Source organism: Archocentrus centrarchus, chromosome 18 (assembly GCF_007364275.1).
Source record: "Archocentrus centrarchus isolate MPI-CPG fArcCen1 chromosome 18, fArcCen1, whole genome shotgun sequence".
Lineage (NCBI taxonomy): Eukaryota > Metazoa > Chordata > Actinopteri > Cichliformes > Cichlidae > Archocentrus > Archocentrus centrarchus.
Genome location: NC_044363.1, coordinates 22584217 through 22847922, shown reverse-complemented (window position 1 = coordinate 22847922; position 263706 = coordinate 22584217). Strand labels below are relative to the sequence as shown.

The 263706-nt window shown below is 41.6% G+C and overlaps 10 protein-coding genes, 3 long non-coding RNA genes and 1 pseudogene across 14 annotated transcripts; 10 read left to right on the top strand and 4 right to left on the bottom strand.

The window, feature by feature from the left end:
• The first annotated feature begins 6965 nt into the window (after window positions 1–6965).
• LOC115797083 (PLAC8-like protein 1) lies at window positions 6966–8477 on the top strand. The gene is made up of 3 exons (XM_030753559.1): window positions 6966–7062; window positions 7365–7508; window positions 8335–8477. The coding sequence occupies exons 1-3, from the start codon at window positions 6966–6968 to the stop codon at window positions 8475–8477; spliced, it is 384 nt and encodes a 127-aa protein (XP_030609419.1).
• A 6784-nt stretch (window positions 8478–15261) lies between these two features.
• On the top strand, window positions 15262–20477 carry LOC115797279 (placenta-specific gene 8 protein-like). Its single transcript, XM_030753816.1, has 4 exons — window positions 15262–15353; window positions 16650–16760; window positions 16909–17054; window positions 19964–20477. The coding sequence occupies exons 2-4, from the start codon at window positions 16652–16654 to the stop codon at window positions 20102–20104; spliced, it is 396 nt and encodes a 131-aa protein (XP_030609676.1). The 5' UTR covers window positions 15262–15353; window positions 16650–16651; the 3' UTR covers window positions 20105–20477.
• Window positions 20478–106405: 85928 nt separating this feature from the next.
• On the top strand, window positions 106406–111786 carry LOC115797471 (cornifelin homolog B-like). The gene is made up of 4 exons (XM_030754052.1): window positions 106406–106500; window positions 109545–109655; window positions 109954–110099; window positions 111622–111786. The coding sequence occupies exons 2-4, from the start codon at window positions 109547–109549 to the stop codon at window positions 111754–111756; spliced, it is 390 nt and encodes a 129-aa protein (XP_030609912.1). The 5' UTR covers window positions 106406–106500; window positions 109545–109546; the 3' UTR covers window positions 111757–111786.
• A 2729-nt stretch (window positions 111787–114515) lies between these two features.
• Window positions 114516–123255, top strand: LOC115797284 (placenta-specific gene 8 protein-like). The gene is made up of 4 exons (XM_030753822.1): window positions 114516–114681; window positions 120164–120274; window positions 120477–120622; window positions 122241–123255. The coding sequence occupies exons 2-4, from the start codon at window positions 120166–120168 to the stop codon at window positions 122379–122381; spliced, it is 396 nt and encodes a 131-aa protein (XP_030609682.1). The 5' UTR covers window positions 114516–114681; window positions 120164–120165; the 3' UTR covers window positions 122382–123255.
• Window positions 120156–126690, bottom strand: LOC115797285 (uncharacterized). The gene is made up of 3 exons (XR_004021399.1): window positions 125974–126690; window positions 122283–122397; window positions 120156–120628 (listed from the first exon to the last, which is right to left on the bottom strand). It is a non-coding gene; the product is annotated as an uncharacterized LOC115797285 (long non-coding RNA).
• Window positions 126691–135149: 8459 nt separating this feature from the next.
• LOC115797421 (active breakpoint cluster region-related protein) lies at window positions 135150–156085 on the top strand. Its single transcript, XM_030754000.1, has 22 exons — window positions 135150–135281; window positions 135487–135593; window positions 136202–136306; window positions 138712–138945; window positions 140692–140799; window positions 140885–140939; window positions 141030–141082; window positions 141293–141430; window positions 141640–141761; window positions 141955–142123; window positions 142676–142789; window positions 144698–144773; window positions 145268–145363; window positions 145575–145649; window positions 145776–145873; window positions 146263–146364; window positions 148444–148607; window positions 148904–149043; window positions 150789–150923; window positions 153702–153807; window positions 154068–154209; window positions 155929–156085. The coding sequence occupies exons 1-22, from the start codon at window positions 135173–135175 to the stop codon at window positions 156028–156030; spliced, it is 2550 nt and encodes an 849-aa protein (XP_030609860.1). The 5' UTR covers window positions 135150–135172; the 3' UTR covers window positions 156031–156085.
• Window positions 156086–163259: 7174 nt separating this feature from the next.
• Window positions 163260–180029, bottom strand: LOC115797286 (netrin-1). Its single transcript, XM_075074446.1, is given in 8 exon segments — window positions 163260–164051; window positions 164642–164722; window positions 165559–165609; window positions 169503–169634; window positions 169637–169651; window positions 171185–171373; window positions 172632–174115; window positions 179885–180029. Coding segments are annotated over 7 exon segments (2505 nt in total). The 5' UTR covers window positions 174106–174115; window positions 179885–180029; the 3' UTR covers window positions 163260–163488.
• Window positions 180030–183751: 3722 nt separating this feature from the next.
• Window positions 183752–193091, bottom strand: LOC115797082 (zona pellucida sperm-binding protein 3-like; annotated as a pseudogene).
• A 97-nt stretch (window positions 193092–193188) lies between these two features.
• Window positions 193189–197294, bottom strand: cnpy4 (canopy FGF signaling regulator 4). The gene is made up of 6 exons (XM_030753995.1): window positions 197114–197294; window positions 196895–197021; window positions 195756–195852; window positions 195496–195618; window positions 194769–194886; window positions 193189–194060 (listed from the first exon to the last, which is right to left on the bottom strand). Exons 1-6 carry the CDS (start codon window positions 197196–197198, stop codon window positions 193927–193929), a joined length of 684 nt encoding a protein of 227 aa, XP_030609855.1. The 5' UTR covers window positions 197199–197294; the 3' UTR covers window positions 193189–193926.
• Window positions 197295–199547: 2253 nt separating this feature from the next.
• Window positions 199548–208959, top strand: LOC115797379 (calpain-5). The gene is given in 14 exon segments (XM_075074447.1): window positions 199548–199666; window positions 201525–201709; window positions 205096–205199; window positions 205201–205219; window positions 205383–205594; window positions 205789–205981; window positions 206052–206245; window positions 206578–206655; window positions 206761–207178; window positions 207244–207366; window positions 207449–207645; window positions 208259–208377; window positions 208503–208639; window positions 208714–208959. Coding segments are annotated over 13 exon segments (2136 nt in total). The 5' UTR covers window positions 199548–199666; window positions 201525–201544; the 3' UTR covers window positions 208891–208959.
• A 2692-nt stretch (window positions 208960–211651) lies between these two features.
• On the top strand, window positions 211652–217814 carry LOC115797438 (transmembrane protein 272-like). The gene is made up of 5 exons (XM_030754018.1): window positions 211652–211733; window positions 213262–213347; window positions 213466–213516; window positions 213614–213820; window positions 216885–217814. Exons 2-5 carry the CDS (start codon window positions 213284–213286, stop codon window positions 217091–217093), a joined length of 531 nt encoding a protein of 176 aa, XP_030609878.1. The 5' UTR covers window positions 211652–211733; window positions 213262–213283; the 3' UTR covers window positions 217094–217814.
• Window positions 217815–229663: 11849 nt separating this feature from the next.
• Window positions 229664–237894, top strand: LOC115797402 (transmembrane protein 272-like). 2 transcript variants are annotated; one of them, XM_030753972.1, is made up of 5 exons: window positions 229664–229739; window positions 233849–233934; window positions 234035–234085; window positions 234183–234389; window positions 236984–237893. In XM_030753972.1, exons 2-5 carry the CDS (start codon window positions 233871–233873, stop codon window positions 237190–237192), a joined length of 531 nt encoding a protein of 176 aa, XP_030609832.1. In that variant the 5' UTR covers window positions 229664–229739; window positions 233849–233870; the 3' UTR covers window positions 237193–237893. The 2 variants fall into 2 exon arrangements, with proteins under 2 accessions (XP_030609832.1, XP_030609833.1); XM_030753973.1 differs by lacking the exon at window positions 229664–229739 and adding an exon at window positions 233616–233634 and having other exon boundaries at window positions 236984–237894.
• A 672-nt stretch (window positions 237895–238566) lies between these two features.
• LOC115797536 (uncharacterized) lies at window positions 238567–243224 on the top strand. The gene is made up of 3 exons (XR_004021428.1): window positions 238567–238794; window positions 242563–242658; window positions 242770–243224. It is a non-coding gene; the product is annotated as an uncharacterized LOC115797536 (long non-coding RNA).
• A 4002-nt stretch (window positions 243225–247226) lies between these two features.
• Window positions 247227–248859, top strand: LOC115796795 (uncharacterized). Its single transcript, XR_004021342.1, has 3 exons — window positions 247227–247295; window positions 247880–247957; window positions 248752–248859. It is a non-coding gene; the product is annotated as an uncharacterized LOC115796795 (long non-coding RNA).
• The last annotated feature ends 14847 nt before the right edge of the window (window positions 248860–263706 follow it).

Sequence of the window (263706 nt, the reverse complement as noted above, 5' to 3'; positions counted from 1 at the left end):
AAGGGAAGCATGTATAGTGTAAATAGAATTGGTCCTAGCACAGAACCTTGTGGAACGCCATAATTAAGTTTAGTGCAACTGTACTGTAAGGGTACAGCTGAACAGTAGAACCTCCACCAGCAATTAATCTGATAGGTAGGTTAATGCATGTTACTACTGAATGAGTTAATTTTTCATGTGCAGTCTGGTGTTGCTTCCAGTGACAGCAGGAGAGGCTTCTTCAGTAATAAGAAAATAATGATATCCCACAGCCTGCTTTCCCCTTCAACACATCCCTTTTTTTCCTTCTCATCCCTGTGATGTGTTCATGATGCAGACATCAAGTTGCTGTCGCAGTACTTCAGCATCTGGCTAGCTACACAAGAGGAGCAAGCATAAACCTCCTTTAAGTGGCAGGCAATTTCAAATACAACTTTTCAAAGAGCTCAACAAACATCAACACACACAACAACTGTCTCTGTGCAGTTTGTCACAAAATGCATGTGTGAGCTCAATGTGCACTTGCTGTGTTTCCCAGGGAGAGAGAAAAAAACACTGATGTGCCACACTGATGTAAGAAAGAGGGGAAAGGAGAGGAAGATGAAGGATTCTTTTCAAAGCTAAGCACTGCTAAGAAACTGAAATTTTATTGACTAGAAATTTCAATCGTGCAAGTAATGTCCTCAATAATTTTAGAGTTTCTAAATCTGATATTTGCTCTATAGAGGAGACTGAGAATGGTTATAACAAAGAGATGGATGTAACAGCATCACTTTCACTAAGAAGGGATAACCTAAGAATAAGTCACCAGTTCCCTGAGTTTGCATGTGAAATAGCAAAGCTGATATATTACAGCAAACTCATTGATTTTCACCCGATCTTAGGGTTCCTCCACCTGTGAAACCCCACTTTAGCCCCTAAGTCTAGGCCCCCAAAATTACCGTGTACTTGAAAAGATGGCGAAATGTCATTTCCTCTAAAGTATCTTCAGGTTACTGACTGCTTAAAAACACTTACAGTATAATTATTTTCCTCTCCTCCTTTCTACTGTACCTACTTTTAGGTATTTTTAAGTACAGAAAATTAAAATCACATGGTAAATTTGTTAAACTTCCACACTTATGTGCACAAATCTCATTCTGTTTGAGAGTTTAATTAACTTCAAGTTATTGTGATCATCAGTGCAAACACTGATGGCTGCTGTTTCTTACAAGCCCTAAATCTAACATGAAATACATTTTATAAAAAAAGAAAAAAAGAAAAAAAAACTGGGGCAGTTAATTAATTAATTACATAGCAATCTAAAAATTTGTTTGCTAATGGAACTATTAAAAAGACATCGTGTAGGAGCTTTTAGTTTCAGAGCTCTGAAGTGAATTTAGAAGGTGGTTGAATATGAAATATTTGTTGTGTGTCTTTCATTACAGACTGTCACCAGTCTTTAAATATCTTAAGACAAAATTCATGGATTTTTATAATAAAAATCTGTTACCTAATGTTCATCCTCTTTAGGCTCCCTCCTAACCTAACTGAGAAATCAGTAATTATAATTATTAGACTCCAGTTTTTTCTTCTTAATTTTATGACAGTATGAAAACCCTTTAGTTGTGCATGCAGGTCTGTAAATCTCTAAATTTGCTTTATTCACAGCATCTTGTGAATGAACAGTTTCATTGCACAAACTGAAAATGTCACTGGCTGAGAAAAACTATACCAAACAGTACGATAAGTTCACAAAGGTTACTGACTATTACTCACCAGTATAGAAAGTTTTTCTTACCTATTCTCTGGTTTGGTGAGCTTTAAAAGAAAAATGAAATGGAGTGCAGAAATCCCAGCATTTAAATACAAACTGAGAAGGGAAAAGGACTGCGTACGCGCACACACACACACACCCCTCTGCAAATATTTTTTACAGGACCACTTGTTCACACAGGCAAACACAGAATCAATAATGTGCATGCAAAATAACTAGTTTGCATGCAACATGCAAACACTGAGAAACACTGTGGAAAAAGGTCTGCGAAATATGGATGAAATACCCACATAATCTCACCAGTCAAAACTGGGGACAGCAAAAACTGATGATGTTTCCACAACAGCAGCCTAGACGGCACACACCAGACAAAATAATTTGCATGTGGTAACGCAGAAACACAAAAACCTTGAAAATATGGATGACGTGTTTGCAGTTATTTACATTATGTACATTTGGACTTATCTACATGTAATTCTTTCAGATTTGATTCATTAAACCAGGGGTCTCAAACTCAAATGACCTGTGGGCCACTGCTGGCACTGTCACCTCATTGGAGAGCCACTTTATTGTTTGAGTTGTGTGCGTGTATCTGTGTGTGTGTGTGTGCATGTGCAAAACATATGATTCGTGCACATAAGTGTGGAAGTTTAACAAATTTACCATGTGATTTTATTTTTAAAAATTTTCTGAAACTATGATGTAATTTTCAGTACCTACCTAAAAATACCTAAAAGTAAGTACAGTAGAAAGGGGAAGAACTATTATTATTAATTAAATTAGAGTATTATTATGCTGAATGTACATGCGTGTATATATATGTACATGCGTGTATATATATATATATATAAAAATCCTGAGCTGGGATTTTTTTTTTTTAATGCATGTGGATAATGCATACAGTTCTTCTTCACTTGACCATGTGACCTTCTTCAGCTGCAGCACCACTGTCCTCACTGGCTTTGTGGAAAGTTCTTGCTGGGTCCTCTTTGTCGCTGCTCTCCTATTTTTTCCCTGTCATCGCCCTTGTTCTTCTCACGATGCTCTCCGTGTTTAGTCCTTTATGTCGTTTGAGATTAAACTCCTTCAGAACGGCAAGTTTCTTCTTACATAAAAGGCAAATTGATTTCCACCAAACTAAAAAAAAAAAAAAAAATGTTGAATTTGTCTGTGTTCGTCGTTTTTATTTTTGATGTGGAAAGCAAAATTTTCTGCTGCTGCTAATACGCCCTTTTCTTTTTCTTCTCCTGCTTCTACGGGTTATCTGACCTCATCTTGACAAAAACTGCACTTACTTTGAAATTATTTTGCATTTAAAAAAGAAATGTTTTTAATACAATTATTTTTTTAATCATGTAATTTAAATTACACATCAAACAGTTGCCTTAATTGTGAAAAAAACAAAATAAAAAAATAGGGCCAAATTGTATTATACTTTTGACATCAATCTGCAGGGAGCAGGGAGGGCGCAGGCTGGGAGTTTTAGACCAGTGGATTAAACCTCAAAGTGGGAATGAGGGAAAACTGCAGTGTTTTTGTTGTCAGGTTGGTTGGTAGCAGTAGTGATAAAATTATGTGGTGCATTTTTCAATTCTGTGTACAAAATGAAATAAATGCATTGGTGAATTTACATCTACGTCTGTTAAGTTTGATCATATCAATCAGTTTCTGAATGTGGAAAGCAAAGGATGCATCTTTAATACAGAGACTCGGTGAGGGTATGAGATCAGAGTTTGAGATCATTGTTTGGATGGAGCATGAAAACTACATTTTATACAACCACCTGAGCAAAAACTGAATCTATCAGGTTTTGTGAAAACACCTGTGTACCTGTGCCTACACTGTGGACATTCAATCCAATTCAATTCAACAAGCACTTGATGACAGTGGGAAAGAAAAACTCCCTTTAAACAGGAAGAAACCTCAGAACCAGACTGCGGGAGGGGCAGCCGTCTGCTGTGACCGGTTGGGGGTGACGGGAGGGAGACAGGACAAAAGACACACTGTGGAAGAGAGACAGAGATTAATAAATAATGATTAAGTGCAGAGAGAAAAGTGGTTCCCAGAGTGGAAAAGAGGGCATCATGGACTGATGCTTCTTCAATGGCATCATCAGATGGAGCTTTACTTTCAGTCTGGCTAAGCTCAGAGGATTTTGCCCAACAGCAGGTGGCAGCAGGCTGCTGACAGAACCTTGTTGGCTGCTCTGTGGGTTTCTTTACAGAGTAAACTTCACAATTTTAAACACTCAAACATTACAGTTTTTTTTACTATTGCCTAAACACTAAAATCTAAAGTATTCCACAGTTAGCAGCATTTTGCAGATTTGCACCACTATAAGCCCACTGTCATCCTCACAAGATGAAGAAAAGCTCTGTCTGATGATGCTATTGATGAGGCACCAGTCCAAGATGACTTGCATCAAGATGCTAGATAGTGATATAGTGTGCTGTGCTTGTGTAAACCACACTGTAAAGACATCAGCAAACTAATAAGTAACTAAAGCTTTAAAAGAAGTAGTATGGTGTACAAAGTAGAGTAAATGCATCCAGAATATAGTGGAGTAAAAGCAGAAAGCAGCATAGCATGGAAATACTTAAAGTACATTAAACCTGAGTAAAGTAATTCAGTATTCAGTTACATTCCCAGTGCTCTTGTGTATGCTCTCACCTGCTTGTTTTAGAGACTCTAAGATTAACAGTACTCATGCATGGTGGTACGGTGGTTAGCAATATCTCCTCACAGCAAGAAGGTCCTGGGTTCAAGTCCATTGGCCTTGGCTTTAGGTAGGGGTCACCTGGGGGGCAAATCATATTTCAAGAGGGGCCTAGTGCACCCCATGCCCCTCTCCTGGTGCAGAGAGGAGTATGTATGTGTGTCCACTTCCCCCTCCCCTCCCTCATTTGTAGTTAAATGCTGAGTTTTCCGCTCTTCGTTTCATTGTTCTTTTTCAAAGCTCGGAGAACCAGAGAAACGGTAAGAACAAGAACTTTTTATACTGATGAACAACTTAAAAAAGACTTGAAGCAAACAGTGGATTTAAAAATGAATTACTCAAACAGAAATGGGATGAGGTTTGTGAGGGGAAAGATTAATAAGGCATATGATAACTTTTTAAAAATTATTTTTTGATAAGAATTGTCCTATGAGGCGATGCAGCAGTGGTCACAAACAGCAACAGTCCATGGATCACTAAAGGTATTAAAAATGCCAGCAGAAAGAAAAATGCTGTTTACAGCAAGTATAAAAGCTAGAAAGACAGGAAATATAAAATATATAAAAATAAAGTACTAATGTTATGAGGATTTTGAAAATGAATATTATAATAAAATAGAGAAGTAGAGAATAGATATAAACAATATTAAAGGAATTTGGAACGTGTTAAACAGGATTATTAGATTATCTGTTGAAAATGACACAGAATCACAGAGTTGGTATAAGAAGGAGTATTTTTCTGAGAGTGGGGGGGTTCTCGGGGAAGTCACAGTCGTTCTATTTTTCATGGAAACCGTTAAAAGTATGTAAGAATAGAAAATCTACAGAGTGGAAGGAACAACACACTTCTGTAACTTGTCTTTTCAAACCGGTACATTTCCAAACAAGAAAAAATGAAAATAGCAAAAGTCATATTTTTATATAAATCAGGTGACAGGCACCATTTTACCAATCACAGGCCTGTTTCTTCACACTCTCCAAGACACTGGAAGAACTCTTTGCGGGCAGGTTAGACGACTTCACCGAGACACACAAACTGCCTGCATACTCTCATCATGTGAGGCACCAGGAGGAATCACAGCAGTGTGGAATACACTCCTGTGACCTTTAATTCTTTGATTTGTTTTGCTCGACACTAATTTTCAAGTTTTTATTTATTCTTTTTGTGTGTTCCAGACCAGGCCGGGTCACTCCTGGTGCTGGTTACACGGCTGTGTAAATGCAAAGAGCGACTGATGCAAAAGCTTTGCTATATCAAAGAAACCAACCCCTCAGGAAAGAAGGGAGCGGTTCAGCAGGGCCTATCTGATCTTAATCAAAAAGCAAATATTCAGCAAGGAGAAGCTGAAAGTCCAAAACTGAGGCTGCAGGCCAAAAACCCCCAGAGCATGACATCCTGTGATGTCAACAAATACTAAAGTTATACGCAGTCCGGGCCGTGCTCCAGGAAACAGGTTCAACAATCTCAGAGTTTAAAAACACACTCTGAGTTTCCCGTTCCAGAACAGCTGATCAGATTTAGTTCAACCCAGTATGTTCACCCTGAGTTAGCGTGTTCGTGAGTGAGGAAAGAAAGCCGTCATCAATGGGGCTCTGATACCAGGATTCACCATGGCAACAGGTAAATGAAGGTAAATAAAGAGCAGAGCCTCCATTTTATTCCAGCAGATCGAGGATCGTACGTGTCAGTGTGGAGCATGACGGGCTGGCCCGCTCTGTCGTCATCAACAGAATCAAAATTTGTTATAAAATATATAATTTCTTTTATAATATCGGCTGTCATCATTCACTTAGCTTGAATTTTCATCAGATGAAGCTGAATCCTAATTTTACATTTGATTTATAAAATCTAATTTTTCAGCTGCAGCCTGACAGACAAAATGCAGGAAACAGAAAGTGAAACTCAGACTGAGTTTACTGTAATGAGACTTAGAGAAAAACTGCTTTAATGTTTCCCAGTTTAACTGTTTCTATCTGATCTGATGTCAGCTTCACTGATAGATTATGGCTCAAATAAATCAGTAAATCAAGGCTCTGCTGCCAGGTGAGCCCACAGCTTGGGAGAGAACACAAAGAAGGACCACCGAAAACAGGTTAAAAAAACCAAAACCACAGCAACAACATGGTGGGGCATAGGTATGTTGAGCTCACTTCATAGTGCAGGGCCCAGGACAGGTTCCCAGGAGTTGTTGATGATGTCAGCGATGATGGGACCCAGGGTGAGAGGGCATGGGATCCAGAGGACAGGTGGAGGCTTTAGCTTAGCCATTTGCTGCATGGTGAACTTTTGCATCTGTAATGCACACAAATCATTTGTACATCCCACCAGGTCTTTGTAGAGATTTGCACAAACCAGTGAACATCCTGTACATGCAACAATGACGACACTGTGGAGAGTAATCATTTAAACCAGTCTGTTACCTTTCTTGTGTTCTTGGATTTCTCTATACGCAGGAGCGATAACCACTATAACCCTTCACCCTGTGTCTCCATTTCTGCCTACTTTCCTCCAAGCATGGCTGTCCAGCAGCAGCCCACCCAGGTGGGGACAGTCCCCATTTCTGGGCAGTGGAGCACCGACCTCTGTGATTGCTGCGTCAATATGGAGACCTGTAAGTTAACCCAGCAAACTGTATAAACAGCAGAGATCTCCTCAGACTTTGTGTGCAATAAGGCTCTGAATCTGTCTGAATTACAATAGTACTAACTCATGTAAACAATGCAAACAAATGGCATCTGGAAATTTCAGAATAAATAATGACCCTTGCAATGACAAACATGTGCACAGGAAACACAGCCCAACTGACAACAAGGAGGAGGAGAAGTGTCTGAATACCCAGAAAACTAACTCAAGCCTGGTAAAATGTGAGGGCCAGACACATTCTGATATTTTATTTCTGTTTGATGTTCCAAGGCTGCTGCGGCTTTTGGTGCCTCCCCTGCATGCAGTGTGATACAGCCAGTAAACATGGCTGGTGCTTTGGCTGGCCACTCCTGGACTGCTGTGGTGTGGTGTCCTACCTACTCCGCAAATCCATCAGAGAGCGCTACGGCATCCTGTAAGGCTGGGTTGGTGATTTTTTTTGGGGGGGGGGGGGGGGGGGGGGTCATGCTGTGCATTAGCTTCCACTTTAGTTTATGTTCATCACCATGTTGGGGGTTTTTAGCCAGAAAGGACCATATTGGATGAGGGGGTGGCATGTTAACAGCTCATGTAAACTGTATTACAATGGCTCCATAGTGTTGTATGTTACACACTCAGCTACAGTAACAAGATCGCTGGTTCAGTACTGGGAGGAGACACAAATCCCTTTAGGGTTGCATCAGGAAGGGCATCTGATGTAAACTCAGGCATGTAAACTACCTGCTGTGGTAACCCAACATGAATAAGGGAGCAGCTGAAAGTATCTGTAAACTGCATTTAATATATAATATACACACACACCTCCTAGTTAGTGCAATTAAAGTAAAATATAAATAAAACACTAGAAGTTTACTTAAAATATCTGGACCCCAATTTTCTTTGGTGGTCTGATAATTTCATGAAAAAATGCTCCAGCTGGCACAAACACTACAAACACGCTCGAGTATTCACAGCTGGTTTCCGCTGCCTCGCACTGATGAATGAGGAACGTCTCTAAACATCCCGCTGCAGCGGATTGTGTGTGTGATGATTTGCCACCCCACCCCTGGCATGGTCACGTACAACCATCCTGATCCTTAACATCATGGAAACAGGCTACAGACAGATAACAGTCTGAGATTCAGCGCTGTTGCTGATGCTGTAGTACTCCTCACATTTAAACAATTACAACCATGACAGCTACAAATGAAACCACAGTAACTCCCGCTGCCTGAGCCTCTCTCTCTTCTTCTCTGTCCTGCAGGCTCGAGCTGTGATGACTGCTGCAAAATATGTTGGTGTTACCCCTTGGTCTGGTGCCAGATGCATCGTGAGCTGAAGATCAGGAAAACCCAGCGGCCCGCCACCTCGACTGCAGTCACCACACCGCCTGTCCGTGGATAAGAGCAACCATTTATGCTGTGTGCCTATGCCACTCTTAAAGCCACATGTTTCAGTTCAGCTGTTTTATCTGCGTAGTTATCGCAAAGCACTTTGACCTCAGCGGAACCTCCAGATAATGTAAACCCACCAACAACACTAGATGAGGCAGGTAGATTGCACTACTTTGATACTATTATTTTGCTTATTTAAAAAAAGAAAAGCTTTTAATATATTCTTGTTACAAATAAAATCATTGTGTATTGTATTGTGTATTTGCATGCTAAAATATTTGCCCCATTACTGAAGTAAGATTAATGAGTTTTCCTTAAGTAAAGAGTGTAAATACTTGTTCCATCACCCTGCTAGACAGTCATTTAGCACAATCCCTAAATGGCAGTTTGTCCTCTGCTTATGAAACTCTTCAGACTCTCAAGTTAAGTAACAACCAGCCACTGTTAATAAATTTCACTGCATATCCTCCCAGTCCAGGTTATGTAACTAATAATAATGGTTTTCAGAACAATATTTTTAATCCAGCCTGCAGAGATCCACGTAGTCGTGTTAACTCCAGTGTCTGCCTCCGTAATTACTGTGAGAAGCATTTTAATGACCTCAGTAGACGTCTCCACTCTTATCACTTTACATCACATCCTGTGACTCTGAGGGGCACACCCACGGGCCTGTATAACCCCACCTTATTGACCTGAGAAGTCCCGAAAAGCCCCACCGTGACCAGAGACTCCTGCTTTCATTCATATTTAAATACAGATCCAGCTTTCTGGATCCATGTTTAAATATGCACACTGCATCGGATGTGGTAGGAGCCACAAGACACAACAAACGAACAACAAAAGAACCAAATGTGTAACTTATTAAACACAAAGTGTGCCTCTTTTAAAATAATGATTGAAGGGCTCCTTTGTACAGCTCAACACTGCCCTCTACAGTCGAACAGAGGGTAGCTTGTGTCTGATCTTTGGTAGCTGCTGATTCAGTTTTACAGTTAATGTTTTGTACTCTGGGCTGAGGGGATGAACCCCACAGAGACTCTCAGATATTTCCCATTTTGTGCTTTAAAGGGTTTTTTCAGTCATATCTACAGACCTGACTGTTTTAAGAGCTCCTGTTGAGAGTGTGACATTGATTTAAAAATCAGTGCATGCATTGTCCATTTAAGAGCTGAGATTTGTTCCTATTTGAGACAATGAACAATTGTACTATTGTGCTTCTCCAACAAATCAAATGTTTTATAAAGCTTTGTTTTGTTAATGCAAGAAACCTTTATTCATTTTATTTATTCCATTTTTGGTTGTGGGACAGTAGAAATAATACATAAATCTTAATATTATGAAAACATTTAGGTTGATGTGTTGAACCTATATGGGAAAAGCATCTTATTTATAAACCCAGCAAATATTAACATTTGTCTAATAGCTCTATTGCAGCATATGTTATTCAGCCTTCTACCAAACGCTGCTGCAGGCTAAGACGTGAGTGTATACTGAAGACAGACTTTATTGCTCAATCTCACAGTCTAAGAAAGCAAACACTTTTGTTGACTGCATTTCATATCACCGTGCAATGGCATTTCCAACAAAGGTGTTAAACAGTCAACAGAAAAGTTAATCACCCACACTCAACCCCGCACAAGATCCAACTCTGCTGTGCACCTGCAAGCACTCAAATTAGTACCACCACCACACCCAAGGTGCCACCCACAAATCAAATGTAACCACGCCCACACCTGGCAGCACAACAGAGTAAACGATCAGGAAAGAAAAATAACATGGCTCCCACAAGCTCTCTAAAAGTGTTAAACCAAGACAACGTGCAGGTTTGTTGACAGTGTTAATAGTGTAAATAAAGTCTTTTGATGAATTTACATTTTCTGTTTCATGTTGCAGATTGTGATGGTGGAACCTGGTGGGGTAGAGGGCAGTGCTGGTATGCGTGAAGCAACTATTCAGTCATTTATGTTTATGTGATGGGCTCTGTTACTTTAAAAGTTATGTGTTAATTGATTTTATATATATATAATATATATATATATATATATATATATATATATATATAATTTTAGTAGGTTCATTTATCAGAAATGTAAAAAATGTGGTGATGCATTTAAACACAGGATGCAGAAAGCTCTTTCTGCTGATACCACATCACATTTTTTGACTGAAAAATGTGAAAAATTTCATCAGCTTGAAATTATTCTCATTTTTCATGTTAGTTTGAAGAAAAATATAATTTTATATTTTATTTAGTGTGTTGAGGAAAAGTTGCTGTATTCTGGCCATTCAAATTCATATTACTGATTGAAATATTTTCAGTTTTAGACTGTTCACTAAATGTTAATCCTGTTTGGCCTGTGTTTTCAATTTGGGCCCGTTCTGTGAACCCCTGTTCTATGTGAGCATGTGTGCGCAGTGACTGTCCTGTGAGACCACTTAAAAAACAGCTGTTAATGAAATTGGAAAAACAAGCCTACATCTTAATTTCTTTTTAAAAGCATATCAAAATATATTAATAACAAAACAAGTGAGCTGAAAAAAGCTTGAGCAGTGTGTGACATGGTTAACTGTCAGTGTTTACAGGAGGATTAAAAATATTAATGAAAAATGAAGGTGGAGTGTTGGAAAAACTGCTGGTTAACCTTGTTTTCTCATCAGTGGTAATCTGAAAGTGCTGGTTGAACCTGCACCTGTTCCACTTGCCTGTTTTATTGTTAGAAAAACGGGTTCTGTGCTGGTTATAATAATCAGTGTTTTTAATAATCAGTTGTTTTTCTAGTAACTGAGTGTCTGTTTGAAACTCCATCCTTATCTGCGCTCCCTTCTGTGAAAAAGGTCACGCCTTGGACATAATCACATATAAAAGGCTCTGAAAGCCTCTCTCAAGTGTTCAGTCTCATGAAGCTGTCTAGCTGACCGTTACTGTTACTTTCTGCAAGAATAAAAGCTTTTACACCAGAAGCTGATCATGTGCACCTGGTCTTTGATAAATGAGGAATTTTCCCAACATTTATTAAACTGGATTTTCTGTCTCCCCTCCATCATGAAGGCTTTCTTTGCTAATGTGCTAAATGAGTTCGCTACAGGTGCATCAAAGCCAGAACAAACAGACTCAAGAACAGCTTCTTCGCCAGAGCAATCACCACCCTGAACTCACACACTCACCCACCGTAACTGTGCAACACCCACATCTCTGTGCAATATTATATTATTCATACTGAACAATATCTAACATTCCTATATTGTGTAATATCCAGTATTCATTCACTAGTGCAATATTCATCATCTTCATTATTATATGTATACACATATTTACTTTCTTACAATATACAGATGCACCAATGTATGTATATATTTTTATACATTCTAATTTTGTATATTTTACACATTGTTTATTTCCTGTATATCTCTTGATTATATTGATTATACTAGATTATAATATTTTTATAATATTTTTATTTTTATTTTAGAGAGTTTGATTTTCTGTTACATGGCACTGAACAGGAGTGGCCCTCCAATCTCATTGTACATCCTGTATAATGACAATAAAGGCATTCTACTCTATTCTATAAAAACTTCTTCGCACTGCACGCTGACTCTTCTACATCACACAAGTTGGTCAAAAAGGTCAGTAAGAGGAAACTTATCTGTTAGAATGATCAATCATACATACACAAAAGTATTCACTCATCAATCCAGAACATTGAATTCAGGTGTTCCAGTCACTTCCATGGCCACAGGTGTATAAACCAAGCACTTAGGCACACAGACTGCTTCTACAAACATTTGTGAAAGAATGGGTCGCTCTCAGGAGCTCAGTGAATTCCAGCAGGGTACCATGAAACCTGTGCAACAAGTCCAGTCATGAAATTTCCTTGGCAACTGGAATTATAACAAAGTGGAAGCGTTTGGGAACGACAGCAACTCAGCCATGAAGTGGTAGACCACGAAAAATCACAGAGCGAGGTCAGTGAATGCTGAGGTGCATAGTGCACAGAGGTCACTAACTTTCTGCACAGTCAGTCACTACTGACCTCCTAATATCAAATGGGCTTATGATTAGATAGATAGATAGATAGATAGATAGTGTTTATTTGTCACATGCACAGTTATACACAGTACAATGCACAGTGAAATGTATTTTGTACCTGCAACCTTATATACACACACATATAAATAAGAAGAATAAAAATAAAAAAAGTAATTCACACTATACACTATACTCTATATACTATACACTATACACACTTTTATAAATTATAATATTTACATTGTGCAATAATGGTCCAGTTAGGGCTCAGAGTTGAGCAGACGGATGGCTTGTGGGTAAAAACTCTTCTTCAACCTTTCAGTCTTAGCCCTCAGGCAGCGGTAACGCCGGCCTGATGGGAGGCAGGGAGAAGAGAGAGTGTCCGGGGTGGCTGGGCTGTTTTAGGATCTTCATGGCCCTCAGCCTGCACTGCTTGGTGTAAATGTCCTGCAGGTTGGGGAGGGTGGTTCTGATGGTCCGTTCAGCTGAACGAACCACCCTTTTTAGGGCCATGAAGTCCTGCTTGGTGCAGTTTCCCATCCAGGTGGTGATGCTCCCAACATTAGCTCAAGAACAGTGCGTCGAGAGCTTCATGGAATGGCTGAGCAGCTGCATCCAAGCCTTACATCACCAAGCGCAATGCTTCTGGAAGGTCAAAAATTCCCATAAACACACTCCTAAACCTCGTGGAAAGCCTTCCCGGAAGAGCCGAAGCTGTTATAGCTGCAAAGGGTAGGCCGACATCATTTTAAATCCCGTGGATCAAGAATGAGATGTCACTCAAGTCCATATTTGTGTGAAGGCAGAGGAGTGAATACTTTTGGCAGTGCAGCTCTTTTTCTACACAAAGCGCGGCTCCCAACTGATCTCAAAGCAGTGAAAGCAGAGCCAGTAGCAGCTTGTCTTGCATGTTAATCTGCCATCATTTACCGTTCCTGGTTGTCTGCATGTACAAAGAAGCAGGAAAAGCTGCTGGCCTCTCAGCTGGACAACCTTCACCAATAGTTTTAATTGGTTTTAATTTATATCTATTTTAGATTTGTTGCCTGTTTGTCCTGACAGAACACCACTGCAACATAAGTGTTAAAAATGTTTATATATGAAATATTTTTTACAAGCCAGTCCAGAAGTATTCTTAAAAATAATAACCATTAGTCTGTACACATGCTTACAGCCGTACAGGAGCAGTTTAGAGACAAAGGAAATGAGTCAGACCCACTCTCATTGCTCCAGTAACTCTTCACATCAGATTCCCCCACACTTGGGGAGTTCTTTCAAGGCTATGAAACTACTCAGGTTTCATGACTATTGAAACAACACTGGCCTTTCACATTTTTGTGATGTAACAACGGTATCGGGTGAGCAGCTTGGGTGAGACGAAGACTGGAAATGAGAGCAGTACAAGTTTGCTCCTGTAAGTCACACAGACAATTATTTTTATCTCGAAAGCAATCAAACAATCAAACAGTGCACAGCTTATAATAGGACTTTTTCCAAGAGCAAAACAGTCACAAATTTATTTGACATTTTTGGTATGAAGATATTCTTACATTAATCTAGAAATCTAGTTTTCCTTTGCAGATTTTGCAAGTTTTACCAAGACCTTTGGACAGTGCATCTCTAAAAAAAAATGCTGCAAAAAAGGATTTATTTTATATTGGTTTGGCTCCACACAAGATTGGAGCCAGCTAGCTCCACAAAACCTTGATTGAGGCGTTAGAAAAATGAACTAATTTCAAAGTTATGTGGAGAGAAATAATGTGTGTGCGTGGGTGCATTATCTCTTAAAGCAATGTTAGACTCTCAGCCTCAGCTGTAGGAACTGTATCAGTCTGTAGATATGAGTTAATGAGTCTTCAAGGTCTGTGGGAAGTGTTTGTGAGGCCTGCTTATTCAAACAAGAGCAGACATTAACAGTGAATTGTATCAAAAACTCTGTTGTTGTATAAAAAGGTACTTTTCATCATATGCAGTTGTGTGGAAAACAAAGCTTGTTGTAGCTTGTAGAGCCACCTGCAGCAGCAATCGTCTCCTGTATGACTTTAATCTTCGGTCTTTGACATCATTGTTTGTGCTTCAGTTCACTGAGGTTTTGTTTATACAGAGCTCTCTTAAGATCCTGCCCCAGCAGTCAGGTTGACATCTGGACTTTGGGCTATTGCACCACCTTTATTCTGCTTTAGATAAAGGTGCTCACACTCGCTGATAATCAGTTAATCAAGTGCATTTGATTAACAGTAGCTGGCTGCTACTTACACTCTTAATTCCTATGGATGCAGGAAAGGGCTGCATATCCTGTGAAAACTCACATAACTGTAATTAAAAACATGCTGCAGAGCTTTTCTTAAGCTCTGTGTTTTAGAAACAATTTCACATAGTACCCAATAATAATAATAATAATAATAATAATAATGATAGAAGACTGCATAACTGTATGACGTCTATTAGACAGTCCAAAGTGCATTAGCTGATCTTTTATTTATACTGTGACATAAAGTCCGAAATACAGACACATGGGCTTCTTCTCTTTACACAACTCAGCGAACAAGTCAAATAGTTACCAATAAGAGCATTTTCATGACGTAATAATAAGCATACAACATTATGAGCTGCAATAAACCTAAAGAGCCATAACTGACTGAACTCTCGTTTCGTTGGAAGTGAACCTCTTTTGCCTTGATTGTTTCCATACTGAAGGAGTGGGGGCAGTAAATGTGTGTCACGCTGTGCAGGAGGGGCTACTCTCATTTCCTGAATAGTGAAAGTCAGCTCACACTTCAACTCTCCCCTCACAGTTTGCAGTCACATGTCGCTCTTGCTCTCATTTCTCTCAAAGCTCAGAGAACCAGCGAACAGGTAAGAAACACTTTACACTGATGAACAGCTTAAAACGGTTGGAAAACTTTCCGAACTCATTGTACTGTTTACTTTCATTTTCCCACTGAGACACTGTGAGAAAGTTAAAGGAATATTTGTGGTCCACAGAGCCTCAAGTAAAACAGCAAGAAAAAAAAAATGGGCATCTAATATTTATAATCATTGTCAGCACAGGGAGGTTACAAGCAGAGTATTGTAGTTTATGCTTTGTAACTAATTAATTTTAATGACTGATGGACAAGATTTCCATTAGACTACAAGTGGTTTAATATTAGCTTGGGAATTTTATGTTTAATTTGTTATGTGAGATATTACTGCTATTTTAAAGATATTATTATAGATATTTAATGCAGGAGGCTGGGTAACACTTTATAATATGAGTAAGGGTGTAATTTCCTCGTAATTTAATAGTATTTCCATGTATTTTACCTTACATTACAATAAGATTATATTTACCTGCAAATATTTAGCTGTAGATATTCAAGTTTTTACAGGAAAGAAGAAATAATTCTACCATAACTAGTTATAAGTAGTACTTAAGTATTTTTAAGTAATGCACACTGTAAGTAATGTACTCTATGTAATGTGTTTTTTATGTTATTGTGAGAGCACCTGTAATTTCTCTGTTTCACTGTAGCTGGAATAAAAATGCCTTATCTTATCGTACCAAGGCCATCTACTATGAAGCAGGCACAGACTATCTCTGTTACAGCTTCAACTGCTGTAAAATCTGCAATCAGGCTGGGGGGGGGTCACATAAAGTCTAGCTAACAAGCATGTTCACATGGAAAAAGATGGTGCTGGAAGCCTCTGACCAATCCAGGACACGGACAGGTCCACTGACCTCCACTGGGGTTTTACAAACACAATGAAAACTGTGACATTACCACAACAAAACATGAAGAAGTTACATACAAAATATGGGCTGAAAGCTCCACACCTGCTGTAGATGAAGAGGTGGTCTGAACACCTCTAGCAAAAAGCTGTTGCACAATAGTTCCAGAAAGTTGATCCTGTTCCTCTGGACACATTTGTATTAAAAGCACTTTGTGTTCAGTTGAAGCAGTCAGTCAGTGGTGTTGGAGTTCCTGTCAGAACTGAAGGAATAATGAACACAGAAAAGTACCATCAGAGTTTGATCCACCATGTAATACCAGCAACAGATTCTGTTTTTGTATTCTTTTGTATTCTTGTTTTTATTGATTGCTCCATTCCCAGGAGCTAAAAACAATAAGTGTTCACTCCAGGTCTCCATTTCTGCCTTGTTTCCTCCAGCCATGAGCTACTACCAGCAGCCCACCCAGGTGGTGACAGTCACCCAGACCGCTCAGAGTCCTGGGCAGTGGAGCACCGGGCTGTGCGATTGCTGCTCTGATATAGGCACCTGTAAGTCTATCCAGAATCATGTATCAGTCTGGGATTCAAACTTTTCAGTAAGGTAGTAGAGTGTCTGAAGTCAGCATATAAAACACAGGACCTGCACAGGCAGGATGCTATTGGAGTATCCATGCATTTTTTTTCTTCCTCCCTCAAGGTTGCTTTGGATATTGGTGTTTCCCCTGCATGCAGTGTGATACAGCCAACAAGCACGGATGGTGCTGCTGCATGCCGCTCCTGGACATTTTCTGTGTGGTGTCCTGTTTACTCCGCAAGTCCATCAGAGAGCGCCACAACATCCCTGTAAGGCTGGGAGCCTTAGGTTATTGTAGACAGCTTAAACTAAGATAAAACTGAAACAATGAGTGAAAAATAAATTTATTTACATGAAGCGGAATGCAGCTCGGGTAGTGGCCAAAGCAAAAACTCGGGTGTGGGAGGAGTTCGGTGAGGCTATGGAAAAAGACTTTCGGATGGCATCGAAGCGATTCTGGCAAACCGTCAGGCGACTCAGGAGGGGAAAGCAGTGCTTCACTCACACTGTTTATAGTGCGGGGGGGGTGCTGCTGACTTCAACTGAGGCTATAGTCGGACGGTGGAAGGAATACTTCGAGGACCTTCTGAATCCCACTGACACGCCTTCTGTAGTGGAAGCAGAGTCTGGGGATGAGGGGGATGACTTGACCATCACTGGGGGTGAGGTCACTGAGGTAGTTAAACAACTCCTTGGTGGCAGAGCCCCTGGGGGGGACGAGATTCGCCCTGAGTTCCTGAAGGCTCTGGATGTTGTAGGGCTGTCTTGGTTGACACGCCTCTGCAACATCGCGTGGAGATCTGGGGCAGTGCCATTGGATTGGCAGACCGGGGTGGTGGTCCCCATCTTTAAGAAGGGAGACCGGAGGGTGTGCTCCAACTTTCGGGGGATCACACTCCTCAGCCTCCCCGGTAAGGTCTATGCCAGGGTGCTGGAAAGGAGGGTGCGTCCGTTAGTCGAACCTCGGATTCAGGAGGAACAATGCGGTTTTCGTCCTGGTCGTGGAACGCTGGACCAGCTCTTTATCCTCTCAAGGATATTCGAGTGTGCGTGGGAGTTTGCCCAACCAGTCTACATGTGCTTTGTGGACTTGGAGAAGGCATTCGACCGTGTTCCTCGGGGTGTTCTTTGGGAGGTTCTGCGGGAGTATGGGGTGTCTGGCCCATTGTTGCGGGCCATTCAGTCCTTGTACAACCGCAGTGAGAGCGTGGTCCGTATAGCCGGTAATAAGTCGGATTTGTTTCCTGTGGGTGTTGGACTCCGTCAGGGCTGCGATTTGTCACCGATTCTGTTCATAATTTTTATGGACAGAATTTCTAGGCGTAGCCAGGTGGCGGAAGGCTTCTTCCTTGGTGGCCTCAGAGTCTCATCTCTGCTTTTTGCAGATGATGCGGTTCTGTTGGCTTCATCACGGGGGGGCCTCCAGCTCACAGTGGAACGGTTCGCAGCCGAGTGTGAAGCGGCTGGCATGAGAATCAGCACCTCTAAGTCTGAGGCCATGGTCCTCAGCCGGAAAAGGGTGGAGTGCCATCTCCGGCTCAGGAACGAGTTCTTGCCTCAAGTGGAGGAGTTTAAGTATCTCGGGGTCTTGTTCACGAGTGAGAGAAGGGAGTGGGAGATCGACAGGCGGATCGGGGCTGCTTCTGCAGTGATGCGGACGCTGCACCGGTCCGTCGTGGTGAAGAGGGAGCTTAGCGTAAAAGCGAGGCTCTCGATTTACCGGTCGATCTACGTTCCTACCCTCACCTATGGTCACGAGCTTTGGGTAGTGACCGAAAGAATAAGATCGCGAATACAAGCGGCAGAAATGAGTTTCCTTCGAAGGGTGGCTGGCCTCTCCCTTAGAGATAAGGTGAGGAGTGCGGCCATCCGGGAGGGGCTCGGAGTAGAGCCGCTGCTCCTCCACATCGAAAGGAGCCAGTTGAGGTGGCTCGGGCATCTGATTAGGATGCCTCCTGGCCGCCTCCTGGGTGAGGTGTTCCGGGCATGTCCCACCGGGAGGAGGCCCCGTGGTAGACCCAGGACACGCTGGAGAGATTGTGTATCTCGGCTGGCCTGGGAACGCCTTGGGGTCCCTCCGGATGGGCTGGAGGAGGTGGCTGGGGAGAGGGAAGCTTGGGCTTCTCTGCTTAGGCTTCTGCCCCCGCGACCCGGCCCCGGATAAGCGGAAGAAAATGGATGGATGGATGGATGGAAATAAAAAGTGGAACTTTTGAGAAAAAAGTTAATTGAAGCAATATTATGTACTTACAAAGCTAAGGAAAATAAAATAAAAATATAGAGGAAACTCCTTCACTTTAGGCTTTGATCCTGATGAGGTTTTTTAATCAATATTTTGTATTTAAAATCTTGTTGGACAGACACAAATATTGTTATAATTAGAAAGACACAAACTAACCTTCAAAGCAGGAAAAACTGAACTCAAAAGAAACACTTTAAGCAGTAAAATTTTAAAATTAAAAACAAGCAAAAAAAAAATCATAAAACCATGTAAAACTAAAAATAACTGAAAAAAATAGGTTAGGTGTCAGGGTTATACAATACACTGTATAACATATGTACACACTCAATGTGATGCCAACTATTTGTCCATGAACTTCACATTTTTAAGCTTCCACTTTAGCGTTGTCTTCGGCTATGTCTTTTTATTTATTTTTTTTATTTTTCCAAGCCCTGAGTGACATTATGATGCTTCATTATTACTGTGCATCTATTAATAGGTACAATACACATGGGCTCTATATGTGCATTAGTGCAAGTAACCACAGAAATGCTCCAAAAGGCACAAATGGTGCAAACACAATGCAGAGATTTGGTCATTTGGTTGTGTTGGCACACCTGTCAGTCAAAGCAGAAACACCCCTCACTTTAACATGTCATGAAATAAGCAAACAAACAAACAAACAGAAACACACTCCAGATAATCCCAAAGATGCAAGATGTAACAGATGTTACCAAAGCAGTTGGAACCCTAAATACAGTTGGTTCAATTAATAGAGCTCAAAATCTTGATCAAGTTGTGCTGATCTGAGTCCACAATAAGCAGTCTTAAATCAACACTGCATTTTTAAGCCAGTGCTGTTGCTCATACTGTAGTTGCAACATGACAGCTGTAAATTAAGCAGTAACTTTTCGATCCCCTCCCTTTCTTCTCCTCTTCCTCTTCTCCGTCCTGCAGGGCTCGTGCTGCGACGACTGCTGTAAAGTATATTGGTGTTACCCGTGCACCTGGTGCCAGATGCATCGCGAGGTGAAGATCAGGGGAAACCAGCAGCTCAACACCTCGACGGTGGTCACCACGCAGATCGTCCGTGGATAGAATGTGACCATGTTGGCTGTGGGCCGAGTGAATGCGACAAAGTTAGTTGTAATAATTTTTCAGTGATGAAGCAAATAAGATTACTTGTTGTTTACCATTTCTGTTTCTACAGCAAGAAGTGAAAATGTAGCCTGGCACCCAGAATGCTTTCTCACAGCTCAGCATTGATGATCGTGTGGTTTACTGCACAGCGATGTGTAATTGTTTCATAGAATTAAGCCTGGTTTTTATAGCCTTGAATTTCATATTGAAGCCAGATGTTTTGAATTTTAAAGTTTTTTTTTTACTCCAGCTGATAAAATCTGTATCATTTATGCACTCTGTTATTACAATACTATCCAAGTTGAAATAAACCTGTGTTAAAATAACAATTATTATTATTATTATTATTATTATTCACCCATAATATGATGATATTGTCACGGTCCTGGGCCGTGTGCTTAGTTCATTTAGGTTTTGTTATGTTCCAGTTTGTTTGGTTTTGATTGTTCATCTTAGTTTCCTGTCCTGTTATTTGTTATTTAAATATTGATTTCGAAGTTCCCTTTGTTCCTGTGCGTCTGTGTTTCTGTCTCCGTCTAGTTGTTTCCTGTTGTACTTTGTCCCTTGTCCCGTGTGCTTTGTGTTTAGTTTTGCTTCCCCGTCTCGTCGGTGTAATTACGTTCAGCTGTGCCCTTCACCTGCTGCCTGTTCTCTGGTTACCTAGTGTGTATCTAAGTCTGTTTCTGTTCTTCATTGTGTTGTCATCGATTATCCCTCTGCTGTGTCACCTTGCCTGTTGTTTTTTTTGTATTTAGTTCTTTCACCCGTCCAGCTCAGTACAGCACTGTTAATCGTTTCCCTTCTCTTCTTTAATGAATCACCTTTTAGGTTTAGTTCTGTCTCTGAGTCCTACAGTTTGGTGTCCACCCTCGTCTGCCACACAGCACCATAACAGATACGGCTTTTTACACAACTATGGAGGCATGATTCTTGAAATCATCTGCCCTTTAACTTTTTTGGTAAACCGTTTTGTTTGTGATCAAAACCATACAATAGTCTCAGGTCACGCACTCAAGCAGCACCCGTGACCTTGACAATGTTTAAAGCCTTTCAGATTAGGCCGGCCCCACTCCCTCCAAAGGGCCAATGAGTAACAGGAAACCAGTTAATAACTGACCACTCATTGCCCCACTTCTTTCTTTTATGGTTTTTATGGAGGGCGGGGCAGCCAGGAAATACTGTTTTAGTCACCAGAAAATGACTGATGGACTGATATTATTACTAGCAATACACTGGATTTTATGCTTCCTGCTGAATGCTGCTATCACAGAGCTGACTGAAATAATTTCAGGTTTGAAGTTTGAACTATGAACAATCAGGAACAATATTTAAGTTTAGTAATTCATTCTAATTCATTAATTCATTAATCCTTACTATGACTTCTTGGAAGAAATGACAACAAATTGTAACTATATTATTGATTATTAATTATTTATTAATTACTGTAGGTGATTTTAATATCAACACCAACAACATCAACAACTCCAAAATAAACAGTACATCAGTTTATTAGTGTTGAGTTTAAACAGTATGTGACTGGAAAGAAATATATATAAAAAAAACCTGCTACAAATTCATTTTGAAAATAGACTTCATCACAACAACAATGACAATTATTCATCTTCCAGCTGATTAACAATAATTGATATAATCGGAATATTAACAATATTCTCATCCATCAATAAACTACTTAAGCCATCCAAAACTGCACCAAGTGAACACATAAATGTCATGATTTTGCTTCTTTCTTCCAGAATGACACTTCTTGTATTAGAGGTACTATCTTATAATAAGTTATGTCCTCATATTCTTATCAAATGGCTGCCATTCAGTATCCACATTATTGCCTGTAAATTTCTAAAGATCTGAGAGAAATTATTAATTGGTTAAAATTTTGCACCTCTTTACTCAACTCCATCCCCATCAACCTGTTCAAATCTGTATCTCACTGCTTTACAGACCATTTAGTGAATATTATCAACAGCTACTCAAGAAATATAACTTAGATCCACTGGTAATGAATTATGATAGACCTATTTCTAATCTTTCATTCCTCTGCAAAATATTTGAAAAAATAAACATCTGAATGAATATCTTTCATTTCACAATCTTAATGGTAAATGCCAATCAGATTTCAGGACCTATCAAAGCACAGAAACACCTCTTACTAAAGTCATCAATGACCCAAAGATCAGTGACTCACAGAGCGTCTCACTTTTAGTCCTGCTTGAGCTCAATGGTGCATTCAACTGTGCTGATCATGGCAAAAGCTACATTGTTTAATCGGTTTAACAGGTTCTCAGTTGGTTCTCGTCATACTGCATATGAAGTGTAAACGTTTTTATGTATCAATTGGTGGCTTTAGATCTGCACAAATAAAAATTCAAATAGGGGTTCCTCAGGGACCTGTCCTTGGTCCATTATTCTTTATCCTTTACATGCTTCAACTTAAATAAAGAATCATAATACAGCCCACCACTCATATGCAGATGATACACAGTTGTTCTACTGAGCAGCACTGGTGACATTAATTGTTGGATGCATAAAAGTTTTTTATAACTTAACAGAAACAAAACTGAGATATTTGATGTTGGTCCAAAATGTCAGAGACAGAAAACTTGTTCATATTTATTATCCCTGTCTTTCAACAAAGTGAGTAAGTATCAAAAGTGGGAAAAATTGGTCCATTCATTCATATCAAGCAGGTTAACATTCATTACACATACATGGAAATGTGAACATATCCCAGTACTAAAGTCACTTCACTGGTTCTCTGTTCAACACAGAATTACCTTTAAAAGCCTTCTGTTAGTTCATAAAGGTCTTGATGGTTTGGACCCCCCAGTGCATCTCTGACTGCTCAAACAGCTATGATGCAGGTTTGAGCTTGAATGAGTTCATTAAAGTCAGGTTCAGTGACTGAATGTGAAGGACAGATGATCATCACTGAGGGAGGATCTGTGGTCAGCTGGATTTCCTAAATGTCATCACTGAGACGTTTACATATGAAAGGAGATCCAAAGAGAACCGACATCTTCACAGCATGCCTGCTCACAGATATTTGCTCACCCAACTCTACACTGAATGTTTAAGGGCCACAACTTTACTGCTAACGTCACTCTCCCTGCTTTCACCAACCCTGTTCCCAGCTGTAGCAGTAAGCGTTCGTGCCCAGCATCAAATGGCTGATGGTGACTGTAGTGGAGCTTTTAGCAGCTAAAGAGGGAGAGACCAAATCAGAGCTCAAAGAAGGAGAAATGTTTGGCTCACATTCACCAAGTGGACACTGAGATTACTCTAAATCAGACTCCATCGGGCTGTTGTATTTGCAGCTTGTATCCACTGTGTCACAGTGATGGAAAGGATCTCTAAACATCCGTCTCCACTGCAGTCATTCATTTACATCTTTAGAGTTAGTAAAATAAACTTGAATGTGGTGATATGAAATTTTAATGCAGTACTTTCAGGAAATCAGAGGAAAGCCTCAACATGAGAGTCCAGAGTTTTAAACTAACACTCACAGGTCCTCTGCATTTTGATGCCACTGCTGTTGCTGATACTGTAATACTCCCCACATTTTAAACTGTTACAAGCTTCAGCTTCTTGGTGAACACCACATGTTCTTCTAACATGCTCAGTGAAATAAAGTCAAACTTATAGTGTGTAAAATGACAGCTTGTAATCTAACTGAGTACAGGTTGAGCGGAACTTGAAGCCTGATTGTAATGATAGCAGCTTAGACACAGAGTGCAACTGAAGATTTGTTGCAGCTAAAAAGTCTCTGTGGGGTGTCACCTGAGCAAAAAATAAGAAACTGAAGTAGTTTGAATGGAAACATCATTGATGTCAGAGGAGAACGTCTAGACTGCTTCAAGCTGATAGGAAGGCAACAGTAAGTCAAATAACTACTTGTTATAACTAGGCTATGCAGAAGAGCATCGCTGAACACATTAAACCTTGAAGTAGATGAGCTACAGCAGCAGAAGACCACACTGGGTGCCACTGCTGCCGATCATGTCCGTCCCTTCTTGCAGCAGGATAACACGCTGTCACAAAAGTCAGATCATCTCAGACTGGTTTCTTGAACTGCACTCAAATGTCCTCCACAGTCATCAGATCTCAATCCAACCGAGCACCTTTGGGATGTGCTGCAATGGGAGATTTACATCATGGCTGTGCGGCTGACAATTCTGCAGAAACTGCGTGATGCTGTCCTGACAACATGGACCAAAATGTGTCAGCAGTGTTTGCAGCACCACGTTGAATCTGTGCCATGAAGAATGAAGGCAGCCCTGAAAGAAAAAAGTGTGTTCGGCATGTTTTTATCAAAGTAAACAGCGTGAATGATGTTCTGGTTAAACAGAAAGCGTGTCTATCACACATCAGTGATTGAAGGACTATATTTTACGGACCAACACTGCCCTCTACAGGAAAATCTCTGCGCTCCTTTTTCAGGGGGTCTGGAGCCTATCCAGCCTACCCAGGTGTCATCGGGCGAGAGGCGGGGTACACCGTGGACAGGTCACCGGCCTGTGGCAGGGCTAACACAGAGAGACGGACAAGCATTCACACTGACATTCAGACCTGTGGACTATTTAGAATGCCCGATGAACGTAACCCGACTAAGTGCATGTTTTTGGACTGTGTGAGGAAACCGGAGGAAGCGGAGAAAAGCCAGACAAACATGGGGAGAACATGCAGATGCAGCAGTTGTGTTATAAACTCATGAATTTCACCTCTTTACTTTTAAATGTTTGTTTTGAATTGTAAGCTCCTGCCTGTGTTTTGAGTCTCTGTGTGTGGATTACAGGTATGGAGATATTTGTGTTTAAGTGATGTCCTGGAAATGTAGATTCCTGTATTTGTTTTTGTATAATAGGATAAGGTTCTATAGCAAAGGCTGTTAGATGCCTGTTAATACGATGTCAGTGCAGCAGGGTTAAAATATTGAACTGTAGATTATTTTTTATATTGAATTTCAAAACACCAAAAGGATCCTGGTTACAAATGAGAATTTGTTTTCCTGTTGTTTTTGCTTGATTTTATGTATCATTTTTCTAAGTTGTAGTTTCAGTGATATATTTTTTATGCTTTTTGTTAACCTCGAACTGACATGTTTAAAGGACCGGTGTGTTCATGTTTATTTATTACATTACTATGTTATTGAGAGTTGCTGAATAGACCCAAGGCTTTGTGACACGGTCAGAGGAGAGCCAGGCCTAACAGGGACACGACACACAGCTCATGGATTTGTGTTCTCCTGTATTACAGCTGGCTGCTACCAAAAGAACCAGAGGTCCAGTTACAGGTTTCAACAGGTGTAACACACACACACACACACACACACACACACACACGAGGAGCAATATATTGTAAAGCAGTTCAGAGTTGAGGAGTTTGCCCCTCCCCTTTCCTTTACGTAGTGTGTCGCTTGTAAGGCACGTAGGATGCTGATTGGCCAAGGGTGATCTAGGGACGTGAAAATAGAGAAACGAGCTTCTTTTTTCTGTTATTGAGGCTAAACGACAGCGCTCACGGCTCATCGCATGGACAGCGCAAACTTGCTGTTCCGTGGCCGAGCTGGAGCCGTGAGTGCGACAAAGTGCTCTGAGTGATGTAAACGGCTGAATGTTGTGTAGTGACCTGCTGACATTCGAGTAAAATGTGTCAAGTGAGGATTCCTTGTTGCTTTATCCCCCACGTGATCCACGCAAGTATCTGAAGTCACTTGCAGGGGAGCACAGCACGACAATATAGATGTGTGACTTGTACTGATGGTTATTTGAGCGCTTGTGTTCGTGTCAGGCTCGAGGAAGCCCTGCTTTGTATGGATGTAGGTGTAGAACTGCAGGTGATTTGATCGTGTTTGCTACTGAGGTGTACTCTTATAGTCCACGAAAGGTGTTTTGTCAGTGTGTGTAATTAGACATGAAGATGAGGAGAAGAAGCAGAGTCCACAGAGAAAGGTACGAACTGCTGAATGTAATCAGCCACAGATGTGGGCTATTAATTGATATTGAAAAAGGCGGAAGTGCGCTCCGGCGCTTTAGCTCGGTTGTTTTGTCCGCGGTCTGTAGCGGTGAAGTTCCCGTGTTCGAGACTCGGTCAGCACATTGATGATGTTACGGCCAGTGTTGGCACTCGCAGCTCGGGACAAACCCTGCTCCCCTCTGGACTCTACGCGATGACACCCACTCCCGGCCCTCCGACATCGCGGAGACACCAAGCAAGACAGCACTGGTTGGTGTCGTCGCACCTCCCGGCCCCGCAGCTTCACGACGACGACCTGCAGGCGTGGGTCGTAGTATGATGTGGAGCTCGGACACATCTTTGTTGCCCTGTGGATCAGAGCAGAAAAAGAACTATTAACGTCCACACCTCAACAACAAGATGACAAACCACAAGCTGAAAGAAGGAGCACAGCGGCGGACAGCAACTCTCGCAGCGGATTCCTTCACCGTGGTGAAAATACAGCGGATAAACTGCAGGCGGCAGCACGCGCTCCCCGGTGTGACACCACAATGTTGGACCTGAAAGTGTGGCTGAACCGACTCAGCGGCAGGCGCGCGCTCTTTCACACCACGAGCTCACTCGTCTGGCTGAGCCGCAGAGTTTTCGGCACCTGTTGGTCAATTCTCCGTTCAGTCCTGAGCAGTCTTCCTCCTCTGACTCTGACGATTCAGCTGTTAGGGATCACTGTCAGAATCCAGAGACGCCCAGATGGAGGCAGCTCCTTCAACTTAGAGCTGCCCCCCGTGTGATGGCTGAACTCAAAGACGCACAACGTGGGACCTCCAAGCGCCATTCATGGAGTGGCGCACAGAAACGTTATTAACTGTTAAAGTTCATCATTCGAATAAAGGAACTGATGGATTAAATAAAATCTGAATATAGTCGGATTATTTGCAAAATGTTGCAAGTTTTACCAAAACATCAGCAGAACAGCTGTCCAATGAAAAGTGCTACAATAAAGATTTGGTTTGCTGCACAAAGTGATTTGGTTGATTGTGTTTCTTTTCTTATTTTGGTCCAAAACAGCTGTGATCAGAAAGCTGGGATTGAACACGGGGCACAGAGATGGATGTACTCTGACCTTGAACCCTGTTATAGGAAAAGCATCTCTGCTCAAACAGCTGTGATGCAGGTTTGAGCTTGAATGAGTTCATTAAAGTCAGGTTCAGTGACTGAATGTGAAGGACAGATGATCATCACTGAGGGAGGAGCGGTGGTCAGCTGGATTTCCTAAATGTCATCACTGAGACGTTTACATATGAAAGGAGATCCAAAGAGAACCGACATCTTCACAGCATGCCTGCTCACAGATATTTGCTCACCCAACTCTACACTGAATGTTTAAGGGCCACAACTTTACTGCTAACGTCACTCTCGCTGCTTTCACCAACCCTGTTCCCAGCTGTAGCAGTAAGCGTTCGTGCCCAGCATCAAATGGCTGATGGTGACTGTAGTGGAGCTTTTAGCAGCTAAAGAGGGAGAGACCAAATCAGAGCTCAAAGAAGGAGAAATGTCTGGCTCACATTCACCAAGTGGACACTGAGATTACTCTAAATCAGACTCCATCGGGCTGTTGTATTTGCAGCTTGTATCCACTGTGTCACAGTGATGGAAAGGATCTCTAAACATCCGTCTCCACTGCAGTCATTCATTTACATCTTTAGAGTTAGTAAAATAAACTTGAATGTGGTGATATGAAATTTTAATGCAGTACTTTCAGGAAATCAGAGGAAAGCCTCAACATGAGAGTCCAGAGTTTTAAACTAACACTCACAGGTCCTCTGCATTTTGATGCCACTGCTGTTGCTGATACTGTAATACTCTCCACATTTTAAACTGTTACAAGCTTCAGCTTCTTGGTGAACACCACATGTTCTTCTAACATGCTCAGTGAAATAAAGTCAAACTTATAGTGTGTAAAATGACAGCTTGTAATCTAACTGAGTACAGGTTGAGCAGAAATTGAAGCCAAATTGTAATGATAGCAGCTTAGACACAGAGTGCAACTGAAGATTTGTTGTAGCTAAAAAGTCTCTGTGGGGTGTCACCTGAGCAAAAAATAAGAAACTGAAGTAGTTTGAATGGAAACATCATTGATGTCAGAGGAGAACGGCTAGACTGCTTCAAGCTGATAGGAAGGCAACAGTAAGTCAAATAACTACTTGTTATAACTAGGCTATGCAGAAGAGCATCGCTGAACACATTAAACCTTGAAGTAGATGAGCTACAGCAGCAGAAGACCACACTGGGTGCCACTGCTGCCGATCATGTCCGTCCCTTCTTGCAGCAGGATAACACGCTGTCACAAAAGTCAGATCATCTCAGACTGGTTTCTTGAACTGCACTCAAATGTCCTCCACAGTCATCAGATCTCAATCCAACAGAGCACCTTTGGGATGTGCTGCAATGGGAGATTTACATCATGGCTGTGCGGCTGACAATTCTGCAGAAACTGCGTGATGCTGTCCTGACAACATGGACCAAAATGTGTCAGCAGTGTTTGCAGCACCACGTTGAATCTGTGCCATGAAGAATGAAGGCAGCCACGAAAGAAAAAAGTGTGTTCGGCATGTTTTTAGCAAAGTAAACAGCGTGAATGATGTTCTGGTTAAACAGAAAGCGTGTCTATCACACATCAGTGATTGAAGGACTATATTTTACGGACCAACACTGCCCTCTACAGGAAAATCTCTGCGCTCCTTTTTCAGGGGGTCTGGAGCCTATCCAGCCTACCCAGGTGTCATCGGGCGAGAGGCGGTGTACACCGTGGACAGGTCACCGGCCTGTGGCAGGGCTAACACAGAGAGACGGACAAGCATTCACACTGACATTCAGACCTGTGGACTATTTAGAATGCCCGATGAACGTAACCCGACTAAGTGCATGTTTTTGGACTGTGTGAGGAAACCGGAGGAAGCGGAGAAAAGCCAGACAAACATGGGGAGAACATGCAGATGCAGCAGTTGTGTTATAAACTCATGAATTTCACCTCTTTACTTTTAAATGTTTGTTTTGAATTGTAAGCTCCTGCCTGTGTTTTGAGTCTCTGTGTGTGGATTACAGGTATGGAGATATTTGTGTTTAAGTGATGTCCTGGAAATGTAGATTCCTGTATTTGTTTTTGTATAATAGGATAAGGTTCTATAGCAAAGGCTGTTAGATGCCTGTTAATACGATGTCAGTGCAGCAGGGTTAAAATATTGAACTGTAGATTATTTTTTATATTGAATTTCAAAACACCAAAAGGATCCTGGTTACAAATGAGAATTTGTTTTCCTGTTGTTTTTGCTTGATTTTATGTATCATTTTTCTAAGTTGTAGTTTCAGTGATATATTTTTTATGCTTTTTGGTAACCTCGAACTGACATGTTTAAAGGACCGGTGTGTTCATGTTTATTTATTACATTACTATGTTATTGAGAGTTGCTGAATAGACCCAAGGCTTTGTGACACGGTCAGAGGAGAGCCAGGCCTAACAGGGACACGACACACAGCTCATGGATTTGTGTTCTCCTGTATTACAGCTGGCTGCTACCAAAAGAACCAGAGGTCCAGTTACAGGTTTCAACAGGTGTAACACACACACACACACACACACACGAGGAGCAATATATTGTAAAGCAGTTCAGAGTTGAGGAGTTTGCCCCTCCCCTTTCCTTTACGTAGTGTGTCGCTTGTAAGGCACGTAGGATGCTGATTGGCCAAGGGTGATCTAGGGACGTGAAAATAGAGAAACGAGCTTCTTTTTTTCTGTTATTGAGGCTAAACGACAGCGCTCACGGCTCATCGCATGGACAGCGCAAACTTGCTGTTCCGTGGCCGAGCTGGAGCCGTGAGTGCGACAAAGTGCTCTGAGTGATGTAAACGGCTGAATGTTGTGTAGTGACCTGCTGACATTCGAGTAAAATGTGTCAAGTGAGGATTCCTTGTTGCTTTATCCCCCACGTGATCCACGCAAGTATCTGAAGTCACTTGCAGGGGAGCACAGCACGACAATATAGATGTGTGACTTGTACTGATGGTTATTTGAGCGCTTGTGTTCGTGTCAGGCTCGAGGAAGCCCTGCTTTGTATGGATGTAGGTGTAGAACTGCAGGTGATTTGATCGTGTTTGCTACTGAGGTGTACTCTTATAGTCCACGAAAGGTGTTTTGTCAGTGTGTGTAATTAGACATGAAGATGAGGAGAAGAAGCAGAGTCCACAAGAGAAAGGTACGAACTGCTGAATGTAATCAGCCACAGATGTGGGCTATTAATTGATATTGAAAAAGGCGAAAGTGCGCTCCGGCGCTTTAGCTCGGTTGTTTTGTCCGCGGTCTGTAGCGGTGAAGTTCCCGTGTTCGAGACTCGGTCAGCACATTGATGATGTTACGGCCAGTGTTGGCACTCGCAGCTCGGGACAAACCCTGCTCCCCTCTGGACTCTACGCGATGACACCCACTCCCGGCCCTCCGACATCGCGGAGACACCAAGCAAGACAGCACTGGTTGGTGTCGTCGCACCTCCCGGCCCCGCAGCTTCACGACGACGACCTGCAGGCGTGGGTCGTAGTATGATGTGGAGCTCGGACACATCTTTGTTGCCCTGTGGATCAGAGCAGAAAAAGAACTATTAACGTCCACACCTCAACAACAAGATGACAAACCACAAGCTGAAAGAAGGAGCACAGCGGCGGACAGCAACTCTCGCAGCGGATTCCTTCACCGTGGTGAAAATACAGCGGATAAACTGCAGGCGGCAGCACGCGCTCCCCGGTGTGACACCACAATGTTGGACCTGAAAGTGTGGCTGAACCGACTCAGCGGCAGGCGCGCGCTCTTTCACACCACGAGCTCACTCGTCTGGCTGAGCCGCAGAGTTTTCGGCACCTGTTGGTCAATTCTCCGTTCAGTCCTGAGCAGTCTTCCTCCTCTGACTCTGACGATTCAGCTGTTAGGGATCACTGTCAGAATCCAGAGACGCCCAGATGGAGGCAGCTCCTTCACCTTAGAGCTGCCCCCCGTGTGATGGCTGAACTCAAAGACGCACAACGTGGGACCTCCAAGCGCCATTCATGGACTGGCGCACAGAAACGTTATTAACTGTTAAAGTTCATCATTCGAATAAAGGAACTGATGGATTAAAAACAAATCTGAATATAGTCGGATTATTTGCAAAATGTTGCAAGTTTTACCAAAACATCAGCAGAACAGCTGTCCAATGAAAAGTGCTACAATAAAGATTTGGTTTGCTGCACAAAGTGATTTGGTTGATTGTGTTTCTTTTCTTATTTTGGTCTAAAACAGCTGTGATCAGAAAGCTGGGATTGAACACGGGGCACAGAGATGGATGTACTCTGACCTTGAACCCTGTTATAGGAAAAGCATCTCTGCTCAAACAGCTATGATGCAGGTTTGAGCTTGAATGAGTTCATTAAAGTCAGGTTCAGTGACTGAATGTGAAGGACAGATGATCATCACTGAGGGAGGATCTGTGGTCAGCTGGATTTCCTAAATGTCATCACTGAGACGTTTACATATGAAAGGAGATCCAAAGAGAACCGACATCTTCACAGCATGCCTGCTCACAGATATTTGCTCACCCAACTCTACACTGAATGTTTAAGGGCCACAACTTTACTGCTAACGTCACTCTCCCTGCTTTCACCAACCCTGTTCCCAGCTGTAGCAGTAAGCGTTCGTGCCCAGCATCAAATGGCTGATGGTGACTGTAGTGGAGCTTTTAGCAGCTAAAGAGGGAGAGACCAAATCAGAGCTCAAAGAAGGAGAAATGTTTGGCTCACATTCACCAAGTGGACACTGAGATTACTCTAAATCAGACTCCATCGGGCTGTTGTATTTGCAGCTTGTATCCACTGTGTCACAGTGATGGAAAGGATCTCTAAACATCCGTCTCCACTGCAGTCATTCATTTACATCTTTAGAGTTAGTAAAATAAACTTGAATGTGGTGATATGAAATTTTAATGCAGTACTTTCAGGAAATCAGAGGAAAGCCTCAACATGAGAGTCCAGAGTTTTAAACTAACACTCACAGGTCCTCTGCATTTTGATGCCACTGCTGTTGCTGATACTGTAATACTCCCCACATTTTAAACTGTTACAAGCTTCAGCTTCTTGGTGAACACCACATGTTCTTCTAACATGCTCAGTGAAATAAAGTCAAACTTATAGTGTGTAAAATGACAGCTTGTAATCTAACTGAGTACAGGTTGAGCGGAACTTGAAGCCTGATTGTAATGATAGCAGCTTAGACACAGAGTGCAACTGAAGATTTGTTGCAGCTAAAAAGTCTCTGTGGGGTGTCACCTGAGCAAAAAATAAGAAACTGAAGTAGTTTGAATGGAAACATCATTGATGTCAGAGGAGAACGTCTAGACTGCTTCAAGCTGATAGGAAGGCAACAGTAAGTCAAATAACTACTTGTTATAACTAGGCTATGCAGAAGAGCATCGCTGAACACATTAAACCTTGAAGTAGATGAGCTACAGCAGCAGAAGACCACACTGGGTGCCACTGCTGCCGATCATGTCCGTCCCTTCTTGCAGCAGGATAACACGCTGTCACAAAAGTCAGATCATCTCAGACTGGTTTCTTGAACTGCACTCAAATGTCCTCCACAGTCATCAGATCTCAATCCAACCGAGCACCTTTGGGATGTGCTGCAATGGGAGATTTACATCATGGCTGTGCGGCTGACAATTCTGCAGAAACTGCGTGATGCTGTCCTGACAACATGGACCAAAATGTGTCAGCAATGTTTGCAGCACCACGTTGAATCTGTGCCATGAAGAATGAAGGCAGCCCTGAAAGAAAAAAGTGTGTTCGGCATGTTTTTATCAAAGTAAACAGCGTGAATGGTGTTCTGGTTAAACAGAAAGCGTGTCTATCACACATCAGTGATTGAAGGACTATATTTTACGGACCAACACTGCCCTCTACAGGAAAATCTCTGCGCTCCTTTTTCAGGGGGTCTGGAGCCTATCCAGCCTACCCAGGTGTCATCGGGCGAGAGGCGGGGTACACCGTGGACAGGTCACCGGCCTGTGGCACCGCGGTCAAGTGAGCCGTCAATTCTGAGCCGCGGTCAAGCCAGCCGCAGATCAGCCGCCGCTTAAATTTTCTTGCGCTTCTACCCTAAGCTTTATGGTAATGCTCGTCTTTCGTTGCCAATTTCTGTACAGCGGAACAAAAATAACCTGTAGTTGCTTTTGATTAATATATGTGTTCGCGTTCTGTAAAACACTATGACATATAACAATCACATTTATTAAATTATGGATTTTAAGACAAAGTTGTGGTGTGTGTGTGTGTGTTTTGGCGAAATTAAGAGAAGTACAGCCCCAGAAGTCCTTTTTTTTTTTTTTTTCCCTCGGCAAAGATGTGTTCCTTTAGTCGTGTGAAACTTGATTTCATTACAGATTTATTCAAGTCTTCATCATGGCCTGCACAGCTGATTTTGCAGAAATCTGCGACAGGCTCCAGCCTGACAACCCTCCACCCGCGACGCTTAACCCAATAAGCGCAATAGGATGGAAGGATGGATGGATGGATGGATGTGGCTAATATTCATGCAGAAAATCACGAGAAACAATCCCAGGCTCAAGTTAAAGGACTGTACAATTGTAATTATAAATTGACAATTCTGAGCGTATTTAATGAACTCAGTCCAGTGTGGTTGTATTTTTTCTAAGTCCATTAAAGCTTATCATTGATAGCTGACATTTTTTGTATATTCAGCTTCTGCCTTATCCACTCTACCTGGGTGTGAAATTTCATCTAAGGCTAGTTAAGGACTCCACTTAAATTACATAACAAATCTGCACAAAATTCACCAAGGTTTGTTAAATATGGAAAATATCAAAATAAATAAATTCATAAAAAATCAGTATAGGAAGCTGACGCAGAAATCTCAACAGATTATCACTCTGCCTGACCCCCTCTTCATGTGGACCCGGTTTCATCACAAATAACTGCAGGAATCCACAGTAATCAGGCGACAAATACACTCATTTTCACCCAGGTCCATTTAATATCGAAAATATCAAAATAAAAAAATTCATAAAAAATCAGCATAGGAAGCTGACGTGAAAATCTCAACAGATTATCACTCTGCCTGACCCCCTCTGCATGTGGACCCGGTTTCATCACAAATAACTGCAGGAATCCACAGTAATCAGGCGACAAATACACTCATATTCACCCAGGTCCATGTAATATGGAAAATATATTAAAAAATTCATAAAAATCAGCATAGGAAGCTGACGTGGAAATCTCAACAGATTATCACTCTGCCTAACCCCCTCTGCATGTGGACCCGGTTTCATCACAAATAACTGCAGGAATCCACCGTAATCAGGCGATAAATACACTCATATTCACCCAGGTCCATGTAATATGGAAAATATTTTAAAAAATTCATAAAAAATCAGCATAGGAAGCTGACGTGGAAATCTCAACAGATTATCACTCTGCCTGACCCCCTCTGCATGTGGACCCAGTTTCATCACAAATAACTGCAGGAATCCACAGTAATCAGGCGACAAATACACTAATTTTCACCCAGGTCCATTTAATATGGAAAATATCAAAATAAAAAAATTCATAAAAAATCAGCATAGGAAGCTGACGTGGAAATCTCAACAGATTATCACTCTGCCTGACCCCCTCTGCATGTGGACCCAGTTTCATCACAAATAACTGCAGGAATCCACAGTAATCAGGCGACAAATACACTCATATTCACCCAGGTCCATGTAATATGGAAAATATATTAAAAAATTCATAAAAAATCAGCATAGGAAGCTGACGTGGAAATCTCAACAGATTCCCACTCTGGCTCTTAGTTTCATTTCAAACCACTTCCAGTACATATTACCTGATAACAGATGTTGCAATCGTGCTCACATCACAGTATGCTAAACTGTAGCTACATGACATTTTGTTTTTAATTTTCTTAATTCAAGTGAAAGGTTGAACGCCTTTTTTCCCATAATTACCTTTGGTTTTTGCTTTTTATATTCTCAATGTTTAAAATTATTTTTTAAAAACTGTAAAGTATATGAAGCTCTCCATTGGTGTGACCTGCGTAGACAAGTGAGTAACTCAGAGGACCTTTATTTAATAGCACAACTCAATTTATTATCTCACTAATTAAAATAAAATACTGATATCTGTCTGTGTTATCCCTGTGACAGGCTGGCAACCTGTAAAGGGTGTACCCTGTCTCTTGCCGTATGTAGCTGGGATAAGCTCCAGCCCCCCTTCGAATCTGAACAGGATAAGCAAAAGAGAATGGATGGATGGAATGATGGATAGCGGTATTGCAAAGATTAGATAATTTGTGACAGTGGCGCAGTGGCTAGGTGCTCGCCTTGCATGCTGAGGATTGCCGGTTCGAGCAACTTGTGTTCATGGGCAAGACACTTAAACCACATAGCATAACGCTAGCGCCGGTCTCTGGCTGCATGACTGCAGAAGCTCGTCTCTGCATGAGTGATCTGGAATTATTATTTCCTTGTGTGCCTTGCGTGCACAATGAGTTGAATCTAACATCTAACTCTCTGTTCATGCAACACTTAATTGAGAAAATACAGCCATTGCCTATTCAAAAGCATAACTTCATTATTTTAAAGTACATTGGAATAATATCAAAAGATAAACACATTTTTTTCACTTAACTTTAATAAAAAATTTCCTCTAAAAATGTCCAATATAAAAGTGAAACCTAACAAACACAATTTAAGGCTCAATGTAGAACACTTAATGAAAATATTTTGAACAGTAAGTGTTCAATTATTCCAACATTTTAATTCCTCATAATTGAAATAAATAATATTTCTTCCAATGTGTGATAAACATTTTTTGTAGTTATATAAAGATATTAACAGTAATAGAAACCAGTATTCAAAATACTCAAAAATCCTGACAGTAATAATAATTGTAAACATTTTCACAGAAACTTTTATGTCTTACCTTTTCTACATTTTCTAAATACAGAAAAACAAATCCTCTAACTCTCTAAGAAGTTGTTACTATTCACACAGAGAGCAGTCCCATTCGCCAGCCTCTGCTTTCTGAAACTGCTCTGTATTCATCTGGAGGCACTCTATGTGAAACCACCTGGAACAGCTGTCACACTGGATCTGTATATGTGATGAAACAAACAAGAAATGCAATGTCAAATTTCAGTTTATTTAGATAAACTTTTCTTTCAAATTCATTTATCTGAATATATGGCATTACTGGGTGTGTCTCTATAATGACTTCCTTATTGTAACACATTCAGAAGCTAAGTGAAGGTGACTTTCCCTGTGCACATGCATCCATCCATTCACTTCTGTTTATCCTGTTCACGGTCACGGGGGGGGGGGGGGGGGCTGGAGCCTATCACAGCTGACATAGGGCGAGAGGCAGGGTACAACCTGTACAGGTCTACAGCCTTACACAGGGCCAGCACAGAGAGACAGACAACCAGAGGTGGCAAAAGTACTGACATTCTGTACTTAAGTAGAAGTACAAGTACTTGTGTAAAAAAATACTTTGGTAAAAGTCGAAGTACTGGTTCAACTTCTCTACTTAAGTAAAAGTAAAAAAGTACAGGCTCTGAAATTTACTCAAAGTAAGAAAGTAAAAGTATCTCTTTGGAGGACGTTTCTACCTGCTATTTTTGTGTAAAGCTAACTGAACCTTATTACATATTATTGTAATAATATAAAATAATACATGAGAACACAAATGTTATTCCAATCTAAATTTGAATTCTAATGAATGCACTCAGCTTGAATCACAAACTGTGAAAGGGAATTTAAACACAGCTCTATTCTCTGTGTCCTCCATAGCAGAGGGTGACTGTGTCTCCACCTAAACACCAACATGAGGATACTCAGGGGTTACAGTGGGATTCAGAAGGTGGAGGAATCCTAAGATCAGCTGTAGTGGCTCTGCATGGGGAGAAGAATCACAGCTTTCTATTGTGAGCTGCAGTAAATGATGTTGGTGTGCAGGCTGTGATCAGCTGACCTGCTGCTGCTGCTGCTCTGAGGTTTACTGCTCTGTGTGGATGAAGTGAACTCACAAAGATGTAACCCAGTATTTCACAGCTATCTGAGCTGATCTCCATCCCCTACACTGGCAGCATACAGGCTGTAGAAATGTTGGACTCAGTGAATGAATCTCAGCATCAGCAGCTTTGATTCAAACTCATCTCTGCTGCACTGATGTAACCTGTAACTCTGACCATGAACACAAAGTGCACCAACACAGAGCTTTACTGTAAATACAGTACAACAAGATAACCTGTTTATTACGTACTAAACTGCAGTATTTTCATACAATCTTTGAATAACACAAAGTCAGCATACTTCAGTTTGTTTTCCAGTCCTTACCTTTAAATCTAACCTCTCTTCTTCCTCTCCTGTCCTCTTTCTCCATCTCTGAGTGAACTTCTCTATCTTTGCTCTCCCTGAAATGCAGCAGCTCTTCTTTTAGCTAGCAGACACACTGTGTGACAAACTGCACACACTTTGTGTGTTTGCTGATATTTGTTGAGCATTTAAAAACGTTGCATTTACCTGCCACACGTTACTCCCTTCATGCTCGCTCCTCTTCAGTAGCGCTAGCTAAGCTGTTTATGTCCCGCGAGCACAACTTACGGATTCGGTCCGGCCCGCTGTGACCCCTGATTATAGCGCTATAAATGAGACATTAATTATATGGGTTTGTGTATTTAATCCCTTTGTACCCAATAAGCCCCGGTGATGGAGGATACGCCAGTACGATTCTCTCTTATATGTTAATATTCCTCCGTTTAGGCTCAGATCGCTTGATGACTGACGGCGCACTGACCGGAAACGCAAACTTCTCTCTGACGTGTTAAAAAGTAACGAGTCTGTTTTGAAAATGTAAGAAGTAGAAAGTACCGATACTTGTGTAAAAATGTAGGGAGTAAAAGTAAAAAGTACTCAGAAAAAAAAATACTCAAGTAAAGTACAGATACCTAAAAAATCTACTTAAGTACAGTAACGAAGTATTTGTACTTCGTTACTTCCCACCTCTGCAGACAACCATCCACACTCACATTCACACCATTGGGCAATTTAGAGTGACCAATTAACCTAGCCCCAATCCTAATCATGGACTAATAATTATTTCATAATTACCTTATAGTCCTCTGCAATGATGTTTGAGTCATCCACATCAACAGTCCCCCTCTGACGCATGAGAATTTTTAGGTTTCTGAGGTGTTTTGCCACTCCCGGTCCACTGCATGGGCTTTGAAATACAACTGATGCACTTTGAATGACATTGTCCATGTCTGTCAGTGTAGATGAACATGCCAAGAGTCCGATGATGTGCATCCCAAATTTGTAATATTTTGGAATGCTACAAACATTTAAAAACAAAACAAAACATATAGATATTGTTAATTAAATTCATACATAAATTTTACTTACTTTTATCTATTTCGAAAATCACTAGCAAGATAAACAAAAAAAACTAAAATTCATAATGCAGAATGGCCACCAAAAAAACAGAATCGACAGATGCGGCAAACTGTGCTAAATAAATGTTTCACAGGCACTGGAAAACCAAGTAAATTTAAACAGAGATGCAGCATGACACATTGAAGAACTGTGCCAAAAATTGCCTTTAAGAAAAATCTATTTTGGGGAAGTGCTCAAACAATAATAAATTTAAGATCGCTGTAATAAACCTATAAAATGTAAACGTGAAGGATCTTACATCGGAATAACAAAAGAAATAAGGAAAACATGGTTTCCACTTGCCCCGCCTTCAGAGGGTGGGTAGCTATGGATGAATGTGTGTCTTTGTGTATTTGTCACCGTCTCCGTGAGTATGGGTGGGTGAGTGAATGTGTATGTATGGCATATCTGTGTGTGGGTAAGTATGTATGGGCATGTATGAGTATCTGTGTATAAATGTGTACACGGGTGTCTGGGTGTGTTTGTATGTATGGCTGGACCTGGGTCTGGGCCTTGTGCCTTGCCTCCTGGCCACTCCTTGCTGGTTGCCTCCTCCCCCCTACCCCCCTGGGATGGGGGTGCCTCGGGGTTCCTGGGTGGGCTGGGTGTTCTGGCGTGGGTACTGGCCTGCCCCCCTTGGGGGTGCGGTGCGGGGCTGCGTTGGCTTCTTCGGCGTGGGGGGGGGGCTCTGTGGAGGGTCGGGCGGTCCTTGGGTGCCGTGGGCCCGGGAGCCCTGCCGCCGGCCAGTGCAGGGGGCTGGCCGCTGGGGGGGGGCTGGCTTCTCATCGCCTTGGGTTCCCTGGAGCCCTCGCTCCTCGACTGGGGGGGCTCCGTCTGAGACCACCCTCTCCCGTCTGCTGGGGTAGGTGTGCGGTTGTCTTTGGACTGAGTGGCCGGGGGTCTTCCTGGCTCTTGGTGGGCTGCTGGTGGCCTGGGTTTCCGGGGGCTTTCCGTACCTGCCTCTAGCTTCTGATGGGTGGAGCTGCAGCGTTTTGCCCTCATTGGTAAGTACGTTCCATGACACAGACACAAACATGACACAGACACAAACGCCCACTCAATCACAACTCAACAAAATTGTTGGTGTGCGTAACATGCTTTGTTAGTTTTGTTTTTCACACACAAATTTATTTTTGCAAGTATTGATAGTATTTTTTTATATGTTAAAGTGATGAAGTATCTGATTAATAGACTTGTGCTCTTTCCCCCTTTTTTTTGCTCCCTTTCTCTCTCCCTTTTTCTTCTCTTTATTTTCCTCTTCTTCAGCCTGTCAGCTCTGGCTGTTACATAGTATGTGGAAAAATAACTCAGATAAATAAAATAAAGGGTTAAAACATCAACAAGAAGAGCCTATTGAGAACCTATAGAGCTCATCTTGAAATAGCAAATATGTTTGGCACAACAACGCATTCAGATCTCAGTTCTGCTTGCAAGATCTACCAGACATGACAGGCTTAAAAAAAAAAAAAAAAAAAAAGAAATAAGGAAAACAACATCACCTAGCAGACATGAAGAACTGTCAACAAGATACAAAATAACACTATTTCACTGTAGTAATAGTCTTAGGCATTAAAAAGTATGCTTGAAAATGAACAGAAATCCAGTTTATGAAGTGAGACATATAACACATTAAAACAGTTGGATAATTTTTTTTTTTTTTTTTTTTTTTTAGCCTGTCATGTCTGGCATCTTTCACAATCGGAATGATGATCCGAATGCACTGATGTACCAAACATATTTGCTTTGACAAGAACAGCTCTATATGTTTCCTATAGGCTCTTCTTGTTAATGTTTGCAATTTTATTTTTATTTATTTATCTTTTTATTTAGTTATTCATGCCAAGTCTGACAGGCAACAAGGAAGGGGCAAGAACAAGAGGTGGGGGGGAGAAAAGGGGGGGGGGGGAGAAAAGGAAGAAAGGAGATAGAAAAAAAATAAAAAAATAAAAAAATAAAAGGGGTTGATATACTCACACACACACACACACACACACACACATCCATACACACACCCATATGCACCTACATATACACACACACACACACACACACATACACACAAGTTTATTGTTTGTAGTGATGTGTGTGTATGCGCCTTTGTCATGCAATGTATTCGATAATGAGGGCGAGAAACTGCAACCATGCCCCCCGCGATCCAGCGGCAGATAGGGAAGGACCCAGGGGACCCAGGCCATCCACAGCACAGGAGCTCAGAAGACTTGGGGCCACACATCCCGATGGCAACCGCGTACACTCCCCAGAAGAGGAAGGAGGGAGGCTACAGACGGAACCCCCACAATCCAGGGGCTAGAGTCCAGAGAGCCAGAGACGACGGGCAGCCCACCCCCCCCGGCAGGCCGGCACCCCCAGCACGAGCCAGGCATGCGGCCCCCGAGGCCCCAAGCGCCCGAGAGCAGCCCGACACCCGGCAGAGCCCCCCCACGCGCCAAAGAGGCCCAAGCCACCCCCAGGTCACGGCCGCCAAGGGAGCAGGCCAAAAACCATGCCGAGACATCCGGCCACACATCCCGGGACCCACGGGCACCCACACCCCAGGGGCGGCAGTGACGACCAGTGGGGAGCAGCGTGGAGCGGTAGGGAGGGGTAACTCCCACCCTCCGTGTCCCACAGGTGCCAAGGCTCGGCAAGCCACCAACCCAGGCCCAGCTGTCCACACACACACACTCTCACAAGCACGCACGTACACACACACACACACGTACCAGTCATTCCCTCATGTACACACACGCACATACACACGCACGCACATTCGCATGCACCAGTCACACACTCATGCATACGCACATGTAACATACATGGACACCTAATGTGGGAGAGCGGGTACCAGCACCAAGCCAGCGGCAACCCAGGGAAGCAGCCAACCCAGCCCCGAACAATGAGCCAGTCCCCATCCCAGGCGGGGTGCATGGAACTGGGGTGTGAGAAGGCCCGCCCGCCCCCTCCTCCCACTCAGCGTGTTGGGGGGTGATGTGAATGTATGTACTGAGAAGAATGTGTATGGCTGTGTGAAAACTACAGTGCTTTTAAAATTGGAGGGACAGATGTATTATGAGCACTGAATAACAGCGCCCATCCACACTGTCCTCCCAAGGCCCTCAATGTCTAAAATGTAAATAAAATTGAGGTGCAGGCAGCAGTGAACAGACAAGTGGGGCCACCTCAGCAGTGCCACCCACTAACCACTGTGTGACACACCTGCCCCCCAAGGCCCTATATGTACTATGATGTGTTGTGAGCTGTATAATGCAATTAAAAAAGGAGGAGTGGGACATCACGCAGCACAGCGAGCAGAGCCGAGGTGATGGCCCTACTCACTGCAGCACGAGCCCCCCACCCCCGAGAACCTATGTGTGCATAATGTGATGTTAAACTGAGTGGGAGGAGGGGAGGGGCCAGGATAAATATGACCGGGAGGCAGAGGACTACCCCCCGGAGGAAGAGAGCCAGCTAGCTACTGGCTCACTAGGCACCCCAGTTCCCTACACCCCCCCGCAGCCCAGGGAAGGCAGGTCCAGGGCCTGAAGTGACCGCACCCCCAGGACGCCACCGTACTCCAGGCCGGCACCCACTGCCCCCACTGCAAACAGGACACAACACACACCCCACATGCATACAAAGGACAACAAATATCGCACACACACACACACGCACGTACGCACACATACACACGCACGCACACACACGCACACACACACAGACACACACCCCCACATACATACTCACACATACACACACACGCACACAGTGGTCCTGAGTCAGAACCAACTGGCCCCGTGTGGGGCAACTGCTGCTCCCTCACCTGAGCGCCCCACCACCCCATGGGGGAGGGCACCCAGAATCCCGGAATGCCAGCCAGACACCCCGACACAGCCAACCCACCCCACACGGCGGCGCGCCCAAGGGGGCACAGACCCCTCCAGCGCAGGGAGGGGCCCAGCCAGGAAACGGGCAACCCCGGGCACCAGGGCCCCGACCCCCGCACCCCGGCCCCCACAGAGGAAGCCGGCCACCCGGACGGGGCCAGCACCGCCACCACGGGACCCCGAGCCCCACACCCCACGACCATAAGAGCACCATCCAAGTCCCCACCACCAACAACCAGGGCCCGGACACAGAAACCACAAAACGGTAGCCACCGCCTCCAGGCCAGAGCCATCAGACACCCAGGCCCCCCCGGCCCACCCCCAGCCACCTACCGGGTGCGCCATGAAACCAGACCACAGCTCGTCACCCCCATCATGCGATGGAGCTGATCAGTGGGGACCAGAGAGATTCAAATTTTGCCAGTTGATTTTTAGAGGTGGCAGACATTCTTTCCAGACTAATGTGGTCTAAAAGTAGATTCTTATAGTGAGTAACGCATAAATCATTTTTTGATTTCCAATTCATGAGGATAGTTTTCTTAGCGATGCATAAGGTAGTAAGAACTATGTGTGATATATTTGTTTCCATGTTTAATTCACTTAAATCACCTAGAATGCACAGTTTTGGTGATGTTGGGATATCGCAATTAAAACATGTGGATAATTCCTCACATATCCTCTGCCAGAACCTCTGAACAGGTGTACAAGCCCAAACTGCATGCATATAGTTTTCAGTATGGTTGCCTGAACAGTGGGTGCATATATTTGTGTCTCTGAGGCCCATTTGGAACATCCTGTGTCCTGTATAATGTATTCTATGGAGAGTTTTGTATTGTATAAGTTGTAAATTCGGACTTTAGTCATTTTGAAAGTGTTTAAACATATCTGTGTCCAGAAGTTTTCCTCTGGGTTAATGGAAAGATCTCGCTCCCATTTTGTAGTTGGGAGGGATATTGAATCATTAATTTTTAATAACTTATATATTTTTGATAATAATTTAGGGGTATAAAGATTTAGAAATTCTGTTACCAGTACAGGCCAGTTGGATAATTAAAACAGAAACTGACACTCATGAACAGTTGCAGAATCACAAAAAAAAGATATTGTACATATTGTTTTACAAACAATATGTACAAATCATAAAAATTTAAATAAAACCTACAAACACAAAGAAGGCTGAAACAGACATACCTCTTTTTGCAAAGATCCTTTGCATTTTTCATGATGTGGCTTAAGCATCGGTGCAGAATGGGTAGATCAAACTTGTCTGTACCAATCTGTCCAGTGATTACTTTGAAGTACTTTTCCAGAAGTTCCTCCAAAGTGGCTCTGCAGAATGTCACTGACAGTGACTGCAAAAGTACAAGTGATCCATCGCATATTATCATCACTGGCCTTCGGTCTGCACGTTTGCCATACATCCGTTTCAGTTCTGTTTGCAGAGCTTGTAGAAAGTATGTTACTGAGGCTGTGGTGTGGTCACAAGTTACATAGGTTGCTACTGGTAGTGGCGATGATCCTATGCATGGATTCCGGACTATTACTTCATAGACATAGTATGGCGCACTGGAAGCACTGTCTTTACGGATAATGCTTCCAGTGGCATCAAAATAAACAATGTCCTCCTTGCATCTGTGGTAGAATACTGCAAGTGTTTTTTTGGACCACAACATTATCCCTTTAGGATGCATTAGGACTCTTTGCAGGACTTCATTTTCCAGGCCTTGCTGTCTGTCAATCAAAAGTTGCAGACTGGCCATCTCATTTGAATGATGTCTCTTTTGTTGTCTTTGTGACCATGAAATGGTTTTAAGCACATCTTTCGATGGTGCCTCATCCCTGCAACCTGACTCGAATACTTTTTCTTGGATGTCCTGAAGAGACTCTAAGTACATACTTCTTGGTAATTTATTTTCAAGTTTGTCCGCTATCAGCTTTCTGGACTTAGCACGCACTGGTCTTGTCTTGAGTTCTTTAGTGCTATGGCACACTTCGCCTCCGTCAAAAACAAGTTTGGCCTGCAATGTTTTCTCATCTTGGACCTCCACATTCACAGTCACAGGACAATTGTCAAAACGGCAATATGCCATACAGGAGAACACAGGGGCCATACTCCTGGAATGAATGGTTTTCACACTGTGCCTCTTAAATCCAAAGCTGCAGAACGGATGAACTGTCTTTATACCTTTGGATATAACATTAGTCCATTCCAGACTTTGGAAAAGCCTCCCTTTCTGTGTTTTTTTAAGGTCCTCCCAGTCTTTTTGTTCAATAAAAAAAAAGCATGGTTGCTGTGGTACAGAGCATCTGAAAAAATCCTCTTCACCATTGCTACTGTCAGTTTTTATGGTTGAAGAATTGCTATTCCTGTCCTGTAACACAATATATGTACAATTACTTCAGGATACCATGTCTTGAAATTAAATTAAACTTTGATTTTCATTTTTTATTTGTTTGCCTTTTCAATAGATGATGCAGATTGTGATGGAGAAACTGCAGTTTGTGGGTTTTCCGCTGGAACTGAAACACTTTGGACAGTCCCATTGCTTGCACTGTCTTCCAAAACGTCCTTCAAAGATGAGATCCATCATGTTATTAAAAAAGCATAATTTCTGAATACATCAGTGCGTACACCAAAAATAATAGAATACAGAAAATCCAACCTGTTGGGAGGAATACAGGGCGTCCTCTTTGGAAGGTGCAGACACCTTAAAATCAGCGTCATCAACTTCCTCCTGAGTGTTTACAATTTAAAAATTTAAAAGAGTAGAAAAAGCTCTATTCTGACACACCAGAGAAGGGCTCTTTTCTGCATAGGTGTGGCCCTCAACTTCTGTTTGGATCACCTGAATCCTCTGTTAGTTAAGGAGTAATTACTTGATTGTAAATCATACAGTGAAGTGAATAATATATATATATATATATATATATATATATATATATATATATATATAGTTCATGTATGTGAAAACCTTCTAATTTTTTTTTAAATACATTCTTGCATATATTAAAATGAAAAGAGCACTTACCTTATGATACTGCAGAGCCACAAAAGAAATTTTTTTTCCGATTTTGACAATTATTTGGCACTCCCAAGTCTTTACAGACATTGGCCCAGAATACACTTTCTCTATGAACACTATATTTCTTTATGTTCACACCTGGGGCTATGAAAGTCTCTATTGTTTGCAGTATGTCTTCGTGTTTAAGGCTAATTTTACGAGCCTGTAAAAACAAGACCAAAATAAAACATACACAATTAAGTCACACATCATTGTGTATTATTGTATTCATTTTCTGCACTATATAATTGTATAAGTACACTTAATGTATAGTACTTCTTTTAATGTTAATACTGGGATATAACTTGCCTTTCCAAATATGGAAAACATGGAGGTCCTGCAATAATAAGAAATATTATGAAAAAACAATCATTTGTATGTGTAAATCCCCTAAATATATTTACAACACCATACAACCTATTGTGCTATTTCCATACCATTTTTTTTTTATTATACATTTCTCCTAATACAATTTCAGATTTTTTTTCATGATCTATGGAGTGTGCGTGGGGGACACATACGGAACATACACTAGCCATTGCTCTATTCCAACAATACCCATGCACGCTAATTATTAGGAACTTTGCCTACATAGTAAGAGTAGTCTATTCATGTAATTAGATATCTTTAAACTAAAAAAACTATGTGTATATACATGGCTGTTTCAGTGACGTGCAGTCAGGGCAGGCAGGTGAGGCAGTGCCATCATGACTAGTAAAATACTAACAGTGATAATACAAAATACATTTGAATGCTTGACTGTTTTATAAAACTGTGTTCTGATTTATTTCAACACTGTAATGGTCAAAATAGTGGAATTTACGCATCACCTGTTGAAATACATGAAAGAAATGCAGGGTGAGCCAGTGCAGTACTGTGGCTCACCTCTGGTGGCGCTGTGTCACATACAGTAAATGAAGCAGGCGGCTGGCGAATGCCCATTGCTGTCTATCTTTATTACGCCAATATCCACGTTTGATGACACTTGTGCTGCACATGCTGATGTTCCACAGTCTGGCTAATATACTGAATGAATGTGTGTGACATGTTTATTCTTTGTGATGGGTCATAAATGCACGGTGAAAATACACAGGGGGAGGCATAAAGTACCCTGCCGCACCGATAGGGACCAGTATTTTGCAGTGCATGCATCACAGTGAGAAAGATAGGCGCATTCACTTAATCTTCAAATAAAGTTGAGATAATACTCGTTTTTTAAATGTCTTTACAAAGAGAGCCCACCCCCCAACAAAGAAAAAAGTCTAACCTTATTAAATATTTTTTCTTGCCATCATTGTTGAACAGTATGTAGTACATTAAAGCACAATTAATTAGTAACTTAATTTAAATAGAAATATAAGATTCTATTTTGGGTTCATATATGTGAACATCTGATTCCAGACAGTGCCTCACCCGTCAGAAACCTCAACGTACGTCACTGGGCTGTTTGTTCCTAAAACGATACAAACGCTAATACATAATCATATAACATTCATTGCTTACCTTATCTGTCTTTTTGTGCTGGCCATGACTGTTGCTGAAGGACAATTTTTTTGAACAGTCTTGTGGTTTACAAACTTACCTAGTTACATTAAAATTCTGTACGTTGTAAATTTCGTGCATGCATCTCACTGCCACCGCAATTAATTGCCAATCAGTCAATGCCCCAGAGGCGGGAACTAGCTACAAAGTAAGTGGTCACATGATGTCACTGGACACTTTACGTAAAAACAAACCTGGTCATGACATATTCATTATACTTCACATAGATTAATTTAAAACAATACTTAGCTTTAAAATTGAAATATTTAAGGAAAGTTCTGTTATCACTGACTATTGTTACAGTTGAAATTATTATTTACCATACTAGCTTTATACATTAACAAAGTACTTTATACATTGCTATGCAAAACTGTGTGTCTAATGGTAATATTTTGATTATTGATAGTTATGGAAATCGGTGAAGCAACCAATATAAAAAAAAAATCACAGTAATTTTCAAAAAACAAGTATACAACAGAAAGTGGTGCACGCACACAGTAAAAATACATATGCATCCCTTGACTATACCCTCCCATCGTACCTCTGTCCGTACACCTGGACATCTGAGCAGGCAACAAGGACCACTCATATAGTTTTGACTTTAGGAGTAAAAAGAGGAAAATGTAATCCAAAAAAAAATATTTGAAACCCTTGAGATAAAACAGTGAAATAAATATATCATAATAATATATATGCAAATAAGTAAAAGCAAATTTTAAAAACAAATACGGTGAAATAACCAAAACACATTGGTATACTGTAATAGGAGTATGGAAATTTACCAGTAAATTAATGCCTAGTGACTTGTATACAAAGCATGAACACATTACCATAGGCCTGTCATCCATTCACAGACTCCATGTCCATGTAAAAATATATGTTATTGCATACTTTCAAAGGTATACACAGCCTGGCACCTTTGTATGTGTTTAAGGTGCTTCACAGTGACACCCCTGTAAGAGCTTTGAGGTCATCTAACCAGCTGCTCATACAGAGGCCTAAAACTAGATTAAAACAGAGAGGAGATCTAGCTTTTGTAGCAGCAGCACAAATACTATGGAACAATATACATATCCATATCTGCACAGCTCAGACGATACACACATTTTAATCTTTACTGGAAACACATCTGTTTTTCTTGGCATTTGGCTGCAGTGGACCATCCATGTAGACCAATCCATTTTTTGGTATTTAAAAATATATATATATATATATATTTTTGATTATTTGTTGTCCATGGATGTTGTGTTTATTAGAGTGTAGTTCCTGGGGCTGTACATTGAAATGTGCAGCACTTTGATTAATGTTGTTGTTTTAAATTTGTTATATGAACAAACTTGACTTGACTTGACATAAAAAAAAATTAAAAGAAAAAAAACACCTCAAGGAAAGATATACCATGATTTGGATTTAAAAACTACCAACATTCTCAGCAGTCTTAGCGCAAAAAGTGGGTATGCATTACAATGCAATCATAGGGACGTCACACACAAGGGAGTGCGCCAAAGCGATGAGGGGAAATTGTGTCTCCAGTCGGCATTTTCGGTATTTAACAGCTGTGCATATGGTATGATCAATAAAAGAGGCATGAAGCTGATTAGGCGCTCCTTTGGTCCTTCACCTCCCCTCCTCCTGTCCCCCCACCCCCCCAACACACACACACACACACACACACACACACACACACACACACACACACACACACACACACACACACACACACACACACACACACACACACACACACACACAAAAGCAGTCACTTGACATTGAAGGCCAGGACAGCAATTGAAATGGAGCATCTATGTCAATTTCTATTTAAGAAAAGTCTATACAAATCCTCACACATGAACACAGTAAGCCTTAAGAGGCTGTATGTGTGTGTGTGTCTGTGTGTGTGTGTGTGAGCGCGAGTGCAGATGAGTTTTAGGGGGGTGGCGCAGGGGCAGGGATGCACCACAGACCCCTCAGAAAGTATATAGCTGCAATCCTCTCAGCAGTCATCAGGTCATAGACTTTTAATAAAGATAAGATAAGATAAGATAAGATAAGATAAAACTTTAATAATCCCACGACGGAAAAATTTGTGCATTACAGCAGCTCAATACAGAGAAAAAATGAAAAGGATGAGTAAGAACAAATAACTAAACTAAAAACTAAAATTCAATAGAATAAAATAAAATAGCAAAAAACTATACACATATACATAAGCACTATATACATAAATATATATATCAGTGTCAATACCCACGTTTACATATACACACATATACACACACACATCAAGACACTATATAAAGATATCAAAATATTATATACATTTGTAGCCGGTAAGGTACACAGCATACACGGTATGCATTATATGGGTGAGTGTAATAAATAAAATGTATCTGACTGTAAGGATAAAGTGATGGCAGAGGAGGTAAAGTGTCCAAGTGACTCAAGACATTATGAAGTGTTGTACAGTCTAACTGCTGTTGGGATGAATGACCTGCGAAAGCGCTCCTTCCTGCAGCGAGGATGTTTCAGTCTCTGACTGAAGGAGCTGCTCAGCTCACCCACGGTCTCATGCAGAGGGTGATGGGGGTTGTCCATGATGGATGTCAGCTTTGCTAACATCCTCCTCTCACCCACCACCATCACAGACAGAGGAAACAAGGAACAAACAAGGAACTAAAGACATAAAAGATTCAACTCCATTATTTTTGGTTAGTGTTAGAATCAGAATCAGAATGTGTTGGGGTCAGGCAGAGTGACAATCTGTTGAGATTTCTGCGTCAGCTTCCTATACTGATTTTTTATGAATTTATTTATTTTGATATTTTCCATATTTAACAAACCTTGGTGAATTTTGTGCAGATTTGTTATGTAATTTAAGTGGAGTCCTTAACTAGCCTTAGATGAAATTTCACACCCAGGTAGAGTGGATAAGGCAGAAGCTGAATATACAAAAAATGTCAGCTATCAATGATAAGCTTTAATGGACTTAGAAAAAATACAACCACACTGGACTGAGTTCATTAAATACGCTCAGAATTGTCAATTTATAATTACAATTGTACAGTCCTTTAACTTGAGCCTGGGATTGTTTCTCGTGATTTTCTGCATGAATATTAGCCACATCCATCCATCCATCCATCCTTCCATCCTATTGCGCTTATTGGGTTAAGCGTCGCGGGTGGAGGGTTGTCAGGCTGGAGCCTGTCGCAGATTTCTGCAAAATCAGCTGTGCAGGCCATGATGAAGACTTGAATAAACCTGTAATGAAATCAAGTTTCACACGACTAAAGGAACACATCTTTGCCGAGGGAAAAAAAAAAAAAAAAAAGGACTTCTGGGGCTGTACTTCTCTTAATTTCGCCAAAACACACACACACACACACCACAACTTTGTCTTAAAATCCATAATTTAATAAATGTGATTGTTATATGTCATAGTGTTTTACAGAACGCGAACACATATATTAATCAAAAGCAACTACAGGTTATTTTTGTTCCGCTGTACAGAAATTGGCAACGAAAGACGAGCATTACCATAAAGCTTAGGGTAGAAGCGCAAGAAAATTTAAGCGGCGGCTGATCTGCGGCTGGCTTGACCGCGGCTCAGAATTGACGGCTCACTTGACCGCGGTGGAAAACCCGGAAATCCCCGGTAGTAATGTATGCCAGTCCGCCCCTGGCAGGCGCTATCTTGGCTGGTTGATTGAATCAAACGGTTAGTCGCATATTTGCAACAACAGGCGTTAAGGGGTTTTAAAAATAACAAAATCAATAGTGAGGTTAGTACATAATTCAAGTCAGTTTTCTGCTGAAAACACCTTGGAAGTTTATGGGGCTCCTTGAAACAGTCTCTGTCGATGAGGCGGAGCCTGATTTCCTGCTCCTCCTTTCTGATCATCAGCAGACTGTGTCAAGGAGCCCTCAACAGCAGTTCCTCCTGTCTGATCATCAATAGGTTGTCCCAGCTTCTGCTCTGTCTGCTCAGAGAGAGCTCAGTCTCAGCACTCACCTGAGGTAAGGATAATAATTTTTTATATATATATATATATATATATATATAAAATCTTTCTGATAGTTTGTTTGATGTAATATGACTAGTTTTTAGATGTTAGATGCGCTGCAGTTGGGACATCATAGAAAGTTGACTTGACTAAAGTAGTTTTTGGAGATGACCTACCCCCAGAATAGCAACCAAAAGCAGCCTGTGTTCTGGTTGCTGCTAAAAGCCCCAGGCTTAAAACTAGACCAGGAGAGGAGTCATTCCACCTCCTGTTGGACTTTGTTTTGTTAGATGATCATTTGTTTGATTTGAGTCAGGAATTTGATTTAAAATAATTAAAAAGGTATTTATTTAATGCCAGGATGATATTTTTAAAATGAGCATTAATGCAGTTGCTGTATTTTCTCTAAATGTTTGCAGAGTGAATCTCTAATTAAAGCTGTTATGAAGATTTGATTTTATAGACACAGAGCTCATAAGTCTCAGCAGACAAACAACTCACAGAAAAACAGTGTTGAGATGAAAAAGTACTTTTCCTTTAGAAGTCATACAGGGAACAAAGACATCATGTTATTGGGACTGTATTAAACATGTGCAACGTATTATTCACAGAATAACTGAATGTCTCCACCTGCTGCTGATGACGGTATGACAACGATGCCTCGTTTAAACATATGGAGGTTTAGAGGCAGGGACGCTCTCCTTCACACCACGAGCTCATTGGTCTGGCTGAGCCGAAGAGTTTTCAGCATTTTCCGCTCAGTCCTGAGCAGTCTTCCTCCTCTGACTCTGAGGATTCAGCTGAACTGGATCACTGTCAGAATCCAGAGAGACCCAGATGGACGCACTTCCATGACCTTTGACCTGCCCCCACGTGATGCCTGCAGTGGTTCAGCTAATGAGTAGGCACCCATTTATGCTGTGTGGGGGTCCAACCCTTTGCCTGTCTCTCTGCACTTTACATTATCAGATAAAGCTGCAAAAACCATCGAGCATTCACACAAAGTTGTCTGTTAAACTTCAACATATGAAGTTATATATATGTCATATATATATATAGTACGTTTTACCAGCACATCAGTACAACACCTGTCTAATGCAAACTGCTGCAATAAACATGTCGTTTGATTTGGTTGATTGTGTTTCTTTTCTTATTTTGGTCTCAAACAGCTGTGGTCAGAAAGCTGGAGCAGCATTAACAGTGAGGTGTAAAATGTAATAGAGTTATAAATCCATCCATTTTAAATTGAAATGAATGTGTGAACATGTGTTAAATCTATTCTCAGAATCAGGATTTTAAATAAGCTAACATCTAAGTGTACAAAAAGGTAAATATGTGTCAGGCAGGAATTAAACAGCAGTTAAAGTCAGAACAGTCAGATTTCCTGCTGGTGACACTCTGAATAAACAAAGTACAATCAGAGCTGGACTGGAGTCAGCAGAACCAACTAAGAATCTCACTGAAGAAGGAAAACACAGCGAGGGGAGAGCGCACAGCAGAAGAGGAGCAACTGACAAGAAGACAGCAAAGATCAGACGAGGACTCAGACAATGAATACACACATGAGGAAATCAGGGAGATAAAGCACAGCAGGGGGCACAGGTGTAACTAATCACTGAGACGACACAAGGGAAGTAAACATGAATACAAAACACAAGAGTTTCCAAATCAAAGCTGTGAAAGCGTCATGATCATCGTGAGGTATGAATGGGTATCTATGAAGGTCAGCTTTCTCTCCTCAACAATGTCCACAGTCCTGTCTGTAACTTCCTTTGCTCGTGTAATGCTCCTCTGAGCATCACTGACAGGTGGATTAGGTGAGGAGCACATTTGGGAGTTGGTGAAACAGCCGTCACATCTTCATTTCCAAGAGCTGCTGTAACTTCTACTCCTACAGCTTTGTTACCAGTATCATCTGACATATTACAAAGCTCCAGTCAGTTTGCTCATTTATCAGCATTTTTGAAGGCACTTTCTTGAGATGTTTTGTATAGGAGTTTAGATTGTGATGTGTTCTTGCAGCTGATCTGGCAACAAATAATTTGAAAGTCATTTGAACCTGATAAGGCACAAAAGGCTCTGAGATACTGAATAAGGTTCCTGACTTCTCCTCCAATTGTACGCTCACACTTCAGACTCACATACATGCTTTACTTATGACACAGCCTGGAGTTTGGAGCTGAGCTCAATAACTTTGGATCTTTTCTTACCAGAAATGCAGATCTCATAAATGTGCTCCAGAAAAGAGAAGAGAGACTGCAGCTGGATCGGGTGAAAAAGGCTGCAAACCCCCCACATCAGCCCTTCATCTCCAAGTGGAAGAGCAATCTTCTCACTTCCTGCAATGATCACATACTGTTGGGTAGTTCCAGGGAGTTTGAGGCAAATGATGAAAGGTTGGTGGGTCTTTGAATCAGGATTTTCAAGCAGAGAAGAGATGCTAGTTCCACTCTGTGACACAAAATGGTTGAAATGCTGCATTTCCAAAAGAGCAGATGGAGATTATCAAAACCCCAAACCAGAATGAATAAAATGATGCAATCAAAAAGCCAAAAACAGACTAAAACAAAACCAACATACTGGTACAGACTCCAGGAGGCAGGAGATGGCTGATTTCACACGACTGCGACTCCGTCCTGAAGCAGCTGGCAGAAGATGTCATGTTTCCCAGTCCTCCTGTGTCGACTGGCCCTTTCTCTCTCTGTGCTCTCCCTCTTCTGTCAGTATGTGTGTGTTTGTGTATCTGCTCTCTCTGCAGAGGTGGAGTCCTGGTGGTAGCTCCGCCTCACTGTGACTCACCATTCCTAATTACCCACCTTGGTGTAAAGAAGATCTGCTCCATAAAAAGTTGGTGTTTCAGCTCAGTTGAAGCCAGATTGTTGAACAGCTCGTGGTAACAAGCTCAGCTCTACAAATGCTCTTTGACTGCTCAGCGTTAGTGATGGTGTGACGAGGCCCCGTCATTGTGTCGTATCTTTACAGCCAACTGCTTCACCAAAAGCAGAGTTTTGACACCTGCTGGACATTTAATGTGCAGCATTCCTGCTGTGGCCGATTATTATTATTATTATTATATGTGTAACATCCAATAACACCACCAGTAAGGGTTAAACACAGTATCCCTAAATACAGAAAATCCACACATAGAGAAAGTCTCTCAAAATCCATTAAAAAATTGACATTAATACATTAATACTTCTCCCATATGTTCCTGTAGTGCATTGCAGTTACATTGAAAATGTATTAAGGCTCAAAGTTATGCATAGTAAGGCATGGCAAGGCTGCTATATGTAACCCACCTAAGTTGATGCATTATAGGTCTAAAGTTATTTTCTTTGTTTTACGGTTTAGTATCTGTGTTTCACCAGTAGATGGGATGTATGTGCTACTGACACACTTACCGCCATCTTGAAAAAAAACGTCAGTCCAACGCATTACTGACGAGAGAGAGCACTGAGTACAGAGAGACGAGATCGTGTAAAGAAAAATGTTATTAGAGTGGTAGTTTTTTTCGCATTTGATGACATACCTGATCCCAAGAGGTACTGAAGAACGAGGATTTGTCCAGTTCTTTTGATTTCTGTTCTCCGGTTAGTGTTGTATATGACTTGTGTATCAGAGTACTGCGATTAGTTAAACCAAGCTAGCGATGCTATGGTGACTTGCGTCTCCATACCACAAGTTTTGATGTAATTGTATTTGTTTGCATTATACTGTGAAATGATTACTTAAAACCAATTGGAGAAAGTGTGAAACTATGTGTAGAACAGAACTTGATGACAAGAAATGATCATAAGCAGGCAGTTGCACTACCGCGTGACACGCTAGTGCTATGTGTGATACGTGATGCAGTAGTATGACACTGTGTAATGACCTGTAAACTGCTGCATAGATTGTTGCAGTTGTGAATGAGTTTTACCAGATCTGGTGTTGTTATTTTCTGTCTGAAAAGAGTGATATTGATGTTAATGTTCACCTGCTTGTGCAGGTTGGTTTTTTGTTTACCTGATTCAAGTTGGGACTGGTTAGACGTGGAGCTACGACTGTGTCCGCGAGCCGCTGACGTACTGGATGCCCTAAAACATCTCCACAGTGGACCCATTCGTATTCCAGCCCTCATCCCAGACAGATAAGCTTGAAACATTGTGCACAAAATCACACTACCCGGGTAGTTTTATATTTTGGAGCTCTGAGCTATTTTTTTTATTATTTTGTGGACATTTTATAATCCATTTTTGGATCCTCTTTTTTTGGGGGGTAAAAGACTGAAACAAATGTAAAGAAGGATTTAAAGGACAATACATGGTGAATATATAAAGTGTAAGGACTGAACTACAAGAACTGAACTAAACAAAGGGTTACAGGAAAAGAAAGAAATTATTAATTTTTTGTATTCATTTGGTTGTTGAATAAATGCCGGCTTTGTTTACTTACAAGCAATTGTCTGATTTCATCTCACCTGTACTCCTCCTTTAGGATCTAGAGTAGTGAGTGCGTGTATTACTGCTTTATACACGTTACATATAGCTGACAGGTGGGTTCTGACATATACCTGGTTGCAGCTGATAGCTGCCTTGTGTCTGTGTCACTGAACTGGACCTCTCAACAGCGCTTTGGTATCAAACTCACCCATGATATTTGTTTAGCATACTTGGGTTATTTGTTTGAACATTAATATGTTATGCTATCTCTATGGGGACTGTGCCACTGTAGAATCTCACTGTACAATGTTATGGTTTGATTTTTTTCTTACTATAATTCTGGTAGAATGGTTTTCATAGTGGCAATTCAGCATATCCTACAAAATAAAGGCCCTTCCTTACAGTAGGTCTGTGGGCGTGGTATTTTGAAAGGAATAAAGAATCACATCAAAAAAGATTCATTCCAGTCCACATCACAAAGAGAGGATTTCACCGCCTTTGATCTGAAAGGTATAAAGAGGCTCTTCAGACAGATTTAGTGATCGTGAATCTCAGACGGCAGAAACAGAGAGCAAGATAGACGGTTAAAAACATGGAAGCAAACAGCAGAAGGCAAAACTCTTTTACTACTTTCTCATTTAATATGTCAGACACAGAAAAGGAAACGTGCAGAAACATGCAGATGTGTGAAAATGCTGATGGACGGGAAAGTCCCAGCCCTGAAGAGCGGACAGATGATTATGGACCCAATCCTAATTGTAGACACAATCAGGACAGGGTCACATATAAAAATGCAAGTGAGGCTGACCTTGAGGTCAAGTGGAAAAATGTAAAAATGATTTCACTGGAAGAGGCCTCTGAGAAAAGAGCAGCTGAAAACGAAGCTGCAAAGAAGGAGTTGGTGGAGCTCCAGAGACAACACGAGGAGGAGAGAAGAAGAATAGAGGAGGCAAAGAGGGAAATTGTGTTTGTCCTGACGGTACTGAAAGAAGAGAAGAGCAAATTACAGAAGGCCAAGAACTCAGCTGAAATAGCAGAGCTTCAAGAAGAAGTTGCAGAGATGAAATTGCAAAGGGCAAACATAGAATTGATGGAAGGCAAGAAAAAACTGGGAGAGAAGAGAGAAGAAATAGAAAAGGCCAACAAGGAACTGAAGCACACAAGTAAGGAAGTTGAGAATGTAATGAAGAGACTGTGGGAGGCTCAGAAGGCTCTGGATAAGGAGAAGAAAAAGCTGCAAGAGACAACAAAGAAATCTGAAAACACTAAGAAAGAGTTGCGGGAGGTCCAAGCAGCGTTAGAGGAGGAGAAAAGGGCAATAAAAGAAATGAGGATCGAATCTGAAAAATCAACAAAGGAATTGTTGGAGGTTCAGACGTCCCTGAAAGAGGAGAAAAGAGCTCTGGAAGAGGTAAAGATGGAAACTGAAAGTGTAAAAAAGGAAGCTGATAGTTCAAAGAGGGAACTGTTGGAGCTCCAAAGAGAAATGGAGGAGGAGAAGAAGGCAATGCTGGAGGCCAAGAAAGCAACGGAGGTTGCTAAAATGCAATGCGAAAATGTTACAGTGGAAGCCGAGATGGCAACACTGAAACTTGAAAATGCAAAGATTGAATTGTTGGAGGTCCAGAGAGCGCTGGAGGAGGCAAAAAGCCAAGAAGCAGAAGGGCCTGATGCTGTGGTGACAGAAGAGTGTGAAGATGCGCACAAACAGGAAGAAGCAAAAAAGGTGCTGAAAAAGAGGAAAAAGTCAAAGCTGAGCCGCATTTGCAGCTGGTTCAGCTGTATCAAAGGGGCTCAGGAGGATGACTGACTTCACTCCTGGCATTAGTTTCCTCTTTCTCCCTCCCCTCTCTACTTTTTCTTCATCTTCTTCAGCCAACAACATCCAGTCCATTTCCTCTGTCTCCCTCATCCTTATCCACCCTCCACCTCTCTTCGTTCCCCATCTCTTCACACTTTCATCTTTTATCCTCCCTCTTTCCTCAATTCTCTACTCGTTCCTCCTCTTTCACCCTTACTCCACTCCCCGTTCTCTTCATCTCTACATGTTGCTTCAGCTCCTACTCAGTTGGGAGAAGACCCCAAAGACACTCAGCTACATGTCACCTGGTCTGAGAACACCTGAGGCTCCTCTGGGAGAAACTATAAAAGATTGCTGCATTAATCTGACCCACTTGCAGTAAATATGTATTGCTTGTATTGGAATTTTGCTATTTTATCAATAACCCCCCCCCAAAAAAATGCATGTGAATGTGTCAGTGTGATAGAAAATTCAGATCAGCAAACTTAGACTGACAATCAGTCTCTCTTTCAGATTTTATGCTCACAGAGAAAAAAGGTATCAAACAATTTCATCAGAATTTCATCATTTATTAAGAGCAAAGGTGCAATTTTAATTTTAAAATGAACTTGATGTAGTTATTCAGTTATTTCACAATGCAAATTTCATCACATAAAGCACACCTGTGCATTCATTGAATATTGTCAGTATAGCAACACAATTCACACACTAGTCAAGAGGAAGTAAGAGTCACAGTATCGTCCTAGTTTATGTCAGTTTGTGATTTCAAAGGCAGTTCTAGTGCAAATGAAAAGAGAAGCAGCACACCAAAACACTTAACAATAAAATACAACATGTGGCAATGCAGGGAAGTTATAATTCAGCATGCAGCTTGTAACGTCTGGGTTGTGTTCGGTGGTGAAGAGGAGGCGGCGGGCAGCCAAAAAAAACGCACAAGCACACTGGCACTGAGAATTTCAGTATTGCCCTTTTAATAAATCTTCACAACCTTATGAAGCCCGGTTGAACGGCTGCTACATAAACACACATGAAAACGAGCAGTGTTCATACAACCTATGACGGTACAAAAAATAAGGAAAAGGAAAAGGTCCGCCTCAATCCAAAATGTCCGTCTGCAAAACACATCTCCCGCGCTCTCTACTGAGGAGCGGTGGGCGCACACTGGTGACATCATCTACACAAAAAGACCAGACTGTCGTAAAGAGACATCACAATTACGACTGTTACATATTCCCCCCCGGTTAACAAAAGGCTGTCCTCAGCCGAACACAGCAAAGGTACAGTACATACTTAACGAGCCTCCATACATGGATAAGCCAGGATAAGATGTTGAAACCAAACAGGAAATCTACAGTGCAATATTGAAAAGCTGGCAAACATGACAGTTTCCAACAAGGTGAATGTCAACTTGGACAGATATTGCATAATAAAAATACACTTAGGATGTTCAGGACAATTACAAAATGGAGTTCCCTTTTTTCTTTTTTTTTTTTTTTTTTTTTTTTTTTTTTTCCACAAAATTTTTCAAATACTGGAACAGTCAACACAATATGTAAAAACGTATAAACATGAGCTGTATATTAACTCACATAACAGTCATGAAACACCAGTGAACAACAAGAAACACATAACAAATGCAAATAAGGTCACTTCAGGTCAAACCTGTCAGTATGAAAAGGGTTGGTCCACCTATTGACAGACCAATCAGTGGTGACTCTAGGAACACGCCTCGGTCTGAAGTTATAGGAAACCCCAGCAGCGCGCCCATTGTCAGCAGGAGGTGGACTGCTCACATCTGTTCTCAGGGCAGCGTCCGCGGTCTCATGAACAGAGTTTTGGTTCAACAAAGGAGGAACAGTATCGGCATAGTCGAAATCAGTCTCAGTTGGGATATCACCAGAGACCATAGCAGTGTTTGTATCAGCAACATCACAGTCACTAGGTTCTGGTCCCAAAAGAGCAGAGGGCAAGCTGCTGCCTGGCAAACTGCGAGTCAAACCTGCAGAAGTCTTTTGTTTTGAGTGTTTGTCAGATAAAGCTGTGGCCCAGGTGTAAAATGGTTGCAGGTTTGCAACATGAAAAACTCCAGCTTTCTCTCCAGTGTCCACTTTTGTTAGACAGTAATTCACATCAGACATCCTCTTGGAGACACGGTAGGGACCTGTGTAAAGGGGTGCCAGCTTTGCTGAAAAGTTGGATGCTGCATCTGATTTTGGGTGCGATTTCACTCTAACCAGGTCCCCAACTTCGTAAGAGACTGGGCGACGTCTTAGATCATAGTAATGCTTTCGCCGTTTATGACTCTCTGTGAGAACCATACGAGCATGCTCATGAGCCTCTTGAAGTGAAGCTCTCAGATTCTCTGAGTAGGATGTTTCAGGTTCGCCCACTCCTTCCCAGGAGGGTTGAGTGATGAGGTCCAATGGAGTGTCCAACTCTCGTCCATAGAGCATCATAGACGGGCTCAGGCCTGTGCTCTCGTGAGGCGCAGTACGCAGGGCAAAACAAATTTGGGGAAGATATTTGTCCCAGGAAGTGTGTTTGTCGTCGACATATGCTCGGATGGCTGTTTTCAAGGTGCGGTTTACACGTTCAGTTGCATTTGTTTGAGGATGGTAGGCAGTTGTCAGTCTGTGTTCAGTTCCAAGTGTCGACAGAACATGCTCAAACAGGTCGCTGATGAAAGGTGTTCCCCTATCAGAAATAAGGTAGGAGGGAGAACCATGTCGGGCAAATATTTCAGTGATGAACTTATCAGCAGCGACTTGAGCTGTGGCTTCTCTCACAGCACTCACCTCAATCCATTTGGAGAAATAGTCCACAAAAACAAGAATATATGCATTTCCCCTTTGTGTGCGGGGTAGTGGGCCAACATAGTCCACACCTGTGTACTCCCATGGTCTTTGTGGTTGGATGGGAACCATAAGACCTGCTGTTTTCCTTTGGGTTGGCTTAGTGGCTTGACACAGACAGCATGAGACGACATACTTTTTCACATCGGAGGTCATGTTTGGCCAGAAGAACCTGAGACGCAGGCGTGCCAGAGTTTTTGCAATGCCCAGATGTCCTGCTGTAGGGTGATCATGGTAATACTTGAGCAGATAACCATGGAGCGCAGTGGGAGCGAAAAGTTTAATCTGCTTGAGTGGGTGAAGACCACATTTTGTTTTTGGGTCGAGGAAATATAGGAGTCCATCTTGTATAATGAACTTCTCAAGATCTCTATTATCTGTCTCACTTCGTTGGTCGCTCTCCAGCTGACGAAGCAGTGCGCCTGTGACTGGGTCCTCTAGCTGTAGTTGGCGAACATGTAGACGGTCCGACACAATTACAGAAGGCAGAGCGCGAAGGTCCATACTTCCCATCACGGCATAGGGAGGGAGGATATCGATAGGTGCATCCACATCTGGGAGGGGATTACGTGAAAGGGCATCAGGCACCTTATTACGTTCTCCAGGTTTGTGGATGATGCTGAAATCAAAATCTTGAAGGCGAAGAGACCACCTGGCAAGCCTGCCAGAGGGATTGGGGCGAGACATCAGCCACTTGAGGCTGCTGTGGTCAGTGTAAATAGTCACATGCAGACCTTCGACATAAGGCCGGAAATGCTCCAAGGCCCAGATGACAGCGAGGCACTCTTTTTCTGGAGTCGAGTAAGGTTTTTCTGATTTATGCAGAGCACGGCTAGCAAAAGCCACAGCAACATCTCTGTCATCCTCATCTTTCTGCATTAACGCTGCTCCGAGTCCAGCATCGCACGCATCCGTGTGGATGAAGAATGGACGTGTGAAATCTGGAAACTTGAGGATTGGTGCAGAGGTTATGGAACGTTTTAGAAAGTCCACAGCTGTTTGGCACCTATCATTCCAGTTAAACTGCACATCCTTTTTAGTGAGGGCGAAGAGTGGCTCTGCGTGACGGGCATAATCTGGTACAAAGCGGCGGTAGTAACCCGTTAAACCAAGGAACTGTCGCACCTGCTTTGTTGTGGTTGGTACTTTAAACTCAGTCACAGCTCTCACCTTGTCAGGGTCAGGATGAATGCCAGATGGTGTGACACGATAGCCAAGGAAGGTAAGTTCTGTGAGACAAAATTGACATTTGCTCAGTTTCAATGAGAGGCCAGCAGATTTGAGCCTACTAAGGACCTCCTCAAGGTCGATCAGATGTTGCTCAAAGGTTGGTGATGCGACAACAATGTCATCCAGATACACTGCACACGACTTATAAATCAGGCCGGCTAAAACATTGTTCATAAGCCGTTGAAAAGTCGCAGGGGCATTACACAGGCCAAAAGGAAGGACTCTGAACTGAAACAGGCCGCAATGCGTGATAAAGGCAGTCTTTGGTCTAGCCTCTTCAGCAATGGGGACCTGCCAGTAACCTCGAGCGAGGTCTAGTGTTGTGAGAAACTTCCCTTTGGCTAAAAAGTCCAATGATTCATCCACTCGTGGGAGTGGGTAAGAGTCTTTCACAGTTAACTGGTTTAGACCTCGGAAGTCAACACAGAACCGTGGTTCACGGGGGGGTCTGATCACAATGACCACAGGTGCTGCCCATGGTCCTGACGCAGGTTCGATGATGTTATCCTGTAACATTTTTTGTACTTGGTCTTCAATGATTTGCTTTTTAGCTGGGGAGGTGCGGTATGGCGGCAAGTTAATTGGCTTTGCATCCCCAGTGACAATGACATGTTCTGCCAAACCAGTGCAGCCAAGGTGACCATCAAACAGATCACTGTAATTTACTAGCAGTCTTAACAGTCCTTCCTTTTCCACAGAACTTAAGTTAGCGTCATCAACTTTTTCATGGAGTGAGAGCTGTGGAGTGTTCTGCAGAGTCATTGTTCCCCACTCAAGATCAGCTTCCACAAAGCCCTGTCACAGAGTTCATCAAGACATGGGGCATTATCGTCCATAATTACAGTTCTGGTTGGGACATGAATTGTTAGAGAAGTGCAAGTCATAAAGTCCATCCCAAGAATGAAGGGGGATGGCAAGTTCTGCACTATCACAAACCTTTGATAGACCCACTTGCCCATAAACCCAATGGTCAACCAGGTTGTTCCTAATGGATTGCAGTTTGTGCCGTTAGCCAGTCTTATGGGTGGAGAATTCCACTGATTCTTTAATAAGGTATTTTGGGTCTTTTCAGCTACTAGGTCTGCATTCGCTGCTGAAAGCGATGCACCTGTGTCTAGTGTGGCTTCCAGAGCTACTCCTTTGAAGTTCACCTTAACTCTGAAAGGGGTGTTCCATGAAGATTGTCAAGATCCATCTTGGATGTGATTGAGCATAGGTGGTGAGATTGGGTTTGACATAGGTAGTGAGGGCGGAGTTATTGACTGGGGGGAGCAACATAAAGTCTATATCATCACATATATCATTCAAGTCAGGGTGAGTAGCCATAATGCACACTTATCAGAACCCAAATCTGTATAATGTAAGTTGTACTGGAATGAACTTCACGTCTGGTCACACAGAAAAACCTGAGGCACATAAGTTCTTAACCATAGCAATTATTTGTCTGGCCCCCCCCTTTTTTTTTTTTTTTTTTTTTTTTTTTTTTTTTGTTGAGGCACCAATTTAAGTGATGATTAACTGTAAAATAGACAGAAACTTATAACTTTGTATGGGTAGAAAATTTTCGAGTCAAACGATCTTAAAACAGCTTTCAACTAGGAACCGTCAAACCAGTGAAAACCAAGAAACCGTATTTAGAAACACTTTAACTGTCCTTATATTATTCCTCCAAAAAGAAAAAAAACATCCCACTGCTGAGTCCAATGAATAGCTCACTTTTTTTTTTTTTTTTTTTTTTTTTCAATCCATTCACAGTCAAAAGTCAAGACTTCTTTGTTCTCTCTTTATTTATTTTTTATACTCACGGCGTCGGTTCGGTATCTCTCAGAAGAACTGAAAGCCTCGCAGTCCTGATTCTGCACAGAGCTCAGTCCCGTGATAAAGTTCCGACGTGGAGAGACTAATCAGATGAAGCAGCTTGCAGCGTGTGCTCCGCCGATGAGGGGGTTTCCGGTGAGTTCGCTGTGCATGCGTGCATATTCAGGAACTATGGAAAGTTGGGTCCGTCTCACATCCAGGTAATGCAGGTCTGCGGTCATCCGACGATTTCACGGCGCAGGGCTTCAGCAGGGAACCAGATTATATCCCGAAAACGGCGCTGCAGCGGCTCCGCTCGTTGCCATGGAAACTCGTCGCGACTCTTTGATCCACCCGACGTCTGTGTCTGGGCCGGCCTGGCCTGTTCCCACGAAGTATGGCGGACGATCGCTGCACTTCGACTACCGTTCTGATGTATCAGGCATCTGCTGCTCGAAGATACTGCATTCAGAGGTCCAAGATAAGATGTTCGGGCGCCAATTTGTAACGTCTGGGTTGTGTTCGGTGGTGAAGAGGAGGCGGCGGGCAGCCAAAAAAAACGCACAAGCACACTGGCACTGAGAATTTCAGTATTGCCCTTTTAATAAATCTTCACAACCTTATGAAGCCCGGTTGAACGGCTGCTACATAAACACACATGAAAACGAGCAGTGTTCATACAACCTATGACGGTACAAAAAATAAGGAAAAGGAAAAGGTCCGCCTCAATCCAAAATGTCCGTCTGCAAAACACATCTCCCGCGCTCTCTACTGAGGAGCGGTGGGCGCACACTGGTGACATCATCTACACAAAAAGACCAGACTGTCGTAAAGAGACATCACAATTACGACTGTTACAAGCTCCTCATCCTCCCTGTCTTTGTCAGTCGTGGTTTTCATCATCAAATTCACCACAACTGTGTCCACTGGAACCAGGGCACAAGGGGCTGCTTTAACAGCCATTGATTGGCTATTGGGTTCATTTAAAACCTCTGAAAGGATGCTTTTGAAACCAGACACAGTACTGAGAACATGCAGAGCAGGTCTGTCTGTATAGATCAGGGATCCTCAAATCCAGGCCTCGAGGGCCGGTGTCCTGCAGTTTTTAGATGTGTCTCTGCTTCAGCACACCTGAGTCAAATATAGAAGTCATTAGCAGGACTCTGGAGACCTTGACTGCATACTGAGGAGGTAATTCAGCCATTTGATTCAGGTGTGTTGGATCAGGGACACATCTAAAAGCTGCAGGACACCGGACCTCGAGGCCTGGGTTTGAGGATCCCTGGTATAGATATTATTATTATTTTATATACAAATATTGTGGCACCACAAACACTTAAATACATTTCCATTACCACACTCCCAATGTCCAGCTCTCTTGTACTAGCACGCGTGTGTGTGGTTGTGTTTTTGGTGTGTTTCCATTCAGTATGGCTTGTATGTTGGTGCCAAGTTAAAATGAACATATCACAATAAGTTATTGTCATTACATAGTGTGAGAGATGTAAAGCAAAGCCACATGAGATCATTTGTTTTTCTTTAATAAACATGCCCAACAAAACCAGTAGAACACAATGGAATGTGTTTCTATCTGAGGAAATCTGTGGCATAGTGACATATAGTAAAATATGTATCTTACCAGCGGCTGACAGCTGGAAATCTTGCAAAAATGAAATGAAAGTTGTTGATTGCCATGCTAGTGTCTATGAATATTCTGGGAATATTCAGAAATTCCTATTGTGCTCTTAAAAAAACAAACTCTACTTCAATAACCTTTATTTAATTCCAGATCATTTTTCAAAACCTGCGTTTCAAAGAGTTTTACAGCACAAAATAAAGCCTCCAAGTCATAAAATGCAGTGATGGAAAAGAGCACTTTAGCACTTTATTTATAAAGCACTTTTAAAAGCAATAACAGGGCTGACCAAAGTGTTGTACAGCAACACCAAACATAAAGCACAAACACAGAAACACAAACTCAAAGTGTGTCTTCACTCCCCCAGCTTATCACACCTCATCAAACTGTGATTTGCAGTGAAGGTTCCACAAAGTGGTGTCAGTGGAGAGTGGGCAGGCAGGTGACTTCTCCAGGTGAGTTATGGTGAAAGGGAGCCAGCTTTGGTCGGCAGATAAGTCCTTCCTTTAGGGGAACAATGAGGGAATCTTTCCACTTGCAAGTTACAATTATTGCATCAACTGACATTAACACTGTGACACAGACACATTGCTGAGAATGCCAATCACACACAGATTCAATGAATTCTGCTTTCAGAGACATTTGCCAACTGTGGCCACAAGATGGCAGTGAAGTAAAGGATGGAAAGAAACAGGCCTGAGAGAAGCTTTATGACAGAAGTCTGAGATCAAAGGAAAGAGTTTCCTTTATTTTGCTATGTTTTAATTAATGTTTGTTTTTTAGATTTCACTAGAAAAGCACTGCTTGCCTTGCTTCCTATGAAGCACTGGGTGACTTTGTACATGCAGCTTTCATGTCTGTGTGAACAGGAATGTTCAGGCTTTTTACCCATTATTTTACATAGTGGTTCAAAATGTTATGGTTCCTGGATTTAGTCATGTTTCTCAGTTTGGGGATTTTGTGATGACATTTTTGGCTCCTGTTACTGTATTGTCATGGTGAGCTTCAGTCTTGTGATCTTTGGTCATTACTGGTTTCACTGAGCATCAAAATGAGGCTGAGGGCAAAAGTGAGTCTATCTGCTCAGACCCCCATGTTAAACTGCTAAAGAAAACAGCATAAACAAGCATTGTGAAAGCCTTCATATAACCATTTGGATAATGCTAATGTTTATAGTTATGAGAGTGCATACCTTTTTCAAAACAACCACGTGTTTCTAACCAAACATAGATTTTAACTTCTTGTGTCTGCACCATTGAAAACAGAGAACAAATACACTGAAGCCACAGTAATATTAAACATACTACACTGCTAGTAATGAAAGACAACATTGTGGGTCAACTCTAGTCAATTACAACAACTGTGATCCTAATTTTAGGACCAAGGTACCACCTAGAACAACCATGAAAGGTCTCAGTCCTCATTAAGATCAGAGTAACTGGTGGTGACATAAATTCAATATGCTTCTCTTTGTTTAAGATATTCAGTTGATTTGAGTAATAGTTTCAATACTGTGTTGGGTATTGAATATTAGGGTTGAATCACTCTCATGATGTGCTTCCATGTGGTCTTTGGTTACAGGATAATTCCTATTTCCAATAAAAATGGTCTATGTGCAGCCAGCCTGTCCCTAATCTGCTTTCTGTGAGACCCACCAGAGGTGGCAAAAGTACAGACATTCTTCACTTGAGGACAAGTACAGATACTTGTGTTGAAAACACTGAGGTAAAAGTTGTGATGTGAATTTTTGTGCTTCACATGCGGAAAAACGCTGCATAAACTGCGCTGTGTGTCCAGTTTATCAGCAAAAAGTGCAGCTGCAAACACAGCGGTGGAGACCTGCTCTGATTTCATCCCTGAAGCTGCAGGATAAAGGTGCCGCCGTTTGTGAACTTTTACTGTATTTGTTACACCCTGAGAAGGGGAAAGGAAATCAATAAATACACTCGAACGCGATGCTTCTCCTTCAGCAGCTTCATTGAGAATATATAATTATTTTGAAGTATACACATAGATACAAAACATTAATATGAAACACTATAACAAAAGTACACATCAGTCAGTTCTAGGACAATATCACAAAATGATCTTCCTTCATCTGTCTTCACAGGTAAATAATGATTTCAACCAAGGTACAGTATAATTTCCCCGTCCTCCCTTGCAGGTAAACCCAAATATGACATAAATGCCCAAGCAAATTATTAAACACAAATTTAAATCATCAAACTCCAAAGTATTGAAAATAACATTTATATACACACATCAACAGACATTTTTCCTTATTCCTATTCTCTCTACAATAGTTGTTCAGTACAAACAGAACTAACACGCACATGCATCGCCATCACCGTATGCACACATTCTGGCGGTGCAGTGCACTATGCTAGCGGCAGCGTAGAGCACTTAGCTCAGCTAGCTAGCCAACAGTATGCTACAAGAAATGCAAAAGAAATAACACTTCAAAACGTCTTGAACAGGTAGTGAGTCAGTCTACAGAGAGTCAAACAAAACTCGGCACATATCTCCACAGCTTAGGAGCACAACACTCATCACATACCTGAGAAGGGGAAAGGAAATCAATAAATACACTCGAACGCGATGTTTCTCCTTCAGCAGCTTCATTGAGAATGAAGCACCGCGGCCGGAGTGCCCCCCTCCTGCAGTGCAAGGTATGACTAAACGATCACATATCCCACACATTAACAAAAAGGCTCAACAAGTAGATCACCGATGGAAGAATGATAGGTTATATTCTTAACAATTCCCATGGAGATATTTACCTCAATTATGAACTTTGATTAATAATCAATAGAATAATAAAATCAACCTATCACACTCTCCCCTACAAAGTTAGATGTCGTCCCGACATCACAGCACTCATAAACCAAGGGTTCTTAAGTCATTATATCCTAGTTGGCTCAACCACGTGATCGGTGGGAGGGTACCGCCAATTAATCACCCAAATTTAGTGATCTGTTCTCTTCATTCATCATTTTCGGCACTGAATCTGTGTCTAGTATCCTTGCATACTTATAGGTTGGTAGGTCTGGAATGGATTGGTCCACAGTGTCACTGGTCGAATGTGTTGATATTGTATGGGCTGATGTTGGTAGAGCCTTTCATTTCCATATGCTGTACTATAGCATGTTGGAGTCCCAAGTTGATCATAGGTGAAGACTTTAGGGGCTCGTCTTTCCCTCCTTGGTGCACCATCTGTCTGTTCTTTTTCTCCTCCAGGTGGCTCTGGATGTTGGAATGCTGGAATTTCATCCACTGCTTTTTCAACTAAGCTCTCATCCCTGTCCTGATAGTTCTCTTCCTGTGGCACATTTTCCTGCTGTGTTTCAGGCTCATCTGTGTTTGCTATGAGCCTTCCTTCAATCAATTCATCATCACTCAAATTTTGTTTCTCCTGACCACTGTCCTGTTGTGTGTCTGCACGCTCAATCACTCCGTCTGCATGGGGCATTTGAGAGTGTATTACTGGTTTGTAACAGTACACCCATTCCTCTTCTTCATCTTCCTCTTTCTGATCTGCATTTTCTGTCTCTGTCTCCTTCACCCTTCTTTTCTCTTGCTTTGGTGGTGCTTTTGGCTCAGTTTCCAGAGGTAAGTAATCACACGGCAGCAACAAGTTGCGATGCATGGTTCTTGACCTTCCTCTTCCTTGCTCAGGCTTGACTTCATACACCGGGAGGCCTTCTGCAACCTGACGGATCACAACATGAATATCCTGTTCCCAGTGATTACGAAGCTTTCCAGTTCCTCCCCTAGGTGTCAGGTTTCGAACAAGGACTCGATCGCCAGGACATAGCACAGAGCTTCTTACTTTCCCATAATGTTTTTTACTTCTCTCTGCTGCCTTCTTTGCGTTCTCTCGTACTATTTCATGTGCCTCCTGCATTTCTTGTTTCCATTTCTCCATGTATGCTCGGTGGTCTGTTTTCCCTGTCCCAGTGGTGAGACCAAACAGGAGATCAATAGGTAACCTTGGGGACCTTCTGAACAGAAGGTAGAAAGGGGAAAAACCAGTTACCTCACATCGCGTGCAGTTATATGCATAGATCAACTTGTTCAGGGATTCTTTCCAGCTTGTTTTCTGCTGATCAGTAAGTGTCTTTAACATTTGTAATAGTGTTCGGTTGAAGCGTTCAACCTGCCCATTTCCTTGTGGGTGATAAGGTGTCGTTCGGGATCCTACTATGCCACAGTTCTTTTTCAACTGGGAAAAGAGTTGGTTCTCAAATTCGCCACACTGATCATGTTGTATCCGTGCTGGCAGTCCAAACTTCAAGGCATAATCGTTAAATATACGATCAGCCACTGTTTTGGCAGACTTAGAGGTGGTGGCATAAGCCTGTGCAAAACGAGTAAAGTGATCAACGATTACCAAGATATACTCGTATCCACCTTTACATTTGTCCAAGTGAAGAAAATCTATTGACACCAGTTCAAATGGCTGTGTGGTAACAATACTTGTGAGAGGGGCCCTCGTTTCTCTACATGGTGGTTTTTGTTTCAGGCAAGTACAGGTCTTTGTCACATAATGTTCAATGTCTTTTTGCATGTAAGGCCAAAAGAATCTATCCCTGACCAACGATGTTGTTCGATCAGTGCCTTGATGACCCATTTCATCATGCAATTCTCTCAGTACAGTGGTTTTATACTTCTCAGGTAGTACAAGCTGTGTCTTGTTTGTTGTCTTCCTACAAAGAATGCCATTGTTATCAATATGAAGTTTTTCCCATTCACGCAGTAGGCACTTACTGTGGGTGCTTAATGCATTGAATTGTTGTCTTGATGGCCTTTCATTCCTTATTTTGCACTGCATTATTGGGCTAATGTTTTCATCATCCTGCTGTGCTTGCCTAATCTCTGCCACTGGGAATGGTTTGTGTGTCTCTTCACTGACTGCTGTACACTGGAGAGGGGAAAGCATTGCACAGACATTTGCTAAGTTAGATTCTTGTGTCTCAACAGCTTGGGTTATTGTTGCCACAATCTGATCCCACTTCCTCTGTGCAGTGTTTGATCATTTCCTCTATTTTAACATTTATTCTTGTCAGGCTATCAGCATCCACATTCTCTCTCCCTGGACGATATCGGATGGTGAAATGGAAATCTGCGAGCTCTGCCACCCATCTACATCCTGTTGCATTGAGCTTGGCACTTGACAGAATGTAGGTGAGAGGATTGTTGTCAGTGAACACTGTGAACGTAGGCGCATAATAGAGATAGTCTCTGAATTTCTCTGTGACTGCCCACTTTAGTGCAAGGAATTCCAATTTTCCTGAATGTAGGTGATAATTCCATTCAGCTGCAGTCAATGTTCGGGAACCATAAGCTATTACACGGAGCTTATCATCCTGTTGCTGATAAAGAACTGCCCCGAGGCCCTGGTTTGAGGCATCGGTGTGGAGGATGAATGGTTTAGAGAAGTCTGGGAACCTGAGGATTGGTGGTTCAACCAAACAATCTATTAGACGTTCCAATATGCACTGGTGTTTTTCAGTCCACACAATTGGCTTATGGGATGGCACAGCTTTGCTCCTTCTTGTAGACTGTCTTGTGTTTGTCCTGTTTTGCGGCACATTATTGTCTTCTGCTGTGCCTTTCAGTAAGTCATAAAGGGGCCCTGCAATACGGGAGAAGTCCTGTATATACTGTCTATAGTAGCTTAACAAACCCATGACAGTCCGCAGCTCTCCCACATTGCTTGGCGCCTTATCTTTCAAAGCTCTTACTACTATGGTGTCACTTGGGTCGATTTTGCTACCTTCTGCTGAAACAATCCTTCCCAGGTAGCGAACCTCAGGTTTAAATAATTCGCACTTACTGGGTTTTAGCTTGACTCCATAATTCCTCAGCAGTTGGAGCACTTTCCTAACATGACTGACATGATCCTCAAATGAGTGACTGTACACTAGAGTGTCATCCAGGTATGGTACACAGATGTTGTCTCGCACCTCTTCCAGACACTCTTCCATGCAGCGTTGGAAAGCTGCAGGTGCATTCATTAGTCCGAATGGGATTCTTATCCATTCGTAAAGGCCCCATGGTGTCACAAATGCAGTCAAAGGCCTGCTCTCTTCATCCATAAAGCCCTGATGGTAGGCCTTTCCCTGGTCTAACAAGGAGAACCACGAGTTGCCACCAAGACTGTCGAGGATGTCCTGCACTCGAGGAATTGGCTGTCTGTCAGGGTGAGTCTTTTTGTTGAGTTCTCGGTAGTCTATACAAAGACGTAAGCTACCATCTTTTTTTCTCACACAGACAACTGGTGAGGCATAAGATGAGTTGGACTTCTCTACCCATCCTTGTGCAATAAGGTTGTGCAGGTATTCTTTCATCTCCTTATACAGTGGCTTCGGTACTGACAGGTAAGTGCGTGCCACAGGATCCAAATCCTTGAGTGATATTTTCAGTTTCAGCTTTTCGATACGCCCAATGTCATCATCTGATTTAGAAAAGGAAGCGCATTCATCACGAAGCATCCCTTGTACCACCACTCTTTCAGGTTCACTCAGATGGCTCAGATCAATTGGTGGATCCCATGGAGTGTCAGGAACCCGCCCACTCTCTGCAGCCACGTGATTGACTAACACTGGGGGACACTGATTTGGTTTCTCTAAAATTGTAGCTGGATACACAGCTTGGACTTGCTGTAAGGTGCCCACAACAGTTTTTCCTGATAACTCAATGTCATGATCAGTGGGATTTTGCACATCGAGAGCAATGTAAGGAGGAACACCCTTTCTGAGTGTTATCAAAGTCTCACAAAACTCAAGCCCTTCAGCCCACTGAGGATTTATGTCAGGCTCAAAGAGAAGGGTAGTGTCTTTATTCGGTGGCTTGGTCTGCACCCTACAGTCAATCTGCACAGAGGTGTGTTTGGGTACAAGGATTTTCTCTTTTGACGTTCTCACCACATAGTCATGTGATCGGTCAGCAGTCACCAGATCAACGAAGGTAGTGACATTTTTCTCTCCAAGGCATGGGAAAGCCACTCTCAATGACTCATGCAGCTGCTCTGTTCTTGCGGTATCCATTTGCTCTACAGTACTGGTCTTCACTATTTGTTCAATGACATTAAAGCCTATAATGGGCTGTGGAAGGTTTCCACCTTTCATCACTAACATGGGAATAACAAGTTCTTTAGAGTTGGCTCCCTCAGCAGCCAAACTAAAATTGACTTCAATGAAACCCTTATAAGGCATGTTCTGTCCATTGGCAGCTGTGATTTTCAAGTCATCAGGTGCATCAAGTAACTCAGAGATGTCTTTTAATTTTTCATGTGGTAAATGTCTCTGTTTCCACTTTTCATCAACAATACACACTTGGGAGCCTGTATCCCATAACGCTTGAGTTCTGCAGTTTTGTATATAACATTCAACCATACACTGCTTCCCTACAAGAGCAACAAGACGGGATTGGCTATCCACCTTTATGGGGCGTACAGAACTTGTTTTTGGGTGAATGTGCTGGTTTACCTGAGGTTTTGGTTGTTTATTACAGTTTTTTCTGTGTTTTGGCCAATGTTCAGCTTGACAGATCTTAGAACAATAAATGCTTTTTTTACAGGCTGCACACCTTCTGAGTCTTTTGAGTTTCCCATGAACACCACAGTGGGAGCAAAGCTGTTGGGACATTACACTATTACTAGTTACTCCCTGTCCCGCGGGGGTAACCCTCTTCCGTTTAAAGGACCATCCCTGTCTTGTCTAGGGATTCTCACCCTGCAACCTGCGAGGAAGTGCTCGCTACTACCACATCTATAGCAGTGGGTGCAATATTCAGTTCCACTTTGCTGGCAGCCAACACACTTTCTGAGGCATGCACGATTTAGAGTGGGATACTGGCGTTGTGGTGCAACTCTCGGCTGATTCTGAGCTGTATCACCTCTTTGTCCTGACCCTGCAGGAGACCAGTTTTGTGGCCAGTGCTGGAGCGGAGGAGGAGGAGGAGCACATTCTGGCACCATGGGTAAGGCAAAGTACTGTGTTTGTGCTGAATTGGGCTGTTGGATTGCCTCTCTGATTTGTGTAACTTCAGCGCCCAAGTTTTTTAACAATGCCATATCAGAACGTATTTCTTTGAGTTCATTCAGCAGGTCGGACTGGGGTTTGATGTTGGTTTCAGGATTTTGGGTTTTTCCTTTTTTATCTGCAGGAGTGTCAGACTGGAGTGAGTGCACAGTGGTTGGCCGCCCCTGGGAAAGTGTTTTCTTTTTCTTTTGTCTCTCTGCTTCATTTGCACAGGCAACATTGATTTTCTCAAGAAGCAGCTCATCACCAGTTGTTGCTTGTTGGAGGTATGGCTGCAGGTCACTTCTGATGTTGTCATTCTGCAAGCCTGTCAGAATTGTGTGGAGAAACATGCTTTGCACAAGGACAGGATCATATCTTAAACCAGATTCCTCTTCCTGTGAAGCAAATAGGATTTTTTGTCTCAAATCCAGAGCTCGAATTAAAAAGGTTTGTGGGGTTTCCTTACTACTCTGGACCTCTGATGTGAGCTGTTTGTACAGTTCTGTTGCACCTTTTTCTTGATAGTGGGACCTCAGAATCCTCCTCAAGGTAGGCAAGTTAAGGTTGGTTCTGCCCTCCAGATAACTGCGTAATTGTAAGCCTGGTGCTATTGACCTGATTACTGCATCAACTATTTCTATTTCAGGAACTCCTTTGCTGATGGCTTGTTCAATTTGGTGTGCTAGACTGGAGAAGGTAAGTTTGTCCTTTTGGCCTGGCTCACCAATCTGGCCAGCTATTCTGAATTCTCGGCCCCATGGTAATGATAGGCAGGGCTGGGGGACCTGTTTGGCATGGTTATCCTTCCCACTCACAGACTGTTTGGCTCCACTAATTGGATTTGTTTTTTCCAGTCGTGATAATGCTAAAGCCAACTGGAGTGTCTCTATCTCTCTTTTCAGTCGCTCTTCTTCTGAAGGCTGGGTGACCTGCTCTTGTGTCTCATTTGTCAGGTTAGCATCTGAGGTTATGTGTTCTAGTGCACTATTCTGAGTAGCCTGTTGCAACTCAGCGATTTTATCTTTCAAAACCAGGAACTCAGCCATACCTTGATCCTCAAGCTCGCCCAGCTCCTCTCTTTCTAAGTGCCTTATGACATATGAAATTAGGGAGGAGCGGCTTCTACCTGATACATTTTCAAGTTTTGAACCACCAATACACAGAAAATCACAAACTTCAATCAAAGTGTCCTTGTTCAATGTGTACAAAGCACCAAAAACTTCTAATTTCAAGTCCTCCAACTCTGAAGAATCCATTTCAGTCTCTAGTTTTTACAATGTATTAGTGTGATGCAGGACCTTCTCTTTGCAGAATAGACAGTGTAGCTCTCCTGGTACCAGTAGATGACCTCAGATTGCATGCGGATCCCTCTGCTCGGTCGCGGAACCACCACACCGTATCTCTCAGCCCGTTTGTAGATGGAAGGGGTTGAATGATGACCAGGGCATCTATCTGGGACAGCGGACCCTCATCACATTCATCCCAGCGGTGCCTCCAAAATGTTACACCCTGAGAAGGGGAAAGGAAATCAATAAATACACTCGAACGCGATGCTTCTCCTTCAGCAGCTTCATTGAGAATATATAATTATTTTGAAGTATACACATAGATACAAAACATTAATATGAAACACTATAACAAAAGTACACATCAGTCAGTTCTAGGACAATATCACAAAATGATCTTCCTTCATCTGTCTTCACAGGTAAATAATGATTTCAACCAAGGTACAGTATAATTTCCCCGTCCTCCCTTGCAGGTAAACCCAAATATGACATAAATGCCCAAGCAAATTATTAAACACAAATTTAAATCATCAAACTCCAAAGTATTGAAAATAACATTTATATACACACATCAACAGACATTTTTCCTTATTCCTATTCTCTCTACAATAGTTGTTCAGTACAAACAGAACTAACACGCACATGCATCGCCATCACCGTATGCACACATTCTGGCGGTGCAGTGCACTATGCTAGCGGCAGCGTAGAGCACTTAGCTCAGCTAGCTAGCCAACAGTATGCTACAAGAAATGCAAAAGAAATAACACTTCAAAACGTCTTGAACAGGTAGTGAGTCAGTCTACAGAGAGTCAAACAAAACTCGGCACATATCTCCACAGCTTAGGAGCACAACACTCATCACATACCTGAGAAGGGGAAAGGAAATCAATAAATACACTCGAACGCGATGTTTCTCCTTCAGCAGCTTCATTGAGAATGAAGCACCGCGGCCGGAGTGCCCCCCTCCTGCAGTGCAAGGTATGACTAAACGATCACATATCCCACACATTAACAAAAAGGCTCAACAAGTAGATCACCGATGGAAGAATGATAGGTTATATTCTTAACAATTCCCATGGAGATATTTACCTCAATTATGAACTTTGATTAATAATCAATAGAATAATAAAATCAACCTATCACATAATAAACTCTATATTGGATGTGAAGCGCAATTTCTCAGCTTTCAGAAACTGTTTGAATTTTTCCGATAGGACAAACGGCTGCAGAATTACGGTCATTCAAAATTCCTTTGATCAGCGGCTCAGCGGTAAAAACACTCAGTATTAAACAGCTGTTCACGCCAGGTAAGGGCACATAACGGGTGCCTCAGCGACGATCGCCGCACTGTTTGCGTCACGGTGCTAATGACGTGTTGCGACCTTGAAATATCCATTTGAATCTTATTTGTATTTTCAGTTATTTAGTTGGCAGTAATAGATTTAAACAATAAGACAGTAAATATTTTATGTTTCTATTTTATTTTGCTGTTATGCCAAATATTACTATGATTAATGTTGTTACTACGGGGTCAGAGTTCAGGATGTGATGTCATCAACTATCGCGAGGTTGGTGAGTAGAGGGACCCCTGGTGGATGACTTGTTAGTTTTTCTCCTGCATCTGAGCTCATGTCTGTACCTGCTTCGTGGAATAATTCAGAGAATCGAGAGCAATAAAGTTGCTGAACTGAAGACGGAATCCTGTTTTTTTAAGAGGGCAACAGACGCGTTGTGTCTTCGGGACTTTGCTTCACAGCGCTTCCTGCTGTGTGACGCAGTGATGCACTGCCAGCTCACCTGTGCAGGTCTCCCTTCTCCCTTAACTGTCCTTTTCCCCGCACGTTTTCCATTTTTCATTTGGCCATTTTTGGGGGTTGGGCAGCTTATATGTCACTGTAAAAAGTGCTGATCACTGATCAATGAGTCATTGGCAACACAAATGGGTTAGCTCACAGGTCTTGGCCTGCAGCAACTGTTGCAGTGCATTGTGGGATTTGTAGTATAAGTCGTGGGAGCGCCGTTTACCGTTGCCCATTAATAACAGCTGTGTGGTTTACGGTTTATGTTGGATTCAATTTTTTGCGCTGCACAGATTTTCTTGTGCGCTGAGTACGTGCGAGCAGTGCGCGATTGCGCAGGCGCGCAGATTAGAGGGAACATTGACTCGGACAAATCTTTGTTGCCCTGTTGGTCAATTCTCCATTCAGTCCTGAGCAGTCTTCCTCCTCTGACGATTCAGCTGGAAGAATCCAGAGACGCCCAGATGGAGGCAGCTCCGTCACCTTAGAGCTGCCCCCCCCCCCCCCCGTGTGATGGCTGAACTCAAAGACGCACAACGTTGGACCTCCAAGCGCCATTCATGGAGTGTCGCACAGAAACGTTATTAACTGTTAAAGTTCATCTTTCGAATAAAGGAACTGATGGATTAAAAAAATCTGAATATAGTCGGATGGTTTGCAAAATGTTGCAAGTTTGACCAAAACATCAGCAGAACACCTGTTAATGAAAAGTGCTACAATAAAGATTTGGTTTGCTTTGGTTGATTGTGTTCTTATTTTGGTTTCGTATGTTTTCAACAGACTTCCACACAGTACTCCAAGTATGACAATATGAGTGACCAATAAAGTATGCTGAGTGATCTTGTTGGGAATTTTAACCACTCTGATGTTGGTATTTTACTGTCTCTATTTTATATCATTTATCACCAGTTATGTTAGTCACACACTGGTATTCTCTATCATTTATTAGTACCTATATTAATCACCCACACTGGATTAATGAACACTGTGTGCTTTAGATCAGTAAAATAAGACTGAGGCCTGTTATGCTCACTCCTTTGGATGTTCAGGGCCTCACTTTTGGCTCCTGCTAAATCCACTTTATATTTATAAGCTTCACCTTTGACCAAACACTTTATCACCTTTTAACAAAGTTCAAGTTGCTTAGAACAGTGTGCCCTTGAAATTTGGGATTGTAGACCCACCTGAGTTTGTGTAATGTGAGTAAAGTGTGGGAATAAATTCTGTATACTTAGATAAAACTGCCCTGAGGAGTTTCTAATAGTGGAAGTTGTAGAAAGCTGTCCATGGGAGTATTTTTGGGGAGGTCATTTCCACAGGGAAAAGCTCATCGTAATGACAGATGTTAGATCTACTGTAGATATGAAAAGACCTGTGAACTGTGTTTCTGAGCCTGCACAGAGGAGTGGAACTAGTGGAGGTCAAAGGTGATTGATCTGTTTCAGGTTTTAGGGGACAACACTTCATGTAAATTAGGAGGAGTCAAAGGCAAGTGGGCAGTTACCATCTTTAAGTGTATAAAATAATATTCTTTGTCCAACACTTCTTCTTCTCTGTTTCATTTACTTTTACTTTTTTCTTTACTCATATTTGCCCTTCCCTCTCCTGTCCTCTCCTTCTTCTCTTGCCCAAAATGTTGCCATTTTGAAGGTATATTCAGATTAAATCTGATTTATTAAAACAAACAAACACTGGCTACATGAGCAGTCTAGTGGTGCGGCACAAGACCAGAAAGCTGTTTGGTGTAACTGTTTTACAAAGTGACAAAATAAACATTCACGTCCCTCTAAGTAAAAACTGTAATCCTGCTTAAGTAGTTGTACAAAAGTTTGAGCATTGAAATGTAATTTAGTATCTAATACTTATTGTTTACAAAATATACTGTGCATCCAAAACTTTCATAACCAATCAAGAACTAGTGAGTCCAAATGCAGACAGATACAGACACAAAGACAAAGGGTAAAATGTGCTGAGCAGCTGGATAGTGTAGTGGTAACATCACTGTCTTTGGAGCAAGAGGTTGAGGATTCAAATCCCGGTCAGGGGTGCGCCCCCAAGCCTATAAGCAAGAGCTACATGACCAAGGCAAACTGATGACACAAGATGAGAGCTTGTATGCTACCCCTCCATTACATAAAGAGGATGACAGGAAACCCAAACTCTGCACAAAAAACTTCCTTCAGTGTGTGATTCAGCCTGACATTATTTAGTACATAATGCTTGTCTAAAGACAGTAAAATACTTCCAATGCCCTGCAGGGTGGCAATGCCCTGCAGGGTGGGATTTTTGTGCCTTCTGTACAGGTTTTTGTGCACAAAAGTTTTTGTGGGACAAATGTGCCACAAAACGCAAAAACCTGTGCAGAAAACACAGGTTTTTGTGCACAAAAGTTTTTGTGGGACAAATGTGCCACAAAACGCAAAAACCTGTGCAGAAAACACAGGTTTTGTGCACAAAAGTGTTTGTGCCACAAAACACAAAAACCTGTGCAGAAAACACAGGTTTTTGTGCACAAAAGTTTTTGTGGGACAAATGTGCCAGAAAACGCAAAAACCTGTGCAGAAAACACAGGTTTTTGTGCACAAAAGTTTTTGTGCCACATTTGTGCCACAAAAGACAAAACCTGTGCAGAAACACAGGTTTTTGTGGGATAAATGTGCCACAAAACACAAAAACCTGTGCAGAAAACACAGGTTTTTGTGCACAAAAGTGTTTGTGGGACAAATGTGCCACAAAACGCAAAAAACTGTGCAGAAAACACAGGTTTTTGTGCACAAAAGTGTTTGTGCCACAAAACACAAAAACCTGTGCAGAAAACACAGGTTTTTGTGCACAAAAGTTTTTGTGGGACAAATGTGCCAGAAAACGCAAAAAACTGTGCAGAAAACACAGGTTTTTGTGCACAAAAGTTTTTGTGCCACATTTGTGCCACAAAAGACAAAAACCTGTGCAGAAAACACAGGTTTTTGTGCACAAAAACCTGTGCAGAAGGCACAGGTTTTTGTCTTTGGAACAAGAGGTCAAGGATTCAAATCCCGGTGCATGCAGTGCACCCCCAAACCCACCTTGGAAAATAAGCAAGATGTAAACAACATCTGCATTAGGTGTTGAGAAACTGATGATACAAGATGAGAACTTGTATGCTACCCCTCCATTACATGAAGAGAAACCTCATCAACTAGAGATTGATGAAGCACAAAATGTTATGGCAGGGGGAGCTGCAGAACGACACCCACTTAGCTTCCTTTCTACTTTCACTTCCCTTTCTCACCTGCGATAGAGCCATCTTCCCCATACAATTGTTATGGTGCAATAGCAGGGAAGAAAGGGAAGTGAGTGACCATATTTGGTCACACACACTCCTCTTTGAGATGTGAAAGATGAACGATGATTAAAAAAACCTACACATTAGCAATAACTGAGGCATAGTTGTCGCTTCACACACTTCACTTCATGCTGCTCAAAGGTAAGAAATCTATATACTTCATATATGATAAATTTAAAAAGACTGTTTAGTTTCAATGACTGAGTTAATTAGTAAGATGTTTAAGCACAATTCTCATATTGTAATTTCCTATCACAATTTAAAAAACATTGATGTGATGCTGGCAAATTTATCTTTCAGTCTGGTTGTTGCTGCTAAAAGCCCCAGGCTTAAAACTAGACCAGGAGAGGAGTCATTCCACCTCCTGTTGGACTTTGTTTTGTTAGATGATCATTTGTTTGATTTGAGTCAGGAATTTGATTTCTACTGTGTGGAGTTAAGTTATAGTTTTATAAAAAGGCTCATCAAGGCTGAACTGTAGTCCTCTCTGGTGGTATCCTATGTGTCCTACTCACTCTAGTACACTCAGTCTGACACACGTGTGTCAAACAGGAGGATATGCAAAGGAGACCTGCACAGGTGAGCTGACAGTGAATCACTGTCAAACAGTAGGAAATGCTCCACAGCAAAGTCCTGAAGACAGAACGTGTCATAAGCAGCGAAACACAGACAGTGAACTTTATAAGAGGCAAAGGTTTAAATCACAGTTTCAGTCTTTCTGGAGGAAATAGCTTCTGAATTTGATGATGTGACTTATCACACAGGTGAGATGAGCTACCTGAGGAAATCTGTCAGTTCATGGAAAGTAATAAAGAAACAGAATAAGAGAGAAACTAAAAAACTTCTTGTTGTTTCTTGTTTCTGGTCTTTGTACTGACATCACATCAAAAAGAAATTTGCACATTTTCATCAGCTTGAAATATTCTCATTTTTTCTGATATTATTTTAGAAGAAAAATGTAACTTTATATATCACAATGGAGTGCTGCCGTTCACGTCCAGATTGTGGACAATTTTTATTGAACATCTTATTGAACCTATAGCCACACTTAATATAATACTGACAAAACAGTGCATCAAAAATTTCAATACTGTGCACTAGTTTCAGTTTTTTTTTCTAACAAAGGGAAACAAAAATACTCAAGAAGTAAAAAAACAAAAACAAAATAAATAAATATAACTAGAAAACAGAACAACAACCCCCCCCCCCCCCCCCCCCCCCCACACACACACACACACACACACATCTCAGCTCACTAAGGTCAACAGTAAAAAAAAAAAAAAAAACCCTCATCAGGCATATACACCCATATTTGAAACCAAAGCAAAAGATTACAGTGTTAGGCAAAGTCAGTTGGGCAGAGCCTCTAAGTTTGAAAAATAGTTAAGAAAACATTTTTTTGTAAAACCTTTGTGTACAACCTCATAAAGTGTAGCATAGTGGTAACATCACTGTCTTTGGAACAAGAGGTTGAGGATTCAAATCCCGGTCAGGGTGTGCATGCAGTGCACCCCCAAACCCACCTTGGAAAATAAGCAAGCGCTACATGGATGTAAGCAATGGTCTGCGTTAGGGCAAACTGATGATACAAAATGAGAACTTTTATGCTAACCTTCCATTACATGAAGAGAAACCTCATCAACTAGAGATTGAAGCACAAAATGCTATGGCAGGGAGAGCCAGGACAGGTAAGGGGGTAGTTTTCATCACCCCCAAATACTCCAAACTGTGATGCGTAGTCTAACTCCAAGCTGCTTTCATGACAAATAGCACACGGTGTAACCACTGAATAGATGACTACAGACTTAAACATTCAGACTTTGATGACTTCAGGACTTCAGTTCTGCTTTCATGAAAATTTGATGTCATCTATTCAGAGACATGAAAATGTCTCTGAATAGATGACTACAGACCTTTCATGAAAAGTCAGCAGTCCTCTCCTTGAAACCACCGCTTTGGCCAATAACTTCACCCCGTCAATAATGAGTGAATACTGTATTGTGAATGCACACAGGAGCAACTGATAGAAGAAGAGAGGTAGGAGTTTACATTATTTATATTTGTAAATAATATTTAAATAATAATAATATTTATGTAGTGGTAACATCACAGTCTTTGGAACAAGAGGTCGAGGATTCAAATACCGGTCAAGGCGTGCATGCAGTGCACCCCCAAACCCACCTTGGAAAATAAGCAAGCGCTACATGGATGTAAACAATGGTCTGCGTTAGGGCAAACTGATGATACAAAATGAGAACTTGTATGCTACCCCTCCATTACATGAAGAGAAACCTCATCAACTAGAGATTGAAGCACAAAATGCTATGGCAGGGGGAGCCAGGACGACTGGTAAGGGGGTAGATTTCACCCCCCACTCCAAACCCAATTAATAGAATGAACAACATTGATAGATGTTAGGATTTGAATCTGTTAACAGAACAGAGTGTGGGTGAATAGAGTTGAGAAATTCAGACGCAGTCATCTGAATTGCTCAATCATGAGCAACCTTACATTCCGTAGGAGTTTACATTATTTATTTATTTATTGTTAGTGCATATAAGTGTTGAGTGGTTTTAAGTTTAAACCACTCAACACTTTCAGGCTGTCACACCACAGGAATACTGTATTGTGAATGCAACTGATAGAGACACAGGAGCAACTGATAGAAGAAGAAGGTAGGAGTTTGCATTATTTATATTTATAATATGTTTATATAGCTATTATATTATTTATGTGTGCCAGGTATTTCTGGAGGAAATAGGTGATGAACTGTTTTTGGACTTTTTACTGACATCACATCAAAAAATAAATTTGCACATTTTCATGAGCTTGAAATATTCTCAGTTTTCCTGATTTTATTTTAGAAGAAAAAAATCGTCTCCGGTGGTTTCCTGTGTGTCCTACTTAGGGGCGCAGCTAAATAAAAGAAGATAAAAGTAGATAGCGGACAAATCTTTTTTGTCTCTATATCTAGCTACCTGCCGTCAGATGATAGCATGAGTCAAATGAAAACAGTCGCGATCGAGCGCGTTCTTGAAAGCGCGCGCTGGAGCGTCTTTTGTGTGTGTGTGTGTGTGTGTGTGTGTGTGTGTGGGGGGGGGGGGGGGGGGGGGGCGTATTTTTCGGACTATACGTCGCTCCGGAGTATAGGTCGCACCAGCCAAAAAATGAATAATAAAGAAGAAAAAACATATATAGGTCGCACTGGACTATAAGTCGCACTTTTTTTGGGGGGGGGGGCGGGTTGATAGAATCCGAGACTCAGAGCACAAATTCCATCTTGAACGGCAATTTAAAATAATAATGGATTAAAGAACAGGACGAACACGGTTACACCTACGTTATGCTAACGTAGCACATTCAGCTACATGACGCACAACGAACACGTGTTCGGTATTGTAACGTTGTAAACACACTTCCAAAGTCGGCGATATTCACAACAAAGGTCGTCTTTATTAACAGAAAAACGGCTGCTGTAGGCCACAGCCACGCCAACCACAACTACAACAGCGGAACAGCAACACACACACACAGGCAAGCTCTCGGTCTTTTTCTCTCTCTCCATGCTGCCTTCACGAACCTCCCGAACAGTCCGAAATCCCACAACATCAACACGCTCTCTAACTAAGAGAATCGCTACAGTATGTTAACGTAACATTAAGTTATTCAGATAACCATAGCATAAAGAACATACTAACAAGTTAACCAAACCATCAATCCATTGAATTCTTCATCCTCGGTGTCACTTCTAAACAATTCCGTACACTCCGTAGACGAAGCGCCGCTTCCTCTTCTGTGTCGCGTTAGTCAGACTCGTCGTCAGCTGCAGTTCCAATTATTCCAGCCTTTCTGAATCCCAACAGGATGGTTTGTCACTGAAGCCCATGTTTTCTTGATCCATCCAATGACTTCCAGGAAAGTTGGGTGGCACATTCTCCCAGTTGCCGTTAAGCTGTGCTCTCCATCCATCATCCACTGCGCCCACAGGTTACGCAAGACTGCCTTAAAGCTGCAGTTCACGGAGATGTCAAGTGGCTGGAGTATTTTGGTTCATGTGCTATAAATGTCACATATACCTCGCTCCGGAGTATAGGTCGCACCCCCAGCCAAACTATGAAAAAAAGTGCGACTTATACTCTGGAAAATACGGTATTTGTGGAGGAAACAGCTTCTGAATTTGGTGACGTGACTTATCACACAGTTGAGATGATCTACCTGAGGAAATCTGTCGGTTCATGGAAAGTAAGACAGAAACAGAATAAGAGAAACTAAAAAACTCTTTGTCACTAGGTTAGTTCTCCATACTTCAATAACTAGAAGACACGCCTCAAATCTGTGATGATACAAGGCCAATACAGCGGCTCACAGCAACTCTCGCATCCCTTCGCCACTGTGAAACTGCAGCAGATAAATTGTTGGCAGCACGCGCTGACTGAGCCAAACGTGTGTACATAATACACAAAACAGAATAAGCACCACCTAGTGGCCACAGAATGAACCAAACCTCCCTTTTCTCAGGACAGAGCATGTATAATTAAAATACCCTTAAAGCCAGTTCATTAGGTACACCTTGGTAATACCAGGTAGGACTCTGTTCGTGGCACAGATTCAAAAAGCTGCTGGAAACATTCCTCAGAGATTTTGGTCCACATTGACATGATTGCATCACACAGTTGCTGCACATTTGTCAGCTGCACATCCATCTGTGACGTTGGAGGACATTTGTGTACAGTGGACATATTGCCATGTTCAAGAAACCAGTCTGAGATGATCTGAGCCGTTTCCTTCTGAGTACTTTTCCTCTGGAAATCATATGATGAAGACACAAACTGCTACAGAGGCTGCATAAATATATGTTATTTATTCCTCAGGCACCAGGAGAGGACACAGATCAAACTGCTGAAAACACTCACTGTGGTGGAGGTTCAACAACCTGGCAAAGGTGATGCTGCTTTCAAGGCAACTTAATGGATTTCTTCGATCATTTCAAGTTGGCAAGACTGGGAGTTATCACTTTGTTTTTTGTAGCAACCAAATACACGAGACATGTGTTGGAGTTATGGTATAAAATTCCATTCTGTTTATTATAAATTATCATATCTTCTGTTTGTATATTTTCTATAAGTTGTTTTATGTACATATGATACTGTTGTTTTTATGTTTGAAATGGGAACACGTGGTGACATTTCTTACAAAGGAAGTTGTAGTTACCTGCAGGCTGTTTCAAGCCTGCAGAGAACACATATAGGATACGTGTCTCGTATACGCCATGTTACATGCGCACATGTCACAGTATGCTTACGACCATATATGGTAAGGAAAAAGCCAAGAATGTTGTTTATTACATGCTGTAAACTGTGTTTGATGTAACCCACGTGATCTTATTGTGAAAATCAGAATAAAAGCGCTGCGCAGGAAGCAGTTCGCCAGGACAGATAACTTCCGCTCAGCTGAGAGCTGAGTTCAAGGAACGGATCTGTCCTCCTTGCGCAAGTTGAAATGAGTTGTGTGTTTGTCCTCTGAGTTTTTAAAATGATCTGAACCTATCACATGCAGCTCAGAATTAGAGATTTTTGAATAAAATCATTAAAAAGGTATTTATTTAATGCCAGGATGATATTTTTAAAATGAGCATTAATGCAGTTGCTGTATTTTCTCTAAATGTTTGCAGAGTGAATCTCTAATTAAAGCTGTTATGAAGATTTGATTTTATAGACACAGAGCTCATAAGTCTCAGCAGACAAACAACTCACACAAAAACAGTGTTGAGATGAAAAAGTACTTTTCCTTTAGAAGTCATACAGGGAACAAAGACATCATGTTATTGGGACTGTATTAAACATGTGCAACGTATTATTCACAGAATAACTGAATGTCTCCACCTGCTGCTGACGACTGTATGACAACGATGCCTCGTCTAAACATATGGATGAATCAAATCGCTGGCAGAGGCAGGGACGCTCTCCTTCACACCACGAGCTCATTGGTCTGGCTGAGCCGAAGAGTTTTCAGCATTTTCCGCTCAGTCCTGAACAGTCTTCCTCCTCTGACTCTGAGGATTCAGCTGAACTGGATCTCTGTCAGAATCCAGAGAGACCCAGATGGACGCACTTCCATGACCTTTGACCTGCCCCCACGTGATGCCAGCAGTGCTTCAGCTAATGAGTAAGCGCCCAATTATGCTGTGTGGCAGTCCAACCCTTTGCCATTTACTGCGTGCCTTTCCCTGCTTTCCTGTCTCTCTGCACTTTACATTATCAGATAAAGCTGCAAAAACCATCGAGCATTCACACAAAGTTGTCTGTTAAACTTCAACATATGAAGTCATATATATATATATATATATATATATATATATGGTTCAGGGTCACCTGATCCAGCCCTAACTATAAGCTTTATCATAAAGGAAAGTTTTAAGCCTAATCTTAAAAATAGAGAGGGTGTCTGTCTCCTGAATCCAAGCTGGAAGCTGGTTCCACAGAAGAGGCGCCTGAAAGCTGAAGGCTCTGCCTCCCATTCTACTCTTAAGTATCCTAGGAACCACAAGTAAGCCAGCAGTCTGAGAGCAAAGTGCTCTGTTGGGGTGATATGAGACTATGAGTATATGATGTGCAGCTTGGACAAATCTTTGTTTCCCTGTTGGTCAATTCTCCGTTCAGTCCTGAGCAGTCTTCCTCCTCTGACTCTGACGATTCAGCTGGAATGGATCACTGCCAGAATCCAGAGACGCCCAGATGGAGGCAGCTCCGTCACCTTAGAGCTGCCCCCCCCCCCCCCCCCCCCCCCGTGTGATGGCTGAACTCAAAGACGCACAACGTTGGACCTCCAAGCGCCATTCATGGAGTGGTGCACAGAAACTTTATTAACTGTTAAAGTTCATCATCCGAATAAATTAACTGATGGATAAATAAAATCTGAATATAGTCGGATTATTTGCAAAATGTTGCAAGTTTGACCAAAACATCAGCAGAACAGCTGTTAATGAAAAGTGCTACAATAAAGATTTGGTTTGCTTTGGTTGATTGTGTTCTTATTTTGGTTTTGTATGTTTTGAAACAGACTTCCACACAGTACTCCAAGTATGACAATATGAGTGACCAATAAAGAATGCTGAGTGATCTTGTTGGGAATTTTAACCACTCTGATGTTGGTATTTTACTGTCTCTATTTTATATCATTTATCACCAGTTATGTTAGTCACACACTGGTATTCTCTATCATTTATTAGTACCTATATTAATCACCCACACTGGATTAATGAACACTGTGTGCTTTAGATCAGTAAAATAAGACTGAGGCCTGTTACGCTCACTCCTTTGGATGTTCAGGGCCTCACTTTTGGCTCCTGCTAAATCCACTTTATATTTATAAGCTTCACCTTTGACCTAACACTTTATCACCTTTTAACAAAGTTCAAGTTGCTTAGAACAGTGTGCCCTTGAAATTTGGGATTGTAGACCCACCTGAGTTTGTGTAATGTGAGTAAAGTGTGGGAATAAATTCTGTATACTTAGATAAAACTGCCCTGAGGAGTTTCTAATAGTGGAAGTTGTAGAAAGCTGTCCATGGGAGTATTTTTGGGGAGGTCATTTCCACAGGGAAAAGCTCATCGTAATGACAGATGTTAGATCTATTGTAGATATGAAAAGACCTGTGAACTGTGTTTCTGAGCCTGCACAGAGGAGTGGAACTAGTGGAGGTCAAAGGTGATTGATCTGTTTCAGGTTTTAGGGGACAACACTTCATGTAAATTAGGAGGAGTCAAAGGCAAGTGGGCAGTTACCATCTTTAAGTGTATAAAATAATATTCTTTGTCCAACACTTCTTCTTCTCTGTTTCATTTACTTTTACTTTTTTCTTTACTCATATTTGCCCTTCCCTCTCCTGTCCTCTCCTTCTTCTCTTGCCCAAAATGTTGCCATTTTGAAGGTATATTCAGATTAAATCTGATTTATTAAAACAAACAAACACTGGCTACATGAGCAGTCTAGTGGTGCGGCACAAGACCAGAAAGCTGTTTGGTGTAACTGTTTTACAAAGTGACAAAATAAACATTCACGTCCCTCTAAGTAAAAACTGTAATCCTGCTTAAGTAGTTGTACAAAAGTTTGAGCATTGAAATGTAATTTAGTATCTAATACTTATTGTTTACAAAATATAATGTGCATCCAAAACTTTAATAACCAATCAAGAACTAGTGAGTCCAAATGCAGACAGATACAGACACAATGTGGTAGAATGCGCAGAGCAGCTGGATAGTGTAGTGGTAACATCACTGTCTTTGGAACAAGAGGTCGAGAATTCAAATCCCGGTCAGGGGTGCGCCCCCAAGCCTATAAGCAAGAGCTACATGACCAAGGCAAACTGATGACACAAGATGAGAGCTTGTATGCTACCCCTCCATTACATAAAGAGGATGACAGGAAACCCAAACTCTGCACAAAAAACTTCCTTCAGTGTGTGATTCAGCCTGACATTATTTAGTACATAATGCTTGTCTAAAGACAGTAAAATACTTCCAATGCCCTGCAGGGTGGCAATGCCCTGCAGGGTGGGATTTTTGTGCCTTCTGTACAGGTTTTTGTGCACAAAAGTTTTTGTGGGACAAATGTGCCACAAAACGCAAAAACCTGTGCAGAAAACACAGGTTTTGTGCACAAAAGTGTTTGTGCCACAAAACACAAAAACCTGTGCAGAAAACACAGGTTTTTGTGCACAAAAGTTTTTGTGGGACAAATGTGCCAGAAAACGCAAAAACCTGTGCAGAAAACACAGGTTTTTGTGCACAAAAGTTTTTGTGCCACATTTGTGCCACAAAAGACAAAAACCTGTGCAGAAACACAGGTTTTTGTGGGATAAATGTGCCACAAAACACAAAAACCTGTGCAGAAAACACAGGTTTTTGTGCACAAAAGTGTTTGTGGGACAAATGTGCCACAAAACGCAAAAAACTGTGCAGAAAACACAGGTTTTTGTGCACAAAAGTTTTTGTGGCCCACAAACACTTTTGTGCACAAAAGTGTTTGTGGGACAAATGTGCCACAAAACGCAAAAAACTGTGCAGAAAACACAGGTTTTTGTGCACAAAAGTGTTTGTGCCACAAAACGCAAAAACCTGTGCAGAAAACACAGGTTTTTGTGCACAAAAGTTTTTGTGGCACAAATGTGCCACAAAACGCAAAAACCTGTGAAGAAAACATAGGTTTTTGTGCACAAAAGTTTTTGTGGGACAAATGTGCCACAAAACGCAAAAAACTGTGCAGAAAACACAGGTTTTTGTGCACAAAAGTTTTTGTGGCACAAATGTGCCAGAAAAGACAAAAACCTGTGCAGAAAACATAGGTTTTTGTGGGATAAATGTGCCACAAAACACAAAAACCTGTGCAGAAAACACAGGTTTTTGTGCACAAAAGTGTTTGTGCCACAAAACGCAACAACCTGTGCAGAAAACACAGGTTTTTGTGCACAAAAGTGTTTGTGCCACAAAACGCAAAAACCTGTGCAGAAAACACAGGTTTTTGTGCACCAGGGTTATAATAGTTTTGGATTTTACATTATAGTTTAGTTTTAGTTAGTTTTTACTTTTTTTTCTCTAATTCAGTTAGTTTTAATTAGTTTTCAGAGTGGTTTTGCTCGTTTTTATTAGTTTTTATTTTTGGTTTCATGCTTAGTTTTAGTTAGTTTCAGTTAGTTTCAGTATTAGTTTTAGTATTTTCATACCTAATCAGGTGCAAGATTCAAGGCGCAAAAGTGACTATTGTGTAATGAAAACTTGACAAAAGATACAGTTTAAAGAAATATAGTCAACAACCAACTGTTCACAAGACATGCTAAATTTGTGTAATATTAAGGACACACATGAGCATAACCAGGGAGAAACAAAGAAAAACATGAACTCCCAAACTCAATAAATTCTACAATAAACTCCACAATAAACTTCAGCATCAGTGCAGCAGATTAATAACGCCTACATGTGGTGTTAAACAAAAACAAACTCTTTGAAGGAGTCAAAGCTCAAATCCAGCTGCATCCTGATGTTCTCACCACCTGAAGCTGCTTCTGTTTTGGAGCTAGCTTGGTTAGATGCTCGCTAATTAAACCTGCAGGGTCTTTGCGGCCTCTGTACACAACCTACAGAAGTTGCCGACCTCATGTCCGCATTTATGCTTGTGTAGCTGGATTGTGTGTGTTAATTACCTTGTGGTCGTGTGCAGGTGTTTGTACTCAAAGAACCTCCATACGGGACTCGGCAGACCGCAGCCATTACTTTGCGGACCAGCGCGGTGAGCGCACACACATGCGCACTCACACAGTTGTCCTGTGGCGCTCCCAGCTTAAACTCGGAGAGCGGAAACAATGATTTCATATCAATCCACAAGGCTTAAAAAAACCCCCCAAAAAACAAGTAAATGAAAGTAAGTTTATCGATTATTTCAGTTAGTTTTAGTTAGTTTTGTAAACTCACAATTCAGTTTTAATTAGTTATCGTTTTTTCCTTTTAATTATAGTTTTTATTTATTTCAGTTAACGACAATGTTTTTTCAATTTCAGTTTTCGTTATTTCGTTCGTTTTCGTTAACTATAATAACCCTGTTGTGCACAAAAGTTTTTGTGGGACAAATGTGCCACAAAACGCAAAAACCTGTGCAGAAAACACAGATTTTTGTGCACAAAAGTTTTTGTGGGACAAATGTGCCACAAAACGCAAAAAACTGTGCAGAAAACACAGGTTTTTGTGCACAAAAGTTTTTGTGGGACAAATGTGCCACAAAACGCGAAAAACTGTGCAGAAAACACAGGTTTTTGTGCACAAAAGTGTTTGTGCCAGAAAACACAAAAACCTGTGCAGAAAACACAGGTTTTTGTGCACAAAAGTTTTTGTGGGACAAATGTGCCACAAAACGCAAAAAACTGTGCAGAAAACACAGGTTTTTGTGGGATAAATGTGCCAGAAAATGCAAAAACCTGTGCAGAAAACACAGGTTTTTGTGCACAAAAGTTTTTGTGGGACAAATGTGCCACAAAACGCAAAAAACTGTGCAGAAAACACATGTTTTTGTGCACAAAAGTGTTTGTGCCACAAAACGCAAAAACCTGTGCAGAAAACACAGGTTATTGTGCACAAAAGTGTTTGTGCCACAAAACGCAAAAACCTGTGCAGAAAACACAGGTTTTTGTGCACAAAAGTTTTTGTGGGACAAATGTGCCACAAAACGCAAAAAACTGTGCAGAAAACACAGGTTTTTGTGCACAAAAGCTCAGAAAGACGAAGATCAGGAAGGCAGCGGGTCCAGATGGAATCAGCCCCAGACTGCTCAGGGATTGTGCAGACCAGCTCTGTCAGGTGGTCCTGCATATCTTCAACCTGAGCCTGAATCTGGAGAGGGTTCCTGAACTGTGGAAGACTTCCTGCATAGTTCCAGTGCCAAAGATCGCACAGCCCAGGGAGTCCAACCACTACAGACCTGTGGCCCTGAATTCTCACCTGATGAAGACCATGGAGAGGCTCATCCTTCATCACCTCCGCCCACTGGTGAGCTCAGCGCTGGACCCCCTGCAGTTCGCCTACCAGCCCGGCATTGGGGTGGACGATGCCATCATCTACCTGCTGCACAGATGCCTCTCTCACCTAGAGCAGGCAGGAAACACTGTGAGGGTCATGTTCTTTGACTTCTCCAGTGCTTTCAACACCATCCAGCCTGCACTACTGAGAGGGAAGATGGAGGGAGCCGGAGTAGACAGTCAGCTGACGGCATGGACCATCGACTACCTCACCAACAGACCACAGTATGTGAGGTGCCATGACTGTATGTCTGATGTGGTAGTCTGCATCACGGGGGCGCCACAGGGCACGGTCCTCTCACCCTTTCTGTTCAGTCTGTACACCTCAGACTTCAGGTACAACTCGGACCACTGCCACCTACAGAAGTTCTCAGATGATACGGCCATCATTGGATGTGTATCAGATGGGAACGACCAGGAATACAGGGGTGTCATCAGTGACTTTGTCGGCTGGTGTGAGAACAACGCACTCCAAATCAATGCCAGCAAGACGAAGGAGATGATCATAGACTTCAGGAGGAAGCCACCCCCTACAGCACCGGTGAACATCCAGGGAAAGCATATTGAGACAGTGGTCTCCTACAAATACCTGGGTGTTCATCTCAATAACAAGTTGGACTGGACTACAAACACAGATGTCCTGTATAAGAAGGGCCAGAGTCGACTCCACCTGCTGAGGAGACTGAGGTCCTTTGGTGTCTGCAGGACTCTGTTAAAGACCTTTTATGACTCAGTGGTAGCATCTGCCCTTTTCTATGCAGTGGCCTGCTGGGGGGGTGGATGCACCGAAAGGGACAGGAGCAGGATCGACAAACTGGTGCGGAGGTCTAGCTCTGTGTTGGGATGTCCTCTGGAGTCTGTGATGGTGATGGGTGAGAGGAGGATGTTAGCAAAGCTGACATCCATCATGGACAACCCCCATCACCCTCTGCATGAGACCGTGGGTGAGCTGAGCAGCTCCTTCAGTCAGAGACTGAAACATCCTCGCTGCAGGAAGGAGCGCTTTCGCAGGTCATTCATCCCAACAGCAGTTAGACTGTACAACACTTCATAATGTCTTGAGTCACTTGGACACTTTACCTCCTCTGCCATCACTTTATCCTTACAGTCCAGATACATTTTATTTATTACACTCACCCATATAATGCATACCGTGTATGCTGTGTACCTTACCGGCTACAAATGTATATAATATTTTGATATCTGTATATAGTGTTTTGATGTGTGTGTATATGTGTGTATATGTACATGTGTGTACTGACTATATATTTTCTGTATATAGTGCTTATGTATATGTGTATAGTGTTTTTCTATTTTATTTTATTCTATTCTATTTTTAGTTTTCTGTACTGAGCTGCTGTAATGCGCAAATTTCCCCATCGTGGGATCATTAAAGTTTTATCTTATCTTATCTTATCTTAAAACGCAAAAACCTGTGCAGAAAACACAGGTTTTTGTGCACAAAAGTTTTTGTGGGACAAATGTGGCACAAACACTTTTGTGCACAAAAACCTGTGCACAAAAACCTGTGCAGAAGGTACAGGTTTTTGTGCACAAAAGTGTTTGTGGGACAAATGTGCCACAAAACGCAAAAACCTGTGCAGAAAACACAGGTTTTTGTGCACAAACGTTTTTGTGGCACAAATGTGGCACAAACACTTTTGTGCACAAAAACCTGTGCACAAAAACCTGTGCAGAAGGTACAGGTTTTTGTGCACAAAAGTGTTTGTGGGACAAATGTGCCACAAAACGCAAAAACCTGTGCAGAAAACACAGGTTTTTGTTCACAAAAGTTTTTGTGGGACAAATGTGCCACAAAACGCAAAAAACTGTGCAGAAAACACAGGTTTTTGTGCACAAAAGTTTTTGTGGGACAAATGTGCCACAAAACGCAAAAACCTGTGCAGAAAACAGGTTTTTGTGGGATAAATGTGCCACAAAACACAAAAACCTGTGCAGAAAACACAGGTTTATGTGCACAAAAGTGTTTGTGCCACATTTGTGCCACAAAACACAAAAACCTGTGTTTTCTGCACAGGTTTTTGTGTTTGTGCCACATTTGTGCCACAAAAACACAAAAACCTGTGCAGAAAACACAGGTTTATGTGCACAAAAGTGTTTGTGCCACATTTGTGCCACAAAACACAAAAACCCCACCCTGCCTCCCTGCAGGGCATTGCCTTCTGCCTGCCTGCCCTGAAGGTTTATATACAAGCCAGTCAATTCACAGTGTGTGACAGTCATCCATGCTGCTCAAAGGTAAGTCGATACTATATTCACATATGATAAATTTTAAAAATACTGATGTGATGCTACCAGCTCCAGGCTTAAAACTAGACAAGGAGAGGAATCGTTCCACCTCCTGTTGGACTTTGTTTTCTTAGATGACCATTTGTTTGATTTGAGTCAGGAATTTGATTTCTACTGTGTGGAGTTAAGTTATAGTTTTATAAAAAGGCTCATCAAGGCCAAATTGTAGTCCTCTCTGGTGGTCTCCTATGTGTCCATCTCTGGTGATTTTACTAAAACACTTCTTGTTGTTTCTTGTTTCTGGTCTTTGTACTGACATCACATCAAAAAGAAATTTGCACATTTTCATCAGCTTGAAATATTCTCATTTTTTCTGATATTATTTTAGAAGAAAAATGTAACTTTATATTTTATTTACTGTACTGAGGAAAAAGTTGCTGTATTCTGGTCAGGTTTTGGGGTATATAACATTACATATTAAGTTAACCGTCTTGGCAGTAAAATATTTTTGTCCAAGAATTCATTTCATATATGAGAGATCTTGGAGATGAGGACAAACTTGGTTGGGTTTGGTTCGAGTATCTCGAAAACTTTGTCACTAGGCTGGTGTTACGGGCCCCAGATTGTGACTGGGGTAAACAGGAAGTCCACCCAAAAAAGAGCAACCTGACTGGAAACGACTCCCACAACAAAGTTTCCACTTTGTTCTTAACAGCTCTGTACTGATAGGTTCAGATCATTTTAATAACTCAGAGAACAAACACACAACTCTTTTGAACTTGCGCAAGGAGGAGAGATCCGTTCCTTGAACTCAGCTCGCGGCTGAGCGGAAGTTATCTGTCCTGAAGGACCGCTTCCTGCGCAGCGCTTTTATTCGGACTTTCACAATAAGATCACGTGGGTTACACCAAACGCAGTTTACAGCATGTAATAAACAACATTCTTGGCTTTTTCCTTACCATATATGGTCGTAAGCATACTGTGACATGTGCGCATGTAACATGGCGTATACGAGACACGTATCCTATATGTGTTCTCTGCAGGCTTGAAACAGCCTGCAGGTAACTACAACTTCCTTTGTAAGAAATGTCACCACGTGTTCCCATTTCAAACATAAAAACAACAGTATCATATGTACATAAAACAACTTATAGAAAATATACAAACAGAAGATATGATAATTTATAATAAACAGAATGGAATTTATACCATAACTCCAACAGTACCCTTAAAACTCAGGAAAGCACTTGACAACAACACATTAAAATGTCTAGTGCAAAACAGTCTATCTAAACAGTCAGTGAATAACAAAGTAACCAAAAAATATTGGTGACACATTTTTAGGTACACCACACTAGTTCTCCATACTTCAATAACTAGAAGACACACCACAATTCTTTGCTGATACAAGGATCACAGTACAATACATACAGCAGCACACAGCAACTCTCGCAGTGCATCCATCCATTCACCATTGTGAAATTACATAATAAAAATACCCTTAAAGCCAGTTCATTAGGTACACCTTGGTAATACCAGGTAGGACTCTGTTCGTGGCACAGACTCAAAAAGCTGCTGGAAACATTCCTCAGAGATTTTGGTCCACATTGACATGATTGCATCACACAGTTGCTGCACATTTGTCAGCTGCACATCCATCTGTGACTTTGGAGGACATTTGTGTACAGTGGACATATTGCCATGTTCAAGAAACCAGTCTGAGATGATCTGAGCCGTTTCGAGTACCTTTCCTCTGGAAATCATATGATGAAGACACAACCTGCTACAGAGGCTGCATAAATATATGTTATTTATTCCTCAGGCACCAGGAGAGGACACAGATCAAACTGCTGAAAACACTCACTGTGGTGGAGGTTCAACAACCTGGCAAAGGTGATGCTGCCTTCAAGGCAACTTAATGGATTTCTTAGATCATTTCAAGTTGGCAGGACTGGGAGTTATCACTTTGTTTTTTGTAGCAACCAAATGCACGAGACATGCAACTCAGAGTTAGAGATTTTTGTACAAAATCATTAAAAAGGTATTTATTTAATGCCAGGATGATATTTTTAAAATGAGCATTAATGCAGTTGCTGTATTTTCTCTAAATGTTTGTAGAGTGAATCTCTAATTAAAGCTGCTATGAAGATTTGATTTTATAGACACAGAGCTCATAAGTCTCAGCAGACAAACAACTCACAGAAAAACAGTGTTGAGATGCAAAAGTACTTTTCCTTTAGAAGTCATACAGGGAACAAAGACATCATGTTATTGGGACTGTATTAAACATGTGCAACGTATTATTCACAGAATAACCGAATGTCTCCACCTGCTGCTGACAACGGTATGACAACGATGCGTCGTCTAAACATATGGATGAATCAAATCGCAATCCATCCATTTTAAATTGAAATGAATGTGTGAACATGTGTTAAATCTATTCTCAGAATCAGGATTTTAAATAAGCTAACATCTAAGTGTACAAAAAGGTAAATATGTGTCAGGCAGGAATTAATCAGCAGTTAAAGTCAGAACAGTCAGATTTCCTGCTGGTGACACTCTGAATAAACAAAGTACAATCAGAGCTGGACTGGAGTCAGCAGAACCAACTAAGAATCTCACTGAAGAAGGAAAACACAGCGAGGGGAGAGCGCACAGCACAGAGGAGTGTGGTGTCTGATCTACTGTGACTTAAACTGCTGTGTTAAACTGCATCTATGTATGGGTTTCTACTTTAGGATGAAGGCCTCAAGTTCAGGCCTGCTTTGACCTTGTCCAAAAAAGGACTGCTCAGAATGATCATATAGTTTCCATCAGTAAATGGTATGAGAGAGTGTAACCCCTTGTTGCTCTTTCTCTAGAAAGGGAATGACCTTACAGACATGTAGGAAACAAGCTATACCTGGTTCTCCATAAAATACTATATGTGGTACAATGTCAAAGGTCAAGAATGTGGGTGCTGGCTATATAACTCTTGCCAGTCCCTTTGTCTCATGAGTTAGGGCGATTGGAATTCCCTCTCCCAGACAGCTAGATGAGAAGAAGCGTCTGTTTTGACAATGTCTGTTTTTGCAATAAACTCTGTATATGCATTAAGACTTTGTCAGAGAGGATTTTTTCTCCAAGAACACATCCACTCAAGACACAGCAGGAGCAACTGACAAGACAGCAAAGAACAGACGAGGACTCAGACAATAAATACACACATGAGGAAATCAGGGAGCTAAAGCACAGCAGGGGGCACAGGTGTAACTAATCACTGAGATGACACAAGGGAAGTAAACATGAATATTAGAAATTAGAATTAGAAACACGGTGTCTAACCAGATACTCTGGATGGCATCACTTTGGCCTCCAGTTACACTGTGAGAAATCTTGGAGTCATTTTTGACCAGGATATGTCCTTCAATGCACATATTAAACAAATATGTAGGACCGCTTTTTTGCATTTGCGCAATATTTCTAAAATTAGAAACATCCTTACTCAGAGTGATGCTGAAAAGCTAATTCATGCATTTATTACTTCTAGGCTGGATTATTGTAATTCATTATAATCAGGCTGTCCTAAAAGCGCCCTGAAAAGCCTCCAGCTGATCCAAAATGCTGCAGCTAGAGTACTGACAGGGACTAGAAAGAGAGAGCAGATTTCTCCCATATTGGCTTCTCTTCATTGGCTCCCTGTTAAATCTAGAATAGAATTTTAAAAACTTCTCCTCACATACAAGGTCTTGAATAATCAGGCACCATCTTATCTTAAAGACCTCATAGTCTCATATCACCCCAACAGAGCACTTCGCTCTCAGACTGCTGGCTTACTTGTGGTTCCTCGGATACTTAAGAGTAGAATGGGAGGCAGAGCCTTCAGCTTTCAGGCCCCTCTTCTGTGGAACCAGCTCCCAGCTTGGATTCGGGAGACAGACACCCTCTCTATTTTTAAGATTAGGCTTAAAACTTTCCTTTATGATAAAGCTTATAGTTAGGGCTGGATCAGGTGACCCTGAACCATCCCTTAGTTATGCTGCTATAGGCCTAGTCTGCTGGGGGGTTCATATAATGCACTGTTTCTTCTCATTCACCTTATTTACTTTGTTTATACTCCACTCTGCATTTAATCATTAATTGATATTAATCTCTTGCACAGCATGTCTTTTCTCTCCTCTCAGCCCAACCTTTCGTGGCAGATGACTGCCCCTCCCTGAGCCTGGTTCTGCTGGAGGTTTCTTCCTGTTAAAAGGGAGTTTTTCCTTCCTACTGTCACCAAGTGCTGCTCATAGGGGGTCGTTTTGACTGTTGTGGTTTTCTGTGTATTATTGTAGGGTCTTTACCCACAATACAAAGCGCCTTGAGGCGACTGTTTGTTGTGATTTGGCGCTATATAAATAAAATTGAATTGAATTGAATTGAATTGAATACAAAACACAAGAGTTTCCAAATCAAAGCTGTGAAAGCGTCATGATCATCATGAGGTATGAATGGGTATCTATGAAGGTCAGCTTTCTCTCCTCAACAATGTCCACAGTCCTGTCTGTAACTTCCTTTGCTCGTGTAATGCTCCTCTGAGCATCACTGACAGTTGGATTAGGTGAGGAGCACATTTGGGAGTTGGTGAAACAGCCGTCACATCTTCATTTCCAAGAGCTGCTGTAACTTCTACTCCTACAGCTTTGTTACCAGTATCATCTGACATATTACAAAGCTCCAGTCAGTTTGCTCATTTATCAGCATTTTTGAAGGCACTTTGTTGAGATGTTTTGTATAGGAGTTTAGATTGTGATGTGTTCTTGCAGCTGATCTGGCAACAAATAATTTGAAAGTCATTTGAACATGATAAGGCACAAAAGGTTCTGAGATACTGAATAAGGTTCCTGACTTCTCCTCCAATTGTACGCTCACACTTCAGACTCACATACATGGTTTACTTATGACACAGCCTGGAGTTTGGAGCTGAGCTCAATAACTTTGGATCTTTTCTTACCAGAAATTGAGATCTCATAAATGTGCTCCAGAAAAGAGAAGAGAGACTGCAGCTGGATCGGGTGAAAAAGGCTGCAAACCCCCCACATCAGCCCTTCATCTCCAAGTGGAAGAGCAATCTTCTCACTTCCTGCGATGATCACATACTGTTGGGTAGTTCCAGGGAGTTTGAGGCAAATGATGAAAGGTTGGTGGGTCTTTGAATCAGGATTTTCAAGCAGAGAAGAGATGCTAGTTCCACTCTAACACAAAATGTTTGAAATGCTGCATTCCCAAAAGAGCAAATGTAGACTACTAAAACCCCAAACCAGGATGAATAAAATGATGCAATCAAAAAGCCAAAAACAGACTAAAACAAAAACAACATACTGGTACAGACTCCAGGAGGCAGGAGATGGCTGATTTCACATTGCAGCGACTCCGTCCTGAAGCAGCTGGCAGAAAATGTCATGTTTCCCAGTCCTCCTGTGCCGACTCGCCCTTTCTCTCTCTCTATGTGTGTGTTTGTGTATCTGCTCTCTCTGCAGAGGTGGAGTCCTGGTGGTAGCTCTGCCTCACTGTGACTCACCATTCCTAATTTCCCACCTTGGTGTAAAGAAGATCTGCTCCATAAAAAGTTGGTGTTTCAGCTCAGTTGAAGCCAGATTGTCGAACTGCTCGTGGTAACAAGCTCGGCTCAACAAATGCTCTTTAACTGCTCAGCGTTAGTGATGGTGTGACGAGGCCCCGTCATTGTGTCGTATCTTTACAGCCAACTGCTTCACTAAAAGCAGAGTTTTGACACCTGCTGGATATTTAATGAGCAGCATTCCTGCCGTGGTGGATTATTTATTTATTTATTTTTGCATAATTATGCAATCATTATGTCAGAATCTCCATTTGAGGTATTGCAAAGTCAAATGCAATAAGTCTGTCCTGATCATGATATAATAAATACGAATAGATCAGTTGTGTTATACCAAAGTATTGTGTATAGACAGTATGTGGTGTGTGTTAAACAGTTACAGGAAGTGCTTGGGTGGGGTCCTTTATTGATTGTTATTCATTAATAAAACCTTTTTGACAGTGTTGGGGATCAGGTGATTCCTTCTTTTTAGTATAACTTCCACAGCCTTAGAAAACACTCTCTTACAGAGGACTGAAGGTGAGGACACCTCCCTTCACTATCTGCCCATTTGCTCCCTGCTTCTTCCTGCTCTGGTACCATCTCTCTGTCCTCTCCCTCCATCCTCCTCTCTCCTTTGCACTGACAATCACAGACATTGTATTCAACTTGCAATTGTTATTGCTTAGTCATGTCTGTCATATGGCAGCAGAGTAGTGGCTCTGAAAGCTAAAATGAGCTAATAATCTGTTGATCTAGCCTACATATAGCTCATGTTTTTGATGCTATTTAGAGAACAAATACACATAATGTCCCGCATTAATGAAACACTTTGCTATATTTCAAGTAAAGTGTTTTAAATCTGCACCACTGACTCGTGTCATGAAATGACCTGTAATATAAATGAACAAAACACATGAATGACCAAACACGCTATTCTAAACCTTTATTGCTGACATGAAACTGAAACTGTGTCAGTGCTTTAGTCGAGAGGCTGCTATGGCTTTAGGTGTCCACCAGATGTCACCGTTGAAGCTTTGAATCAGGCAGATTCAGGAATGCCCTGGACAGGTCTTCAGGCTCTTACAGGCAGGGGCGCAGCTACATACTTTCTGAGGTGTATGCGGACACATTTTTAGCCCCCCCCCCCCCCCCCCCCCCCCCCCCCCCCCTTGGGGGAGGGGGTGGTAATGCTAATTAGCAAGCTAATACTAACCGCTAAAAGCTGCTCCCGCTTGTTAATTGAGTGAAGGGGCCTACACATGTAACCAGAAAGCACACCTAAAGCCTAATCACAGTCTTTGTGAACCTGTAGTTACATTTCTCGAGGTGCATGTCATTTTTCTTGAAGGCCTTTCACAGCTCCACTGGTGCTGAAAACTAATGTTTGACTATGGCTTTCTGAATACAGCTATCGATTACTTTCAGAATCGAGTATTGTATCGATCATTCCATCAATTAATCAAGTAATCGGATAAGAAATAATTTTTCGTACTATCAATTCATCTGCACATTTTAACTTCCATACTGCAGTTTTTCTCTATGTCACATGTGTTAGACTCAAGGTCTGCGGGCCACTTCCGGCCCACGATCTAATTTTATACGGCCAGCAAGATGATTTCATATAGCTATTATTAATAGCCCGCGGGTAAATGTGCTCCCACCACTTATACTACAAATTCCACGCACTGCAACAGCTGCCGGCAGGCCAAGAACTGTGCGCTAACCCGTTTTCCCTATTGCCGATTGATCAGGGATCAGCGGATAAAACATCGGTCAGCACTTTTTACAGTGACATTTAAGCTGCCTGACTCCCCAAAAAAATGACCCAACGAAAAGTGGAAAACAGGGATTTTCCAAACAGGTGGGAGGAAAAAGACCTGAAAGCTGACATCTGAGGTAAACCATCTGTCTCTTTTCCTCACTTGCGCCACGGGGAATAGAGCGGATTGGTGGGACAGATACAGAAAAGATGAAGAGGGAGACCTGCACAGGTGAGCTGACAGTGCATCACTGCGTCACACAGCAGGAAACGCTGCGCAGCAAAGTCCTGAAGACAGAACGCGTCATAAACACCGTAACACAGACAGGGAACTTTATAAGAGGCAACGGTTTAAATCACAGCAGTTTCAGTCTTTTCTGGAGTAAATAGTTTCTGAATTTGGTGACGCGCCTTATTACACAGGTGCGATGAGCTGCCTGAGGAAATCTGTCAGTTCATAAAAAGTGAAGGAAAAGCCTCAGCAGGGCTCCGGGATGAAAGGTGGCTGAGAGTCGGCTTTTCTCATGAAGCATCATAATGCGTCCCTGCAGCTTTGGGGACTGGACCGCTGATTACGAGTCTCCACCGCTGTGTTTGCAGCTACGCTATTTGCTGATAAACTGGACACACTGCGCAGTTTATGCAGCGTTTTTCCGACTGTGAAGTGCAGAAATTCACATTAAGTTTTTACCTGAAAAATGTGCAATTTTTCATCAGTTTGAAATATATTCATTTTTCCTGATGTGATTTTTGAAGAATAATATAATTTTATATTTTATTTAATTTGTTGAGGAAAAAGCTGCTGTATTCTGGCCATTCAAATTTATTTTACTGATTTAAATAATTATTTTTAATCCTGTTCGGCCCGCGACTCAGAGTGTGTCTTCAATTTTGGCCCGTCCTGTGATTGACAGCCCTGCTCTGTGTGAAACAAACAGCGGTGGATGGAGCAGCTACAAAGTTCTCTGTTCTTCATGTTGCTGATCAGGTGGTTGAAGAAGAACCTCCAGCTGTTTCCCAAAAAAGGTTTTAAGGTGGTTACAGGAGTAAGTGCTGCTGCTTTGGTCCGAGCGCACTGTCTCAGTAACGGCTCCGACAGACTATGTGACAGACTATCTCACAGGAACTATGTGAGAGTGCTGTTTGTAGATTACAGCTCAGCATTCAACACCATAGTTCCCTCCAGGCTGGTCTCTAAGCTGCTGGACCTGGGCCTGGGCCCATCCCTGTGCAGGTGGGTTCACAGCTTCCTGACCAGCAGACCACAGGTGGTACGAGTGGGTCACCTCACCTCATCCTCCCTCACCCTCAACACTGGATCCCCCCAAGGCTGTGTGCTCAGCCCTCTGCTGTACTCACTGTACACCCATGACTGCGAGGCCACGTCAGAGTCCAACGTCATCATCAAGTTTGCTGACGACACTGCTGTTGTGGGACTAATCTCCCACAATGAGGAGACAGCCTACAGGAGAGAGGTCTCCCGCCTGGAGAACTGGTGCCAGGAGAACCACCTCCTGCTCAACGTCAGCAAAACAAAGGAACTGATCGTGGACTTCAGCAGGAAGCAGCAGAGGGACTACCATCCACTTGTCATCAGTGGTGCTGAGGTGGAAAGAGTGGACACTTTCAAATACCTGGGAGTGACCATCTCACAGGACCTGTCCTGGACTCATCACATAAACATCACTGTGAAGAAGGCCAGACAGCGTCTCTACCTCCTCAGGCGGCTGAGAGACTTCAAGCTCCCACTCAAGGTGCTCAGGAACTTTTACACCTGCACCATCGAGAGCATCATGCGTGGGAGCATCACCACCTAGATGGGAAACTGCACCAAGCAGGACTTCATGGCCCTAAAAAGGGTGGTTCATTCAGCTGAACGGACCATCAGAACCACCCTCCCCAACCTGCAGGACATTTACACCAAGCAGTGCAGGCTGAGGGCCATGAAGATCCTAAAACAGCCCAGCCACCCCGGACACTCTCTCTTCTCCCTGCTCCCATCAGGCCGGCGTTACCGCTGCCTGAGGGCTAAGACTGAAAGGTTGAAGAAGAGTTTTTACCCACAAGCCATCCGTCTGCTCAACTCTGAGCCCTAACTGGACCATTATTGCACAATGTAAATATTATAATTTATAAAAGTGTGTATAGTGTATAGTATATAGAGTATAGTGTATAGTGTGAATTACTTTTTTTATTTTTATTCTTCCTATTTATATGTGTGTGTATGTATGGTCGCAGGTACAAAATACATTTCACTGTGCATTGTACTGTGTATAACTGGGCATGTGACAAATAAACACTATCTTAATCTTAATCTTAAGACTGCACTAAAACAGCTGCTGCAGTGTTTTTGTTGAAAAACTGGGGGCTACATGAGAGTAGAAAATTACGTTTCTGCTGTGGGCCCATTTTTAATCGCTAATCAAGGATTAAAGCATAAAAATATTCTGACGGAGACACTTGATACTGTGGGGGAGGCGGCGGGGGGGGGGGGGGGGGGGGGGGGGGGGGGGGGGGGGGCACCAAACAATCGCACAAACCAAACCACAATAGTGTGATTAAAACCAGATTGTGATTATAGTGATCGCTCTGGTGGCTCCAGCTGATGTAGGGAAAAAATAACAGCTGACATTCTCTGCACAGCCAGTAAAACCACACAGACTATGGAGGCATGGAAAAAACTTGTCAGTGATGATCATGCCTGAAATTTTCATTTGATCTTCGTTTTTCTTCTTACTTCTCCTCATTCGTGCTGGTTGTCATTTCGATTTCTCCAGCCCTGAAATCAAGTGCGCATGACCTTAGGGACATCAAATGTGCACACTGTGAACTTTCCCTGCACTGTGGTAGATTGTAAATTGCAGTGAAATAATACAGGCGCAAGTAGCGATAAAAGCAGCGATCTATCCGGTGCGGAGTCCGCGGGGCGGGCTCCTGTTTGCTAAATGCAGTGACAGCAGAGCTCCAAAAGTGAAGCGTCTCAGCCCGGCGCGGCGCCTTGCGATCAACCGCTAGCTAGAACACTACACACACACACACACACACACACACACACACACACACACACACACACACACACACACACAAAACGCACCATCCGCATCCTCTCAACATTTACTGTGTTCATGTGTGCAGATCACTTATTCATGGACTTATAAAATACAAGACTTCTATGACATAACTTACGACTGTCTTTAAATGGGACAGGAGGAGGGGAGGTGAAGGAGCGCAGCGCAGCGCCTCTGTTACTGATCATGTCATATGCACAGCTGTTAAATACAGAAAATGCAACTACAGAAATATTTTCCCACATCGTTTTGGCGCCCCCCTCGTGTGCGGCGCCCCTATGCATTGCATATAGTGCATACCCCCTTTTTGCGCCACTGCTTACAGGAACAGAGAGACAGACAACCATTCACACTGACATTCACACCTATGGATGACTTAGAATCAGCAGTTAACCTGAGCCCACTAACTGCATCAGCTTCATGATGAAGCTTTGGGAGTTAGTTCCTGAAGCTGGATTTGGAAGTTTGGGTCTTCAGACTCAGTAAGAAGTGGAGCTGAGAAAATGGAGGTGGAGACAAAAGGTCTGCTGTCTTCATTGTAGTAATTTCAAAGTTTGTAGAGTCATGACATCAAAATCAGACTCGTTAGAGTCCGGCATTGTGTACCTATAATAACTAAGAAATTGAACTATTTCAGAGTTTTTCCTTTAGTTATGAACTTGACTGCATTAGCCGAGGTATAGATCATGTATGAACACACAGAATGACATGAAGAATGGTTTTATTGCAGTGACAGTACAGTACACATGTTTGCATTATCATTAAGGTCACAGCTGATCTCCACAGTCTCAGCTGCACAGGTTTAATGTTAGACAGTGTGTAGCTGCCCTTGGATCAAGGAAATGGAGAGTCTCGACGGGTGCTTAATTCTTTATATCTGTTCCAACAACTTTGTTGTGCACCATGAAAAATTTAGATAAAATACAAAGATAAAAGGGGATCACATAACCTCAATACATTACAAAGAATTAAACTCACAAAGTACACTGCAAGAAAAGAAAATACTCAAACAAAACTCAACAATTCCAACAAAGCAAAAATATTACAAAACAGACAACATCAATAACATTGAACCCAACAGCCTAAACAAACCAAAAAAAAACAAAAAACAAAAAAAAAAAAAAAACACACTTTGTCGTAAAGTGAGCACCTCGTTCCACTATCCAAAGGGCGCCATTTAAAGTGAATCATGTCAGCTGCGGAAACTGCGCATCTCCTTGAAAGCAAACGTTGAGAACAAGAATCCTTCAAACTAGTACACAGAATAAAAAACAAATCCCAGCAGGCAAACTTACCCAAAATGTCTAATAAATAAGCAGAAGTCGGAGACAAACCCGACGCCACACCAGGGAAACAAATGCTACTCACTGAAGGCAGGTGAGGACTATAAACTTAATTTCTTCTTCAAATAGCTCTCACCTCACCCCAGCACACACACACTGCCCCTGCCCCCAACAATTCGGTGTCAGTTACAGAGTGAGTTTACTGTATGTCAGCTGTTCACATTGTAGGAACATTATGTAAAACATACAGTATATGAAAACATCTCCAGGATTCAAGATTTATTTCAATCATCGTGTCAGGATATCTGCATGCAAATGTCTAGAAATGCCACCAACAGCATTTTTATCTGCTCTCACATACTGTTGGGTAGTTCCAGGGAGTCTGAGGCAAATGATGAAAGGCTGGTGGGTCTAACACACTAACTTGTATCTTTAGCTGATATCATAGGCAGTGCCATGCTGTCATAGCTTTTTCTTTACAGCATATAAAGTACATAAATATTGCATATCGTGGATGGGCAGCAGGAAGACAGAGACTCATCTGCACTCACATCACAATGAATTTGAAGGTGACACCAAATTTAAATGCCAACAAAATCTCAAACTGTTGCAGATGGTTTGACTTAAAAAAATAAACTCTGCCAATTCTTGTGAAAGTTTATTAATCTTTGAGATTCAAGCTCCACAACCAGCAAAAAGTGCACTCCTGTCTTCAGTGCACCTGAAACAACGTGCTCAGAATGAGTCACCATGTTCGTTTCTTACTGGCAGCTCCAAAATTAACCTTAGTGAGTGAATACGACTCCAAATTTGCATGAGCACCTAATCCCTGTAATAACATGCTATGGTCAAAAGTATTGAACATTGCGCTGAGGTCTAGCAGGACAAGCACAGAGATGAGTCCACTGTCAGAGGCCATAATGCTGTTTCTGTACTGTGATTCTGAATCCTGACTGAAACTCTTAAAGAATCAATCCTCTCTCTGTTCCTGCCTTCCTCCACAGCATTCAGCAGACTCAGCTCCCTGTACTCGTTGCCTCATTTCTTTCAGGAGGACCACATCCTCTATTAAAGTGTTCCCGAATACTTTGCATTTAAAAGCAACTTTTCACATTGGCTTCATGTTCGCTGTGCACAGCAGTCAGAGTTTAACTTTGTGCAATTGAACGTCATAACTTTTATTAAACTTGTCCCAGGCGGCTATCCTCACCCTCGGGTGTGTACACACCCTTGAATGGTAATGTTAGTAATTAAATGAACTGCTGTAACATCAAAATGAATTAATAATTATGATTCCTTAATAAAATGCATCTGATTCTCAAAAGTACTATTCTACATAATGAGAATATTTAATTCAGGCACTTTAAATATTTTTCACTATATAACTTAAAACCTATTTTAAAAAGCAGATGCATGCTGTAACTTCTTCTTTGATGCGTCTGATTTCTTGACCATTGTATGTTGGAACAATATTAATATTGGCCCAGCTGTTTACAGTGCAGCTTTTACAGGGAAATGACAATGCATTTTACATTTATACGGCTGTTAGCTACAATGTTTCTCAATGTTTCACAATATTTTCAATGTTTCAGCGGTACAGTGCTACAGGGTGCTCAGCCAATTCTGATTTGTAGGTGAACGCTGAGTTTTCACACTTTTGACCTTTTTTCAAAGCTCAGAGAAGCAGAGAAAAGGTAAGACAAAAACTCTTCATAGTGATATATGATATAGAGTCAGAAATATGTGTGTGTGTGTGTGCGCGCTCACAGCCTCAACTGTTTTCAACCTGGTAGGTGCTGAGGCACATCAGAGGCTAAACCAGATCATCCAGGCACACCCTAATAACTGTAAATAATGTAAATATCAGGGTAACTGTGAAGGTTTTAATAAGTGCCCAAACTTATTTGTAGTTGTGAAACTCTAAAATTGCAATATCTCGGTTGGGTAGGTTTAAAAGCAGTATGTTGAAATGCAGTAGACTGAGTTAGGTTGTTGATGCGTGCAATGACATGAGATAAAAGACATTTTCAGTTAATGTTCCTGCGATGTTATCGAACACTAAAGTTAGAGCAGGGAGTCTAATGATCCTGCAGACGTAAACTGGGTGATTTAGTAATACATGAAAATGTTTGTGAGAGTGTTCACAGGTACATTGGTGTGCTGTCTGTGTTTCATTACATATAGACAAAGGTTTGGTTTTTTTTAAGCCTGTCATGTCTGTCAGTTTTCAGAAATGGAATCATGACCTGAATGCATTATTGTACCAAACACATTTGCTTTTACAAGAAGAGCTCTTTAAGTTCTCTCTAGGCTACTCCTGTTAAAGTTTGTCTTTTATTTATTCATTTATTTTGATCATTGGTCGCACAATATGACTGCCAGGTCTGACAGGCAGGAAGGAAAGAGTAAGAAGAAGAAAAATAAAAAGAGAGAAAAAAGAGGGAAGAAAACAAAAGAGAGGGGACAGAGCTAGATACACAGTTATGAACATATTCACATATGGTGTATAATAATCACCATATAAGTAACTACCTCCAGATATTTTTTCTTATCTTTCAGGTTTTAAGGATTATGAAGTATTGTCTTATTCTTTTAAGGCATTTTTACACATTGGAGCAATGATCATAGGAAAGGGGGAGTGAGCACTTCAGCCATGTGCTGCATGGTCACCTGCTCATCGCCTGAGCTAATCTGGTATTTGTGGTATTTTAACCTCCTGAGACCTGAGCTCCTGTTTGCGATGCATTTTTAATTTCTCCTAGATATTTGTGATTAGATGGACCTGATATGTATATAAACTAAGCTTCCTCTTTGAAAAGGAAGTTACATTTTTTATTTTTTTTTGCATGGTTGTTATATACTTTTGTGAAAAAGATGTGGACAATGGGATTATTTGTAGCATAACACAACAAAAACAACGTGACTTAACAAAGTATAGAATACTATTGAGCACAATGAAGTATAAGGTGCAGCAAAGCCAAAATGTAATGTCCCCATATGTGGACGCAGGAGGTTAAAAAGCTATTTCATCAACCTCAACCATTGGCTTCCTCAAAGCGCTGTGCTTACCTCACGGTACATGGGAACCACCGTTCATACAGTAAAGTTTAATCTTGCTTCATGTTAGTGTTCCTAAGCTTTCAGTTCAAACTGCTGGCCATGTTTTAAACCATGTCATGGTCCATGGGTTTTGTTGGGTCAGTTTTCTTTTTCTTTTCTTTTCTTTTAAGTTTCTACAAAGCATTTACTTAATTTAAGCATAACCCTCCTTCTGAGCCTGATAGCAGATCCTTCCTCCTCTTGAGAGTAGAGGAGGAAGGATCCTCCTCCTCCTACCGGCAGGAGGCCCTGGGGCAGACCGAGGACACGCTGGAGAGATTGTATCTCTCGGCTGGCCTGAGATTTCCTTGGTGTCCCCCCAAATGAACTAGAGGAAGTGTCAGGGGAGAAAGAGGTCTGGGCTTCTTTGCTTAGTCTGCTGCCCCCCGCAAACCAGCCCCGGATAAGTGGAGGAGGATGGATGGATGGATGGATGGATGGATGGATCGATGGATGGAATTTTATTTGTTACATCTCACACAAACACTTTTAATTTTACCTTAAATTAAAATGTTTAAAACAGAAAACTACGCAACACAATAAACATTTAAAAATTCAAAGTTTTAATTTGCTTCAGAGCTTTGAAATTAAATCAGCTGTTACATGCTAGGATCTGAATTACACTGCTAGCTAAGAAAATGTTTGCAGTATGGAAAAAACAGAGGATTTTGATACAGAAATCTGCAGATAGTACTATCTGCACAATTACTTCACAGAACATGGTTTGAAATGTACCTGACCAAGCACTGCTATCACCAGACTGGGCATATTTGAACAGGTCAATAACTATTCTCCCCTCTCAACCACTTATTCTCACCAAGATTCTTTGCTCTTTAGCTTTTGTGGTGATAACAGTGCAAATGTGTGGCTGTGCAGTATATGGAAATATTCTTAAATACAATGGGGTGACTATAAAACTCAGTAACAATAAAGTGTGAGTAACATGTCTTCTACATATAGATGTAAGGCTTAAAACAGCATATGCACCTCAGTGTTTGGCCTAAAGCTTTACAAGACAAAGCAACCATCAGAGAACCATCACAGATCAGTTAGCTCTCTCCTCAGGGATATAAAGAGTTAATTTATGGTATGTAAACCTAGCTTACACATGCAATTATAATCAAAGTAATGCACATGAGTAAAATTCAAAAAGATAAATGCATGAATATACAAGAAGGAGGAATATTTCCAGCAAAATTTTGGTGAATTTATGCCATGAAAAATTAAGAGAGATCTGGATTCAAAAGGGGGTCCAACCTGGTACTAGCAAGAAACCTAATAAAGTGGGGGGTGACCGTACTTGTCATAAGGATTTGTATCCTTGATACATTAAGTTATTAGGTTTACATTCATATATCTATGTGTAAATGTGATATCATTTGTTACAAGGTGAACATTTTTGTGTGTACGCTGCACACAAATCATTTGTACTCCTCACTCCAGGTCATTGTAGTGATTTACATGAACCAGGAAACATCCTGTTACACATGCAACAATGGCCACACTGTAGGCAGTAACGCTCTAGACCAGTCTGTTACCTTTCTCATATCCTAGTATTGGATCTCTCCACACACCGGAGCTACGACCACTATAACCCTCCACTCTGTGTCTGCAAGTCTGCTATTTCTGTTTCCTCCAGGCATGGCCTCCATCTACCAGCAGCCCACCCAGGTGGTGACAGTCACCAGCACTCAAAGCCCCGGGCACTGGAGCACCGGCCTCTGTGAATGCTGCTCTGATATGGGCACCTGTAAGTTAACACAGTGAACTCTATAAACAGCACGGATTTCTACATCAGCATCTCCTCAGAGTTTGTTTGCAATAAAGTAGCAGAGTCTGAACGCCAGTAAAATTCAAGAAGCTCTTTTAGTGGACTGACACCTAGTTCTGACTATCTTATGAATTCATCTGTAGAGTTCATCAGCATGTGAGTCCAGCATTAAAAACAAATGACTCCTTTCAAAATGTATGTTGCACTTTGATATATAATTATTATTAATGAAACATAGCACAATATATAACAACTCTGTATATTTTTCTCTCTTAAGGCTGCTGCGCCTATTGGTGTTTCCCCTGCATGCAGTGTGATACAGCCAGTAAACATGGATGGTGCTGCTGCATGCCGCTCCTGGACATTTGCTGTGTGGTGTCCTGCTTACTCCGCAAGTCCATCAGAGAGCGCTACAACATCCCAGTAAGCCTGGGTTAAGGATGGGGTGTGTGTGTGTGTGTGTGTGTGTGTGTGTGTGTGTGTGTGTGTGTGTGTGTGTGTGTGCTATAGATATATATAAAAGACTGCTGTGGCCTCTGTGATGTTTGAGTCTGCATTTTAAAGCTTCCGTTTTGTTTTTGGTCATCACCGTGGTTTGTTTATTGGTTTGTCAATAAATGATGTTTTACATAGAGACACACACATCTCCTGCACACACATCTTAGTGCAATTAAAGGAACACATAAAACACTAGAATTTTACAAAAAACAAAACAAAAATGTGGATCCCAGTTTGGGGGCACTGGTTTAGCTCATGAGTGAGCAGTCAAACGTATCCTCAGGACTGAAATACAGCAGCCAGGATTTGAGTCTGATGCAGGACTCTGTGCGGCATGTTTTCTTGTAGATTTGCTCCATTTCAATGAAAAAAGCTCTTTGAGAAAACTCTTCTCCCCACAGATGTATCCATCAGTACTTGACAAAAACAAAACAAAACAAACAAACAAACCAAAAATCCTGATTAAATTGCAACAAAAAAAAAAAAGTTTGGGTAAAGATCAGAGATACCAGACTTTGTTCTAGAATAAAATCTAATAAATAATTTAATAAAAGGCCAAAAAAAAAAAAAATTCTGCTGCAGCTGAAACATAAAGTACAGATATGGTTGAGAGGTTCAGCTCAGTGACCACTAGAGGAAGTGCAGTTTTGAAACTTCTGTGTTGGCTTCATTTTTTAGCCCTGCAGGTTGCTGCTCGGGTTGGGGCATTTTCAGATAACTGATGCGGATAGACGCCCAAAGGCCCCAAGACTGCCTTATTAGTGAATGCATATTTTTGTATTTGCGTTCAATACATAATTTCTAATATACAATTCCTGCGATCCATATAAAAGGCTCTACAATTTTTTGAAGGTCTTTCTGTGAGCAGATCCCAGCCTCAGTTTTCAGTTGCCTTGTTATTAGCTCATTAGTTGCACTGATATCAAGTTATCATATCAGGCACTGCTATTAAAAAAGTGGCAGTGCCTGATATCAGCCTTGAATCCAGCTGTAGCAGGTAGCTGTTTCTCACAGAAGAAGAAATGTTTGGCTCACATTCACCAAGTGGACTCTGAGATTACTGTGAATCAGGCTCCATCCAGCTGTTGCATTTACAGCTTGTATCCACTGTCTCACAGTGATGAAAAGGAAACATCTCTAAACATCCTGCTGCAGTCATTCGTTTACTTCTGTAGTGCATTTAGTAATGTGGTGATATGAAATTTTAATTCAGCACATTCAGTAAATCACAGGAAAAACCTCCTGTGGGTATAATTGTGTTGATTCCAGAGTAATTAAGAATCTGTGTGAGCAGTCTTAAACCAACACTTACAGGCTCTCTGCATTTTGATGCCAGTGATGTTGCTGATACTGTAGTATTCCCCACATTTTAAACTGTTACAGCTACAAACTGAACAACAGTAACTCCCGCTGCCTGATCCTCTTTCTCTTCTTCTCCATCCTGCAGGGCTCGTGCTGTGATGACTGCTGTAAACTATGTTGGTGTTACCCGTGTGTCTGGTGCCAGATGCATCGTGAGCTGAAGATCAGAGAAACCCAGCAGCCTGTCACCTCGTCGGTGGTCACTGCACAGGCTCCGTGAACAGGATGTAATTGTTCTGGCTGTGGGAATATGTCACTCTTACAACTGGGTTGCTGTTGTTGTTGAGGGTATTAGAGCATTGTTGGCAGGTCATTTAATAAATTCCTCTATTTCGTATAGTCATCACTTTTATTGCAATTTTCTTCTTCTACAGAGTTAAGTTTAACCCGTGTTCAAATAAAAGCTATTCAAATGCACTTACTGTGATGCATTATTTTGATTGATTACTGAAATGGAATATATATATATATATATTCAAAATGGATGCAAATGAAGTATTTATATAATTGTGAAAGTGATTGTGTGGTTGGTGTTTGGTGGTGGTTGGAGGGGCCGTAGGCGCGAAATTGCAGCTACGCTTAAGTCAGACTGCCCCAGAGCAGCTGTGGCTACATTAGTAGCTCATCACCACCAAGGTTAAGGAGCTGTTAAATTAGCTTCTTGGTGGTGTGACATGACATCGATTTGCTGTTGTAACAACAGTCCTTACACACAGAGTGAGTCTGTAGATGTGACACAGTTTCACTTTAAACCTCAAACTGTTGCAGGAAATATCTGAGAGCATGTGTGGTAAATGCTCCTTATCACACCAAACTCAGAGAACATAAGGAGAAATATATATTGCATATCGACAATCAACTATTAAAAGTTAAACACAAGCTACACATGATCAGGAAGCAAAGAATGAGAGGCTGTGCTTACACGCGTGTTGGGCTGCACAAAAGAGCTCGTCAGTCATTTATGGTTAGGAGGCAGGATACTGCAACTCTGCCCTCTAATGATTGTTTCATGGTACTAGTATTTTTGTTTTTGTGTTATGTTTCTAAAAGTTAAAACTTGTGCCTCACAGAACATCTGATGTGATCAAACACATGGACCAGAAACCTACTTTGCTTTCTTAGTAAACCCGTTCTATTAAGCACACTCATGACTGTATGCCACTTCTCATCACTGGGCGCTGCGCTGCATCACTGTGGTGATGGTGAAGGAAGTCTGATAGAGGAAAATCTTGCAAGCTTTACTGAGACATGATGTAATATCAGTGTTTCTATATTGTTTCCATTGCCCCCTAAGCCAAAAAAGCAGCCACCATAAAATGATAACTGAAAGCATCCTGATTGGTTGAGTGAGCAGAGGGCTGAATAATAACAGCATCAGTCTGCAGATTAGACTTGATGAAACTTCCAAACGTAAAATGTTCAAATAAAGTCCAACTGAGACCGTCTTTGGTGAATATTCATCACCTCAGTCTGCTCAGTGAACGAAAGGAGGTTTGATCTTAATTTAATCAAGAATGACTAAAGGCTGAACACAAGCTACACACAATCAAGGAGAGGCTGTGCTAACATCTGTTTTACTGCAGAGGACGGTGTTGGTCTGTATGAAGCAGCACTTCAGCCATTTACATTCACATGACAGGCTTTCTGTTCAAGTTAGAAGTCATGCATTTAAATGTAAAGCAGGTGGCTCCACATGTAAACACAGGATCCAGAAAGCTGTCCCAGTGATTCCTGGTTGTAAATGACGGTGTTTAGGTGAGTGGACACGTTTTCTAAACCTAATTCTCGTGGAATGACAAGCATGTGAAAAGAAATGGAAGAAACTCAAATGTCTCATTAATGTGTCCTGTTGTAGAGATGTATGAAAATAAACCAGGTATTAATAATATAAATAAACACCATGTACATGTACACTGCATATTTGTATAAACACTTGGATCAGCCCTGTGGTGTACCAAGCTTCATGCATCATCTGACGTTCACCAAATGAGGCAAAGTACATAAATTTGTCTGTGAAGGGACAGGAAGAGCCCAGCAAGCCTGTGTGCAATTAGTGACCCGCAGGCACAACAGTGTGCTTTAAACACGTTTTTATATAAAATACTTATTTACAACCCAGAAAGTGTCCTTAAATAAATAGACATTAGTCCACACATGACTGAGTACAGAGGCTATTAAAACAGTTGCGCAGACAAAGGAAATCAATCAGACTCAATTTTTTTATTTTGCATAATGTTTTATCATTGCTCCAGTAACGCCTCACACGAGATTCTCCCACACTTTGGGAATTTGTTTCAAGGCTACAAAACTTCCACGTTTCAACACAACAGTCCCCTTTCACGTTTTCATCATGTAACATCAGGGCTGCATGTTTGCTTCAAATAAAACTTATTCTTAAAATCAGCTGAAATGCAGCTACAAGATTTTCCAAGGTGTATGAAGACATTTGCATATAGTGCAGCAATAATTAAAGCTGCTTAAATAAGGAACTTGTGACTTGACAGTTATTTGATTTGGTGGAGGAACACAAAAATAAAATTGTCAATTTATAACACAAGGTATTAAAATCTAACACAATTTCAGCCTTATGTGGAGAAAAATAATGTTTTGACAATGTGTGTGTGTGTGTGTGTGTGTGTGTCTTAGACTCTTCACATCAGCTCTTAGTATAGAGTTAGTGAATATTCAAACAGCTTCAAACCACAAGGAGGAAACATCTGGAATCCTCTGTGATATCACCTCTGGCTGCTGAGTCCAAAACAAGAACATTAACCATAAATCACATGTCCTGATGCAAAAGAAGAAATCATCAGACTAGTAGGGGGATCATTCTGCAGATGCTGTGTTAAGTCTGTCCTCCAAACAGTTTTACTTCCTGCACAACAATAATAGACAACATTCAGACATACGCACCTCCTCTAAGTCTGAAGTCAAATAGCTCACAACATCAACTTTTCATGACAGTAGAAATAATCTGCTGAGTATGAAGCTTGTCAGCCATAACTCTGTTGGTATATACGCTGGGGCATAAGGGTGTGGGCGGATGTTTCATTTACCGAAAAAAACCTAACTATTGTTCACAGACGAACACCACACCATCGGTCCACACGCTATCACTCTGTTAGTGAAAGCTCAGAGAGGAAAGGTAAGAAAAACTTTTTATACTGAAGAACATTTTAGACAGTCAGCAGCCTTTGTGAACTACACTGTTCAGTGTAGAGTTATCTTTTCCATCAGTAAGATGCTGTGAGTTAAAGGAAGATTCACAGGCAACATGAACTTCATTCACTTCATATTTCCTCTAAAAAGCAGCAACTGGATGTCTAATGATTATCATCACGGTCAGCACAGAGAGGCTAGAAGAAGTTTAGATTTTAAACTAATAACACTGACTGTTAGACTCATTTGCATTAGCTCACATGTGGATGAATGTTAGCTAACGGATTTCATGTGTAATATGTTAAGTAAGATATAATTAATAAGATGTTTAAAGCAGAAGACTGAAGGCAGACAACCCAACAAGCATTTACAATTTAAACGGCTTCTTTACTCAAGAGCACTAAATAGCTCTCACATGGTAGCATCTTAATTATTACAGTAGCTGATGAATTTGGGTACAAATATATTTTGAAATCATTACATCTACAAATACGCTTGGATGTGAGCCAGTTTCTGTCTGTGTAATTTTCGATCAACAGCTAATTCAAGAAATAATGGATGTAAATCTGGCAAGTTTATCTTCTCCAGGAGTGCCAAATTTTAACAATATGTTGTAGGGAGATGTGGGAGGTGTAGAAATATTTGATCAGTTGTATTAAGTTATACAACTGAAGAGTTCATCTCAGCTTCATCTCAGACTCTACAGGCCTCAGTTAGCATGTTGAATGTTAAAGTTCGTGACAGTCTTTTCCGGTTTGTCATGCGAACAGGGTAGACGTAGTAACGAACTGCTCGGGTGTCAAGTTCAACCTATTAACCAATTTCACCCCACAGATTGCTATTTTTACACCGCTCACAGGTATACTATTATTCATGTTAGGGTTCTAAAACTTTCCTTACTTACTGAAGATGGCTGGCAAGAATATGAGAGGAAATAAGAAGGAGGATGCCAGCTTGACGCTGGAGGCTATCACGGAATTGTTTCAGCAACACCGAGAGGATCTGGTATCTGAACTCCAATCTTCAGCCAACATGCTTAGTTCCAAGTAGGGCTGCAACGATTCAGCGATTAACTCGATTACATCGATTCTAAAAAATTATCGAAACAAATTTACTGTGCCAATGCTTCGTTTAAACTCCGCAGTGCTCAGCTGTCTTGGTGTAAGCGGTGCTCTTCACTAGCATTAGCAGCATTAGTGCGCCATCGTCTTTTTTTGTGGGTTTATTGGTGGCTGTCAAACCAACATAGAACTACATTACCGCCACCTACTGGACTGGAGTGTGACTCACGCACTAAAAAGCTCTCCGTCGCTGCGATGGATTTCCTTTAACAAAGAGTGGATCATCGCTAGAGTTGCCACCTGTCTCGTGAAATACAGAACCCGGTATGTTACGGGACTCCGTGGAATACGGCTCCGTAACATGCGGGGTTCCGTACTTTGCCGGGCGGGTGGCAACTATTGCTGATATTCATTTCCACGCCTCCACTGCTCTCTGTGTGTCTGTGTGTGTTGTGCTCGCTGAGAATTTCAGCTGTTATTTTTGTCTTTACTTCAGCTGTAGCTACCAGAACTGGTTTGCTAGCGAGCACGGGCCATTAGCACTAGCGATGGTTCGGTACCAGAAGGCCCGCCCCCCAGGACCGAAGGGCTCCGTCAAAATATTTTTTATACTTTAATCCCTTATTAGTGACTAAATATAGACCTGCAGTAGAAACGTATTTTCGAGAATGCTTGTGAATACAAAGCATTACACCATTACTCACACATGTGCCATGGCTCCCGCAGCCACTAGTTTTTCAGAACACTCATAGCAGGCAGCGGTTTTAACTGCGCAAGCGCAGAGAGACGGTGAGCTCTAGTAGTGCAAAAGGAAACGTTTTTCCAGCGTCCAAAACAGCAGCTTTTTCTTTTAGTAACCACAATTAAATCTGTGAAACAGCTGGAGGTCCTTCATCAAGCACCTGATCAGCAAGTGTTAAGGTGAAGAAAAGAGAACTTTGTAGCTGCTCCATCCACCGCTGCTTGTTCACGGGCAAAAAACTGCAGTACGGAAGTTAAAATATGCAGATAAACTGTTAATAAAGAAAAGTATTTCTTATCCAATTACTCGATTAATCGATGGAATAATCGATAGAATACTCGATTACTAAAATAATCGTTTTATGCAGCCCTAGTTCCAAGTTAGACCAGGTGCGACAGGCTATGGAGGAACAGGCAGAGCGAGTTTCCTCTTTAGAGCTCGTAACAGAAGATCTGAGCCAGCGGGTAGCTAGCCTCGAAAACTCATGTGCCGCTCTACGCGAGGACACCAAGCTAAAGGATAAACTTACCGACTTGGAAAGCCGCAGGAGGCAGCAGAACATTCACATCCTCGGCTTGCCTGAAGACGCTGAAAGTGGACGAGCTACTCAATTTTTCTCCAACCTCCTCTGCGAGCTAGTTTGGAAAGAGATTCTCCCAACTCCACCAGAGCTTGACAGAGCACACCGCACTCTCGCAGCTAAACGGCCTGCAGGCCGTCCACCTCGTCCGGGGATCATTTGCCTACATCGGTTCCTGACCAAAGACCTCATCATCCAGGAAGCCAGGAGAAGAGGGAAGTTTGAATATCGAGGCTCGTCTCTTCATATTGTGGAGGACTACAGCCCAGATGTCTTGAGCCAGCGCGCGGAATATAAGGACACCATGGTGGAGCTCTACAAGCGGGGGCCTGAAACCGGCTCTTCTCTTCCCAGCCCGACTTCGCATAATGCAGCCCAGCGGTGCCAAGAGCATAATTATTTCAGACCACGCCCCACTCACTATGTCCCTGTCTTTTTCTCACCTTCCCCTAAGAGCAGGACAGTGGCGTTTCAACTCAACTCTATTGTCAGATGATAACTTCTTAAAATTTATTCAGGATGAGATAAGTTTCTTTTTTGCTACTAACTCTTCCCAAGAGACTTCCAGCCTTATAGTATGGGATGCCTTCAAGGCCTACATCAGAGGCCAGATTATTTCTTACTCAGCAAAACTTAAAAAACAATCCATCTGTGAACAGAATAACCTAATGCAGCAAATCAAAGAGGTTGATGTAAAATATGCTCAAACCCAGTGCCCAGAACTTTTTAAAAAACGCGTCGAACTTAAAACAAGGCTTGACTTATTGACAGCACACACAGCCGAACGTTTGCTTTTGCATGACAAATCTAAATTCTATGTACATGGTGACAAAACCGATAAACTGTTAGCAACCCTACTTAAGAGTTCTAGGGCAAGGCAAACTATTCCTAAAATTCGAAAACAGGATGGTAATATAGTCACAGATCACGGAAAAATTAATGATGCATTCAGGGACTTCTATTCGAAGCTTTACAGCTCACAATCACAAACTACCTCTACCATGATTGATGATTTCTTAACTAAACTTCGCATTCCTGCAATTTCATCAGCACTTAAAAATAGATTAGATGAACCCATCTCTCAGTTAGAAGTCTCTTTAGCAATAGCCTCAATGCAATCTGGCAAATGCCCAGGTCCGGATGGTTTTCCCTTAGAATTCTATAGACAATTTTCAACCTTACTTTCTGCTCAGCTTAGTTCCATCCTCACAGATTGCTTTAAACTAGGATCCCTCCCTCAGTCTTTTTTACAAAGCCTGTATCACACTGATTATAAAAAAGGGGAAAGATCCAATGGAATGTGCCTCATACAGACCTATCTCTCTCCTGAATACTGATGTTAAAATCTTAGCCAAGATTTTGGCCCGTAGGCTTGAAACCGCTTTACCATCAATTATCTCAAAAAACCAAACAGGTTTCATTAAAGGTCGCCATTCATATTTTAATATACGAAGGCTGCTCAACATTGTTTATTCCAGCCCCACAGACTCGCTGAGAATTTCAGCTGTTATTTTTGCCTTTACTTCAGCTGTAGCTACCAGAACTGGTTTGCTAGCAAGCGCAGGCCATTGGCACTAGCAATGGCTCGGTACCGGAAGGCCCGCCCACCAGGACCGAGGGGCTCCGTCAGAATATTTTTTATACTTTAATCCCTTATTAGTGACTAAATATAGACCTGCAGTAGAAACGTATTTTCGAGAATGCTTGTGAATACAAAGCATTACAACATTACTCACACATGCGCCATGGCTCCCACAGCCACTAGTTTTTCCAAACACTCATAGCAGGCAGCGGTTTTAACTGCGCAAGGGCAAAGAGGCGAAGCTGTTATAGAGACGGTGAGCTCTAGTAGTGCAAAAGGAAATGTTTTTCCAGCGTCCAAAACAGCAGCTTTTTCTTTTAGTAACCACAATTAAAATCTTTACTGGGAAACAGCTGGAGGTCCTTCATCAACCACCTGATCAGCAAGTGTCAAGGTGAAGAAAAGAGAACTTCGTAGCTGCTCCATCCATCGCTGTTTGTTCACACGGTGAAAAACTGCAGTACGGAAGTTAAAATATGCAGATAAACTGTTAAAAAAAAGTATTTCTTATCCGATTACTCGATTAATTGATGGAATAATCGATAGAATACTCGTTTTATGCAGCCCTAGTGTAAACCTATGGCAGTGACCTGGGAGGGATTCAATGGGGTTACTTTGTAGGGATTAATTTTCAGAAATGTATTTATTTACTATTATTTATTTGTTTGTTTGTTTGTTTGTTTACTATTTTGTTTTTTTGTTTTTATTTCTTTCTTTTATGGGGTATGATTGAAGGGTAGTATTATTTTACATTTGCTTCTTTCGTACCTGGTGTTTTTTTCTGTGTGTATAAAGGAAAACAAACTAATAAAAAGACGGTGTTTAAAAAAAAAAAAAAATTTTGTGACAGTACAGTAAGAAAAAGACTGAAGAAGTGTGACTTGTTTGGAAAGTTTTCCAGGAGAAAGCCTCTTCTCTCTACAGAGAACATGGCAGCACAGCTTAGATTTACAAAGTTTCACAAACCACAGCAATGTCCTTTGGACAGATGAGACCAGAGGATGTTTGACCGTAATACACAGCACCATATGTGGCAAATACTAAACACAGCATATGAGCACAAACACCTCACACCAACTGTCAAGCACGGAGGGTGGAGGTGTGTGTGAGATTTGGTTTGTTTTGCCATAACAGGAAACAGACGTCTTGCAGAAAGTGTGATCAAATGTGAGGCCATCTTTCTGACAACTAAAATTTGAGTCTTGCAACAGCACAATGAGCCCAAGCACAGCAGCAAACCTACAAAAGAATGACTGAAAAAGAAAATAAAGTGTTACAACGACCCAGTCAAAGTCCAGATCTCAACCTAATTGAAATGCTGTGATGGGGTCTTAAGAAAGCTGGACATGAACAATGGCCACACTGTGGTCAACAACGTTTCAAACCAGCTAACCTTTTTCATATTCTAGCATTGGATTTCTCCATACACAGGAGCATCTTGTCATCCTGTCATCCACTATAACCTTAAACTCTGTGTCTCCATTTCTGCCTTGTTTCCTCCAGTCATGGCTGTCTACCAACAACCCACCCAGGTGGTGACAGTCACCCACACCGCACAGAATCCTGGGCAGTGGAGCACCGGCCTGTGTGATTGCTTCTCTGATATGGGCACCTGTAAGTCAGTCCAAAAACCCTACAAACACCAACGATTTCTACATCAATCATCTCTTCAGACTTTCATTGAGACTTTTATTCAGATAAAGTCAGCATATAAACCACAGGATTCATCAGCAGGTTGTTGAAGGAAAACTTACTGAATGCTGGAATAACCTCATACAGACACTGTGTCTCTGCATGTTTTTCTTCTTCCCTCGAGGCTGCTGTGCCCTTTGGTGTTTCCCCTGCATGCAGTGTGATACAGCCAGGAAACATGGCTATTGCTGCTGCATGCCACTCCTGGACTCCTGTGGTGTGGTGTCCTGCTTACTCCGCAAGTCCATCAGAGATCGCTACAACATCTCTGTAAGGCTGGAAGGGAGGGAGGGAGGGACAAGGTTATTGTAGTTGAAAATCAAGTTCAGAAACTAAACTAAGCAGTAAGTTTTCGGGAAAAAAAAATCCCCAAGTGTCTGCACAGTATCTACAGTAGTAGCAACAAAGTAACAAAAGTAAAATAGAAATATAAAGGAAATGTCTTCAGCTTTAGGCTTTGTCAATTTGGTCAACGTATCCTAGTGAGGTTTGTTGAATATTATATTAATTTTAAAAAGCTGTTCTTTATTATTCCTTCAGTGCAGCCAAATGACCCATGGACCGGTACAGGTCCACGGCCGGGGGGGTTGGGGAACTCTGTGCTAATAGCATCTTCTAAAACTACAAGAAAAAAAGACAAACATGTGCCAAGATATTAATTACATATGTGTGTGATTTTTGTGTAGGGTTTTTAGTTCATTTTGCATTATTGTGAGCATTTTAATTCAAATTAGAAAAAGACAGTTATCAGTAATAGTTTATATCTGAGTACCAAATTTCATCACGATAGAGAATGGATGGATGGAGATAGGAAAAAATGATTTGAATTTTAACAGTCTGCCAGTGATGAGAGATATTGCTGCTGCATGCTGCTCCTGGACTCCTGTGGTGTGAAGACCAGGAGCAGACTCTACTCCACAGAGCCTTGCAAAAAAAGACAGGGAGTTTATACAGTTTGGTAAAATTTTGGTGACCCTGACCTTTGACCTTAAAAATGAAATGACAAGTTCTTTCACTGGAACTAAGGGGCCGAGCCCAACCCCTGAAAAACAACCCCACGCCATAAACCCCCCTCCATCGAACTTCATACTTGGCACAATGCAGTCAGACAAGTACCGTTCTCCTGGCAACCACCAAACCCAGACTCATCCATCTGTTCGCCAGATGGAGAAACGTGATTCATTCACTTTAAAGAACACGTCTCCACTGAATGGAGCTTTTAACAGCTAAAGAGACCAAAGCAGAGCTCAAAGAAAAAGAAACTTTTGGCTCACATTTACGTGGACGCTGAGATTACTCTACTGTAAATCAGACTCCATCCAAATGGAGAACCACACGTTTCCCTTTCTAGTCAAGTTCAGTGCAATTAAGAATCTGAGTGAGCAGTTTTAAACCAACACTTACATCCACCTCTTTTTTAAGCTAGTGCTGTTGCTGATATGGTAGTTACAACTATGACAGCTATAAATTAAACAACAATAATTCCTGCTGCTTGATCCCCTCTGTCTCCTATGTTAGGTTCGGACCACCGTTAAATAAAGAAAGACACAGAAACCCGTAGTTGATCTTTTTACCTGCAGGGAGAGTCTCAGTCAGCTAACACTTGTGTGTGTGTCTCAAAGAGAGTCTGACCTCCTTCTTCCTGCCGGCTCTTTTATTTTAGTGTCACGTGAGTGTGTGGGGGTGTGTGTATGTGTGTGTGACGTCAGGAAGCAGGCATTACCTGCTTTCCTCACCTGGAGGGTCCGGGTGTGTGTGAGTATGTTTTGTGCTTACAATCTGATGGTCATGTGCATGTTTATGATGAACACATTGTGATACATAGAAAAACAGTTAAACGTTTATCTATTCTAACATCCTCTCTTCTCTTCTCTTCTCCATCCTGCAGGGCTCGTGCTGTGACGACTGCTGTAAAATATGTTGGTGTTACCTGTGTGTCTGGTGCCAGATGCGTCGTGAGGTGAAGATCAGGGCCGGCCTGCAGACCGCCAGCTCAACGGTGGTCACCACGCAGGTCGTCAGTGGATAGGATGTAGCCGTTCTGGCTGTGGGTTGAGTGAATATGACAAAGTTAACTTCATGCTTTATAGCCTGGCACCCAAAATATTTTTTACAGCATTGCACAGCTCAGTTCTGATGCTCGTGTCTTTTAGTGCTCTGCAATATGTAATGGTTTTATAGAATTAAGCCTGTTTTTGTTAAAGCTTTAGACTCCATGTTAAAGCCAGATGTTTTTAATTTTGTTAACATATTGTGTTTAAATCATCATCATTTTTTTTTTTACACTGGCCGTTAAAATCTGCATCATTTAACATGCTCTGTGTTATTGCAAAACTTCCAAAATTTGAATTTAAACTGTCTCAAAATAAAAACTGTTCATATTCACCCATTTCTCACCCTCATCTCAAAACTCTGAACACCAAACTGAACTGAACAACAGTCACACATCCTGGAAAAACCACACAAATGCATCAGAACAGTTTTGTTCGTGCCCTCAGCTCATGCATGCAAACAATATGGTGACTTCAGTGAGGTTTAAACCGTTTCACATCTGTGTTGATAAACATTTTACAGTTTCTGACATCCAGCATGTGAGAGCCAAAAGCAAATGGTTTTTTTTTTTGACATGAAGAAATGAAGGCACATTGTTAGTGAGTATAAGTTGTGTCCTAGTTTGATAACTGTGGTCACACCACAGACAGTGTTGACCTTCTCGTTGTTGTCGGCACAGTTTTAGCTGCATTGAAGCTGATGAACCTCTTCAGTGTTTAAGAGAGTGACAGACTCTGATTTACAACTGTTTCAATGATTAACTTCATCAGCTGCAACGGGACAGTGCACACATATACTGCATATTCAAGAAAAAGCTGACAGTGAAGAGTGAAATATGCAGTGAAAGAATAGCAGGCAGGCAGGTCACTGATGTGTGAACGTGTGAGTCAGTAGTCTGTAAAATGTAGCTACAATTAAAGGGCAAAATATTTGTCAACTAGTGAGCAACTTTTAAATGATCAATAATGTTGACTTACAAGCATGCTCAGGTAGATCTGTGATGGCAGTGTAAGAGGAATAATCTGGCAACAGTAACGACACACTTAACAGCTAAACAGATCCTTCTGTGAGGAGTTTTAGGATAAAGAGGGTACAGACTCAAAGACGACTTTAAATGAATGTTTGTGTGGATGTTTAAATAAGCAAAGCTTCACAAAAGAATCTCAAGTCAGCCAAAAAACCCCAGAATGAATAAAAATGATTATTGAAAGTTTAAAGCTTCAGGATTAAAGCTAGGTCTGTAAAATATTTGATTTGATGGAGAAACACAGAATTAAACTTGTCAATTTGCTATAAAAAATTATTAAAATATAAACTTCTCTGAATGTTTTTTTATTTCTAGAAATAATCCAGCCAATGTGTTTTAGAACAATGTCACACTGCGATCAACAGCTCTGAAAAACTGTCTAACCACAGAGGCTTTGGTAACCGTTCTCAGCACAAAACAACAGAAATAGTAAAAATGGAATCAGCTGCTAAAAACGATGATGACTTTTTACTTCAGACACACAAAACAACAAACCAATATATACACTTACAAACACAGTACCAGTCAAAGATTTGGACCCACTTATTGTTTGACTGGTACTGTATGCGCACGCACACACACACACACACACACACACACACACACACACACACACACACACACACACACACACACACACACACACACACACACACACACGTGTGCAAACAAAATCAAACAAATTACTTATGATATGAAATAACTCAATTATCAAGTTCAGAAATGGAGTAGGAAGAAATACGCACACATTAATCCCGACCCCACGCTCAACACTCTACCAGTGTAACATGTTTGTCATCCTCCACTTCCCCTCAGAACGTTTCCACACCCTCACCACAAAAAAAAAAAAAAAGTGAGAAAGAAAAAAGAAAAATCTACACCATGTTGCCAAAAGTATTCACTCATCTCCCTTCATACACATATGGACTCACATATGGACTTGAACGACATCCCATTCTTAATCCAGAAGGTTTAATATGATGTTGGTCCACCCTTTACAGCTATAACAGCTTCAACTCTTCTAGGAAGGCTTTTCACAAGGTTTAGAAGTGTTTATGGGAATTTCTGACCATTCTTCCAGAAGCACATCTGTGAAGTCAGACACTGATGTTGGTCAACAAGGCCTGGCTCACAGTCTCCACTCTAATTCATCCCAAAGGTGCTCTATCGGCCTCTGTGCAGGCCAGTTAAGTTCTTCCACACCAAACTCGCTCATCCATGTCTGCTTTGTGCACTGGTGTGCAGTCATGTTAGAACAGAAAGGGGCCATCCCCAAACTGTTCCCACAAAGTCAGAAGCATCAAATTGTCCAAAATGTCTTGGTCTGCTGAAGCATTAAGAGTTCATTGGAACTAAGAGGCTGATCCCAACTCCTGAAAAAACAAAACACATTCATCACTCCAGAGAACACGTCTCAAATGTTCTAGAGTCCAGTGGCAGAGTGCTTCTCCCCACTGCATCTGACACTTTTGCATTGTGCATTGGTGATGTAAGACTTGGATGCAGCTGCTCAGTCATGGAAACCCATTCCATGAAGCTCTCTACACACTGTTCTTGAGCTAATCTGAAGGCCACATGAAGTTTGGAGGTCTGCAGCGATTGACTCTGCAGAAAGTTGGTGACCTCTGTGCAGTACACGCCACAGCATCTGCTGACCCCGCTCCGTGATTTTAGATTGGTCCTGTCCATGTGGCTGAGTTGCTGTCATTCCCAGTCAATTTCACTGTGTTATAATCCCACTAAGAGCTGACTGTGGAATATTTAGTAAAGAGGAAATTTCACAACTGGACATCACAGTACCAGGCTGGAATTCACTGAGCTCCTGAGAGCGACTCACTCTTTCACAAATGTTGTAGAAGCAGTCTGCATGCCTAGGTGCTTGGTTTTTACACCTGTGGCCATGGAAGTGATTGAAACACCTGAATTCAATGATGTGGATGGGTGAGTGAATACTTTTGGGAACATAGTGCATGTATAAATCTAGATATTTTAATTTGTATAACTATACATACTAATTTGTCTTACTAGAAACATATTCATCACTTATCAATTTCACATCCTTCCAGAAGCATGTTTTGAAAATCTCTTTTCAACTGAATAATGTTGAACTTTGCTGTAGACTCACTGGAAATCTGTTCCAATATTTGACTCCAAACAGAAATACAAAAACTTTAAATTGTTGCTCGTAGAAGCTTCAGGTTTAACTCCCCCCCTCAGGTTATTTTCCCCTTCTCTGTTAAAAAAACATCCTCTGTACTAGGGCTGCACGATATTGGAAATTAGTGCGATATGCGATATGGAGGTCTAGTATTGCAATAACGATATTGTCGCGATATTTTTTCTTTTTACCTAAAAATGCAATATACATGACCAATAAGAAAAAAAAAATCTATAAAATGTATACCAACAACAAATATGCATTTCAAATGTTGCATTTATTTAACATATAAACAAACATGTTCACATGTTTGTTTTTCATTTAAATGTTATAGTACATTAGGGCTATATGTCTTGAGAGTAATTTTTTATCTTTAACACTTACCAATTGCCAGATGCAGGCGATGGCCAAAGCACTGCACTCTGAACCAGTTGTTGACCTCAGCAGCCTTCACCACGTTCGCTCCGTTATCTGTTGTGATGGCCACTTGTTGTGTTTGGGCAAGTTCCAGTTGTTCAAAACATCCCGCAGGGCAGCAGCAATGTTTTCACCAGTGTGTGTCTCGGGGAAGTATGCTACTTATAGGCAGCGTGTAATGAGCTCAAATTTGCATGTCAAAAAGTGCACGGTAAAACTCATGTATGGCTCAGTGGTTCGACTGGACCACAAGTCAGTAGTGCTAGCATAAAAATCCACTTCACTGAGCTCTGCCTTCTCATAAGGAGCGGCAGAAGCGAAACTATCATTTATGTTAGTTTGTGAACTTGCCTTTCGTTTGCTTGACTTTACCGGAGTAGGCTGTGGGTTTTTAGATGTTAAATATACGTTGTAAAGTTCCTTGTGGTTGTATTGAAGGAGGTTTGTCGTGTTTCCTCTTGACATAGCCACGATTTTTCGGCATGACTTGCAAAGAACTTGTGTCTGTGACTCGTCCTGTGTGGAAAAACCGTAGTCGTCCCAAATGCTCTCTGTTTTCGTCTCGACTCGTCTCTTCAATTCCCGCCATGCTTGTTTTCCTTCTGTGTGTGTACGTGCTCCCTGCGCCGCTGAGAGCATGTGCTCGCTCTGGCCAATAGCGACGCGGCACCTTCACATTTAAGGTCGCGCGGGATTGGTCAAAGTGCGGACATAAAGAAAGACGTGATTTATACATTAAATAATTAGAAATTATCGCGCATTTTTTAGATATGTCTATCGCACGTGCCAATATCGCGATGACGATATTTTTTCGATATATCGTGCAGCCCTACTCTGTACTTTTCCTGGCAACATATTATATCTGACTTTGATTAATGGTCCTGATGGCTCTTTTTGGAAGTTAACATAATGGTTGAAGTGAAGTTTTGCATGTGTTGTAACTGACTTCCACACAGTATTCCAAGTATGACAATATGAGTGACCAATAAAGTACACGGTGTGATCTGAAATGCTAAAGATGTTTTGCATTTGCCTGGTATTGAACAGAATCTTTAGCGCAATCATTTGCTTTTAGATTTAAAAACTTCTTGTTATATGTAAATTGAGTGGACTATGCAGTAAATTTTATTAACAGGGTCCAGTTTACTTTAAGTGTCTTAAGCAGAGGACAAACAGGTAGCAGAAATATTCTCCAAGCAATGAATGACAGTGATTTAATTTAAGAGTGAGTTATTAAAACAAACACACACACACTGGGTACATGAGCAGTCTAGTGGTGCTGCACAAGACCTGGAAAGCTGTTTGTGTAACAGTGTTACAAAGTGACAAAATTAACATTCAGCCCAGTCTAAGTAAAAGCTGTAATCCTGCTTAAGTAGTTGTACAAAAGGTTTTGCATCAAAATATAATTTACTATCTAATACTTATAAATGACAAAATACAATATTTACATCCAAACCCGTCATATCCAATCAAGAACAAGTGATCCCAAATGCAGACTGACACAGATACAAAGACGGAGAGTGAGCACAGTTTATCTGCCAGCGAGCCGTGGGACACACTAGGAGAGGGCACAAGAGAAACTGAGGTAAGCACATGAAGAGATTTTCACCTAAAAGGTTGCACAAGTGTGTTGGTCACAACACTGGCAAGGTCTGATTGGAGGAAAAGCCTTCAGACAGCTTTCACACTTAAAGTGTTTGTAGTTACATTCCACCACTGGTCCTGTTCATGTGCTCGTCCAATCCTGTAAAATTTAAAGTAGCTTCTCCAAATCTGATCAACACACAGGAGCCTGCAGTCCTGACAGTGTTTGTGACTTGTGAATGTCATGTGAATGTGACTACAGTGTCTAAAGAAGATGAACACAGTAACATTAGAGCCAAATATGACCGGGAAACCACCCTAAATCACAACAGGAGCTGCATCTGGGTCTGTGCCTTCTAGTAATATGAAGAAAACGTTCTCTGGTTAAGAACTTCCTTCACATCAGCCCGCTGATAATCCTAAACTTGTCAAACACGTGTTTCAGCCTGATTGGATGTTTTCTTCTGTCAGTTATGATACTGCTATTCAAAGAAACGAAACTCAACACACACACACACACACACATAAAAAAACAAGAGTATAGTTGTGACTGGACTTGCGGTCTTTTGTTTTCTTAACAGTTGTAAAGTGAACTGGAAGAAGGGGGAGGTGTTACAGTTTCCTGTAATGTGTGCTGGGATATTACAATAAAAGTGTATCAAATAAGTATAAATGTTGCTGTGTTGTTAAACTGTGTTGATTTTCAGTAGATTATTTAAAAAAAAAAAAAAGACTGAAATACTTTATGACCCCCAAAATAACCGTGATTGTGACGGTCATGTCCGCCACACTAAGACGACCGCTGAAGGGGCTGGTTGGTCAGTGGAAGCACTGATTCTAAGAGCAAGCCGCGTTTCCTACTCTGGCCGCGCTGACCTTTCGGGTCGAGAGTTTCTTGCCACATTTTTGACAGCGATCTTCAGAGGAGCAACACTGTTTAATTCTTGGGTGCAGGACTGAGCGCGCAAGGAAAAACGCTACTTTTCGCGCGGTCGCCGCTCCGAAGAGGAACGTTTTATAACGGGGCCACCACACCGACTGTACGAGGAGAAACACTGCTTTTACGGCGACAGCCGCACCAAGCAGCCCCCGAACCGAGTCCGGGGAGAAACCTTGCTTTTAATTCGGTCGCTGCACCGAGCATCCGACGAGAAACACGGGTTTTAACGCAGCCGCTGCGCCGAACAGCCTCCACTCCGAGGAGAAACGCTGTTTTTTAACCCGGTCACCACACCGAGTGTACGTGGAGAAACGCTGCTTTTAGCGCGGTATGGAAGCTTGTTTCCTCCACTGAAAAAAAAAAAAAAAATCGCCATCCGTAACTTGAAATTTCCATACACTGCACCGAGCATCCAACGAGAAACGCGGGTTTTCGCGCGGGTCCGAGTTGAAACGCTGCTTTTAGCGCGACTGCCGCACCAAGCAGCCCCGGAACCGGGTCCAAGAAGTAACGCTGCACCGAGCAGCCATTGCACTGAGCGTTAGAGGAGAAACGCTGTTTTTAGCGCGGCTGCTGCCCAAAGCTAATACAAGTATCAGGCACGATTAGGTTAGTGGTGGAACGGTGCACACGCGTATGGCGACCGATAACGTTCAAAGAACCGATAACGCAGTTCAGATTGCTCCGTGGGGTGCGGAGGCCATGTTGAACCCAAATTTAAGGTGGTGGAGTCGTGTCGGTTACAGCGGGGGGCATGTTCTCTCTCCGCTGGTGAGTATTGTAACTTCACTCCTGTGGCTGAGCCGGAGAGTTTTCCATACCTGTGGACAAACTCTCGGCTCAGTCATGCGCAGTATCACACGTCTTTCTCTGACTCTGAGGATTCAGTGGGGCTCGAAAGCTGTCAGCCTTCAGAGACACGGAGAAACAGGAAATGTCACCATTGAGATGAATCTCTGATGGTTGAACGTAAAGATGAGCAGCGCTCTAACTCGACGGCTCATTCGTGCGGCGAGAGGAGAAAGTCTTCAAAAATAAATGACTCTGTAGCACCCATTTTTACAAATCTAATAAAGAACTGTGTTCATTTTCACTGTTTCTGTCTTTATTTGGAGTTTGCCTCAACCAGTGTCTTCACTTCACACCTGCTGAAAACTTGTAGGGACATCTCGTAAGTGTTTCCACACAAAACAGCTGAAGGAGGGATCTTTAAAGCGAGGCTGTTATGGGGTAAACTGTGCCACCCCGTGGTGGCTTGGGGGTATTTTGGAAAAGACGTACCTAAGAAAGTACAGCCCCGTTGTTGTATGGGTTTTAGCCGTGTTGCAGCGTTCATTAAAACAGCTATGCCAATGCTCACTTTCTGGTTCTCTGTGCTTAGTATTACACACGCAACAGAGGCCTCGAGGCCCGGTGTCCTGCAGCTTTTAGATGCGTCTGCTTCAACACACCTCAGTCAAATGTAGAAGTCATTAGCAGGACTTTGGAGAACTTGACTGCATACTGAGGAGGTCAGGGATGGCAAAAGTACTGAGATTCTGTACATTAAGTAGAAGTACAAGTACTTCTACTTAAGTGTTAAAAAATACTTTTGTAAAAGTAAAGTACTGGTTCAACTTCTTAAGTAAAAGTAAAAAAGTACAGGCTCTGAAATGTACTCAAAGTAAGAGTAAAAGTAGTTCTTTGGAGGACGTTTCTACCTGCTATCTTTCTGTAAAGCTAACTGAACCTCATTATATATTATTGTAATAATATAAATAATATTAATGAGAAAACATGTTATTCCAATCTAAATGTTAATTTTAATGAATGCACTCAGCTTGAATCTGTTATGTAGGACACAAACTGTGAAAGTTAATTTAAACACAGCTCTGTTCTCCATGTCCTCCATAGTAGAGGGTGACTGTGCCTCCACCTAAACACAAACATGAGGATACTCAGGGGTTACAGTGGGATTCAGAAGGTGGAGGAACCCTAAGATCAGCTGTAGCGGATCTGCATGGGGAGAAGAATCACAACTTTCTATTGTGAGCTGCAGTAAATGATGTTGGTGTGCAGGCTGTGATCAGCTGACCTGCTGCTGCTGCTCTGAGGTTTACTGCTCTGTGTGGATGAAGTGAACTCACAAAGATGTAACCCAGTATTTCACAGCTATCTGAGCTGATCTCCATCCCCTACACTGACAGCATACAGGCTGTAGAAATGTTGGATTCAGTGAATGAATCTCAGCATCAGCAGCTTTGATTCGAACTCATCTCTGCTGCACTGATGTAACCTGTAACTCTGACCATGAACACAGCCTCTGTGCACCAACACAGAGCTTTACTGTAAATACAGTACAGCAAACTGACCTGTTTATTACACACTAAACTGCAGTATTTTCATACAATCTTTGAAGTCAGCATAGTTCAGTTTGTTTTCCAGTCATTTTTAATTCTTCTTCCTCTTTCTCCATCTCTGAGTGAACTTCTCTCTTTTCTCTCCCTGAAATACAGCAGCTCTTCTTTTAGCTAGTAGACACACTGTGTCACAAACTGCACACACTTTGTGTGTTTGCTGATATTTGTTGAGCATTTAGAAATGTTGCATTTACCTGCCACACGTTACTCCCTTTATGTTCGCTCCTCTTCAGTAGCGCTAGCTAAGCTGTTTATGTCCCGCGAGCACAACTTACAGACTCGGTCCGGCCCGCTGTGACCCCTGATTATAGCTCTATAAATGAGACATAAATTATATGGGTTTGCGTATTTAATCCCTTTTTACCCGATAAGCCCCGGGGATGGAGGATACGCAGTACGATTCTCTCTTATCTGTTATTATTCCTCCGTTTAGGCTCAGATCGTTTGATGTTTGACGGCACAATGACCGGAAGTGCAAACTTCTCTCTGACGTGTTAAAAAGTAACGAGTGTGTTTGAAAAAGAAGTAGAAAGTACAGATACTTGTGTAAAAATGTAGGGAGTAAAAGTAAAAAGTACTCAGAAAAATAAATACTCAATTAAAGTACAGATACCTAAAAAATCTACTTAAGTACAGTAACAAAGTATTTGTACTTCGTTACTTCCCACCTCTGGGGGAGATAATTCAGCTATTTGATTCAGGTGTGTTGGATCAGGGACGCATCCAAAAGCTTGCAGGACACCGGCCCTCGAGGCCTGGATTTGAGGATTCCTGAGCTAAAGTCACAGGGGTTAAGGGCTGCATGAAAAGGCAGGACATAATTTCTCTAATCAATAATGAGTAGTTCATATTCCATAACAAATCTCTGGTTAAGCAGCGTCAGGGTGAGAATCCTGCTGAAGTTTGAGAGTTGGTTCCTGTTTGTGCCGAAGCAGAATTTGAAGACTTTAGCCTTCAGAGTGCATGCTGTCAGTGGGTTAGGTTAATTGGTCATTCTAAATTGTCCATAAGTGTGAGTGTGAATGGTTGTCTGTCTCTCTGTGTCAGCCCTGCGACAGGCTGGTGACCTGTACAGGGTGCACCCTGCCTCTCACCCTATGACAGCTGGGATAGGCTTCAGACCTCACAAATGTGCTTCTGGAAGAAGGGTCAAAAATTCCCATAAACACACTCCTAAACCTAAAGTTTCCCCAGAAGAGTTGAAGCTGTTATATCTGCAAAGGGTGGGCTGACATCATATTAAACCCTATGGATTTAGAATGGGATGTCACTCAAGTTCATATATGTATGAAGGCAGACGAGTGAATACTTTTGTCAACGTAGATTTTTCTTTTTTCCTCTCATTTTGTATTTTTTGTGGCGAGGTTGTAGAAACACGCTGAGGGTGATGAACATGTTACATCGACTGCTGAGTGTGGGGTAGGGATTGATATGTATGTCGTGCAGATGTATGTCGTGTGTATTGTGTGTGAAGTTTCCTAATAAAATTAAATAGCAGCAGTAATAGTAGTTACAGTTCACACCAAAGTCAAACTGAATTTTTTCTCTGTAGGCTGTGCTGATATTTATTCATCTGTATTGTTTTGGAGATATGACTTGTAGAAAATATCTGCCTTGAATGTAACTAATAAAACTATGCACCACTCATTTTGGTGGTCCAAATGTACAGTTATGACTTTATTGGGGTGGCAGAAAATGTTTAAATTAGAAATCATTCATACCATTGCTGCAGCCGTGAAATAGAATCACAGATGTTATTTATTTATTTATTTATTTTAAAGTTGCAGTAAATTTGTCAAGCCACTAGATGTAACTGTCGAGCTGAGTCTGAAGCGCAAACCATACATACATTTGCTACACAGTGCAGTCTATACTCAACATTCAAATCCTGTTTCTGCTCAGACAGAAACAAACTCTCAGACTTTATCAGGATTCCTCTACTTCACTACAGTAGTGCTGATTAAACAGAGAGTAAAAAAAATGAAACTATTATATATTTAAATATATGTGGTTCCTAGGATACTTAAGAGTAGAATGGGAGGCAGAGCCTTCAGCTTTCAGGCCCCTCTTCTGTGGAACCAGCTCCCAGTTTGGATTCAGGAGACAGACACCCTCTCTATGTTTAAGATTAGGCTTAAAACTTTCCTTTTTGATAAAGTTTATAGTTGGGGCTGGATCATGTGACCCTGAACCACTCCTTAGTTATGCTGCAATAGGCCTAGGCAGCTGGGGGGGGGGGGGGTTCCCATGATGCACTGAGTGTTTCTCTTTCGCTCATCTCTTTTCATTCTGTTTATAGTCCACTCTGCATTTAATCATTAGTTATTATTCATCTCTGGCTCTCTTCCACAGAGTGTCTTTTGTCCCATAAATAAAATTTGAATTGAATTGAACTGAATTTTTAATTTGTCAAGAAACTGATCAGAGCATTTATTGTGTACTTTTCTATTCAGCACTTTATCTCTTGGAAACTAGACTTCATTTGTTTCATGTAGGAACATATTTAACACGCTCATCTTACTTCACACCCGACATGCCACCTTCTTCCTTTTGCACTTTTGCAGCTTTCAGATCAATGACTAAAGTGAGAATGACCACGATAGCAGTGTAGACACTGGGTGAGACAAGCTTCAAAGTAAAGACTGAAACAGAAGAATCAACAGCTCTGTTTAAACTAAAATAAAAATGTTCCCCTCACACCCAGTGAATGATACTTGCAGTTACAGCGCTGTGCGTCTTTGCATTCGACCATCAGGCAGCAATCGCTCCTGCTTCTCGGTTTGTTTGGAGGCTGACAGTCAGCAAGCACAGCCGAACCCTCCGAGTCAGAGAATTATATGATATATCACACATGACTAAATGGAGAATCTGTCCACAACTAGGGACAACTGAGGGCTGAAGTCAAAATACCCATCAGTGAAGCGAGAAGAGGCCTCACGCTGTCACCGACCTGACTCAGCCACCTTAAAACCACACCAAAAACAATCTACATCTGGGCTTGGGTGTCAAACATGTGGTTCACTAAAGTTTTTTAAATAAAACTGACATCCTGAGGTGAGGATGCCAGTATAAGCACACAATACAGGAAATGACATATGAGCAGAACTGGCAGAGAAGTTGTCCTATGCAGGGATTTTGTAGAGCTTTAATGTCTGCCTGAAAGGATGCTCTCTGACTTACTTACCTGCAGTAAATCAGCAGCTCACTATTAGATTTTTAAATTTTTTTTTAATCAAAAAGACTTCTGCTCAATCAGCCTTGCTGTCATGATGTGGCTGAAGCTTGATAAAATTTGGGACTTTAATAGTCACTAGCATTGGATGTTATAATAAAGTATTATTATTATTATTATTAATATTATTATTATGGTTAGTTCAACTCTCATCATCAGATACAGTGTTCCTCACAAATACAGTTAAATACGAGGTAAAATGAACCTAACCTTTACTGTGGGAGGAAACCAGGGAGAGCATGCAAACTCCACACAGAAAGCATTTGAACCCAGGGCTTTCTTGTCACGAGGTAACACTGCTACCCATTGTTGCATTATGCTGCCCTTTTATGTTTCATCTGAAATATTAAACATAATGTCCTTTATAGATTGTTATAATACATCAAACCTCATTTTATTCTAAGGTTTCAGAATAAGATGAACCACCAGCTGAACTTGCACCTGGCCTTTTGGTTTAGACTTCTTCTGAAATGGTGTCTGCAGAGCTAGACTTTTGCTAACACTTTTAACGCTTTTGCTGCTGCAGTCACGTGTTTTTACACGCTGACACTTGATCAGCACATGCGGTGCAAGTTTGTAATAGTTCTGAATGTGCAACTGACAACTGCCTCTGATGTCGAGAAACGCCTTGACAGGCAAAAAATATCTTTAAATCACCCCTGCGGTCTTTCCTTCCACAGCTGAAAAAAAAAAAAAAGAAAAGGGTCAAAATGACAAAAATAGATGTTTGGTTGCACTGATGCGGGTGGTCAACCTACCTGCTGGCTCATCTTACCTCCCTCTCCTCTACATCAGCATCGTTTTTTTTTAAAAAGTAAAAGCATTATGTTGAAATCGACCCACTGACGGGAAGTAACGTGCAACTGTAGGAATGTATTAAAAGGTCAGGTGCCTCTTCTCATTAGTGTTTTCACAGAGACAGGAAGTCATGCTCAGCTCTTTACATTCCCCTTTTGTGCGCCGTTAACTGAAAGAGGAAGTTTTCTATTGCCAGCTGAGTGCGTTCACATGCTGCGCACTCCGACTTTCAACCTGCGCAGAGAGGAGAGGACTTGTTTTTCAGCTATGGATGTCTACCAGGAGTCTGTGCAATATCTGGAGTCACAACACATTGCAGGTGAGAGTACATTTAACCTGAATCTTGCAATCATTTATTTGTTTTGTTTGCTGAGAGAGAGAGAAAAAAAAAAAAAAAAAAAAGCACAATGACCTCTGCTACCAAGTCTTTTTTAAAGACCGAAACAGAAGCAGATGTGAGAACTTTTTCAGCTTTGCTCCCTCATACTGAACATGCGAGCTTAGCGCCTGTGTGTCTGTTGCAGTGGTCGAAGAACCTGACATGTTGGAGGAGGATGTTTTCCCGGAGGAGGCAGTGTCCTGTTTTCTCTCCCCGCTGAACACTGAGAGTGTAGACTTCCCTGACACCCCTGTGAGTTTGTGTCACTCTGCAGCCCCCCTGTGCTTTCTTGCTGTCCCAAGGGCATTTACTTTTGCTGTACTTTTATTTTACTGATGCCAGGAGGAAAATGGAGGAGGATCGATGGCCGAAGTGTCATGCCAGGTTTAAAACCAGATATCAGACAAATGGAGTTCAGTACAGTAATTACAGTTCACTCAGGGTTATCATCCCAAATTTTCTGCATATTTCAGAAAATGCTGCTTCTTTTTATCATGTTGGTATTGGGACTTTTCACATGCTTCCCATATTTATGTAACTTATTCTTGGGGGACAGTCACATCCCTGGGAGGTCTAATGTTTAAAAAACAAACAAATATATAAACTCACAAAATTCCAACAACCTATTTGGGGTTTGTGCAAAAAGAACAAGTATTGAATCAGGCTGCAACTTCATCACTTATCTTATACCTTTTAACTGTGATTTCTAACTTGATTCAATGGGAAAGTCTTACAGTGATGATAACTGTGGCCTTGTCCAGATGTCAGCATCACAAATTGAGTAAACTCTTTGACATTAACCTTGACTCTGAGGGGGGGGGCTGTGATGTATTTTCATATTCTGAACTCCTGTGATCCAGACAATGTGCAGCAAAGAGGAAATGTTGGAGAGGAGGCTCACGGTGCTGAAAGGCATCCTGGAGAGTGAGGAGGTTTACCTCAGAGAGCTCGACACCCTGCTGATGGTAACCTTTACACACACACACACACACACACACACACACACACACACACACACACACACACACACACACACACACACACACACACACACACACACACACTATAAATTTGCATTTCTCTGTTCTTATATATAGGTCTCTGTTCTTGGTATTTAGAGGCAGGCGGTCCATCGCTTGTTCACTGGACTAAATAATATGACAAAATAACAAAAAAAGTGTTATTATTTCACTTCTGCTTTTTTCTTCAGCTGTAGCCACGCTTACTATAGTGGTTTAATGTGAGTCAGTTCTTCCTTAGTTTATATGAACATATTGAAGCTATGTGTTTTTTTTCTTTTTATCATGCTACACAGCATTAAGTCCTGTACTCACATGCAACAATCTTGATTTTTCAGCTTCCTTCGTCGCTGTGGTTGTTAGATTGTTCTCCTTTATGGAAGAGGGTTCCCCTTTTTTTCTATAACCATAGAAACCACTCTCATGCATACAGTCAATATGAAGCTCAAGGTGTGAACAGGTTAGCTTGGCTTTATGTGGCTGTTAAGAGAAAATGACCTAAATCCACATTCAGTCTCTAATTAACAAGTTACAACTGTACGAGTTTGTTCTGTTTGCCTTTGAGATATTATTTGTGAGGAGAGGGAGCAAGAAATTTAATGCAAACATCTAACCCTGGTAAACTTTGCAAATCCTCCTGTCCATAAAGGTGTGGGCATTGCACTTTATTGTAACACCCTGCCACACTGAAAATTTTATAGATGCTGAAAGAATTTGGACGTTTTTAAACTGTCGTTGGTGTCTCAGTACTTGTTTTCTTTTGGAAACTGAAGTACAGTTGTGGTCAGAAGTTGCCACGCACACATCATGGGCATGAATGTCATATTAATTTGGGGCTTGTAATGATTTCTTGGAACTGTTTTTCATGGTGGAAATGTTGTACGGCATACATCTTTGGTTAAATGTCCCTAAGTTAGTTGCACCTGCTTTTTGTATCCATCAACAAGTTTCTGGCATATTTCTGGCTGGATATTTGATCACTCCTCTTGGCAGAATTGGTAGAGTTCATTAAATTGGTCAGTTTTCTAGCACAGACATGGCTTTTAAGCATAGTCCACAGATTTTCAGTAGGGTTGAGGTCGAGTCTTTGAGAAGGCCATTCCAGAGGCTTAATGTTAGTCTGCTTTGTCCATTCCAAAACCAGTTTTGATGTGTGTTTGGCTGTTGGAACACCCAATTGTGTCTAAGTTTCAATCATCTAACTGTTAATTTAAGGTGAAGATGAAGAATTTGGAGGTAGTCCTTCTTCTTTATTATTCAATCCACTTGTGCAACGTACCAGTACCACTGGCAGCAAAACACAGCATGATGCTACCACCACCATGATTGAAAGCTGGTACAGTGTTCTTAGGTTTGAAAGTTTCACCTTTGCTCCTCCAAACATATCTCTTGTCATTGCGGCCAAATAGCTCAGTCTCTGTCTCATCTGTTTCATTTGGTTTGTCCATGTGGGCAGCTGCATATTTCAGTTGAGCTTGAAGGTGTTGATTTTGGAGCAGGGGCTTCTTTCTGGGTCAGCACCCTCTCCGTCCACAGCAATAGAAAACTAGCTTCACTGTGGACAGTGGCACTGGTGTTCCAGCAGTTTCCAGTTCATGGCAAAATTGAGCCTTGGTGGTTCCTGGGTTGTTCCTGAACATCCTAACCACTATCCTCTCATCTGAGGGTGACATTCATTTATTCGTTTTGACACATCCCAATAACTTGTACTTGCAAACAGTTGTTTGAACTGATGGTCCTGGAATCTGCAGTTGTTTAGAAATGGCCCCAAGAGACCTTCTCAACTTGTGTAAATCTGCGTTTCCCCTTCTTAGATCTTCACTGCGTTCCTTGGACTTTCCCATAGTTCTGAGTATTGGTCAGTCCAGTGAGTGCGGTTAAACTAAATCAAGTCAGGATATGATGGTGCAATACCAAGTGCCTGGATCCATTTCTTCTTTCTCTTTTCAGTGCTATTAATAACAACAGACACACTCATTTCCCCATTCCTGCAGTTTTTGACTCATTTAACAAAAGACAAAGATGTGAGTTTATTATGACTGCAGCATTTTGTGCAATTTATGGGCACCATGCTCTTACCACTAAGTGAGTGATTAAATGTAACATAATGTATGCTCTTGCTGTTATAGTGACAGTTTACATGCATTTGCCAAAGGTAATGAGGTGATGATGCTTTGCGGATTTAGCACATGTGAACTGCACATTTCACACATTCATGTCCCTCTCACTTCACCACAGCCTGTTTCTCTTTTCTGCTCACACATTGTTCCCCTTTCTCACCAGACCGGTTGCTATTTAACACAGTTACTTTGTTTTTGTTTTTTTGTTGTTTTTTTTATTTTGTTCTCTAGCCCATGAAGGCCCTACGGGCCTCAGCTGGGACCTCCCAACCAGTTCTGTCCAGTCAGCAGGTCCAGACCGTTTTCTACCAGGTGCCTGAGCTCAGAGACATGCACCAAACTTTTTACTCAGGCCTGAAGGTGTGTTTGAGCACTCACTGCCAGACTGAGATCGGCCCTGGTGAGGAGGCAGGAATAAGTTGCAGAGACTTTGAGCTTGTGGTTGGGGACCTGTTCCTGAAAATGGTGAGTTTGCCATTTGTATCGTATGTGGTGCTTCAATTGTGGAAATCCACAAAGGCAAAGAATGGTTCCCTAACGGTTCAGCAGTTATTCTCCTTTCTCCTTTTTTAAAAATCATCAGTTAACGTAACATGCATGTCTTTAGATTGTTGGAGGAAGCTGGGGAAAACCCACACATGGACAGTGAGAACCAGCTCTCATCTAACCAGAGGGTTTGAAGGAGGAACCTTCTTCCTGTGAGGCAGCAGTCCTAACCTCAGTGTAACTGAGGGCGTTTTCTCAGCCACAACGGCTCTTGTTAATGGTGTTTTAAGACACAGCAGGCAGTTTTTTGTTTTTTTTAAAAAAAAGCTCCACTGTACACCGAGCAAGTATTAGGTGAACTGTGGACTGTATGTACACAGGCTTTGTATTGATCAGAAAAAGGAAGATTTAGCCACATATATTTTATCAGCTGACTGAAATCAGCAACACATCTAAGACGAGCACGGCTTCCTGCACAGTCACATGAATACTTTATCTCAACTTGGTCTGCTGTTAATACATCTCAATTGACCAAATGTGCATGTTTCTCTGCATGAACGTAGACAGCAATATTAGAAACATTTGGCAGAATAGAAACAACAAAGCTTAATGCAGTAGAGCCAATTTTTTTTATCTATTAGCCATACCCTCCTTATCTTGCAGAGGGCAAGAAGTGGGATGTACCCTAGCAGGCCATCAGTTTGTATTTAAAATTACAGAACATGCCTGTTTGCACTTTTAAAGTACAGTAGCACAGTGGTTCAGTGATTAGGACTTGTTGCCTTGCAGTCTAAAAACATCATTATGCTTACTGGTGATTCTAAATTTGGACATAGTTGGCAAAGAATGGTAGTGAGATGATGCCAATGCAGGACAGAGGTGTGCAAAGAATAAAAAATGTCTTTATGACAAACTGATAAATACATAGGGGGAGATGCAGTAGGACTATATACTGCACTGTAATATACACACACACAAACACAGACAGAGGCACAGGTGGGTGATTGGAGGTTAGGCACATGTGGGAGTTAGACACACGAGGAAACAATCAAACACAGGTGACAATAATGAAAAGTAAAGGTAATAATGAAAGGAACAAAAGCAGAAAGTAAAACCACAGCAAGACAAGAGAGAAAACCCCCCCTTCAAATTAAAAAAGTAACCAAAGGTGAAATAAGTGGGACAGGTGGGGTGCAAACAGCCTGGGAGAAACGTCATGTGGAACGAATGTTGGAACAAAGAAACATTAGCACAACAACTAGAGAAACTGTACACCGTCACCGTCTGCTGTGTGCAGAGAGGGGGGACATGGGTAGCAAAGTGATGACATCAGCACTTGGCTGCCCGTGCGCCGGGTGAACCTGCGGATGTCCCTGTGCCTAAACTAATGGCTGTTTCAGCTTTAGGTTTGCTGTCATTATATGACTGTGAAAAAAAGCCTTTGTTTGTCGTATGTAAGACTCGGGTTTGTCTTGTGACTCAGATCTGCTGTGAAGGACTATATCTCTACAGGCTAAAGCGGTTCTTGAAAAATCACCCCTTTAGGATCACACTGACAAAAGGAAGGATAACATTAGGCTGGGTTAAAGTTTTCACATAGCAGGCAATTTTAGAGGTGCAATAAACAGCCTGAACTGTCACAGATGTAGTTTGAGAGTGTCACCAGGCTGTATGTACATCAAGGTCAGGCTTTGGATATCCATCCAGTGTGTGTTACCTTTGCAGGTGAGCCAGATTGGGCTGTATGGTGGCTTCATTGAAAACTACGAGAAAGCTGTGGAAGTGGTTAGGAAGTGCACAAACTCAGACCCTCGCTTCCGAACTCTGGCTGAGGTACTACAAACTCTGCATTAACACGAGAACGCAGTGAGTCTATTCAGCTGTATCACTGTTACTTTATCTGCTGCTGCTTTTTCAGAGCATGATGTCCAACAACGGCACAGACAAAGCTCGTACTACGTACACACTTGAAGGTACAACTGTGATTTGGGGATTTTTTTTTTTTATAAAAAATACATATTTGTGTGCCTTTGTCTGTCTAACACCTCTCTTTGTCTTTATAGCTCTTCTCTACAAACCTTTGGACAGAGTTACAAAAACCACACTAGTGCTGCAGGTAAGCTATTGACAATTTTATTAAACCCTCTTCTTCTTAGTTTATTTTTGTTTTTTTGTTTTTTTGGGGGGGGGGGTCTTATTTTAATCTGTCTTCTGCTTCAGTGATTATTCATTGCATCAGTTTTGATGAAGAGATTCGTATGGTTTTCCTGGAGCAGGTGCTTTGTCTTGGTTATCTTCTGATCTGCCAACCTCTGTGATCTTGTAGGACCTCCTGAAGACGACACCTACGGAGCATAAAGATTACACAGCTTTACAGGAAGCTCTGAGATTGTCTCGCAGCTTCCTGTCTGGTGTCAACGAGAGTTCACAAAGTAAACGGGAGGTCACATTAAGTCGTGGCATGGTGAGATTTGTCATAAACCAGATCCCTTTAAATGAATATGTAGAGATGTTACATTGCATGTATGCCCTGCTGATTATCATTACCCTCCAAAAATAACAGCCTGAGTCATTTTTTTTCAGGTTTTTCAGAAAATGTAAAAACTGAATTAAATATTTTGCAAAAAAATGACTGCACCTCTAATACAACTTTGTCTATGTGTATTTTCCCAGAGACGCCAGCTAATGCGTGATGGCTTTGTGGTGGATGTGAGTGAGGGTGAACGAAGCCTGCGTCACCTCTTCCTTTACACCGACCTCCTGCTGTGCACAAGATTTAAACATGCAAATAGAGGGTGAGCTCAGCACAAGAGTGCACAAGGCTAGGCATGTGGGAAATGTGGTCAACATTTTCTACAACAACATTCTAGCTGTAAAAACCTGCAGATGCAATATGCATTTGCTGAGTTCTCATTTAAAAAAAATCTCACAACAGGACTCATAAAAATAAAAGTCTCACATTGCCCGTGCATGCTGTGTTTCTCCCAGGAAGCAGGATCAGTACAGGTTCTGCTGGTATCTGCCCCTCGCTGGTCTAAGGCTTCGCTGGGTTGCAGACAAGGAACGACCGCCTGACACCAATGTCCGCTTACACAACATCAGATCAAAGCTGTATCTCCTACATCAGCAGCTACTACAGCAGCTACGACAAAATTCGGTGTGTTTATGACGCAGAAAGTGAGAGCGTAACCAGATGACTGAAATATAAACACTACTGCCAGCACTTCATAATATAGCCTGACTTTTTTTTTACTACCTAAAAATACTTACCAGTAGATACAATAGAGCAACTTCCAGTTTTAAAGAAAAGAAGAAAAAAATTATAAATATTTTTAACTTTTTCATGCATGAATTATGAGAACCTCAGTCAAGATTTTTTCCCTCAGATTCTTCCTCTTTAGACATGAAAAAAAAAACACACTGCAGTTGAAATTATGTTTATTAACCTATTTTTCATGGAGTCACAAACATGTCCACCCAGCTGAACACCGTGTGTTTGGCTTTTGAAACAGAGAAATATGTATTTAACAAACCAATAATAGGAAATGATATTGCATCATCAGATGCACTGTCACTACTGCTAGTATTGACTAATCCTGATCCTGTTAATTACATTCAAATAACAAATAAAATAACAAAAACAATGTGTAACAGTGTATAATAACAGTGTAATTTCTTGTGAACTGTTACCACATTTCTCTGTGTGAAGAAAGCATCCAGGGGCCTGGAAACTCGTAGCAGGAAGAAATTGGAACAAATGGAGCTGATGCTGCTCACACACTCTACTGCTTACAGACTGGAGCTGCACAGCCCCAGCGGCAAGGTACACAAATACACACACACAGAAAGGCAATTTGTGTTTGGCTGCTTATTTCTTTGTTGTGACACTGCTGCTTTTGACACAATGGACCATAAAATCTTTATCTCTCAACTGGAGTAGTGGGTGGGAATAGGAGACACAGCACTGAGATGTTTCAGTCATATTTGATGTTCTGAGTCAGAATTTGTGATGTTGTGTCCTCCACTTGTGTTTGGGATCCCACAGGACTCGGTTCTAAGTCCACTTCTTTTCTCATTTAGAAAACATGGAACTTCTTTCCACTGCTATGCAGATGATAGCCAGATATATGTGCGTCTCAAAATGAAGGACCCCTACTCAGTGGAGCCATCAATTAAGTTCCTATATAAGATTAAGGCCTGGATGACTCTAAACTTCCTAAATTTAAATGAGAGAAAAACATAGGTGACACCCTTTGGTAGATCTGGGTTCGCTGGTACAGTATCTCAAGCCAACAATCACAAACGTAGGTGTTAAAACAGATCTGACCTGAAGCTTGATAGTCACATCAAGGGTTTAGTCAAGGCGAGCTTTTTACACCTGAGTCAGCTGGTCAAAATAAAGCCAGTTCTCTTTGTTACCACTTGGCTGGATTACGTTAATGCACTTTATATGGGGCTTAGCGGGTCCTCTATTGCTCAGCTACAGCTGGTGCAGAATGCCACTGTGTCTTTTAACTGGTGCCTGCAAACATGAGCACGTTTCAACTGTTTTAGTTTTACTCTACTGGCTGCCCGTTCATTTTAGGATCCTTTTTTAAATTTCTTTTATTTGCTATTAAATCTCTAAATGGACTTGCCTCACCTTACCTCTCTGTGCTGCTACACTCCCACCCAGTCTCTCAGGCCAGTAGATCAGCTGCTCCTGACAGTGGTTAAAAGTAGGCTTAAGCTCAGAAGGGACCGGGCTTTTGCTGTGGCTACACCAAATCTGTGGAATGATCTGCCACTGCATGTTAGACAGGCCTCATCACTCACTCATTTTAAATCATTTTTAAAAACTCGCCTCTTTTCTTTGCTTTTAACACCAAGTAAGATGCTGAGACTCTGAGCTGTGTTTAAATGTTTTGTGTATTTTATATATATTATGTATCTCTTAGGTATTTTATGTATTTATTGGGTTGTATTTTATGTATTTTATTGTTCTACTGAAGAGCACTTCGGCCCCTGTGGGTGATTTAAAGTGCTTTATAAAAAAGAATTGGATTGGATAAATCTCGTATCATTGGAAAGACAGCAGCAGAGTTGAGTATGTGGGTTGTGCCCATGAAAAACTTGCCAAATCTTCTCTGTTGCAAGTCAGCCAGTGTGGTTGTGTTGGTCACTCTGGAATGAACAGCGTGCCCAAGCTAATCCCACAAATGTTCACTGGAGTTGAGGTCAGGACTGCAGGCAGCCCATTCCATCCTCTCCACTGTCAAATTCTGGAGGTCGTCTCTGCTAAATTCCGCTCTGTGGGGCTGAGCATTGTTGTCTTGGAGGCTAGCGTTCGGTCCCAGACTGTGGAGATATGGGATTGCCACTGGTTGCAGAATCTCATCTCAATATCTCACTGCATTGCCTCCAAAGATGACCGGCCTGGCTGTCAGCACCTGGAGCACCAGATGCTCTAAACAAGCAGAATAAGCTCTTTGGCACTGGCAGAGAAGATTTTCATGGACACAGCCCACATACTCAACTCTGCTAAACCCACAAATGCATTTTCTTTACAAATGTGGCTCCTTTTAAGGGGAAACAAACAGGCTTTCCAACAGTATAAGATTTATTGCCAAGAAGCATTGTTACAACAAAGAAAAAAATCCACCAAACACAAATTTTCCCTACTTTTTGTGCTAAGTTGAGATCAGTCGAGTCCAAAATAAGATTACACAATGATCTGTTTGTCTCACCACAGAGTCACACTCTCCTCTTCTCCTCGCTCTATGAACTAGAAGAATGGAGAGAAGCCATCCACAAACTCACCACAGCTAGTGAGTACACAGCTTTTGACCACTCTGGAGCATAATTACTGTTACTCTGCTAATCCATTTGTAGCTTTCCAAGCACTGATAAGTCCTTGTGGTCAGTTGTATGTCATGAAAACTGCAATTTAACTTGTGTATACACTTAGATAGAAACCTATATTAAACTGTCTAATGCAGTGACTCAAATTAGCTGCAATGACAGCAACTAAGCAGCTATGCAGCCTGTGTTTGATATAACATCAGTGAGGCTACACCCCTAATAATGCATAACTTTAATTATAAAGACAATTTTAAACAAGGGAATTAGACAAAATGCCACCTCCCATACAGCTGTCAAGAAGAGAAAGGCTTGTTTTAGATAGGTTTCTTTTTTTTTTGGAGCTTTAATAACAAGTTTCTCTCACTGGAGGTTCAGACGAATGAGTTATTCTTCGTTGCATGAATGCTGCCTTTATGTAAGCTGATTGGTGCTTGTATTTGCCTTGTGTTGTGTTTGCCAGACATAGAAACTGTCCCTCCAGACCTGCTCACGCTGACCAGTTCGTGTGTGAAACTGAGAATGACGCAGCAGCCGCCACTACATAGCATTTATGCTGGTAAGGACACACCTCAGGCTCACTTTTTCTCACCATAGAATCACATCTGTGACTGAAATGCAATACACTGTGTGAGGTTCTTGTTTTGATCTTTACAGGACACCCACAACCCTTTTTAGTGCAACTTCCTTCATGCCTGTCCTGTATTACTGTTACACTTTTATTCAGCATGATTAACTCGACTGAGATTTGTCTCTGTCTCTTTCACCAGGACTGCACAAGGAGTTGTTATGTGGGACTTTGAGTGTGGCCATTGATTCTGCTGTTGGTCTACAGCAACCAGCATGTATGCTTCTTAATATTTGGCAATTTTTTAAATGTCATGAGAGGTTGGGCTTTTTAGTGGTGGGCCTATCCTCTATTCAAAACCATAAACTAAAGGGTCATTAATGATTCTCTCTTCCTCATTCAGGTGTGTACGTTTGTGCAGAGGTGGATGGCTACAGGTTTTACGATCAACAGACCCAGACACACTCTTCAGTCCTCAGCCTAAACCCACACTGGGACCAGGTTGGCCTCAAGCTCTTTGAAATACAAAATGTGATATTTTTCTTTCATCTGGAATTAATTAAGATTAATCTAAAGGAAATAAGCAACATCAGCACATATGAGTAAAAGTCCTACTGTCAACCAGTTCAAAGTTCAGGGAAGCAAATGACTTCTTCATGTCTAGACAGCATCCGACATAATGTCAGGCTTGAGCTCAGAGGATTACAAAAGTCTGCACTTTTTTCTGACAATGCCATGCTTTAAACATTATCAGTGGCAGTGAAATCTACACTAAATCCAACCAGTAGGCCGGACTGAAAGGCTTAGTCTAAGACACAAATTATCCGGTTGCAGCTTGAGGAAGTTAAAGTCTGTGGTCAGTGTTAACATCTTTTCTTAATTTCAAACAGGAGCTGTCCTTTCAGGTGGACGGGGCACAGAACTTGAGGGTGTTATGTGTGAGTCAGTCAGATGAACAGAGTGATACTATTCTGGGAAAAACTACTGTAAAGGTATGAAGATAATGAAGAACTTCAGCTTTATCTTTGTGAATACACTAAGTTTTCATAAAGCTACAGTGTTACCAGCAGCACTGAACAAAAGGGGCAGTCAGTCCTCATTTATAAACTGCTCCACAAACTCGAACATTGCAGTTAATAGCTGCATTTTCCCAATAAAGTTAAAAACTTTAACTTTAAACACTTATTTCTTAAATCCAGATTAACAGAGAATGTCATTTTTTTAGAGCAGGGCTCCATAGTGTTAATTAGCCTTTAAACAGTAGTGTTATAGTGTAGTGTTTCATGATGTTCATGATAAATGGGGACTTGTCCAGAATATTTAAACCAATTAGCAAGAACAGAGTCTGAGTCAGTGTTGATGACTAATTAAGCTTGTAGTTTTCTAAATGATTAGCTGAGTTGCTTTTTGAGTACAGCCTCCAGTACTTTTGGTGTTTGGCATGTTGTGGCCATTTGTCATGAACTGGCTCAAAGTTGGTGACAAGATGACAAGTTCATACAAGAGGTTAATTTGAATAAAAGATCTTTTTTTTTTAAAACATCAAATTACCAAGATACAAATATCAAAGTGGGCTGACACCAGGTGGAGTAAATGGACTGGCTCTTGTATAATGCTTTTCTCCTCTGAGCACTCATTCATATGAGCACTTCTTTCTATGCTTAAGTGCTTTCTAACATTCATACTCCAACGGATGCGTTGAAGAATGGACCTTCTGATTAATAGATGACCTTCTTTAACCCCTGAGCTACAGCCATTCTTTAGAAGCAGTGCCTGCAGCAAATGCCACCTCAGGTGCAAACTTTAAACTACTTTAAACTACAGCAGTGGCAATGTGCAAAGTTTGCAATGACAGTGGGAGAGACCTGTCCTCCTTATGGGGTCTGCACTCACTCCCATTATAAGTGGTGGAAGCCACTGAATGGAAATGATTAGGTATCCTTCTGGGAGTGGAAAAACAAAGAAGAAGTAAAAAGAGGAAGAGAAAAAAAAAGCAAGGCAGCATTTTCTTTTTTTGGAGCAATTAAATTAATGTGAGATAATAAAATGCTTAAATAACATTCACTGTGGGGGCGAGACACTTGAATTTGGAGGGGCCCCCTGTGAAGTTTTGCCTGGGTCTCCAGTAAACTCTAAATTCTCCATTAAGTGGGAGAGAGAGAGAGAGGGTAAGCAGTTCTTTTGGGCCAGCTTTTATAGCCGTGAAGGCCCAGGTGAGGTGATGACCCTCCCACATCAGCCAATTATTAGGAAGAGAAGGCCAGGACTTCCCTGTGACAGCAGAAGGCGTGTCACACCGTCTTGGGCATCATGTTAATCAACAGAACTCTGTACATTGTCTGAACTTGACCTTTGGTTGGCATGAGACATGTTTTTAAATTGTGGGAAAAAATGCAATGACCCAGGGTAATGCCTGGGTAGAGAGGGCAGGAGAAAAGACGCATGACGCCCAATTTTTTGTGGCTTACCTGCTCTAGTCTAATGCTGGGGCAATAAGGCATCACATTTTGAACCAGGAAGCTAACAGGTTAAAGAATTTTTAATGTCCAGTTCGACTGCATTGAACACCTCTGGTGGGTAATGTCTAGAAAGGTGAAACATGCCTGATGAGGTCCATCACATCTCTTTTAAAGGCATATTTTTATAAGAAGGCCTTTTCTGTGCCTCCACTTTGAGTTATTTCTGCATTGTCCTTTTTTAAAATTATCTCTTCCCACTGCTCATTTTTAATTGTTGTTTATTTGCATCTAATTTAATTAATTTTTAGATTTGCAATTTTCTTCGCTCCTCTCTTTTAATCTCGTTGCACTGCCAGTCTTCTTCTCTGAATGCTGTTTCACATTTACCTTTTATTAAACATTTTATTGCTTTCTTTTCTGCAACTTGCTACATAAATATAGTTTATTATATCACATGCCTGTATTACCAGAGCAGAGGTTGAGGTTATGGGTGAAAATGCCCCAGGGTAATTATTTCACCAGACAGGTTTTTTTTTAGTTTTTTTTTAAACTAATGATCCTAACATTTCTGTGCCAAATGGATGTTTACTTTTTTTTTTCTGTGTTCATCAGTTGGAGTCTAAAACTCTGAATAAGCGATGGAAAAAACAGACTCTACAGCTGGGCCAGGTGGAGCTTACTCTCTCCCTGAAATACTCTCCACACCCTCTCTCCCCACCCAGCTCCACAATTCAACAGCCGCCGGTCTTCTGCGTCCCAATTGAAACCGTGGCACAGTAAGTCCCTGCCCGTCATTTCAGTGCGTCAGCTGTCCTCCCCCCTCTAGGCTGACCGGAAAAGTCTAGACACTTTGAAACTGAAAGCTGTAGCGTAGTTTACAGTTTTATTTCCCTTGTGTGCCCCTTAGTGAAGCTAGTTTCCGGGTTGATTTGTGAGAAAGTGAGTTAAAGAGAAGCAGAAGTGTGGCAAGAGTGGAGACTGAACTGAAATGAAACAGCTTATCAATCAAATGTAACATAACTGACGCAGTGCTTAAAAAAAACAAAAACAGACCCTCTCAATCCTCTGTCAGACAGGAGGGAGTGCTGGTTCCTCACGTGGTGCGATGCTGCGTGGAGGAAGTGGAGAGGAGAGGCATGGATGAGGTGGGAATCTACAGGGTTTCGGGAACCAGCAGTGAAATCGGCATGCTCAGGGCTGCATTCAACAACAGTAAGAAAACACGCTGCAGAGACATCAGCTTTCTGTTGGCATGTGCGGTGACAAAAAATAGTTGTTACACAGCAAGGGGCAGATGGATGTGAGCGCCAGTCATCAAACCCTTCACTCTGCTCATCTTCAACGTGACGCAAACATTTCAGCTCTCTTCCTTTTTCTTAAAGATTATTTAGGACAGTTTAGTTAATAGTAAAAGTGGAGAGACACAGGAAATGTAGCAAGGGGAAATTACATGCATGTTTGTGTTGGAACTTGTTGGGTTTTGAGTCTTATCTTTCAACCAAAGAGGTTCCGATATCAGCACACTAACATGATTACAGTGATAATTATAGACCAGTACTGTGTGAAAGTCTTCAGCCACCTCTCATTTCTTTATATTTTGCTATAAAAAAAAGGGGAAATAGATGCAGCAGTTTTTTAAAAACATGTACAAACATAACAGCATATAAGGCAACAACGGAGTTTGTACAATTCTAACAAGCTTTAAAGTCAATATTTGATACGACCACTTTTATTATTCAGCACAGTCTGAACTCTCTGAGGCAGCTTTCCTGTCATTTCTTTAAACAGTCTTCATGAATAGTTCTCCAGGCTTCTTGAAGGACATTCAAAGCTCTTCTTTGGATGTTGGCTGCCTTTTCTTCTGTTCTCTGTTAAGATGATCCCACACTGCTTCAATAATGTTGAGCCTCTGAGGAGGTCAGTCTATGGCTGATAGTGTTCCATTGTGTGTTTTTCTATCCAGGAATGCTTTTACTGCACTGGCAGTGTGTTGCTGAAAAATGAAGCTGCTGCCAATCAGCAATTTATCTGCATTTATAATTCTATCAATTTTGACAAGTTGTCCAACACCACTGACTGAAGTGCAGCCCAAACCATGACTGAGTCTCCACCGTGTTTTACAGATGGCTGTAAACACTCACTGACCACCACTGTACATACTGATGAAGATCTGATCAAAAAATGTTGAATCTGGATTGATCAGATCTGACTTTAAATGCAGTTCTTGTGTAATGTGAAATACTTCAACCTTTTCTCCCTGTTTCCCTTCATTAAGAACGGCTTCTTGACAGCCACCTGTCCTCTGAGACCATTTCTGATGAGGCTTCAGTGAACAGTAGATGGATCAGCTATAGAGTTAGATGTATCTCTCAGGTCTTGTGTCAGGTCTTTGCTGGTTTCTTAAGGACATGATTTTCAGCTACTGTTCATCTGCTGTAGATAGTTTTATTTAGGCCTGAGACTTGGCAAAAGAAAAGGAATTGTTACAAGGACTGAAAACCAAAGAATAACTTTGAAAGACCTTCAGAAATCCTGAAGAACTGATGCTCAAGACCACTTTAAAAAATTACAAGAAGGTCTGATTGCTTGGAAGCAAAAATAAAGAACGGAGGGGTGGCTCAAGACTTTTGCACAGTACTCTGTGTTTGTGCTTGGCAGCAACGTTTTAGCGCTAAATGCACAGTATAACTCAAATAAATATCATTAATTTAATACATTTTGTCACAAAACTGGTGCCATATGAAGGCTCAAAGAGACAGTTCAGTTCCTTCGTTGCTGACCAAGAATTTCAAAAACTCATCGCCAGAATAATTCTGATTAATTTTCTGTAGACCATAAGAAACTCATAATCTTTCATGTGCTGGTCTATATATGCACTGCATTGCATACCCATTTATAATCTTGTGCCTGTGAGGAAGGAAGTGAAAAAGAAGAATCACGATCTATCTTCTGCTCAGATCTCCGTGAAGCAGTGAAGAAACTGAGAAGTGCAGAAGTGAACGCTGTATCTGGTGTCCTCAAACTTTACTTCAGAGAGCTGCCTAAACCTCTGATACCCACTGAGCTGTTTGAGAGTCTCACAAGAAGCCTGGGTAAGACAACACATCCTCAGTACATCACAAAGCATATGCATGCTACATGCACACTTCACTAGAGTTTATTTTAAATCTTAAACCACTTTCATGGGTCACCTGCAGGGGTGGACTGGCAATCGGGCATACCGGGCATTTGCCCATTGGTCCATATTCAATATAGACAGTAGATGGAACCAATCAGGATATAGGATGAAAGCGGCCCCGCCCTTTCTCTGCGTGGTCCCGTGTAACTCCGCTACTTTCAGTGTTGAGCGCGTGTGTTAAAGGACAGGAAACACGGAGAAACCGAAGCGGCAGAAAGGCGGTGCAGAGAAGTTACCTGCAAAGAAATTGCAGAGTGTCACTGTAGATGCTACAAAATGTGTAAAGATCACAGACATGTTCGCTGCTGTATCCTCCACCTCCTCTGTAACAGTAATGCTGCAGCAACAGCAGGTTGTAGGCAGAGCCGGCCAGAGGCATAGGCGACATATGCGGCTGACCACCAGGGGGCCCCAAGCTTGCCCACATTGGTCATGAAATGTTTTTGTTTGTTTTAATTTTTTACAAATGCCAATTTCCTAAAAGAAAGAAGAGACTATTCTAACTGTCCAGATTTGTGTACTTGTAACAACACTAATTTAATCAGTAGGCTACACTAATATTTCTGTCTCAGAGTGATGCTGAAAAGCTAATTCATGCATTTATTACTTCTAGGCTGGACTATTGAAAATTGTTATTATCAGGCTGTCCTAAAAGCTCCCTGAAAAACCTTCAGCTGATCCAAAATTCTGAAAGAGAGAGCAGATTTCTCCCATATTGGCTTCTCTTCATTGGCTCATAGTACCATATCATCCCAATTGAGCTATCAGACTGCTGGCTTACTTGTGGTTCCTACTGAAGAGTAAAATGGGAGGCAGAGCCTCCAGCTTTCAGGCCCCTCTTCTGTGGAACCAGCTCCCAGTCTGGATTCAGGAGACAGACACCTTCTCTATTTTTAAGATTAGGATGACTGTTGGGTTTATTCTGAAATTATTGTGGAGTCTTTACCTCACAGTGTAAAGTGCCTTGAGGTGACTGTTTGTCGTGAGTTGGTGCTGTATAAATAAAATTGAACTGAAAAATTGAATTGAAAAGTCTGAAGCAGTAGTGCATCCTAAAAAAAATAATGATCAACTTTAACCCTCCAGCATTAATAATGGTTAAATTCAGGGGACAATGAAATGGTATGAAGGGGGCCCAAATCAAATTTTGCTTAGGGCCCTTTCAAGGCTTGGGAGGGCTGTAGGTGAGGACAGCAGCAGCGGACAGGGAGAGGAGCAGCCAGAGATGCAGGCTTTGGAAAGGGAAACCGAGGGACAGAGTTATCAGGTAACATTAGCTCTATTACATGAGAATGATGAGCAATGGTGATTGATTAGTATCAATATTTATTTGCATTTGCATACTGGCAGCCACAGCACCTTAATCTGATAAAATAGCAAACGGTGAAGGCCGAGAAGTGTTGGATGAGCAGCAAGTGTCAATTTTAGGCTACATCATAGCATTTTAGATATTTAGGTCAAAGGTCTGTTGAAAGGCTGCATAGTAATTTGAATTTGTAGCCTCTGTGCTGGTTAAATATGTTTTTAAAAGCACTCAAACAGGTGAAATAACAGATTTTAAAATTTCTAAATGATAAGTAAAAGCTTTGCAATTTAAGCATTACTAAACCAAGTTTAAAAAAGTTTAAAGGTATTATTAGCAAAAGGTATGCCCACATTGAATAAGAGTAAGACCGTGTCAAATGCTTTAAGACATAGTTGTGGGCCGGTCTAAGTCAAAAATGCCAGGGCCGATTTTTTGTCCCAGTCCAGCCCTGGTCACCTGTGGAACTGGTTGCCTCCTTGCAGTTCTCTTCAGAACAAATTCAGCATCTAGAAGCTTTTTGCTGCTTGAAAAGGTTAAAAAAAAAAAAAAAAAAGAATAAATAAAACTAATCTGAAAATAATCAGAGATGGGTGTGGGGAGGTATCAAAATAGATACTCTGCTTCCTGTCAGTTGTCATGTGAAGATATATAAAAGATGACTAACAAAGATGGGTGTGGCTCCAGGGTCTGGTAACTAAAGCCAGAGCTGAAATACCTCAGAGGTGAACTTTTTCTAATGACCAGCTAAAGGGACCTGGTTGTGTAAACGCTGATGGGAAAATGACTGTTTGGCTCTCTGTGTCCTCAATAAACACTTTCCTGATAAGTCTGCCTAGTTATTGAATCCAGCAGTCCCCAGTAGAGTCAGAAAAGAGGAGAAAGAGCGTGTGTGTGTGTGTGTGAGCGTGGGCCTATCTCACCTTGTAGTTGTGGTCGGTCAGTCGTTTGAGAAGGTTCCCGTGCTAAAGGCTTCCTCCTTGAGCAGAGGCTCTTTTATGGAAGAAAAGAAGATAATGCCGCTTTCCACTGAAGTCAGGAAGAAAAGATCATTCTTTTCCCAACAGTCTATGATTGTGTTGCGTCACCGGGTTGCTTAGTCAGAACCACATCTGCTTTCACACACAATATGGTGACAGCGAGAACATTCAGCTTGAGGCTTCGCTGTGGCACCGTACTAACACGGGCAGCATCCATGCTTTATATACAGAGAGAAATTGGTTTTTGATATAATCCCTGAAATTCCCTCTGCATCAATTATTGGCTTGCTTTCCATTAGCTCTGATGATATACACAGCAGGATAATGGTCCATGACCTTTAAGTGATGCCCTCTGAGTCTCTCACCCCCCCTCCCTCAGTTAACTGCATGCTGACTGATTTCCATCTAGACATCCAGGACCAAAACTCCCGGCTGGTCTCCATGTTGCCCCTGCTGCAGTCTTGTCCTGATGTCAACCGCCACACTTTCCTCTACCTCCTGCATCACCTCCGACGGTATGAATCAGACACCACAACACCTGTTCACCCTGACGCAGTTACATTGCTCTAACCTTCATATTTTTCTACCAACAATTAAAGTGAATTTTGCTTTCATTGGACGTTAAAGATGTTTAATTACAAAAATATAGGAATATGAAAAAATATGCTTGGTCACTGAAAGAGAACAGCATATAGAGGGAAGAAAAAAAAAATAAATCTGCTGATATTTTCCATCTTTTAGCATATTTTTAATCTTTTTTTTTTTTCCGTTCCAGAGTCTCAGAGAGGGAACACATAAACAAGATGTCTCTACAAAACCTCGCTACTGTGTTTGGTCCGAGCCTCCTACGCCCCCCCATGGCTGGAGATGGGCACAACGGGCCCACTGTGGATATCTCTCAGGAGGTGGTCGTCCAGGTGAGCATGAAATGTTTCTGGATAAATTGGCCGTGCTCTGTACAATGTCTGCAAATGCATTTATTTTATTCTATGTTATTTTATTTTATTTATTTAGTACTGTGAGCTGGGGGTGTATAAACCTGCAGGGGCTAAAAAGTTAAACTGATGTAAGTGGAGGGAAAGGGCGGGTCAGGTGACTCTACGAATGGGAAAGGCAGGAAAGTGGAAGTGCACTGACAGCTGAGGTGGGGCATGAGAGCAGGGATCAGGTCAAATCATCCCAAAAATGAGCTCCTTCCTTCATTTCCTGATCACTTTACTTTGATCTCAATGGAAAATACTGTTAGGTCAAGGAAAGACCTGATGAAGAGCTCATGCTTGTTGTGTTGAAACGACAGTGTCCAGAAAGTGGACCGCTAAATTTACCTCTTACTTATGAGCCAGGCCATAGAAACGAGAACCACTGGTGAAAAATATTCATTGCAAAGGTTGGAATTTTAAAGAAAAATGAACATATGCTGTATCCAAGAATAATCATGCTGATGGCACGGTGGAGCAGTAATTAGCATGCTGGCCTCATAACAAGAAGATCCTGGGTTTGAATCCACTGGCCAGCTGTGGACCTATCTGTGTGAAATTTGCATGTTTTCCCACATGGGCCTTCTCTGGATGCTCCAGCTTCCTCCTACAGTCCAAAGACGTGCCTGTTAGGTTAACTGGTGATTCTAAATTGGCCATAGATGTGAGTGGTTGGCTGTTACTGTGCACTAGCCCTGAGACAGAACGGCGCCCTGCCTCATGACAGCCACACCATGCTCCAGAAATATAAGTGGAAGAAAATGGATGGAAAGATTATAAAACAAGTCTATTATTATTTCTTCTTGTTTGAAAGATGATCCAGTGTAACTTCTCTTCTCTGTTTTGTTAATTTTTTTTTTCTTTTTTTTTTTTTTTTGACTGAAGCATCACTCATCCATTTCAGGGATGGGGGTTGGGGGGGTGGGGGTGGGGGGGCTGGAGCCTGCAGCTGACCTGAAGTAGAAATGAATGAATGAATAAATAATAATCCTAAAGGCTGACATAACAACAACAGACAGAAGAAAACCAAACTGGACTACAGCAAACCTTAAACTAATTCTTCATATGGTTTATGATATAATTGATATAATTGGTATAATGATATAAATTATTATATATAATTGATCTAATTTATAATCTTGATTTAAAGAGGCAGCACCGCCATTACTGTTCAAAGTTCAGCTTTCAAATGCAAACCATACCAGGAAGTCACAGCATGGAAATGAAAACACTCATCTGTTTAACTTTTACATGATCGGTGCCACTTTGAACAGAAACATTTCCTTTCTTTTCATACAGTACGGTCCAGTGTATTATGTTAAAGCAGGTAATAAAGGAAACATGATCCTTTCCTTAGTATTTAGGGAATTCCAGCAGCTCTAATTATGGCTGCTGGGGTGCTTCTCTCAGACTATTCGGTCATACCCCACGACTGAATCAAAGAGTGAAACTCTAAAAAGAAAGAAAAATAAACTGATGATGTCACTGTCATTCAATGACATCATTAATTTAAGGGTTTGTTTTCGCCTTTCATTTTTAGAGATGTAAAAAGGGATAATTTAGAAACTTATGTTGGTTTCACTGTGTGTGTGTGTGTGTGTGTGTGTGTGTGTGTGTGTGTGTGTGTGTGTGTGTGTGTGTGTCTGCGTGCATGCTCAGGTCCAAGTGGTTTTAAGCTACCTGCAGTGCAACAACCTCCCTGAAGCTCAGCTCTCTCTGCCACATGACTCAGACACTGAGGATGAGACCACCCACATATGAGACCACCAGCTGTGTCATGGGGAGAAAGAAATATAGATGGCCTGTATCCATTCTGTGAGTGACTGCTGTAAGACAATAAACCTATTTATTGATTTAATAAAAGGAGTTATAAGTGGTTTTTTTTTTCAACATTTAAAAGATGCAAAATTTGTTATTAAATCTAAAAAAAATAACACGTTAAGCATTTAAACTGGCCTCAGTTAAACAGTTATACACCTACATTGTATAAGATAAAGTAGGAAATACAGTCATATCAGTGTTTTCAACATTATATTCAGATAATGAACTTTTCATGCAACCATCCCAACAAAGTCCATTCAGTTTTCAATAAAAGGCCATTTGGAAGAATTAAAACTGAAATCTGTGTTCAGTGTTGTTCAATTGCCCAATATTTTTAATGCTCATGGCAACTGTGCAGACAACCATGCAGGCAATTTAATAACAAATGACTGAAGCCAAATTTCTGTCCTTTCCCTAACCTGCTGCTCAAAGGAACTTCAGCAAAAAATGTGATTTCAACTACTGTTAGGATTTTTTATTTTCTGGGTGAAGTGGGTGGCAGCGGCACTCAGAGTAATGTGAAGGTTGAAATGTGGTTGAGGAAAAATCAGGGGCACAGATGTTGTAAAAAGGTCAGGGGTCACCTCTCCGAGCCTGAAATCCAATCGGTTACGGTTCGAATCCAACTAGTCGGAGTTCACGACTAAGTGTACGCTCCATAAAAGTCGTGCACACACAGGCTCCACATACAGCACGCTGGAAGCCGACACACACATATAGCCCTTGTTCTACCCATCTACACCACATATGGGAGTCTCTTTTCAGCCACACCACCTGGGCAGGCCGGGCTAATGTTACCTCCAACCTTTTACCCCAGTGCCCCCACCCTCAATCTTTTGATCGCTAATCCTGGACCCCGAGCCCAGCACTCAGGGTACTAATAGACTGTAGAGTGTGTTCGGACACCATAAAAACATCTAGAACAAGTCACCTCCCCCCCAAAAAGAAGAAACGAATGGCAGGGATCACCCTGTTGCCCCCTCCGCCATAAATCACCTGTCCCCTTTAACACGGTGGCTGCCAAAATAAGGTTCTGCTTGATGACTACAAAGACAAAACGAGGTTCCCATTGCAGACTACAAAGGGAGCAGAGCTGAGGAAGGCCTGACACATCCCAGACATTTATGGCCAAACGGGGACCAGATGACCGGTCAACACCTGCGACTGGTGGGAAAACTTTAATGGGAGAAGTCGAGCTATGGCCACATGACGGCAGGCTGTGACTGTCTCATGCAAAAACATTTAACAGAGACACTGCATATTAAACCTATGAGTTCACTCCTCTTAAAATACTCATGTTATGTCCATTTAAAGGTTTGAACTGTCATTTTGGCATCTCCTACAAGGGGTTTACGTGCTCTCATTTTTGCACTGTCTGTTCTTGCAGCACTTTTTCCACCCTGTGAAATCCTCTGGTTTGCTTTAATGCTCCCTTTAAAGAAAAGACATTAATTACGCGCCTGACCCGTAAGAGCACAGTCGAGGCTTTTTAAGAGGTAAAGGATAACAAAACCTCAGAGTTCAGCTGGATGGAGTTGAACCAGCATCTAAACCAGAACAGGAACAAAGACAGAGTCCTGCAGAGTCCTACTTTTGTTCATTAAACTAAGTGGAGAGGTGGTGGATGGGCAAAGGAAGAATCTTTTAAATATTGGTGTGGATTCAGATTGCTTCCTTTAAAACTGGAGAATAGGGTATTGCACTTCAGGATGAATGGTCAAAAATTCCCATAAACGCTCCCAAACCTTGTGGAAAGCCTTCCCAGAAGAGTTGAAGCTGTTATAGCTGCAGAGGGTGGGCCAACATCATATTAAACCCTGTGGAGTAAGAATGGGATGCCAATCGAGTTCATATGTGTGAGAAGGCAGACGAGCGAATACTTTTGGCAATAAACAGTGTACATTATGTGGACAAAGGTACTGGTCCACCTACACATGAAACCTACAGGAGCTGCTCAGCCATGAAGCTCCTGGAGCACACTTTTGTGCTGAACTCTGTAGTTACTGAGTCAGCAGCATAGCTGAGTTACTGCATTTCCTAAACACTTCCCCTTTGCAGTAATACCACTTGATTGAGAAATATCAAAGGAAGGAAGAAAGGATGATGGCATCCTTTTACAGGACCACACTCAAATCCAGAAAGCTCTTTAGAGCGACCCATTCTTTCTCAAATGTTTAGAAAAGGCAGATTGCATGGCTAGGTGCTTGACTTCACGCACCTGCGGCAAAGGGACTAAAAACACCCAAATTCAAAGCTGAAGAGATACGCCTCAAGACTTTTCTACATATAGTGAAGCTCTGACCTGTGGGTGCATCAGTGTTAGCTGTGTCAGCTGCCCTACATGCAAACACTAAAAATATTCTGTTGTTGTTGGCACATCAAAATGAAAAGTAATCCACTGGATCTTCAGTTGTTCACATGCCAGAAATTCATGAAGACTTGACAGCAACTTGTTGACTTACAGAAGTGGATCTGGAGAGTGCATAAAAATGTCAGATCACAAAGCAGCTGCTCATTCTTACTCGCTCCTATAGGAGGAGCGTCACGCACATTGCTGCACGGTGCCAAAGACAAAGAATAAAAAAACCTGCACATTAAATGAGATCTTTCAGTCAGGTCGGCAGCGGTACGTTCTGTAGTACAGAGTACCTCCCACTGGCAGAGAATTCAGTCTTTGTGTATTTACAGATATTTTACATGCTATACAAAAGCAAATGTGCACCTTAAATTCATACACTTTTGTAAACAGCATCAAACTTCTTTTATTCTTTGAGTTTTAAAACCCAGGACCTATTTATGACTACAGAATGAGAAAAAAAAAACAGACTGATGCCATTAACTGTGAACTGAACTGTTGATTTTTCTTCTGTTGCAAGTTTATGAATATTATAAAGAGCAATTCTTAAAAATAACTGCTGGTCAAATTAAATGATCTAAAGGAGATACGCGGTCCCCCGAATCATTTAATACAGTTTCAATTTTGCAGCTCATAACTGCTTCAACTACAACTGTGTTTGCTTCTTATCTGTGGTGTGAATACCTGAAGATTTAAATTAGAAGAAAAAATTATATTTATTCATTTGTTTTTTTTTTAATAAGAGTACAGAAGTGGGGATTCTGGCTGTGGGTCTAACACAGAATAAATAACAGTAATGGGGTCATAGCAGGTTTTAGATGTACAGTAATTTCTGGGTAATTTTTGTACATGTTAGAAAAAGTGCAAATGAGATATAATTGAACTATAGGAAGGACTCCCACTGAACCATGGAGGAAAATCTAAGAGTTAGGAATCTGGGAAAAGTGTGAGATCTTTTAGGAGGTTAGCTTTGGTTAATTTATACACAGTTACATGATGTAATGTATAAATGTATTCTTTGGGGGGGGGGGTTAACAGAACGGAAACACGCCTGAACAAAAAGTGGTGCAAGGAGAAAAATCCAGATAAAAAGATACCTGATGCTTGTGGTGATTTCTCCCTTTGTGGTCAGGTTTTTGGCCAGTACTTTATCAGAAATTTTAAACAGGAAGGGCTGCTGGTTTGCACATGTTTGCAGTACAGTATATCCATGTGTGTGTCATGCCGCTGCTGCCTCGAGCTGGGCCATGCTTGATTAGTCCTAATCTGGCCGGGGGTCGGGTTGCGGTGTCGGCGGCATGTCTGAATGGAAAGCATGTAGGCTGCGGGATCACAGGGATTGACCCTCTGCCTCTCAGGTTAACAGAAGCCCCCGTGTGTTTGTGTGGGTGTGTGTGCATCCTGAAAACAGTGTGGCTTGCTGAACTTGGACTTGGGTGTGAGGCAACAATTTGGAGTGTAAAATGTGTGTGCGAGTGAGACAGAGAGGACAAAGAGGAGTGTGCGTTTGTGTGTTTGCAAGTAGTCTAGTTGATCTTTGGCTTTGGCTGCAGCACAGGAGGAGTCACCTCTCGTAAAACGGACCCTCGGCAGGCTGTAAACATAATACCACACACTCACAAACACACACACTGCTGCCTCCCATTTCAGAGAAGAAGAAGCTGATCTCCTTTTTTTTGCCCGCATGCCACCAAAACAGTGAGCGCTTCAGAAAAGAACGTGTTGTCAGTTTAACTTCGGCAAAGCCGCAGACTATGCGCCTGCTGCAGAGCGAGCCGCGGGCTTAAGTTGTCTGTTAGTGTCGGTGTAAGTGTGTGTGTTTGGGGAGTTTTGGGATCAAACCCTCATGTCGACAGAGGCTGCACCGAGGAGACGACCGCCGACAGGTGCTTCCTGCAGCAACGCAGCAGGTGCTTCACACACACACACACACACACACACACACACACACACACACACACACACACACACACACACACACACACACACACACACAGAGTGTGTTATTCACTGGTAACATTTACAGCCCCGGTGTCCTTGTTGTTGTGGTGAGTTTTGTTTTTCACTGTGCAAAAGCAGCTTTTCTTCCTTTTAAATGCTAAAATTAAAATGTGAGACTGGATTTTCTGGTCGCTTTGTTGCCATTTGTTGTTGTTTGTAAGTAAGAAGCTGCAAAGGCTATTTATCACTTTCAGTAGATTCATTAGAAAAACACAGAACACCGAGCAAAGATTTGAAGTCTCACTCTACTTTCAGCTATAATTTGGTCTCCATCAACTCCTGAGGGCGATATGACTCTTTAGCTGCTAAACACCCCACTGTGCATGCTGGGTAATTGCTCATTTTTTTTCTGTCTGCTGTTTTGCAGATCGTGTACAGTTGTGTTTTTTTTTTTTTACTGAAAACAGCTGCCTGCTGTTGAAAGCGCGCTAATTAGAGCAGTGAGAGTGAAACAGCACATTGAAGGCCTTAAAAACAAAACAATGAGCTGAAAGATACTAAAAGGGTGCTCCTCGCAGTATTATAATCTCTTTAGGGTTTATATGTTAAACATTTTACATAGTACAAGAATGCACATGCACACACATTGCATTTTTAACATTTATATGTGCACTGTTCAAGAACAGCTAGCATCAAAGTATCAGAGTAGGGCCCAGATCCAGTCCAAAGACACTTCTGGACAGTCTGTTGACTCAGACTACAGTCTTTCTTTTTTTAAACAGAAAAGTTAGACCAATAAAAATGCCAAAGATGATAAAACTACATTTTATTAAAATGTTCTTTTGTATTTCTGACACCATTGATTTTTATTTATTTTTTAATATTTACAGTTCTTGTTGGCATTTCCACTAACTGAGTTTAAGGTGTTGAAGAATATGTCTGGTTGTGATACTTAAGATCTTTACAAGTACACTTTTTAATGATTTCTTATGAAGCTCACCATAAGTGGTTGAAAAAAGTTCATATTTGCATGAATATAAAACTAAACCTTTACTTTTTTTTCTGGTAAATGATTACAGGAAACATGCTGCATGTTGGTTTACTGTATAAAGTAATCTGATTAGCTTGTTTGGAAGCATAATAAGCATGCTAAGCTGCCAGCTGGTTGTTCAGATGTTTGGACCTCATAAAAGTAGGGAAAGTAGCTCCAAAACAGCGTCTCACACACACTCCTCGGTGTGCTGTATGTTCAGTCCCGCTGCGAGTTCATCAGTCAGCGAGTCTATTTTTCTCTTTTTATTTTCAATCACAGGCTTCGCCACAGCTGCACAGCCAATCGCTGACACAGGTCCCACCAAAACAACATGGCTGCTCAACAAATAGGAACTCTTCCATCTGTCTTCATAACCTCCGGCAACCCCCCATTTCCCCTGGGCTATGACGCTATATCTCCCAAATGGAAACAGAAGTCATGACGACAGGTTGGACCGATGTTTTTTAGATCTGTATCTGGGCTCCTTATGGTCTATCTGAGGATTCCTGCACGGTTAGAAAATGAGGCTGAAGTTAGTTTGGTCTTTGTGTCAGCTGTCCACCGAGGGAACAGATCGTAGATAAAGTCTCTTTTCACCAAATATTGTACAGTTTGAATTCAATGCATGAGTGAAGTGAGGCTTTTTTGTCCCACCACTAAAAATACATGTAAAAAGAAAAGAAGAAATGAACTCAAAAAGAAAAAAAAAATAAAGAAACTGATTACCTTAATGCTTTTCATATCTTTTCAGAATTTAAATACTTTGATTATTTGCTATTCATACTACTTGATTACAGGTAAAATAAATTGCTCCTAAGTCAAAAGTTTTCATTTAATATCATTCAGTTTTTTTTAGTCACTATTCCAGTTTTTAATGTGAAATTCCACTACTTTGGACATACTAGAGTGATGATATTCAAATTAAATAACTAATTTAATGATATTTTAACACAACTGTTATTCATTATACATGTCTTGAATAAAAGTTTTGGTGATTTTTTTTTTTTTTTTACATTAAGAACCGCATCATGTTGCACTCTTCTGTCTGTGCACTAACACATTGTTAGTTATTAACATAGCAGCCCAATGCACTCATGGTGTCACAGCTTTGTTTTTCTTACATGAAGATAAAAAACGCAACCTGGGCAACTGACTGTAAAGCAACTCAATGCAATAGAGCGTGAAAAATATTTTAGCTAATGTCCATATCCAACAGAAAGAACAGAAATAAGTTATGTGGAGTTATACTTTTAGGCGGTGCATATTTAATCTGCAAAATAGTTCAAAATAAAGAGAATTTGAGTTTAAATTGAAACAGCAAAACTACTGAGCAGACGGGTCACACTTGCACAACATCTGTGTAATATTAAATAATGATTAAAAATAAAATTATTTTAGAAATACTGGTTTTATTTTACATGATGGACACCCTGTGTTGTAATTATGCTGCAACCACGATGTGAGCCACATGAAAGAGAAATCTGCTTAAGAGATTAAGTCTCAGTATATGCTCTTCTCTATTTTAAATATGAATTAAATTAAGAAAATAAAAGTCTAATATGCTAGATTGGACTAATTTACAGTAAAATATTTACCAGTAAAAAAAAAAATTAAAAAACACATTTTTGCACGTCTGTTAGCTAAGACATTTACCATCATGCTAATTATTGTGTTAAATATTTTAAGATTTTGTAGTTTGAAGTAAAAATAATTCAATAAATAAATATGATCTAATTTTTTTTTAAAAAGTCTTCAAGACAAAAATGCTGCATGACTTTTTTCAAAGTTCAGACTTTAATTTTCAAAAAGTTCCTCAGTAGAAAATATTAAAATTATGATACTTACATTTTACATATCATCATTTTTGTTGGTGAAAGAGTTTCATCGTCACTAAATGTTACCACTTTGTGTTGCTGCAGAATTAACCTATAAAAACTTAAATAAACTGACAGGTGGGTACATGTTTCTGTGTGAAGAAACATGGGGTGAAAAATCCATTTGAGGCCCATTTCACTCCTTGTAGTTCTTCTGATTTTTGCAATAGAATTTGAGTCTTTAAATCTTTTTTTTATGAAGGATTCTGAGTAGAACAAACCGGATCAGGTAAAGAAGAAGACGGTGGTGTCGCCTCAGTGGATTTAACTTTGAACATGTGCGGCGCTGCTGTGGTTTCAGTCTCGGGTGTGTTTGCAACGTGAGGCTCGGCATCTTTCTCAGTCAGCAGGTGAGGGGGGACATAACCAGACTGGGGTTTTGTGTGCTCCCTAAAGTGCTGCTGGTTGTTTGGCGATTTCGGTGGGCAGCGGCCCCTCTTGTCCTGCCCCCGGAAGCCCCTGAGTTTGGGGCTCCAGTGTTCCCGCCACTGGAGGGCTAAAGTGGAGCGATCCGCCACCAGGCGCCTCTCCTCTGGCACCCAGGCCCGCTCTCCTTCATCTGCTCCAATAAGGAGGAATGTCCGACCCACCTGGAGGGCGGGGCAGCCACAGCCAAGGTCGCGGTCGGGGACCCAGAGGGACTGGGGGCCCCTGCGAACACGGGAGGTAGACCTCGTGCGGAAGACGGTTTGCACCAAGATGGAGAACTGCCACCAGGGACCTGAACGCTCCATCCCTCTCACCTGCACCTTCAGCACTAACAAACACAGACACAGACTTAAAAATGGTTATTTTGATTGCTTCCTTTATTCTGCACTTTAAATATTTTGTGGCAATTTAAGTTTCAATCAACAGACTGACAGTAAATTTGAAGGTTTAATTCAAAGGCCTGTTATGGTTTTCCTTTTATTTTTCTGTCATATATACATTGTTACAGTGGTGGATGCTCAAATTAAATATGGCAGAAGCTTCAAATAATGAGGTGAGCATATGTACAAGTAGCACAGAAGCCCCGCCCAACTGCTGCTCAAATTTGCTGTGTGCGAGGAGCAGCCAATCAAAAGAAAATTAGTTTAATGGGAGAGGAGCTAATAAATATGAAAACTAAGGATTACTTTGAGCTGTGAATCATGCACAATTGCTCTAATAGAGTCCAAGAAAAAATATGGAGCACAGCATGTCCACTATTTTGATTATCTTCCACATGAATGCAGTTCTAATATGGGTTCAGTTTGTGACGATGAGAAACTCTGGGTAGCAGGAAAGTATAAACATTTTTTCCTTTTTTTAAACAATATAATAACTAATCATAGTAATTAAACCAAAATTTAAAAAAAGGCCACTAACCATAGTCTTTGAGACAATAGGTGTCCAAGTTCATCCTGACTTTAACCTGAGAAGGCTGGCAGTATGAAACACACTCCTCTGCTACATGAGAGACAGGCAGGGAGAGAGGGGGGGGGGTCATCAAATGAGAGGGGATATCATTTCATAGCAAGCATATCAGCACATGTCTTTTCCCCTAATTACAATATGGCTGCTTCTATTTGTCATCACAGTATCCTTTGACTAACAGATGATCCCAACTGCAGCAGGTGGGACATTCCTCGAGCCGCCGCTAGGAGGGAGTGGTTAGCTACTCCACGAAGAGTGAGAGCAGCGGCTCCTGAAGCAGTTTCAATTCAAGAACCGATCTGTTAAAAAATATGCGGCGCACCTTCAGAGGAGACCTGATATATGATCCCACAAAAAAGCCATAAATCTAAACGTTGTGGTGACATCAACGGGGAGAGGGGGGGCAGAGAGGACAGAAAGTGGAAAACCTTTATTGTTGTTATTCAATCAAACATTATTGTCAGTTACACAATTTCCTGCATGAGACATTCGGATATCGTAAGTTGTTATGGCAGGTTACAGCAGGCAGAAGAATTTACAGTAGAAAGATTGTGTGAATTTTGACTTTAGTATTTTACCTGCCTTATTTTAATGTAATATTACAACCATAACCCACAATACTGTCTTATTTCCTTTCAGTAAAAGTTACTCTGAACTTCTCATTTGCTTTAATAACAAGAGTACTAGAGGTTTAGTCAGTAGATGGCTTTAGAAATAATAGAAACCAGAATAATTATGCAACAATCTTTCTGTGTAAAACTGTTTTTCAAGATATAATATATAATATAATAAATAAATAAAATCAAGGAACTTTGTGGCAATGATGCAAAGTATTTTCTATCTCCAGGACTGCCATGAAGCAGACCTACCTATGCTGTATTGAGGTTGGTACACTGGAGTTGGAGCAGCCACCTGAATTCCTGCAAGCATAAACACAGTTTCAGACAGGTGACAAGAACAGACACACAGAGAAACTTCAGGCTACCTACCGGAGCTGTCAGTTTGTTGCACTTGTGTGCATTATATATGTGTTGTGTTTGAATGCCTCTCGGTGCGTGAGGCATGCCCATGCAGAAGATAAGCGAATGTCAAAATGACTGAGTGTGTGGTCCTTTTATGGTCTTCAAGCCCGTCCTGTAGCGCTCCCTCAAACACACAGCCGGACACAAACTTTACTTTTTGGAATTTAATAAGGTCAGACCTGCACTTCACGCATGGTTTTGTCTCAAACATTAAACAGAGTGAAGTGTGTGTCAGAGGTGGGGATTGAAAATTAACATCCTGGTTGGCCGTGCATGCATTACCCAGGCTCTTGTAAAAATTTGTGCGTGACACTGCTGCCATATAAGCTCACGCTTCGTCCCCTGTCCAGGTCCGGTCTTCTCTGACACAACTGGGCCAGTGACACCCTACACCCCCATCCAGCTGACGGTCCCCCGTGTTTAAAAGTCAAGAAGGTGCTGTGGGTTGGTGTGTGTGTGTGTTCTTGTAGTACGTGTGAAAGGTCACAATGAGGCAACAGGGGCTACCTGCATGAGCTGGGTAAAACCTATGTTTTGCCACTGACATTGCAAGATACAAGAACTGTCCTACAGTATATCTCGCAATATCTTTTAGTAGGTCAGCAGAATCACGTAAAAACTACCGAGCCCGACCTTATGAAACTTCATGAAAAAGGGAAAAAAACTTTAAATTTTGGTGTGCAACTGGATGACTTTCCAGCAGGCATGTTTGAAACCCAGAGATCATTTTGCAGGTCAAAACTGGTCAGTGTACAACAGCAAGAAAAGTATCAGACTTGTAACAACTATCGCCTCTGATGTCAGCATCATAAACCCAGGGATACTGCTGTCAAACTGTGATGACAAGTAGCTGGGCAACAATTCGAGTCACTGTAGAGTTTTTTTCTTCTCATTTTTTCTATAAGAACATTTTGTTTTAGTGTTTTTCTAAATTATAAAAAGGTAGCAGAAAGCAATTCACAAACAAAGTTTTTCTTGCTAGAAAATCTAAGAAAGTCATCCACGCAACATTCAAGAAGTACCTCAAACCAACGTAGAGGTATCACACTGAGTATTTTGCAACAAATAAAAAGCCGATCGAGGGGAAACTGACAAACTAAATAAAATAACTCGGTTTAGTTTGAGAAGACTTTATATTGACTGAGATTTCATGTTAATGGGAGTCCAACACTACTACTTTCTGAACCCATATTAAACTGACTGGAATAGAAAGCTGGGACATTATCTGAGGATCCTGACTTGAAATCAGCAAAGATGGTGGTAGAAATAGAAAAACTGCCAGAGGGGAGAAATATTTTAATGCTGCAAAGTCAGCAAACTTTGAAAGTGTTTTTTGTCAGATTTACCTGGTGATTGTATACATATAATTTTTTATGTCCTGATGACCACTGAAATTATAGTTATTTTATATAATGCTTCAGAACAACTGCGCCAGTAACCTTTCATGATGGCTGACGCAGGGCAAAACTTGAGGCTATCGATGACTTTGGTTCAGGTGACAGAAATTCAAATCGCTTTAATTATGTGGAATAACTGTTCACTAAATTGTAACAAATCATCTCAATCTTCTTTTTTTTTTCATATGAAAAGTTTAGCAAAGTCTAGCTGCGGCTATCTCACCTGCTAGCTTGGACGCCATATAACTTTAGCTTTAGTTGGCTAAGTTTGACCACACGTGCGCCCCTTTAAGGCTGGACAGTAGACATTTAATTCTGCTAACTTCAAGGTTTATTCAAGGTGTAGATAAAATAGTTTAATGGCCGCTAACACTGAATTTAGCATGACTGCTGCATGCCTTTAGGTCTGTCTGATGAGGAGTAGGCGAGGTATTGGAGGCGGTGGTGGGAATAGAGAGGTGCTATACATAGACTGAGATGGTCTGGGAGTAAAAACAAACAAGGTTCTCTTTCACTCACTGCTTTCACTAGGAGAGTTATGAGTCTGGGCCCTTCGATGGGGGCGTTTTGAGGTGTGCAACAGGTGTGAAGCTCCCTGCTACTGGCTCCCTATGTCACCTGATTGGGACTTACACAGCGTCAGTGCCTATGTAGTTGTCGGCACTCGTGCGATTAGCCCAGGGTGTGTGCGTGGATTAGCGCTCATGGCTGATGTTTGTTGCTGGCCAGGCGCAGAGATGTGAGTGGCAGCAATCCTCTTGATCTGACGCTGATACCAGATCAGCAGGAGATGAGGTTTCCCCTGTAGTGCTCAGCTCGTGTTATCGCTGCTGTGGAAACCATCTCTAGGGATGATGAAAAGGAGACACGCTGGGTGACTGGGCCAAATTAGACTGGAGGGCAGCGGCCCTATTTATATTGAGCTACAATTTGATAAAGGCTTACAGAGCTTGATAGGATGGTTTAATCCATTTAGGCCATGAGTAAATGAGGCTGAAGGAGAAATTAAGGAGGTCACTTTGTCATGACTGACAACAAACTATTAAAAGCCAAAGGGTGTGGAGTGCTGAGAGAACATTTTTAATCAGGGTAAGACTGTGTGATGTTATGAAATCAATCCTTGTAAAAACAAACAAAAGAGGTTGTCATAACTAGAAGGCTTTGTTTTCAGATTTAAGGGCTCTATTCATAGTTTGGAAGGTTCTCACATATGTGCAAAAAACTGCAGCACTTAACTGCAGTTAATCTTTCTTGTGTTGTCAGACACAAACATTTCACCAGAGCTCCACTTTGGTGACGCTTTACACGGCCTGTAGCTCACGGAGAATCCGTCCCTTTACTCTGCCTCCAGGATGAAAGTATACAAAAGTAAATCTGTTGTTCTGCAGGAGATGAATGAGGAGTTCTTCATTGTCAAAGAAAAGGTGCGTCTTAATTAGTAGAGGCGAGTGGATCAATCCAAATTTCGACAGTATTGACAGCAGCATATTAGACCGATACTGGCTCAATGCTCTATGTTCACTACATTGCTCCCATTTCATCAAAAAGTAGACATGAGTGTGCAAACATGGCTCCTCTCACATCTTGCAGTCACACTTTGCTCCTCCTCCTCCTCCTCGCCCTCCTCCTCCTCCTCGCCTGCTCTGCTGTGTTTTGTTGTCGTGCCGTCATGTGACTCCACAGCACTGAGCAGACAGATGTAGGCCGAAGTGAGAGAGAGCATGATGGCTATTTGCCGCTGCAGCAATTTCACCAATTTACACAAACACGTGAAAAACATTGAAACAAAGTGATGAGCAGGAGGAGGAGGAGGAGGAGGGCAATCCCTCAGACGGACCCAGACCCCCGGCACAAAAGGCAGAGCCCACTGCTCCTTTCAGAGAGGAGAAGAATATCTAGGCAGCCAATACTGAAGTGATGTTTCAGTCATTAGGTAATTTTAATTTTCAAAGTGTTATTGCTCATCATAGTTGTTACTTTAGCAGGCTGATTACCAATAGACTATATTCAGACATGTATAGCCCATTGAAATGTGTTAAATGAACTGTTTTATTGGAACTGTATCCCTGTGAAAATGTCTGAGTATAATAAACCCTTTTGTGTTAACTCTCAAGTCCAGCCCAGTTGAGAACAGCCAATAATGATTTAAGAGTTGCTGTAGATGAGGACAAAATGGTGTGATTTGACCACTGCATTTGTTAGGAACAGTTATGAAAAGTGTTTGCATGCAGTGCCACACTCTACGCTTTGGTGGCAGGTGCAAACAAACAGTGTGGTCAGACAAACCTTGTAAAATCTAACCGGCAGAAAGAGGAAGAAAGCTTTGTTTTGCTTTTAAAGTGGAACATAATATTTTTTCTAACAGATGCACACCAGCGTGGGTGGTACACTTACGTATGCAGGGCCGTAGAGGGGATCGTCCCTGTTTGTAACCGGGGGCGCAGCGGTTACACCTGAGGCCGGTCACGCCTTCTCGACACAGACACTGACCTGACGTCTGGTTGCACCAGCGACCCACTGCCCCAGAGGATGGCACTGACACGCTGGGAAAGAAGAAAGAGCAGATTAGAGAAGCGATCGTTTTATGTGGAGCACACAAGTTGAAGAAACAATATTTTGAAGGTACCCATACAAGCTGTAAAAACAACACAATTTGCTAATGCGTGCACAACCTTACAGTGCGTGCACATTAGCAAACTGAAATGAAACAACACGGCCATTCCTTTCAAAGTAATCCATCCGGTGCCTGTATGTTAGAGATCTGTCCTCTTTTTGCCTCAGCTTTGTTCTCCACCGATTCCCTGGGAAAATATCTGACTGTTTGTCTGCTAAATGTTTCAGCATGTTCACACCTGGTCCCGATAGCAAAGCCAACATAAACATGCTGTGAACCAAAAAGTTACCGTGTGGAGTTGATGGGAACTATCAGTATTTCTTTAAGTGAAAGAAGGTTAAAGATATATTAAAAATAACTTGTGGCAAAGAAAAGACAGGATTTAAGAGATCATCCGTCAGTGGCGGGACCAGCTTTAATCCTGAATGGCAGCTGGCATGTGACCTCAGGTGTGTCCTTGTGCATGACAAAAGACCTTTACTAACACCAGGGGGTCTATTTCCTGATGGGTAAACAAAGACAAATTCCTCAGTGGGGGTATTAACAAAATTTCACATGATTGCAGGGAATCATTATCATTCTGCTGTTTTTAGTGAAGAGAACCAATCTTAAGTAGATATTAGCAGTATTGGCTGTTACACAGTATAATGATTACTGCCTGGATTTGCCATCGTTTACATCACAGAGCTTTTTATTTACCGCCACTTTCAAAAGATGAGGCCCAATGAGAGAAGACAGATGGGGAGAGGAAGCCTCTCCTCAGCAGCTCTGTTCACACTCGAATAATGTTTACACGAACCCTTACAATGAGTCCAAATAACCTGCCTGGAGAAAATGAGTAACTGTCTCACCGCTGGCCTCTCTCTGCTGACTAATTGAAATGTAGCAGCAATAAATCAGAACTAAAAGCTTATAAATTTGCAGCTTACTCTTGTTTCATGCATTAAAAGTGATAAAATATGGGAGTGTTTAATATTTTTTATTATCCCTGGATGTGTGTCAAGCTCATATGGCCTACTAACTTTGGATATACAGCACAGTATTAGACCAGCAGTCAAGCTTGCACACAACTCAGCTAGAGTTAGGACATGACACCGGTCAAAGGTCAGGGGGTCAGGGGGTCATGGCAGACGCCACAGGTGGTAACGATAGGGGCACAGGTGGCAGCTCAGTGCAGTTTGCGTGTGTTTTTGTGTATCACTAACTGGAATAGCTGCCCACTCTCACAGTGTTACCACCCCGTTAACACTTTTGTACGCTCGTACAGAGACAGAGCGGGCCGCGTAAGCTCACATAGCAACACACATTATGATAGCCAGGCATAAACACGATCACACTCTGATTTGCTTTTTATCTTCAGGGAATGTACAGTCAGTCAAAGGTGCTGCTCATGCACTTCCTCTGTCCTCCTTCCTTTGTCCCCCACCACATATACAGTAAACACACACATCCAGTCACTGACGTTGGCAGGCTTTGCGGTGGCTGAGTGGCTTGCTGTGGTCGCGGGTGTATCCGCTCTGGCAGTACTGGCAGTGGCGTCCGGCCGTGTGGTGGCGACACTTCTGGCACACGCCTCCGCTGCGCCGGCCCGACTGCTGAAACACCTCCATGCTGAAGCGGCATTTGTTGGAGTGGCCGTTACACTCGCAGGCTGGACAAAGTCAAAGCAGATTAAATACTGATGAATACCAATGAAAAAAAAAAACAGCTCTTCTGTTTTTATATACTCAGTTTCATGGGTGGAGAAAATTATTATTCATATTATTCAAATCCAACAGTTTGTCTTCAATATTACATTCAAAAAGTACCAAATAAGGGAAATTTCTGCTTTTATGACTTTGAGTTTGATCGCAGACATGTTGACATCAACTGCAGCGCTCTGAATGGCCGCTTGAGGCTGGCTTCTAAAGTAAGTTAATCTCCAAAGAGATCATGAAAGATGAACAAAGCTTTTGGATCTGAAAAATGAAGCCAATGCGAAAATGGCTTAAACCTGCATTCTATTTAATGGCCAGCAGGGGAGCACTCCTCTGATTGCAAAAACTCCAGTATGGGAAAAAGGGCTCCCTCGCTCTGTGACCTCAGTGAGCACATTATTTATGAATTTATGGGCTCATCTGGTACTTTCAGGTCATAGTGAATAAAACATTCTGCTCATTTTGTAATTTGTTAATTATAAGAGTCAGAAAGGGGCGTTATAAAGAGTATGACTTCTTTATTGACAAGTCATTAGCCAATAAGCCTGCGGTGTCCTTGGTGTTTCACAGTCAGATCCTCCCTTTTCTATGTCCACTTTCAAAATGCCACGATGGTGACAGCAAACACATTCACGATGGTAATTACTAAACAATGGGAGGCATGATCCATCTTTTGTATTGTCTACAGTTAGACCTCATAGATTTGCATGCTAAATAAGTTTATTGTGTGGTACAAAATAACTCCCTATAGTTAATGCCCCCTTCGCATCAACTGCATGGGGGTGTATCACATTTTTCTGAAACTCACTCATTTAAATTGTTTTAAGGTTTAAAGTGATGTATAATTAGGGGTGTGTTGTTGGAGTGATCAGGTAGCTGAATTTCAGTGAGTAATTCAAGTTACTGTACCAGACCTCTGTACCATGTCTGCACCTCAGAGGTTCAGTATTGGTGAAGATCTAGTGTCTGATATGCAAAAGTATTCATGCTAATGCTGAAAACAGATGTCTGGCTTGTTCTGTTTGAGTGACTTTAAGTTGCTGGATGAGTTATAGCCTTTATAAATCTGTGCTTAAAAATTGGGATTCAACCCCACACTGTCTTTGGTATATGTACAGTTTATGACAGGTACAATATTTTTCTTTCATAAGACTAAAGGGGGGGGGGGATACTTATGTAACCTTTGTAAAATCAGCATGATGCAGGACTCACCGATACAGGGGTTTGGGTTCGTGGGTGTAGCTCGATGCCACGGTCTGTCAAAGTAGAAGTCCTCACACACATCACAGTCTGGCCCCGCTGTGTGATGCTCGCACACACACACTGCACGACCTGCATCGTCTCGGCGACACCTGGACGCGTGTCCATTACATTTACACCTGCCCCCGACTTGCAGGTCTGAGAGGGCAAGAAGAGCTCGGACAGGGGGCTTAAAAGCCGATGGCTGGCTCCCCTGCAGATTCCTGACACTTGGCCTTATGTTGTGATTATTGTTCCTCCTCTTCCTCAGCTCCTGCCCTTTGCTGCTTTTGCTCCGCCCCTCAACTGTCCATTTGCAGCCTCCACTGGGGCAAGGCAGCCAACGATTGTTTTCCTTCTTGCGACCACGCCCTCTGCCTTTCCCACCTTTCTTAGGAGAAGTGAGCGTGTCCGTGCTGAACCTGTCCCCTCCTTCCTTGCTGGTCACATTGTGCCCATCTTCATCTTGACCTGAGCCTTTATAATGACCCTTCCTGACCTGCTTGTCTATTTTATCCCCTTTGTTCCACATCCTTATCTCTGAGTTTTTTGTATCCCTGTCAAAAAATGCCAGTGTATTATCTGTGTTTACCTTGTCCCCCTGATCTCCAGTCTGACCCTTGGAGTCCGTTCTCCACCTCACAACACCAGTCTCTCTGATGTCATGTCCACCATCAAGCCATCTCGCTTCTTCTGTCTTATCCAAGTTGCTGACCTTAGCCTCATTGGACACCCTGTGGAAGACCACACGGATGTCCGTGGCTGTCACCCAGTCCTGGAGGGTGTGGCTATAGTCAAAATCGGGAGAGGATGGTCGCCCGTCTAAAGTGGAGAAGGCCAGCACCATGCCTCCTCGCTGCTTCTGTAGAGGGCGGGGGTCTGAGCAGAGGGGCTCCGTCTCTTGGTGCCTTGTTTGGGCCACTGTCTGTGAAGGTAGTCTGAAGTTCCTGAGGCAGTCGCTGGAGTAGTGCTGCATTGGCCTCCAGGTGCGCCCATGGTCCATCGACTTGAGGATGGAGATGGCAATGGGGTCAGATGGCTCCCCTTGGTGGCAGAACTGCAAACTTATGTATGTGATCTCAAAGCGGCGGCCCAGTGGTAGGGTAAAGACCCAGTCCCCGGTGTCAGTACCTGTGTCAGCCATCCAGCAGGTGAGGTTGTGGGGGTTGTGGAGGTCCGTTAAGGTGGTGATGTGGCTGTCGTAATCATCTCCTTGTAGCGAGTGGCTCACATTGACCGGGACCCCGTAGGCAGCATTAATGAACTCTGACAGGCAGTGTCGCGGACGGCCATCTGGGTGGTAGCAGGGGTCATGAGGTGAAGTCCAGCTCAGCGGGGCATGGAGAAGGGAAGAGGAGATGAGGGAAGGATGGAGGAGAAGGAGGAGCAGAAGGAAACCAGGAAAAAGAGAGGTGGAGGGGGGAAGGGAAAAGGGTTGGAACATCATGTCATCCAGCCTGTGAGAGGAAAAAAATAGATAACTTTTTAAAAGAAAACCACATGAGCAAGATCAGAAAAGAACAAAAAAAAATAAACTGACTGATTTATATGATACGCATTTGAAGCCAAAGAAGGAAATCTAAGATGGACCACCTGTGCCCTTATTGAAAACACACAACACCACACAATGCATCACTTCAAAGATTCAAAGAGCTTTATTGTCATTCTTCTCATGTGAAACATGACAGGAACAAAACTTAGTTTCTGAGTGCAAGTTGCCTTTTTTTTTTTAAATAATTAATTTATTTTATTTTATTAAAAGACACCTTATTGGCTTTCGGTGGCTGCCAGCAAAGATCTCATCCTGTAAAAATGTAATCTCCCATCTTCCCAGTAGCGTCAGCCACTGGTTTGAACCCTTGAACCTGACAACTTATAAGAGCCTCTCCATCTTAAAACTCCCCATAACCTCGAAACGAGTGGATGAGCGCGGGTGAAGAAGGGCGCGCATGCAGCAGGTCTGTCTGAAATAACAAAAAACATGCCCAACAGCTGGGACTAGAACCTGAGCTGGACCACATCCATCATATTTATTGCTCCCTTTCCAAATCGCTTTCCCATTGGTCAGTGCTGCAGTCAAGAGAGGGCCCCGACCATGAGCGGTCTGTAGGTTCATGGTGTAGAAACGAGGGCACGAGTAAACAGAGAGGGAGGAAGAGGAGTTGGAGATTAGCATTTGGGATGGTAGAAATGATTTATAGAACAAAATGTGTGTTCGACTTGAGCCCCCTGCTTGGATACTTCCGTGGAAAAGACAAACCCAGACTTGTGTAGGTCTGCAGTGCAAACAAATCCTTTCCCGTTTCGTATAATTGGTGATGAATGTAATTTATTTGTCTGTCGAGATTTGATACTGGAGTTCGTTCGCTTTGGCATGCAGACAAAATGAACAATGCACCTACTTTCTCTGGACCCGGTGATTTATTGTATTTTTTTCGCTCTTAACACAAAGCCCAGAAGCACATTTCCCAATGAGCACTTCTTAAGCTTGTTCATTGCAAAGGGAGTCCAGCACCCTCTTGTTTCACTTTTAGGAAATGATTTCTTTTCTTCATTAAAGGACTGTCATCTTCTCATTTGTACCCGCCTTCCTTCGACATTTTCAAACAACCTCTCCTCTGCTCTTCTGTCTCCCTGCCCATCTATCACCTGCCCCCTTCATTCTGTTCTGGGAATATTCTTAACTGCTGTGAGATTGATGATGTCCTAACAAGCATGTGACACTGACAGCAAAGTCAGCAGGGCTGCATAAACCAAACCCGTAGGAGAGGACGGGGCCGAGAGCCTCTCCGGCCTCGTCATCCCGCTCAATTAGCCAAAGACCGAAATATGAGGCCTCCCCTTTGGGACCACACAACTCTGAAGAGTCCTGCATGCAGGTCATGGCGGTCTCTCGGCTGCCTGGGACAAACTGCTGGCCTCCAAAAGCAACAAAATGCTAGAAAATGAATCGGTTAAACTTGATTGAGCACAAATGTGGACTAAGAGGCTGACCAGGCGTCTTTGTTTCATGGCGTTGCTACAGGAAACAAGCAACAAGTGCGGTGATTAGTGGTCTTACTGTGACCCTGGGCCCAGTGAGCTACATTCCTGGGATCCAGAATGCCTCAGCTAGCCATTCCTGACGTGTCGAGACATGCCCCACGGGAACCTGAACGCCCTGATAAAAAGCAGGACATACGAGTTGATCGGCTGATTAATTGGGTCTCCGGTTTCACGTGGTGTCGATACACTGGTTGTATAAGAAGGGAAGACAGTCAAAGGGATGGTGAGCAGGGTAAAAGTTATCAGAGGATTCAGGGAAGCAGTGGTGAGATTACACTAAAGAATTCACCGGATGGGCAGTTGCGAGCGAGTGGGCGGGTGTTGGGGGTGAAGCATACACACGGCTAAAAGAGAAAGGGGGAGGTTGTTTAACATTCCCGTGACATGCACTTGCTCTTGTCTTTGTCACATTACATGACTAATTAAACATTGGCCCATTACAACCACTCTGAGAAATGGATGCTCATCTGAGAGAGGCCCGTGAGGTTTTTTAATGTGCCCCTCTGGGCCAGATGCAGAATCTCTCCTCTTCCGAAATCAGATCAACTCTCTGGCACCGCACAGCAGATATGATTTCAATGACCGTTTTTCTCTACCGCTTTCCATAAATCCACACAGCCAGCATGTTGGGGGGGAAAAATGCTAAAGACGAGCGGTATTTCCTCTGAAGGAATAAGCAACAGTTTCCTGTTGGCTACATGTAGAGGCCTCAATCTTCAGTTCAGTTTTGTCCCCTTTTTATTAGCTGCAAAATAAAGTCTAAAATGCAACACAACAGCTATCGACAAAACAAATATGCATTCAGTTTTAAGGCTCCGTGTGCAGTCGAGAAAGTTTGAAATAACTTGGCAGCAATCTGCCTCTCAAAAAGATTATACAGCCAAATAGTGGTATGATGAGATCAACAACATCTCCGGTGGGTGATCTTTAGAAGCAGCTATGCTTGGCTGGCAAGGGGCTGGAAAAATACTTGCTGACAACCTGGGGGCATGTTTACAGCATAGTCGAACAGGAGAGAGCGAGGAGAGCCGGCGCTGGTGTTCGTGCTCTGCAGTCCTCGTTTATTTCCCAGCGTAAATCTCCCGTTCTTCATAATGCTGCAATGTGTCTGAACTTGAAAGAAGCCGAGACGGTGGGAGCAGAAACAAGAGTTGTTTAATGATTTGGGTGGGGGCTGAAGTTGCAGGAATTCGTGCACGTGCTCAGAAGTTTTTAAGTCTGAATAAATGGATAAGAAAATCAACGTAAAATAATAACTCAGTAAGCTGTGTAAGGGTTGCTGTTGAAAATGCTGTTTGCAAAAGTATTTGCGTGCTCCTGGCCAGTATTATACTGAAGAGTGCTGTATATTTATGAGTATGGTGGGGCTTTCAGAGGGACAGCTGATCTTATAGGGTAATAACATGGTAATAATAATCGTTCCCGCCATGCATGTTTCTTTTTTTCGAGATTAGTTTTGATGGGTTATGTCTGTTTCTGTCATGAATATATAATAAATATATAAATGTTGTATTACTGATGTTTGGTTTAGGAATCTATCTGAAGAATAAAAATCTCCTTATGAGAACTTATCAGCCATAAATTGACTGTTTTTTTGTTTTTTTTTAAGTATTTTAATGCTTCTGCAGCAAGCTTGTCTCTTTTTTGTGATTTAGCAGGAAATGAGTGTGTGGTTTCTCTTTTGCTACCTGCTAACACCCTTTGACCCCTCACAGCTTTGGGCCTGTCTGCGTCTGGAGCTGTTCTGCTGAGCAGATGAGCTGGATTTGGCCTGTCTCACACATTTTAACATTCCTCGTCATGCGCGGCAGCTCCGGCCAACCACGCCGAGGGAAATGTGCTAAATTCAAATTGTTCTGCAACCTTTGTAACGAGTTTCAATAGACTAAATAGTGGATTGCGCAAATAAACACATGGCTGTGCAGTTTAATAAGGTGGATTTATATCAAGCTGAGAGTCTCTGGGAAGATTTCCCAGGGTTTTAACATTGCAGCTCCGCTCCAAGACACGGAGCCTTTAAATAAATATGATCAATTATATGAGCTCTGTCTTATAGCCAACGTGTTTGAAGCTGAACCAAGCAGGCACCTGTTGGCGCATGTTACCAAACTGACACCTTTGTTAATTTGCAATTGTCCTCAGCCGTCAGAAATACAACCCTGGACTCTGGGTGAGAAGAGAAAGGCTATGCATGCCCTCTGTATTCCCAAACTGCATTCCTGCCTGCACAGTCGAACCCCATGTGTGTGTTATTCCACGCGGAGCAGATTCCAGGAGTTCTGTTTTAGGTGTAATAATCTAAATTTAGTGGGGTGGCCCCGGAGGTGGAAGCAACAGACAGCACAAAATGGATTATCGCTGTTTGTATCTTTAGCTAAAGGCCTCAGTCCTTCATGTTTGCATCTCCACCAAACTTCCAATCTGGTGCATATATGCTGCATCCTCGTGGGTCAGCTGTACCCCCACAGGTCTGAAAGGTGTCTCTCTGCACCGACCTGCAAGATTTACTTGCTTCATTTCTGAATAAAAAAACACATGTTACCCGCTTGATATTATAAGAGGAGTTTCCTGTCAATTTTCCCCTTTACAGCCTCATGCAAGTTGGCAAGAGGCTTTCAGTGCAGCTCCAGCTTCACATGATCTTTTTGAAAAACAGATGGAAATGAAATCATTGGGAATCCATGCGGCAGTCAGGCCAAAGACAACTTTGGGCATTATGGGAAAAAAAAAATCTGCGCTTGCAATTGTGTGCCAATTAAATCCACATAGTGTCATACAGCAGGTTAATAATGAGAAGCAGGCGCAAAATAAAACAAAAACACCGCAAGGTTTGCGCCTTTTATGAGAGCTGGAACAAATAAATAAAAAACAACGTATTTTGCACCAGTTAATTAATCATAAAAACGTTCTTCAGGTTGTTTTAATTATGACTTCACAGCAATTCAGAAAAATTCAATCCCTATATTCTTAAAGAAAAGAAAGGCAGAAAAGCAGGCCGACTATATTAACACAAATACGGAAATATTTATCTGGGAGACAAATGGCGCACAAAGGGGACCTTTAGGAAAACCAACAATCTGCAAACGGGCCTTAAAAGGCAAACAGCCCGCAGACACACGCTGGACGCCGGAGTTGACTTTAACCTGAGTCCTCAGACTATAATGATCCGCTTGCCACGGTTCATTAAACGTAAATGTTTATCATATTTAGTCTGATTACTTTGGCGAGAGCTGAGAGCGAAGCCCGGAGACTAATTGGCTCAATTCAGCAGAGCTAATTGCACTTGTTGAGCAGAAATTTGCTCCAGCCAATTATAAGCTTTATTTACACAGCGGGGCTATCGCAACCTGATCAGAAAACTTCATCCTGACTTTTTTATGTTGATAATTATTCTTTCTTGTGTTTAACATTTAAATAAATAACATGGGCGCATTCCCGGCCCCGCTAATTGGCAAACGTGTTTTGCGCTGTTGTGTTTTGATAGTTTAGATTTGAACCGTAACCGAAGGACATGATCGCAAAAGCACAGACTCACAATTATATTTAAAAGAGATATATAAAATGAGAATATATGTATACAAAATTGTCCTTTTGCGCAATGCTGCAGGTAAAAAAAAAAATCCAGTTTTAATCAACTCTAATTTTTGTAATGAAGAAATAAAAACATTGGGTAAATAATCGTTTTAATTTCAGTGCCACCTGAGGTAAAACAGTTTATACTAGAGGGGTCATTTCATTCTTAAGGAGCCCTGTATTAAACGTGTTTTTTCTAGTCCTACAGATAATTTGCAAGAAGTGCGTTAAATTAGTCATAATTACATTTTAAAGCATATAACGCGTCCATCAGCTGGATTTTAAGATTTATATATCAGCAATATAAAAATATCAGAATACACCATCCGTTTTGTAATGATTAGAAATTTAAATGATCATTTAAAAGGGAAACGTAATTATAATTGTCCTTCTCTTGTAATTTATGAGCTTTTTTTTGTTGTTTAATTTGTTTTCATAGACATTTCTATCTTTTTAGCCCCACAGCGAAAAAGAAAATCCGCACTTTCCGTTCAGTCGCTGCTTCCGCCCAGCGCGACTAATCAGAGATAAAACTTCACAACACCTCAAATACCGCCGACCTCTAACCGATAAATGACCCCAAAAAAAAATCAGCCACGGGCGCTCACCATGTGCGTCGTCGCAGTGATTCTCCTTCCTGCTCCCGCGGTCCCTCCTGATCATTAAGAGGAGCGCAGCAAGTGTCCCGACATCCAGCTCGGTGTGCAGAGGAGAGCGCAGCAACAGACAAACCTGCCGAGAGGGGGCAACACACCGGGTACTGAAAGAGGAGGGTGCACGTAGGGAGTGGAGGAGAGGGGGTGCGAATTAACGGGATAAACTGGGAGGTGTCTCTGCTAATAGCAACTGAACTGAGCCAAGAGCTCCCACCGAGGAGGGGAGTCACACCGCGCGTTGCCAAACTGGCACCCAGTGCAGAATGTGTAAAACTCCAGTCCAGAGCTTTATTCTTTACACACTTTACAGCTGAGTGTTCTGTTGGTATCAGGTTCAAATGTTTGGATAACCTTTTGGAAAGTCTAATGTATCCTGAGAACGTGTATTTTTTTTTTTCCAGTTATTCATCGATTATATAATCAGGTCATGTAAAAGGTTTTCAGTAGAAGTGCATGGTTTCAGGAAATGTCTTAATAAAATCACAGTAAAAAGCTGAAGCTCTGAGTACACAAATGCATGAACGGGGCTTTGGCTGTCAGGCGATCTGTTTGTTGCAGATCCATTTATGTTTTCATTCTCACTGCAGGAATATTTTTAGTCTAATTCATCTTTGATTTCTAATTGCCTGCCTTCACTGGCTCACAAAAACACCTCCACTGTTTCAGGAGAAGAACCTTTTTTTGGAGGCAGATTTTTATTTATAGGGCCTGCAGAGAGAAGACGCACTTCTTTGTTCTATTGCTGGGTGAGAGGAGTTTTGTTATTTCCTGACAACAGCTGTATTTGTGCTGCACACGAGTGCTGTTTAACAAAAAGGATTTGCACTGCTGTTTTAATTGTGAGTAATGTGTCCCACACATATTTTTACTCCATTATTTTGTCACACAGTTACTGATTGCACTGCAGATTGCTGAGATTTAGTATCCAAAAACAAGAGATGAGTTTGTACATGACACTCCAAATTAAACCAGGGCTTAAAATAGCTCAAATCAGCTCAACGGTGACCAAATGCTTTTAAAAACTGTAACAATCTGCCAGTTCCCATTTATCACCCTTATGATAAACATGCATTTCATTCATATGTTTGTGCTTTCTGTAATTTACAGTTCTGTGGTGTTTCTTTACTAATCCGATGCATTCCTGCTGTTACAGCATGCAGCAGGAGAAATCAGACAGATCACAATAAAGACAAACAGGCTGATTCTTCCCATTATTCCAGAGACAGATCACCCCCCCCCCCCCCCTTTTTTTAACCACAAACTACAATTTTTAATGCTCAGCCCAACATTTCATGGCTTGTTAAGGACGTCTTTCTTCGTTTACACAGCACAGATTCTCGACTTTCAGGTTTATTAGCACTGGCAGGCAAATTGAAGGTGCAGACGAAGTTCACTTGCAGTAGCCTTATCTCATCCTCCAGGCAAAGATCTCACTCTCCAGTTTTGCCCCGATTATCCCTCGGTGGAATAGGAAAAATGGTTGAAGTTAATTGGGCAGAGTGGATCGTTCTCAGATGTGAACAAAACTGATACAGATGGAAATATAAGAAAGAGAATCAAAGCGGAGGGAGGAAGGAGGGACGACGCTTGATTGGAGAGGAGGAAACTTTCCCAGAGAAAGACATAAAACTGATTGATGACTTCCCTCGAGGAATGTTTCCCCAGGTGTGTTTTGTGTGTGTGTGTGTGTGTGTAGTTACAGTGCATTTAAGAAATGCTATCCTTGGATGCAGGACAAGTGTAATAAAGTAAACTGAGGAGTGAAACAGCACGTTAATGCGTCAATATTGCGCTTTGGCAACATAAATACAAAGACACATGAGATATCAGCGTGCTAAGGAGGAGGTAAATTGGTACCCTTTTAAAGAATAATTTGAAAAGCATAAATACTCACCCCTAAAAGTGATATAAGAAAATGTTTAACTCTGTAATAAAGTCTTAAGGAGGTCCCTGACAGGTGCTTTGCGCTGCCAGGTTTTGCACCCTGCAGCTAGCAGTGTGCTTAGAGACTCAAACCATAATAAACAAACACCGTGGAGGTGCAATTTTAAAAGTCAACATTAACTCGCTCTAACAGAAAAGGAGCACATTTCACAATGCACGTCTGTGTTTGATGGATTAGCTGTGCTTAAATATTTAAAGTACTACAATATGGCACTGCAGATTTAATGATCAACTTGGGGTGGAGGTGCAATATTCAGAAATTACATGAATTTTTCTTCTTTCTTTTTTTTTTTTTTTCCCCACTCTCAGTCACCTTTTGGTACAACAGATGGGACGTCATGTTATCCTGGAAAAAGATGGCCATATAGTAGACACATCCAGGCTTAATGTGAGCCACCTTTGACTCAGCTATGCCACGGGGAAGTGTTGTGTGGTCCAGACATGGCCCAAATGTCACAATCCACCTGACATCTGGCCTAAATAAAGTGGACTTATGGCTGAATGGAGGCACATTTCATCAGAGCCCACAGAAAACTGCAGATGTGGGGCCAAATGTTCACTGTTATCTGGGTTTCAACACAGAATTAATAAGAGATTTACCACAGAGGTCCAAGAAAAGCAAAACAAAACAGGAAAACCAGTGTAAATACCACATGTGGGAAATAATGACTCAAGAAAGCAATAAAAGTTTGAACTGAGATCAGCTGAATTTTTTCCTCTAGATTTAATTAATGAGGTAATAGTAAATGAAAACGGAGGATTATTAATGACCTTGGACACAAAGAAAAACACACATTTTAGGAGAACTCAGAGGGGAAACAAGTGAAATTATGTCACTCGGTGTACCTCAAGGATCAGAGCTGGGTCCCTCAAAGTTGGTTTGTACTATGTATTATTGGTCCCACCAAATGAAGCTTTTAGTTTTGCTGGTGCAAGAACAACAATAAAGCCTCTATTTTCAAAACAAAACAAAACAAAAAAACACTCTCAATACGGATGAAAATTTATGATATAGCTCAGCATCAAAATTGTGTTTTTTTTTTTTTTTTTCAAAGGCAACTTGGCAAATTATAGATGGATGGAAAAATTAGCTCTGTGTACTTTAATGTTACTGCAAATGACAAAAAAACAGCCATTTTCTCAGATCATTGATTGGACTAAACCTAAAAAAAAGAAAAATTGCCACTACAGCAGGACCTGAAATCAATACATTAAGAGCTTTGACAATTTTACATCTATATTTCAGTTCAGGGCATTGCTCTTTTCACAAAAATGATGTGAGGGGGTCAACGTAGCAAATCGGCCATAACTTCAGCTCATCGTCTGCCAACTCTTCACCGCCGCGGCGTCTTCTGGAAGTAAAACTTTGCATTTTACTTGGGGATATCAAGGTTCAGAGGATGTAAGAAGATCCTCTGTAAACGTGGAGATGCGTCTCACGTGTCTCGTCTGTTCCAGAGTTCGACCCCCTCCGTCATCTGAACAGATCCTCGGGGAGATCATTTTTCCTTCCCTCTGACCTCCGCTCCAATCTGTACAGCTGTACGAACAGGGAGTTAACAATGGGCACGCTTTTGACAGAAACTTTATCGGGATTCTACTTTGCGCTTTCACCCAGATGATGGCAAACACTGTGGATTTTAAAAATCACTCTTTGCTTCAAATATCTACACAAACTTTAGTTCACAGGTAACACAAATATGTTTAATTTTTGTCATCTTTGAGAGAAAAAAAAACAAAATTAAAAAAAAAACAAAAAAGCAAACTTGATTGATTGTTTTGGCTGTGAATCATGCTTGGCATACAGAGCAGGGGAGAAAATTATCCTGGTTGCCATGAATCCAAATGCTGTGCTTTGTTTTTCCAGAGCTTCCCTCACTTTGGCAGGGATGCTGATGGGTGCTGGGTGGTGATGAGGAGCAGGCTGTTGTTCTTCAGGGAATAAAAAGAAAGAGAAAAAACAAAAAAAACCTCAGCAATTACCAAAGTTAACCTGCCTAGTTGAAGTATCACGAGTGTAGGATCTGAAAAAAGCAATTTTGCTCGGCACCTTGTCGTCAGAGAAAGAAACAGTTTGTAATGACAGCAGCTACAAATTCAGCTGTGGATCCCGGGGTCCACGTCAAACCCCTCTCCTCCCATTTTGGTGGCTTTCTGTCTTACTTAAACTGCTTGTTAAAAATACTTTTGTCATTGTGATTGATAAAGATGTAGTTTTCTGTAATCAAGAGCAATCTGCATGCCACTTTTGTTCATATATCAGATGGTTGTCCAGTATGCACCTTGCCAAAGCAAATAGAATAATTTTTCTAGATCCTTTCAGGCAGGAAAACAATCAGAGGAAATGCAGCACAAGTAAAAGGAAACTAATTGAAGACTTTGTCCACAAAAATAAATAAATAATAAATAAATGGAAGCTTCAACACATCAAACACCGAGAAGCAGCGAATGCAATAGGAGAAAAACACTGAATATATTTTTGTCTACAGGGCTTTCCATCATCAAAGAAAATCGCCTGTAATACAATTTAATGGGTGATGCTGACAAATGTGGATATTTTTAATCTTGTTATGAAAGGCTGACAAACACATTTGAGGCCTTTATTTGAATGATCTCACCAGCCTCATTGTGAAAAGCTAGCCCAAGACACACCTTATAAGGTTTCCTTCAACATCCGACACCTTTCGCCCCACAGACTGTAGCTGTTTCCTTTTAACTGGGAACCTGTTTTTGTCCGCATGACTTTATCTGCTATCGTTATATCATGAAATTACAAAGGTCTGACAGCGGAAATGTCCAGAGGGGTTACCGGGCTCTACTGGATTAAATAAAAAGTGAAACATACTTGATATTTCAGACGCACCTGCAGGTGTAGTCTGCAAATAAACTATAAAAGGTCCAGCAATGCAGCCTCCATCTGGGTTAGTGTTTACAAAAATGACATATTATTATTAAACTCATCTACTTTAGTATAGATATTTGAGATTCCTATTGATGTAGTCCTTCTCTGGAAAAAATACGTTTGGTCCCAAAGTGGTTTTCCCATGAAGCTCTGCAGGAATGAAACATATGAGTGAATCTTCTGCTGATCCTCTGACTTACAAGCTGTCTGTTTTATAAATTCTGTACAAATCACAGGAGAAGCACCAGTTTGTCTGTGCTCTCTGTTGCTTCGCGCCCTCTTGTGGCTGACCTTGGTACTACTGCTCTTAGTTGTGTCGCCAGTGCTGGTACAGCTCTTACAGACGTCATCATCACAGACCTACATCTCACAGTAAATTAAAAAAATTAATATATATATATATATATATATATATATATATATATATATATATATATATATATATATATATATATATATATATATATACATATATATATATATATATATATATATATATATATATATATACATATATATATATATATATATATATATATATATATATATATATATATATATATATATATATATATATATATATATATATATATATATATATAGTACATTTACTGTACACACACACTGTCCAGTAAATGTACTGTGATCCCCCCCTCCTTAAAAGCTGAGGATTTGGTGCTAGCAGTGCTCCTGTGGTCCTGGTGGGGGAAAAAAAAGGTTCAAGCTGAATCTGGAGGAGTTTGTCCTGAACTCGGGGCAGGAAACGAGATCTGTAGCCGCTCAGCTGGGAGTCTGTGAAACATCTGCAAAGAAGGGACGAATGCTTTATCAGATTTACCTTCTGCCCTCAGCTTTTATTAGCATTTTGGAATAATGGGATGCAGGAACTGGGAAGATTTATTGCAGAATTGTGTTCAAAGGAAGTTGCTTTTATTTGCAGAATTAAGTAGAGGAACTACTGTGGACATTAAAGATTCACCCCTGGTGGTCTATGAAGGGATATGGGGTAAGAATTCACATGAGGGGTCAGAGTGGCCACGCAGCTGCTCGCATACAGCCGGCGAGGAAGAGGATGATGATCCACAGAGGCCTCGATGTTGACCGTTTCAACCACGAAGTAAACAGATGACTTTCACTCACTGCTCCCCTCTTAAGATTATTAATCAGATTTAAACTGCTTTTAAATTTTTTAACAAAAATGTACCCTTGTACATATACTTTGTCATCCAGGGAAAAAAACTGTTTCTATTATTTTGTTTTATTTTTTTAGATCAGATTTCAAATGAACAGTTTGCATGACAAATAGATAGATAGATAAATCAGGAAAATCTCAACAGATCAGCAACCATGCCACATTCAAAATCACTTAAATCACCTTTCTTCCTCATTCTGATGCTCAGTTTGAACTTCAGCATGTCGTCTTGACCATGTCTACATGCCTAAATGCAATAAGTTGCTGCCATGTGATTGGCTGATTATATGTTTGTGGTAACAAACAGTTGTACAGGTATAACAATCAAAGTGGCTGGAGAGTATATTTACTCTAGCATTTCATTTTTTTTTTTTTTTGCTTTATTTTTTAATTTATTCAAGCAAACTGTTCAGACTGGCTGTATTATTGAATCAGCTAGATTCAATAAGTCCATCAGTTCTCTAGTTTTCTTGTAACAGAAGGCAGCAAAAAAAAAAAAAAAATGGCCTTGATCAACAAAAGTGCAAAGTTGGAATTTGGGAAGGTAAATCAACAAAATTAATAAAAGCAAATACACAAACCAGTTACAGAAAAGTTAAGTTTAAGTTACATTTTCAGAAATAACTCTAACATATTTGTTATGGGAGTTAGATAAAACTCCCTGAAAAGCCTGGTTTACATTTTGGTATGCTGAACTAAAAAACACAATTAATTTTATTTTATTTTATTTATTTAGCACCAAATCACAACAAACAGTCACCTCAAGGTGCTTTGTATTGTGAGGTAAAGACACCCCAATAATACAGAGAAAACCCAACAGTCAAAACGACCCCCTAGGGTCGTTTTGACTGTTGGGTTTTGACTGTTGGGTGGCAGATGCCTCCCCCTCAGGGAGGGGGAGGCATCTGCCACGGCCGCTTGGGGCTGAGGACAGAGAGACAGGACAAAACATGCTGTGGGAGAGAGATTAATAATCCATCCATTCTCTTCCGCTTATCTGGGGCCGGGTTGCGGGGCAGGAGCCTAAGCAGAGAAGCCCAGGCTTCCCTCTCCCCAGCCACCTCCTCCAGCTCATCTGGAGGGACCCCAAGGTGTTCCCAGGCCAGCCGAGAGATATAGTCTCCCCAGCGTGTCCTGGGTCTACCACGGGGCCTCCTCCCGGTGGGACATGCCCGGAATACCTCACCCAAGAGGCGGCCAGGAGGCATCCTAATCAGATGCCCGAGCCACCTTAACTGGCTCTTTTCGATGTGGAGGATCAGCAGCTCTACTCTGAGCCCCTCCCGGATGGCTGCACTCCTCACCTTATCTCTAAGGGAGAGACCAGCCACCCTTCGAAGGAAACTCATTTCTGCTGCTTGTATTCACGATCTTATTCTTCACTACCCAAAGCTCGTGACCATAGGTGAGGGCAGGAACGTAGATCGACCGGTAAATCGAGAGCTTCGCTTTTACACTAAGCTCCCTCTTCACCACGACAGACCGGCGCAGCGTCCGCATCACTGCAGAAGCAGCCCGTCTGTTGATCTCCCGCTCACTTCTCCCGTCACTCGTGAACAAGACCCCGAGATATTTGAACTCCTCCACTTGGGGAAAGAACTCGTTCCTGAGCCGGAGAGGGCACTTCCACTCTTTTCTGGCTGAGGACCACGGCCTCTGACTTAGAGGTGCTAATTCTCATGCCGGCCACTTTACACTCAGCTGCGAACCGTTCCACTGTGAGCTGGAGGCCACCCCCTGATGAAGCCAACAGGATCTGCATCATCATCTGCAAAGAGCAGAGACGAGACTCTGAGGCCACTAAGGAAGAAGCCTTCCGCCACCTGGCTACGTCTAGAAATTCTGTCCATAAACATTATTAACAGAATCGTGACAAAGGGCAGTCCTGGGGAAGTCCAACACCCACAGGAAACGAATGCGACTTATTACCGGCTATACGGACCAAGCTCTCACTGCGGTTGTACAGAGACTGAATGGCCTGCATCAACGGGCCAGACACCCCATACTCCCGCAGGACCTCCCACAGGATACCCAGAGGGACACGGTCGAATGCCTTTTCCAAGTCCACAAAGCACATGTAGACTGGTTGGGCAAACTCCCATGCCCACTCAAATATCCTTGAGAGGATAAAAAGCTGGTTCCACGACCAGGACGAAAATGGCATTGTTCCTCCTGGATCTGAGGTTTGACTAACGGACGGACCCTCCTTTCCAGCACCCTGGCATAGACCTTACCGGGGAGGCTGAGGAGTGTGATCCCCTGAAAGTTGGAGCACACCCTCCGGTCTCCCTTCTTAAAGATGGGGACCACCACCCCGGTCTGCCAATCCAAAGGCACTGCCCCAGTTCTCCACACAATGTTGCAGAGGCGTGTCAACCAAGACACCCCTACAACATCCAGAGCCTTCAGGAACTCAGGGCGAATCTCATCCACCCCAGGGGCCCTACCACCAAGGAGTTGTTTAACTGCCTCACTGACCTCACCCCCAGTGATGGTCAAGTCATCTCCCTCGTCCCCAGACTCTGCTTCCACTATAGAAGGCGTGTCAGTGGAATTCAGGAGGTCCTCGACGTATTCCTTCCACCGTCCAACTATAGCCTCAGTTGAAGTCAGCAGCACCCCACTCGCACTATAAACTGTGTGAGTGGAGCACTGCTTTCCCCTCCTGAGTCGCCTGACGGTTTGCCAGAATCACTTTGATGCCATCCGAAAGTCTTTTTCCATAGAATCACCAAACTCCTTCCACATCCGAGTTTTTGCTTTGGCCACTGCCCAAGCTGCATGCTGCTTGGCCTGCCGATACCTGTCAGCCGCCTCCGGAGTCCCACAGGCTAACCAAGCCCGATAGGACTCTTTCTTCAGCTTGATGGCTCCCTTTGCCTCCGGTGACCACCATCTGGTTCGGGGGTTACCACCACAACAGGCACCAACCACCTTGCAGCCACAGCTATGAGCAGCAGCCTCAACAATGGAGGTGCGGAACATGGTCCATTAGGATTCAATGTCCTCAGCCTGACTCGGAATGCTGTCGAAGTTCTGCCGGAGGTGGGAGTTGAAGATCTCCCGGACTGGGGCTTCTGCCAGGCATTCCCAGCGCACCCTCACAATCAGAGGCGATTGCTCTAAGACTGCAAGGGAAGCTCAGCTTCCCCTAAAATGTCAAAAAAATGTGATCAAACATATACTGTTGTGTGTACATGTCATTGACTAAATGTGCGCTACAACGCGCTCAACTTTTGTTGAGAATCAGCTTCTTATCACTGGTAATGATGCGGCTTTCCTCTCACTCATTCCTGCAGCTTCCCAGCGCTTTAAACAGTGTGGACGCTGAGCGTCTACAGAGTTCGATAGCGAAGCAAAGAAAGCAGTGAAACAAGACGAGTCATTGGATAAATGCTGGGCTTTGTCCCGCCCATCGGACGCTCAGCGTCTCTGGGGGGTCTATGGGGCAGTGGGCTGGCCTCGGCTGGCCCGGACGCTCAGCTTCTGCATGATGATTGGATGATCTGTCTGAGGCTGAATCTCTTTTTGATTGACAGCGAAATGAGCGAATCAGCAATCTTTTGGTGTAAACATCCGTGGGAGCATTTTTAAATTTTCATTCTGTTCTCAGTTGAACCGGAGACTTTCCTAATCCTCTTAGCGTCATTTTCTTTGTTAAAAACGACTAGAGACAAATCGAGCTTCTATTTCTGGTGGGTTTTTTTGCAGCTGCTTGTGTTTGGAGACTGACTTCTATCACTCTTTCTGACTTCTATCGCAGTTTCTGTCCAGCGGGTGCTGCTGTATAAATAAACCGACACATTTTATGATGTAGGCTGAAATTGAGCTTCCCCTCCTTGAAAGACCAGCATCCGCCACTGCTCACAATATGTTTAGGTGCGCCAGGTCTGTCCAGCATCTTCCCCCATCACCTGATCCAACTCACCACCAGGTGGTGATCAGTTGACAGCTCAGCTCCTCTCTTCACCTGAGTGTCCAGAACATATGGCTGCAGATCTGCTGATACGATTACAAAATCGATCATCAACCTGCAACCTTTACTTTATTTTACTTTATTACATTTAGCAGACACCTTTATCCAAAGCGACTTACAATAATATTAAAAGCCAAAACAAAATAAAACATTAAAAGAGTTAAACATTAAAAAAACAATGGTACATTAAAAATGTATGTCTATACACATCAAGAGTAAATGTCTAGTTAGTGCAGGTATTCTCCAAAAAGCTCAGTTTTTAGGAGTTTTTTAAAAACAGCGAGGGACTCAGCTGCTCTGTTGGAGGTAGGCAGTTTGTTCCACCATCTGGGAACTATGGAGCAGAACAGTCTGGATTGCTTTGGGTGGATGCTGGGTAAAGCAAGGCGAGATTCAGTGGAGGAGCGCAAAGGCCGAGATGGAACATAGGCCTTTAGGAGCAAGTGCAAGTAGTGGGGCGCCTGTTCTGTCACAAGTAGTGGGGCGCCTGTTCTGTCATTACCTTATAGGCAATCGTGCAGGCTTTATATTTGATGAGAGCAGCAACCAGAAGCCAATGAAGCTCAATGAGCAGTGGGGTGACATGTGCCCGTTTTGGAAGATCGAAGACCAGACGTGCTGCTGCATTCTGGATCATCTGTAATGGCTTAATAGCACAGGGTGTCCTGTTGCCATGTGCACTTATGGACATCCTTATGTTTGAACATGGTGTTCGTTATGGACAAACTGTGGTTTGCACAGAAGTCCAATAACAAAACACCATTCGGGTTCAGATCAGGCAGGCCGTTCCTCCCAGTCACGCCCCTCCAGGTCTCACTGTCATTGCTCACGTGAGCGTTGAAGTCTCCCAGCAAGACTATGGAGTCACCAGATGGAGCACTCTGCAGCACCCCGCCCAGCGACTCCAAAAAGGGTGGGTACTCTGAACTGTCATTCGGCGCATAAGTGCAAACAACAGTCAGGACCCGTTCACCGGCCCAAAGGCGCAGGGAACCCTCTCGTCCACCAGTGAAAACTCTGACGTACAGGCAGCAAGCCGGGGGGATACAAGAATACCCACCCGAGTTTGCCGCCTCTCACCAAGGGCAACTCCAGACTGGAACACAGTCCAGCCCTTCTCCAGGAGACTGGTTCCAGAGCCCAGGCCATGCGTTGAGGTGAGCCCAACTATATCTAGCTGGTATCTCTCAACCTCACACACTAGCTCAGGCTCCTTCCCCACCAGAGAGATGACATTCCATTTCCCAGTAGCCAGTCTCGATAGCCGGGGATCGGTTCGCCAGGGCCTCCGCCCTCGGCCACTGCCCGACACACACTGCCCTCGGCCCCTAAGACGCCTCCTGCAGGTGGTGGGCCTACAGGAGGGCGGACCCATGTAACCTCTTTGGGCTACGCCCAGCCGAGCACCACAGGCTAATGCCCGGCCACCAGACGCTCTCCCTCGAGCCCCCCCCCCAGGCCTGGCTCCAGGGTGGGGCCCCGGTAACCCTATCCCGGGCAGGGTAAACTGTTCCCTTGTTGTTACAAACATAGGGGTTTAATAATGTTTGTTTAATAATAATTAATGATTAACTACAGAGTAAATTATAAACAGAGTGAAAAGAGGTGAGAGGAAAGAAACACTCAGTACATCATAGGAACCCCCCCAGCAGCTTAGACCTATTGCAGCATAACTATAGGAGGGTTCAGGGTCACCTGATCCAGCCCTAACTATAAGCTTCATCATAAAGGAAAGTTTTAAGTCTAATCTTAAAAACAGAGAGGGTGTCTGTCTCCTGAATCCAAGCTGGTAACTGGTTCCACAGAAGAGGGACCTGAAAGCTGAAGGCTCTGCCTCCCATTCTACTCTTAAACCACAAAAATCATTTTAAACTTTGTTTTGTCTGACCACAGAACAGTTTTCCACTTTGCCTCAATCCATTTTAAACGAGCTTTGGTCCAGAGACCACGGCAGCCTTTTCTCAGTCATGTTCACATTCAGTGTTCACAGTGATTTCTGAAGTGATCCTGAGCCCGTGCAGTGATTTCAATGACAGAATGATTCCTGTTTTTAATGCAGTGCTGTCTGACGGCCTGAAGATCATGGATTAAAGAGTGATTTTCAGCCTTGTCCCTTGCACTCAGAGATTTCTGCAGATTTTCTGAATCTTTGAAAATGAGTGTAATGACTGAAAATGAGATATTCAAGCTCTTTGCAATTTTACCCTGAAGAGCATTCTTCTGATTGTTCCACAGTTTTTAGATGCAGGTTTTTACAGATTTGCTTCTCTAAGATGCTCTTCCTTTTTTTTATATACCCACTCCTACTAACCTGTTGCCAATTAACCTAATTAAGCTGTTTCTTTTTAATACCATTTATTTTTAAACCTTTGGTATGTTTTCTATCGTGGCTAAAATCTGGGTTCATGAGAGTTGCAATCATTGCATTAATTTTTCATTTACATCCCAATATTTTTTAGAATTGGGGTTTATGGCCTCCATTCTATGCATTTCTGTATGTAATAAATCAGCAACACATTAAAAGCGCTAAAGATCATTATGTTTGTGTAAATGCACCTTTTATATTCACGCAGGACAGGTATGAATTACGTAATCAGATGAAGGAGCAGCAGGCTGCCAAAAAGTGCAGCATAAACTGTAAACTGAAGCAAGAGAGGACACACAAAGCACTATCAAAAACCACTACTAGGTGGCAGCATTAGGAGCTATGCTCAAGCCTTCCAAACTTAAGTGGGACAATCACACTGCTTTGTATTAACTCGTGTTTTTTACGTTAGAGTCACACCAACCATCTCTGTGTTCCCACATTCAGTCAGTGGAGCTCTGATGATGTCTCCCACAGCGACCCTGCACAGGTCTCACGGGTCCAAGCCTGCGTCGTTCACCCTCTGCAGGACGGCCATTGTGGAAGTTTTAAAAGCTTTAATTACAACCTCAACGCTGTCCTCGTGACATTTCACCACAAACACCTTGACCTCATCGTGTTTATCTGCAGTTTTAAGTGGGAGTTCGGCCTGTTTGCATGTCCACAGTGTGCATTTGCTTCCAGTGAGGCCAATTCAGAGAAAGACAGGAAGAGAGTTTTGGTTTGATAAATGTCACAGTTAATAGTTACTAATCTAGTCAGAATATACAGAAACAACATTAAATAATCATTGACCTTAATCTTAATCAGTGACCACCAGCATCACACTAGCACTTGTGTTACATGAGCAATTTTATGTAGAAAAACTGAAACAGCATTGTAAAAAAGTATTTTATTAAACATGAAAAACACTGTACAGACTACACTTCAAGTATGCAGTTAGGGGTTAAAAATACTGATATGTACCATAACTGTGGCACAAGGAGAGGTCGCATCTAACACTGGAAAGATTTCAGATATTAAAGATAAAGGCTTTAAGCACGGTGGTGTGGTGGTTAGCACTGCTGCCTCACAACAAGAAGGTCCTAGGTTTGATTCCACCTTGGCCGGGGTCTTTCTCTCCGTGTTTGTATGGGTTTCCTCCCACAGTCCAAAGACATGCAGTTGCTGGAGTTAGGTTATTTAGTGATTCTAAATTGCCCGTAGGTGTGAATGGCTGTTTGTCTTTCTGTGTTGGCCCTGCGACAGGCTGGTGGCCTGCACAGGGTGTACCCTGCCTCTTGCCCTATGACAGCTGGGATAGGCTCCAGCCCCCACCCATGACCCTGAACAGGATAAGAGGATGGATGGATAGCTTTGAACTTTGCATGGAGTGCTGTAACAGTTTATAAAGGCCACACATAGAAAAATAATGGGAGACGTTTAGTTAAATTGTATAAAGTGTCGTGTTGCGCACATTCATCCTAAAGCTAAAATATCTCATTGTGATATTTACTGAATATTTGAAACCCTCTCACATAATTTCAGCTTCTGTCCACTGGTTTGCAGTTTGATGCCGACATCTGTGAGGTGTAGCGTTGTGTTCTGCATTTCCCTTTGATAAAAAATGTTTTTTTTAAAGCTCCCCAGCATCATGCGTCTTTATATCGTCCTCCTGCTCCTGCTTCGCTCCCTCCTCTTCTGCACTGGTCACCTCCTCAGCCCCCCCTTTGTTCCCCAGGTCTCCTTTCCACACCTCCTTTAGACACTCTGAGGGACAGAAAATAAAACATTAAGAGGAGCTTTGAAGGGCTGTGTGGTTTCAGTTCACATTTCAGTGACTCTCTTAAATCCCCTGTTTTAAATTAGTTGGAGGACTGCACACTAGCACGTCTGAGTTAGCTGCATACCCATAATCCCGTACTCTCTGTAGCCAAATACCAATGCAAATGGACCCGAACACAATACTAACTGGCCATAAGGTAGATAGAGCAGCAGCAACAACACTCCCTCACAGAAAAGAGCAGACTTCAGTGACAACAGGTAATCATTAAATAATATGCAGCATGAACGAGGAGTCGTGTTGGAGGTGGTTTGCAAAGCGGCTTGCAGGTGCAGAGCAAATGAAAGGATGATTGCTGCTGTGCTCACACGGCTCGTAATGATACAGTTTGTCTCAGCATCTCGAGTCCTCTCTTTGACTCACACATACACATTTTCAAAATGCACTACACCCTACTGTGAGTTTGCCTTTAGTTTGACTTCAGGGCCTGTCTGAACCAAAGTTGTGCTCAATTCAAGTTGCAGTGATGAAAATGGAGAAATTGTTATTATTGCTCTTATTATTATTATTACTTTGTGGTAAATGGACATAATCATTTTGGCACCACATTTATATTCTCTTGCCAGCGTGATTTTAAAACATTATAAATATCATCAGATGACCGGCAGCTTGTGTTGGCGTCATGTGTCTCCTACCTTGCTCTGATGTCTTGAGGACGTGGTTCTCACAGAGGAAGTTCTCCAGCCTCTGGTCCTGATGATGGAAGTACCAGTCCTCCACCACCGCCTCATACTGCTCCAGCATCTTCTCACACTGAAGACACACACACACACACACACACACACACACACACACACACACACACACACACACACACACACACACACACACACACACACACACACACACACACACACACACACAAACAAACACCTACTTAGATGTGTGAGGTACTTTTTCATTATCAGTTTACTGCCTAGAAGAGATGACGGTCTGCACAGCTCCAGACTGAAAAGCAGTTAGATGAGCTAAAAGAAATTAAGATGTAATTTAACATTTAACACTTTTCTAACACTTGAAGTGTCGTCAGAGTGTTGTGTCACCACACTTCATTGATCAAAACTGTAATTTTACTTTGCATAACAAAGGAGTGGCTGAGTCCAGTCAAAGGGAGGTGTAATAGCTTCAGTCAGATTCCAGTCTGTCTCTAAAGCGCCACCATCACTACAGGCAACACTCTGACTGTAGGTATATCACACAACGCCACTTCAGAGAAACAGAACAGTCCTTTTAATAATCATATACAAGGTCATGCATAACAATGTGTATTTTTGGTTTCCATAGCATCTGCATAATGCTCAGCTCAATATACTGAAATGCCTTGAAATAAATCATGTATACACACACGCAATATCATCCTACCTGTTTTTTCATGTCTGTCACCTCCACGGAGGGTTCATCCCACAGCTCATACGGCAGGCCCAAGTCCACTTTAACCCCTTTGCCCACCAGATTCTTCAGAGTTGTCATGGTCTGACTGGAGCCCTGGAGTCACAAACCAGCTAAATTTCAGTATGACACAAACTGACCCACATGAGGGCCGCATGAGAAACGTTTCTGTCTTTTAACCCAGAGAATAACACATTTACACATGTGTAACCTTTAAAGAGCTGACAGATTACCTTGGCATATCTTAGGCTGCCAGGCCTCTCTGCATGAACATGATATTGTAGGATGCGATTGCATATGTTGTCCACAGCCTCAGTCAGCCGAGTTTCCCTGAATCCAAACACACAAGTTTAAACGTTGTGGCCTCCCACACACACACACACACACACACACACACACGCACGCACACACACACACACACACACACACACAGTCACAGCTGTAGCTTACAACTCACTTCACACATGCCATGAAAACATTTTTGACCAGTTTATGTCCTTCACTGCACATATTAAACAAATCTGTAGGTTTGCTTTCTTGCATTTGTACAGTATCTCTAAAATTAGAAATATCCTGTCTCAGAGTGATGCTGAAAAACAAGTTCATGCATTTATTACTGGCTGGACTATTGTAATTCATTACTAGCAGATTGTCCTAAAAGCTCCCTGAAAAGCCTTCAAGGCCCCATTTTATCTTAATGACCTCATGTCACCCCAATAGAGCACTTTGCTCTCGTTGGCTTACTTGTGGTTCCTGGGGTAAAAAAGAATGGGAGGCAGAGCCTTCAGCTTTCAGGCCCCTCTTCTGTGGAACCAGCTCCCAGTTTGGATTCAGGAGACAGACACCCTCTCTATTTTTAAGATTAGGCTTAAAACTTTCCTTTTTTGATCAAGCTTATAGTTAGGGCTGGATCAGGTGACCCTGAACCATCCCTTAGTTATGCTGCTATAAACCTAGGCTGCTGGGGGGGTTCCTATGATGCTTTTTGATTCACCTTTTTTCACTCTGTTTATACCCCACTCTGCATTCAATCATGAGTTAATATTGATCTCTGGCTCTCTCCCACAGTATGTGCTTTGTCCCGTCTCTCTCCTCTCAGCCCCAACCAGTCACAGATGACTGCCCCTCCCTGAGCCTGGTTCTGCTGGAGGTTTCTTCCTGTTAAAAGGGAGTTTTTCCTTCCCACTGTCGCCAAGTGCTGCTCATAGGGGGTCATTTTGACTGTTGGGTTTTCTCTGTATTATTGTAGGGTCTTTACCTTACAATACAAAGCACCTTGAGGCGACTGTTTGTTGTGATTTGGTGCTAAATAAATAAAATAAAACAATTGAAATGAAAACCTGAATATTGCTTCTCATTCAGAGACACCTACGATGTGTTGTATTTGATCTTTTTTCTTCTCTTGCCGGTGTCCAGCACTTCTCCGACCTCCAGGACTTCTCTGGAGCGAGCAGTTTTCTCCAGAGCTTCCTGCAGCTCAACTGTCAGAAACTTACACACTGAGCGGACAAGAAAAATCAAAAGTTAGAAACAAGTTTTGTGATTGTGGGCAGGTCAGTTATAACAGGCTCCTGTCTGTTTCTGGTCTCACCTTCGCATTTATTCGGCAGCCTCTCGCTGTCTTCCGCCGAAACCAAACTGCAGAGCCAAAATAAAGTCAGACCGACAAGTTTCATCGCGACGCTGAACTGTAAACCCTACGGGAAAAGTAAGACAACTGCAACTTTAAAGGTACAGCAGCCACATCGGCATATTTGACGGCAACGCTCAACTGCGCGTGCGTACTGCATCGTAACAGACACAACTAGTCGATACCTGATGTTTCGATGTCAGGCCAGATTGTCGCTCTACAAACGTTAAAGCGTGCTGTGTGTCCGGAGTTTAGTTTTGTATCACTCTCTGAAGATACCAGCTCTCACTCTGAAGCTCCATCACTCATTATGTCATTATTCTGACATTACTAACTTACTTACTATATTTGTATTTTTTTATTTTTTTAAATACAATTCTGGTTCCAGTTACTCCAAAGGATTATTACTATTAATGTGTAGTTTTATTATGCACACCTATTTCAACTGGTGGTTCTAATCAGCCAATCACATGACAGCAACTCAGTGTATTTAGACATGCATGCATGGTCAAGATGACCTAATGAAGTCCAAACTGAGCATCAGAATGTGGAAGAAAGATTATTTAAGTGACTTTGAATGGGCCATGATTGTCGGTAGCAGACAGGCTGGTTTCCAGTGAGCTGCAGTTCTCTGGGAGAAAATGCTTTGTTGATACCAGAGGTCAGAGGAGAATGGCCAGGCTGCTTCAAGCTGATAGGAAGGCAACAGTCACTCAAATAATTGCTCGTTACAGCCAAGGTATGCAGAAAAGCATCTCTGAACGCACAACACCTCCAACCTTGAAGCAGATGAGCTGCAGCAGCAGAAGACCAGGTTCCACTTCTAAAAACAGGAAACTGGTAGTTCTGAAGGCAAAAGAGGGTCCAACCCTGTATTAGCAAGGTTTGCCTAATCAAGTCTGTGTATATGTAGAATAGAATAGAATAGAATGCCTTTATTGTCATTATACAGGATGTACAATGAGATTGGAGGGAAAAAAAAATGCACCAAAACTAACAAATATGAAATACAAAAGCAGAAATGCTTAGATTATAATACACAACCATGCACTAACATAAAAAAATGTATGATGCATTTTTCTATAAACATATTTGACTTAGTTTATTAGTGGTTTAAATAAATATTGTTATAACCATATAGCCCACATGAATAACAAAGCTTCCAAATTGTGAAAACCACTTTTTTTTTTAAATATAAGTCTTGTACTGTGTGAAGGACAAAGGGATGAAAACAACTGAATCAAACTCTGTAAATAAAAATCATTAAACACTTTGATGGGGGTTTACACACAAACACTGACACTGTCACTTCACAGAAACATTTAAAGTTTCAGCATGCTGCCAGGTCAGATGGATATTCATCTGTATGTCATTACTGACTATTTCTAAAAGCACAGAGTTTCAAAAATGGATACATCCACAAAACTGTGAGATCTAGATACACAACTGCTTTTATTTATTTTATTTTTTTGTATATCAACAGCATTTTAGTTTTGCCCTTTGCTCCTTAAGGTGTTTCCTGAAAAGCTGCTGCTGTTGCTGCAGGCTGAACATATATGAACGGAGGATTATCGGCTTAGTGTTCGGCAGTGAAGCAGTTAAAATAGGAGCACTAGCCTCTTGGTTTCTCAGGTGTCAGGAGGAGCACACTCGACAGCAACAGATCAACAGATACTCCAGCCGCCTGTGAGGGAGAAGATAGAGAGGAGAAGGGAAGAGGAGAAGAAACTGCACAGATAAGACAGAAAAAGAGAAGCGAGGAAGTCACAGGCCATGTTAAAATGAGAAGAGAAAGGAGAAGAGATGAGACGCGAGAAGAAGAGGGAAGAGAAGAAGACAGAATATGCACCGGACAGAAGAGCCGAAAGAGCAGTAAGTGATATGCACGTATATACAAACACACACCCCTAGAAACACATTTGGTGATGTTCTCCAGAGGATGTCAGAGGAGTGTTCGTCTTCAACGTCTGAAACTCGAGTCACTACAGTAACTGTGTGAGGATTTCCAAGGCTCTAATCGTGTTGTGTCACCTGGTGTGGCAGCTGTCCATTGTCTGAGCAGAGGGAGCTAAAGTTACACACACACACACACACACACACACACACACACACACATGCACCAGCTCTAAAAACTGCACACACACTCAGATGATGCACAGTCATGATGTGAGGAGTTATGTTTCACATTCATTTTTTTTCCATCCAGGTCCAGTGGCACAAATATGACACTGAGTTAATTACCTGGTGGAGATGTAGCGAACACTCCTGACAGATTCAGAGGACAGCACGAGAAACAGCATTTACCAGCTGACTCTGGGATAAAGAAGAGGAAAAAGTGGACATGTGCTGACTGTTTTTTGGTGTTAGAGCAAGAATGGATGTCTCCAAAAAAAAAAAAAAAAAGAGGATGACTAAATAACTAACGAGGGAAACAATCCTGAATTCACAGCCGGGGTGCAGCACAAAGGTCCATCTGAGGAAAGCAAGTGGATAAGCTTCTAGTTTGACTTGAAGGTAAAATATATGCACATAGTGTCATGACAACAATGCAGGTATACGCATCAAAATTATTAAATGGCAATGTTACGAATTCTCTTTTAACAGAACTAAAAGTCAATGCACTGAAAAGTGAGGACTGGAGCAGGCGATCAGTCAAACTTATGGACTAATCAACTGAACAAATAGGGTGAATAAGTCAAAGAAAAGTTTACTAAGCAATTAAAGCCTTATAAAGTCCAAAGTTAAATACAGTCATCAATTAACTTAAACATTTTTTTAAAAATCCCCAAAAGCTGCTGAATCTGATCATCAGCTTTTTTTAAACTAAGATTTGTCTAAATATTTACTAAATAGTACAGTGCTTTTCCTGCATTTACTTCCTGTATAAGCTACAGAAAGCCTGGCTTTGGACCCTGTATTCTTTGCTGCTTGTATATTTACACATTTATTTCACTAGCCTGCTGCAGCACTGTTTGGCCTCTTAAGTACTTTTGGCAAACTGAGATATTTAATCACACTGAGAAATGTAAACAATAGAGATGGTAGATGTCTGTTTTTATGCTAAAAATAGGTCATTTTGGCCTGTTGCTAGGTGGTTGCCATGAAGTGTGATGGTGTCCTAAAATAGCGTGTAATTCGGCTTTTGTGGAAATAAATGAGATTAAAATAGCAGGATGCTTTTAAGAGGTGTGCTTGAAAGCTAAAATGGGTCATTTAGCCTGTTGCTAGGTGGTTGCTAGGCAACTTAATAATGTCATGATGTCTGAAATAGATAAAAACATTCAAGATCCTAAGCTGTACCTATGTGCCAGGTTTGGTTGCTCAACTCCTGGCAGTACAGGGGGAGTTCACAGCCAAAGAAACAAACACACAGACAGAGCTTTAGTGTGTTATAGTAAAATTCAAATCTGGTTTTAGTATAGCAAAAACACACTTGAAATAGGCTCATCCAACAACATCCAGAACAAAAACCAGCAATTTGAAGAGTCAGGGTGATGCACAATAACAAATTAAAATGCAGCACCTGATGATTAATTATTAGAAATTTTACTGAGTGCACTGAAATAAAACTGAATCTACTGCAGGGGCCAATCCATAATCCTACCAACCAATCCGTGAGCATCAAACTAAAGATGTTCATTGATTCCTGCAGCTTGATTATACATGTTTCCCCCCAGTTCTGACTGTCTGCAAAAAACCCAAAACTTCACTGTTAACTGATGACACTGACCTGTGCAGGATCTGCAGGCACAAGCGCCTGTAAAGTTTCATCTGCGCAGCAAGTCTCTGTATTTGACCCCACCGTGTTACCAAACACACACGCACGTACTGCTGACTCCTGCCTGAGTTCATATCACTGATGACTAAAACAGTGCTGTCACCTTAGTGCTGTCCCTAATGCCCCCAAAACACACACTGACCTTGCAGGACACCCCCCGCAGCTCCCTTTATGAACTATGGACTATGAAAGATGCTGCTCTTGTGTTCCCCATTGCACTCATTTAGATGGTTTTGTGTGTGCTGAAGCTTCCAGTTCCCTTGGTGCCTAACCATCTTCATCCAGAATGATAAAAGGTCATTTTGCTGTCTGAGTCATTCTTCTACAGCACACCTTGGGTCTGTGTTTTAAGCCACAACTATAAAAAGCTGTATTCTGGCTGAACTGCCATGTAGTCAGCAGTTAATTTACAATCATGTGTTGATATGAAATTGAAGTTCAGTGAACATGCTGTGAGCGTAACCCTGTGCTGCTTCGGCAGAGCATAGCTCCAGTTTCTCACAGCATGTCCTCTGACCCATCCAAGTGGTTTGCCTTTTGCATATGAGTCACTCATCTGCCCCCTTTCTCCTCTGCTTTCTGCATTACTTTAAGGCCTCTGAGGCCCAACCAGGATGCCGGAACGAGGGCATGACTTCCAGGGCCAGAGTTTTCACAAGCTTAGGCGGGCCTGCCTCCGTCGAGGAGCGCTCTTCAAGGACCCTTTATTCCCCGCCACAGAGCAGTCCCTGTTTTACAAGAGACAGCCTCCGCCGGGTCTGACCTGGAAGAGGCCGATGGTGAGTTTGAAATAGGGACAGGGAGAGAGAGTGGTGTTTGTTGGTTTGTTTGAACAACTGCAGAAAGTTATTTTATAAATACATCTCCTCCCCTCCCACATCTAAACTGAGTTGCTGCCTCCACATGCTACATTTCAACAGATTGGGTTAATTAAAGCACTTTCTATTATAGGACAGGCGTCATGTCAGGCAGTGAAACCTTAGCCCTCATGGAGCAAGTCGATGACGAACCGCTATATTGGAGGGATTGTGTGTTTGTACAGTTGAGTGTAGAAAAAGCACCAGCCGGTGTAAATAGCCCAGGTGTTTTTAGGGCACTGTTGTGATGGGTACAGCTGTCTAATTATAGGTTTTTATTGCAGCTACAGCAAACTAAGGGTGGTGCAATACACTTAAATTAAAGCAGGGAAATTTAAGGGTGGATCAAGGTCAAAGTGACTGGTGTTTAGTGCCGATAAATATGAGACAAAATGTCCAAAAACTTTATGATTGCAGAGTTTTATTCCAGTAGTAGGAATATCTGCTGTGTTTTAATGTTCAGGGCACTGCTCCCCACTCTGCTGAGGGAAGTCTATTTAATCCTAACAGTGAAACATGTGAAAGGATCAGAAATCCCTGGGTATTTCCCCTCAGGGTCAGTAGTTCGAGTATATGTGCCAGGCCTTCAGCGCTCTTAATGTGAAACCCTGCTGTCGATTAATTTGCTGATCCAGGGCTGAAGAGCAGGGGTTACTGCATGTCCAATGCTCTACTCAGGTATTTTAAGCATGTATCATCACAGATGATAGGGTGACACCTGTCACCTCACCCTGCTGACACACAAACGCACACGCAGACCACAGCCTAACTTCCCATGTGCTATCAAAACTATCCTGTTCATAATCTCTGTGGTCTCATCTGTGTTTGCTATGAACACGATTACACCATAGAGAAGGGTTATTTCTTGTCTAGTGTTACGGCTGAAGAGGTTATGGCCACCCAGAGCGTATCTTTCTGCGTGTCTGTGTGCGTGTGTGCAGCAGCACTTCTACAGTTACCTGACCCGGTCCAAAGTGAGATCAGCAGATCAACACACACACAGGATCTGTCTCCTCAGCAGTGCTGACACTCTGACTGCATCAGCTCGCAGGCCTCATAAAACACTATGATGATACTAACTGCTGCAGTCATTAATGACAGCGTTTGCTTCACTTAAGCAGCATTAGAAGAAGTGCTTTTAGAGATAAACCCAGTTTACCCTGGCAGAGTGGATTTGTATTTTTCTTCAGATTATGCTTTTAGTTTTAGGGCCAACAAGTTTACAGTTTAGTTTTGCTTCCAGCACTACTAAAAAAAAAGAAAGAAAGAAACCCTGCTCAGGTCCAAACACCAGATAGACACAGTTACCATCAACCTCATTAGCGGTCATCTAGCAACTAAAGAGTTACAATGTGTCCAAAAAAACCTGAGTAACTACATGTCCTGGGCAAACAAAACTAAATAAGCTTCATGTTGAACAATACAGGATTTTTTTATCAAAATTTAAATGAGAAATTCAGAGCGATGTAGATTTTATCACTGATTTCACAAAACTCCACAAATCTTCACACCACCTGTGACACGCCACACATCAAGTCGGTGGTCCAGCTCCTGCCAAACACATCTTGTGTAACACTTTTTTGTCTCATGTCCAAATCTGCTTTTCAGTTGGTGGATTTTTTATTGAATTTTCTCAGAAATGCATGCTGTACACTCTTGAGGGAGAAATGGCTGTTGCCTGTATTTCCTGCCAAAAATGCATGTGTGAGCCTCCTTAGTGCTTGATGTATAAATAACACTGGTCAACAAAAAAAAAAAAAACCTTTTTGTCTGCTACCTGAGGAAAAACTGATTATTACTAATTTGGGTACGCTGATTCCAAACAGAATTTCTCTAGCATGTCAGGATCTTGAGTTACGTAACTATGCCAAAAAATGCCAATCGCCAAACTCGACATCAATGATTTTATTAGGAAAGTACACCATGAATATACAACTGATGAAAAAAAGACACAGACGGGGCACCAGGATAGCTCAGGGTGTGAGCAGGTGCCCATGTATGCTGCTTGGCTGTGCGGCTAGCGCAAGTTCGAGTCCCAGCCTGTCGCCAGCCGTGTCCTCCCCTGTTTTTCCTCCCTGCCTTCCTGTCCATCTCCACAGGAAAACCATCAAATAAAGCCAAAAAGGCCAAAAAAATATCTTAAAAAAAAAAAAGGACACAGATACCAAAATCAATCATATGAGGAATCTCAAACTAATACAGTCCACAATTAGTCTGCCTAAACAGTTGACAAACACAGAAGTTTGACGCTGTAGAAACCAGCAGTAGTCACCCATCATGATCTCCATTTCAGAGATATCTTGATGGAACCTTTCACCATGGTCGTCGCTCACATCACCCAAACTGGGTGGAAAGAAGTCAAGATGAGAGTGAAGGACGTGACTCTTAAGTGACGTTCTGCAACCCATGTGTTTGAATGATATGAGCATGTTTTATGTAGCACTAAAACTTTGTTTTTATCTATTGACAGATCAAAGCAGTCACTATAAGAAACTGCAAATTTCTGGCATTGTTGATCCTCAGTATCGGCAGTTAAACTTTAGTTGATTAAATTTTAATGACCATATTTGGATTCAGCACCCCCAAAATCACCTAAATTATTGCTAAATTCTGTTCAGTTTCAAAATTATAAAATCTTAGCACACTCTGCATTAGCGTGAAAAACACCAGTACAGCAACACATTAGCTAAATATTAACATGTGAATAACTCAAGAACCTGACATGCTAGAGAAATTCTGATTATTCTGATGGTTTTAGTTTTCTTTTCATCTCAGCTGTATGGGAAGCTATTTTCATAACTCATCTATTTAAATTGTATTTTTTATTTCATAGTTCTTTAAGTGCATCTTTAGACAGTTTGTTAGGTTTTACTTTTGTTCAACTGTCTTGGCTGTGTTTGTGGTGATGGTGCCTTTTGAAGCATTTTTAATGCAATTATGTGGCAGTAATTTTGATTGCTGTGAGGTACACACCCCATACGAGAACTCTGCGCTTCAGTTTTTATGAATGAAATGCATTTTGTTTTAGCGGGTATCTCGGTCTGTGTCAGGCACCTCGCTAACTTAGCTTGTTAGCATTAGCTGATATTCCCATGCTCTCATGTAAATATGGTCAGTTGTTGCTCTAAAAAACAAGCTCGTAATGGGTACGATGCTAAAATCAAGGTTTTGAAATGTGAGGCCATGTGAGTCCATCTTTTATATACAGTCTATTGATAAAACAACACTGTTTACGGCTTTCTGTGCTGGCGCTATGTTCCAAATATGTTTATCTTTTTCTCATAAACTTAAGTGCTCCTCCTCTGCAGGAGATATGTAAGGATCCCCGGCTGTTTGTTGATGGCATCAGCACTCGTGACTTGCACCAAGGAAGTCTGGGTAACTGCTGGATGGTGGCAGCCATTTCCTGCCTAGCCATCGCTGTGGAAGAAGGTTGTGTGTGTCTTCTCACATTCTTCACAATCATCTTTCCTCTTACTCTTTGTTTCATATTACCTCTATCTCTCTCTTCCCCACTCTGTATTCTGTTTTGTCTTTTTCTTCCTTCTTGCCTCTCTCCATCCTTCCTCATCTATCTCTCTCCTCCTCCCCCCAGGTCATCCCTGATCATTTGGATCAGGAGTGGAATCCAAAGCATCCCAACTTGTACACGGGAATCTTCCATTTCAGGTTCTGGCGCCTCGGTCGCTGGATGGATGTTGTTGTAGATGACCGTTTGCCTGTCAGTGGGGATGGAGTGCTGCTCTTCTGTCGCTCGGCCACACCACGAGAGTTCTGGAGCGCCCTGCTGGAAAAGGCCTACGCCAAGTGAGTCACAGCAGAAAATGCTGGTTGATATTTGATGGGAATTGCTCCCTTAATTTTGGGCTGCCTGCTGAGCCTAGGTGTTCACTGCAACAACCACTACTCAAGGCAATACTAATATGGGGAAGAGGGACACATCCATGTGTAAATATCCTGAATCGGTTATTCAATCAGTCTTTCCCTCTCTTGCCTTTTAGACTCAATGGCTGCTACGAGGCCTTGGAGGGAGGAAACACTGCAGAGGCCCTGATTGACTTCACTGGTGGAGTTTCAGAGCCTCTCAGTCTGGATCGTGAGGCCCTCAGACTGCACAGTGACCAGAGGAGGGTGCTCTTCCAGACATTAGCTAAGGTCCATGAACGCAGATCCCTCATCACCTGCTCCATACGGGTAGGGCTTCTGTCTTTAAGATTTTAAAAACCGGTGATTTGAAATGACTTCAGTGCCTCACATTCCTCAGCCAGCAGATGGAGAGACGGTGGAGTCAGTGTTGGAGTGCGGGCTCGTGCGAGGACACGCCTACGGGATCACGGCAGTGAAGAAGGTGAGGTTGGGTGAGAAGCTGCTGAAGACAGGTGGGACATCCAGGCTCTTTATGGTCCGCATGAGGAACCCGTGGGGGACCACAGATTGGACTGGTGCCTGGAGTCAGAGGTGAGGGGACTTTGAACCCTTTGTACTGGCTTCTGCCACATGTCTGACTGCTGAGAGCATTTTGTAGGAGCTCTGGGAGAAAAATCAGTGTTGCTGTGGTTTGCAGCATTTTACAAAGCTACTGCAGATATTCTGCAGAGTTTCTGACATTTTACAATAGCCTGGGAATTGTTTTACTTGGGGGGGGGGGGGGGGGGGGGGGCAGCATCTGTTGTTTACATTATGGAAGTCTGAGAAATGGACCCATAAAGGTTTCCAGAAGCTGAAACACTGCTTGTATTTTTATGTCCTTTCCAAGTGCTCTGCTTTTTGTCCTTGCATGCCCCCTGCAGGTCAGAACAATGGCAACAGCTGAGTCGCACAGAGAGGGAGAAGATGGGGCTCATTGTTCGTGATGTGGGGGAGTTTTGGTACTTCTGATATTATCATTTTCAGCACAAAAAAACAAAACAAAACAACGCTGGGGAACGAGTTTCTGCTTCACATTTACAGTTATGCTGTTTCTTTTCTTTCAGGATGGATTTCGAGGACTTCTGTCACCACTTCACAGATGTGGTAGTGTGCAGACTGGTGGAGAGGACTCTGCTCTGGCCGAGTTCTCACTGGAGAGAAGTGAGCTGCTACGGGGAGTGGGCTCCAGCTCCGAGCACCCGTGGAGCACCTCCACCCGCTGTGCTTCAGAGTAACTATACACTGACCCTGGGTAAGCACAGCATCAAGCACGGAGGGACCAAGCAGCGTGGTAACCGAAAGGAGGAACGACTCGGTGAGAGTCAACAGGAAGGATGTAAAAAAGGAAGAAGTGAGCCTGTTATGAACAAAGTGACAGTGGAAAATGATGTGGTGAATGGAGTCTGGGAGGCGGAGATGGATAAGAGGAGTCGATGTGGTGGATGTATCAATCACAGGGACACTTTCCTGCACAATCCACAGGTAAACCTAAAGCTGGAACTAGACTTTGAATCAAAAATGTGAAAATGACTTTTCTTTCTTTTTAGTTTATATTTGAGGTGCGAGTCAAAGAGGAGGAGGTGCTGATCTGTCTGCAGCAGGAGGACAGGAGGATGTGGAGGAAAAATGGAAGAGGAGAAAATCTGCCCATTGGCTTTGAAGTGTTGAAGGTAAGCAGGTCACTGTGCAACCTCACACTTTTTGAGTTAAAAAAAAAAGAAGATAATTTCCCTGCTTCCCTATCATCCCCAGGTGGAGGTGAACCGCTGCAGCCGGGTGCAGTGTGTGGTGGAGCAGGCGGCGAGCTCCGTCTACATGGACTCCCGCAGCGTGACACTGAGGGGAACTCTGGCTCCGGGGCGTTATGTTGTGCTGCCCACCACCTTCCTGCCAGGCGCCACAGGACGCTTCCTGCTCCGCCTCTTCTCTCACTCTCGTATCAGACTCAGGTGTGTGAAAGGTGATTTGCTTTGTAGGCCAACTGGAGAAAAAGTGTTAAAAAGGCTTTGAGCACTCTTATATTTGTAGATACTTAAACAAATATGGAGAAACAAAAGTGCCAATATATAAGTATAACCAACAAATTTATTTTGTTTTATTTTATGTTTCCAGATTTTTCCAGATTTTATATTATTTGGTTATGTTTTTTTAGGAGACATTTCTGCTTTATGCAAACTGCAGTTTCATAAAGTCAGCTTTATACCTATTGCATGATTGACCCCAGGATCACAACAGAAACGGTTGTCTCCAGTCAGGAAATACACTAATTTTAATATTTATTTAAATGTCATATCTATTTATTTATGCTTTTATTTACATATTCATATAGCTTTAATTTTTGGCAGTTTTGGCCCTCCATAGTAATTTTTTTTTTTTATTAAAGAAAGGACCTAGAATTTAACACAAATCTGATTGTATATATTAAACAACTTCTCAGGGCCAAATTGTTACAAAACATCTTTTCTTTCACTTGAGCAGCAACAGTCCTTTCTTACTGCGTTCCTTCTCTTCAGCATGCCCAGTCCTCTGCCTTTAACATAATTATTTCTTTTTTTCCATTAGGGAACTAAGGGAGGACTTACCATCTCCCTCTGTGCTCAGCTGTTTTCTACCTCAGCCCACCGTGGTAACCACAGTTTACCTCCGCAGGGCGTCAGGACTCTGCCCTCCCAAACAGACAGGTGGCTCTCTACAGCTTCAAAATAAATTTTAAAAAATACACGCAGATTTGGACAGCCTCATAATTCTTTCATGTAACTCCCTTGGCGTTTTCTTTCTTTACACCACGCTGGATTATGCTCCACAGCCCCTGATGTTTACGCCGTGGTGAGGTGTGAGAATCATAATGTCAGGACGCAGGTGTTCAAAGAGGACAGAAACCCTGAATTCAACCTGAGAACCATCTTCTACAGGAGATACCCCAACACAGACATCTCTGTGGAGGTTTGGCACCTTCATGTTCCCTCTCATAGAGCACACAAACACACAATCCTAATAAATTTCCTGTGTGTTGACAGATATACAGCAGAGGTCTGCTATGGGACTCGCTGCTCGGTGAGACTCGGCTCCAGACAGCAGAGTCTGAGAGGAGTCGAAACCTTGTGATGAATCTGCGAGGCGGCCGGTCACGTTCAGGATTCAGAGGTTGCATCTATCTGGAGACGTCTTCCAGCGTCTGCCTCACAGACCTGTGACGGTCTGGCTGCAAACGCTGCTCTCTCAGGGAGAAGCTGAGGAGCAAATAGCAAAGAACTAATAAATAAATCTGTGAAACAAAGGTGCTGTAGTTTTTTTTGTTTGTTTGTTTGTTTTGTTTTGGGGGCGGAACTATTTGTATTTTAAACCAAACTAAGCCACACAGTCTCTGCACTTTACGAGTTTAGATTACTAATGTATTCAAAGATGTGCTGTGGTGATCTCCTGGTCAGGTATGCAAGCTCACAAACGGTTTTCACGACTTCAGCAGTTCAAACACAAAAGTGGAACTGCTGCCAAAATCAGTTTTTGTGTGTTATTTTACAATATTCATGATTATTATTATTGTGTTGTTGTCTCTTATTATTGTTTTATTGTCTAGCCTTTTGTTTTATTCATTAAACGCCTTTATATTTGCATCTGCTATCGTTTGTGTTTCCAGTAACATATTTGAATGTAGACACACAGACTCACATTTGCATTCTCCTGTGATTAAACTATAAACAAGCGTGTTTTATTTTATTATCACTTACCAAACCCATTTAGTTTAAATCACTGAACCTTCCTAAAGAGGAAGCTCAATGAGGTCACTGCTGACTAATCTACAGTACTCAATTAAACTGAACTGCTCCAAAAAAATTAAAGGAACATTTTTTTAAATCAGTGTTTAGCATCAAGTCAGTTAAACTTCTGGAATATTGATCTGTTCAGGTTAGTAGCAGAGGGGGTTCTTAATCAGTTTCAGCTGATTTAATGTTGATGAAATTAACAACAGGTGCAACAGAGGGGCAACAATGAGACAACCCCTAAACAGGTACGGTTCTACAAGTGGAGGCCACTGACATTTTTCCCTCCTTATATTTTCTGACTCTTTTTTTCAGCAGTTTTGCATTTTGCAAGAGTCACTGTCACTACTGGTAGCATGAGGTGATACCTGGACCCTACAGAGGAGCTCAGTGGACCAGATCTGAGAGGAAATCCCCCAGGACACCATCTGTTGTCTCATTAGCAGCATGCCCCGATGTTGTCGGGCATGCATACAAGCACGTGGGGGCCATACAAACTACTGAGTACCATTTTCAGTTGCTGCAATGAAATTTTAGCAAACTGGGCTAGCCTGCTGCGTCATTGTTTCACTTTGATTTTCAGGGATCTTTGAATTCAGCCCTCTGTAGGTTGATCATTTTCATTTCAATCACACAACGTGGAATCATTTCATTCCTAACACATTACTCAGTCCATATCAGTATAGATATTCAGCATGATTATTTTTTTTTTCCCCACTGAGATCTGATGTGTTTTCAAAGTGTTGCTTTATTTTGTTTTGAGCAGTGTATAATCAACAATAATGTGTCAGCCCTGTCATACAAGTCAGAAGGGAAGAACGCCACAAATAAATTAAATAAAAATGTTATAGTAACAACTTAAAGTCAGCAGGATGAAATACATGTCATAATTCAACAACAAGTCTAGTTTAAAGGATATTTTTTATCTCTTATGGTTCAGATTACAGACTGTAGCAGGCAGAGAACCAAAAAAACAACATCCGCTCATTTAAAAAATGTAATCACCTTTTTTTTTTTAAAAGAATAAACATTAACAATTAAGATCAAAGTATTAAACATTCTTCTTTCTCCATCAGTGCACAGCATGACTTCATGCTATAAACCTTCCAGTGACCTCACTGGGAGCCGGCAGGGCGAGTCATTCTAAACAGAAGTCATTGTATTTCCTGTCATCAGACTCACCGGTTAAACTAACAAGACAGAATTTAGACTAGAGCAAAGTTGAGTCCTCCCACGCAGGTCAAAGGAGACAGGTTTGTCTTCTGGCATTGTTACAGATTACAATGCTCACAAAAACACCTGTACAGAGTACTGCTCATATTAGCAGAGCTCCACTCTGCTGTTTAAATGCAAACAATAAAGCTCTGATAAAAGCAGACGGCTCATTCTGCTGTTATCTGCTCTCATTTGGCAGCATTTGTTTATCAGGAGTGTGGACGCCTGTGAGCGTTGAAAGTGAAGGATCTTAAATTACCATGACCGTAGTGGAAAAATAACGTTATCAATATTCTGACAATTCAGTTTTATTTACATTTGATGTCCCTTTGACTGATTTTGCCTACTCCCTTTTTTTTTTCTGAAATATTTTACATCTGTTTAACATATTAACCTGGGAATTTGAAATATGTCTCCTAAAGGAGAACTCTTGGAACAACTTTTAGGCAGATGGCATTGAAAGTACAAAAGAGTCTAAAACCGTATTAAGTAAATGTTTTCCAGACTGGTGGAAGAAGTATTTACATCCTTCAAATGTAGAAATACTGCAATATTTTTACATTCAAAATCCTACTTAAGAAAGCCTTAAATTAAAAAAAAGTATGCAAAGTAAAAGTACTCAACGTGCACGATGTTTAAGACTCATTATGGGTTTTAATTATGAATAAAATAATCTACAATAATCATACACATTTATTAGCAGATTTATATTTTTTGTTTAATAGCCTAAGGGTAAAAATCAATTAGAAACTTACTAAAATAGCTGTAGTGGAGTAGACAGTACAATACTTCCTCCAAAACTAGGTGCAGAAGTACTGAAATACTTTCATGGTGGGCCCCTGTAGACACACCCCTGAACCCACTGCAGTCATTTTGACACTCATCATCATCAACAGGTGCGAGGAGCGGAGCAATTTACATCTTTAAGCCTGACACGCGGGAGCTCGTCACCGCTCACCTCTATACAATCAGCTGATCGCGTGAACGCGCGCTCCCGAGAGGCGGAGACCGTCAAAGAAGCAGGAGCAGCTGGAAGTAAGTCGGCTCTGAGTGAGGCGAAGGTAAGTGGCGGAGATTTCACTGGGACATGGGGATTTGTTTGTTTGTCATTTGGAGTTAAACCCGGCGGACTTCAGGTCGGTGTGTTATGAAGGTGGAGACGCCTTTTGCAAACTCTAAAATAAAGGCGAGGCTGCCGTTTAACGTTGTGGTTTGGTAAGATCTGGCGGAAACTTGGGTTTGAAAGCGAGTGTTTTAGTTCCCATGGGAGCTCTGGAAATCCACCCAACTCCCGTTAAAGGCAACTTGAAAAGGAGCCCACTGCCCCAACTTTTTGGTGTTTTTTTTTTTTTATGTGTGTGTTGCCGTGCACAGGTTGTTTCTTTCCGTTTGCTGTTCTAGTTATATTGGTCTGACTGGCTTTGTAGAGCACGCAGTCACGCCTCTTATTCTTCACGGGTGTTCACTGTATCTACTCAAATGCAGTCTGTGCTCATAATTGAAAGCTGCACGAAAAGTAAATTGAATTCATGCTGGTGTGACCTGTCAGACTATTAAAGGATCGGTAACGAAACACACACTTTTTTTTTTTTTTTTTTTTTTTTTGTACTGCCCCTTCGTGGGGTTTATGTTATGAAACCAAGGATATGCTGCCCACTTTGACTCTGTCTTAAGCAGTGGTGAAACGGCTGCAATGTTCGGGCTTGTAGAGCACTTTATAAATGAGCACCGTGTGGAGGAGAGCCTGTTGGAGTCAGGTTGACCGCAGCAACAAGCTGGAGTCGGACACTGATTTTTCCATGTGGTGTCGGTGTACAGACCGAGCTGTGCGATCAGCTGACAGCAGATGACCGCAAGATGCGATCCTGAAGCCCAATTCCTGAAAAACAACTCCACACCATAACCCCCACACCAAACTTTACACTTGGTACAATGCAGTCAGACAAGTACTGTTCTCCTGGGAACCACCAAACCCAGACTCATCCATCAGATTACCAGTTGAAGAAACCTGATTGATTGATTCTCCAAAGAACTCCAGAGAGCCTGTTTCCACTGCTCTAGAGTCCAGTGTTGGTGTGCTTTGCATGTGACCTCTGCACACTGTGCACCTCAGCACCCTCTGACCCCGCACTCTCATTTTACATGGCCTACCACTTCACTGCTGTTGTTCCCAACTGCTTCCACTTTTTTATAATACCACTAACAGTTGACTGTGGAATATTTAGTAGTGAGGAAACCCTATAGTTTGTGCTGCTGGCAAACTGCTATATTAACCACACTGAGAAAAGTTTAAAAAAAAAAAAAAGTTTTTGTGCTAAAATGTTTCATTTTACCCTGTTGCTAGGTGGTTGCTAGGCAAAACGATGACATCTTAATAAACAATGTTGGTAACAACCTTCAAGGGTTCAAAAATTATTGTACTAACATTCATTATTGTATGACACTGTAATGAAGTCAGAAGGCTTGTCTGAAGTTTTTCATCTCCTCCTCTGGCTGATAGATCACTTTGCATACTTTCAGTTTTATTTTCAAAAGAATCTAAACAATCTTTGTCTTAGACTTCTGGCTCCTTTCTTTCTTCCTCTGCAGGTAAGAGACTTCATAAGCAATAATGTTGCGCACTAACCTTATGGGACGCATCCAGAACCCTCCTCAACCCCCAGCATCCGCACTAGGTAAAACCCAGTGATGTTAATGTCATGAACACTGGTGTCTTAGTTTAATTTCTGTAAATGTTTTGTAAAGAAAATAATCTGTGGTGTTCTTTTTTTGTTTTTTTTTGTTTTTTTGCAGGAATTTCAAAGGTGCTTACAGCCATCCTGCCCATTGCTCAGATTGCAGTTGGTGAGCCACATATTTACTTCCTTTAATGACAGATGTCTTTTCAGGGAACTGTGCCTGTTGTTGTTTGACTCTGTATCATCATCCTCGTGTCCACCAGGGGCAAAATACCTGGATCAATGTCCACAGCAGCACTACATCCCCATCTATCTGATAGTGGTGGGAGTCTTTAGCCTGATTGTGGCATTGCTGGCCTGCCTGCCCTGCGCCAAGGAGCGTGAAGACGGCACCTCCAACCCGCTGAGCTGGATCTGCAGAACCTGGAACTCACTGATATCCTTCTTTATTTTCTGCTGGTTTATTGCTGGTGAGTTAAAAACCCAAAGGGAGCCACTTGTTTCTGGTTGGGTGGCTGTTAAAATTGTGTAAATACAGTTGTGGGCACCTGGCAAACCACCTTTATAAATTCACACAAAGGGGATTAAATATCAACCGCTCTCAGTACAGCACCACAAACAGAACAGGAATCCACCAAGACAGCCACAGCAGAAACATGGTGCTACAATACCCCCCCCCCCCCCCACCACCACCACCACCACCACCACCACCACCTTGTCCATTAGATTCATCATAGCAGACACTGAAGCTCGTTTAAACCAGGCTGCAGTTTCATGTCTACTTCCATTAAAGGTTCCTGGCTTAGTTTTAGATCGCTGACCAACGTATAGAGCTAGTTTTCTGTGTTATTTAGGTTGTGTGTTCACATGTGTGCGTGTGGCTCATAAATACACACATTCCATCTACATTAGTACATCTTGCAAGGAGCCAGCAGAGACAAAAATGAGAAGGACAAGTTTGTAAATATGGATGTAATTATGCTTCTTGTAGTCTGAGGGTTGAGTGGTTGGTTGATCGATATGCTCTTTATTCTCATTGGTCAGAACTGATCCATTATTTTATTAGTAATATTATATTAGTGTGTCTATGTTGTAGAGTTTAGGTGCAGCTTGTGATAAGAAGGCCTGCAGGATAGTGGAGCATATACCACCTGAGTCAAGTGGATGATGCCAGTGGCAGTGAATAGCTGCTAGAAAAAGGATCAGGATTAGTCAATGTTAGCAGTAGTGACAGTGGATCTGGGAATGCTGAAGGAGGTGAGGATTTCCTGAAGATCTGTTGAATGAAATTGTCCACAATACCAACCTGTATGCATTCCAAACTGAAAAAGAAAATCTGAAAGTTTCCTAGGAAAGTTTTCCTGGGAATAAACATGGTCATGTCATACATCAGATATCGTTCCTGTGACTGGCCATGTCATACCAGTGAACAGGTTTGAGGAGATCCTGAGGTGCATTCACTTTAATGGCATAGTTGCAGATGTAGTTGTACATCTTTGTGACAACATACAGCAAAAGAATCACAAGGTGTTACTTCAGTTTCTTTTACACCATTCCACTCGTTCAGGGTATTTATGACACTGGAGCATGCAGCACCAACAGACTTCAGGCAGCACAGCTGAAATTCAGCTGATAGCAAATCAGAGGGAAGAAAATGTGTACACCAACAGACAGTATTTTGTTTGTTTGTTTAGTTCAACATACTATAGTTGACACTTTTTGGAAGGCCATGTTTGGCACCTGTTAAGTGATGCTAACGTATTTTTGGTTTGTGCTCTGGATGTTTTACCCAATTTTCTTGGTCATACTGAACTATTATAAATGGTAGTAATACTGAAAGTACTGCTTCTGTCTAAGAGTGTTTGCTTATTTGTTTTTGTTTGTTTTGGGGGAATTTTTGGTAGAAAATCGTAGAAAGTCTGCAGTTGATCAGTCAGGAGCTAGGTTCACCATTTTTACATTGTAGAATATGTTAAAATGAGAGAACATCAGACTAGCAGTATTTCATTTCATACACAGTACCGTATTTTTCGGACTATACGTCGCTCCGGAGTATAGGTCGCACCAGCCAAAAAATGCATAATAAAGAAGAAAAAACATATATAGGTCGCACTGGACTATAAGTCGCACTTTTTTGGGGGGGGGTTGATAGAATCCGAGACTCAGAGCAGAAATTCCATCTTGAACGGCAATTTAAAATAATAATGGATTAAAGAACAGGACGAACACGGTTACACCTACGTTATGCTAACGTAGCACATTCAGCTACATGACGCACAACGAACACGTGTTCGGTATTGTAACGTTGTAAACACACTTCCAAAGTCGGCGATATTCACAACAAAGGTCGTCTTTATTAACAGAAAAACGGCTGCTGTAGGCCACAGCCACGCCAACCACAACTACAACAGCGGAACAGCAACACACACACAGGCAAGCTCTCGGTCTTTTTCTCTCTCTCCATGCTGCCTTCGCGAACCTCCCGAACAGTCCGAAATCCCACAACATCAACACGCTCTCTAACTAAGAGAATCGCTACAGTATGTTAACGTAACATTAAGTTATTCAGATAACCATAGCATAAAGAACATACTAACAAGTTAACCAAACCATCAATCCATTGAATTCTTCATCCTCGGTGTCACTTCTAAACAATTCCGTACACTCCGTAGACGAAGCGCCGCTTCCTCTTCTGTGTCGCGTTAGTCAGACTCGTCGTCAGCTGCAGTTCCAATTATTCCAGCCTTTCTGAATCCCAACAGGATGGTTTGTCACTGAAGCCCATGTTTTCTTGATCCATCCAATGACTTCCAGGAAAGTTGGGTGGCGCATTCTCCCAGTTGCCGTTAAGCTGTGCTCTCCATCCACCATCCACTGCGCCCACAGGTTACGCAAGACTGCCTTAAAGCTGCAGTTCACGGAGATGTCAAGTGGCTGGAGTATTTTGGTTCATGTGTTATAAATGTCACATATACGTCGCTCCGGAGTATAGGTCGCACCCCCAGCCAAACTATGAAAAAAAGTGCGACTTATACTCCGGAAAATACGGTAAATCATTTTGCTACTGTGTACATTTCTTTGGTTCAGAAGTCAAACACTTGCCCTCCAGCTGAGTAGACATGTTTGTAACTCAAACATTTCAATTGGATTTTTTTCATCCCTATGGCGGGGGTATCCATAAGTGGGAAACTGAGCATTAAGGTGCATCAGGGTGAGAATAAGCACATTGTTGTAACACGTCTGAACCATTAGATGGCACTCTATGCCTTTTGTAAGAATGGATTATGGCACACAAAGCCCTGGGTGAGAGAGAGATGGTGTGTGTGTAATGTTATATAAATAAATAAATATATAATATAAAAATAATAATATAAAAATGTTTATTTCTTTAAAGTCAGTGAGGCTTTGACTGCTCCTAAGGCCACATCACTTGGTGACATACATCTGCCAGCTCAGTCCTCCAAACTTCAAAGACTGGCCACTTAAATCTTAATTTAAACCTTTTATGTATTTATGTATTTATTTTTTTAATAGGTAATGTGTGGATCTATTCTATTTATGAGCCCAACTATGAGAAAAACACAACACATCCGGTCCCCTACTGCAACAAGACCCTGTACCTGTTTGCCTTCTGGACCACCACCTTGGCCTACATCCTGCTCGGTGTGTTCTTCGTGTGCGGCTGCTTGGTCCTCATCTGCGCCTGCCTGTGTGGCATTGCCGACCCCGACGACAACGTGTAGAGACTTTTGGAAACAATGAGGAATTTGGGAGGCACGCAACAGATTTGCTTCTGAAGTATTTACTGTCAAACACACTTGAGTCACACGTTTTTGTACTTTTGGAAATATGTTCTTAAAAAAACAGTAGGGTAAATACAGAGCATGAATTGGAGTGATTTTTATATCAACGCTTTAGTGTTAAAGTGACAAATTAATGGTTCATAACTAGTCATAAACCTTGTGTTAAAGATGGAAAGCTTTTGGTAGGTACCTGATTGACTGAGATGATTCTAGTGTGTTGTCCTTGCTGAGCATTTTTCACCTGTGCAGCAGTTACTGTTTGTAGGAAGTTCACTTTGAACATCTGGGGCTGATACAGGTGTTTAAGAGTTTGGCTGTCACTAAACTGCAGATAAATATCAAACACTGGCAGTGTTTCCCACCATCATATTCAGGTAGGGATGTATTAAAAATCTTCCTCATCATGCATGACACTAAACACTGTTTGTCATACTTTATAAGCCTGTGAGGTGTCTGTTTACTTTCTGTGGAAATCAGGACTTCTTTGCTTGCCTCTCTGGTTTATGCTGTATAAAATTTACTCACAACATTAAATTTGTATCAGAGATTTATTGCTGTAAATTATGTTTCATGAATCTTGAGATTTATAGTCAGAGGTGATGTATTTTGTCATCTGAAGAATAAAAATGAAAGAGAAATAAATGAGTGGGAAGCTTTCATGTGGCAACTGTAGTAACAAGAAATGTATCTGACCTGTTATTTACCTACAAGCTAAACAGCAGCCATGTGTGCAAAAAATAAAAAAGATATCTATGTATTAGACCTATGTAGTCTCTGGAGCTTGAAAAAGGCGACTGGACTTCTTTTTGTTTCTTGAAGACGTTTCAACACCGTGCGGAAAGTGTTCCCTCTAAGGCAGAAGGGAAGCATAAGGAATACACACACATTGAGAAAGCCCTCAAAACATGCGGTTACCCCAACTGGGCCTTCATCAAATCAGCTAAGATGCACAGGAATGAAGGCCAAACACAAACTACAGAGAATAGGAAGGACAAGAGGAACAACATTGTCATCCCATATGTGTCAGGCTTGTCAGAGAAACTCAGAAGAATTTTCTCCAAGCATGACATCTCAGTATACTTCAAACCAAGTCACACCCTAAGACAAAAACTGGTTCATCCCAAGGACAAACCCGCCAAACACAAGATCAGCGATGTAGTGTATGCTGTTCAGTGCAGTGAAGAGTGCTCGGACCTCTACATTGGTGAAACCAAACAGCCTCTTCACAAACGAATGGCACAACATAGAAGAGCCACCTCGACAGGACAAGATTCAGCAGTACATCTGCATCTGAAGGAAAAAGGGCACTCTTTTGAGGATGCCAATGTTCACATTTTGGACAGGGAAAACAGATGGTTTGAAAGAGGAGTGAAAGAAGCCATCTATGTCCACTGTGAACAACCATCATTGAACAGAGGAGGTGGATTACGTCACCAACTTTCCCCCGCTTACAGTGCTGTCCTGAGCTCCCTTCCCAGACGTCTCAACCCCCATTCACACCTTTGTTCCAGTGACCTCAATAGGCCACAGGAAACAATGGAGCGGAGTCCTAAATTGGTTTCAACTGAAACCACTGATTAAATATGACCCACGCCCCCTTCACACCTGGGCACATGTGTTCAAGCACATGATCAATAGAGGGTCATAACCACCTCCAGGGGACTACGCCCACAGGGGTTTAAATACCTGGGTCTCTCCACCTTTTGGTTGAGAACTGAAGAAGCCTTTCGGATGAGAGGTGAAACGTCTTCAAGAAACAAAAAGAAGTCCAGTCGCCTTTTTCAAGCTCCAGAGACCACTATGACCTGGATGACTGAGAATCTACACAGACATTAGACCTATGTAGTATTAATATAATAGACCATGAGTTTAGTTTCAGTGTATCTGATCTTTAACATTTGTAACCAGGCACTGATTCTATCAAAGTATTTAAATATCTCTTTCTGTGCAACCAAGTGATAACCATTGTACACAGATACTGTGGCCAAAATCTCACTAGTAGGAGAATTGCTGGTAGGAGTACATCAACCTCTTCAATGTACACTACAAATATTAATATTATGCCTAATTAAAAATATTAAGTAGACAACTGAGTTTTTAGCCATCAGTATGATGGGATGCATGGTCACCTTTTTATGGGTAACAGCACATCATGGAGTTTAGAGGAAATTAAATGGCAGATAGGATTGCAAGGGAAGTCACAAAGTCTTTAAGTGGGTCGGCTGGTTATTAGTTTCAACAGGACAGATTAAGGGCATGATAATGCAGAAAATCAAGGACAGGTGGCAAAAGCGTCGGGAGGCAGAACGGAAAGGATGGCGGTTTGACAAAATCCAGAGGAGAGAGGAGACAGGCATATCACCTCTCAGACTGACACATGCTGGTTTAAATAGCACATTGTTTATTATAGGAAAACTGCAGACAGGAGAATGTGACAGGTGAAGGTAGAACATGTTTATAACCTGTTTTACTGCACTGTCAGAAATATAAGGCTTAGAAAAGACACCTGATCCAAAACTTCAGTAACATGAGAATGAAACTGGACCTCATTGATTTATTTCAAAAGAAATTAAAAAGTGAAAACTGTCAGGACTTTTTCCCTTTTTATATTAAGATAGACTCATTTTTTTGGTGGGATTTCAGTCTTCAGGTTTTTGGCAGCATGAGTACTTTGTCAAACTGCTTTTCTAGCTTTTTAAGAGTTTTCTGACTGCAGATATTGATATACAATGATTAGAATATACACTGTTCCAGTCACACTGTGAGACAACGCTCAACCATTCATATGTGTGTCTGCTCAGACTTTTGACTGGCACTGCATTTTGTAATCTATAGTGTGATTAAATATTAATTTAAAAATCAGGACTCTCTGAGTCCAGCGATGCCTCACCTGTAAATAGCTACACTACAGTTTTTTCTAAAGTCGCTTGCAAATCTCGTGAGTTGTGGGTTGCGGCTTTTTTGGGTTTGCTTTTGAACGTGATGTTGCTTATTTGGGCTTGACTTTCTTTCAGAGTGAAACTCCTTGAATATCTCTCGGCGCCCTATAATAAAGCAAAAGACGAGTGGTAGGTAGTTTGTCCCTTCCAAGCCCCCGTTTCCTGTTTATCGACAAAGTGCGACAGCGCACATTATGTGGGCACCGTCGCACTTTGTCGGCAAGTTCAGTTTGTGGTTTCTGTGCTTATCAGTAAATGTGTGGGACAGCTAACCCGTGAATGTACCCCGGATAAAGATGCTCATTTAAGGTCAGTGCTGCAGTTCAGACATTTATGGAAGCTCGTTTCCTCCACTTGGAAATAATGCCATGCATAACTCGAAATTTCTAGTTGGGTCTGCCAATCAAGAAGCTCCATGATAGACGCAAGTTCCTTGTTACCTGGAAGCAGACGGCGTCGACACATGCGCACTCGGGTACATCAGTGTAAAGCAAGCGTGATCAAGTTGGCTCCTGTTCTGGAAAGACATCGAGGAAAGCTGAACTTAATCCAACAGCTCAGCATTCATTTGGCTGTTACGATGATCCAAGTAGAATAGCAAGCTTCTGCGCCAGCTTTTACAGAAACTTATACAAAAGCAAATACTTTCATCAGTCTGCAACTCTGTTCTTCAACTCTCTGAGCGATCTTACCCAAATTACTGAAGATGCCAGAGATCAATTTGATGAGACTATAACCATACAGGAAGTGACTTGTGCTATAGAACATCTTAAAACTAATAAATCTCCTGGAGTTGATGGTCTCACCTCAGAATTTGATCAAAACTTTATAGAAAATCTAGCTTCCTTTTTGCTGGAGGTGATATTAGAAAGTGTGGAGCAGGGAACTTTACCTCCTACACTAACACAAGGCCTGATTATGCTAATCCCAAAACCTCAAAAAGAGTGTCTACTCATTGATAATTGGCAACCCATTTCATTATTGAACACGGACTATAAGGTTTTTGCTACAATACTTGCTAAACGGCTTAAGAATGTTCTGGATCCGATTAATGATGAGACTCAGTCAGGATTCATGAGGAAGAGACATATTTCTAATAATATTCGACTTGTTTTAGACCTGATCAATTACTCATTCCTGTGTTCTGATGACACTTTTATCTTTTTCTTAGAGTTCTATAATGCATTTGACACAGTTAAAAATAACTTTATATTTCAAACAATTGAGCGATTCGGTTTTGGTGAATTTTTTACACATACTTGCAACATACCAATTAAAACTAAAACCATGTATCTTGGGATGAACATTGTGAAAACAAGACCAAGACCCACTGTGTTAAAAAAAATCTGTAATTATGAACACTTATGATTCTGGTGGATTAAACTTTCTTGATTTTACTACCCTCAACAATACCTTTAAAATAAAGGTATTGTTGAGGGTAGTAAAATCAAGAATGGATAAAGAAGTTTTTACACAATCCCACATCTATCTGGAACTTTATACCTAAGCATATCTTTTCTGCCATTGGAGGCCTTCAATATGTTCTATTATGTGATTATAAAATAGAAAAACGTCCCCTCATTCTGTCAAACTTCCATAAGCGAATGCTGTTGGTGTGTTCATTAATCTATAAACATAATTTCTCTCCACATATAGATGCTTCATTTGGAATAACCAGTATATTAGATACAAAAGCAAATCGTTCTTTAATGTGTGGTTTGATAGTAACATATTTTTAGTAACCCAGTTGTTAAATGAAAATGGAAACCTTTTAAATTATACTGAGTTCCTTCAGAAGTGGCATTCCTGTTACCCCAAAAGAATTTGTGATTGTAATGGATGCTGTACCCTCTGGTATTTCAATGCTTTTAAGAGGAGGTGAAAAACCTGCTTGTGTATCTTCTCTTGAGCCCACTTTAACTTCAGTGGGCCAAAATAGTTTTTTTTATTACATCCAAAAACAACAACCGTAATATTAGATCACTATTTCAAAAAGATATCACCACTACTCCCACAGTGACTGGTCTGGTGTGGTCGGTGATCTTATTGGGGTAATGTGCGGAATCTTCCGTACAGATATTTGCTGACAAACAAAGTGAGAGAAGTGTCTTATAAGCTAATTCATAGATATTATCCGGCCAAGCAAGCAAGAAAGATATTTGTGTGAAACTGAACCTGAAACTGTAAAACACTTGTTCTGGAAATGTCACTTTACTGCCACCTTCTGGTCATATGTAATCCGTTTCATTAAGATGAAGATAGACTCAGAATTTTCTTTAAGTTGGAACAATGTATTGTTTGGTTTCTATAATGTCAAAAGTAAAAAACAAAAAGAATTGTACATCATAAATCTGATAATAATTACAGGGAAATATCATATACATAAAGCGAAATTCAGTCACTCAAAGCCCTCTTTCTTAGCATTTCAAAAGGAAACTGAACAATACATAAATAGTATTTTGGATTCAACTAAAAAGAAAGCTATTAAAACCTATTATTTTTGCTCCGTATTTGATATATTTCTTTGTAAACCCCCTGGATAATGTCTGTTTCTTTTCTTCTGCTCAAATGTATATTAATAACATTGTATGTTGAATATATTTCAATAAGGATTAAAAAAAAAGTTGGCTCCTGTTCTGCAGCTTTGAGCGTCTTCCAGCGAATAATAACAGCATGAAAGGTACGGAAGCAAAGTGCTCATGTGGAAGTGTGGGACGGCGGATGTTTCCTGCTTTCTCATTAACTCGAAACTTTGAGTTACGGTTGGGAATTATTTTTCCAGTGGCAGGAACGAGCTTCCTTGGACATAATCTCTGCTGCTCTGACTGTCCTGAACTGAAGGATGCTCAGACCTGCAGCTGAAGATGAGGCACTGAAACGGTTTATATGACTGTACTCTTATATGAGTACTGTACTGTAAGAGCCACAGGCTGGACTCCTCTTCAGCTCCTCTGCAGAGCTGATCATGAAATATCTGCAAACAGCTGCATGTTTCTGTCTCTCCACACGTGTAAGGACACTAACACTAAAATAAAAAAAGCATGCACTTCAACAGCCCCTCATTATAATGAGGGGCTGTTAAAATTACAGTTTTTACAGTAGCTGCATACACCTGTCCAAAAAAACCCTAAACCCTTCATTGTATTTGGTACACTTCGGTGTACTATATTTTTAAAAGAAAACGTTTTCTTAAATGCAAAAATAATCACAAGTGCAGTAATGTCAAATACAGTGAGGTATACATGCAACCTAAACTAAGGCATAAAATAGCCTTTACTCTGTGTTCTAGGAAGGCTTTCTTACATTAAGGGAGCAAAAAAGAATCCTGACAGTGCTGTATCTCCTGGATGCGATAGATTTGGTGTGTGATTGTGTGTGTCTGCGTGTTCAGGCATGCTGCAGTGTTCTAGCTAGCGGTTGATCGCCAGGCGTTGCGCCTTGCTGAGAGGCTGGTGCGCTGGGCTGAGGATTTCACCGTTTCATTTTCGGAACTCTGCTGTCACTGCATTTAGCAAACAGGAGCGGCCTCCGCCCCGGCTAGGTTGCTGCTATTACCGCCGCTTGCGCCTGTATCATTTTACCGCAATTTGCAGTCTACCACAGAGCAGGGGCAGTTTCATTCACAATGTGCTCGCCTGATCTCGCTACAGGCGTGCTTGATTTGAAAACGACACTTTCGCTGACAAGTTTTTCCACACCCCCACTGCTCTGCGCTGTGAGTGTGCGTGTGTGTGCACGCGCTCTTGTGCTGGCTATGCAGAGAATGCCAGCTGTTTTTTTTTCTTTACTTCAGCTGTAGCCACCAAAATGGATGGCTATAACCAGTTTGCTAGCGGGGCTGCCATTAGCACTAGCTGCTCCATCTACCTTGTTTCACACAGAGAAACATGCTGATGAATTGTTAATACGAAAAAATAATTTCTTATCCGATTATTTGATGGAATAATCGATAGAATACTCAATTACTGAAATAATCAATAGTTGCAGCCCTGTTTGTATTGAGAAAGCCATAGTCAAACATTAGTTTTCAGCACCAGTGGAGCTGAGAAAGACCTTCAAGAACAAACTACAGGTGGCTGATATTTGAATGTAGGAAATGCTTTTAGCAGCTGATCGATAAAACATCTGGATTATGTTTTGTGTGTGTGTGTATGCTTTTTACTTGATTTCTGCAAACCTATTAGTGGAAGGAAACAGCACTCTGGGACACATTAACCTGTTAACTGGCAGCACTAAAATCACCTGAAAAAACTACATAACGCCCTCTGGTTATTATTAATTCTTGAAAACCCATTTCGTAGCCTCTCTACTGGCCACTTCCTGTCTGCCGCACATATGAAGTTCTTTTATATGGCAGGCTAGACCCTAGCATTTTGATTTATGCCTCTTTTGGCCAATCATGTTAAGAAATGGGTTTGTCCCACTTTGTTGGGCTTCGTCCAAATTTAACGGTGTATTAAGTTTCCATAGTTTTCCGACTCAGTCCGACTTGAGAAGACGATGGCTGATAAACATATGCCGGGATGCTTTCACCATTACCTCTCACACTAAGGTCTGACACTTTGCCACTGATCAGCTCATAGAACCAACGACCCCTGATGGTCGAAGAAGACTGATTAGAGGTGCTGTACCAATGCTTTTTGAGTGGCATGGATTTAAAGTTGAGCCACTGCTGTGTAGTGTTTGGGAGAGAACGGAGCGACCCACTGAACTAGTCCATCTTGAGGAGTAGGAAGAGCAGAGTCTCTCAAAAGATCACGACTACTGCTCAGTCCCTGAACCGTCTGCACTGGACATGTCTGCATCAGCTGCAGAAGACCTGTGTAAAGAGGTAGAGGATCTGAGGAAGGAAATACAGGAGCTGCGTGTCCATCGTGAGTTTGGATTACAGCGGTTTGTTGGCTCCCACACCGACATCAGATTCTATACCAGGTACACCTAAGTTTTGTTCATCTAACTGTTTCAAATATGCAAATTTCAGTTAAATCTGTGTTTCTCAATCTGTGGGATGTGGTATTGGTTTCGAAGAAACAATTGTGCAATGTTACCTAACAACTGCTGTCAATCAAGGTTAAGGCCCTCACCTTGTGGGCGTGATCTACTTAAAGTGACCAATCATGCGAGGGCTTGTGAAACCTTTGGGCTCCGCCCCAGATGGCCAAAAGTCTGTTTCTGCACTCGCTAGAAATTTGTTCCGCGTGCAGAGAGTCACCCGCGGGCGCGTGAAACTGCTCCAGCGCGCGCGCAACAGACTCTCTTGCCTGCGCACTGGCTCCTTTTTTTCGCGTGGCTACTAAGTTCTACGCGTATGGAAATTCACTGAGCGACTGTGAATGCGCCCATGAAATAAAATTATTTGCGTGGATTGTGTTTCTGCTCACACGTGACTTTTGACCTAAATATAATCCCATACAAACAACCTGGGAGAAAAGCAGGGGCGGTTCTAGGGGCGGGGCCACAAGGGCATTGGCCCCATCTGAAATCTGATTAGCTCCCTGACGTGCCCCTGTCCTGTTACTCATCTGTCCTTTGTCCGAGAGCAAGGATCAAATTATAGGTGGATGCAATTCCATGCCGAAACACCAGTAGTGCTAATGAGCCAAATAGGAATGTCCAGTGTGAATAAAGCTTACAGAAGAAAAAGAAGATTTGACCAATTTCGCGGAGAAAGTTTTTTAACTGACAACCGATGCCAGTCTACATTTGAGGAGTTTGTTGGTAATAATAAGTCATAAATCCCTTTTTACTCACGGTTGTCACATAGCGTAAGTCTGATAAACATTAAATTAGGAAGCAGAGTTAGTTAAGCGTAATGTTAACTGAGGCCCTACTTGTGTTTGTACATGAATGTTAGTATTTCACTAATTCATGTAATACTAATTCATGTACTGTAATTTGCATTTGTGTGTTAACATTAACTATAATGTTTGGCAGTGATAGAGAAGAATATGAAAAGAAAGGGTCAGTCTCAGGTGGGAATTCAGCAGTTTTGGAGCAAAAGAGTGAGTCTGCCAGCTGACCTTTTCATCAGGTCAGAAATCATTTAGGGAGAGCAACAACAGTTAATGCTGTAATGTATGAAATGCCTCATATTGTTATTTAGTGAAATGGCACATAAGTTTACTGAATTCTGAAATCTGTACATCTACCACAAATATTTGGCCCCTCTATGAATACTGTGGCCCCTTGATGGCCCCTTACTCAGAAAAATCCTAGATCCGCCACTGGAGAAAAGTAATGTTAAGTAAACAGTCAGCAGGTATGTTAGCATAGCAGCTAGCGATATTTTCCACCGTCTTTTGTTTACTTAGAGCTGCTGTGTCGTTTTGACCCTTAAAGTGGGACATGATGGAAAAAGTTTGAGAACCACCGAGTTAAAGTGTTTCCTGTCATAATGAAAACACTGTATACAGACACACACACATATATATCTCATGTAGGTGAATTGGTATTTAAGCAATATCCTAACACTATAGATAAAATACAGAACCAAATAGCTTCTTAATCAGACTATCTGAATGTTAAATAGCATATAATTTGAGACATTGGCTTAGCTGTCAAAGCTGGCATCATTTTGCTGAGTGTGTGGGGCCATTAATTCATGATTGAAATTATGAATTAATGGCCCCATGTTTCTCTCTTTTGTGAATAGATTTCCAAGCTATGACCATTTGATGGCATTCTGGTTTTTGATTGAGCCTTGCATTTATAAAATGGTCAGGGTCTCAAGGGCCAAATCAGCTGCCAAGAGGAATGAAGAAGTGGTGACACCTGCTGGTACTCAGAGCTATGCATTTATAAAGGTCTACATCTTAAAGGACTCAGCCTCCCTTACATACGCCTGTGTACTACAGTCCCCACTGTTTACCCCATGTTATGGTATACATAACCATTAGAAAACATTCAGCCAAAAAAAAAAAAAAAAAGCATAATCTTACTAGTTTGCAGCATAGGAAGTAACATTTTCTCATTTATTTTAACCTTCCAGAGGCAGCTGCTCCAGCCAATCGATGAGCTCTTTCTTTTTCTCGTCTTCCTGTCGGTTGGTTTGTCACTTGCCACTGCACTGGGGTCTCAATGCATCTGGCTTACACGTGCAGAAGTTGTTTTAAGTTTTAATATTTGGTTCAGTTTTGTTTTTTGAAAAAGAAAAAAAAAACTACTTAGGCTATGACTTTAGGAGGGTGACTTTATGGAAAATGACCTGCAGCTGAAGCCACTACAGTAGCATTTCTGCTTTGTCAGCTGACAAAATATGATTACAGAACTTATACTTGAATGCTGATAGTTGAGTTCTAGTTATTGATAGTTCTAATTTTTGCAAATGTTGAATATTAATACTATATTATGCTACTGTGTTTCTATATATGTTCCAGAAAATTATCTAAATTCTAATCTTATTTAAAATCTTGTTAGTACCTGTACCTGCCAGTAATATGCATGGCTCTTCTTTAGTGCAGGAGAACCAGAGTTTATTTGTGCATATTTGCAGTCAATGACTAGACCACAGGGGTGAGTAGTTTACATTCAGTCAAGAATCTTGGTTTGCATGTTGACCAAAAATATGAAAGAAAATTTGCTTATGGCATTCTTGAGTGCACTTGCTTCACTACACTCCTCTTTTTTGTCACTGGTCAGGGATATTTTGATAAGGGCTTTTATAATGTCTCCATGTCTGTGACTTACTGTAACTTAAAAAGCACATCATGTCGAGATGACCAGCGAGTGGGACAGAGGCGTTTTATTGTGACAGTTCTGCTCTCTCGCGTCATTAATTCACTGAGGAGCGCCCATCGTTTGATACTGTGACCAAAAAAGTTGTACAGGTTCTCTATAGTGTCATAGAACTGCTTCACTCCAGGGACATTTTTAACAGAGTCGTTTAGAGCAAGGTTGAGGTTATGAGCAGTACAATGAACATAACTGGCAAGGGGCTCCCTCTCCGTTATTCTTGCCTGTATGCCTGAATACGCACCACTCATATTCGCGGCCCCATCATAGCCCTGTCTGCGGCATTTTGACAGATCTATTCCATTTTTCTCTATAGAGCCCAGGATTTGGTTTTCAAGCTCTGACGCTGATGTGCCCACAGTCGCTTCAAAACCCCGACACACTTCATTGATCTGTATATCTCTCTTTTTTTCCTTTTCTTTTCGATTTGCCGCTCCGCTTTTATGTTTATATGAAGAGCCACTCGTGTTAGCTTAGTCCGTAAAAATTCTCCACTTAGTTAACAATTTGTTGCCAAGTAACTGATGATGAAGTTGGTAGACGGTTCATGATGAGTTTCACCCACAATGCACTTGGAGAAAATATCGGCGATCCACTTGAAAATTTGTGTGTCATAAAGATTAATGTAAGAGTGAAAATAAAGCCAGTCACACAGCACATTTTATTCAATATTTTACACCATCAGTCAGTCTTGTAAAGTTTTTAGCAACCATGACTCAGTCCTGACTGTGGCTACCTTTAACCCCCCCCCCCCCCCCCCCCCCCCCCCCCCCCCCCCCCGATATAAAATATGATGTGCCTCTGGCAACAAACATGCTCAATTGGATACAATCAGGAGAGGGCCCTCCTTCTCCAGCTCTCCTTGGACGTGATAGAGGCCTGGCCTGGATACATGATTTCTGATTCTCTCTCCCATCCGGAGCCCCTCTAGGCCCGGGCCGGGGGCGTGCCCCCCCCCCCCCAGCCCCCCCAGAAGTTCCGCCCCTGTCAATGCATAGAGGCGCTGCACAAGGGGGGGCGCCAAAGCGATGCGGGGAAATTAGGCGCTTTCGAGAACACGCTCGATTGCGACTGTTTTCATTTGAATCGTGCTATAATCTGACGACAGGTAGTTAAAGATGGAGAGGCAAAAAGAAAGCTCCCCGGGGCAAAAAACAGAAAACGGAAAAGGGAGAAGGATAAAATGTTATTGGGATAAAAAAAGCTTTTCAAAGTGGTTTAAAGACAGTCTGCAGGTTATGTCAGTGTATCAAGAGGAGACTTTTAAATACCGGTACTACGGTTAGCTTAAGTTACTAGTAGTAAAATAACAGGTCACTGTTCAGCAACTGTGTGCTGTAGTTACAATATAACAGATAATAAAAAAAAATAAAAAAAAACAACGACCTGACCCCGGATAAGAGATCTGCAAGCATAAACAGTAAACTTTGAGAGGGTGCGTTTTGTGTGTGTGTGTGTTTTTTTTGTTTTGTTTTTTTTTGGGGGGTGGGCTAAAAATACGTCCGCCTCTACCTCAGAAAGTATAAAGCTGAGCCCCTGATCATTCACATTTATTGGCAGATTTATATAGATTAATAGCCTAAGGTTAAAAATCAATTAAAAAGTTACTAAAATAGATGTTGTGGAGCAGACGGTACAATACTTACCTCCAAAGTAAGGTGCAAAAATAGAAATTAGCACACCACTGAAATACTTAAATTCATGTATTACGTGGAGGGCCCCTGTATACACACCCCTGAACCCACTGCAGTCATTTTGACACTCGTCATCAACATCTTTAAGCCTGATACGCTGGAGCCCGTCACCGCTCACTTGTATACAATGAGCTGACCGCGTGAACGCGCGCTCCCGAGAGGCGGAGACCGTCAGAGAAGCAGCGAGCAGCTGGAAGTAAGTCGGCTCTGAGTGAGGCGAAGGTAAGTGGCGAAGATTTCACAGGGACATGGGGATTTGTTTGTTTGTTTGTTTGTTATTTGGAGGTAAACCCGGCGGACTTCAGGTCGGTGTGTTATGGAGGAGGAGACGCCTTTTGCAAACTCTAAAATAAAGGCGAGGTTGCAGTTTAACGTTGTGGTTTGCGCGCTTTAGTAAGATCAGGCGGAAACTTGGGTTTGAAAGCGAACTTTTCAGTCCCCCCCCCCTTTTTTTGGGGGGGGGGTGTTTTCATTTATTTTTTTGGGGGGGGGGGGGTTGTGTGTTGCCGTGCACAGGTTGTTTCTTTGCCTTTGTTGTTCCAGTTATATTGGTCTGACTGACTTTGTAGAGCACGCAGTCACGCCTCTTCTTCACGGAACTTCAGAGGGACTTCAAGTCAGTCTCCGCACACACTGAATCCGCTCTATGTTCACTGCATTTAATCATCTGCAGTCTGTGCGCATAGTTGAGAGTTGCATGAAAAGTAAATTGAATTCAGGCTGGTGTGACCCGTCCCACTATTAAAAGACCCGTAACGAGAAACACTCTTTTGTACTGCCTCTTCGTGGGGTTTATGTTATGAAACCGAGGATGTGCTGTCCACTTTCTGTCTGTGTCTTAAGAAGTGGTGAAACGAGGTGAAACTTTATAAATGAGCACTGTGTGGAGGAGAGCCTGTTGGAGTCAGGCGCGCCGGTGCTGACCGCAGCAACAACCTGGAGTGACTGACTGACACAGACCGAGCGGTGCGATCAGCTGACAGCAGATGACCACAAGATCCGATCAGCTCTATTTTACGCAATAAAGCAGTTTCGTTTCCCATGGCACATCCAACCAGTTTACAGCACAGCAGGTTACTACATGCGCATCATCATAAATATGTTTTGATCGTCAGCATGTCCGCAGGGAGCACAGACTGATGTGTGCGACAGACACAAAAAAGAGAGAGAGAGATGCCACACTCTTTGGAGACTTTATTTCCTTGTTTTGGTTTAGGAGTTCTTATCTCACTGAGTGGAGGAAAAACGAAACCCAAATGTAAGTGAAGGAGAGTAACGAAGATTCCCGGTCGTGCTTCGGGGAGAAACTTGCTTATGTTTGTGATGTGATACGCATGCAGTCAATTGTAGTGTTGTAACCTGGTTGGATGTGCTTGGGTTATAAGTTGTGAAACTATTTTATTGCGTAAAATAGAGCTGATCGCATCTTGTGGTCATCTGCTGTCAGATGATTACACCGCTCGGTCTGTACATCGACACCACGAGGAAAAATGGTGCTCTAAATCTGCTCTAAATCATCCATCCAAGGCAATGACCTGCACTGGTGTGCCGTCATGTTGGAACAGGAAGGGGCCATCCCCAAACTGTTCCCACAAAGTTGGGAGTATAACATCGTCCAAAATGTCTTGGTATGCTGAAGTTCCTTTCCTGAAAAACAACCCCACACCATAATCCCCCCCTCCACCAAACTTTATAATTGGCACAATGCAGTCAGACAGGTACTGTTCTCCTGGCAAGTGCCAAACCCACACTTGTCCATGAGACAAAGAAACCTGATTGATTCTCCAGAAAACTCCAGAGAACATGCTGCCACTGCTCTAGAGTCCAGTGTTGGCGTGCTTTGCATGTGCCCTCTGCACACTATGCTCGTCAGCATCCTCTGACCCCACTCTGTGATTGTACATGGCCTACCACTTTGTGTTTTAGTTGCTGTCATTCCCAACTGATTCCACTTTGTTATAATACCACTTAGAGTTGACTGTGACTTGTTGCACAGGCGGCATCACATTACCGTGCTGGAATCCACTGAGCTCCTGAGAGCGAGCCATTCTTTCACAAATGTTTGTAGAAGCAGTCTGCATGCCTACAGTAGGTGCTTGGTTTATACACCTGTGGCCACAGAAGTGACTAAAACACCTGAATTCAATGATTTAGTTGGGTGAGTGAATAATTTTGGTAATATACTGTATACTTGAGACCCTTTCAGAATGGAGCACAAGACTTTTTGTGACACTTGACTTTTAGGGGGTGCAATAATAATAATAATAATAATAATAATAATAAATGTGTTTTTACTCGTAACGGCTCATGTGTTTGATTTATAATGAAATTTGTATGCCTGCTCTTACTGTCAGAGCTCCCAAGACTGATAAGTGCCAAAGTTTTTATGGTGACAGAATTGACTGAACCATCATATTGGATTTTATACAAAGTGAACCAAATTTTTCACGGGTCACAAATTTTTTTCTGATTTCCTCAAAACTTGGTATATACGATCTTCAGAGAAAGCCTCACAAAAGTCACCACATTTCATCTTGATTTCCAGAAGCACTTGCCTGCCACAATTAATCCAATTTGATGGTGAAGCCGCCAAAAAGGAAGTGAGCTTACATCTATGCAATGCTGTGGCCTTCAAGACCAAACTTCACAGTTGACTTTTGGACCCCTCCCTGAGGATGCACAAGGAATTTGTCATTATGCCTCTGGGGGGAACTGTAATTAACAAAAATGTGTTTTACCATACAACCTGCTGGCAGATCTTAACACCTCTTCCTTGCTATTCTCACAATGTGTTTCCTAGCAACCATTGTATCTCACTGCTCGGCCCTCTCATTGCTGCTTGCAGCTATAATTTATAAAGTGCTTAACAAACCCAAACGTGGTGGCTAACGGCCACATTTTGCATTTCAGTGCAGTTAGCCAACAGTTACTGCTTAAGAGACGGTGAAGAAGACAGTTGGTTTTATAGCGTAAAAGTGTTTGCTGCAGTGCAAAAGAGATCTCCTTAGGCTGCTTTTAAGTTTTAGTTTCCTTGTTTTCCACTAAGTTATCAGTTTTCTTTAGTTAATATAAACTAATGGAAGTCTGTTATTAGCAACCAACCAACCCAGCGATGGTTGAGTCTTAAAAAACAGTGATGCAGTGTTCACAAATGGGTAAAACTACTTCTTCCTAAACATGGCCAGTTATTTTTTTTCAGATTCTGTGAAGCATTGATCAATAATTCTGTTTATTTGATTAAACACTAACTGGTTTCAGCTTTTTAATGAATAAAAGTGAAATATTTGGAGGAGTTCAGTGTGGCTCTCTCTCTAAATGGTACAAAAATTAAAATTATGCCTCTGTAGCGTTTTCCTAGACTAAGAGGTGACCAATTAAGTTTACTGTGTGTCCCATTAGTTAATTGATTTAACAATGAATAGAAGAATATTTATAAAGCAGTTTTTAATCTTAGTGATCACCTGTAGAGTTTTCCTGTGGAAAATGTCGCCTCTGTAAATCAAAAATGTCACTGTGGAATGACAGAGTGAAAATGCTGGCATGCTATAAGTTCTAGTACTGTTGAAATGATAAATTCATATTTTTATCTTACAATAAAACCCCTCCAATCTTCACGATTGAAACATTTTACTAATGCTTTTTACAAACCACACCAGCTGCCTTTGTTGCTTTCTGACAGTATTTGTTTACCGTAAACAACGTTCTGATAAGAAATTTCAGTGAGGCCAGTGTAAAGATGCACAGTTGTTGACCAGGTGTTTCATCAGAATACATTTGTTTCCCTGGCCCTTTTGTGCTACAAATGTTGCACAGAGCATTGTCAGCTCACCAACGTTGCCATTTTCCTGTGTTGGTTGTTCAACATGTCAGAGGAGTTATTCTTGCTCCTCTGATGCTCTCTATCTCTAGCCCAGAAGTTCCCTAGTACCAAAACTTGGTACTGACAGTTGGTACCCTAAAAGATTTGGTACCCAACCCTACAGTTTGTTCTGTTGGCAAACTGCTATATTAACCACACTGAGAAAAGTACAAAAAAAAAGTTTATATGCTAAAATGTGTCATTTTAACCTGTTACTAGGTGGTTGATAGGCAAAATGATGGCGTCATAATAAATTATGTAAGTAAGTACCTTCAAGGGCCTTGCAGGAGTTCCTTGACAAAGAAACAAATTATTGTATTAATATTATTATTTTACAATATTGTAATGAAGTCAGAAAGCTTGTTTGAAGTATTTCATCTCCACTTCTGGCTGATAGATCACTTTGCATATTTTCAGTTTTATTTTCAAAAGAATCTAAACAATCTTATCTGGCTCCTTTCTTCTTCTGCAGGTAAGAGACTTCATAAGCAAAAATGTCACGCGCTAACCTTCTGGGACGCATCCAGAGCCCTCCTCAACCCTCAATATTCACGCTAGGTAAAACCCAGTGATGTTAATGTCATGAACACTGGTGTCTTAGTTTAATTTCTGTAAATATTTTGTTAAGAAAATAGTCTCTGTTGGGTTTTTTTTGCAGGAATTTCAAAGGTGCTTACAGCCATCCTGCCCATTGCTCAGATTGCAGTTGGTGAGCCACATATTTACTTCCTTTAATGACAGATGTCTTTTCAGGGAACTGTGACTGTTGTTGTTTGACTCTGTATCATCATCCTCGTGTCCACCAGGGGCAAAATACCTGGATGAATGTCCACAGCAGCACTACATCCCCATCTATCTGATAGTGTTGGGAGTCTTTAGCCTGATTCTGGCGTTGCTGGCCTGCCTGCCCTGCGCCAAGGAGCATGAAGACGGCACCTCCAACCCGCTGATCTGGATCTGCAGAACCTGGAACTTCCTGACATCCCTCTTTATTTTCTGCTGGTTTATTGCTGGTGAGTTAAAAACCCAAAGGGAGCCACTTGTTTCTGGTTGGGTGGCTGTTAAAATTGTGTAGATACAGTTGTGGTCACCTGGCAAACCAACTTTTTTAATTTCACACAAAGGGGATTAAATATCAACTGCTCTCAGTACAGCACCACAAACAGAACAGGAATCCACCAAGACAGCCACAGCAGAAACATGGTGCTACGTTAAATACTCTCTCGCTCCACCTTGTCCATTAGATTCATCATAGCAGACACTGAAGCTCGTTTAACCAGGCTGCAGTTTCCTGTCTACTTCCATTAAAGGTTTAGTTTTAGATCGCTGATCAACGTATAGAGCTAGTTTTCTGTGTTATTTAGGTAAATAAGTTTGTAAATATGGATGTAATTATGCTTCTTGTAGTCTGAGGGTTGAGTGGTTGGTTGATCGATATGCTCTTTATTCTCATTGGTCAGAACTGATCCATTATTTTATTAGTAATATTATATTAGTGTGTCTCTATTTTGTAGAGTTTAAGTGCAGCTTGTGATAAGAAGGCCTGCAGGATAGTGGAGCATATACCACCTGAGTCAAGTGAGGATGATGCCAGTGGCAGTGATGATGAATAGCTGCTAGAAAAAGGATCAGGATTAGTCAATGTTAGCAGTAGTGACAGTGGATCTGGGAATGCTGAAGGAGTTGAAGATGAACCACTGGACAGAAAAATATCAGAAATGTCTGGAAAGCCAAAGGCAACCAGCTTGAGGGCGACCTGCTGTGTTTTTTAGGGAAATGAAAGGTGAATTCTGAAGGAACAGAACCAGCAGATTTATTTGTCCGTCTATTTCCTGAAGATGTTGGATGAAATTGTGCACGATACCAACCTGTATGCATTCCAAACTGGAAAAGAAAATCTGGCCCTGACAACAGGAGAATGGAAAGTTTTCCTGGGAATAAATAGGGTCATGTCATACATCGGATCCTGCCTGAGATGTACTGGCCATGCCATACAAGTGAACAGGTTTGAGGAGATCCTGACGTGCATTCACTTTAATTGCATAGTTGCAGATATAGTTGTGCGGTGGTAGATCAGAGTGTTCTTTCACTTCTTGGATGTGACTACTGTTAAAGCCTGGCACCTTTAAATAATGTACAGGTTTGGAACAGAGGGATTGCCTTCATTTCAAGGCATCTGTAGTTTGTGCACTAATAAATGCAGGTTCCATCAAGACACCCACAAGGTGACACTCCACCTCCGGTGAAACACAGTGCAGTGTCCAGGCCACCCCCTGAGATTGGGCTCGGCCCTGATAACCGCCGGCAAACAGATGCCATGATGAAAAACAAAGTGTGTCTGCATGCAGGCTGTGGGTCCTGGATGCTCTGCCGATTTCCATAGAAAATAGATGGGATGTGGATGATGTGTGAGATGGGACAATATCAAATCAGAGGGAAGAAAGAACATGTTTACACCCACAGACAGTATTTGTTTGTTTGTTTAGTTCAACATACTATAGTTGGCATTTTTTGTAAGGCCATGTTTGGCGCCTGTTAAGTGATGCCAGCTAGGGCTGCAATGATTAGTCGTCATTGTCGATAGTAATCGACAATAAAAACAGTTGATGACGAATTTAATTGTCAATAATAGTCGTTTATTATTACTGATGAATTTTTTTTTTTAACGGAGTGACACATCTTCCTGTCCGTCTAGCTCTGGCGAGCTTCATACATGCGCAATAGCATTCAGCTGCATGTTTAGACATGGCGGCTAATGGTGAACACGGCGAGCTAAATGATCCAAGATTTGGGAAAATTTCACACTCACTCCGTTTTTGTTTTTTGTTTTGTTTTTTAAAAGATTTTTAAAAATTGTGACATTGTCCCAAACCTTGGATCCGTTTTTTTTTTTTTTTTTTTTTTTAAACAAAGCGAGACGTCTTCCTGTCTAGTCATGGCGGCTACTGGTGAAACTGTGCTAACTTTGTTTTACAGGGAAGAAAAAGTACTATATATTTTTTTTATGGTTGGAAAACTGGACGGTTAAATTTATATCAGCAGCAAAGCTGATTAAAATTTTTGAATGAAGTATCCATCTTCCGTGTCTTTACTGCCACATGAATAACCTTATGCCAAATGTAAAAGCTGAAAGCTAAATAAGTTCTGTTTCATAATTATGTGATTCATAATCCGATTAGTCGACTAATTGTTTCAATAGTCGATGACTAATCGACTATCAAAATAGTCATTAGTTGCAGCCCTAATGCCAACATATTTTTGGATGTTTTACCAAATTTTCTTGGACAGACTGAACCACTGTAAATGGTAGTAATACTGAAAAGACTGCTGCTTTCTAAGAGCGTTTGTTTGTTTTGGGGGATTTTTGGTAGATAATCCTAGAAAGTCTGCAGTTCATCAGTCAGGCGATAGGTTCACCATTTTTACATTGTAGAATATGTTAAAATGAGAGAAAAACATCAGACTAGCAATATTTCATTTCATACGCAGTATATCATTTTCTATTACTGTGTTAAAATACCTATATCTTTGGTTCAAACACTTGCTCTCCAGCTGAGTAGACATGTTTGTAACTCAGACATTTCAACTGCATTTTTTTTTTTAATAGGTAATGTGTGGATCTATTCTATTTATGAGCCCAACTATGAGAAAAACACAACACATCCGGTCCCCTACTGCAACAAGACCCTGTACCTGTTTGCCTTCTGGACCACCACCTTGGCCTACATCCTGCTCGGTGTGTTCTTCGTGTGCGGCTGCTTGGGCCTCTTGTGCGCCTGCCTGTGTGGCAGTGCCAACCCCGACGACAACGTGTAGAGACTTTTGGAAACAATGAGGAATTTGGGAGGCACGCAACAGATTTGCTTCTGAAATATTTACTGTCAAACACAATTTAGTGACACGTTTTTGTACTTTTGGAAATATGTTCTTAAAAAACAGTAGGGTAAATACAGAGCATGAATTGGAGTGATTTTTTTTATATCAACGCTTTAGTGTTAAAGTGACAAATTAATGGTTCATAACTAGTCATAAACCTTGTGTTAAAGATGGAAAGCTTTTGGTAGGTACCTGATTGACTGAGATGATTCTAGTGTGTTGTCCTTGCTGAGCATTTTTCACCTGTGCAGCAGTTACTGTTTGTAGGAAGTTCACTTTGAAATCTGGGGCTGATACAGGTGTTTAAGAGTTTGTCTGTCATTAAACTGCAGATAAATATCAAACACTGACAGTGTTATCTGCCATCTTATTCAGGTAGGGATGTATTAAAAATCTTCCTTATCGTGCATGACACTAAACTGTTTCTCATACTTTATAAGCCTGTGAGGTGTCTGTTTACTTTCTGTGGAAATCAGGACTTCTTTGCTTGCCTCTCTGGTTTACGCTGTATAAAATTTACTCACATCATTAAATTTGTATCAGAGATTTATTGCTGTAAATTATGTATCATGAATCTTGAGATTTATAGTCAGAGGTGATGTATTTTGTCATCTGAAGAATAAACATGAAGGGGTAATAAATGAGTGGGAAGCTTTCATGTGGCAACTGTAGTAACAAGAAATGTATCTGACCTGTTATTTACCTACAATCTAAACAGCAGCCATGTGTGCAAAAATAAAAAAGATATCTATGTATTAGACCTATGTAGTATTAGCATAATAGACCATGAGTTTAGTTTCAGATCTTTAACATTTGTAATCAGGCACTGATTCTATCTTCTAGAATCAGTATTTAAGTATTTTAATATCTCTTTCTGTGCAAGCAAGTGATTGTACACAGATACTGTGTGGCAGATGGCGGTGACCAAAAGGTCACTAGTTGGAGTACATCAACCTCTTCAATGTGCACTATAAATATTAATATTGTGCCTAATTAAAAGTATTGGTTTAAATAGCACATTGTTTATTATAGGAGAACTGCAGACAGGTGAAGGTGGAACATGTTTTATTGTCAGAAATATGAGGCTTAGAGTAGACACCTGATCTAAACCTTCAGTAACATGAGAATGAAACTGGACCTCATTAATTTATTTCAAAAGTAATCAAAAAGTGAAAACTGTCAGGATATTTGATATTAAGACAGACTCATTTGTTTGGTGGGATTTCAGTTTTCTTCATTGCAGTCCACCCTCCATGTCAGTTGGTGGCGGTAATGATCCATTTCGCCAATAAAATCAACCAGAAGCAGCAGCTGGAGTCGGGTCGCAGAGAGGAGGTCCAGTGTTTACTGTCCAGAAGCAGGACTTTCTGTTTGAAACGGACCGCCTGAGCTGCTCTGCAGTGGCCGGGACTCTCCGGCATGAAGGGCCTGAGGCACCGTCGCACTTTGTCGGCAAGTTCAGAGTGTGGTTTCTGTGCTTATCAGTAAATGTGTGGGACAGCTAACCCGTGAATGTACTCCGGCTAAAGATGCTCATTTAAGGTCAGTGCTGCAGTTCAGACATTTATGGATGCTCGTTTCCTCCACTTGGAAATAATGGCATGCATAACTCGAAATATCTAGTTGGCTCTGCCAATCGCGAAGCTCCATGATAGATGCAATTTCCTCGTTACCTGGAAGCAGACTGCGCCGACGCATGCGCACTCAGGTACTGACAGCATCAGTATAAAGCAAGCGTGATCAAGTTGGCTCCTGTTCTGCAGCTTTGCCTTCGAGCGAATAATAACTGCATGAAAGGTACGGAAGCAAAGTGCTCATGTGGAAGTGTGGGACAGCGGATGTTTCCTGCTTTCTCATTAACTCGAAACTTTGAGTTACGGTTGGGAATTATTTTTCCAGTGGCAGGAACGAGCTTTCTTGGACATAATCTCTGCTGCTCTGACTGTCCTGAACTGAAGGATGCTCAGACCTGCAGCTGAAGATGAGGCACTGAAACCGTTTATATGACTGTACTCTTATATGAGTACTGTACTGTAAGAGCCACAGGCTGGACTCCTCTTCAGAGCTGATCATGAAATATCTGCAAACAGCTGCATGTTTCTGTCTCTCCACACGTGTAAGGACACTAACACTAAAATAAAAAAAGCATGCACTTCAACAGCCCCTCATTAATGGAAGATTTAATGCGGGATTAACCAAAGACTAAGGACTGAAAATATACTCACTGTATTCTTTACTCGAAAACTGCCTGCAATATCGCTTTCAGTCTGTAGCTGACATCTCAGCTTGTTAATAGCACAGCTGATGGGGTAAATAAAAGAAACAGGTTTAATATAAAGCTGCAGCTATTGATCAGTAATCAAGTATACTGTTGATTAGTCCATCAGTTAATCAGATAAATACTTTTCTTATTAATGAGCAGTAATAAATATTAAAAAGAGAAAATAAAATTAAAAAATGAATTACTGTCCAGTGTAGAAATTACAGTTTTTAACAGTAGCTGCATATACCTGTGCAAAAAAACCCTGAAACCCTTTATTGTATCTATGTACCATATTAAATTCATATTTTTAAAAGAAAACATTTTCTTAAATGCAAAAATAATCACAAGTGCAGTAATGTCAAATACAGTGAGGTATACATGCAGCCTAAACTAAGACATAAAATAGCCTTTACTCTGTGTTCTAGGAAGGCTTTCCTACATTAAGAGGGAGCAAATAAAAGAGTCCTGACAGTGCTGTATCTCCTGGATGAGGTAGATTTGGTGTGTGATCGTGTGTGTCTGCGTGTTTAGGCACGCTGCATATGGCAGGCCGTTTGAACATAAAATCCACCGACTATCCGTAATTACATTTCAGATATCTAAAACTGCATTTTGACTAGACAAAACTACATATTGATTATCCAGAATGGCAATTTAAGATATCTGCAATTACATTCTGACTAGTAAGAGTAATAATTCAAGATATCTTCAATTACATTTTGAAGAGTCAAAATTCCTTTCAAGATATCTCAAATGACGTCACCGGATGACGGGTCACACATCCCTGATTACAATTTAAGATATCTCAAACGTAATTGTGATTAGTCAAAATTACATTTTAGATAGCTGAATTTATCGATTGCGGGTAAGCCCTCTTGTGCTGTACTGAGCTGTCCAGATTTCCTGTGTAGAATTTCAGGTGGCTGCAATGGCGCTGGCTGTTGTGGACAAACTCTTAATAAAATGCAACAATACAGAACGAGCTCTTCAGTATGGGATATGCGGAGAATCGTGTACTTAAAGACTGCTTAAGAAACCTGCACAGAATCTCTGATTTATAGCAGGCCGTTTCAACAAAGTGCCTTATAAATATTCCGCCAAAATGCTTCGTAATTCAAGATATCTCAAACGTCATTAGAATTATGACTAGTCAGAATAAAAAACAAGATATCTTGAATTAACTTTATGACTAGTCATAATTTAATTGTAGATATCTGAAATGTGAGTTTCATAGAGTCAGTAATTCACTGAAGATATCTTGAATTGAAGCCGCCATTCAAATCAATGGGTAAATCTGACGTCATTTCGACTAGTCAGAATATAATTAGAGATATCTCAAATAGGTATTTTGTCTAGTCAAAATATAATTAGAGATATCTTAATTTACTAATATGTCTAGTCATAAATCAATTTCAGATATCTGGAAGGTAAGTGTGGTGAATCGGATTTTATGTTAAAACGGCCTGCCATACGCTGCAGTGTTCTAGCTAGTGGTTGATCGCCAGGCGTTGCGCCTTGCTGAGACGCTTGTGCCCTGGGCTGAGGATTTCACCGCTTCATTTACTGAACTCTGCTGTCACTGCCTTTAGCAAACAGGAGCAGAATGCTAGAATGCTGCTGACTGAAGGATGGAAGTTTATTCATTCAGTCTATTTACATGTTCTGTTATTTGCACAGAGTACTAGATGTACAGGAGTACACACAGGAGGAAGCACTTTAGTGAAGTCTGCTTCACTGCAGACTGGCTTTTTAAAGAATAAGTCAGCCTTTTGCTATTTTTGCGCTGGATCTTTTCTGTTTACATTTTTATAGCACCATTGTGAGTCTTTTGTTATGGAGGAAAAAAGCATTAATGTATTATTATTTAAATAAGCCAATAGTTTATTTTTGAGCAAATTCTCATGTACATCTACAGCTGAATGTTAATAAAAGTGCCTGTGTGGGGTGCCAGGGTAGCTTAGCCAGGGATGAGCAGGCGACCACATATGCTGCGGGGCGGTGCAGATGGCGCAGGTTCGTGTCCCGACCTGTCGCCATTTACTGCATGTCTCCTCCCATCTCTCCTCCCGATTTCCTGTTTCTCTTCCCTGCTGACTATCAAATAAAGCGTAAAAAGGCCCAAAAATTAATAATATAAATAAAAGCGGTGATACAATAACAAAATCTATCATCCACCTGTGACCTAGGGTGTCCTGGTGCCACGTGCACTTATGGATATCCTTATTTTCATGCATGGTGTTCGTTATGGACAAACTGTGGTTTACACAGAAGTCTACACCACTCTGGTTCAGATCAGGCACGCTGTTCCTCCCAACCACAGTGAGCACTGAAGTCTCCCAGCATTCTTGAGCACCCTGCCCAGCAACTCCAAGAAGGCTGGGTACTCTGAACTGTCAGGGCAGGACAGTTCAGAGGCCTGTCAGGGCCTGTCAGGCCTCTGAACTGTCAGGGCCTGTTCCCCAGCTATATATATATATATATATATATATATATATATATATATATCCCCTCATGCACTAGCTCAGGCTCCTATGCCACCAGAGAGATGGCATTCCATGTCCCAATGGCCAGTCTTGGTAGTCCGCCAGGGCCTCTGCCCAACACACATTGCACCCAACCCCTTCAATGCCTCCTGCAGGTGGCGGGCGTACAGGAGGGCCACCAGAAGGTCTCCCTCGAACTCCCTCCCCAGGCCTTGCTCCAGGGTGGGGCCCCTGTAACCCTATCTCAGGCAGGGTAAACTGTTCCTTTGATCTATTTACAATAGGGGTTGTTGGAAAGAATGAGATGTCACTGACTGACTCTTTATATTTATTTAAATATTTTTTACTGAGAATTGAATTGACATATTCAGGTTACAAAGCAGTCTGAATTATTCTTAATGAGGTATGGTTCACAAAGTTACATATGCAGTACTCTATACAGCTTACATCCTTTGACAGAAATAATATGAAGCATGATGTCCAGTGCTAAAGCAGCTGATCAATCACTGGTGATAATACCTCCACCATACCTACCATAATATGTTTGTCTTTGTTTTCCTGCAGGTTGCCACAATGCAGCACAGCTGAACCAGGACTGGAACCCTACACCATCATTTCATTTTTGCAGTGCTCCATTTAAAAAGCACCACTAAATTCAAGGTGAAATATTATATTGGATAATGTGTTAATACATGAAGCTTAATTTCAGCTTTGAGCAGTAAACTTCATATTTGACAGTTTATGATGATTCTTTTGTCTTTGTGATTACAGGAGCTGCTCTCAGATTCAGACCTCAGCACCACCCAGTGACAACAGACAAATCATCCTATATGTCCACCAATACTGAATACACTTAAATTTGTAGGAGCTCTAAATTTAGCTGATGAAGAAAGTACAAAGGCTAAGCTACCATATATGTGCTGTCAGTAAAATTGTAGATGTTTTACTGAAAAAAGGTGAAGACAGAAAGGCAAAGGGACAATAAATCCAAGAAATTGGTATCTTTACATACACTACATTACCAAAAGTATTCACTCAACCATCCAAATCATTGAATTCAGGTGTTCCAATCACTTCCATGACCACAGGCGTATAAATCCAAGCTCTTATGCTTGCAGACTGCTTCTACAAATATTTGTGAAAGAATGGGTCGCTCTCAGGAGCTCACTGATTTCCAGCGTGGTACCGTGATAGGATGCCACCAGTCCAAGAAGTCCACTCGTGAAATTTCCTCACTACTGAATATTCCACAGTCAACTGTTAGTAGTATTATAACAAAGTGGAAGAGATTGGGCACGACAGCAACTCAGCCACGAAGTGGTAGGCCACGTAAAATGACAGAGCGGGGTCAGCGGATGTTGAAGCACATAGTGCGCAGAGGTCACCAACTTTCTGCAGAGTCAATCGCTACAGACCTCCAAACATCATATGGCTTTCAGATTAGCTCCAGAACAGTGCGTAGAGAGCTTCACGAAATGGGTTTCCATGGCCGAGCAGCTGCATCCAAGCCTTGCATCACCAAGCGCAGTGCAAAGCATCGGATGCAGTGGTGTAAAGCACACCGCTACTGGACTCTAGAGCAGTGGAGACGTGTTCTCTGGAGTGGCAAATCATGTTTCTCCATCTTACAATCTGAAGGACAAGTCTGGGTTTGGCGGTTGCCAGGAGAACGGTACTTGTCTGACTCTATTGTGCCAAGTGTAAAGTTTGGTGGAGGGGGGATTATAATGTGGGGTTGTTTTTCAGGAGTTGGGCTCGGCCCCTTAATTCCAGTGAAAGGAACTCTTAATGCTTCAGCATACCAAGACATTTTGGACAATTACATGCTCCCAACTTTATGGGAACAGTTTGGGGATGGCCCCTTCCTGTTCCAACATGACTGTGCACCAGTGCACAAAGCACGGTCTACAAAGACATGGATGAGCGAGTTTGGTGTGGAAGAACTTGACTGGCCTGCACAGAGTCCTGACCTCAACCCAATAGAACACCTTTGGGATGAATTAGAGCGGAGGCTGCGAGAGAGGCCTTCTCCTCCAACATCCGTGTCTGACCTCACAAATGTGCTTCGGGAAGAATGGTCAAAAATTCCCACAAACACACTCCTAAACCTTGTGGAAAGCCTTCCTAGAAGAGTTGAAGCTGTTATAGCTGCAAAGGGTGGGCCGACATCATATTAAACCCTCTGGATTAAGAATGGGATGTGTGTGAAGAAAGACAAGCTAAAACCTGTAGCAGTATAGTGTATAACCTAAGCCTCGTCCACTGACATGCTGCTTTTTACATTCAAGAGCATAAACAGTAGCTCAGTTTGGTGTTTACGAAAGCTGCTGATCTCAAACCTGCACAGCTTCTGTTTTTAAAACTGAATGTAGTCAGCTGCATGAAGAGGACATATTCTCTGACAGCATTAAATAAAACCTGATGTAGGCTTTAAAGTCTTCACCAGTATGTTGGGCTAAAAACTTTTTACATTTTGCAAATAGTGTATTATTTGCCATAAGGTAACTAAGAAGCTTATACCAGAATAACCAGAAAAGGTAATACTTTGTATTGCCAAAAGTATGCACCACTCACCCATCCAAATCATTGAATTCAGGTGTTCCAATCACTTCCACAGCCACAGGTGTATAAACCAAGCACCTAGGCATGCAGACTGCTTCCACAAACATTTGTGAAAGAATTGGTCACTCTCATGAGTTCAGTGAATTCCAGCATGGTACTATGATAGTATGCTACCTGTGCAACGAGCCCATTCATGAAATTTCCTCACTACTAAATATTCCACAGTCAGCCATTGGTGGGATTATAACAAAGTGGAAGCGACTGGAAACAACGACAACTCAGCCATGAAGTGGTAAGCCAAGTAAAATCAGAGCAGGGTCAGAGGATGCTGAGGTGCATCGTGCACAGAAGTCACCAACTTTCTGCAGAGTCAATCACTACAGACTTCCAGCATTCATGTGGCCTTCAGATTAGCTGAAGAACAGTGTGTAGAGAGCTTCATGGGATGGGTTTTCATGGCCAAGCAGCTGCATCCAAGTCTTACGTCACCAAGCACAAAGCAAAGCATTAGATGCAGTGTTGTAAAGCATGCTGCCACTGGCCTCTAGAGCAGTGGAGATATGTTCTCTGGAGTGATTAATCACACTTCTCCATCTGGTAATCCAATAGACGAGTGTGGGTTTGGTTGCCAGGAGAACGGTACTTGTCTGGCTACATTGTGCCAAGTATAAAGTTTGGTGGAGGGAGGATTATGGTGTGGAGTTGTTTTTCAGGAAAGGAACTCTTTAGTGTTTCAGCATAACAAGACATTTTGGACAAATTTGTGCTCCCAACTCCCAACTGCACACCAGGGCACAAAGTAAGGATGGATGGTTGATTTAGAGCAGAGACTGCAAACCAGGCCTTCTCATCCAACATCAGTCTATGAACTCACAAATGTGTTTCTGGAAGAATGGTCAAAAATTCCCATAAACACACTCCTAATCCTTGGGGAAAGCCTTCCTAGAAGAGTTGAAGCAAAGGGTACGCCAACATCATGGATTAAGATTGGGATGTCATTCAAGTCCATATGTGTATGAAGGGAGACGAGCGAATACTTTAGGCAATATAGGGTATATAAACTTAGCACATTAAGTAAGTTGTGCTTGGTTAATTATTTCTTTGTTATAACAGTTCTTCTTGGCAATAAATCTTATACAGTTAGAAAGCCTGTTATTTTTTTTTTCTCCTTAAATGGTGCCACATTTGTAAGGAAAATGCCTTTATGAGTTGATCTTATTCTGCTATCGATGCTTGTTTAGTGTTGTTCATTGGATTGGAGTTGTCATCTTGGAGGATAGAGTTCAGTGCCAGACTGTGGAGATATGGGATTGCCACTGTTTGATCTCTCTCTGCATTGAGATTGCTTCCAATGATGACAAGCCTGATTGTCAGCACATGGGGTACCAGAATCTCACAGTGAGTCAATACCAGAATAAGCTTTTTGCAGAGAAGATTTGGAATTTTCTAGATTTCTAAAGGGGGGGAGGGGAGGGGGGGGGGGGGGGGGGGGGGGGGGGGCTCTGTAAAGAATGATGTTCTAGCGATGCGTTTGAGACTGTTGTGATGTTTAGAAAATGGTGGATTTGGTGGTTCAGTAAGCCATGGTGTCCAGCTGCAGAATGGGAAATGTAATATTTAGTGTTTTGGAGCTTGACTTGTTTGATTTTGTTTGACTCTTCTGAGTCTCCCCTGCTTTATATAAGAGACATACTTGACAGCTGGAAGCATGCCCATGAACTATAAAGTGGGTTATTAGATGAACAAAACATAGAACTGCAAATGCACGATGCTAGCAAGTTTCATTTGCAATGAAAGGGGGGGAAAAAAAACAAAACAGTAATTCTCTGTTTACAAATGGGTGACACTAAATAACAGTTGTTTTTTTTAACAGATCGAGTGACTGAAGTATTGGTCAATACTTCTGTTATTTGTTTGAACACTAACTGGTTTCAGCTTTTTAATTAAGTTGCTCTTTTTTGTACGAATAACAGTGAGATATTTGGGGGGTTTTCAGATAAGCTGTGTGATGGAATTTTTTTTTAAAGCTTTTGACCTTCTCTGTATTTTGTTCTTATAACTAGACAGAAGGCTCCATAGTATCATATATTTGTCTTCATATAATCCTCTATTACAAGATATACTCACCTACTCACCAAATACCATGCAGACTGCTGTTGTACTCTGTATTGTTGTTTGACCCCTTTGCAAAGGCAAATTAAAACCTCACAAAGACAATCTGTTTAACATTGATTTATTTCAGATTTCCATAGCCATTTTTTTTTTTTTTTACATGGAGACCATGTCTAGTAAAGAAATTCCCAATCCTAATGAAATGGTAGGTTTCATGTCACCAAATGTGGTTTATATGAAGGGAAAATATGGTGACAGTGCTATCAGTGTTTGGGTAAAACCTTTTGGGTTTCCATAAGGAGGAACACTGAGACAGCTGAAACATCTGTAAGAGAAAATAGTTTATAAAATAAGAGATAAAAGCCAAAATTTAACCTCGCTAGAAACCGCACACATCATAATTTTGCGTCGCTAAATTTAACTGTATACACATACCCACTACGGCTTTTGTATTCTAATTTAGACTCATTCTCTCAACATATCTTATTATGTACATTGGGTTGATCATCAGGTGACATACCTTCTAAAGTCCCTATGCGCATTAGCTGTGGAAAGGCCTCCATGGTTGATGTGCGGGTTCAAAGGCTGCTGAAGATGCGGCAGTGATGGCTGCTGTAGAAATGGTGAGTTACCAGCTCTCACGGTAGTGAAAAATCTACTTGTTATCTACAAATACAGATGTGAATGATTTTATTCAGTATTTTAAACACTGTGTTATGTTGTAATATGAAACTACATACCGTTTGATATAATTTTCAGCTCTCTTAACGGGTGTCTAACTGGTGTGCCTTGTATGTAATAACCTGTTAAAAACATAGAATACAACACACCTTAAATGAACAATGTCTGTTTATAGAAAAATATATATAGGCTAAATCACCAACCTTGATCGACAGTGTCACCGGGTCTTGTGACAGTAAATGACAGTCTACCTATGGATCAAACTTTTTTTTTTTTTTTTTAAGAAATATGAATTTAAATTAACACAGATAGTATGGTTAGAATTTTAAAAAAAAAAGAAAAAGATATTTCTTACCATGAGCCATGTTTTAAAATAGCGTTTGCGGTGTTCTGCTAAAATAAGTTTAGGATCTTCGTTCAATGTATGTGCACTCCGGCCTGTCTTCCTCTGCTTTTCTACCACTCCCACAGGTTGCGTGACACTCCTGCGTCCCCCCTGTGATATTTTTTTTTTTTTTGTGTTAAGGCATGGTCCACACGTGTGCAAGGTGCTGCAGCAGGGGCCAGTGTCTGTTACTGATCACCGTTTCAGATTGTATGAATGGTTCGGCATATTCCTCCGCATTCTAGCACATCTACAAGTTTTCGTGACACCCCTGTGATAAGCTTTTTCTGTTAAGACCCATTAAGGCCGGTTCACACACACCAGGGGGTCAGTGTCTGGTACTGATATTGGGATGGTGTGTGTGTGTGCATGTGTGTGGGGAGAGGTGGTGATGTTTGACCTAGAGATGATGCAACAGTTGGGGGGGTGGCTGTCAATCAGTGGGTGTGTGAGTGGGGTGAGGGTAGTTTAAGTTCTGAGGGGGGCGTGACCGTATGAAAATTAGGAAGTTATGAAAAAGAGGAAGTGGGGGAAAAGAGAAAGTTGGGGTGGGTGGGGCAGTAGGAGGAGCACCTTTAGACTCCTTTTGTGCACCTCATAATTCTGGAACAGGCACGCCTCTGCCCTGAGCAGCACACACCCCCCTTTGATAAACCATTTCAACATGTCATGATTGATCACTTTATTGTTTATGTACAAATTCAGTTTAGTTTGAGTCAGACTGAAAATCTTTAGTTTTAGTCTTTTTAATTACTATTACAGTACCAATCAAAAGTTTGGATACACCTTCTCATTCAATGTTTTTTTTTTTTTTCTACATTATAAATTAATACTGAAGTCATACAGACTATGAAGGAACACATAAGGTATCATGTAGTAAACTTAAAAGTGTTAAACCAAAATATGTTTCAGATTTTAGATTCTTCAAAGTACACACCTTTTGCTTTGATCACAGCTTTGGCATTCTCTCAGTCAGCTTCATGAGTTAATCACCTCAAATGCTTTTCCAACAGCCTTGAAGTTCTCTGGGTGAAAATACCTTCTTCATGCCAGAGAGATCAGTGGAAAATTTCTACACTGGTTCAAGCTGCCAGGAAGGCAACAATAACTCAAGAAAAGAAATACTTCCTGAGGTTACAACCAAAGGTATGCAGAAGAGCATCTATGAATGTACAACACATCAGCAGAAGACCACACTGATGAGGAATGTATGTTATAGTCAGTATCAGCTGTATCATTCACTGAAAATCAAAGAAACCTTAGAATTCATACAAAACCTTCAAATTTGGAGGCATAAGCAGAAGTTGGACACTATAAAGGAAAGTGATCAGACTGTGAATACACTTTTCATTATGGGAAAAACTCCCAAATTTCTTTTGTATGGAGCATGTTATGATTTCATGCAGGAAGTCCCAAGAATATTAGAGGCTTGCAAAGTTAGGGGGTTGGGGTAGGGATTCACTCTTTACAGGAGGCAGAGAGGGTCATCTGCTAATTGAAAGGGTTGGTGGTTTGATCCCTGGCTGCTCCAGTCTGCATTCCAAAGTATCTTTGGACAAAATACTGAACCCATCAGAATGTGATTTTTGTGTGTGTGTGTGTGTGTGTGTGTGTGTGTGTGTGTGTGTGTGTGTGTGTGTGTGTGTGTGTGTGTGTGAGTGTGAATGAGGCATGTTGTATAAAGTGCTTTGAGTGCTCATGTAGAGTAGAAAAATGTTATGTAAGAACCAGACCAGTTTGTAGAGTGGAGGAAATTGTTATTTAGGTTTTTGAGGATATAAAGAGAAGTCTGTGATAGACTCATGAAATATTAGGAGCCAGTGTAAACGGACAGCAACTGCTGTATCTTAGTGGACAGGAAATGTTTGCAAATGTGTGGTTTCCTTTGAAGACACTATTCTTTCACTTTCGTCAGTAAGTCTGCAGCATTGTTTTGGTGGTGCAGGTTTCTTTCTCGGTACAACTTAATCGCTGTTTCCAGTGCGCCTCCAGGTAAATGCGTTTCCTTACAAAAAAATAATTAAGGTATAACAATTTTTATGGTATTTTTATATTTGTATTTACTTACTTTGGGTTATAATATTTCTACACACATATGAGTGCATGACGTTCAGTGTTGTATGTGTATAGAATTGTATTTATGTCAAAAGTCACGCGCGAGAAAAAACATAATCTGAGTTTAATTTCGCGAGCGCACTTATTCATTCCACGCGCGTAGAACTCAGCAGCCACGCGGACAATGAAGCCATCTTGCACGCGAGTGTCTGGTCTGCAGTTTCACGCTCTCGTGGCTCGGAGCTGAATCCTGGTCCCACGAAGAAATTGATGTTTGACCATTTGGACGGATCTTAATGTGACTGGTCGCTCTGATTCAGATTCAGTTCAGGTTACTGCGTTAAACCGAGTTACATCATGGCAGCAACATTAGAGCTGTTTAAAACCGTATTTGTGCAACAATAATTTGATCTAAATGTTCTCCATCTATTCTCTGCAGCAGCCATTCCTAAAGTCAAAAGTGCTGCGGCCAGGGGCGGGCTGGGGTTGAAGTTCAGCCCGGGAACTTGTTTTGGAGAGGCCTTTTATCCAATCGTACAACGGACAAACCATAATTTTAAAACGAGAATTTTTTGCAATATAAAAACACTATGTTTTTTTTCAGCAGCATTAAAACAACTATGTGTGCAGCCTCATATGTTTTAGCTTAACTTGGCAAATATGAATGGTTTGTAAGATAAATCATTTTGCATCCCTATATGAGAAACCTTATACTTACTTGATTTTATGTACCGTATTTTTCGGACTATAAGCCGCTACTTTTTTCCCACGTTTTGAACCATGCGGCTTATAGCCCGGTGCGGCGTTTCTGTGGATTTTTCTTTAACCACCAGGGGGCTCTTTAGCAGGATATGAATCATGGGACGTCAAAGTTGGAAATCAAAGAAGAAAGCGCCAACAAGTGCTAGCAGCAGGCACAAAAGAGATTTTTTTCAAACTCCCTCATCATGGAAACCACAAAAAGAACTTCCTATGATGCCGCTTTTAAGTTGAGGGCTATCGACCTGGCACTACAGGAGGGAAATAGAGCCGCTGCACGTAAGCTCGGCGTGAACGAATCAATGGTGAATTGACTTGTTATAACTCAAATTTGGGGTTGTCTGTCCCCCTCTGCTGAGTGCCGAGTAATTGTGGAAAACCGAGAGCGGCGGAGATACCAGCGGCTTATAGCCCGGTGCGGCTTATATATGTACGTTTCCAGTTTTTTCCAAAAAATTTGTAGGTGCGGCTTATAGTATGGTGCGCTCTATAGTCCGGAAAATACGGTATTTGTTCTTTTATGAAAGCAGGCATTCTTACTTTTGTATAATATTTTAATCAAACTTTTATTTTTATTTAACACAAAAACAAATGAACAAAACACTGCAAACAAATCTACCAAACAGACCCATAATAATAATAATAATTTATTATATATGATATATTTTTAAGCTGAAGTGGAGCCACTGAGAGTGAAGGCTGAGCAGCAAAGGAGGGAAAAAAAGATTGTCCCCGCCCCCTCTTAGAATAGAATAGAATAGAATAGAATGCCTTTATTGTCATTATACAGGATGTACAATGAGATTGGAATTAGATGGTGTCTCGTAGTGGTGTGCAATACTGCAAGATTTGGTATCAATCCAAGGAAATACAGGGCCAGTATGGCCAATACTGATACCGATACCGATACTTTTTTAATAATTATGAAGAATTTTTATGAAGTTTAAATGTTTTATGATTTTTTTTTTCCCTTTGGATCATTAGGTACTTATAAACCAGGATAGAATTGGGCAAAGTTTATAAGTAAATAGAAAATACTTTATCAAAATAAAAGTTTTTATTTTTTGTTCTGAAACATTAGAACAGTAACAAAACAATTTTCCCCATACATTGTGATGTCTGGTGTACAAAATGATCACTCAAGAACAAATTAAAACTTTTTTTTCAGGTAGAGTGTTCAGAAAGTATAATGCAAAAATATAATTAAAAAAATCCCTTCATTCACTAATTTTCTGGGTATTTCTTAAATAAACAAGCTGTACAAAATTATCACTCCACAACATTATAAAACATTTACGCTTCTGGCCCCGCCCTCTACTTCCGGCCCGCCATTTGACGTTAAACATATAAGACCATTTGGCCCTTTAAGTTACTTTTTTGATATTTCGCTAACTCCTCTTAATTGGAGTGGAAAGCGAAATGTCAAAAAAGTAACTTAAAGGGCCAAGTTGTCTTATATTTTTGACATCAAATCGCGGGCTGGAAGTAGGGGGCGGGGCCGGAAGTGGCCCGTGGGCCGGAAGTTTGAGACCATAGACGTACATGTCTATGTTTGAGACCACTGACAAATTCCTTTCTTTCTCCCAAGTACAATATGTTACGTGTCACGTGACGGTATAACGTCAAAACACTGCAGGGAGGGGAGGAGTAAAGTGCGCCTGCTCTGTGCTGTGACAGGAACAGTCAGCTCGCATCTTTGATGAAGCCCCAGCACTGCATGCAGGAGAGAAACTGAAGCTAAAGTATTGATCTCATCACACTGGTATTGATCAATATCAATACCAACTTTGGTATCAATATTATCGATATTTGGATCGATCCGCCCACCACTAGTGTCTTGCCCTTCACCTCTCCTATGCTGTGCTGGCTGGGCTGTTGTGTTTGTAGCCCTTCCTGCATTTAAAAAAGAAAAGTTGAGTCAACTTAAAAAAGTAAAGCAACCAGCTGCAAAGCTTTTTTGAGTTTACTCAACTAAGGGCTAATGAGTTCTGTCAACTTGAGTTGGGAAGTTCAGTCATGAAGCATGCCCATGTTTGTTACTACAGCAGATCCCCAAATCACTATCTGAAGTTTGTTCAACCTAAAACTTTAAGTAGGTTGCACTACTTAGAGGTAAACTTATAATTTTCAGTTGGCTCAACTTTTTAAACAGTGTATTTGTTCTCTCAGCTTTTAAAAATAAGTTAGAGTAACAAATATGAAGTTGGGCTTTTTAGAGTGTGGAGATGTTATGTAAATAGATGCTCTTCACCCCCGCCCCGTGTTGTGACCTGTATGAACTGGTATCCTGGCAACCAAGGCTGACTGTACCATCTTATCATGAAGTGCTGGTCTGGAAGCTGTGTGGCCATCACAGTATCCTGCTCATCTCCGCTGGCAGCCCCTCCCCTACCCACCCTAGTGCTCTCCAGGCTTTAAATGTGCTGCTGCTTTGCTGAGGGGGTTTTTGGAACCTCGTAAGGTGTTCATAATGAACACAGTACAAGATGATTTTTTAAAACCTAGCTATCCTACTGTATCTCTTTCTGTTTTCCTGCTAAAGGTAAACCTCAGACACCTGTCCCCCCTGTTTGTTTCTGTTGTTTGTATTTCTCTTGGATGGGTGTTCTGGAACGCAAATTTCATTATATGTGTACATATAATGACAAATAAAGTCTTCTAAGGTTTTTGGATTGTAGATTATTTACCTACCTTGGTTTGGGATTGTGTGTTTTTTCATGTTTTTGGAACCTTGCAAGAAACTTGGCATTAAGCTCTGTTAACTTCAGTTTTGTCTCCAGCATCCCGAGTTTGTGTCCTACACTGCCTACCACACACAGCCGACACTCATAATAACACACTCAAACTTAAATCATCATCCATCCATCCATCCATCCATCCATCCATTCTCTTCCTCATCAAAATACAAGAGCAAGTGATGTATTTCCTTGAAATTTTTATTGAAAAAACATAAAGAACACAGGCTGTTGGCTATGAATTACTAATGTTACCCAGTCATATGTAAACTGTTAATGTCAACGTGTGACCCACCTACAAAAGCAGTAAATTTAGATCACAGTAATGAGTAATATCACTAACTAACCACCTCCTGTTATCAGTTTTAATTCACTTTCCCCAACCGTGAAAAGGATAAGCGGAAGAGATAAATGTGTGTGTGTATATATATATATATATATATATATATATATATATATATATATATATATATATAAACATGTAACTGCACATATTTGTGAGTAATTTCGATCTGAATTTATGTCATTACTGCGGCTCACCTGCAGTATCTTTGCTGCCCACCAGGGGGCTCCCACCCACACTTTGGGTATCACTGCTCCACAGGTTTTCCTAGCGTGAAACACAGAGTATCTAATTTTTCATTCAAAAATGTTCAGATTTTTTTCTTTCCTTTTCCTTTAATGCCCACCAGGAGTTGATGTTACAGTATAAACAGGAGGAGCAACTTTATCAGTTCCCTTCACAAGAAACTTTTTACATCAAAATTTAATTTGTAAATGAAAAAAGTTGCTTTTTATGTAGCTGTGGCATGTTACTTATATTTGAATATGGAAAAGAGGCCCAGAAAACCTAAACCGTGTGTCTTACAAAGCAGGTTGAGGCTGATAACCAAAATTTCAGTTTGAAAGACAGCGCCTGAGTTTAAGGTTTATGTTTGTTTGTTTCAATAAATCTCTCTTTGCTGAGTTGCTTTAGTTATCATTTAGATAGCATTTCTCTTTCATAGAATAATGCACACTTTTTGTGATTTCTCATTCTTCTTGCAGACTGAACTTTTCATTTGCCTGGCAAACACAGACAGCTGGAGCATCTGAGTGTGTGCTGTGATTTCTACATCTCGTCATAATGGCAAATAAAGCAGCAACAACAGGTGAGAGAGTGCCATGCAGCACATCTGCAGCTGGTGAACAGTTTCATTTGTGACTGAAAAAACATCTTTTCTGTCTTCCTTCAGTGTGCATCATGGTGCTTTTATTCATCACTGTCTTTGCTCAAGTGATTGTTGGTAAGTGAAAGAAGCAGCTCGTTCAGAGTGAATTTATCTGAATATATGTTACTGTTACACTCACTGTTTGTGGGGAGAGTGGAGTCTATGTTATTTCTTATGATACAATTGTCAGATGCCCCCTATAACCTTCACATGCAGGGAATTAATTGTTGTCAGAGAACAGAAAGCAGGTAATACGAGTGTAGGAGGACTTTTGCTTAAGACCATAAGAACAGATTTTAGCTTCCTTTTATGCTCCTGCACTTTACTTAGTGATGGTGCTGGAGAACTTTTCTTTTACAGGCTAAATACCAACCAAATTAGATATATAAAGTTTCAGACTACCTCTTAGCATCAGTAGCATGTTGCATGTTGTCCCAACCAAATCTACTGTTTGCTCCACATTTTCTTTGTTGGTATCTGGCCACTTGAACAAGCAGAAATTGTAAAACTTTAACAGCCAGATTAAGAGAACTGCTTAACTGGGCACTACATTCACTTCACCAGGCCCTCAGCAATACAGGCCAGTGTAAACTAGATCAGTTAAACGGTTGCTGAGAAAAGGCAGACGTGTATGAAAATAATCATCATTTGTTTGGTGAAGTGTACTCAGTTCTGTTGATTTTTGTGCCTCATAGGTGGGACTTACTTCAATGACTGTCCAGGACATTCCTTCATCCCCATTTATCTTTGTGGACCCGTCTTTGCCTTCTTTGTACTGTGGATGTATGGATCATGCAACTTGATCTGTTGGTCTGTCACCACCCTCTTCTTCTTTTGCTGGTACATTGCTGGTAAGCTTTAAGAGTTATGCAGTTTCTATCCACAGCAGGCAACTGTTTTCAGAAAAATTATGCAAAACCTGCACAGCAGAATATAGCAGATGGAGTGAGCAAGAAGCTCGTGAACATGGCAGAGACTGAGCAAAACTAAAAGCATTGTTAATGTTAGAATTACTCAAGTAACCAAGTGAAAATAAATATTGCTAATGACTTTGATGGATGCTCATATTAAATGTGTTCAGAGTTTAAAAGAATAAGGTTAGTGTATGTGATATGCTCAACATCAGGCTCCCCTTCTGCTCCTGACTTTGTGTGATGTCAGTAAGAGCGGATATCTTCAATGATATGATCATCTACAGTTCTGACTGTGAAAACAGAAGCACTGCACACCAGCTGCTCAAACCTGTTCAGAAAGGACAACCAATCAGAAGAAAGTTAGCTGCTGCCCTCCTGGACAGGTCGCTCTTGAAAAAGAGATTTTTACTCTCAATGAGACGTTTACTTGGCCAAATAAAGTACGTACTAATTAAAGTAAAGACAACCTTAAAGGGGGAGATTGACACAATTATTAGTTTTCACAAACTGTGCTGCTTTACTGCTTTCAGATCTTTTTGTCAAATGTTTCTGTGGTATATATACTGAAGTATAATGGCAAGCATTTCAAAACTTTCAAAGGATTTTATTGACAATCACATTAAGTTTATGCAAAGAGTCAGTATTTGCAGTTTTGGCCCTTCCTTTTCAAGACCTCTGCAATTCACGCTGGTATGCTGTCAATCAACTTCTGGGCCAAATCCTGACTGACAGCGACCCATTCTTCCATAATCAGCTCTCGGAGTTTGTCAGAATTTGTGGGGTTTCTGCTCTTGAGGATTAACCACAAGTCATTGATGGGCTTGAGGTCTGGGGAATCTCCTGCCCATGGACCCAAATATTTAATGTTTTGGTCGTCGAGCCACTTAGCTGTCACTTTTGCCTTATGATGTTCCATCGTGCCAGAAAAGGCATTGTTCTTCACCGAACATTTACAATAGCTTGTTTCCAGCTGTGGATGAGGTGAGTGGCTGCATCAATGATAGCAAGATAGATAAGAAACATTATGAGCTGTGACTCATGCAAATGTACTCCAGTCCAAAAATGTGAAATATGGAATTGGAAAGGAGCACAGTGGCTTTTCTTTAAGGCAAAATACCTGAATGAGAGGGCTTTTGTTTGTGTGGGAAATCAAACAGTTGGGAGCTCGTGATCAGTTTATTGATTTGAACGTTAAAAAAAATTGGATGCAGTCACTACTCTCTGATAAAGAGCAAAACGTTTCACAAAGCAATGCCAGCTTGTGTTTGTTCTTCTCTAAAGTGCCCAAAGAAAAATAAATATATAATAAGGTTTTATTGATTGATTGATATTGCACCAATCTCACTTTATTCTCTGGGATATCTACCATATTTCTATAGGTAATGTGGTGATCTACTCCAATTATGAACCAAGCTACAACCGCTGCGAAAAGACACTCTACCTGTTTGCGTTTTGGAGCACCAACCTGACCAACGTCTTGTTATTTGCGCTTCTTTGCTCTTGTTGCTATTATAGCGCACAGGAGGATGATCATATGAATATCGAAGCTCAAACATAAACATACACAGAAGGCCAGAATCAGTGTGCATGGTGCATTTATGCATTTAATGAGTGTTTTCATGTGATATGTGTATTTAAAGCATATAATCAAATGAATAATGCAGCAGCACACTTTCTATTGATGTCACAATCAACTGGGCTTAACAGTTAATGCTTTAAATTGTAAACATACTTTAAATGCTTTTCACTGCAGCATTTTCGTGACCTTTTGATTGGATATTTCTTAAAACATTTTCATTATTCATTTACATATGGGATGGCACAGTAGCCAGCACTGTCGCCTCACAGCGAGAAGGTCCTGGGTTCAAATCCAGTCTGGGGCCTTTATGTGTGGAGTTCTCTTCTTGACTGCATGGGCTCTCACCGGGTTCTCTGGCCTCCTCCCACAGCCCAAAGACATGCAGTTAGTGGGGTTAGGTTAATTGGTGATTCTAAATTGCCCATACATGTGAATAGTTGTCTGTCTCTCTGTGTTAGCTCTGCAACAGGCTAGTGATCTGTACAGGGTGTACCCTGCCTCTTGCCCTGTGACAGCTGGGATAGGCTCCAGCCCCAAAGTACAAAATGTATCAGGATAAAATACAATGAAACATGGCACAAAACATGGATAATATTTATTTGATAGAATGATGCAGACAGAACGTTTAGTCTTAAGTGAAGATGTTTGTTAACTCCACTACTGTGTAAAAGTCTCTTCTTTGGCTATACTGATTTTACTGGGTTCTTGCAGGGAGAGTGTCTGCATTCAGTCTGTTAATAACAAATACTAAATGATCACCATAAAAAGTATGGTTTGTGACTTGGGTTCTGTTGTTCTTTTGTTTACTTAGTAATGCATCTGTCAGCTCTAACATTTGAGTTGTTGGATTCTTGTATTCCTGTTTTGATTTCATTTTTATTTTACTCATCTTGAGTAGTTCTCTTACTTTTACTCTCTTGTAATTTCCTGATTTACTTTGATAGGTAGTTGTCTCTTGTGCATTGCGTTGGGTTTTACTTCCTCCCATGTCTTGATTGTGCACCTGTTATTGCCAGTTCCTGATTACCTTATAGTCCTGGGCTCTACTCCAGGAAGCAGGTTTAGCTAACAATTACAGTTTACGCTGAGATGAGGGAAACTCGGGTTTTTTGTCCCAGAAAGAAAGTTAACTTCAACCTTAAGTCAGTTACCACGGTAACAGACTAAATCTGCTCACTGGCAGGTTTTGTTCAACACAAACTGAGTTTCTCTCTGACTCCTCCCCTCCTGCTGCACCTGATTGACACTCATTTCCTCATCTATAAAGTTGCTGTTAAAGCGATCAGAGGAGTGAATTCATTTGCAGACTGAAGCACTGAAATCCCATTTAGACATTAGTTCATTATTTTTTATATGCAACATGAGTGCTTTTACAGTCATTCACTTGTCAATAGGCTATATAAAGACACAGACATCTATTACATCATGGATTTATAATCACAAATGCAAGGACGTCAGTCTCTTTGAAAAACAAAATATAAACAACTGAGCGGTGGACTTTTGAATCACCATTTGGCCTGAAATGCATGTCCAGTTAATAATCCAGGTGAGATCATACCTGATCCAGTCCAGCTGTTGTTGCAGAGTCCTTAAAATGTTTCACAATAAATGCCCCAGTGACAATCAAAGGGTTTCTGTAAACTAAAAACCTAGGCTTTTTCATTTGAAGTGATTACAGGAAGTGTAACATCAAACATCCTGATTTGAAGCAGCAGGTCTTCTGGATTTTAAAGGTGACGCATGTTCAGTCGTGCTTGTGTTTAATTCATGTTCATGTGAGAGCACTGAGGTGCATGGGTTCATGTAAATGCAGGTGATTCCTCTTCAGTAATTAACTTAAACTGTCACCACAGGGGGGCAGCATTTTACTTAAAAGATTTCATGTGTTCTCTCTTGTAATGAGAAAATGCTCATTTCATTCACATATTTATTTATATATGACTTCATCTACAAGCATGTACGACAAGTGGTAATCAGTAATTAGATCAGACACACATCTGAACAAAAATAAGGACAGAAACTTTTCAAACATATTAACACATTTACTTTAAATCCAAAAAGACCAAAACACCTGAGATACATGCAGTGCAAAAACTGAAACTAAACGCTAACATGGCCTTTCTCTGTTCAAATATAATTAAGTTTGTCATTTTATTGCCATAAATGAGACTACAGGAGGAATATGAAGGTAGACACATGGGTGGTCGTTGGTGTTGAACTGCAGTCTGAACCCACTGGACGGCTTTTAAATGTGAAGTGATGCCATTAATGTGCCAAATCTTTCACTAGAATCTACTGCGGTCCCTACTGTTGCTGCAAAGGAGCGAAACTTCATTATTTGATGACCATCGATGTTATAAAGTTGTATGCTGTAATAATTTTCTTAAGGTGTGTATAAGTGGGAAGGTGGGTGATGGAAACAATAAAACTTTAAGTCTGAGATGTGTGATTTGTGTCCTGTAGTTCATGTTTGTAGGCGTGAGATCATCTCACTATTACCTCTAAAAGTGCGTCACAGGGCCGACACTAAAGGACACTGTGTGTGTCTCTGCGAGATGCCAGCAGCTTTGATTTTTACTACAAAATAATAATAAAAGTAATTATACATATATAAGGACATATTTACTCGGATCAGCAGGACTAGGTGTTTCTACATGTTGAAGTAGTGCAGACAGTCAGTATGAAGTATGAAGTTTAAAAAATATTGTATATATTATTTTAAAAAACAGCCCATCTCGGGGCGCCTGGGTGGCCCGGCCCGGTGCCGATTTGCCCGCGTGTCTTCCCCTGTATCTTTCCCCCATTTCCTGTTTCTCTCCACTGTCACCAAAAGCTGCTGTGGCCAAAAATGAAAAAAAAAAAAAAAAAAAAAACAGCCCATCTCACAAGATCTGTTATCTAAAGGATGCATTTTATCAGATACATTTTTTGGCCCATAACTAAAATCGCCAAACGAGTTTAATTTCCTGTAATCCCGTAATTTCCACCTGCTGTTTTCTGCTTCTAGCTGCTCCCTTTGTCCGTTGCTTTGGATGTCACTACTTCACTGTTACAGCTGCCTCCCTCTCATTCACAGATGAGCTAAAATATTCCTAAACAACGTCTCTTAACTAATGTGTAACTAGCCCATTATATCTGAGGATTTAATACAGAGACACTGAAACGTAAATAGCTCCTGATGGCAGGAGAGCACTTTTCATTACAATTCTGTTGTATATGAGTTTGTGTGTGAATGAGACAGTGCTCTGTAGAACGAATGAGTTGTAAAGCTCCTATTGTAAAGTGCAAATCATTTAATATTTAAACCTTCACTTTAACTTCAGCTGCTATTGTGGGAAGTTGCTCAGTATTTTCATTCATCACTTCGAGCTTGAAACTCTTTGAAGCCACCATGTTGACTTTGTTTACATGCCAGTATGTGAACAAACCTGAGTTCCTGGTTTGTTTGTTTTGGGGTTTTTTTGCACTTGCGAGTACCGAGCAGAGCAGGTGAATTTTTCCACTGTTTCAGCTGCACAAATTAAAATGTGGTCTCATATGTATTTAGGTTTATATCAAAAATCAGAAAAGTACAAACAGAATCAAGAATGCATAATCTCTAAAGGGGGTTTGATTTCATAATTAATAGAACAAATACCTTCAGTTAATGTGATTTCAGTGCATAGATAGAGTTTTTGCAGAGTTTGTGCGCACAGTTTTGTGTAGTCACCCTAAATGAATACAGACCTTCATGTCAACATGGAGCTAAATTAGACAAAGTTCTGATAAAGTCATATTCAAATATTTGCAGTTCATCAGAGCTGAACAATCAGTGTTTTTACACCATTGTGTAGTTTTAAAGAATTTGACACTGAATTGACCACAAAATCTACACAGAGTACATCTAATAAAACAGGCTCTTATAATAATAATTCAGCCACTTCACTTCGAATGCATCTGATGAACATGTCATCCCAGTGTCGTCGATGGCGCAGGCGTACTGCTCCTGCAGATACTTCCTGTCAAATTTCTGTCCAGTAGACCAATCTCTCAGACAGGCAGACAAGTGAACGGTGGCTTTAAACCTGGAAGAGAGGAGCACCAGGGACAGAGCCAAGATGACGACAGAGAACGGGACACTTTCACTTTCCCGTTCTGGAAGGATGAACGGGATAATGATGCGGTCTCTTCCTGGTGGACCATATTTTGCTGCGAGAGACTCAAATCTCTTCCACACACCATCATCTGGTCGCAGAGGGCTAACTGTGATGTTCGGGATCTTCCATCCTACAGCCTTCTTCATTGAGTTCCAGTGGTCTGGCAGCTTCAGAGGTCGATGCTTGTCATCTGGGATTTTACAGGTTTCTTTCTCAAGACAGTAAAAGACTCTGTGCTGAGGCTTCAGTTTTCCTGTAGAAATACCATATTCCAAACCTGAATCGACACAATTCCAGGGAGCATACAGGACCACATCTGTAATAGTGGGCAGAGGCAGCAAACATCTGGCTGGGATCATGAAGTCTCTGATTGCTCCATGTGCCACAAAGGTGATGTGAACATTGTCACTGTGGTTCTTCTTTTCTTCCTCTTCGATGTGTTTTTTCAGGAAATCAAACATGTCCACGAGCTTGTTGAAGGTCTGACCCTCTGAATTTGTTTTCAGCCACTGCAGAACTGTTTCATCTGTGCAGTTTTCTGTTGCGAGTTTTATTAATCTTTTCTTCTCATCAAAGCTTCTGAGATATTCATTTCTCAGAAGTTTCCTTTTGTGAAAATGAAAAAGTATTTTAGCAAATGTAGACAATTATGACTGTAATACTAAAGACAACTTCACCTTCAGCAGCTGCAGATTTCTAAGTCTGGGTTTCGGTTGTAAAAATATTTCCTATCATGAATCTGTTCATCTACTTCTCCAAGATTTCAAACATTTTTACAGAAATTATCTGACTGGTGTGACAAGGATAATGAAAAGTTGTGTGAATTGTACATTGCTTTTATTAGACCACCACCCAGTGTAAGGTTTATACCTCAGCTGCCCTGAATCAACGGATTTACTAGTTATAAAAAGATTTTTTATGTTTCTGTAATAGTTAATCCACCAGTGTGTGTGTGCAAGATCTGTTCTCAGAGAAGTCCAGTGTGTCAGCTCAAATTTGGATATATACACTTACCTAATAAATAACTATAACTACATAACTATTCCTTCTTTATAAGTATAACTTTAAATTTCTAAGTGGATTTGTGGATTTATTCATTTTTAATTTTGTTTTCAGTTTGTCCTGTGGAGTGTCCATCTGTCCATATTAACTAATGTTTTCATTCCACAGAGTTTAATATCTGTATGAACAATGATATAAACTACCAGGAACCAGAGGGAATATTCTGGCTCTCACCTCTTTTAATGTTAGTCCCATATAAAAAGGGGCTTTAGACATAATTGGAATATTTTCAGTTTCACACTGACTGACATGTTCAAAAGAAAGTCTGATATTGTTTATATTAATATTCATATTTTTTTTTAAATGGATTTGTCCTTATTCAGAGACTCACAGCCTTTCCATTTCTTTTCTCAGATCTTCTAAAGCAGTCTCCATGGCTCTCAGATTCTGGTTATGATGTCCAATGGGATCTGTTTTCCTGTTGTTTTTATTATGGGATAATCGGCACAGGAACTGACCAGCACAGGTGCCCCTGCTCATACAACCTGGAGAAGAGCAACAAGTGTAAATGTAGTCCACTGACATTATTTTATTTTAAAGAATGAACTTCTATTCAGAGTCACACAGAGCTTCTGTTAGTTTATCTACTGGGTTAATATAAAGTGAAGCTGAACAGTCTGACTTCACCAGCATGCTAAACTAAACGCTCCACTATGACTGTAAAGTGTGCTCATCAGTAATCCTCCTGCAGGTTAAAGGCTGTACAGAGTAAGTCACACAATTCATCAGTTTTAGGAGAAACAATAATCATCACGCATGAAAAAATGAATCAGGCTGAAGCTCACCAAAATATTCTCTGTAATATGTTCAGAAGCAACCTGAGGAGAAACAGATGAAACTATTTTATCTTACCTGCTTTGGAGATTTACAGCCAAGTCTGTGGAGAAAATATAAACCGTGTTCAGCTTCAAGTGTTAGTGTGGCTGGATGACATTGCACGTAATTAAAAAGAAGCATAGTGAAAGAGAAAGTAATACTACCGTGGTAATCCCCGGGATTTCCAAACTGAAATCTTCCATTCAAAGCAAACATCTCATCTTAAAGAAAAAATAATAATTGTTTCACAGCATTATTATAGTTAATTACATTAATATTTAGCTATAGCTGCAGCTCTGTGAGGCTCATTCATACCAACCTGTGAAGGCAGAGACATAAACACAACAGAGACCTAAAATGATATTTTGTTATTTGAGTTATTTCTGTACTACAGCTCAGCTCTCTGGGATTTATTCATTTATTTAACTTGGATTTAGAGCTGCAAATGGATCCAGGTCCAGATGTCTACTTAAACTATAAAAGATAAAAAAGTATAAACAAGAATCATTCAGGGATCTGTGAACACAAAGTCATTTGAGGACACTCACTTGAAAGTGAAACAGAGGTCAGCTCAGGTTTTGTTATCTTAGTATTTGTCTGGCTCAGTTTCTCTTACAGCAGTGAAAAAAATCCCCACAGACAATAAACCAGCTGATTTCCTGTCAGCGTGTCACAGGGCTGCTCAGCTCACCTGCAGCGCT

What these genes read in the sequence shown, in the direction of transcription:
- LOC115797083 (XM_030753559.1), top strand. Translation starts at nt 6,966, where the DNA reads ATGGCTGTCCAGCAGCAGCCCACCCAGGTGGGGACAGTCCCCATTTCT. An exon ending in CTGCGTCAATATGGAGACCT is followed by an intron (nt 7,063 to 7,364) that starts GTAAGTTAACCC and finishes TGATGTTCCAAG; the next exon opens with GCTGCTGCGGCTTTTGGTGC. An exon ending in CAGAGAGCGCTACGGCATCC is followed by an intron (nt 7,509 to 8,334) that starts TGTAAGGCTGGG and finishes TTCTCTGTCCTG; the next exon opens with CAGGCTCGAGCTGTGATGAC.
- LOC115797279 (XM_030753816.1), top strand. Translation starts at nt 16,652, where the DNA reads ATGAGCTACTACCAGCAGCCCACCCAGGTGGTGACAGTCACCCAGACC. An exon ending in CTGCTCTGATATAGGCACCT is followed by an intron (nt 16,761 to 16,908) that starts GTAAGTCTATCC and finishes TCCTCCCTCAAG; the next exon opens with GTTGCTTTGGATATTGGTGT. An exon ending in GAGAGCGCCACAACATCCCT is followed by an intron (nt 17,055 to 19,963) that starts GTAAGGCTGGGA and finishes TCCGTCCTGCAG; the next exon opens with GGCTCGTGCTGCGACGACTG.
- LOC115797471 (XM_030754052.1), top strand. Translation starts at nt 109,547, where the DNA reads ATGGCCTCCATCTACCAGCAGCCCACCCAGGTGGTGACAGTCACCAGC. An exon ending in CTGCTCTGATATGGGCACCT is followed by an intron (nt 109,656 to 109,953) that starts GTAAGTTAACAC and finishes TTCTCTCTTAAG; the next exon opens with GCTGCTGCGCCTATTGGTGT. An exon ending in GAGAGCGCTACAACATCCCA is followed by an intron (nt 110,100 to 111,621) that starts GTAAGCCTGGGT and finishes TCCATCCTGCAG; the next exon opens with GGCTCGTGCTGTGATGACTG.
- LOC115797284 (XM_030753822.1), top strand. Translation starts at nt 120,166, where the DNA reads ATGGCTGTCTACCAACAACCCACCCAGGTGGTGACAGTCACCCACACC. An exon ending in CTTCTCTGATATGGGCACCT is followed by an intron (nt 120,275 to 120,476) that starts GTAAGTCAGTCC and finishes TCTTCCCTCGAG; the next exon opens with GCTGCTGTGCCCTTTGGTGT. An exon ending in GAGATCGCTACAACATCTCT is followed by an intron (nt 120,623 to 122,240) that starts GTAAGGCTGGAA and finishes TCCATCCTGCAG; the next exon opens with GGCTCGTGCTGTGACGACTG.
- LOC115797421 (XM_030754000.1), top strand. Translation starts at nt 135,173, where the DNA reads ATGCTGCGCACTCCGACTTTCAACCTGCGCAGAGAGGAGAGGACTTGT. An exon ending in CCACAAACTCACCACAGCTA is followed by an intron (nt 144,774 to 145,267) that starts GTGAGTACACAG and finishes TGTGTTTGCCAG; the next exon opens with ACATAGAAACTGTCCCTCCA. An exon ending in CTCAGGAGGTGGTCGTCCAG is followed by an intron (nt 154,210 to 155,928) that starts GTGAGCATGAAA and finishes GTGCATGCTCAG; the next exon opens with GTCCAAGTGGTTTTAAGCTA.
- cnpy4 (XM_030753995.1), bottom strand. Translation starts at nt 197,198, where the DNA reads ATGAAACTTGTCGGTCTGACTTTATTTTGGCTCTGCAGTTTGGTTTCG. An exon ending in GCTGCCGAATAAATGCGAAG is followed by an intron (nt 197,022 to 197,113) that starts GTGAGACCAGAA and finishes TTGTCCGCTCAG; the next exon opens with TGTGTAAGTTTCTGACAGTT. An exon ending in GCAGCCTAAGATATGCCAAG is followed by an intron (nt 195,619 to 195,755) that starts GTAATCTGTCAG and finishes TTGTGACTCCAG; the next exon opens with GGCTCCAGTCAGACCATGAC.
- LOC115797438 (XM_030754018.1), top strand. Translation starts at nt 213,284, where the DNA reads ATGTTGCGCACTAACCTTATGGGACGCATCCAGAACCCTCCTCAACCC. An exon ending in ACCCCCAGCATCCGCACTAG is followed by an intron (nt 213,348 to 213,465) that starts GTAAAACCCAGT and finishes GTTTTTTTGCAG; the next exon opens with GAATTTCAAAGGTGCTTACA. An exon ending in TTTCTGCTGGTTTATTGCTG is followed by an intron (nt 213,821 to 216,884) that starts GTGAGTTAAAAA and finishes TTTTTTTAATAG; the next exon opens with GTAATGTGTGGATCTATTCT.
- LOC115797402 (XM_030753973.1), top strand. Translation starts at nt 233,871, where the DNA reads ATGTCACGCGCTAACCTTCTGGGACGCATCCAGAGCCCTCCTCAACCC. An exon ending in ACCCTCAATATTCACGCTAG is followed by an intron (nt 233,935 to 234,034) that starts GTAAAACCCAGT and finishes TTTTTTTTGCAG; the next exon opens with GAATTTCAAAGGTGCTTACA. An exon ending in CATTGCTCAGATTGCAGTTG is followed by an intron (nt 234,086 to 234,182) that starts GTGAGCCACATA and finishes CGTGTCCACCAG; the next exon opens with GGGCAAAATACCTGGATGAA.